A 219,133-nucleotide genomic window follows, 5' to 3' on the forward strand; every position below is an offset into this window, starting at 1 on the left:
GTGCTGTAGGTAGTGCCCCAGAAAAATAAAAATGTAAGCATTTACTTTAAAAAATATATATAATGTCACACTTGAAAATAGCTTTCATTATTCATGCAAATTAATCTCAGCTGAGATTTTATTTTAGATTGCTAATGCTGAAATGGGCTTTGTCCACCTTTTGATTTAGATCAAAAAGGGACTTAAGAGGAACAAGCTGCAAGAGTGCAGGAAAAAATTGGTTTCGTCTTGTTCCTATGACTTTTTTTTTCACTTTCTTTCACTTCCCAACGAGGTCCACATAATGACAGCAGAATTTGTACGGTGCAACAGTGACCATTTCCACCTACGCAGCTGGACTGACCCGGTATGAAGTTTATGCACCGGTCTAGTCGGAAACAATCAACTTTACCTGCGGTACATAGTTCGCATACATTTAGTACGCTGAAGTATGTAATACTTGCCTCTTGGCTAGTGGTAGCTGGTTACAGAAACCTGTTGCACATTAGATTTCATTAAATGAGCCCTACAGGGCTGCATGCCTAGGAATTATAAAAGTCTCCTCTTTCTGTTTTGTCTTTGAGAGGCGTAGGTGAAAAGGAAAGAAGTGCTCCCTTTCCAATGCTGAATCGGAATGAAGGCACTTCTGGAGCGCATGGTGGTAGTGGAAGAGCCCAAAGACTTCTGTACAAACTGCAAGGAGCCTTGTGAAGGCTAGTGCACTGAACCCCCCATTTTTTCTGGTTCCCCACTTGAGATCCTCCTCCTCTTCACAGCTGCATCCAAGACCACAGAAAGGGCAATGCAGCAGGGACAAAACTGACCCCAAATTATTATATAGGATGTGCTGTTCTTGGGTTTTATTATCTACCAATTTAAGATTATCTGAAGTGTTTTAAATACAGAAAACTTGCTTCAAACATATTTGTAGCTAACACTGGCATGTTTTACAAAACATAGGCATAAATACAAGTTTATTTTCCATATATTCCATCTGCATAACTATTAAAAATTATGTTGTATACTGGAACTATATTTTTACTGAACAAATACATTTTAGCATGGATCAAACAATATATCCATTTTTCCAGAAAAGGAGCACCTCTGCATCTGTCCTAGACTCGGGCTACTTGCTGCAACGTTCTCTGTGGTTCCTTGGTACCACATTGCAAGCAACTGCAAGGCTTATTTTGGGTTTCGCCACAGGTTGGGAACATGTCTCTCAGGTCTGGGGAGTACTTTCTGAGTGGCTGTGCTAAGCAACATAGCAGCCCCAGTCTGTCATCTTTTTATTCCAGTACAGCTGCTATACCTGATACTTTTCTCCTACATTTCCTTCCCTTGCTGCATCTTGCACAGCTGAACCTCAGCTCATACCTTCAGCCTTGACAGCCTAAACGAGAGATTTTGCACCCTTCCACTTCTGGTCCTAGCCCTTCTGTGGAAACGCAAATTCTTGATGAACCTACAATTTTTAAGAGATTACAAATGGGTAGTCTAACAAGTGTACAAATGAATGGCAGGATAAACCTAACCTAAAACAGGAGGAAGCAGAATCTCTGTCATCTATACCAAGAAGCCATGAGCGTTAAAGACAGGGGAGATGTGAATGGCCTGTGGTGACCTGCCATAGTATCTGGTGGGTGAGTCATGCTTTGTAGTGAGAGAAATTTCATTTTGATTCAGCTGGTTTTACTACAAACAAATGAAAAAAATGCATATTACTTAGTAGGAGAGATTCCTCCCATTTATAACTTGCTCAATACTAGATGATCATTATTCTTAGCAAATATATCACTGACACTAAGAGCATGTTTATGACACTGTCATCTTCAAGACTCCACAAGAAAATGAAAAATACCTGAAATAAATGAAACAATTTAAGAGAAGATAAAGAGTATCCCAGAGGAAGAACCAGATCTCCTATTTGGTGTATTGTTACTGATTTTGAGTAGAGCAATCTGGGCTGCTTCACTGGCATGTGTCAACATATAAATACTTGCCAAAGAAAGTACTTATACTTATCATAAATACATGTACTTTTTTCCCCTCCAGACAATATAAGAAAAAGCTGAAAATCTTCAGTCCCTTACAGCATTTGTACCTTTGTATTTTGAATAAGAAGCACATGTAAAGCTTTCTTGTCACCACTGAACATAAGCAAAAAATATTTAAAGTAAAAAAAAAAAAACTTTAAACTTTGGTCAACTCTAAATGCATCTGTCAGAAAATATGAATTGGTTTGTATTTGTCATTATTTATGCATGCATTTTTAAGACATAACAAAAATACCTATAGGTCAAGGCATTTGTGCATAATGTAAAAAATAGTTTTTGCATAAAAATGCATGAAACTTAAAAGCTTAGGAGCAGAAATAAAAAAGTTTCTTGCTTTTAGCATGCCATTTGATTACACTTCTGAATAGCTTTCAACACTTGAAAATTCTGTTACAATAATAGTCTCAGCCATTGTGTTTGATGACTGTTAGCTCTAATTCTACAATTAACAGAGACATTCCCATGTATGAACAGAGATTTTCCCATATATTTGTCTCCAAATATTGATCTTTCCCTTGTTATCTGTACAAATTCTGTCCTTTCTGTAGAGAGTTAATAATAACGCGAAACTTCAATTTTGCTCTAATACATTTTAGTAAGAAATCCCTAAGAGTGACCGAGTTGCTTGTTACAGAACAATGGAGTGATGTTTACAAATGCAGTTTAGACTGCAGTACTGAGGAAAGCTGTAGACAAATAATTAGTAGAGATGATTTCCCTAGAGGGGAATATTAGCATTTACTTTTTTCCTGTGTTTTTAATCCAAATCCTAAACCCTTACTCCTGATCTTGTTGAGCAAGCTGTTTGCTGAGTTCATTGGAAACGATGTCTAAGTATGTTCAGGCTCATAGTAAATAATTAGTATCTAATGTCAATTCCTTCCACTAATTGTATTTCTTCTGCTTATTTCTGTTTGTGCTCTGGGATGTCTTAAAAAGTATCTGTTAGTAAAAAAGCTTTGGATTTTCTTCAGTGCTTGGTTCTGCCATTCATTTTCTGCATGACCTCTGTGAAAGTACTTAATCGCGCTTAATAGCGTGCGTGGAACAAGAATGCATTCATTAATATTTGTGAGGGTGCCAGATACTATGCTGTTGCAAGCATTTACAGTACCTTAAAAAAATTATAATTGCACTATCCAGCTGGTTAATGTTTATCCAGTTACTGAACAGCTAAACAAAAAGCAGAGAGGCAGACCTACTGTTTGCTCTCCATCAGTATTGAATTTGAAAGGAATTTTTCCATGTTAAAGCTGTAGAATTAGGCAGTAGATGAAATACCATTAGCAGGCCTCTGTAGAGAATAATGAGCTGAAAGCATGCCCGGTGCTAGTCTGCAATTAGGGTGAAAAGTGAAATACGGCAAGAATCAGAATAGCATTTTCGAATCTCACCTTTCAGAGTATAACCTTTTCATCCCCACCAGGGGGAGTGTACTTGAAGATAATAATTAGCAGGCACAAACAGTGTGTTTGAAAAGGATGGTTTCCTTTACGACTTTCTTGAAATAGAAAGGGACTTTGTGATCTTTGCAAGCAATTCCCCGCCCCCCCCTGAAATTCCCTTTGCTTCAGCTATCACGTTATGGCAAAGAAGCAGCATGAGTGTTTTTCTACATCCTGGGCTTTGAACATATTTTGAATGCTTCTTTTTTTAAGCATTGATGTCAGGTACAAGATCTAGCTCAGAGTTTACCTAGAACAGGACACTAAACAGCAAATGAACGTCTCCTACATCATGGCATACACAGCTATTAACATTGCCTGTGCAGCTTAGGTAGTAGCATAGTCAAAAAGAGGTGTGAGTCTACATCTGTTCATCTTGAGTACAAGTGCCAAGGTAGTCCCTACTGCTCCTGATGGTAACTCAGACATAACTGATTATTCTCAGCAAATTATTGTACTTCCCTTATACTCTGCCTCTGGACTACTCCTCTTCTCTGTCTAGTTTACACCAGTTGAACCTGAAATACTGTTCAGCTCTGCAGTCCTTAAAATCAAGCTCGTATAGAGGGATCAGTCTACGTTGTTGGATAGAAGGAGATGGGCAGGCAGCAGGTCTCATGATTTGTTTGCATAAGCAAATTTGCAGCTTTAGCATGTGGATATATTATTGAAATCCTTCAGTTTTTCTTTGAAATAATAATTTGGCCTTTTTAACCTAAAGAAATGTATAGCTTCATTTGAAACCAAGGTTTAAACATACTGTTAGTAAATGCCTATTCGGCTTTTCAGCACTTAACAAAATCTGAAATATTTTACAGCCTGCTGCATAAGAAAAATATTTACCTAAGTCACGTTGGAACAAATGGACTCACACAAATACTTTACAAAGGGTGGCATGAACATTTTAATAGATGTTTAAAGGCAATTTTCTCTTTGAAATATAGTTGATATCTCTCCTAGCCCATGAGAGCAGTTAAAGTACTTTAGACTCATTGTAGGGATCTGAAGAAGGGAATGCCCTCTGCTGTGCTATATGCAGATAGGAGTTTCAATCAAATTGTTAAAGGGGAAAGATTACACTTGAAAGGACTATCATCAAATTCACTGTCAATATTCTCAGCAGCAGTTACAGATACTATCACTGTCTGGTTTTGTCCAAAATGACATTATTATTTTCAGTCATTCAATGAGATAAAATTCAATAATAATTTATTATCACAGACTACTTCTAAGCAGATAATTTCTTCTCAGTACATGTGAAGCAAATGATACAGGTTATGGTGTGACATTCAGGTACTATTACTAGCCACAATAGGGCAGGACTGAAAAAGATTATAATGGATAATTTCAGGAGGAATGGCTGGCAAGGGGGAAATAATTGAGAATCATTGAGAGTAGAACACACATCTTGTAAGTGGAAAAATAGCAGTCACAAACCACGATCAGGAGGGAATTTTACAGCGGGGAATACAGTACTGGGAAGCTATTGCCACTGGCCTGGGCAGCTCATCAGAAAGGCCCTGCCTCCACAGAAGGGAGTGTGTCACAGTGGTGAGGAGAGCCGGAGAAACAAGCCTGCTGAGTGCCAGAGTGCAGAAATGCTGCTGGACTAGAGTCTCAAGGGGATAGGACATCTCTACCTATTCCTGGAACGAACTCGAGTGGTTTGCCTTGTGTTTATGTGGTTGCTGAAGGCACCAGGCTGGAGGCAGCTATTGGGAAGAAGATTGTTGGGAAAGGGACACAATCAGATAACCAGACAGAGGGAAATAATAGCTTCTGTTTGTGATATTCATTGCTTACTTTTCTTTCTCTGTAGTTTTATCCCTTTCAGACTGGATTTTCAAAGTACAGAGCTAGCAGAAAAATGGAAATGAGGAAATATAGCAAATATCTATGACCAAAAGTATTTCTCTGTCCAAAACCAATCTTGAGCTCACTTGTGCTGTAGAAAGCGCAGGAAGCAGGGAGATCAGTATAGAATAGTGCACTGCATGTTTTAGTGCACTGCATGTTTTTTTTCCATAAAACCATTCAGAAACTCTTCAGAAAAGGTGTTCAAGGCCTCAAATATGTGGCAAGAGCAGTATGAATTTTACTGAAATTTTTGTCTCACTACATTTTTTTGCAGAATAAAACTTGACAACATATTGTCAGTAAGCATTAAAAGGAGAGGACTGGATTCTCCTCTTTGTTCTCTTTCTCTTGTAATCTTTTTTTTTTCTTTCCTTTCTCTTTTTTTTTAAAATTTTTTTTTCTATTTATGGCAAACTGACACGATAATTTCTGGGAGTTGGTGGTGTTCCCATAGAAACAGCCTTGATTTGATGATATCGCTGCAGGTTGCTGCTGTTATTCTGCTATGTTCTAATTAAAATAAAATCTTCCTAGATACATTGCATTTAAATCTTCAGACATTTTTCTAGGTAATTGGACTGGTATAATCTCCATTTTTCTTTTGACCATGTCTGTGCGGGGGCCAAAAGACTTACAGTGATCAAGACACCATTCTTTTCGAAGCAATCTTTTTGTCTCAGTTCTCCAGCGTTCATAAAACCCAAGTGGGCTTTTATAGCTAATAATAGTAGTTACAAGTGGCTTTAAGTGATTTGTGGAATAAGAGCTGTAACTATTACGTGCCACTGAGGAGCTGCTTCTTTTACTCAATGTTTAATACTTCGCAATAACAACGTTTTTTGTTTCAGGATCTGAATGCACTTTCCGTTATTATGACTTAAAGTGCTAATGAATTCTGCATTAAAAGACATGTTTAAGTATCTGGGATAAAACTCTCCAGAGAAGGAGTTCAATTACCTTGCAGTAACTGTCCTGGAAGTGTTGTAAAAGGCGTGGTGTGTCAAAACCACTCTTTTTCATCTTCTTGTTTGCATCCCCTTCCCCTGTAGGGCATAGAAAAGGCTTAATTGCCAACTCATCTTTTCTAGATACTGAGATGAAAATTAAATTGGGGGTTTTGTCTAGTCATGAAGTGAATGATGTTAAAGGATGGAAGGGCAAGCAGACTGTCATTACTGAAGCAGCAGGATTGCTTTGAGTTTGAGTTTGAGAGACCCACTACAGTTCTTATTGATGCAGACAAAGATGCCTCACCTTCTTTGGGAAGCAAAAACTGCTGTTGTGAGATTTGCTACCGTCCTGTTTGAGAAGGCAAAACTCAAATAAAACAACCCAGCTCTCATTCTCTGATTTCTGCACCTGTGGCAACCTAACGCACATAACCACAAGCACTAGTACTTCTCAGTAGAAGGCAACATGATTAACACTGCAACTTTCATCTCCCCCTAGGAAGAATAACATTAATAATCTTTTGCAGATGAGATGGTAATTTATAAAAATGTAGAAGTCCCACAGGCGGAAAAATCTATGAACAGAATTTGCGGCGAGATCTTTTTTCCACTTTCTCTATTATAAACTTGCCATCAAATTCCCTTTCATTTAGTGCTATTATTGTGCTTTGACATTTGTTTTTGATCATCTATTTATCAAGTCACTATGTTCATCCTCAGATAAACTCTCATAAATAAAGAAAATTTACCTGAACATGAGGTAAAATAGGCCAAAGCTGAACACATTCTTAGAAAATACTGGGAGATGAAATGTATCAAGACAGAGATCACCTTTTAATTCTGAGGCTGGAGTGTGCTTTTTATGGTAGGATCAGAAAAGGCTGGCTGAGGATCCTAGATATTGCAACAGTAAAAAAATATAAGAATATTTGTGCCCTTAGTGTTGCAATATCCAGAACTGCCCAATCAGCTCATCTCGTAAGCATGGCGTGCACTTCAGCTCAAAAGCTAAATGAATAAATAAACAGAACAAGCCCAGATGAAATAATTTCGAATTGAGTTTCCAAGTTTAGCAGAGACACACTGTGCAGAGGAGCAACTCAGCACTAATCAGGCTGATTATTCTAGCATTTAGCACAAGAGGGCTGTGCAACGGGAAAGTCTTCCCCTGAAGCCACCCAGGTAGCCCACAGTTCCCTTTCCCTCTAGAAAACTCTGCAGCAGGGTGGGTGCCAAACTCCGCAGGTGCTCTGCAGCAGCAGCAAACCTTGTGCAGCACATTTCACCAGCTGAATTAGTCTCGATACAAAAGGCAGAATGACCCCGCAGAAAACGAGCTGCCAGTGTGTTACTAGCAATCAGCCAACACCTCTGGGTTGTACTGGGCTGCCAAGTCTACCCCAGCCAACTGGAAAGTCATTAACAAAACATACTTTAAAAGTTTCCAGGCAATAAGGTCACTGTGTCTTCACCGGTTATGCCATTTGCTTTTTACCTAGCAGGCAGCTACTTTGTCTTAACAGCTGATTTCTGCCTTTTCTTTGCCTTCTAGTACTCTCCAGAGTATTGCATACCACCCCTTCTCCAGTTGGGGACCAGTTTTGGAGTCCCCGCTAAAAAAGGAGGGATTTTGATGTAGAATTTGCTGAAATCAGAGGTTTCACGCCAAGTGAAACCGCAGCTACTGCTTTTAATGTAGTTAGTGATCTTTCACAGATCTTTTTCTCATCTTTGAGGTCATCTATGTCTCTTTCATTCTGATTTATAACATATTGTCCTTTATTTCACTTCTTTCTAAGATTTCCAAGTTTTTAGTTTGTTATTTGAAGCTGAAAGACAGAGAAAAATCCTTTCAGTTTGACTAGAAAACTTTACTTTTTCAATTTACAGTTCATAAATATCCTGTGAATTAAACAAAACACTTTTCCTTTTTGGAGGATGGTACATTTCTTTGTCAGTTTTGATAAAAGTATGTAGAGTTTGGAATAAAATGAGATTTATTAGGTAGAAGTCTTGTGCTTACACCAGATTAAGCTTAAGGCATCTCAGCAGCATCAGCAAAAATGAATTTTGCTGCCTGGAGAAGAGGCCCTGGGTTCTTCCTACCACAGGAAGGGAGGAAGGGAGGGTGGGGACAGACAGAGCTGTGATGAAGAGCAGAGAGGACAGTTCAGGAGAGCCGGACTTGCTGCTGCCAGAGGAATGGGTGAGGATGACAACTGCTTATTCTGAAATGGCTCATTCCCTGTCCTAAGCAACAGCCCTGACTGGGTTTTCAGGCTCCGGCTTTGACAAAGCGGGAAGCAGGGCCATGGGTCTCTGCTGCCCATGTAGCTCTTGTTGTCTCTGCTGCTTATACTTGACCTACGTACATATCCAGCTTTCACTCAGGGTACAGGAAGATGATGTTGAGATCCCTTCCTTGCCTGATTTGGAGCAAGGAATTATAATTAGGTCTGATATTGTAGGCGAGTACCTTGGTCATTGACTCAGGGAGTGTTTGAACATCTGCTCTTGAAACTGTCCACTTTATTTAACTCTGGTCATCAGAGCTGGCCCTGGAAGTCACACACGAGTGCCTTGAACAGCACCGTTGCTTGCTCTCTGACCCACAGAACATTTGAAGTGTATGAACGACTCCTGCAGGAAAGACTGTGAGAAAACAGTCTTGTTTCCATGACTCTGGCACTAAACGTGGATGTTGTTCTTGGTTCCAAAAGCATGGAATTATTCTTGATTCTCACCAAAATACCCATTTCCCCATTCTGCTTTTCACCCAGTTCAGCACACAACTGAAATTTATGTTTAGTTTTACATTATTTTAAGTATAACATGCTTTCACATCATTGGCTCCCACCCTTCTTGTAGCGGTTCCCTTCTTATATGTCACACTACTGCAAGGTTAAGGTGTTGCAGAAATTTGAACTGAATCTACAAAAGGCAGAAGAAAGTGGTTTTCTCTCTGTTTCTGAATAAAATTCTGTTTTCTTTTCCTAGTTTTTAAAGTTCTGCATGTTTTTATGGAACTCTGCCAATCTGATCTAGTGTGTATTTCTGCAAGCTTAGGGCTCACACACGTGACTGAGGTATGAGAGCTTAAGAAGTTACTGCACATCAGCTAAGCCATGGCAACTCTCCTGTGTTCAGGCTTAGCCCACAGCAAATGTAGTATGATGTGTTATTTTAAGCCTCTTTCATGATGGCCTTATCTCTCCTCTGTCCTTTCCTGGGAAGCTGCTGTGTGTCATTATTCCAGTTGCACTGGTTCATTTATTTGGGCTCTCTATCCCCCTATCCTGTAGGTAATTAAATCACCTCCTGCTATACATTTAGCCTTTAAAATCTTTCCTTTTTTACTTCACTTTAATTGGCTGTTGTTGCAGATACCTTATCATGCTTGGCTCTTACGTGGAAGTCTGTACTAAACATTACAGGCCGGTTAGAGGAAGGTTTTCAGTACAGAGGAAAGAAAGAACAAGAGTGGATGCAAACAAGTCTGTACACAAAGACAGCGAATCCCTTTCTAAACGAATGCCTGCTGTAGAACAGTCCTCTCATCTTACCTGACTGCTGATGCACGAGACTCCAAAGGTCTGATCAAAAATGATGGATGAAGAGAGAAGTATAATGGGTGCACCCAAGAGCATAAGGCCACCTGACAGATGTGAGACTGGGGTGTGCGGCTGCTGCTTGGGGGTGACCTTGCTGCAGTCCTTCTTTGGTTATGGGGCAACTCTCGGAGGCACTGCCAGGGCTGCAGGCCACACGTGAGGTGCATTTGTATTGCAAATGCTGGAGATGCAGACTGCAGCGAGGCACAGGTTAATGCAATGCAAAAAGGGCCTGGAAACAGCAAGTCTAATTATTACAGTTGTGCAACTGAAGTAAAGAGGAGAGTGTGAGTGCGAAGGGCTCAGATACCAGACAAATGAGCAGAATGTCTGTAGTCCATCGAGGGACTAAGAATGGTCTACAAAAGATACCTGTGGTATTGCGTCTGCAGACCGGGACAAGTCCAGCTACAGCATTAAAAGAAACATAGCCTGACCTGGGTACCCACCGTTGCTGAGGTGTGGAGCTTGTGTGCCTCCTTAGGGGTTGGATTAAGTATGTAACCATTTAGAAAGGGCATGATAAAAGGCAATACCCAACAATATGCTACAAGATGTAAGGTACTAAATAAATGTATACAAAGAGACTTACAGCTTGAGGGTTATGGGATTCAGGTAGCTGGACAACTGACCACTGCTTGATTGACAGTAAACCATTGCTGCTTGTTATCCCGTCTTAATAAAATAAGGCTAGTGATAAATCTGGTGTCAGGTTGAGCTCTGTGGCTAAGCAAGGCTGTGAGTGAATTTGGTTCCTGGAAAAAATAGGATTTGAAATCAATTTAGGAGCAGCCAATTGTGGCTTAGCAGCTGCACCCTGGAGAACCAGGAGCAGGAGTGAGGTGTACCTTGGGGGAGCAGCCAGTGCAGGGGGAGCCTGTGGGAAGAATTCAGTTGAGAGTGCTTTGTTCTCATGGCATGAAACACAACAGGTCTGACACAAATGAACAGAACTGTTTTTGAACAAATGTGTTCTTATCCACGTTTTCAGCCTTTGGGGCCTTGGCTTACCCTGCGAACACACAGAGGTGGAACTAAAGCAATCCTGACATCCAAGCCTCACTGGAGTCCAAACTCAACTTTCTTGCAAAAAATGAGCTACATATGGACCGAAGGTGGATCGGATTTTTGCATCTCAGGGTCTTCCCTGCAGTTAATAACTCTAGGAATATTCTTCCCTCATCGTTTGTGTAATGAAATGCAGCAGTTATTTAGTAGCCTACTGTGAAATGAAGAATGAGACCACCTATCAACAGCTGGTGGAGCTGGGTGCAGCAAAATCATCCTCCCAAGTCACCAGGAGGCTGCCACATGTTCAGAAGAGATTAGTGCAATCATGGGACACCTACAAAATCTGCCCTGAATGTCTGCAGTCAGGTGATTACTTTCTATAAGAGTTTTTATCTCTTTGACAGATTGTTCATAGCAGCATTGGGTCTGTGACGAGAAGACAGTTGGCCTACTTCACTATTTCATTACGTTAACATTAATGAAATGGTATAAACACATTATAATCGAGGGAGTTGCACAGATTAAATGAAAACAACCAAACATTGCCTTAGACTTACGAGCAGATCTTTATATTCTGAAGCAGTTGCCAAAATTGTGACTATTTTCATCATACTTTCCTACACAGAGAAATAAAATCTGTGCTAAACGTGTTAAAATTCCATTAATGTATATGAATATGTAAAAAGAAAAAAGGTTTGGTTTGACATAAATGTGATGATTGTCGTTATTGTAGCAAAGTATACACACACCCAAACACAGGAGGATGCTGGTAAAGAAAGCTGATCCTCGTTTTCTGCTTCAGTCTCTCAACATGGCTTAAGCTGACAAAAGGATTAATAACCTTGTCACATCACAGAGGTTGGAAGTCACAAACTGACATGGCTCCTGTTGCAATAACTGTAGAAATGAGAATAAAGGCAAAGAAACTAAGAGACCATTTTCATAGTGTTGTTTATAGCTATTTATTCATTAAACCAGTAGAAGTTTAAACATACCAGTTCATTGTTCAACCCCTTGGCCAAATTTCATCTGCTTGAGGTAGCCAGACTCTGCTGAACTGAAGTGCAAACCCCTTGTGGTATGTGATACAGATCCCATCTGTGCTGATTCAGAGAGGCGTTTTACAGCTCACAGCTATGATGCCATTAACTCTTCAGCTCAAACTGCAGCAGCACATAGATCCTCGAGGTTTGTTTCCACCAAGGTCCCTGGTTCATTCCTCAATGTATCCGTCAAGGCAGCAGCCTGCACACAAGCTTCCATTGCAAAAAAGAAATTGCGTGCGAGACCTTGATATGATTGAGAAGATAGCCTAGTGAATATGATTAGATTAGACAACACCACATCCTAGGCAGTGAGCATCAGCAGCTTTTGATGTATAAGTTGTCCATGTAGTGGACTGGGACATTAACTTTGAATGGTACCTTCACCAAGTAAAGCTTTACACTAATCAAGGAATTGCAATTGTGTGATCAATTTGGAGGCATAATTATTACAAGGTGCATAAATCAGGCAGTTTAGTCCAGCAACACCTACACGAGTAGAGGACAGATAATACACGATACTGAGGTGCTTTGCATCTTTATTCCCTACTGCTGCCGAGTTTACCTCTAGTTTTTGTACTGTTTAAGCTGTATCAGCTTAAAACCAAATACAATTAACATGCTAACCATCATCCTGCTAAAACAAGGCTGACCTAGTCTCTTGAATTCAGAATTTATTCCCAACCAGTGTTCATTTGCACCAAGGCCACTATCATAATCCAATACAATCCTCATGAGTTTGTATGCACCCATGAGTTGTGGAGCCTTATGTCTCTCACACTCTTTAGGACTGCATCCTGCCCACTATACAACAAATTTCAACTGCACCCTATTCCTTTAAGCAACAGGAGGCAGGAGAATACAGGTCTGGCATTCCTCCCAGGTCTTAAACACATACCTAGCTACGTGGTTTTATGAACCTATTCCAGCTATGAGTAACGCTTGTATAACTACATGCATGATAAAGCATTGGGTATTTTAGTTTTGTCACAGTATCTTCAGGACATGAATTGTACGTGCTGTAACAGTGTGACTGTGACGCCGGTAGTGGCCACATCCTGAGCACAGTCTGCTCTGACACCCACGGAGTGAGTGACTGGAGCTGGAGCTTGCTTTCAGGTTTGACTTCCAATGCAACTGCCGAAGTTGGACTTAAGCATGCAATCTGTCTTGAAAGATGAAGTTATTTTACAAAGCAGCAATCTTTATGTAAAATTTCCTTTGGGTCTGCTCCTGAGAGGGACTTGGTCCTTGCTGCTCAACAGGAAGCCTGTTGGTATCAGCGGTTTAGAGAATGGTCTTTGCTGAAACACAAGCCAAGGTTCCCAAGCCAAGGTTGTCTGCGTTGGATCACCGGCTCAAAACAGGGTACAATATAGTTGCAGGAGGCTCTTTATTCCAGATGTCCTAGTTTCAGCTGGGATAGAGTTAACTGTCTTCCTAGTAGCTGGTACAGTGCTATGTTTTGAGTTCAGTATGTGAAGAATGTTGATAACACTGATGTTTTCAGTTGTTGCTAAGTAGTGTTTAGTCTCAAGTCAAGGATTTTTCAGCTTCTCATGCCCAGCCAGCAAGAAAGCTGGAGGGGCACAAGAAGATGGCACAGGACACAGCCAGGGCAGCCGACCCAAACTGGCCAACAGGGTATTCCATACCATGTGATGTCCCGTCTAGTATAGGAACTGGGAAGTGGGGGCGGGGAATCGCGGCTGGGGGACTAGGGGGGTGCCGGTTGGCGGGTGGTGAGCAATTGCACTGCGCATCATTTGTACATTCCAATCCTTTCATTATTGCTGTTGTAATTTTATTAGTGTTATCGTTATCATTATTAGTTTCTTCTTTTCTGTTCTATTAAACTGTTCTTATCTCAACCTGTGGGTTTTGCTTCTTTTTCCCGATTTTCTCCCCCATCCCACTGGGTGGGGGGGGGGAGTGAGTGAGCGGCTGCGTGGTGCTTAGTTGCTGGCTGGGGTTAAACCACGACACCAGAGAATGAGGGGAAAGTCGTCTTGTGTATGTGTGTGTTTTTCTGTCTTTGGAGCTGATTGCATTAGGTGATGTATGTGGTTGGCCACATCACAATGAATTACCAACACGAACATTTCATGATGATAAGGTTCATGGATCACTGGAGACATAAAAGACTTTCTTTGTTTAAGTGCCCAGAAAGAAGTTGCTCTTCGGCATTTTTATTTTTCATCGAGTAAATCATGTGAAACTAGAGACTTGTCCCCCACCTTGTGAGTGACATTTTAAAAAACTGGGATAAACAGGAGAGGATTAATGATTATGTAAGCATTGCATTTCACAAAGGGCAGGATCCCAAACGCCCTCGCTTTTGTTAGGTGGCAGATCACAGGCTGCAGAAGTTTTGGATGAAACTACTTCTCATGAAGTCCAGGAACATGAGAGGGACACACCACAGGCCAGGAGCTGGCCACCTCTGATGGTGGATTCTGTAGTTGCACCTAAACACAAATTTCCTGAAGACCATGTTTTCCTTCTGCATATTTGGCTTTTATGAGCAGTAAATAATGTGGGACCAGAGAAGGCCTTATGCTTGCAGAGCCCTCCAATGGTATTGTTGAACACAGAATCAAGTTGGTCTGAAAATACTATTTAAAGATTACTTTACTTTAAAGAAATTGCTAGTTGTGATCTCAAGCATTAAGATAATCTAAAAGTGATGCAAAGGTATGTTAGTTTTGCAGAAGAATCAATGATGCTAAATTTGTGTGTTTTTCTGACTTGTGTCATAGAATACAGAAAATATTTTTGAAATGGCAAGCAAACGAGAATGGATAAAGTAATTGCAAAGTCATATTCAGTGGACTAAATACATTGACCACTATGTAGATGTAGCATATGAAGTTCCTGCTCTCCCTTCTTTTCACACTTTCAAGTTGACAGTTTCCTTTTGTGAATCAAGAACTTCACTTTTAAGCAACAGCTTTTGGTAAGCTTGGTGTGGTAGCTAGAAAAAAATCAGACAACTAACCTACCACAGAATCACAGAATCACAGAATGGCTGAGGTTGGAAGGCACCTCTGGCAGTCATCTGGTCCAACTCCCCTGCTCAAGCAGGAGCCAGTTACCCAGGACGATGTCCAGACAGCTTTTGAACATCTCCAAGGAGGGAGACACCACAACCTCCCTGGGCAACCTGTGCCAGTGCTTTGCAACCATCACAGTGATGCCTGGACTAGACAATCTTTAAAGGTCCCTTCCAACCCAAACCATTCTATGATACTATGAAAAGTGTTTCCTGATGTTCAGATGGAGCCTCCTGTGTTTCAGTCTGTGCCCATTGTCCTGTCACTGGACACCACTGAGAAGAGGTCCAGCTTCTGTATACCCTTCATTCAGATATTTGTACACATTGATGAGAAAACCGCCTGAGCCTTCTCTTCTCTGGGCTGAACAGTCCCAGCTCTCTCAGCCTTTCCTTGTAGGAGAGATGCTCCAGCCCAGGATACTGTTGGACTCTTGCTGCAAGGGCACACTGCTGGCTGATGTCCAACTTGTTGTCCAGGACCCCCTATGAGTAATCCTGTTTCCACTGCAATCATACAGCTTACAAGTAACATTTATTAGTCCGGAAAAATTGTGACTAAATAATAGCATGCTAATTTTTAAGAGACTTAGCTACTTGGAACCCAGCCAGCTAAAGAAGTAGATGTGTTAATGCAATCATTTCTATTGAGTTTTCTGAATGGTGATAAGTCAGAGTTGTGCAGTCCAGGTGGTTCTTGTCTTCATAATAACCAATGTCAGTAGTTCAAATAATAAGTTACCTACTTAAGGCTGTTTCTTTCACAGCAGAGCATGGTAGTGAAAGTTATGTCATCTACATTTCAAATGGTTTACCTCCTTGATTAATCCGCGCTAACATAAAAAATCCATTTGATTGCATGATCCTTAATATTTGCTTTGCATGTGGTATTATGGCGATATTTTGATCTGCACTGTCATTTCTAAGCATTGCTATACACACTGCTGCTGCCTACAGGAGCTGAAAATGGCATTAATTCTCTTTTACCACTTGGTGGCGATGTCTTAAAAATCACGAAAGCTAAAAGTATCTTGCACGATCTTTTAATTTCAGTATAACTGAAGGAAAACTCAGAGATAAGACTTTAATACTTCTGAATAGCAGTGCTAAAGTCAGTCTAAAGGAAAACAGTATCTGAAAGTCTGCTTTCTAAGCATAAGACATCTCAGCAGATCTGGCTACATTGAAAACAATACCTTCATTTTATAATGTCACCTGTGCCAAAGTATTTAAATGGTGCAGAGTTTATTATGACTTCTCAGAAGAAGCAAAGGGCTCTCTACACAGGCGGATGTAATTCACAGCTTTGGAGAAACGTTTTAGGTGTACATCCTCTCTGACTGACATGCATTTTGAAGTGAATTTTAGTTGCTTTTCAATCACTGGCTAGGATTTTGTTGATCTGGACACATTTACACATAAGCAAAACATTTCTGTTTGCACACTGAAGGGACTTTGTCATGTCAGCAAGTCCCAAATGTATAGCTATGTAGGATAAGAATTAATAAAGGTTTAGACACACCTAAATGAAATCAAGCTTTCTGGGAGTGCAATGTCACATTAGCTAATCTATCTTTGAATTTGTTTTTCCTTTTATAGAGTTTTGCAAATTTTATAATACTGAGAGTGAACTGTGACCATTCTCTCACAAAACAGTGCTGCTTCCTCGAGTCAAAGCCCTTCTGATTTTTACCATACTTCCAGTACATGTAATGCTGCTGTGCTTGTTATTTACCATCCTTTTTTACATTCAACAGTCAGAGTGGAGTAGCTGCTTAAAATACATTTTTTTCTCATTCTTTGATTATTGTCCAGATTAAGAAGCCACCAGGAAGGCTTTACCTTCAACGATGGTGTACAAAGTGTAGTTCTGCAGATACACTCATTCATTCATCATGCCCTCAGATATGAAAGTGGAGGAGGCAATGTGAGCAACAAGACTGACAAAAATAGAGAAACTTTTTCAAGAAACCTAGCAATTAGGGTTTTCAATATACTGAGAATATGTATTGTCCACAGACAGAATTTCTAAATGTGTTTATCATGTAGCCTTAAAATGCCACTGTCTGTGTAGAAGCATTACTGAATACTCAGAGTTCTCTTAACTAGTTGAACTAGCAAGTTTTTCAAATGAGAGTTAGGTATAGGTTAGGTACAAAACTAGCAGCCAGTCTTGCATCCCTAGACAAGAACTCTCCCAGGTTTGAGAAGGTTTACAAAAGTGATACCTCATAGATGTGTGTGTTATTGTACTGCTTCTATTTGAAAAGGTACTTGTAGTTTAAGGATAATTCTGATTAATGTTGAAATATGATTGAAGAAGTCTTTTATACATAGCTATACTTCTGTTAAAGTTTTTAATGAATGTTTAAAAACTCCAGTGATAATGAGCTCCACATTTGGCCCAGATGGCACTGCAGTCCTGCAGCAAAAAGTTTCGATTTAATATAAGGTGACCACTACCTTTCCCCAACCCAATCAGGAGCCACAAGACATGCCCATTTCCTTTTGACAACAATTAAATATAGAGATATGGTTTTCAGTGACTAAGATAAATAAGTTGAGCCTGGACTCTGCCAACTGCAAACAAAAGCACGTGAGCAAAGGTTGGCACCACACCTGGCTACCCTTAGCTCTTGTATTTTCTTTTAGTCAGCTTACTTACAGCTGAACAGCTTGTGATATGCCTTCTTGCAGTCATGGGACATGCTGGAGATGTCAACAGGACCAAATAGACAAGGGTCTTTGGATCTCCACAATCTTTGATCTGTTGCTTATCCTAGTGAGATAAGAAAATAAGTGCCATAATTTTTGGAGTTCATAAGACAGTGGTCAAAGTATAAAACAATAAAAAAGCAATGTCACAGAACGGAAAAAAAGCCCTTAGCTTAGCTACAAGGCTGGAGGCGTGCAGCTCCTCTATGGGAGAACTGTTTCCAAAATGTTTGTCCATATGTAACCCATTATTACAATAGTAGTCACTCCTGCCATGCATCTCAGAGACTTACTTCTTTCTTGCTGGCTTTTGGATTTCATCAGGAAACTTAACCCCCTGGATGCAGTGGGAATTCATAATCACCCTTCTGAGCAAACACTTGGCTTGCAGCCATGACGTTCTTGCCTTCACTGAGCAAAATGGAAAGGAATTATGACCACAATAAAGCATTCAGCTTACTAATTGCTATTTAATTGCTGTTCAGCGTTTCCAATGCATTAACTAGCAATGACGGTGTTACATAAACACTTGAAAGCACCAGCCAACTCTCTAGGATGCAGTGAAAAGCATAGCGTGTCTGAGGGTGCATGTGTCTGAGTGTGCATGTGTGTGTGTGTGTTCACGTGCATGCTTGGAGGCACGAGACATGAGAAGGCTTCTCTTCCCCACTCTGCATGACACATAGCCACGAAGCATATGGATGTCTCCACCAAAGGAACAGCCATTGAGTCTCGGCGATTCTTTCCTACAGACTTAAATGTCCCCAGAGGATGTATATACACTCCAATACCAGCTGTACAAGAGCTCTCTGACAACGGGCGTCCATTTTTCAAGTGAAACTCCTGTTTTTTTGCTTCCTCCCCCATCCAGAAACACCCCTCTCAAAATGTTGTGCCTCATGAGAAATGCAGTCTGAAAACACAAAATGAAAAAAGAAAATTAAAACAAAGGCAGAGAAGAGTCATTTCCTCTTCTTCTGTAAATGGGGACAAGAAGGAAGACAGGGAATAAATTCAAACCTAAAGAGTTTCAATATTTTTAGGAATAGCTGCCAACAAAAAACAGTTCCCTTCAGCTCTTGAAGAATGCTCAATTTTCCATGAAAAATCCTTCCCGTCACTGTATTGCTGCCTGCTTGCCTTGTTCAGGGCTGCTAAGTGCCAGGCCATCCACACGCACAGGACAGACCTGGAGCAGTTATAATCTCAGGATGGGTTAAAGACACTTGCAAAGGCTGTGCCTTGGGAATGCATCAGACGTGCTGGGCTGGGGGCAAGCTGGTGCGAGCCCTCGCTGTGTACAAAGCCTCTCTGTCCCCATCCCCTTGCATCACTGTCAATGCACAGGGAACAGCGTACACAGAGAGAGCCGCAGGATGTAATGGCACTAGGACCATAGGGCACCCTGCAGTCTACATCCAAAGCCTAGATACAGTCAGTCTGATGCAATGGCTTCCCATGAGCAAAGTCCGGTTGTGGTTATAGTGAGCTGAGACGTAGCTGCTGGGCTGCATTTCAAATGCTTTCACAGCAGTACAAATCCTGAAAGCGTTCTCATCTTTCTGCACATCAGGAGCATGGACCCGCATTTCCCATGCACCCCGCTCTATATCTCTGTATCTGGCATTGGCAGCTTAATAGGTAATTCACATTACGTGAATCTTATTTTATTGTCCTCTGCAGGTTCTAATAAAAAGAAGGAACACTGATCCAGAAACCCCATCAGTATTGTCCCGTCGGCAACAGTTGAGATGCCTTCCCTATGAACTGTGCGCACAGGCCAATATTCCTCATCCCTCTCCTTCTGCATTCCTCCTGTGGCACAAGGGGTGAGCCACCAGCCCGTGGCCTCTGCAAAGGTCTTAAGGGCACTCACTCTGTAAGCACATAACGTCGGTGGATGTCTCAGTGGATGACATTTTGATTAAGATAACGCTAAGGACTTGTAGATTCAAATCCATTTTCTGCCACAAGCTTCCTGTCTGATTGTCAATTTGGTCAAATTACTTCATCTGCAAAATAGGGCATACAATAATTTCTTTTAGAACCCCTTCTCTCTGAGACATAGCTGTGTAGTACTGACTACAAAGAAACGTGGATTTTATTGAGAGTCTCTTGACATGCTTGTAACGTATAATGAAATAATAATGTAGTAGTCGTCGGAAATTTTCTTAGTAACCCATAGATTATCAGGCTTGAGGGATTATTTTGGTTATTGAATTTGACTTCATATATACCATGAATTAGGAGGTTTTCATGAACAATTTCTTGCTTGAACTAGAGCCTCTTTTCTAGAAATAATTCTATTACTAGCTTAAAATTGCAACTATTGTATAAAAAAATTACATCTTATTTATAATCTGGGTTTGCTGCCATCCTGTCCCAGATCTTGTTATATCTTCATCTGCTAGATCAAGGAGCTTGAGATCAAAGTTTTGTCATGCTGTGGCTGCTTTGTTAAGCTAAATAGATTGAACTCCTCTTGTCTTACACTATGAGGTATATTTTCCAGTGCTTTAATCATTCTTGTATGATCTTGTATGATCAGTCTTCTCTCTAATCATTCCCAGATAAATGAACTAGATGTTCTTTTAGAAGTGGCTACACCAGTGGAATGACAGAGGCAATATGGCAATATGCCTTCCCCACTCATTCTCACCATTCTCCTGCTCACACATCAAGGTTTATAGTAGATACTTTGGCCACAGGAAGCTTGCAAAGAGGGCTTGCCCTTCATGGTCTGGTTGCCCTACAATCTCTGTAAGAATTAATTGTTGTTCATACACATTGTTTGACCAGAAGACCCAGCTTGGTCTCTATCCATGACACATCTTCGTTTTTTACTCACTACCTCCAATCTTTGCATTAGCTCAAGCTTTCAGTAATCGTTAAGACTGGGAATTATTTTTTCTTCCATGTCACTGATGAAAAATGTTAAATTACATGAAAACAAGAGCCAATTCATGTGAGATTTTACTGGCAACACAACCATGCTAATTTCCCACTGTCAGTGAGATTTTAGACCTGTCAAGTTGTAACTATTAAAATATGTACAATTTTTTAAAAATTCTTGTGTGTCAGTAAAAACCTAGTGTCTTTCAATGAATATTTCTGCACATAACGGTTTCTGTACCTTACAGGCTGTACTTTATAGTCAAAGTACTTAAGGATCAAATATTTTTTTCCTGCAATTTCTCCATCCAGTGTTTAAAACTGAAATCTAAACACCTTTGGATGTGAGAAGCTACTCCCAGTCTCCCATCTCCATTGTCCTGTAGAGGGGCAGGGAGGAGTGAGGCAGGGGTATAGCTCAGCAAGCACCAGGACAGAACCCAAATCCTTCTGTCTGGAGGGAAGGTAGACCAACTCCACATCATCATCAGCAAGAGCAGCTGGGAGCAGGCTCTTCTTGCAGAAGTTATGCTCCCAAAGGAGCATCCATCTGTACCCAGATCTCCCTGCTTCACGAACATGCTCTTCTGTAGTCTCCCTCCCACTTGACAGTTTTGGCTTGCTCTTGGACTCTCACTAGCGCTGCAACCAACTCCTCTCCCTCATTTGGCTTATTTGAAGACACTGGTATTTTGGTATTTGGACAGGACACAGGTTTACCCAGACAATTTTTAACCTGCTGTCCTCTTCCCACAAAAAAGTCAGAAGCCTGTGAAACCTGTTTACAAGTAAGCAGTGAGAGCCTCTCCTCATCTTGCTGTCAGGAGACCCGGCCACATTAGGTGAACAGGTGAACCTCCTGCTGAACCAAATGGGTGGCCAGCAAATGCCAGTTCTTGCTCCCTGCTCTGAAACTCCTCAGCCAAAGCCTTTTGCTGCTATTTAATCATTTAATTTTTATTGCTAATCGCTAATCTGACTTGGCAGATTTACTGCTCCAAGGCTGTGCTTGCTGCTGACAAATGCAAATGTGAATATTTGCTGTCTCCTCAGATTTGTGCAGCTCCAGGGTGGGCACTGTGTTGCCCGCTGTGTACAGGAAACATCCAGGGACTGCCACAAAGGGCTGAGCTGAGGCATTCCCTCCTGTTCATTCATGCCTGTTTTAGGGTTCTCTAGCTGTGGACCAAACTATCTGAACAGCATTTTTGCTTTGTTAGGAAATGATTGGCTTCAGCTCAGGCTGGAAAAGGTAAATGTTTGTGGGCACACTGTGAGAAGTGCTGGGAGAGTAAAGCACACGCGCTGGCATAAAATTTGGAATCCTCCCACACTGGTTTGCTCTGGACCCTGGAAACACCTGCGCTCGCCGGTTCTTACGGAGCTTTTATCTGCTGCTTCTTTACCAGACCTAGTCATTCCTTTTAACATGCACTTTGCAGAAGTCATTTATGGCTTCAGCTTCCCCAAGGCCAGACAGCTGCACTCCTCAGAGTCATTCTGAAAGGGCCGAGTTTTGGCATCTACGACGCCTTACAAATCTTACTGCTAAGAAAGATCCTACATCATCCGCAGTAAGAGGCTTTTCTTTATATTATTCTACCTTCCTGTAGTACATGCCAGGTATTGTGAAGGTGGTTACGGTCTTTGCTAGTGTCAAAATTATCCTAGGTCCATATGGGGATTGCAATCATTCAGCACGTTTCTGAGGACCAAACAAATGTTTTCAGCAAGATCAGCTTAGTAGAAATTTCTTTCCTCAGTGGGACTGCTCCTCCTGTGTCCATAAAACAGCCAACAGAGACAGCCAGCCATTATTTCTCCCTTTACAACCAACTGCTTAGAAGGCTGGAAGGAATCTGAAGAGATCCTGGCTCCAGCCTCCTGCCCCAAGGCAGCGTCAGCTATATTTCAGAGAGGCCCTTATCTTAAAGCCGTGTATGGCAGAGGCAAGCCTTCCAAGCTTTGCTTTTTCAAATGTCAAATCTAAGCTCCCTTTTTGTAGTCAAGACCTATTACTCCTTGTGTTAGCTACCAAGGACACAGGAAACACATTATTCTTTCTTGCAGCAATTTTATAGGTGTTTCGAGACCATTATGTTTCCTGCTCTTTCTTTTCCTTTCTAGATTAAAAAACTCAAATATCTTCTGTCTGTCCTCATACACCATGCTTTCTAGGCTTCTGCTCATGCATATTAAGTAACTCACGTAGACTCTCTTTACTTACCCTCCCTCCTTAACGCCTGAAGGATTCAAATCTGGATGCATGCTTCAATTGCAATCTCATCAATGCAGAACAGACTTGAAGTATTGCTTCCCAGGTCACGCTACTCTTGATTCAACGCCTTTTCTGCAACAGTTTAATAGCATTGTTGGTGGATAAAAAATGAGACACAGTGTTTAAGGGACTTCAAGTATCAACATGGCATTACTGGTCACAGGGGTCAGAACGCAACTTCAGGAAGAAAAGGACTCGGAGGCCTGGACACATAAGACATAATCATTAATTTTCTACAAGTTTTTTGTTGTTGTTGTTGTTGTTTTGCTTTCAAAGAGACTTCCTGCTGTTTCTGCAATAAACTGGAGAACAGTACATCAAATGCATTGTCAGTAAAATTATAGGGATGTTACACTCATTAAGAATATAGACTCTTTGGTAAATTACTGTCATTCTTCACTTTCATTGAGTTACTTCTGTGATGCAGTTCATCCAGACTGCGGCAATTCTCGCTGCCCTAGTTGTTCCGCCACCACAGCCTGTAATTTGTATGCAGTCTTTGCACTACTTTCCTGGTAAGTTCCACACTAAAGCAAAGTTCTTCCAAACAGCCATATTCCCATGGTTCTGAATGGTGATTTCCATCTAAACCAATGACTATCCTTCTCCCTGTGTTCCTTCAGTTCTGTAAAATCAGCAGGCTGCTTTGTCTGAGGTCAGCTGGAGGGGTTAGGAGTCTAGAAAGGAAATGTCAAGAATGGCTAGGGGAATTTCACACTCCTTTTCCGACTGGAAGGCAGCAGAAGTTGTGTGTCTAAAACCTACTAAAAATTTCAAAAAATTATATAAGAATTCTCTAAAGCTCAATTGTCAAGCACCCCTTGGCCTCTGGATTATGTGAAAGGCTTTAAGTTAAGTGGTCAGTTGTTATTTGTAAAAGATTTTTAAACCTAAAGAGTGCTGTTTGCAACTCCCTGAAAATACTGTGATTAATTTCTGAACGTTTTGCCTACTTGCATGAGTAATTCCATGTTTCATTTTACAGAGAGCAGAAAGCAGTCACACCATGAAAGGAAAAGGATTTTAAAGAGGGATAGGTTCACACTTTGTTCCATCTCGCTCTGAGAGCACCTTTATTCTGTTGCTTTTCTTCATTAAAAAGTTCTTAATTTAAAATAGAAGACACTGAAACATGTCTTGGTACTTTGTGGAAAATATTCCACAGAAAACACCGAGGCATTTAAACAGAGATATGAACATGAGTTGATCACTAGCTAGTGCAAGAAGCAGGGATTAATGATTTGGGTACTCAACTTGAAAAGTAATTTAAAGGGACTGAATTTGCAAGGAGGAGCTCAGCTTTTCCTGAAGCCCAGAGCTGCCAAAAGAGAGGCAGAATTTAGCATTTTAGCCAGCCCCGCCAGTTCTGTGCCTGGCATTGTTAAGTTCCAGGATTGTTTTCACCTGCCTCTTAATTGCCCTTGGAAATATCCCATCCATTCACTAAGAGGCCATGTTTCCCACCCACTCTGCAAAACTTGGCAGATCGCAAGTGAAGTTATATTGCTGACCAGGACTAGCCTTGCCTCCGCGCTCTCCTCCAGCTTTCCCTCCTTGCCCTTCCTTTACATTCACTGTTTACATTCACAAGCCATTTCACAGGGGCACAGACTGCTTCCACTGAAAGTTTGGTCATGGGGTTACATTGTTTGTTTTTGTGGGGTTTTTGTTTGAAGTGGAGTGATTCATTGTCCCCAACCCCAAAGCCTGTTTGCTAAAACATCTCCAATTACTGATCCTCTAGGTGAACCAAAATGTCCGTTTTCAGTAGCTCATAGCAAAGGGCAGCAGCAGACACCAGCTTTGCTCTACCTGAATTGCCAGCTTCCAGCTTCCTCAAAATGCTGTACTCTCTCTCCCCTTTGAAAAAGGGAGTGTAAATTGATCAGTGAATAATGGCTTTGCTATTGCAAGTATATGAACTTAACCTACAGGGAATATTCAGAGAAAGGAGTGATTTCTAAACTAGCGCTTAGGATTTCAGAAGGTGGCACTGCCGTGAATCATGAGCTCATTGGAAATTCAATTGCAGAAGTGGAGTTTGCCAACAGGAACAGGATCATAAAGAGTTCAGCTGAACTCAACCACAGCTACAAAAAGGTGTCTTTTCCCACAAAATACTGTATTCTACTGGACTGTCAGGTATCCCTTTAGTAAATATTTGGTCTTTTCTTAATTCAAAGTGCAACATATTAAAATAATGTGAAAATATAACACAGCAGAGACATGGATATATATGAGAAATCTGTCTTCACAAAATTCATTTTTTGGTGCCTTTTGCCAGGTGAAATTTCTTAAACCATGTGGATTTTCTGCAGGGAAGTCTTCTCATGCTAAAAAAGAGGTTACTCCAGTGTCTGCCTACTTCATAGCCATTCACTAATTCATGTTTGTAAAGCACTTTGAGTTCCTCAGATAATGAATGGTACTACATGAATGGGAAAATGTGGTTGACTCTATTAAAGATAAACCACTGTTTAGTATCTCTCTATAATCATGGAAAAAAAAATCCTTTTCTCGGCTCTCCCTAACACAGGGTTTCAGAATATTAATTCATTCAGGTTTGCAATATTTTGTAAACTTTTAGTTCTTTGAAGTCACATTTTATTTTCAGAGATTCATCTAAAACTGTGAACTAATGCATCTCAGACCTGCGGTTTAGGCATATCCTAATTTTTAAGATGTTGTATATTAATTTATTGTTAAACCAGACCGACTGGTAGGAAGACCTTGATCTCAAAGCAACCATTTGACTTTAACAGAGAAATAACCTTTTAAACTATCACAAGTTCTGGCGCCAAGATTCTGCTATGACCTATGTTATGAAAATAATATAATCTGCGGCAATATAACAGTACTGAGTTAGTACCGATAGTCGAAAGCATAGATAATAAGCACATCATGCCATTTTATAATAGCTCCCTGCAATATATTTGCAAGAGAATGATAGATTGCTTGTATACTTTTTATGGGACTCTCATAAGATAGCATGTATCTTCCAGTACTATCTGATACATAAACTTAATTTCAGTGTATTTGCCTGTCAAACAATCAGATTTATGGTGCCCAAGCACAGTCACAGTGGATCCGAGCAAAGGTCCGTCCAGGCCAGTAGCCGACATCTGCGTCAGTCAGTAGCAGATGTTTAGGAAGAGAGTGTAAGAATAAAGTGAGTGCACAATTATATTTCCTGCAGTATATCTTCACAGACCCTAACAGTCTAGCTGGGGACTACCTGAGACAGAGATTTAATCCATATCTTTGTATTTAATAGGTTTTGATGGATTTTTTTTAATCTGCAAATTTATTTGTAACACCCTATGGCATGGAGTTCCACAGCTTAATTCATTGGCTGTGAAGAATACTTCCCGATTGCTTTAAACCAGCTTTCTCAAGCTTTTGCATAGAGGGAGAAAATAATGCTGTTCTGCTCACCTTTGCTGTTTGTGATTTTGTATGGCTGTGTTATGTCTTCTCTCTACTGTACTTTTTTCCAAGCAAATCTGTCTAATCTCATCTTGAACAAAAACTTTTCCGAACCTATGGTCATCTTTTCACCTTTCTTTATATCTTTTCTAGCCCTACCATATTTTCCCTGAAATAAGGACCAGAACTGCCTTCAACAGTCCAACTGTGGTCACATCATGAGCTTGCAGTTTTCAGTTTTGCTCTCTGTTCCTTTGCTGATAAATCTTAACATTTTATTTACCTTTCTGGACTACCACAGACTACTGAGCTGGCACTCTTGCTGAAATTGCCAACACAACAGTTTCAAGCTCTCTTTACTAGGTAGTAATAACTTCTGGAGAGTCTACCATTGAAAGGATTGTTTTCCTTGGGTCCATTACTGTACTGACTTTGACTTTCATCTGCCATTTTATTTGCCAAGTCTTGAGATTGTAGTTTAAACTCCGACTTTTCTGAATAATCGATAGCCTTGTCACCTCACCCTCTATTGCCTTTTCACCAAGAGCCACTTCCTGCACTTGGAAAATTGACCATTTATTACCCTTTGGATGTTTTTTCTTTTTCTTTTAAATAATTATTGATTCATGAGAGGACTATTTCTCTTATCCAATTTAATAATTTATTTCCCAAGTAACAAGGGAATCATTCCATTCAGATCTGGTTGCTGTGGAAGACATACCTTTTTAATCCCATGGCCTTTATACATTTACAGCCTCAGTCTTCACACTCAGAATTAAAAGGAAATGTCTGTATTTAAACATAATAGCTGTGGATCCTGCAGTCAAATATGTATCATTTTAAAATACATACGGTGGTTGCTGCACACTCAACTTAAAGCATTGGTTTAGCCATATAGTCCTATGGTCCAGTGATGCTATAGTCTGAAAAACACAATAAAGCTCTCAGCATATACACCAGTAATTATTTGTTTTTCAGAAGTAGCAGGAAATCTAGATTTTTCTGCATATAAAACCTGGAGAATAAAAGCAGAAAAACCTCAGAGTTGTCCTACCGTGGTTAAGGCCAGCAGGAACTGTTGGTATATTCCACTGAATATCAGGTATCAATGGTGCAATAAGAAAGCTTTTCTGTCCTTAGCAGCTTTCCTCAATTGGGAAATTAAATGTCCTTTCATCTATCAGCCACGGATCAGGATCAACTTTAGTACATTACTACTTAAAATGCCAATATAGGACTTGTTAATAGGCATTGAGTCATGCTCATAATGCAAATAACAGTGAAACACAGAATGACTATCAGCCCTGCCCCCAGTTCATGACTTGGTTGTTTTCTCTGACCGTACCAAACCAGGCTGCTTGCCCATCAAAGAGCATGCAACATGCATAAATATTTACATCCAAACCTGTTTTATAATGGATGTCACTTCTGAAGACATACCGTCATGCCTTGTTCCTTTCTGGCAGGTTACCCTGCTGCATCTGTAACCAACACAGAGCACATTATGTCCTACTCCTCAGCTGCTGGTCTTCCTGCTCCTTCAACCTTTCAGCCCTGGCACAATTTACAGTTCAAACCCAACAGCATTTGCAGCACTCAGGGCAAATGCACAAAGAATGAACTGTATTCCTCACGCTCTGTGTAGGGGAGAGAAGGACTTTTCCCTGCAGATTTCTGGCTCCCCCTTCCAGGTGTCTTCTTGGACACTTTCAGAAGCAGACCATCGATCAATTGGGTTTTGGTCTTGTGCACCATGCCATCGCTTTCTGTGGAGCTGGCAGTGTGTGTGAATACAGTGTGGGAGACATCCATTGATCAGCTTTTCTAAGCCAGCAAAAAGCAGAGCTACTAAACATGTGAAAGAGTCGACTCCTCTCACATATGAAGATGGGAAATTAAAAAGCCTTACATAGAAAATTCAGCATTTGGAGACTGTGAGAGTGAAGGACCTTTCACCTATGCCTTAGCAGCTACCCACAGCTGAGCAGAGGACAGCAGCAACCGCATGATGTGGATGGAGTTACTAGGGAAGGCGACAGAGCAGAGATTAAAAACTATTTGGTGCCCACTGAGATTGCTCTGGGCCCAAGACAAAACAAGGCTGATATATTGAACTGGAGAGAGCCCTGTGTGCTATTTCTTAAAGCTCTCCCTTCGCCACTTTTGGCAGAGTGAACTGTTCATTCCTTGTAATGCCTTGAGCGCCCAGACATACTTTTGCATAAGTGTTAAGAACATCAGATTAACTCTCCCTCCCCAAAGAATCTAATAAAATTATAGGCCCAGCTTACTCCCGATTTAGTTATACACAGTGCTCTTATATTTAAGTTAAACTAACCTATTCCTACAGTGTATTATTAGTTGTGGATAGGAGACAGCTTTACAAAACCTGTGAGAGCTGTGTCCTTAGCCAGGTCATCAGTGTCAAAAGGAAGGCCTGCAAACACAAAAATTAACATTTATACCCCTGTTCCTAATGAATAAAACTTTAGAATACTTATGTTTAATGTTATTAAAATCCTGATTAAAACCTCTTGGAATCCCATGGTTGTATTTTCCCTTGAAGTACCAATCTGCAATTTCAGCATGCCTCTAGGATCTTGGAGGGCAAAGTGAGTGTTAAGACTGATGCATCAAAGAGTAAAAACTTTAAGTGTTATGGAAAGCTTAAATCCTCTAAACAGGATCACTCCTGACAGAGAATCAGAATCAATAACAGCAGTGACTGTTAGCGCTCAACAAAAAAAGCTTGTAAATTGCATGTTTTCAAACTCGTAAGAGGGTGAGAAAAAACTTGTGTGACCAGTAGATTGAGCCCGGGATTCACAATTCACACAGGTTAAAATCTCAGTAGTTACTAAAAGTCGGTTGTCTGATCTCCTTGCCTGAAGTTGGTCATGCAACTTGCAATAGTCCCTGCTCCAGAGGAACTTGTAGTTCCCTTTACAAAAAAAAACTGGATTTTTTTTTTTTTTTTAAACAGATCCTGAAGTACCTAATGACAAAAGAAGTATTTTTAGTGATTTTTTTTCCTGGAGCTTATTACAGTGGTGTAAAAAGACAGCCAGTCTCTATGAGACTGAGGCTGTTGCTGGAGAACATGAATTATAAGAAGCTACTATGTGCCAGCTCACAAAATGATCAGTGTTAAGTAATTTTATGTATACACGAAAGGGACTATGCAATGGTCAGCCTTACACAGCTTGGAGCTGTACAGGTAAAATTCTCACTCTTCTGGTAGATTAAACTTTTACCAGGGCACTCTAGATCATCTTAAGGTTACACTGTAACTGATACAAAAAATACTTTCCCTAGTAGGTAAGTTTAAAATCTGGAGAGTCACTAGAAAGAGTACAGGAGTGTAAAAGCTTTCATCTACTGCAAAAGGAAAGCTCCTGGAGCTGACAGACTTGGGTGTTTCCTTTGGGAAGGAGGCTGAGGATGCAAGTTCCTCCCAAAGAATGTGGGTGAAAAGCTTTTCACATCAGCCCCTCCCTACAGCAGGAATGACATTGTCTATTGCTGTGTAATGGTGAATATTTTATTGTTTGAACATTGGACAGTTTAATTGCTATAAAAACCAGCGTGTCATGTCACCCTGCATGAGCCTGGAGCTGGTTGGTTTGGTAGGTTTTTTTCAAATGCTGAATATGACAAGGCATTTTAAAGATACTTCATGTTCTGGTGTAGGCACAGGAATTCCTGCCAAGTACTTGTTCACCCCTAGGAGCAGAAAGCCATCCCTTCTGCTCATGCGGCTCCCATGCAGAGGAATTCAAAAGCATTTAGGAAATGTTATCTGCCTAGAAATTAGTACATGATGTGCAAAAGTACAGCCACATCTAGATAAAACATAGCAAAGATAGCCTGCTAGGTTTGAACCACAGAGAAATCAGCACTGACAAATGCAGACCTTGCTGTACTTTTGTGTAAAGGGTCCTTGCTCTGATGTAAATAAAATGCATAGCTTTCAGTCTGCTAGCACAGCCCAGATTCACTAAGGAGCTTTGGTTTTTGGACTCTGTTGCAGGCTGGGACTCCTCAAAGCTCGGGTGCTGGGCTCAGATGGAAGTCCTGGGGACAGGCATGAGTTTTTTGTGTTCTCTCTTTCTGCTGGCACGTGCTTTCATAAAGGCACTCTCCAGAGCCCAGAATCCCCTCTTGAGCACAGGTGCTAGCACCTCTTTTTCCACAGAAGTGTAGAGGGCTTGCATTTATTTTTTCATAACAAGAGACACATTTTTACCAGGTCAAACACCCATCTAGTACAGTACCCTCTGACAGTAACTGATAGCAAATATTCCCTTTCCTCATCTCCTGAACAAGACTAGCATGGGATATTTCCTCTGTTATGCTCTCCCACTTCTGACAAGAGATCAAGGCTTTCTGGTTGAGAATTTCCTATTGGGAGGTTATAAACCCACTTTGTGTTAACAGCTCTCCCTGGACTTTTCTCACTGGAATCTGCCTAATAGTTTTTGAGCCCCGTCAACAGCACTGAGATACCTAGCCTGACATTTAAAGCACTTACCAAGGAAGGTGGCTACCTCAATTGTGTTTCCCTCATGCCTGCAGGGACTCAAAACTACCTCTGTCAGGAGAGTTACCTGAGGCTGTAAATCTTCCTAGTCTGTTGAATGGGCAGGTTTCTCTAACTACCTGATAGAGAAAACATCTTCATCCTCAGGCATATTTTTAATAGCCCCTGGGCAGATTCACAGTGAAGGTTAGCAGCACAGAGTAACACAGCAGCTGTCCAAAGCAGAGAGCTATTAGCTGGCCTGATGAGCAAACACCACAAGCAAGACTGATCAAAATGGCACAGCGATGATACATTGCCATCAGCACAAAAGCAAACTGTCAATGTGCCTTTCTTAAACCAATGATGTGAATGAAATCTGCACATTTCCTACACATTGGGATCTGATCCATTAGCAAGGATAGAGAGCCTCAGGTTTAAGGTCCCTCAGAGCATGCACTGCTTCCTACTGGAGTGAAAGGGCACCTCGATCAGTCCCCTGGAATCAGCTGCATCTTCAGATAAGATCCTGCAACCCTCATTCACATGAATTTCATGGGCGTGTTCTTAAACAGATATGGACCTTAGACAGGGGGATCCCTCCTCATAAATTTATTTAGCTTTATTTTATCATGTAAAAATGGCTTCTCTCCAAGTTCTTTCTTTAGTCAAGACTTCAGTGAACCACACCCCTTCTCAAATCTGTCAAACATATCCAAATGATTATATTACCACACTACTTAAAGGCAGATTAAAGCAGATGGGGGAGCTGTCACAGCAATAGGCAGCAGCAACACAGCTCCCACAAGCAGCTTTGATTTGGCAGAGCAGATTAATTAAGACGTGCTCCTCCAGGATCCCTGTGGCATTAACTCCTCCAGTAGTAGCTTTTACTTTCCATTTTGCTGGTTTAGCAAGTCCTGTTTCCTCTCGAGGAAGGTGCTCTAGGAGAGGTGTGGTAGACTCAGAGCCTTCTCAGGTTAAGGAGTCACGCGGGATGTGCAGGGACGCTCCAGCCAATTCTACAATCCCCAAGCAAGACGGGAAGGGCAACATTTTCAAAATGTTTCCTGCATGTAATAGCCTATGTTGATTTGCACGGGTCCATGCCTAAATGCAAATCCTTCACACATACTGGCAGGTGGCATCTTACGTGCAGATACCAAAGGCTGTGTGTCACATACATCCTGAAAAATACCCCATTTGCTAGCGCACACTGGGCATTCGCATACGTAAGTTACCAATCTCAACAAGCCCAATTTGTACTGCCATTTTTGCCTCTCCCCAAACAGCAGACACTTCTTGGTACTACTTCTAGAAATTGTTATAGAGCATGCAAATGCCATAAAGGACCAGCAAAGCCTTGGCAAGTGACCCTTCCCCAGCCTTGGGAACAAGCTGAGGATCTTTATGGTGACGGTTCAGACCCAAAAGCGAGTTAAAATCGTATTGCTGGTTTCTGCTCTGGATTGCAGGGTTTGGAAAGGTGTCGTATGACTGCTGTTTGACACGGGCATTTGTTGAAGCAAACATTTAAAAGAAGAGCTTGAATAGCTCTTAATTAAATGGGTTTGTATTGTGCTGGTCGAGGGTGTGCCCCATCCTGGCTGGCAAACAGAAACAGGTAAAGGCCAAAGCAGTAACTAACACTGAAACACATGAAGGGATGGGGGGGGTCTGTACACCTCAGGGCTTAAAACTATCTTCAACCTTTGGTCTTGTTCTCAACACAGACAAAAAGCACAAGAAGATTTCATTGGGGTTTATAAAGAAGCTGTTTAGCAGTAAAAGCTGATCTACAGGCAGAGGACAAAAGAACAATGGCTCTGCCGAAATGCTACACGGGGCTGAGCTGAAACCACCTCACTGAGAGGTTCTGTAAGGAATAATTTCGAGTCAAGAGTGGAAAAGATCAAATAGCAGCTGGAAAGCAAGAATATACCAGGGAGGAGGGGAGAAAGGAGCTACAAACAGCTGAAAATACAGAATAAAAAATGCAAGTGTTATTTGGCAGCTCTTTTGCACTGTTAACTCTATTTGCCTTGGTAAATAATCCAGAAATTTACCTTTTTAACTTCCTCATCTTAGTACAATTTTGATAGTTTTGTGTAACTACGGTCCCTCTTCTAAGACGCTTTACTGAAGCTCAGATCCACAAAGATACTGAGACACCACTGAAGCAAGTGGAATCAGACACCTCAATGCTTTTGTCAGTGTGACCCTTTGACCACACTGGAAATCTGCAGCTGCATGAGGGGAGACACATACTCACACAACTACACTAGTTTAAACACACATCTTCGGTTATAACTAAATTGTTTTTCCTGTGTGTACAAGTGGGATGCCAATGCCACAAACACAACTACAATTCCACTTCTGCCTGTCTCTGGTTCTCGTTAAAGTCCCAGCCACAGTTTACAATGCACAGCATCAATAACTGTCCTGGAGGTAGCTGTGCAATGACGTGTAAGTTTAAATGATATTAAAACTCCCACATATCCAAAGGTTCCTCTCAGGGATATAAAACTTTAGAAAGCCCATTTGAACCTCTTGCCACCACTTATTACAGCTTCATTTTCTTAGGCAGTTTTGGCATAGCCTGATTTCTGGTCTCAGACTAGATGCGTTATTCCGTTCAGGTACTTATGAACTTTACTTTCGCCCTATATCTTGAATTTCCTTTCTTTAACGTAGGGATGATGCATACGTTTTTTCAGGAAGATGAAAGGATCAGTCTTCAGTGGTAAGCTCACTTCTCCAGACCTCTCCAAAACTGCATGGTATTGGTATTAATTTGAGTTTAGGTGGAGGTATACATCATAGGAATATCTTCAACTTTTGTAGAAACGTTTTGCAGGGGACAAGCCCAGCCAAATTTCTGTTCCAGCACAAAAAATAGAAAACCAATCAATAAAACTAGAGAGGTAATATATAGTGAGTAAAATTACTCATTAAAAAGGTAACTGTATGGTAAATTATTACAGCAGAAAAATAAACCCATGAATTAAGCAAGAATAGCTGTCTATAAGAAAAACAGATAATATTTTAAGTGCTTCAACTGATCATTTAAAATCGGGCCACAGTTTTCCAAAGCTTATGTGATTTCAGTCATGGTCAGCAACATGTGCTATTCTAATGTGATTCCTCACTTTCTCACTGTTTTCCATTTCAGATGCAATTCAGCAGATGTTAATTAACACCTGTGACAGCTAATATATTACCTAGAGGCATTTTCATATCTACTGTTAGCCACTTGAGAACTGAGCCAGGAACAAACCATAGCTTCCCAGCCTTGCAGGAAGAATTAAACTACCTTTAAATGCCCAGTGTAATGTCTAGTTGTTGGTTTGTCTCTTCCTCAAGAGAGTGCCAGTGCAAAATGCTGTCCTTGTATATTCTGTACATCTGCCCATTTCATAAATTCTACTTCTCTAGCTGCTTTAGGGTCCAGCAAGGAGGCTGCTATAGCATAGGTATGCCAAGAAAAGAACCCAAAAATAGAGTAGCCAGAAAATAGGTATTTTCTCCCCCCCCCCCCCCCCCCCACCTCCTCCTCGCAGAGGTCTGAGCTACAGTATTTCTAGGAATTACTGTTGGCAGGATTTCTCTTTTAAGTTCTCACCATGCTCCTAGTCCTGAATCCAATGATGTTAAACAGGACAGGTAAATCAACTCCAATTTTTGGAAACTTCTGTCACTGAAAGCACATGCCAAGATAAACACAACCAAAGATGTGCAGGCTATGAGGCTTCTTCTGTTTCCCAGGTAGCTGTATTTCCAGAATCAAGACTAAGGCTCAGTTCTGCTCCCATTCATAAAACTGAGTGGGAATGTGCTCAGAAGCACATGCAGAAATGGATCTATTATAACTTTTCCTTTTCCTTTGGCCACTGAAGTGCTGCCCACTCTTGTGTCACTGCGCAGTTCTTGTGAGATCAGTGGCCAGTTTATCTGCTCAAACATTTACAGGCTGAGGATAAAACAAAGACCTGGAAAGCAAAATGAACCTAAGTCAGCAGTGAAAAAAGAAAAGTGAGACACCGAAGTTCCACGTGCACAGTACCTCTAATTTTTCATTTCAACAGACATACATAGGTAGGGTTCTTGTTTTCAGTAACACAGAGGATCATGCTTTTTACCTCCTTAGTGTAAAAGGAACTACCATGATAAATGGTAACTTTGGATCTGGGGAAAGACCTGAGGCATTGCAAACAGGCGGCAGAAGATTCACAGCACACACAGGCTTGCGTCTGAGAATCAGGCCTACTTCACACATCCCAAACTATCTGATAGTCTGGTAACTAACACCATGAAAAAAACATTCTAACTCATTTTTACTCACATGAAACATGACGTTTAGATCTGATGAGGATTACTCACCAGAGTAATTTTTTCATTTAAAATCATGCCTTAGAGCTACCATGGAAAGCTGTTTGCTATCCCCAAAACACATATTATCTGGTGTTATATTGCTCTGTCTAGATAAAATGGGCAGTAAATGAAATTCGTAAGCTGCAGCTGGTAATCAATATGCTTTAGTTGAAGACTACATCTGAATATTGTTTCTTAGAGCTATTTGTGAATTTCAGACGTGTCATTAAGGATAAAACAGATAAACTACATCACTACTTCTGGTGTCTATAAAATTGAGCAACTCTATCCCTTTTGTTTTATTCTGAAATGAAAAATCACAGCCAGCAGGTCTCCCATCCTATTTACAATAAATTAGTGATGAAGAGGAAAGGTTTGTTTTTCAAAATGGTGTAATTATATGGTCTCAGGTATCATTCTATAACCAACGCTCTCTCACCCCAGCTTTTAAAAGACATCTTAGAAAATACCAGGTTTGGGTTTCTTTCTTTTGCCCTACCAGATAGGATCCCAAAAGGCAGCAAAATGAGCTTCCAGTCTGTACCTGCACTTGAAACAGCTTTTCTTCCAATTAGTTTTTTGAATGAGCTGAATTAAACACGGGCTTTAATGCGAAGCATCCAGCTGCACTGGCCAAGCCAAGGCTGGAAGTCCTGTCTTTCAGATTTTAGCCCTCACATGAGGTTATCTTGTTAATGGACAAGAGATGTGATATTTCAAATATAAAACTATAATTGGTTACTCTGCAATGAAGACAGAACTTAAACAAACAAGCAAGCAAACAAAAAACAGTGAAGACTCCTCTCCTCTCCAAAACAGTAAAGTCCCCTCTCCCTTCTTTCAGTTTGGTTTAAGTCATACCCTGACATAACATCTGAGGTTGAAAGTCTTGAGGCTTTCAAGGCATTTATTCCAGTGTTTCCAATTTAGAATAATTTTCTGCAGGTGCTCCCTATAATCTTTTTTGAGGTCCAGACTGACCAGCCTACAATAGCAGGGAATGATTCACCAGGCAGCTACTCAGAGAGTTATTTTTAGTTTTGGCAAGAGCTGGAATAAGCAGGCATATACTTTGCAAGTTTATTTGAAAAGTTCACTCTGTTTACTAAATATTTATTTTTTGCCCCAAACTTGCAATCCTTAGTAGTATCTGGAATAATATTAAGAAAATTGCACTGCAACTGACGTAGCTGAGGTTGAACCTCATCTGCTTATTTACATTTATTTTGTCAATATGTCACTGCTTGCTTTTAAAAACAAACAGCACCTACTTTCTCAGCCGCCCTATTTCCTAAACTTACTTTCTGATGCATGATCTTTATAAAGGAGATGAGGAAAATACCTATATTAAGACTGCTGACAGACTTTTAATAATTCAATGCACAGAAATGCACTATTGTTATCCTGAGCAAGTATTCTCCAATACAAAAGAAAGGTCGAACTTTCTCCACTTCAAGGGTTAAAAAAAATTAACTTGGGTGCTCCATAATATGACGTCTTTTTCTGTATCAGCTTAATTCATTTACATGTGTATAGATTACTTAAAGCTTTATCTGATGCTCAGACTGAGAAACAAGAGGACTATTTCTGCGCTGCAAGTTGGTTATGGCCAACGGGGCTTCTCACTCCTCGCTGCGGTACACGGGTCAGCACTAACCTGAAAATACTCCTGTGCGGCCCTTACACAGAGGGCGGGGAAAGTGAGACGAGGCAGGCAGCCCGTTTTCTCATGGCTCTAGTTTTTCAGCAGCTGCTATCAAATTCATTGAAGAAAGGATTTGACTGAGCAGGAAGATAGAATTACGTCTCCTTCCCACAGCTCAAGGTCAGGATAAAGATGGAGGATGGCTGCGAGCGAGTCATTTTATATACATTTATTGACTTTGTATTCTGACCAAATTTCCAAGCTGAAAGTGCCATACACAAGGATTAAGACATAGCTAATATTTAGTCACATATTAACCAGTATTGATATCGAATCTTAACAGCAGCCATCTGAACAGCATACCAAACTTCTTCTCAAATAAAACCCAAATCGGTAGGTATCTCGTGCCTAGGTAAAGACTTGCAACTAAAGCAAGACCTTTCCAAAGAGCACACAGAGGTTCACTGTAGGAAGAGGTAGCATGGAGGTGCAGGAGAGAGAGGAAACTGTATTTTCACAACAGTGTAAAGATTAAAAATGCAGAGAAGCATCTGCATGAGATGTATAAAACACTCCATACTCAGGCCTCTGGACAGTTCTGAGGAGCCAACTCTCACAGAGCTCACACTAAACCAGACGTAGGAGTAAGAAACACACCAGTGCACCACCTGCTTACTTGTTCTTCCATTTTGGACACACAAACATACAAAAAAGGTTCTTTGGGACCCAGAATACATACAGGCAGAATTTTTTTTGCCTGTAATAGATAGGAACATGTTGCCTTCCAAAGGCAGTATGACAACCCCTGCAGCAAAGCCACCCCTTTCTGCCTCCTCTCCCCCCACCCCAGGCTAAACCGTAGCTGAAGTACGGATCTTCTTCATCCGTTTCTCTATTCCCAGCTTTTAAACTCTCCTCCTTCTCTCTCACACCCCTTCGTCTGAGGCTGGGTTTGCTCCAATTGCTTCTTCTCAGTGGAAGGATTTCAGATGCCCCTTGACTGAAGAGGCTCCACGTAAGAAAAGCATCTCCGAGGAGAAACTTCCAAGAGCTCGCCCCACAACCCCCCAGCTCTTTACTTGTTCAGCATGTAGTCAGGAATGTAAAAAGGCAGTCCAAAACCAGTACCATGTAGTTTTACTAAATTAAATAAAAAAGCATATGTCTGCGCACTGGGTGGAAAAAAAAGCTTTTATGGAAATAGATTCGATGCTACAGTCCCTTTGTCCTTCAGTGTCTGAAGGATTAGCTGAGTAAAGAACCAGTAAGTACCTAAGCCAGCTAGGTTGTCTGAGTTTATCGCACAGGAGCTCTCAAAGTTCATTATATATTATTACACACACACTGAACCATGGGGCACTTGCCCAGCACCTACTGCATCATTTCAGTGATTGTCAGTGACTGGTTTAATCCATATTTTTACCTGGAACTCAGCTGTCAGCTCTTGTATCCTTTCAGGTGGCTTTTTATTTTTAATTGACCTTAAATCATTCGTTACAACCAAACAAAATCATAACTGCATAATACTTGACTGCTAGGAAATAATTTTCAGTCCCTGCCACTATGTAGTATCTTATCTCACATTCAGAAAAAGTCTAAAACCATTTTAACAATATAAAGTATATCGTGAATGCATTTAAAATAAATAAATCAGTTGTTGCTACATCATCTACTATCAAGAAACGTGTAATTGCTGAGTGTTTTTAGCTGAGTTTGCTCTGTAAGGCACAATACCAGTACAAACCTGGCTTATAGTTTACTTCATCCAAAAATCCAGGAGCTGTTAGAGGGAGCAGATAGCTGCCCGAGTTAAAGCACATTATCTTGCTATCAAAAGAAATCCCGGGAATCTTTAACCTTGCTTCACCAGCCTCGGACACGGTAAACAGTAAAGAACATTTCCAGTGGTGCCCAAGCCTATTTCCACATTAGGGGTACAACCCTGCCTGTGCTCGCCAGGCCTGGTCTCGTCTCCCAGGAGTATTTACATTTTATCACACAATTTCATCATCGGAGCTTCATTATGCCAGTTATCACCAGTTATGCAAAAATCATGTGTTCCCTGGGTAAACAGCGTGAATTGCTAGACGACAACCAGCCTCCCTCTGTAACAGAGCTACAGGAGACCCGCCTCTGAAACACCTGCTTATCATTACACGGTAACAAGAGGGAGAAAACCAGCACGGTCCTGCCTTTTGCATATTTAAATGCGATGTGATGTGGGGCACGGGCGAATGCAAGCGCCTGCCCCTCACCGTACCCCTCTTTTGACCCCCGCAGGGGGAGGAGGACGGGTTCACGGCGTGCCTGCTAACGGCAGGGCAGGAGCACGTATGGCAGCGCCGAGGTCCTCGGCCCCGAAGTTAGATAAAAGCACTTAGTTCACCCTTCCTTCCGTAAGGCAGCGCGTGAGATGGGCGAGAGCAGCAAAGCACCTCCTTGGCCGGAGAGCTGAGAGGAGCGGGATCGCAGGCCTGAGAAGTCAGCGCCGCGGCTCCCGGCAAGGGCTGGCGGACAGTACAGAAACCCCCGCCTCGGCCCTGGGATAGCACCTGCGAGTCTGCTCACCACAGCACAGGGAGTGAGTGGGGTGTTTATTAGTGTTATTTTGTTAAGACAATCACATCGTCCCGTCATCCGGGGCTCGGGTCTCGGCGGCGTTCGTGTAACGCAGCTCGCGGTTCACTCGTCTGGCGGAGGTGCTGGGCTCCCCGCGGTGTCCGGTCAGGGCTGGGGAGGCCGCTGCCACGCGCCGCCGCGTCGCCCACGGGGCCGAGCGAGGCCAAGCCCAGCTGCGGGGCAGCCGCGGGCTCCGGCCACCCGTCCCGCCGGCCACCCGTCCGGTGGCGGCTCCTCACAGGGCCGCGGCTCCGCGGGGCGAAGCCCTCCTGGGCTACTCGCCCCCTTGGGCGGCACGGCCCGGGGCGCCGCCGCCGCCGTCGAAGACCTCGGGGCTGTCGGCCAGCAGCGAGGTGCGCACCTTCCGCCTCTCCTTGAAGCGGCCCGAGTGGGAGACGCGGAGGCTCCGGCGGTTGCCGCCGCCCGCCCCCGCGGCCTCGCCGCCGCCGAAGGGGGGCGGCTGCTCCTCCCGGCCGCCGGGGCTGGAGGGGGCTGCGGGGGCCTCGGTGGCGGCGGCGGCGGGGGGCGGCGGGGCGGCCGCCGCTTCCTTGTGCTTCTTCTTGCTGGTCAGCGACTTCCACCAGGGCCCCGCCGAGCTGCCCTTCACGCCGGCGCGGGGGGCGGCGGTGGCCGCGGCGCTGTCCGCCATCTCGGGCTCCTGCGGTGGGGGGGAAGAGAGCGAGGGCAGGCTGGCAGCCTGGCACGCCGCCACCCCGCCCGCCGGGGCCCCTCCGCCGCTCGGGCCGGCGCCGGGTCCAGCTGAAGGCGGCGGGGACCCCTCTTCCCCAGCACAGGGGAGGGAGGGAGGCAGGCAGCCCCCCGGCCCTAACACGGGCAGCGCTGCTGGGGAGGTCTGCCCTTCGCCCCGGGAGCAGCCGAGCAGGGACAGGCAGCCGGGTGGGCGCGGGGGGAGGATTTTGCGCTTTGCCCCCGGCCGAGCCCCGGTGACAGGCTCTGAAACGCCACCGCGCCTTCCCCTGCGCGGCTGACAGAGTTGGAGGTAGATAACGCCCCGGAGCTGAGCCGCGGGACCCGCTCCCTGCGCTCGCCGCCCCCCCGCAGCCCAGAAGCGGACCCCGAGGCCCGGTACCTTGGGGCTTCTCCCTCCCCGCGGGCCGGGGCCGGGAGCCCGCGTACCTCCTGCGGGCTCCTGCGACGGGCCGCCGCTCGCTCCCCCCCGCCCCCCGCCGGCTCCCGGCGCAACAGGTACGGGAGGCGACACTGACCTGCGGGCCGCCCGCCCGCCCGCTGCGGGAGCGCTCTCCTTCTCCCTCGGGGAAGCGCGACCGCTTCTCCCTCCGCACGCCCCTACGACTCCATCGCCGCGGCAGGGAAGCAGGGAGGAGGGCGGGGAGCGGCGGCTGGGCTGGCCTGGGCTGGGCTGTGCGGCGCGGCGGCAGGTGGCGGCCGGCCCCGCGGCTCGCCCCCGTGGGCGGGGCGGCGGCCCGGCCGGCCCCGGGGCCGGGGCGGCTGCCGCTCACCTGCCCGGCTGCCGCGGGGCGGGGCGGGGGAGCGGCGGCGGGGTGCGGCGGCGGGTCCTCGGCGCTGCCGGGAGGGGGTTGTGGGGCGCGGGAGGGTCGGTGTCCCCCGGGAGGGACACCCGGCGGTGAAGAGGCAGGGAGGAGGAGGAGGAGCGAGCCTTAGTGCAGGTGAGGCGGCACCGTCAGCGCCTAATGAAATGCGGGGCTACCGGATGGTGGCGGATGCGGTGTTGTCAGCGTGCGTGGCTGAAACGGTAACGCGTCTGGTCTGTGCCCATGGCGGATGCGCGTTGGTGAATATTTTGTAGCCGTGAGGAAAAGAGAATTGTCTTTAGTGGCCCATCTTTAAAAAATGAATGTAGCTGACACACTAAGAGAGGCAGTGCCGTCTAATATTTATACTTGAACTGGCTTAGAATGGGGACTTTGAATTTCTGGGCGATGATGGACATATGGCCATACAAATGTCTTTACCTTTTTTTATTCATCCAGAAAGGAGAAAAAAGATTTGCTTGTACCACACGGTCTGTTAAAAATGGTGATTTGTTCTTTGGAGAGCTACGCCATGTAATAGGCATTTGATCCCTAACACCCCTCCCATCAGCTGCACCGTCAGTTACTCGAGGATGCCTGTGATCGTGGGGAGGAGTTCATGAAAGCAGTGGTATTTCAGCCTCAACTTCTTTTGCAGATCAACTTCTGCTACTTGCAGCTTCCCTGATAGCCCGTAAAGATAAGATGTACGGAAATCGGTGAATGCAGGTGACTGAGGGAGAGGAGCCTGCGGTGTGCACTTATATTACCACCTGTAGATTGCTCTCTTCGAACCCAAAGGCTTTTGGATAGGGAAGCATGCATGCACACACACTTGAAAGTACTCTAAACTGTCTATCATACTAATTAATAACAGTAGCAAAACATCTCTCCTATGGAATAAAATGGTAACTTCCAGTGAGAAAACATGGCCTTTACATTCCCTTCTAATGAGTAAGCAACTAATATTTTCTAAGATGCATAGCACCAGGGCATCAGGCTCTCTTGGGCTAAGGACAGAAACAGACCACAGGGTCAAGCTTCCCCTAGTGAGTGTGACCCACTGCTTTGCTACTCATTTGTATCTATACAGAAAGAGAACACCAGCATTTCTCCCCATCTTGTGTCCCAGGCAAGTGCCTGGGAAAAAGGGAATTTATGGAGAAATAAAGGTAATTATTATTTTTTAAAAGCCCTTTTCACAAAAATATTACTGGTTGACATTTATAGCTTCCATTCTGGTTGTAGGCTTATACAAAACATTTGCCACCGTATTACTTTTTTATATTATTTTGATTACTGTAGACCTGACCTCTTAGGTCACATCGTGCCAAACTTACATCAAATCAGTGTGTTTTTTTCAGTTAAGCCTGTTTCAAAGAATCTTACAATGGAAACGATTTGTCCCTTTTGACACTGCACTGAAAGCACGGTCTACTGAAAAGAGACAGGCAGGTTGGAAAGCTTTTAAGAGACGTGCAAGTGGGAGCGTGCTGCCTGCATGCGTGTGTGGTGGCGCAGGAGGACAGCTATGAATCAGTCACAACACGCTGTTCCACAAGATTGTCACTAAGGTTAGTGTTTATATAAAAACAACTCTGACAGTGAAAATGTATGTTCTGCCCCTTTCTTACTGCAAAAGTACTTGTTGCGTTCCTTCAGTATGCATATATTTACAGCGTTGATACAAAAAGGAAAGTAAAATAACCCATTGAATCTTTCAATGCATAGAAGTTAGATACTATATTCACTTAATAAGACTGCTGCAGTTAAATTCTGTCCTGTCTTTGCAGGAGGAGAGGGTACAAATTAGTGGGGTGTCATGGTTTAACCTCAGCCAGCAACTAAGCACCACACAGCAGCTCGCTCACTAGAGTGGATGTGCAGGATTCTAGCAGATGCCCCAGTACACTGCAAAATAAAACTGTAGGGCCTTTTCTCCTACATTGTAACATGCTCCTTTTGTGTAGGATTGGACCACACAGACATCAGGTCTCTTCACAATTCTGCAGGCTCTCCAAAATTCAGAAATGCCCCGGTATTCTCAAGATTTAGATTCTCAAAGACTAACTTTAATATCAGCTCTCAAAGTAATCTTAAAACACCGAAACTGTTACTGCAGTGAAAAGAAAGAAAGAAAAAAAAAGCGTTTGTTGCACTTCCCACTGTCCTTTTTCCAAACTTTGCAGACCCTACTCTGTTCAAGTCGAAACTGAGCTCTGGAAACCTTAGATTACCAAACCATGCCCTTACCTAATTGTGTTGAAGGGACTCATCTCTACTTGCAGGAGAAGAGAGGCACCGTCCACTGCAGACATCAGCCTTCCCGACACCGTGGACCACACAGTGTCCAGCTGCGCTCTGGAACCTTTTGATTTCCATGACATAACAGCAACTTTAACCCTGATATTAAATGCAGTCATAATTATACCGAGGGGATCCAATGATGCCCTCAGAAGCATAAAGGGGACTAGTGAATATTGCTATCAGATCTCTTTATTTACCCTGAAGCCCCAGACCATCCAGCAAACATATTGGACTTTTGAAACTTGGAATTCTCAAATGCTAACCTTAAGGCCGAGGACATGTTTGAGCCTACTGTAGAAAAGAACATACGGCACTGGCACCTAGAAAGAGCAGAGCTCTTCTTGGGTCCGTGTTCCCAGCAATATTCAACAGCATGTTTGATTCTTCAAGTTTCAATTCTTAAACTCTAACCCTAACCTGACATACAACTGAGGAATTGACCTGTAGAAAGAAAATTGCAACAGTGATACCTGCTGGCACAAGTGGGTCTTTTGGCATTTAGCATTAAAATCAGTTCCTGAAACTCCTAGATCTCAAAGCCTTAATGTCACCTTAATTTAAACCAAGGAACCTCTGTGTACGGGAAAAGACCACACAAAGAATTGGCTCCCATGTGCATCAGGCTGTCTACTCAGAAGAAGCCAGCAGTAACTTCAGTTCTTCTAGCTTTAGATTTTCAAGTGCTAGCAGCACCTCAAACCTTAGCCTTTACCATAACCACAGGAAGGACTCCAACGGTTTTATAAAGGGGAAGAACATTTTCCCTGTTCACACCAGGCTGTTGCTTAAGGCTGGAGGGCTGCAGCATCCACACCCAGGCTATGCTGTCCTGCCAAAAAGAATAGAGCCAGGGAGTGAGTTTGAACCCTGCACCTGGTGAATTGGCTCTATTGTTAGTGGCGACTCCCTGGCATGATTTTGGCCTCAGTGAATACCCACTGGTCAGGCATGATTTCGAGGCAGTAAGAGTGAAGGATTATTCCCCTTAGGCAGAATGGATGAAACTACACCAGTTTGTCCCCCTCCATAGTCCTCCAGCTTTACTGCAATAGGTTTTGCACCCTCAAACACTTCAGTACACAACCACTCCTCGTGCAACAGTCTAGGACATGCATTGTACTGTCTCAGCCTCAGAGTATGAAAACACCAGTTTAATGGGCTGCGACACAGCCCTTGCATTATTACAGGTGCTAAATCACAATTTTTGATTCAGTGCCTCTAGAGAAACAAAAACTTTGAAAGACCACAGGTGACGCCATGGGCCCCTGAGACGACCTCAGTCAAGTACAATGTAATGTGGAAAGGACAAGACCGCGCCGTTTGGCATGGGAGAGGTCCTTGACCCCATTTTATTGACTGACACAGATGTAGTCTTAAATTTTTTAATCTTACCTCCAACGCTAGCATGGACTTAATAGCCTTACTTAATGGGCCCTAACAGTAGCTCTATGAAGGGAACTAGTCCCGTAGTGGAATGCAAGACGTTAGCTTAGTGCTAGTGCTCATCCTCCTTCAATGGGAAGTTCAGCTTCAGGAATAAATCTGTCTCAGAACACAACAGATTCTGAAACTTTACCTTAACGATACCCATAACTATAAGGAAGGCCCCAAACTTCATCAAAACAGACCATAAACACAGCTCCTCAAACTTTCAATTCCCAGCCAGCCACCAGCCTTTTCTTGTACCCCACGAATTAATCCACACAGCAGAAGCAAACAGAAGAGTGTAGGCCACTAACACCAGCCCTTTTCTTACATTTGTATATCCAGCAGCAAACTCAGTCTGATTCTTTGAACTCCAAATTCTAACCTCATCTTCTCTCTCACCCTTACAGTATTTGAAGATAAAACTAAGGTCCTGTTCCTACACCAGAACAGAAAAATACAGGTATTTGTGATTGTTGACACCAGTACCCTTCCTAGCTCTGCAGGCCTTGCCAAAAAATCAGTTCATCCAATATCCATACTCTTAACTAGAGAACCCACACATTCAATAGAAAGACAGAGTTGATCATTATTGATACCAGCACACTGCAGTTTTTGCAACTTCAGTAACAACTGGAAATCTAGGCTTTAGATTTCCAAAGTCTGTCCCCAGTTCCTACCTTAATTGTAACTGTAAGCCTCATGTCTAGAACAACAAAAACCCCACCATAAATAACTGTCCCTTATTGACATCAGCCCTATTCCTAATACTGAGGGCTGTGCAACATGCAGTAACAATACCGGTTCCTCAATATTTGGATTCCGAACCTAACCCTGTTACCTTGTTACGAATACCTATGGACCCCAGTCTCCTAATGTTCTTGGGCAGCAGCATGTGGTAAATAATATGGATCTTCATGCACATTGGCCATATCCATACCTGCCCTATAGTAGAACAGAAAATAAGGTATTTTCAAATATTGCCAGCAATTTATGTTCTTCAAGATCTACAGTTCCAAACCCTACAGCTAACCCTACTCCTCATTCTAACCTTCATCTTAGTAGTAATAAATGGCTCCTACTTTCACGAAATGAGAGAATGCTTTGACCCCCCCCCCTCGTCAGGCCCTGCAGAGCCCTGCAGTGAAGGCAGCTTCCAGTGGTAAGCTTGGTCTCTGCCATCCCCAAGTCTACTGTAAACTGAAACCTGACAGTTTCTCTACTTACAACCTACTGCTGATTTCTAGCTTATAAAGCACTGGCTCCAACTGACACAAGCTTTCTTCCTAACTGCAGTCCTTACAACATCCTGCAATAATCCAGGTCCTTCAGGCTTTGAACTCCCAGGCCTGGCGCTAGCTGTAGCATCAGCATAATTTCATCCAGAATACCATGCCTTCAGAGAAAGATAATGTAAAGTATGGCCCCCACGTAAGACCCATTGATGTCCTAAATCTGCAAGCCCTAGAGCGTTCAGCAGTAATCATGGTTCCCTAAGGTTCAGATTTCTGAATCTTAACCATGATCTTTACTTTAATCAAGGAATTAATCTCTACAGCCAAAGAACATAAAACATATTGACGATCTCACTCTTATCTCCGTGAGCCCTATAGTCCTTCATTCCCTTTAGATAGCTGTAGGGGATATAGCAATATAATTCTGCTTTGAAGATCCAGTTAGATGGCATTCTTCTCCTTGCGTGTTTGTGAATTACCTTCCTACTCAGAGTTTTCATCAGTTCCTGGTTATTGGTGGGGGGGTCTGTTGGCGCTCAAATCTTCCTCCTCACTCTTCTGCAGACCTTGACTCTGTACCTGTCAATAAAGAAAGAAAAAGGCAGCCAGACAGGCTCCTGCGGCTTGTGCCCTTTGAGCAAGGTTTGGCGGGAGTGCAGCATCGAGGGAAAATGTCGTATCCCCTCCAGCTGCTGCCACTTTGGGGAGATTCAACAGCTGGAGAAGTGCTCACTTGCGGACCCTTCTGTGAGCCTTCCGCCCAGCCCCATCTCCTTTTCTGACCTCTCCGGCCTCTTCTCAGACAGCAGGGCAGCACCTGCCCAGCCATTAGCAGGATCAGGGGAGCAGGCTGCCTTTGCCCTGTCTGTACGCTGCTGCGTGGGGGAGCATGATACTGGCAGCAGCTGAAGGTGGAGCAGAAGAGGCTGTCGGCTGTCTCCATCTCCAGGTGGGAGGGAGGGGGAGAGAGCAGCAGCCTAGCTGGGTTAGGAAAACGCTCTCCCTCCAGACGTGTGAGTCCAGGCAGGGCCCTGTGCAAACACAGTTAATCATCTCACAGCATCTCATTTGTACAGATCTGTGCTGTGCAGTGTTTGAGCTTATCGTAAGACACAGTTGCTCCACACGCTCTGCAAACCACTCTCAGTACCTACCTTCACTTTCACCTCCTTGCAATGTGACTTTAAGCCTTCCTGCAGCCCAGCTATTTATTACCACAGGCACCTCTCCAAGGTCTCACTAGACCAGAGTTTTGCCCAATACTACACCCGCAATCCTTCCTCCCTCCTGTATCCTAAATTTGACAGTAACACACAGCTCAGGTCTTTCAAGCACCTTGCTTCGGAAGAGATCCCAAACCTGATACAATTCCTTCCCAGAGTCTCAGGCCAAGTGCCCCTGCAGACCTGTCTCCTTCATTAAGCTCAAATGTTGCGTGAGCTTTGAGACTAAGTGTATAAGAAAGTGTAGTCTTACCTCTTGCTTAGAAATAAAATTAATGCGGTACCAATTCACCCAGTTTTGTGCTCTGTTAGACCTGTTCTGTAGCTTAAACTGACATCAGCTCACAAAGTGGTGAGTTGAGAGCAAAGCTCTGTCTCCTTCGTAACTTCATTTTTAAAAAGTTTTCCTGAGGAAACAGTATGCACTTATGCTCTTTGTTTCTCTTTTTTTGCAAATTCTTCTCTGTCCTCAGTAACTTCTACATCTTTTGTCCAATTCCAATGGTATTTGACAGTGGGAGAGAGATAATTAAGTACGACAACAACTGGTCTCTGGGTGGAGGAGCCCCAAATCGGTGTCTCAGTTGAGGAAACCCTTCAACAGTTCCCTGTTCAGTCTTGCCTGCCAGCTGCCTTTTCAGTACATGTGTGCTTTGGAGTCAGACACAGCACATCAGGAAACTTCACTCAGTTACCCCGGCAGGCTTGAAATACTTACACCTGACAGCAATGAGTCTCGCAAAGACAGAGGTGTAAGGAAGAGATCTGAGCTGTTCCACAGCGCTTAGGGAAGTTAATACCTTACAAACCATTAACTTCATGTAATGTTTTCCTAATCGTGGCTAAAACGCTTCTGCTTTATGGGAGGCAAGTCGTCTCACCCAGGCGGCTCCAAGGACGAGCTGTAAGGGGGTACGGAGTTGCACCCATCACACCAGAAGATGGGGCTAGCTGAATGGCAGATGGGAATCACGGGTGGATGCCTGTAGTAGGGGACTGCTGCTGCACCCACAGCACTCCGCCGAAGACGCCCTCTCCAGTAGCTGGAGGGGTACAAGGTTCCTGCTGAACTTCTGGCTGCAGACAGGCTCCAATGCAGTCAGACACAGGTATCTCACCTGCTTCCAGAGGAGCGGAGCTGCATTCCACTCAAGGTGAAATGACCTAGCAGGGAAGTTACGTCAGCTCAAACACAGCCTCCTGGAGCATCTTTCAAATGACTCTTACTACTCTCTAGTAGTGCCTCATGAGATAAGTCATCATACTCTTGCTGAATGCTTTGAAGCAAAGGGAAGGATTTGGTGTAATCCATCCAGACCCATTTTTTTCCTAGGTATGGGAATATAGGCTTCCATTAAAGATAAATATGCTTTTTCTTCTGTTTTAGCAGTCAGTTTTGCAGAGAAAAGTCTGCTGCCTTTTTATTTCCTTGAATGGTGAATCTGGAACAGAGACGATCAGATCTCAGAGGTGCTGCTCAGCCCCAGGTGCAGCGATGATGGCCACAGTAAGTCCGACCTAAGAGATGAAGCGTGCGCAGCACAAGGTGGCACTAATGAGGTATGGAGGGGACAGTGTCCTTTTACCTCCATGCTCAGTATGCCCCTGAGGATGCTGGACATCGGTTAATCAGTTAGCCAAGACAAACATGAACAATTCATTAGATATTTGTATTTTAAGATGCAGAATCATACTCTTCCCTCTGTCCAACAGATTAGAAACTTCTGCTCTCCAAAGACACTAAGCACGGGTATTTCTGAACACACTGCTTTGTACTGTCATCGAATCCTTAGGATGGGACATGTGTTGAAGACTCTGGACTGTGAGACATGTCAAAGCTACCAGTATGCCCATGATAGCGGGAAAGGGAGAAGCAGAAGCAGAATGACTTGCTTGTCTTCCTACAAAAATATAAAAAAGGGTACTAAAATACTGTTCCTGCCTTAAAAAAATAACTCATTACTGAACTCACCAGAAAAACTAAAGAAAATAATTTGTTAGTCAAATGTCTGTGTTCAAGGGAGTGGAAAAGTGCTCTGATGGCATTGATTCTTGGATATTGATTGGATTGATACTGCGATTCATTGCTTGCTTGGACGTTTTACAAAGAGGTGGTTCAGGGTGATCGCAGAAACTAAGTGTGTGCATAGCCTTGGCTGTGGTAGTATGGGTATCCAAGTGCCAATCTGAAACTGCTGACATTCAGTAAAACTGTTCCAAGTTTTCCAAGTAGGAAAGTTTCCAGCAATGTCAGGATGGTAATTAGCGATTGATTTTCATTTGGCAGCTTGCCATGTGGTCAGAGTGACAGACACCAGAACTCTTTAACACATTTAATGGGATTTTTCCTTCCATTTACACTATCATAAATTACAAAGCATATTTCACTTCACAAAATAAAACCATTTCCAGATCATTTTTATGACAGTATTAAGTAGTACATAACCTACAACAAATAGTCCTGTACAAGGCAGGAGGATCTATGGAAGTATTGGGAACTCAGACTATTTAGCATTTGCTCTGCAATCTGGATTAATCTATCTAGCCCTTAGTTATTTCTCTAGAAGACAACAAATTTACAGTCATACCCTCCACCTCCTTTCATTATCATAGTTACACATATTTTTCAATTTGAATAGAAACATGTGCTCCCTGAAATAATTCAGGAAACTGCGTCACTGAGTTACCAAGCATATGATACAAATGATCAAGATGAGGGATTATTAGAATTTTTTTTTGTATTGAAAATTGAGTTTGGTAGTAAACTATGTTGATTTTCTATGCTTGCAGAAACATCTCATGCTGAGAAACAGTTTTAACATTAGGAATAAGTTGCAGTTAGACTATGAACTCTGTAGGTCAATGTTTATGAGGGGAGAAAAATATTAAAATTTGGTAATAATTAAATTTACCAACTCCCACATTTCCTACACATTCTTTCTTTTTTTTTTTTAACAAACCATCAGGAAACACATTCAAGATAAATACCTACATTTTTAGCAGATTTACCGTACGTTTATAAATACAGAAACATGACAAAACATAACTCGATTTTTACAGAAAAACCAAATCCTTCATAATTAACCCAAAAAAGTGCTAACTTTTCAACAAGGCCAGAAAATATCCAGTGTCCCAGCATCACTTAACTTACATATTACTGTAATCCAAGAAAAATCTGGCATGTGAAACTGATACTACCACCAGGACTTTTGAAAAATTCTCAATACCATATTTTACATGGGAGTAAAAAAAAAAAAGAAGAGAAAATACTATATGTTTTTGGAAATAGCAAATGGCTAAAAGTGTACAATCTTAGGATGCTAGTGCCTAAATGTTCAAAAAAGCCTAAGGAAAGCTGGAATACATACAAGAAAAGAATTCTCCTTTAAAACACTTGCAATGAAAGAGGTATGTCAGGATAATACTGCATTAGTGGTAATTGTTTTCAATATATCATAGCAAAAATGCAGGAAAGAATTACGTGGAAAATAATCAATGCACCGCATTGATTTATAGTTTGCTAAAATAAAATGCCATTCTTTCAGCTAGGTAAAGTAAAAATATCTTTATAATATAGGTTCTGTTTCACAATTGACATATATAATTATGTCTCATGGAGAGGGAAATGTATAGGCGTATACAAGTAACACTGATTAAGTACCTTTTTGCTTCTCTAGCCATATTAAAATATGTTTTGTGTTTCTTAATAAGTTAACAATAAAATCGTCTGCAACTTCTCAAAACAAATATACATCTGAGGCAAGGCAAAAGATACAAGGTAAGAGGATTTTTTCTGACCTTTTTTTCCCTTCTACAAAGAGGCATATGTCTATGAGACATAGGCTTTCCCTAAACATTTTGGCATCCATCTGCAACTTTGCAGAAATTGAAGTGCAGTCAAGGAACTTTTCCTTTATGTTTAAAAAAATTTAAAGAAATGTTGTTTTCCTTCAAACTAATTATTTTAACACAAATGGCTTTGAAGATATGCGCCTCTGTCTAAAAGAGAACATCTTCATTTTCTATTAAAATCTGCACAATTAACTTCTGGTACCGCATGTCATTCAGCGTAGCAAGGGTACTGTCCTCTGGAGGTCTCATTAAAGTGGGCCCAAACACTATTCCCAGGTTTTCAGCATTCATAAAATTCTCCTTTTCATGCAAGGTAACCCTAAAATAGAAAAAAAAAAGAAAAAAAGTAAGTAGTTGTTTACTTCCCAGAAGAAAAGAATATATGCATCTTAATCTGTAGTACTGCTTCACATCAAGCATTGGTAGATAATGACACTTTTCAGTAACAATTTTTACTTTCACTCAATATAGGAGCTGTTTCCACAGCAAGTACAATGCAGCTACGGTGGGGCTGTGATTTCCAGTGCCTTTAAACACCCTTCATGCGACTCTTAAGTGATTTTTCCATGTGGCTATCCATTAGGGTATAAGAATTAGTGGCAGTTGCTTTTTTGAAAAGCATAATAACGATTTAAATGATGATGTATGGAGCAGTGCCCTACGCTACAGTAACTACAGTTCTCTGGCACATTGTGCTTGGTGTGCATCACACCAGAGGTGTGGATGTGCTTCCCAAATACGAACCCAGACTTTCTTTTGATTACCAATGACCCCCACGCTCTCCCAGACATGCTTCCAGCCTGCAGGAACCCATCCCTTCACACCTTTCTGCCTTGCTGGCTGCCTCAGGCCAACCAACAGCTGAGTGATTCTGATTACTTGTTATACTTTAGGAGTAGGCTGAATCCTGGAGCAGCCTGGCAATCGCCACCTATCCTTGACAGAGAAGAGAGGCACTTCTAGGAAGGAGCCCAGGCTGTTCTGTTGCCTGACATGGGTCCTATAATGTAAATACAAGAATAGGTGTATGTGTGGCTGGAGCAAAGACCACCCAGGATTGGCCAAGCTGCAGAGAAGTCAGCCCTGACTGGAAAATCAGTCAGGCCTGCTGGAAAATGCAAGGTGTGCTCAAGGTTCTCCTCCTGGTAATAGAGCTGGATCACATCAGTGTTGTCCCATCAAGACTTTGGCATTTGAGTTGGGTCCTGAGAGTGCTCTTGCACTGCAGTGTAGAGACAGCCATGGTCCCTCGATCGGCCACGGTCCCTCATGGACCAGACACTTGCTGCTACCAAGTAGAGCGTGGGTGAAGTTTCACATCTCCTCCACACACAACTCCTCTGCCAGGGTGGAGCACATCTGGTTTTGGAGCCAGCTCTCCTGGCAACAGCTGAGACCACCCCCGGCTGTGGTAATTCCTAGCTGGGCAGCAGTGGATTCACTCATGCCATCGGGGGAGCACAAAGAGGCTGAAACCAGAAGTAATCTGGTCTTCCCTTGTTTGCAAGGTCCTTTTATGACTAGGTTTTGCTTCTGCTATTGGGTATCTGCAAAGAGTGGCTCTGTCACAGAAAAACACTGCTCCTCTTTGCTTTCAGGACAGAAGTCCATTAGTGCCCCTACTCACAGGTACATCCTCATCTTCTAGCACAGATGTTAGCTGTGCTTTGCAAGGAAAAAAGACAAACCAAGGCTGCCTAGCCCAAGCCACCTCTGTGCAAGTGTACGTATAACACTCTGCTTTCCATCTGTGGATGTATGCAGCACAGATGTTGAACAGCTATGTAATGCTACATACATCTTACTGGCACCTCTGCTCAGGAGCGTGGGGCTTGCTGCATGGCCTGGGGTGAACACAGAGAAGATTCACAGCCTCACTGCAATGTCAGCATGGATGGAGTTCTATGCATTTCACCACAGGGGGGACTGCTCATGCTATTGTATTTCCTCCAATCTTGAGAAAAAAGTTATCTGATAACTGAAGAAAACAATTAATTGACTGACAAACTCATTTTTCATTGCTGACATTGTCCTCTGCTGGATTTTCCTGTGCTTTTAACAACAGTTCAGTGCCGTTTCTCTTCTGTTGAGAAACAGCGCTGGTGTAGAGGCTGTGATCCTGCAGTCTTTACATAGACTCTTTGACACTGGCGCATGTTTTCTCCATGCAGGAAGAGCCCAATGGGGCTGGAGTTGGGACTCCTTGTTTAATCTACAGAACAGCATAGTCTGAACCTAAAAGATCTTCTATCTTTCGCATTCAGATCTCTCCGACAGATTCTCCATAGGAACTGACATGTGCTTGATTTCTGTGCAGATGCTGAAAGCTACGATTTGGGAAAGGAGAGGAAATTCATTGCATGACTTGCAGGTATTTGAGAGAGAAAGCTTAACCAGCTGTTTGGACTATTTTTGTCTCATCAGTAGTTCAGCTCAACAGCTGAACCAAAGCCTGTACTGCAGTTCATGAAAAAGAAGGAAGGCAAGTCAATACTTGTCTATGAAAAATTTGCTGCCAGGACATGAAAGTACTGATTCTGTATGCAGCTGGCTTGTCTACAGCCTCCATGGGCCTTCTTAAAAGCCAACATGGTTCATCCTGAGTTGTCCATCCATATGTGCTGACAAGGGTGGATATTTGCACATCTCATTTCCGCAGAGTCCAAAGAAGTTCCTGCATGCCCAGGTAATGTCTCATCGGAAGGAAAAATTACTCAGTTGTAATGACCTGAGCCGACTCAAAATGAGGAAAAGTCTCTGCATAATGAGAACCTGATTGAGCATGAAATGCACTTCACACAAGCTCTCTGATGCAATTTTATGTGAGCTGAAGTATTTCTCTTTTTAGGTTGGCATTAATAGTGCAGAATAGTGCACACAGAAAATACTCCAAATTCGCAACTGTGTTGCAAGTAGTGGGACAACTAAGAAGAGAACAAGGATTTGCTGTATAAAAGGTGAGTAGTTGTATTCCTGCCTTAACCCCTTTTCTGTTGTTTCCAAGTAGCACCATAAACTTTAACCAGAGACAAGGGACATCTTGGGCAACATATCCTTAAATGAAGTCCTGCTTTGAGATGACATGCCAGTCTTTATTCAGCTTCATTTTTTAAAAACTTGCAAAGATGACTTCCTGAGGCATGTAAATACCCAAAGTAGCGAAGTGGAGTTAGCATGGTTTTGAAAAACAGTTTTGCTTGAAATTAGTGGAAGTGAGGCACCCTCTTTGGAGCACTTCATAATTTTTCTAGGTACCTACCTGAAAACTTGGAAAACTCAGCAGTACACTCCCAAGTCACTTTCAGAAATGAAATTTAGGCACTTTTGAAAATTTTGTATGCCTTATGAAGCCTTATGTATGCCTTATGTATGCGTCATGTATGCCTACAGAAGCTTTGGAAAGCAAATGAGGCAGAGTGTGTTTAAAACCAAAAGAGATATAACTGATAAGGGCCTGTATTTCTTTTACTAGTTATATAAAAATAGGTCCTGCTTGATTCTTGGCTTAACTGTGATGTGAGCAAACAACTTGTATGAACGACAGCTCTTTCCTTTTAGGGTTATCGTTCAAGACGACAAATCGGGAGGTAAGGGGAGGCAGAAGCAAAGCATGATCAAGTGACTTACTGCAGCACATCTGGCACATCGCTGAAGTACCTACCATTCTGGTATTTGGCAGATATCATCTACCTCAGAGAAGCATGACAAATCTCAATTAACTCTTCAAAGGTTTGCAATGATCTGCCAGCAAAAGGATCTATACTATGTATGTGCATAGCTTATATGCATTTATACAAACATAGCTTGTCTGCTTATTTGCAACATTATTGTTTTAGTGGCAGTGCCCTAATGGAAGCTTTATTGGTACTTTCTGTGATGTCTCTCTTTCAAAGCAGAAAATTGTTAAGCTCTTCAAGAACTATCCTGCATGCCAATTAACTCACTTTTTGAGATGAATCATTAGGTATCTAAGTGTCTCGTAGTGAGCAGCAGGGAGTAACATCAACACTTCATGTATTGCTTCTAGTCGTTCATCAGGATTGGAGATTTCTGTAAAAACACCAAACAGGATTAATGTTAATAGGGCTTTCCATTTGTAAACAGCAATAATTCAGGAAGCTAACTTATTATTATGGAGTCATTTACAAGCCATTGACTGTGCTTGGAGGGATAAATATTAAACTCATAAACATGGAGCTTATCAGCAACTTCTGCATCCTCAAAAAAAAAAAGGCTTTACAAAGAAATCAGCAACAAAGACCACCCAATAGCTGTCTCTATGGTCTGTAGCTCTATCTACAGGCTTGTATAGGTACAGTACCTGAGCTTCGTTATGTGCTTGATAATACTCTGCCCAGAACTGACTCTTTAAAATCTTACATAAGATTACTTCCATTAGCCTTCAAAACCAGATGGGAGTGTGGATATATGCTTTTAGAGACTATGCTTGAATATATAAATTTAGCCAGAGATTGAAATGGCATGGAATTACACAAACAAAGATTTCTGAATGTATTTAAATATGTAGGTATCCGTGATCGGAGAGCATCAGTAAAACTGTTTGGCAATCTCTCTAAAAATCTGAGCAGGATTTACATTCATATACATGAAAAGTATAGATTCCCAAGCTGTGAACTGAGTCAGAGTTATATTTGCTGCATGACTTTTCATACAAATGGCACCAGCAGCCCAAAATTTTAGAAGATTAAGAATCTCTGTGTCCTGCTTTTAAGAGACCGGTGTATTGACATGACAGGAACTGCTTCCTCTGGGCATGTTCTTTACAGGACAAGTGACAAGCAAGAATAATTTCTCTGCCAAGGAGGAAGAGGAGAGTGCAGGAGAGAGGTATGTGTGGTTGCATGGGGACTGCAAGGTGGGGTAAGCCAGAGGGTAAGGGAAGGCAGCACAGTCACACAGACAGACCACTATTCCTGCTGCTTATTGATATACTGGGTGCCATTTCAAAATTACTACGGATATTTTTTAAAGAAGAAAGCATCTACTTCGTAGATACCTCATGTCTTTGACATCTTTGCTAATAATCTGATTTTGATGCAATCCGTCTGGTGAGTTTTCATTAGGGACTATCATTATGTGGAATGCTACTCCCCAGAGAGTAGAATTTGAGGCAAATCTCAGCTTGCTCTGCCAACATTATGGCAACGAATGCTGCTGTCCTCCTCCCTCCCTGACAGCGTGCACCCACGACCTGCCGGCTCTGGGCAGGGGGTAACTGCCCGTGCCTCCCATCCAGACACGGGTTAGATACTGTAGGACTTAACGAACAGGGGATGCACCTGAACTGTGGGGCAGATGTGCTTTGTGGGGTGTCTCACTGCCCTGATCCCTCACGGACTGAAGGAGGGGATGTGCTTGTCTGCAGCGCAGTTTTGCTGCCAAAGGAGGCCAGGGTATGGGAGATGGGGAAAATGGTGGGGAAATGGGACACACCCTCAAGGCTCACACTGTTCACGTCAACCCTGACCCCTCACTGATCACCCCATCTTGCATGCATCTGGAAGCCAGTGCTGCGGCCGTAACACCGGCCCTGGGATCCTCCCAGTGCCAGATGCAGTCCTTGCAGCGGCACTGGACATTCTGCCTGTTGGCACAGAATTTGGGTCGTTTACAAGAAAAGAACAGGCGATTCCATTCAAAACTCCATGCCAGGGCTCATCATAGCTTCACTGACTGAGACTGAAACCATGCCTTCTGAAACTGGTCAGTTATTTTGATACCCTATGTTTACTTTTATTTTTTAACCTGAATGATGTCCCATCTGATTAACAATCAGGCAAAAGTTTTATGTGAAAGAAGGACATGGCAGTGAAGAAATGAACAGAACAATGCCCTTACTTCCAAATTGTTGTCTGTCTTGCCTTTTTCTTTAACGTGGACAGCTTTATGGATGGGAAATGTAATTAAAGATCGGTACAAATTACTATGCAATACTTACTTGCTGCCTCTATGAACTTTGAATAGGTGTCGTAGGTGATCACGGGAATTGGTAAGTCTCTGAAGTATAGCTTCAGTGCTCCAGCAATGATGTTTATGTCTGGATAAATACTGGCAGAAATATCAGCCTTGTCACCATCTAGAAAAGGAGGAAGAAATCTTTTTGAAACCAGGCTAATTTTGACTGAAGCAAGGCTAGGCTTCTAATTCAGATTTATTGTGTTCAACCTGACAAGAAAAAACAACCTGAAAGCATTTGGAAGGCTTTAATGAGAATATATTGCTACCAACGTTACAGTATATGAATGAGGAATGGTAGTTTCTTTATCTTTTAGTAAACAATTTATTTGCTTACATCTTTTGGAGGGGCTGGTGATTTCATCAGCAATATCTGCAGTGTACCATCTCACACATAATGTTTTAATGTTGGATGAAAAATCATGTTAATAATATATTTATTGAATGTGGTCCATTTATTCACTGAAAATAAGCTATTAATAACTTGTTCTGGTGTTGTATTTTGTATCCGCAGATCAATGCACAGGAGTATGGACCATTCTTTTCATTTTCACTTGGGGAAACAGAGGCACAGAGAAATAACATAAATTTCCAATGACCCTCAGGAGACCAGTAGGAAAAATCAGAGTAAACATCCAAATCTCGTAAGTCTTGCACCAATCTATCTATACTGATTAGCTAGTAATAAAGCCGCCTTATTTTCTGGAAGTCCTCTAATGTCTTAATATTTGACTTATTTAAATTATAGCAACAATTTGAATTTAAATAGACATGCTATGGCATTTAGCTATACAATTTATTCTGAAATGTGGATCACAATTTGTTTAATGAATATGGATACTTGTAATGCAGAACAGCTAAATAGATGAATTATGCAACTGAAATGACATACATTTTGTTTGCCACATATTATAACACAGTTAGTCAGAACTCCATTACGGAGCACTTTTAATCACATGAACTTAACATTTACAAGTGTTGCTGATAAGCCCTTGACCAACTCATGGCTTGCAACGAGTGAAGTTACAAGAACTAGCAGCCAAGGCTGGATCACTATTATTTTTCAAGTTCAAATGACTGCATCTGTTCTGTACTACCTAGTACCCTCATAGCCACATTTTCCTCCAGACTGAGAAATTCTGCTGTCCTCCCCTCCTGGGGCCTGTCTTTGGCCATCTTCCAGTAGAAAGATGGGGTAGGACACTGGTCAAGCAGTGGCTGAGGCTGTCTGGATTTAACCCCCAGCTTTACCTCAGGCTTCTTTGAGATCAGTTACACCCCGTAGTCCTTATTCCCCACCTTTCAAGTGAGGATAACAGCGCTTCCCTTGCAGGAGGTGGTGAAGATTAGGACCGTACGGTGAGTGGCGTGATGTGAGGTTACGCTTGCCTGAACAACGGAGAGGAGTTTGCTCGTATCTGCCAGGAGGTGCAAGAGCAAGCCTGGGCTGCTACCACCGAGGCGCCAACATGCTGTAAAGCCATCGCCTTGCTTGTCTCGCAATAACTAGTGCTTGTAGATGTGCCCTGATACAGACAGATGAGTGGGTGTGCTTGATACATGGTGTCTTAAGATGGTGATAAAGGCTTTCACAGCAGAGTAAAAGAGTTTATATTGATTGTAGACATTTTATACAAACCTATGGCATTAATCTTGAAGGGATACGTCCTGTCCAATGTATGCACATAATTCTCATTAAGACTAATAGCACTACATGTTCTCATCAAGAGGAGATTATACGCTTAAGTCTTTAAAACAAGCAGCCTTTCTTGATGCAGCTGAGCAGTCTGAATACATCCATCAGCATTTAATTTAATACAGCATCAATAAGCCCTAGGAGGATGTTTACACTGCCCCAATCTTTTTTTTAATCCACACGTTCCAGGCACAGTAGCATTAGTCTTGTAAAGCTTTGTGTGGAGAGCTCTATTTAATTGATGGACACTGAGCACTCAAAACGCTCCACTGAAAACAGATACCTCCAAGGAGCCAGCAGCTGCATCAGAACAGATATAGCAAAGCAGAAGGTTGCATCTATTATCCAGGTCACCAGTACACTAAATGGAAGTGTTATTTATTTAGTACTTTTACAAAGCAGCCCAGCAAGCTTCCTTAAAGGGGCGCTTCAGCTAGAGGTACTTCAAACATACCTCTTATTTACATATTCACTTACTGTAGGAAAAATGCATTAATTCCTGAGTCAAAGATTTTTCTCTTCACTTCAGAGACAAATGTACATCCATTGGAAACATGCTGAAGAATTATTTTAAAGTGAGCATAACAATACATCTGTTATAATATACCTACACATTTCTGCAGTGGGTATGTAGGGGAAGGGGAATTTTTATTTTCCTTTGGTAGATTTTGGATTGTCTTTTTTTTTTTTTTTCTTTTCAGTTTCAGCAATTGAAGGCCCTTGGCAGGCTGCACTTATTTCTTATCCTCACCAAATTCCTGGATTTGTATTTTTTATTTATACACTTTTAAAATTCAAAGCACTAAGAAAGAAAAGTTAATTCATTGCCAGTAAAGTCATGATACAAATTTCACAGAGGATCCTCTGCAGTAGCATACTGTATGAACTACATCTGTTTTATATGGTAACTTCTGCATTACCACAATCATTTTTTTCACTCTTCAATACAGTAACTTTTCTCAGACTGTAATTAGTATTTTCAGTACCATTGCAGTGGCCATATGTTAATACAATCTTTTTTTTCATTTTGGATTATGAACATATAGTTCATTTCAGCTTTACAAACCTAATCCTGCCCAAACCCCATCATTTCTCTTTCCTTGTTACTTTGACTCTCAACATATTTTGTTGCATTATTATGAAGTCTGAATACCTCAAGACAAAGAAAGTCTTTATTCTGTTCCTTAAAGGTTTCAGCTGACTTTGGATGCCATAGAAATATACCAATAGTTTATCAGAGAATGAAATGGAATAAGTATTACATTCTTAAAGCCTCAGCTATGCCCTCTGAATACTGAATTACATTTCCACTTAAATTCCTTTTTGCTTAATGCTTTGTTTTTATTGCACAACCTTTGCCATGCTAACATGCTTCTTTGTGGTTTTTCTTGGATTGGCATTTGACAGGTTTTCAGCTACACTGGCAAAAGAGTGAGTATGAGTTAGGATGCCTCTAAGTACTCATGTAATATTTAACAGCATAATACTTTTAGCAAGTGTATTGTACCAGCCAGTCATACAAACAAGTGGGGGGGGACAGAATGCACTGGTGACAATGGCAGCTCTGTGGATAAAGCACACAATGAGGGTTTTTCTGGATGCCACTACGCCACAGCTCAACAATGCTGACAGAGAGCAACTGTCATTCTACAGCACCAACATTCACCAGATTAAATAAATCCACATTATTCCCCTCCTTCTCATTACAAAAAATCACTAAAATAGAACATTGTCAGTGCCTCAGAGAGCCTAATGCTAATTTACAGTAGGGGTATTTACACTGCTTTGGCTTTGGAAGGGAGTCTTAGTTTAAATCAGACGAAGACCAACTTCTCCCTATTTTAAAACCAAATATCACAGCTTCATTGGGCCCAAATAATATTATGTGGGATGCCATTCTCTTCCCGCGATGTTAACTTTCAAACCTGCCCTTGCTTTTCTGTTCTTGCTATAATTCTTGGGAAGCAACAAGTGAGTGTCCCTTTGGCAAAGCAGAATTAGTCAGAGGGAGGGCTGGCTTCTCTTCATTGCACCCTTCAGCTGCACATGAAATCAGCAGGAGAGGTACTCTACGGCCATGTCAGCCCCTGCGTCTCATCCCTGTATCATGCTGTCTTCTGGCTCCTGTGGCTTGACGAAGAGCTGGGGAAACCAGAAAGCTTGATGGCATTATTTGAAGGATGCATCCTACGCATTAAAATGGGAGGACTCCTTGGTTGTTCATTTTCAAACCCGTTGATTAAAAGCTATATTTCCAGAGCTGCAAACGCGTACTGGCATTCTAGGCAGGTGCCTGGGGACTGACTCGGAAACAACGGGCAGGGAGGGACCTCTGTAATGCCAGAATGCAGTGCTCTGCTACCTGCAGGCACCGTGCTACATAACCCATCTCGTAAACCCCTCAACTTCCATTTTAAAACTAGTTAAGGTTTTTATCCCTGCTCTTATTAGAAAGTTGTTTCAGAGCCTTGCTTTCAGATGGTTAAAAAATGGTCTTTAAATTGGCAAACTAAATTTATTCCTGGCCAGTGTGCATCCTCTAGTATTGTTCCAAGACCATCCATTAAAGAGTTCTCTTCTCTGGTTCATAGCCCTGCTCTCAGCCTCTCCTTTGACAGGTAACTATCCCAAGGTCTTTTAAAACACATTTACCTTCTGCTATGCAGCATGCTCCAGAGATGTCTGAGATGATAGTGACGTGGCTGTTTCTGCTGCAACACCTGTCTATTAACCAGAACTGATCAGGAATTTTCCATTTTATATTTCAGACGTGAATTTTCCTATATTTTTTTTCTTTACTTTTGCAAAAAATATGTTGATTTCCTGTAGTGAATGTGAAAATAACAGTTCTGTAAAACTCCCACAAACTTCACTTTCTGGGCAGAAAATGAAATTTGAACAAAAACCTTCCAGGCATTGCTGGAGATGAGACCTGCCATCTGGCTCTCAGTCTCCTTCTCTCCCAGCTCTGTCACCTGGGACAGAGATCTGGGATATTCCATATGCTTGGGATAGTCCACTCCCTGCTGCTCTGGCTTCTAGGGCTAAGCAGGGGTAACTGGGCAGCAGAAAAGTGATGTTCCTACCTGTGGGGCTGGGATGCAAAAGTAAGGGTTGGGTCCCTGTCTCTGTAAACTTGGATCTGACGGGGAAGCAAGCCCTGAGCTGTCAGATTGGAAGCATCTTGCCAATTCAACCTTCTGCCAGCTGACAACCACCTTCTAGCTGCACAGCCTACAAGTCAGAACAAAAAATCTATTTTGGTTTTCTTTAAATCCCTGCCTGCAAAAAAACCCCCGAAACAACTCCTTCTGCTTTGCCATCTCAGTTCAGGGAGAAAACATTTTCGAAACTAGAAAGTTTTGAAGTTTTCAGCTTCTGGTCTCAGCATCAGTCTAGTCATGCAATTCTCATAACAAGGTTTTGTTCACTGTTGCGCTGCTTTTAGCATTATTCATGGCAACACTCTCAGCCCTTTTCCCTCATGAGATTGTTAAATGAAAATGAAGACACAGCTTTTTATCAATTTATGCCCAATGGTTTTTCCCCACAGCCTTGTATGCAAACTTGGTTCTTGCTTTCTCTGCTTCCATGTTTATCCATGGTTTTTTCCTTTGGAAATCCGATACTGTTAGTTACTCCTCCTGTTTCTAGATGCTGCCTTCTTGGCAGTAAATCGCACTTTCTTCCTTGCTGTGGGTCTAATTCAAGTGTGTATTGCCACCAGATTAAGCCATGAGTGTAGGCAATAATAAAAGATACACTGTCTGTAAAACTGAACTGGCTGCAATGGTTCAAAGAATTTGCAAAGGAACTACAGCTGCAGCAGTATTCAAGTCATGCTCAGATGTAAATTTCCATCTGCTTTCTTCAAACTCTTCCCTCTTCAACCTGCGCTTCTCCTTCTGGGTTTCGTTCAGGTTGGTACACTTAGAGGAGTATTAACACACAGAACAAAAGGGTTTGCCAGGCCAGATTTACCTGCAGGGAGCAGAGTGGGACCTATGGGGACTGTGACCCTTGCAGTATCACTGCTTCATGTGGCACATCTGCAACATATATCTTCCTATGATAGCAGTCATATCACTGTGCATCTCTTTCGCCCAAATCATGGCTGACCGATGTGTGTATATGCATATGTTCACAACTGCAGTGTCCGACACATTTTAAAATATGTATTATTTTTTAAAGGATTTTTCGGTATAGCATGAATACAGTCACTTTGGAAATCCTAGTTGGACTTTCTTTGCCAGTGATGTCTGCATGACAAACTGTCTCCAAACAAAAAAGTATTCAGGCAGAGTAAGTGTAAGATGTGCCACCCACAGATGTCACTGGCCTTGCCCAGCCTCCCCTGGAGCCCCCACGCTTCCTGCCCATGGGCCCCAGGGCCCCCAGTCCCTGCCTGAGTGACATCGTAGCTGTCTCCAGCTGCGTCATGGCCATGCTTGTGCCTGGCCACACACCCTTCTGGTTGGTACCCTGACCCACAGGCTGACTTTCTGGCTTGACCTGGACCTGCCTCATCCCCATGGGCTTGCAATCACTGGGCTGTGTCTGACCTATTCCCTAACACGGCAGAGGTAATACCTGAAAAAATTAAGTAGGAAGGAAAACACTGTTTATCAGAAAGGAGAATAATATTTATGTAACTTCTTAAATGTACTTGAAAATGTGTTTTCTGTTGATGAAGGCCCTACTCTGCACCCACTTACCTATATACTTAGAAATAGTCCTGCGTGCAAAGACTGTGTGCACAACCAGAACAAACGTAATCGGCTAAATCAATTTAGAAGGGCTACTAGGATGGTAATCAGGCAGTGTTTTAATTATTCGTTTTTCAATATGCTGTACAACCAATCTCCACAATGCTCCTCTCATCTGTAGTGCAGATGCAATCACATGCACAGTAGTGCGGTGCTTTCTGCAAGGCTGCAGGCAGAATGACTTCCCAGTTGGAGTTCCTGTTTCTTAAGCTCAGATTATCGTATTGTAAAGCACTGAGTTTACTAAAGATAGGACTAAGAACTTCCCCCTGGTACTATCTAGGCTCATACTTGGACTAGGAGCCTAGGCTGTGCTGCTAGGTTGAGCAATCATCCAGTCCCCCGAGCACTTAGCCTTCTGCCTACCATTACTTACTGTTTAATTATTCCTTCCAACTATGAAATACTATTTCTTCTCATGAAAAGCACTACAGATTAATTTAAGAACTCAGAAAAGATGGGTTGCTTTCTGTACTTCTGCTTATACGCCGGTTTCATTACCATGCTACCTATACAGACACAAAAAGAACTGAAAAGTCCTAGAACTGAAAGTTTAGCTTAAAATTGTACAAGATTAAAAAATTATGTACCTCGATCAAAGGCCATTTTCACATCTTCAATGTGCTCAGTGAAGCCTGAGACTCTATAGAGGCCCTCAGACTTTAAACCTGAAACAAAAAGTTCTTGGTTAACTTTGCTTCGGTAACCAACAAATATTCTGGCTTAAAAACAATAAAGCAAGAACAACAGATCTAGTAAGTGGAGCAAAATATTAATTGTAATGTGAAACTCAGAAGCATTTAAGGAAGGATCAAGATAATTTAAAATTGTTTTTTAAAGGATTAAAAAATTTTAGAATTTATACTTTCTGATTTTGTTAAGTACGCGGTTTATTATGTTAGAGGAAAATATTGCAATTTGCTAATGGTGGGGCATGTGATGTTACCATGATTTATTCACTTTATGTGGGAGATTTTCCTGGATTTGGCTATAATTAATAAAGCTTTAGAGGTCTCCTTTCCTTTTACCAGTTGCTCTAATGATAAATAGCAATGCAAGTAAGAGACTGCCTTTCCCTATGAGCACATTTGTTCCCGATTTTGCTGTCAGCTTTTACTTATACACAGCTGGTAGATGTGATTGATACTGTTCTCCACAATAGTACATCCCTTCTACAGTTCTTTCACCACAAGAGACCTGCTCACTTGCACAGCTCTCCCCCCGTTGCTCCACACCAACATGAAATGCAGGGCAGCCCAGCAGAGCAGGCAGAGCTAGCTAACCAGAGTTACACACACATTATTTATTTTAATCCCAGAACTCCTTATTGTGACTATGCACTGTGCTAATCTACTCATAAGATCCAATACGCTTTGTTTTCTTAAGAACAAAATCAGTATCTTACATAGTTCTATGGCAGTTAAAGAAATTTAAAGATGTTGAAAAAACACAGAGTGGGCAGCAGATTTCATCTTAATCAATAAATGTACAAGTAAGTGATTAGATCTCAAATGCAACATAGCTTCCCGCTATATCATCGGAGTAAAGCTCTTCTGTCTTAGTCCAAACTATTCTTTCTATTTATCCCTGCAATGATGATATAATCCTGGTAGAGCTTTACGGAGCAGTGCTGGGGATTTACTTGTAAATCTTTGATTCATTTCAGTAGATGATGCGTGGCTCTGAAATCCCACGGCTTGTATCAGTGTGTTGCCATGCAGATTACCGAGATGCCATGAATTCAACATTATGAGATTCCTGTGCTGAAGCTATGACTAACAGGTAAATTTGGCTTATTGGGCAGCACGACATACACATTTGCTATCCAAAGCAAAAATACGTGATCATTACTGTGTTGTGTTGGAGGGGATATGGTATTTCTTCAATCTGTCACACGTCTGTGTACCAAAAACCTGTCACAAGCTGGCATTTTGGCTGTGACATGCTGCCTGAGCCATAGTATCCATCAGTCAGTAGCTGAGCATCATGCGAAACCCTGCGCAGTTTGTGACCTACCACAAAACGCCACAGCTCGTGACCTCACTTGTCTGAGTCACTTCCAGTCACTTGTGTTCTCTTGCCCATAATGTCTGGAAAGGTTATTAATAAGGGATTTTATTTAAACTGATTACTTTGAAATTGGAAGTGTCCCCAGGTACGTTAAAAGAAAATAATGAAAAAAGACACATAAACATGAACTTAAAGTTCACTTGAAAGTTCACCCCTTTCAGAAGTGTAACATAATACATGTTTTGACATGTTTTCAGAAAGCATTTCAGGAAATTGCATTATGAAATGCCATGATTTAATTTTACTAGTTAATGAAGAGCAATGTATCACCTACACTAAAAAAAACCCCTTCTCTCATCCTGTCTTCAGCGTGCATGAGCATACTACCCTGTCCTAGCTTAGCACGTAATTCAGGTCATCTTCACTTAATTGTGTCTGCTGCTTTCCTAAGTACACAAACCTCTTGCTTCGATCTCTCGAATGCATGAATCCACAACCATCGGCCTCTGGGTATTGTGGGCTTTCACTAGGGTGGTGAGGTCGCAGCAGTAGACTCGCTTAATCCTCTTGAGGTCTGGTTGGCAGTCGTTGGGCACGTATTTGGAGCACTGCTTATGTACATTCAGCCCGCAGTCTGTAAACAAAGTTAGCCAGGTTAATTAATTAATACTAATGCCGATAGGTCTTGTCTAACAATTTCTTTCCTTGGGCCACATCAAGCAAGAGACATAACTTCTCCATCAGTCAGCAAAGCTAGAATAAATAAGACGGAGATGAGAAAGATGAGCATGGAAATCTGTAAAAAACTTGTGGTGAGCAAAGTGAACTCCAGTAGAGTTGTTAAAAAGCTATAAAAGCTCTGGACGTCCCTCACACCCCTCTGAGGAGGAGGTGAACGCTGGTGCAGTCTGGGTCAGTTCACCGCTGGACATGTAGCTCTAGGTGTTGCATTTGAATGCGTGGGACTTAACTTCTGGGTGTTTTAGTTTAGCTTTTTATAAAATTAGCACAGTAATGACTGTCTTCTGCTGGCCAGCATGTGGCTTAGCACTGCTAACGGGCGAAGGACCTAAGATTCACCTAAGCATTCAAACTGGGATAGTGCTTTGAGCTCATGTGCCTCCCTTCCCCTTCCACATTCCTGCAGTGTCGCATTTTGGCTTGCTCTGCCACATCAGCAGCCTCCCCATCCCTGTGTCATCACTTCACTGGTGACTCAGGTGTCCCTGGTGTTTAGTCTGTAGGTCAGTTTAGGCATATAAAATGCTGTGAAAGGCATGATGTAAAAAAGTGATTCATTTTACAAATGGTTCTTGGTGTCTTACTCCAGAGTCAAATCCTACTCTTGGTTGCACGGGTGGGTTTGTATTAACTTAAACATCACTGCTTGATCTCCACAAATTGAATTTTTCTAATAGATGAATTTTTCTAATAGACTCAAATATTCAGCCAAATGAATTTATAAACCTTAGGAAAGCAACTACCACCATTGTGAATTACATTATCTCACATAAGTCTGACTCCTGTTTTAATGCCTTCTCAGTCATGCCCATCACTGACGGTGCCCTTTGGGATAACTTAACCTGTCTAATATCATCACTAGCAAGTTACCGTTTTTTCATGTTGATTTACTGCCCGAGCTATTAAAAATGTAAACATGACTCTATTACTTGCAGCACATTTCAGTATTATTCTCTATAAAATATTAATCAAGCAAAATCATGTAATTACTACAAACACACCTACACATTTAGTGGGATTGGGTGGCTTTTTTTGTGTTTCTCCGTACAGTTATTACTGCATAATACATTATTGTTCTGTGAAATCTAAACAAATGTGAGCAGCTGCAGTTAGGATCCTCCCTGTATTGTTTTCAGTGCTGTTCTCCAAGCATGTTAAGTTAAATCCAAATGCATCTATCTACTTAGAGTTAAATGCTGGCAATTTAATGAGGGAGAGTATTATGTTTCATACTAAATACGTAAGTCTTTTCATAAGTTTAATATTTTATGTATGTGAACAAATACAGTGCCATGCATTAGTGAGGTCAGGTTTTGCACACTTGTGTTTAAGATCATATAGCTTGAAAAGAACACTACTGGTCATTTTCCTCTTTTTTAATGTCCTTCTCATATTCTTTGTGTTACCATTATTCATCTACAGGCAGACAAGACGTAGCAGTAGCTCAGACTGCACTTGTTAAATCTGTGCATTTGTGAAAGGTTTTTTGATCCTTCAAACCGCGGTCTAAATTTTAGGTAACAGCCACCTTCTCTACCCATGAAAGGCAGATGTCAGGGTCGGATGTGTTCGGTGCCAGTCTGAGATCAGGAACGCCTGGAGGTCAGGGCAGGGAGAGGTAAGACATATTCAGGTGAGACATGGAAGAGATTGAAGGTCCATAGAAAGAAGTTATGAAACCCCATTTGCAGTGCAGCAAATACTATTTCACTTGCTGAATCCAAAAGTTCACGAAGTGATGTTTATTGCATTTTTCCAAGATGATTATTTTTCACAAGAGAACAAACAGTTTTAAAATAATTAAAGCACTGTTAAAATGCTAATAGAGTTATAGAGGCACCAGAAAATTAATCCTTCTAGGAAAATGAAGGTTGCATTTTTTGCTTTCCCTCGAGGTGGGATACTTCAGGCTTGCAGCAATGCATGGTATTTTTATAGGAAACAGGTGACAGTCTTTTTGCAGACAAGGGCACTTCTCAGCAATTGGTGGCAAAAAGATGAGTTACGAAGCCTACTGGCTGGCTGGCTCTGCCATTTCCAGGGCTTGTTTCTTAAGACATAAAAACATTCAGGGATAACTTAATCATAAAGATCAGTTCTTAATGTATACACCAAGGCACACACACGACCAAGGTACTACCAAAAGGATGTCACCCTCAGCGACCGAGGGCTGGTGGCTTCATTTCTAAACCAGCTAATGGGGAAAATGAAAACACTCTAACTTGTGTGGGAGGATTTTTTGCCTTGTTCTGTAAAGTAATCCCTACCCTCCCTCCTGCAGGGAGTGCAGGCTGGGGGTGGGAAAGATGTCCGAGCATTTCAAGAGAATGACAGAAAATGTTAAAGAGCTACCTGAACACCTCACTCCCTGAGCGATGAGACCCCACATGAAGTTGGCGCAGTATTCACACCAGTGTGGACCTCGAAACGTATGGACCTGTAATACAAATGGGGGGAAAAAAATAGAAATGGGGTCATTGCGAGGCAGATGGTCTGACAGATGGAACAACTGAAATGGATAAACAACAGAAGACTCAGTAGGAGTAAATCTTTAGCACACAGTGCCCACATCTTTCCAAAGTCTAGATGAAATAAACCATGGGGACAGAAATTTGCTTTGATCTTGAAGTTTATCTTTCAATAGTCTTAACAGAACAGAGAACTGGGCTGTGTACGACATGGAAAACAAACCATTTTTGCTAGCTGACATTTTTAGCTATAGTGAGGGGAGGAAACCAGGTTCACTAGTCAAAGGAGAAAAAAGTAAAACTAATAATCCAAGGAAATGTAATCAGTGCTTTTATTTGACTAGTTCAAACAAAACAGGAATGTTTCTGAAATTCAAATGCTCAACAGATCACTTGAAAGTAGGGGAAATGCAGTGACAGAAAGTCCCTTCAAATGCACCACGTTTTGGTTCCCCATAACCGTGTGTGACCACAGATCTGGTGCAAGACCCATGTGCTAAGAGCACCACTCAGGTTTGAATGCCCTACAACTATGGTGTTACATGTGCATTTCTATGCAAGAACACTGAACAGAACTCGAGGTGATTGCTGTAAATTTGTATCAGGGGTGAATGATTCGTGCAGCCACTCCAGGCAGCGGCTGGGTAATGATCTGATTTTGCACACTGGAATCCATTAGTGACAAAAGGAAACAACACCCTTCCTGACACTAGTAAGTAAACTGAACTCACATAGGGACAAGATGTCAGTAGGCTCTTCTTCAGTAGACCAAATTTCATTTTGCTACAGTCCACACATGAGTAAATAAGGAGGAATAAAATGACCTGTGTGCTGACAGAGCCCATGGCTGTCCAGCCAGGATTTGCACACCACCACTGCTTCCTCCACCGCTTTTCCAAAGGCTATGGCGGAAGACCTTTTTATTTAAGATGTATGTTCTGGTGAAGTAAGCATTTAATTCTCATTGAAAAGAAGAGTAAATAGTGAGGTCTACGCCTGTGTGAATGGACATGGCATGAGCTAGTTCCAGCCAGAGACTTAACTGAGCTTAATAAAACATAAATCATGCACACTCTGGCTGCTAATGCTTCCTTTTCCTTCTCTCTGCTCTTTTTTACCCATCAGGTGGATGGCTGAAAGGCCACTTCCACCCCCTGGGATGGGGAAAGCTGCTCTTTACTTTTCATACAGTAAAAAAATGGTCATTGCCCTTTTCAAATAAACTTGGTGAAGTTTTAAGCCAAGCATTTGGCTTGCTAATGTTTTCAACTCATTTGTCTGCAGGATCACCCCTAAATAAGCCTGTACTCTTGAGTCCATTCCCCAGGAAGATGAAGTATTGTGATTTTAATACAGACCTCTCTTTCTGATTTAGTGATAAAAATGTCAGCCTGACCACAAATGACTGCTGACCAACTACTCACAGTCAATAATTGCATGAATAAGCTTAAAGCAATAGTAATTCTTCCTCCCTTTTGACAGTAAAGGTCAAAACTGGAATGTCTGACTGGTCATATTTATTTTTTGAAATGGTATTTTACCTCTCAGAAAATTGTGTATCTCCGGGAAACTACACTTTGCAATAAAGTTAGAGATAGATAGATTGATAGATACAGACACATACGTCTTTCTTATTTCATCTTATTTTGTTTTGCAGGGTGGGTAGCGTGAATTTCAGACGTGGCTTGTAGTGGGCATAAATGGCCGTACCTCACATCAGCTGGTCACCTGAGTTTCAGGCATATACTCTACGTGACCTTCAGCGGATACAAAACTATGGATACAACTAATTATGCCTGCATTTTTAGACTGATAACCACATAATTAGTAGGTCAGCACCTGCATTTAATTGTGGGTGGAAATCATCTGCTGTGGGAAGATAGCTAACTGTCTTCTGCTTTGCAGCGGTTTACAAAAACTAACCTCATGAGAAGTGGCTGTAAAAGCTCTTTCGGGATTTTAAAAACTGCACCCTTTCACATTTAAAGTCCATCACAGTTGCTAGGGTATTTGGGGCCTACTTGCTCACTTTACATAAAGCTTATTTCAGCCAATCTCGCTGTGGCATATTTAGAAAATGGTAGCTGATTATTCCTTGATCTCTTCTGTCATTAATGGGAAACAGTCATCAATGCTGACTAAGGGCTGCATCTGAGAAGAGCTGACTGCGCACCCTTCCCTTGTTCCCTTCAGCTTGGTGGCCCTCAAAGGTTTAGGTCTCTTTATTCATTCACTTCAAATTTTTCACAGATCTCCATTTTAGCTCAAATGGCAAGTTCCCAGCTGAAATGCCCTCAGAAAAGTGAGTCTTGGTGTTTTCTGGTCAAGCTGAAACAGGAAAATACTCGCTATCTCTAACTGAAAAAGGGTGCTCTTCAAAAGTTTCTAGATGAAGGTGGAAAAAAATCTCTTAAGATGCAGTTTTGAACTAAATCTTTTATGGCTTGCCATTAATTTTAAAGAAATAATGAGGTCTGTTCCTATGAACACAACACTCAAATGCAGCCCAAAGCTTGCACACAACACTTTTGAACAGTAAATGGGAATTTTGCCTGCCAGATTGGCCTCATCTCTGTTTTAATCAAGGAGAGGTAACAGCAGGTCTTGGGTTTTTAGGTTTTGCCCCATCCTTTGCAACAACATCATTACAAATGGCCTGGGCTTAGATTTTTGGAAACATGATCAAGATCTATTTATTATTGGTCCCTACCCCATCCTGCAGTCTCAGGAGACCTCTCTGTGTACACACAGCATAGGGTCGGGCTGCTTGGGCTACAGTCGACACATAATTCCAACTTTTAAGAATTTACAGGGAGGCATTTCTTCATATAAGCTAAAAACATGATGTTTCAGACTATACACTGTACTTTCCTTGTTCAGTCTTTCATCTTCTTTCCACAATGTCTAACTCCTAACTTCTTCACTCTATTTCCTTTCCAGCTCTTTCAATGAAAAGTTGTTTCTTACATTCATCCTCTCTTCCCGTTTAGGATGAGAGGAAATGGCCTCAAGTTGCGGCAGGGGAGGTTTAGATTGGATATTAGGAAAAATTTCTTTACTGAAGGGGTTGTCAGGCATTGGAACAGGCTGCCCAGGGAAGCGGTTGAGTCACCGTCCCTGGAGGTATTCAAAAAGTGCGTAGACAAGGCACTTCAGGACATGGTTTAGTGGGCATGGATGACGGTTGGACTCGATGATCTTAAAGGTCTTTTCCGACCTAAATGATTCTGTGATTCTATGGTTCTCTGCTGGACAATCTCACCCAATACTACACTGCGTGTCTCTTCTTACTGCTCTCCTGTGCTCTCACCTTCGCCCTTCAGCCTGGTGGTGCCCTTGCTTCCAAATGGCAGAATTCCCTCTGCAGGTGGTATCTCATGCAGTTTTAGTCTGCATCTAAGCCATGTTCACAGAGGGAGAAACTACAACCAAAGTTAAGGAGTGCCAATACAGTGGCAAAACAAAATAATCCCTTAAGCAATATTGCAGAAACAAACTAAAAATTGCCCTGAATTGAAACACATGTTTTTTATTGGCATTATATGATGCTGTTTCTGAGACAATCTTATTGTTTATCTGACTGGGTTTGAAGACTTTTCTATTTGCATCCAAAGAAAATAAGAGATTTTTCAGACTTCTGCCTGAATACATGCACATTTGTACTCTTCTGTGGACTCCTGCTGAACCTGAGCTCTTTGCAGGGAAGAAAAGCTGACTCTGCTGTTATTTTTTGTTTAAATACATACACATAATCTTCATGATGTCTGTAAAGAATGCCTCCCCCAAACCCTTTGTCTCCCAGAAGCAGTGTTTATCTGCAGTGATTAACACAAGGGGAAATTTATCCCAGAGCCTCCTTTCTCCCAGCAGATCTTGTGACTTGTCCATAATCAGCTGCCTTTACTCCACTAGCCCCCCTGCAAACAGGATTTGCCCATGCTATAGTAGTAAACATGCACAATATTGTGGTAAATGCACATTATTCAGCTGTATTTGCTCAATTAAAGCAGCACAGAGGCCCTCTCATGAATTCCCAGCCTAGAACAAAACGTGTGGAGCATCCCCAAACTCCATGCTGCTGACCTCGGGCACGAGGTGACCTCACCACCAGCTGGGACCTCACTGAAGTTGGCAGGTAAAGCACATCCCAAAGAGCCTGCTGGGTCCTAACTGTAACAAGATGCAAGAGGACTTTGCAATCCAGTTAGGCTGACACCCACATAGTTACAGAAATACCTCTGTGTTTTTATAAACAGGGCCTCAGAGATTTATTCTCTTTCCTGAATTACGGTATATCTACACTGGCTTATGCAAAGTAGTCCCGCCAGACAGACGCTAGCTCCAAACCTGAATCCATGCAACTGGGTTCAAGATGAACCCAGCTTAACTAATCAGTCTGGATCCTAAATCTTTTTTTTGTTCATTGCCTTGAGTGCCTTGAAATTTGGAAGAGAAGCTGAAGGAGAAAGCACAGATGCTCAGAATTGCATAACCCAGCACCCTCACTCTCCAAACTCCAGCACTTCTTTTTAATTTTTATATTAGCTTGGAAAGGATAGAGGGAGATCCATCCTTGCTCTGAATTTGTGTCTTGAGTCTATTTCTTCCTTTTGTTCCTTCTCTCTTCTAGTAGGTACGATCTTTGGTGTAAGACCTACAAAAATCTCATCAGCTTTGGTAAAAATGTGCCCTTCAATTTTAAGATTCTTCATGGCTAAAGGACAAGAGCTAAAGAGTGCCTGTTTGTTCCTGAAGAATTGCCTATGACAAGATTATGATGGACACTGTGACGTGTAACCTTTGTCCCTGTGAACTGAGATGAATGATACAATACATGTCAGTATTCACTTAAAAATGGGGAAGACAACTCTTTGAATGTCTGCAAAATAGTGTTCTCTTTCAGATAAATCCCATATCATCATAGCCTGAGTGCTGCCAAAAGCCATTAAGAATTTTGCCCCAAGACCAATAAAGCCATTCTTTCCCTTTTAAATAATTTCGTAACGCTTTTATGTGATGAATATGGAATATATTAAAGATACTAGACTTTAATTTAGCCATCTTTTAAATCTAAATATTCTACTCTAAGCATTCTATCCACATTTTTTGTTCAACTAGACATGTTTTAATATAATCCTTTGGAAAACTAACTGTATTTGCATAGTGAACTTATTTGTTCATTAAGTAAATGTAACACTTTCGACTGGCCTTTCTGGACAATTTATTACTTTTAATGTTTCTTCTGTAAGTTTTTTATGGCCTCTACTAGGATAAAACAATAATTTTCTGCTGTCAAGCTTGTGAATACATACATATTTTAGTCATGTGATTTTCCAGTTAAACTATGACTCTTTTGAAACAGAAAGGAACAGAGACTGTACAACAGCTAGATTGTGCAAACGCAAAGTTAACTGGGCACATGTCCAATTATAAATCAAAGCCAAAACGAGGGGAATTTTTAAGAGAAAAGAATGCATGGGTCAAAGTGGAAAAAAGTCTCAGTCATGAGAAAATATTTTCTAGTTAAACTAAAATACTTTTGGTATTAAAATGATAATGAGGGCAAAACCCAGAAAGAATGAAAGCTAGTTTAATCAAGCAAGAAAACACAGAGTATTTCACCTATTTCCTTCACTGATGATCAGTGAGATAAATATTGACTTTTCTGTAGACTGAGGCAAGGAGGGGGAATGAAAAGAGGGATGCTATTATTTGCTTTGCTCACTAATATTAAATTATTGATTTACCAACTACAGCAGAAGCACTGCAGAGGAGAGCAATGTCTGCATGGCAGAATATGTAGAAAAATAAGAAGTGAAGCCTTTTTGCTAAACCAGGAAAACAGTGAAATCATTTTAATCAGTGCTTCTCTTTTTTTGACAGTCCTCAGATGAGTATCAGAAAATTCTTTCTGCTAATGAGCTGAACTATTCCGACAGTGACCCAGATCAGCATCCTCAAGGAGCATTAAGTAAACTGAGGTTTCAAAGCTGAGATGCATTCCTTTCTTGTCTTGTTACTGCCTCTTATTCTCTCTGTATCCACCCCGATAAGCATCAAACCGCAATTTGACAGCATTAGATATGGTAACTGGCTGGCATACTCTGAAACCAGCACAGTCCTTTTGGCAAAACATTTTAGTACAAGCTGCCTGGAAGGTCCGTTTCCACAGCTGAGTCACTTCCCTGCTGCAGGATGCCAGACACAGCAGTTGGGGAAAAAAACCCCTAAGAATCTGATTTTGTAGGTATAAGACAGCAAAGATATGATCCATTTAAACATCCCCGTGTTTGTCCAGCTATTTGGTTTAGTTTGACAAGCAAACACAAGCTCAGATCCTAGAGCTCTGTGGGACTCTGAGAGCATTTCCTTAGCATATGGTGGTGGAAAAAAAGCTAGGAGACAATACCACCGTTGTGCTCTGCTTTATTGTTAGGAGCACCCGAGCTCCCTCAACTTCTTCGGAAAACAGAAATGGTCCAAAATGTTTGCTGGTAAAATGCTACTGGCTTCTGATAATAGTTGAAAAGGGGCCTTTTTCTCATTTAAAAATGGATACACTTTAAGATAAAGACAATCAATATGAAGTACTTTGTTTCTGAAAAAAAAAAAAAAGAAAACTGAATCTGGGCAAAAAGAGCTAAAATGCGTCAAGTAGTGTAGTGAGTAGTAGTGAGTAGCAAAACGGTTATTTAGATTAAGTGCCTGTGTAAAAGCGTATTAAGAATGCAGTCAAGTAGAAAGAAAAATGCTTTTATCAACACTCTTCTCAGAGCTGGTATAGATGGGTGCGTGAAAACCCCATCACAGCAAAAAATAAAATGTGAAGCATCTAAACAGAACTTTTTAGCTGAAAAGAATAAGAAGTTGTGCTTACCTTAAAATTGTGTGCTTTTTCATAGTTGAAGTGGTTGTCGTTTTGAGTTAAGGCTGCTCTTCTGACCAAGGAGGTGATCTGTGAATAGGCAAAGAGTTTCAGAGGTTGCCACAAAAGTGCCCCCTTGACTCCCACCTTCACCCCCAGGGCCACGGCCAGGAGCTCTTGGCGCTTCCTTCCTCGCTTCGACTTGTGAACAACGGCACAGTTTTTCTCATTTTCCAGCCACAGATCCTCTGAGAACATAGCGCTGGGATCCCAAATCTTTTCCCTGTCTTCCTCGGCGCCCGGGAGCCTGACTGTAGTCAGTACGGTACAGTTTGTCCAACTGCTTCTGATGTTAGACAGCAGATTTGAAGCAGCTGCAGCCCATTCTGCCGAGACCTCTGGCATGTGACTTGAATGGGCCGTCTTGTGGGACGGAAGGAGCTTCTGCATCTGAATAAGTAACGGCCTGTGCCGTGCAATTTCTTAAGGCAGATGTGTGCCTCGAACAATAGCCCGAATTCATACACTGAGCAACCTTCCCCCCGCACCCTCCCCAAGCGGTGGTCTCCAGCTAGGTGCTGCCAAAACACCGTCCCGGGGGGACAGTGTTACAGCTTCACGCCCAAAGGCATTTCCAGGGACAGATCACTTCAAGTCCACAGCGTGTTAAAAATGAACAAACAAACAAAAAGCCCCGGGAAAGCCCACACAACTGAATCCGATGCTGCATCCAATTACGCTCAGACTCGGAGACTTATCAGCCAGCAGCCTGCATGCCAGCAGATTAAGCCCTTAAAACCATGATGATTGTTTAATCTTACAGGGCTAAAAACCTCTTTTTTTTTTTTTTTCATATCCTGTACAAGGGGAGAAATCCAGCAGCGCTCCAAGCATTAATAGCACTTTCATGCCGTGTTTTAAACTAGAGCATTTTGTCAGTGTGCACTTGGTAGCATGGAGCTAGCTGACTGTCAGGGAAAGTTGAAAGCCCAGCTGGGACGATGCAGGCTAGGAAGCCCCCGAGCCCTGTGCAGCGCTCAAGTGAAGACAGCAGCGGAGCTTCACATGGATGTAGGAAGCACGTGTGCGCAGCCCTGTTTGCAGAACAGGGTCTGCAAGTTAGCAAGGGCAGTCGTCCTTCACTCTGGTTACACGTGTCTATAGATTTGGAGGGGAATTGATTTCCAGTTAAAGCCTGGGGACAGGAGGGATCTGCACCCTGACCAGTCTGTGCTACAGCTTGCAGCATTACTTTGCGCACCTGATTCACTTCTTTACAGGCAGGTGGTTCGCCTTCCCAGGACACAGAAGATGTGTGACACGGAGCATCCCCTGGGAAGCACATTCAGTGCCCCCTCCCCACAGGCTTCCCCCTCTCCAGCTCCTCTCTCCTGCTCCCTTAGTGAGTATGCCCATTCTCCATCCATAAGAGGAGGACAGGAGTTACCTTCTTGGCAGAGCACTGTGATATTTAATTCTCTAAGGTGTGTCTAACGCTGCAGATGCTGCAACAGAGCAAACTGGGGTTTACCAGCACTACCGGGAAAACTGCCTCTTTGAACTAGAAACATTAAAGACCACATCAGCCTTTTACAGTCTGCCCCACTTCAACTTACCCAGAAAATACGTGAAATTAAAGTATTTAATTCACTTATGTTAATTTGTGAAGTTGAACTTGCCTCTATTTTTTTCAGTCTGCCTTTACCTCAGGCTGAGAAGTCAGAAGGTTCATCTAATTTACTTACTAAAACCTCCACCATATAGACCGCCTGCTCTTAGTAAAAGCAATGCTCTCCTGATTTGAAAGCCCATGGGGACAGATGGTCAGTCGTCAGTAACATCAGGCCGTGCAATTTCAGATAGTGCCCTACTTAGGGTTTTCAAGAAGTTGTGCAACCTGCAAAATCAGCTTCTCAGTTATAAAACGATGCACTTAACTGTATGTATAGCATACTTAATTCCTTTCTTTTCCAGGTAACTCATAGCACCTCTTTTTATGTGCTCCCATACTCCAAAGCCTCTGCTCCCCAGTAGGGAGGATTTCCACACAATCCCGTTGCTCCCTAAGCAGTTGCTGCCCTCCCGGCCTTTCCCCAGGGCTCGGCACTGTTATCTGACCACTGGTGACAACTGGCTGTGATGTATGTTTGAACATAGCTCTGCCTGGAGGAAATCCCTGCTGCTCTTCCATATGTCCTCCCGCTAGTAAGTCCCGACTTCTGCCAGCTCAGGACCTTTATCTGCTTTCCAGCAGATAAAGACAGACTATAGCTCCCCATCTCTTGCTCAATGTATTTCAAGAGATGAGGTACACTGGTTTTAGGGACACCTCTGAACCCGTCAGCGGCAATGGCTTCAGTTTGGGCCGTCACAAAGGAAACTTTGGAGCAGCTTGAAGTTCTTATTACACTCCAGTTTCTTTCCTCAGTACCATTTTAAGTGTATTTACATTTATCTGGAACAAAACCCTCAAACTAGCTCTGAGTTGTTAGACACCTCTGAAGCTACAGCACCTAAATCCCCATATATACGTAAGCTACTTTCTCTCTGACTTCCAGCATAACCGATCCAAAGTCAGAGAGAGGTCGGTTTCCTAATAATGCTCTAATATTTGTATTCATGTCACTAGACTGATAAAAATCCCATTATATAACCAATATTTTTTACATAACATGGCAGATTTGATACTCAAGCTACAGGCTTATGATGATACATATTGGAATTTCTATTTATTAAACTATTTTTGGAATATCAGAGTGTCCTCCTGGGATCAGACATACAGTACTATATTTAATGGAAACTGTGAGTGTTTGCACAGAAGCATTATACGTAATAGACTTGGAGGAGGACAACTCAGCCAAACCAGATCATATGACTAAGGCAGATCAGTATTCACTGTTTATCATATATGAAATTTTATTTATCCCCTAGGTTGCTCTTTCTGCCTTGCTTGGGCCCTGTTTAGACAGTTGTTTAATGGGATCCGTTGCAAACGCAGGATGTGTACAGAAGGCCAACAGTGAGTGCGTCCTCTTAAGAGGCTTAATCATACAAAGCCCTACCAGGTTTGGTGTGTGTCTAAAATGGTGCTGTAAAACTGAGATGAGCTGGACCACATATATAACCCCTTTCCTCTCTAAATATAATGCACACAGCAGCAATGACAAATTCTCAGCAGCAACCAGTTCCAGCGTACTGATACTGCAGGCCAACCCCAGTGCTCGCTCTTATCCATTTTCTTTACTGCACATGGTGTCAACTCATTTAAAGAGCATCTCTTGATCAAGTTAGCCTGCAGCTAAGGAGGAGAACGCCAGCAGCTAAAAATATTACTGCTGGTTGTCACCAAACGTCTAAGGTAGTGAAGGCTGAAAGGCAAATACGGGTTGTCTGCGTTTTCAGACCAAAGGATTTCTGCATAACATATGATTTTAGTTACTAGTCTCTCTGTAAAACACACGCACTGTATAGCAAATTGGGCATTTGCAGCAAAATAAATGTCACTGAACCAGAATAATAAAATTAAAAAGGGAGGGGGGAAGAGGGCGGACTCAGCTGTTGCGCTATTTCCAGCACGCCTTTGCAGAGTGAGCTGAACCACACCATTGTCTTTCCCCTCAAACACTGGCGTCTTGTTTGCTAACAAAGGCCTCAGGGGTAGGAAAGAACAAATTGTAGTATGAAAAGCTTTCCGTTTTGTACATGTGGCATGATTTCTGTTGTAGTCCTGTGGGCAGTGCTGAGGACTCGCTGGAAGCAAGCAGCGGGGGAACGTTGCATGCCGCCCGGCTCCTCCGTGCCAGCGCCAGCGTGGTGGGAAGAGACGCTGTGGGAGCGATGGCTCCTCTCCCCCAGCCGCTGCTGTGCCCACACAGGCTGGCAGGGAGGGGCAGCGAGTGGCGGGTCCTTGGCTCACCGCTCTACCTGCCGAAGGGCACAACTACGGCGGGCAGAGGAGCAGCACGGGCATGTCTCCTTGGACGACACCACAAGCAAAAGGGAGATTGCTCCATGATGAGGAATTATGACAAATCCATGACTGATCTCTAACTAAATACACTTAACACTGCACATAGATACAGTCATAGGTCAAAGGGAGGCCTGTTTCCTTGCAGGCATGGCATACTCGGTAATCTGCCAGACAGATTATGTTTGCTCAATTGCAGACACGCCGTGGAGATGACACATAGTGCAGGCATCTCGCAGCTATTGGGTTTTTCCTGGTTTTCTCCCACGGAGCTCTTCCCACGATGCACGCAGGAGTCAACGCCAAAGAAGCCGGCTCTTAGCAAAACACAGGGCACGGAGGGGAAATGGTGGCGGAGGCTAGTCAGCCAAAGGCCTTCACCATACCACAATGCTGCCAGCCCATGCCTCCCACTGCCATGGCACTGGGAGCTGCCATTAAAAGGTTTCTGTGCTGCTGAAACTGTGGGAGAAAACAAGCTCCAAGCAGAAAATGTACTGAACACAAAGCCTGCACGTTGCTTGCCAACCCAATCTTGCAAAACCCACTTTCCTAAGAAACCGCCCCTCTGGCGGGAAGGCGCTTGATGTCAATTAGGTGAACAGAGACTGCAGAGGTTATCAGGGCTGGGAAGCTCCACAACACAAAGCTCGGGGTTAGGAAAGGAGTCAGACCGCCCAGAAACCAGGCTGCTGCTTCTCTCTGGTTTGCTTTTGAGGGGGGAACACAATCTACTTGCTCCCAGGGAATCAAAAATAGACAAAAATAATTAGCATTAATTGGCTGCCACCCTCCTCTGTTCAACAGATCTCCAATTGCAATCGCTGAGAGCTGCCCCCGAACACAGGTCCATCTGAGCTCCTCAAGGGTGCCATCTTGCCCACTGAAAACCCAATAGTCTCTTGTTTCCAGAAAAAAAATTCCTTTCAGGTGAGCTGGAGCTCAGTAAACTGAATATCATCATTAAAAAAAAAGCACCACAGGTTTTTTTAAAGGGTTAAGATACATCTATAGTTTTGCTTTTCACTCCACAGAGTTTCAGCTTCCTTGTTTTTTAATAATAACCAGTCCCTCTGCAAATCATGAGTCTGAGGAGCTGTCAACACTATGCTTGAAGTGTTTATGGCAGCAGATTGTCTACACTGGGCTCCTACTCTGGAAAGCCTGGGTGCACTTCCATCACCACCAATCCCACCTATCTTTTGAGGATAACCCACTTCAGAGCAAAAGGAACTGGTCATTTAGGAGGACTCCTCCAGTAAATGCTCTGAAGTTATTAAAATTTTAATCTTCACACCTCTCTGAAATTAATGTGATCGACTGTTTATTAGCATTGCAGTGACCAGTTGTCATTTATATGCACTTCTTTCTGACAGGGTCTTCGATCGCCTCCCCTGCAGATAAAAGATATAATTTACCTCCAGCAAATGGAAATATAATCTCCCTTAAACTTCAGATCCCCTTTCTAAATCCTTCTCAAACAGATTTTTCTGTACACATCATGATTATTTTTCTCAAAACAATGTAGTGAACCAAACAATACAATAGCCAAAGGTGAAATGCTGTAGAATCAGGAAGGCACTAGCGAGACTATTATTAAAATAATAGTTTCTGTAAGCCTCTTATAGAGTATTAATATAATAAACTATTGTCTATTTTGGAACAACAACTGGAGGTTACATCAAGTGGTATGCAATTACATAGTCATCTCCAATTAAAAAAATAATGGGCAGATGAAAACCTTTTATGTTGTCAGGCAATTGTATCACTTAATGCGTTAAGCTGTGTATTTCACGTCCACCGTTGTGTTTAATATGTCTGAAATAGTATTTTGACTTCTCATTTTGGTAAACTGTAGTAAATATGCGTTGTGTTACAAATACACTGTCAGTATCAAGGAAGAAATAGTCCAGAAATAAGGAAAGGACCTAAGTATAGGATCAACTAATTCAGCGATTCCCCTGAATAACCCTGTAGAGATTAACATGGTAACAGCAGGTCTAGCCTATTTATTGCCTCGACTTCCTTTCCTCCCACTCTCTCCTTTATCCTTCCCAATCTATCTCCATGCTTGTCAAGGTTATTAATGACATTTTCCTGGCCAAGTTCATGAGCCTCTCCTCTGTGCTTAATATTGATGACCCAAACAGTAGCAGAGGGATGGAAGAGCAGGGGCATGAGGGCTAAGCAGGGCAGATGAGAGCAGAACTGGACACCGCTGCCATCACTGCCGCCACGGAGAAAGAGGAGCACCAGGTCCCCCACAGTGGGGCTGGCAGTAGCCGCTTCATCTGCAAACAGGGCTTTCTCAGGAAAACTGCACTGAGTTTATTTCTGAATTACTTCTTGTTCTCTGTGTTGATACAACACACATGATCGAATTTGACTACAATGTATGCAAATGAGTACTGTTGTCACACCTATAAATTAAACCGTATCTATGATAACATCTGGTCTGTACGCAAACAAAATTCAAACATAACATTTATCCTGGTATTTGTAAAAAATCTGCAGTGATCCTGTTATTTTATCAGTTATGTTGGCTTTGTCAACAACAAAACTAACAGTATTTTTCTAACTAAACAGACATTTAAGGATAAAATGGACAGATGGATGGAGGGAGGGATGGAGGGATGGATGGATGGCAGGTGTCTAATCTAAAACAGTAATCAGGTCTCTCTTCATAATCAAAGGAGAAAAACAGAAACCTCCAGACAGTGATTCATCCTCTTCTATGACAGACTAAGTTTAAAATGGGTCTTTGTAGCTCATTTATGGATCATATAAGGAAATTACATGACTCAGGTAGAAACAGATAGCTTACTTTAAGATAATAAAAATTAGGTAAGGTCAATCTCTGAACTCTTTTCTATTTCTATTTTTCTATTATCTATTCAATTTTAGAATAAATTAAATAAGGAATAATTTATTTTATCAGCCTCAGCCATATCTATAAGTAATTATAGAATAATAACTGTACTTTGGTTTGGTTATCAATACTTCCCATACTTTAGACCTGGCTAAGACTCATGCTCTGGATACATGGAAAACCCAGTTTACTACATCTTTTGTTACACAGCTGCATGTACTTTTATAGGTTTTTCTGGGCTTATTGGATAAATTTTTTCAAGAAGTGTAACTATAGAGGAATCAGTCTGTAATTAATACCAATTTCTGGTGCTGACTATATAGGTAGCCAGTATTTTGACATTTCACCCACAGAGGAAATAGTCTAGCAACATAATGAACTTAATATGATATACAATGGCCTCTCTGAATTAAGAGGGAACTGACTCATGCTCTCTGCAAGATATGGGACTATTAGTCAAGAGACAGAGATTTAAAAAAATTTCCTAAACATTATAGTTTTTATCCAGACCCCCAGTGGATGCTGGCTCAGCACCATGTAAGCTATACATGCATATGACCTGTTCATCTTTTTACGTTTTTGCTATGAAACTCTTGCTTTCTGAAGAAACAGCACTTTGTTTAGGAAAGCCAGCTTGCCGTTGATTAAAACCATCATTGCCCTGCAAGGAGACTGCAGAGCTTGAACTCAAGCCAAACCCGCTGAGCTGCCACAATGAAGTGGAGAAGTTAACATGCTTACTTCCAGGTCTGGGGAGAGGAAGGCAGGAACGTCCCCTCTGAGAAAGGCGATGCCTGTGAGCACAGCGCAGTGCCCTTGAAAGGATGGGAAAGGGGCTAGAGGCACCCTAAGTGCAACAGTCCTGCCCTCGGGGCCCTTTCGGCTCACTCGTATGGGGCTGTCATTAACCGTAACTGCTTGTGCATTGAAGGACCTGGTTGGGTGCCATGCTCAATCACAGGGTTAAATTGAGGACCATGTTTTGTGAGACCGCATTAAGTCTGTTTAATGTCAGGACATCAAATAAATGAGCTTGATAATAAATCTCAGTGCTATACAGCTACTATGTTGTATCGGTGGTGGGCATAAGGCCTGGATGTTTGACCATATGCCTCATTACACACCCAAACAACATACATAGCATTGTACACAAAGACCTACATCCTCACTTTTGCGATAATTCTCATTTCTCTGTCTCAAACACTACTAAACCCTACAGGCAGGTGTTATCTCAAAGCAATACAGTAACCGGTTATTTGCTCTGTACACAGTAAAATTTAACACAACAAAAATAAATACAATACAAAAAATAAAACACAGAAAGTTCTTCTGTTTCTCACTTCGAGTTCTGACACTATATGCTGGTGGGAGTAAACTTCTCTCGGAGTGAGACCAACTCAGCCTTGCAGCATACGCTCCAGGCTGAATCTTATGGACCACAGTCAGAGCTTCTGTTCATATAGAGAAGCAAAAATCCACCCCTCCTGGGATTATGACAAAACGTGGAGGAAAAAAGTCTTCAGGAAAGTTTCCCAGAAACCACAGAGTCAGACAGCAATGGCATTTATGTTCAGAGCCACTAACCACTCGGCAGAGCCAGCTGATCTCTGGAGGGGCTGTAAAGCGACGCTGAGAGAGCTGCCAGAATGTAAAGTATGCTGTGGCAGTCTTGAGAACCGACAGCAGCATCCTAAGTTTTGTCCCAGCTCAAGACAGCTTAAAACAAGAGACTTTAATGTGGGTTAAAGAAGAGATTTATATAAGTGAAAAAGAACAAATAATTTGTGAACCAGTGACTCATGAACCAGTGATCCATGAACCAGTGATCATCTTGTTTAAAAAACTGGCAATCTATAAAATTGTTCTGGACACTGGCAGTTCAGGAGTGGATTCTCAATGGTGTGATGCTCTTGTTTCTTTAGAACTCACAGGGAGATGGGGATGATAAGCAGTTTGCAGGGAGGACAGTGCCAATATCGGCATCAAGCAGCAAACAGGACTTTTCTCTAGCTTTGGCAGTTTCTGGGTGGTGTGAAGGAACTCTAAAGCTTCAGTCTCAAACTTATAAACAGCATGACCGAGTTACGCTGCTGTTCAGCAGTCACGACACCTTCAGGTAAACTACACAGTGCAAGGATCGAGAAGTGTAATCATGTGTTTTCCATCATTAGTAATATTTCTGTCCCCTTTTACTGCACCATCTTGTTACTTCTTCCAGCAAAAATGCATAAAGTGGGTAGACAATACAAGGTGAAAGGAATTATTCATGCCATTTAGGGCACAAAGGAGGCAATTAGCAAATAAGAACACAACATGTTTTCAGGTTGAAAGAATACTTTTTAACAAGCCTGAGCCATTGCACTTTACCAAAAAAAAAGGAGAAATGCTAGTTTTATAAAAATGCTGTGCTTTATGACTGTGAACTTCTATTTCAGTATCCTTTATGAATTGCATGGCAAAAAAAAAAAAGAGGGCAATAGGGAACTATTTTCCATGTGCATAAGTGGAACTGTGGCATGGAGGGGATCACTGGTTTTGGTGCTGGGCCACCCATGGCTGTCTTACGACTCGCCTGAGCTAGCTGTATATCCACGAATGCCTCCGTGTCCCAGGACATGTTCCCCTGAGGTGGGAGCATACAGTATTTACAGCTTACCTGTTTGTGAAATAAGTGCTTCTGTCCCATCAAGTTTCAAGGAATGTCACCCTGTTCATGAGAGACAGGGTCAAATCCTGGCCTGTCGTCCCAAAAGAAGTGGTAAGGCTGTATGACCCTTGGTATAACTCTGACTAATGGCTCCAAAATGCGTTTGCTTAGAAACAGAGCAGGAATCCATGCAGACGAAGGTGACGTGGGGTTAAAGAACAGATAGGAGGCTGTGCACTCAGCTGTGATCACTTACCTATTTCATTATATGCATGAACTTTACCCCATATATTACATTCCCCCTTGGTATACAAGAAAGGTTCCTATAGCGTAAACCTGTATCAGCTTCTGTTCTCCTCACAGACTCAGCACAGAAAGAGAACGGTTGGGATAGGACTACCACCTCTTGTTGAAAAGTAGAAAGCTGTCTGCAGGACAGCTTCCTGTGGAGCATGTACCCTCCTCCACCTCCTTCCAGCTCACCCTGCAGAAAAAGCAGCTCAATGCATAACCAACTTCTTCTCCTGAATGTGGCTTCCGAGCAGCACTCGGCCCTCGCTCGGTTTCCCTCTTCCCACAAAGAAGCAAGGGAACTACTGTGTGCTGCAGACTGCACATGAAAAGCATGGTTCGCTGCGCTTTTATAAGGACGCGTTATAGGACACGCAAACCACTTGAGATCACACACTTTGAACCTGTATAAAGTACCGGAATGTATCCAAGTTGCTTTATTTTCCCTTCAAAAGAACTGTTTTGTGTTGCATTTACTTTGCCCGCTGCTTGAAGCTGGTTTTGTTACTCCATTACTGTGTGAGTAAGTAGTGGTGCGGCTATCCTTGAAAACACATATGCATTCCCATGGCCATCAGAGAAAAACTGAGACAAAGACTGACCCCACTTCTCTGCTAGTGAATGAACACAGAAAGGCCGTATAACCCTAGTTTTATTGTTCCATACAGGTGTCATTTGACCCTGATATCCTTATAACTCCCTGTGACCTGCAGCCCACTGCCCTCTGCTATGAAGCAGCGGCTTTTGTTCCTGATGGCACACCATGCACAGCTGCTTCCATCGTTGTTTGGAGGGGGACAGATGGCTGCTCTCAGCACAAAAAGGAGATTAAAAAAGAACTGAGGGAATGACATCACTACCCAGCCTGGGATTTAATTGACGGGACCCACGGGGCTACCACCAGCATGAACTCAAACTGCAGTTGACTCTGCCCATGGAAAGGAAAAAGTTTGTATTTTGGAGACTGAAGGACATTTCTTTTGCAATATGTAGTTGCCACCACTCCAATATATATATTCTTTAACAGCTGTTTATGAATAGATACTGTCCTATCAGCAGCAGCACTTTTAAAGTACTCAAAAAGTGAGACTTACACTGCACCCTACCTCTATCCATGCCCATAGTTCAACTGCAGTAACTTGATTTACAGCTTATTTACTTTGTTTTGCTTGTGATCAAAGTTTGTAAGAAATGGTTGGGGAAACATGAAACACAATAAATGAGTTTCACCATTAGGACCAATCCTGCTAAGGCATTTTGTAGGTAAAAGATTTAATCCATATCTCATAGCCCCGCTTAAGTCAATGGAACTAAATAGCACAAAACTTTAGTTCTGGAAGTAGTGAGCTTTGTAGTCACTTTTCTGCCTTGAATTGAGCTCCAGATCTATGAAATCACTCTGAATTCTCCCCTTTCTGATCACCGGACACTAAAGGATGGCAGCTGTTGTGGAACTCCAGGACGGACCCTCTGGGGAACTATGAATACCTTCAATTGACTGCGTATACAGTGATCTTGTCCACTAAAGTATTTTCTGCAGTTTACCTAGCTAGCATTTATCTGAATTTATATATTATCTTAAGTACATTACCTGATTATTATTTGGGACAGGGGAATTTGGCCTCTGCATATGTGTGGTACTTGGTGCCATCACATTTTTCTGCAGAGCACAGATTTTTGCTTTGTGACAGATGAGGTTCCTAGCAAAACCATACAAAAATCATGAAATGAAAATTCCCAAATGGAAATAATAGTGAGATCTATCCAAAGTGTTAACCTCCAAGAAGAAAGTTAGCAGTATACATAAGGCGCAGTATACATAATAAGTGTCATGTATATGTATTATGTCATCAGCAATCAGAACACAATTTCTGAATTGTGCTTGTTGGAACACTGTTGACCACACAGTCTAAGATAAAATAATTGACCTTTCTCTGCCTCCTTTTTTCCAGCTGTAAAACTGCCATAATACAAGCCTGCTTATGAACCTGGGGCTTCTGTAAGATGGAATTAGTACTCATGAGCCTCTGTTAGGGTGTAGGGGGAATAGCACAACAGAAGTACGATTTTATAAGGAATAGTAATAGTTTGGTAAAATTTGTAAAATTCAGCAAACATTTTTTTAAAATATGAAATTCAAACAGGCACATGCTTGATCCACTGTGTTAAGTGGGTTGTTACATTTATGTGATGTTGCTGCTTTTAGGAATGTCTCATTGAAAACACTCGTCAATGTGGCCACATAGCTACCACCATGCTGTTTATGTTACCATCAACAGACATTGCCAAAAGGACCAGAAATTATTTTTCTAATCTGTTTTATTTCACCCTCGCTGTGAAACAACTGACAGGCACTAGATGTGCAGGAATGCTGCAATATGAAGATGAAACCATTCCACGAAGAATAAAAAGCTCCTTCAAGATGGTTTTTTTTCCCTGAAAGGAAAAAAAGGAAGGTATTGAGCACCCTCTGCCTCCTCCAAGACAACTGGGAGTACAGCACAGGGGCATTACTGAGATCAAAAAAGCCCCCAGCATCTTCTGTCACTGAAGCAATTTCTTCTTTCCTTGAGTGACTGGGAACAGCAGAGACACACTCCTCCACGTAGCCCAAGCTGGGGCTGGGACCCATCACACAACAGTACCCCACTGCAGCTCCTGCCCCAGCCCCGAGGATGGTTTTACTCCTAAATGCAGATCAGTGTCCGTGGGAGACATCACCGTCTATTTGTGGGTCTGCCCGAAGAACCAAGTTGAGCCTTTTTCTTCTTGCATCTAACCACACAGAGTAAGGTTCAGATTATCTCCTCGGGCACAGCTGTACAAACGAGCTCTATCCGGGAGACTTCTGGAGCAAACTCGTGGCTTTCAGCGGATTTGCACAGCTGCGGCCAGAGGATGGGAGTGCAGAAAACCACGATGCTGATGAGACAAGAGACGTAACAGCTCCCATCAAACGCGCTCTGAGTTTTACCGTCTCAGCAATGCTGACAGCAGCACCAGCACACACTGGAAGGGCCTGAACCAACAATGTGCTGCACATCTTCCACTGCCAGTAATTCAGACCTGAAGGCATTCAGCACACCATAGAGTTGGACCAGAGGTTATGATAAAAAAGAGGGAAGACTTACGTGCTTCATAAAGTACCATCATTTTTTACTTTGCTAATCTGAAGACTAGAATAGCGTATCAGTCAGTGTCTTTGAACTTGGGGGAGACTTTTCAGGGAAACATTTTTTGTTGCAGAATACGTGACTCATCAGACCTGGAACTTTGCACAGGGAAGTTCTGACCAAGACCCAGATTCCATTTTTTTTTAAACTGTGGAAGCATTTAAGTTTCAGATATTTTAAAAAGCAATTTTCTGTTTCCAGTTTGAAACACTTTGTTAAAAACAGTTAATAAAACATTAAAAATAGTTGGAACAGTTTCAGACAATCTAACTCAAATCTTTTTCTGCCTTTTATCCTGCTTCCTCAGTGCTCAGTCATGAAAAGTTTTTTTCATGTGTGTTTTACTTTTATTACAATTCAGAACAAAGTCAAAACAAAAGTGCAGAAATTGCCCATTACTATTATAACCCTCCACTACAGTGCTTTGATAAAATGTTAGTTTCAAAGGCGATCCTCTACTGATGACTGCCGAGCAAAGTTGTATTCCCCTGTACAAGCTCAATACAGAGACACAGGAGCTTTGCATTCATTTTCTTTCTGTTAATCAGTTGTTCCCCAGGGCTCCTTTAATCTGCAGTGACAGCCTCAGTCCCACTGAGAATGGCTTTTCTGCTACTAAAACAAAAGGCACATCTCTAAATACTTCATAATTTCAAGCAGCAAAGAATCTTATTCTCCTGGTTGAAAAAAGCAATAACAAAAGACTCATGCCTTAGCAGGCTGATGTGAATCACAGCCATCTTCTGCTTTCATTTTTGCTGTCTCAGGACTTCAACTGAAAGACAGACTTAATCTAGCCAGCATGGGAAGAAGGAGCCATGCCACAGCCATTCCCTTGCAAAGGCCGATCAACGAGAAGCGCCCCTGAAGGAATGCCGTAGAAAGACTCTCAGCTGTTTGTAAAGTATCGCAGTTCAGCCCCAGTGGAGGGGACAGCCGTACTTAATATAGACAGCATTAATGAAGGATTTACGCAGCCAGGAGCAGACAATGCAGCATTTTAAACCTCATGTTTACACTAACTAGTCAAAGACTTGCCAGTGCATAAGACAAAAGCTAAAATCAGACTTCAGTGCATTGAAAGAAAACCATGCCTTTTGGGGTGGTACATTTTCACACCCCACTAATTGCTTCCATTTATATTACGTTAATTTCCAAATTAGACAAAACTTTAATTTTTTTTTCATTGCAACATTAAAAGTAACAGCTTGTCGGCTCTACATTTTGAAAAATAGGCTGAGCACTGTATTGCCCATTCAGACAAAGTAAGTTAATTCATCACTTAAATGTATTTTCACTTCATTTTAAAACCATCTAATTTGCTTTTAGAAGTTTAACAAGTTGGTTTACTATTGCTGCAATACAAGGAGATTTCATTAAATGACCTGCCATCTTCTATCAGCATCATCATGATTACATGCTGCCCTTGTTTTATTTTAATTTATAGCGATTTTTTGCAACTTGCCAACATGGGTTCTTAGTAATTTAACAGAAGTACAAGACTGGCATAGAAAGCAAGCCAGCCGCTTCCATTTCCCCTGTGCTCCACTTTTCATTCACACCTCAGTTTTACAACCTCCAGTGCTGCACAGTACTTGCAGGGCACCAGACCTGGAGACTTTACTGATGTGTAGGATAAGGCCTTGCCAACTGGGGGCTTTTTGCTTTCTTACTAATCTTCATTAACTTCAGCAGTGTCAAAATGTTGTGAAGAGAAACGTTATCTCCACAGACCAGTTCACAAATTGTCTTGAGCTTTATAGGTCAAACCTCAACACCCTAAACTTGTTGGCAAACTAACTGGCAAAACGTGCCTTACAACAGGCATACTACTTGCTCCGCAACGCATGAGGCAGGCAAACAACGGGACTTGAAGGATCGGCTGTAATCCTCAATAGACTTACAGGTTGCTTCATCACATCACACAGATTCAGCTCCAAGTTACCTAGAGCTTGACTGTGCTGCTGACTTCCACGTTGCTGCTTCTATCCACGTGATGCGAATCAACCGAGTGCTGGCGAGATAAAGCCCAACACCTCTGTACTGCCGCAGCTGCAGGGCAGAGGTGAGGGGCAACATCTGTCCCAGGGAGCCCCTGGGACAAAGAACCAACACCTGGAAATGAACAAGTGGTTGTTCTCAGCTAATAACAAATCCGCTAAAAAGCAATTGTAGCTGTTTCCCCAGCTGTTTCCCCAGACAGTCTGATCAATGATGGTCTCTGCAGTGCGGAAAACATACATGTTTACTGATAAGGGGAAGAGTTGGGAAGCATCCAGGTACCAGCTTTCTGCACCCAGCCAGTAAAGGCCAGGTACCAGGTTTTGGCACATCATGTGCAAAGGAAAGGGAGGCATCACTTAAAAACTCTAGCAAGTGCTTAGCACAAATGAGATCAGAAGGGCTTTGGAGATCAATCAGGGATAAGGAGATTAGCTCCTTGGTTTCACAGAGACCAATGTCATGGGAAGTTTATGCTATAGGTGGAAAAGAACAGTGGAAATTGTGGCAGATATTCCCTATCAGAAAAACATCAGCTGGGCAATCAGAAAGCTCTTCTGAGCAGCCAGAGCAATCTGTCTAAAGCACTTCTCCTCCAAAAGTAGAATGTCAAAGACAACTTACAACTGCAGTACTTTTATTTCTTATTTTCGAATGATAAAAATGTCCCACTTGAAAGGAAGAAGAATTCAGTGAATCTTCAGCCAACATTCCTCTGTAGCTCAGCACCAGCTCTAAACAGGGATCTCTGCCATCTCATAATGACAGACGTTTACCCTGTATACTTTTCACCTTCTGCTTCCTGCCCTTGTGTAATTGCCTGTCTCACGTTAGAAGTGGGCCATCCATCCTACTGAACACATTTGGGCCACTATTTTCAATGCAGTTTTATGTACGCTATCCATACTATCAATATTGCTGTCATTTCCTGCTCATATTCAGCTAAGATGACTCTGCTCCCATAACCACATGAAGCATCAAATGAGAAAAATACTTACTGAGCTAATTCCATTGGTAAAGTTTCATTTTTATTCTCTACAATGTCTGGAATCACTAATACACATTAACTCATTGCCTAGAGAAACATTTTTGTTTTAGAAAAAATGAAATGTTCTCTATGGTTAACTATATGGTAATTTATGTAGCGAATTGAATGATCAGACACTCTAGATTTACAGAAGTACTTCGCTGTATGCTTTAGCAATTCTGCAGTTTACAGTGATTTATATTTACAGAAGCCCTTTAGGATTTAAGGGCAGAATCTTCCTTTGTTCGGTAAATCTGTACAGTCTCACTATTTATTGTTAACAAGAAATGTCATCATATTTATCATCAGCAAATCTTCTAAAGTCTGTAAACTATCAACTAGCTGTATGGCTAATTTATAAAACTCATCATTACTATTTAAAATTGTTACTATGTGCCAAACAATCCATAATGAAGAGCATTGACTTTGACACTTAATTTCCCTCTGTTCATACTTGGGTGAGACTCCAATTGACCGAGCAGACTCTTTATTTTTCAGTAGTGTTTATTATTTGCATTGCAATAGTGCACAGGAGCTTGAGCCTTCCACCAGGTCAAGGCAACAGCGATGCTGTACAAACATCGAGAAAGAGACCTTTCCCTGCCCTGAAGAGCTTACAGTCTAGAAAGCCGCCCCACCTTCGTAACGAGGACTTTTCTTCCACGCAAGAAAAAATACGAAATGGAACATAACCACAACAGACAAAGACATTAAGTTTTAAGCCTGTGAAGAAGAATTTGCAAATATTGGAGCAAGGACACAACAGTAAATTACCAGAGTGTTTTAAAAGTGCACTATATATAATACCCCAAGTAGTAAAGCTCCTGTCTCTCCTTCACTTAAGTAAGTGCTGAATTACTGATTAACATGCAAACAAAGAGGAGGAGGAAAATAGAAACCCCATTTTAATTCACAGGTCTTTCTCCTTGCTGTCCCTGTTTTGCCCAGAATAACTAGATCCCTTATTTCTTCAGAGAATAAATCAGCACAACTTCAAGAAAGAAATGGGTACAACAAAAGCCAGTCAATTTATTCAATATTTATAAAAAAACTAGAGCTCTCCTTCCATATTATCATGGGATGTAGATTATTTCACAACCCATTTTGTAATTCCTAACAAACCCCAATCTGCCTGAGAACCAACCCTTGCTATTGCAAAAGTCTGCAGTCCACAACACATACACAACTAAAATATATTTAGAACATCTACTGAAAAATCACAAGTATTTTAGTTCAAAATGACCCTCTCTTAGACTTTCCATTAAAATACATCTTTAAAATAACTTCCTAAGTTTATAAATAGACTGCAAACTAAAACATTTAGGAGCCAAGAAATACCAAAGCTAAGAACTATCTGAAGAATTCCAGCACTGCCCTTCTGGGCACAGCATGAATCTGCCTACTTGCAGACAACATATTTTGTCTGATTTTGTGTATATATATATATATATACAGACATATATATGTATGTATGTATGTATTCAGAGTCTGTTGTTCCATGGACATAATAGGAAAGAGGCAAATACTAAGATAAAGGTGTTGCTGATTAACGTGATGATTTATCAAAGAGTGTGAGTGGACTAGACTTGGCTGAAAAGCAAGGGATTTGTTCTCTGTAAAATGTCTTGTATTTTTTCCAAAATTTTAAACCCCAGGGGAAATGGTGGGCATTTGGTGGAAGGAGTTTTCTGGTGAAAATGACACTGTTTCAGGTCTGCTGTGTCTGGGGAAGATCCACCAGTGAGACAGGGGACTGTGTTTCGGGTTCTCAGCTTAATGGCAGACTGCCTAAGGCCCGGGGATCATTAACTTCCAACATAATTAGCCAATCCATCAGGCAGATTACATCAAGGCTGAGGACCCCCAAAGAAATCCAAGGAAGTGGTGAGGTGTGAGTGCTGAGGATGGAGGTGTGATCTGTGAATACATATGGTCACTTGGACTCAGTAAAATATTTTTTTCTTTTGAATGAAACATTTCAGGCTCAAACATACATTTCCTGAAAAATAAAAAAGAAAAAACCTAGGTGTTGCTGGAAATCTTCCAAATATCTCTAACCTGGACTCTTGCCGAAGGAGATAGACTGTGCTTACTGGAAGAACCAGGACTAATTTAATGAGCAGTGGGTCTACTTTTTCAGCAATGAAGATAAAAATAAATTTTGAGCAGCTGCCTACTTCACTATGCAGCAGCCATGGGCTTTAATCCATTTGATAGACTATACATCTGCACAGAAATCAAAGAACAGTAGGAGTATTTTATATTTATGAATCTATTATACTCATGTAACAGAACATTACACTATTTATCTTTAGTACATCTGCATATGTATATATCTTTTGATATGCTATGCACATACAATATATATGCATATAATATGCATATCAATATAGAAGCATCTCTATATCTAAATTTAATTAGTTGGCCACTGAAAAATGTATTACAGGCAAAAGAAAGACTTGGCATGTCAACTGGAGCCACACACAGTGAACACCACCCTCAAGTACCCAAAGTCTGTCTCTAAACCAGACATTGTGCTAAATTGTGTACAGGTAAAATATAATTATCAGGATGTTTCATCAGAAATATGCAAATATTTAGACTTTCAGAATCACAATTTTGGATATTACAGTCCCACACAACTGTATTTTTTAATAGTGGATATACAGGGAAAAAGTAAAGCAGTTAGAAAGATTGAACACATTTTTTTCATATGGATCTAAGTTCATAGCCAAATCAAAAGAAAGCTCTTATTCTAAGCAAAACGTCACCTGTTCTTCTTCCTGCATACCTTTCAAATGTTATTGTTGAAAAACAGATTGCGCTAGGAAGTATACTATTAAAATAGCTTTCTATCTCAAGCAGCTGTGTACATTTACTGTCAGCAAGTGTGTTCGGTAAATAAGAACCTGAGCTGTCTACTGAAAGAAGATAAATCGTCCTTCCCTAAAATGATATCAGCAATTAGCAGAATTTATTAGAGCTAGTATCCCTTCTAAGCCATCAGGAAAGAGTAGTGCCTTACAGCACATCATTTAAAATGTCAATGAGGATGTGAATTTTTTTCTCTCATGTAGACTTTGCAAGAAACTGCCTTGCTTTACCACCTTCAGGGTAAAGGAACTTCCACGCCATTTGTTTAGGATCAAACCTGGAGCACCCAGCAGAGGCTCTGTACGACACAGGTTGTAGCCACCAACCTCCCTGGCGGGGACAGGATGCTTAGAGCACCAGCATCTGTGCTGAGCTTCCTGCGATTCTCTTCTCCCCAGTGGTTCTCCATCAGCACCGGGAACTTTGCTTCTCCCATTTCCTTCTAATGTATAAATTTGGCAGGCTACAGAAACATCTACTTAGCCGAGTTTCTGAGATGGCTAGATTTTGGAGGGTGAATGGGAAGAAAAAGAACCAGGCAAGATTGATCTGTGAAGATCATCTTTTTTTCTTTTTCTTTTTTTTTTTTTTTTCCAGTAAAATATCATTCCAGCTGCAGGTCATGCTTAGATTCTGCTGTGGATCACCTACCGCATTTTTAGTTTTTGTAAAACAAGAGCTGTCACAGCCAGGCACGCAAGATAAATTGTTACAAATAATAGATAAATAAATACAGCCCAGAGAGATTCATTTTATGCTACTTCAGGCAAACCCCAATTGATTGCAAGTTTCTAGGAAAAGTAACTCGCTTCCTTATTTGTCTGTAAAGTGCCTAGTACACATCAGTGCTTTTATAGAAAATAGATATTAATAAGAAGAGAAAATATTAACAGTAATCCTCAGGACATCTGTGAGATGAGCAGATACTTGCTTCTGGGTGATGGAAAGCAAGTGACAACTGAGGGAGTGAGCACGGTCTAGGGAGAAAGCCTCCAAAGTATTTTCTGAAAAAGTTGTCCAACGCATTTTCCTTTCCTTTTATTACAATATTGTGACTAAAAATTTTGCTTATAACAACCACAAATCTAGCAGACCACTGCCTTACCCTTATGCTAAGAAATGCTCTATGCAGCCACATTATGCTCTTAAAAGCAAACACTCCCTGTGTCATTTGTTTTATTTATTTCTTCCCATGACTTTATGGAACAAACTGGTGGCTATCTTTCCATCACGCTGACTTGCACTCAGCAAACAGCTGATTACTCACTGTCATGCATGTAAATCTTTGAAGTGCAAAGCAAAGAAAAGAATGTCCCTATTTACTTCTTAAGTGAAATCCCAGCATCCAGCAGAATTTTAAAACTGTTTTTTCTAGGGCAATACTTCTTTCATCCTCCCAACACTACACATTAAAGAAGAGAGATCTGTCTTAATTCAAGCTGAGCTCTGACCCTTGAAGTCTTATGATGCTGTCTGTGTTTACATGAGCACAGACTATTTTTCTCCAAGCCAGTTCACATCATGCATGTTCCTCTCAAACTCTCTTCTGAATCCTGAATGTTAATGTCCCTCCTTCGCCCCATGGCTCCCCAGGGAATCGGGAAGCTGTGCAGTCTGGATGCTGCACAACAATTTTCATCAAAAGGCTGGTATTATTCCCATTTCATTGACAAGAGGCTGACTTGTTATATTAATCTTTTCTCCTTTTTGGCACCTAATTGGAGTTGCAGCTTGCATTTTTTAATAACATTTAATAGGGTATATTATTTTCTATATTCAGATAACAGATCTCATTAGTTTCACCTGCATTTACTGAATACTTCTGCAGAATCTAATTTGTGCACTCAGTAGCAGAAGTAGCCTCATTAGCCTCTGAACATGTTTGAGCTACTTGCCAACACAAAATGAGTGCTCTGGGCAGGGATGTAATCCAGCCCATTGTGCAACTTTCAACGAGCTTCATCACTGCAGTAGACTTTTTTTTTTCCCTTTTCGTCACATGCCTTTCACTTCCATAAATAGCAAGGCAAAGCTGCTTGCCCACAGCCACCCACTCACCCACAGCCACGACTTAACAGTCATCAAGAAGTGGAAACAGTAGAAATTGTAGTCAGCTACAGCTGTAGCATTCAGGGGAAGGCAAAATTTGGAAATTCTTCTTGTTCTTCAACCACTTGAATCCAACACGGGGACAACAGCATGTTTAACTACATAACCATGGTGCTTTAGCTGAGCAAAGTTCTTCCAGTGCACTGAGCGAGGCAGGAGCTCCACAGGAAAGAAATGAGATCCTATAACTAAAACCAGTACTGTCATGTAAACGTACAGCTGGGGTTGTACTGGTAACCCTCCATTTGGCGTTCCCTAACTTCCAAATGCTTAACTTTGTGTCTTCAAAGCTCTTTTAGTGTTGACTCTTTTCCCTATTTTCTGTGGACTCCTGCAGCAATGTGAACCCCTTTACCAAGCTAAAAATATGAACTCGGGAACCCCCAATGTCCCCAGCATGGTTGACCACCCAGACTGAACCAAAGCTTAAAAGCTCAAGGACAGACATCTGTAGTATGAGCCAGCACAGTGACTGTCAGCAAGGAGCAGGTGATGACTTTGTGGATGGGCCAGTCATGGGAAGAACATGAGACATTAATGAATTTTCACAATTTTTTGCTGACAGCAGGGCAATGATGAGACTTCAGACCCAGAATTTTTAAGCCCTATAAGGGAGAGGGTCATAGGGTACAAACACCACCCTGTCAGGCACCAGCCTGAGCCTGGCCTCTTCTACCTCACCTTCTGCCTCTACCTTCTCTTCTTCAGGCTGTCTCCATCAAAGTGAGTCATTTGCTGGAACTGACCCTTCTCCACCAGGAGCTCACATTTTTCAACAGAAAAAATGCTGTGTAGAAAAAATTCCCAATGAACTCAATTAGCTGGAATCTTCTATATGCTGTCAAAACCTTGTACTTCCCCTCAACCTCATCTGAGCAGTTTTCTGCAGTCAGAGAAGAAAAGCCAGCTTGACACATGATGTGGAAACTTCCCAGCCAAATGGCTGAGGCTAAGCAGAAGCATTTTGGGAGGGGGGGCCTTTTCTGAATGGAGAAAATCAGGCATTTATCCCTCCACACAACGACGACAGTAACTCACTGGGAACAGTCTCATTAAAGAAGTGAAGGAAACGCAATCTCTCTTGGAATTGAGGCAGTCAGAAAAATGGAGAACATGTTTTAGAAGTTGCCTAATTGGAGATTTAAACCAAACCAAACTAGAGGAGACTGCTTGATGCATATTTTTGTGAGATAAATTTTTTTGTATTGCTGAGTGCACATAACTGCAAATGCAATCAGGGGAACTGGATGTTGCAAACTGGTTCAAAACAGATTGTCCTGAATGATACAGCGTCTACTCAGGTACAAAGACAAGATCCACTCTGGAGGCCCTTCTTGCCATTGCAGCAAGGACACAGTGTGTGCTCCTCAGCCAGGGACCTAACTGCATCACATAAGGATGTTGCACCTTGTCCACCACCCAGAGCCCCCATTTTGAGGGACGGAGGTAAAAATGGGCAGTTTCTCAGGGATCTCTGCTAGAGCATGACAAGGTAAGAGATTCCCTCCATTTTATCCTCTGTAGGTAGATATAAGGGCACTTCGCCACCTCCAAAGCTGCTATTCCCAGGTGCTAAAGACAGTAGCAATTGCTCTCCTCCCTTCTGTCCACCTGAAAAGGAAGGAGAAGGCTGGGAACCACATGTTACTTAAGAGCATGAAGAACACCTATAGTGAAACCTCTTTTTTCTCCATCCCATATAAAACCACCAGTCACTTTCTGGAGAGGCAGGAGTCACCCACCTCACGGTTTCAAACGAGCAGGTCTCAGATGCTGTCAGTGAGATGCTCAACTCACCCACAGCCACATCTTCTCCCAGCAGCCATCAAGTAGTGGAAATTGCAGTCAGCTACAGCTGTGGCATTCAGGGAAAGGCAAAATTTGGATTTTTTTCTTTTTTTCTTTTTTTAAAGCCATCTGAAGCCAATCTGTGGGATATCATAAGTTGGCAAGTTGCAAAGTACCTGGCTAGCTTTCTGTAAAACACCTAGAAGCAGTCTGCATGGCACTGGTAGAAACCAGTGGAGCCCCTGCAGCCAGGTATTTTGCAGAAGAGGTATGTTTACAAACATGGGAGGAAAAAAAAAAGAAGAGGTGGATCTTATCATTACATTTACACTTACAGGGAGGTAAAAAACATGCCTGGAAATGGTACCTATGTAGCTTAAAAAAATTATTATTAAAAATAAAAGGTAATATCAGCCTCAAATTAGCCTGGTTGCCTATAGAAACGTGATTGCAGTGTATGTCAATCTGTCTCACCAGTTGCCCTAACTATCTTTTGAACCAGCTGACTAATTCTAGCTGAAGTTGATGGAGCAACAGACGTCTGAGTTTCATGAAAATTGGTAGCTGGACTGAGGCGAGAGATGCAGCCTGCAGTCTGAGCTCCCATGCTCTCTCTCCTGGCCGGGCCAGCAGCAAGGCCTTCTTCCTCCTTTGCAGGTAGCGAAAAGGACATGTCGAGGGGAGAAGAAGGTAGGAGGAGGAATGGGGATGAGGGAGGGATGTGTGAAAGGTCTGGAGGGATGGCTGGGCTTAGTGAAGTGGAAGTAAGGTGTACAGAAAGATAGAGCACAAATGAATAGGTAACCAGGCATCACCAATTCCAGTGCTCAGAGAAAAAAACCCTACGTATCTGGCTCTGAGTGTTTTGTGTCAACCAGAAATATCTGAAATTGTAAAGATTTATTCTTTCATGTGTTCATAGATTTTAGCACTTAAAATTTCAAGGCATTGCATATCTTTGCTATGGGACTCCCTTTAACCCCTTTGCTGCTGGTTCTTCTTGCATCTTCTGTGCTGCGGCAGAACGTGACTGTTTTCCTTTGCTGTGCCGGTGCTCCATAGGTAGAAACCAGGGTATCTGTGTTGGGGTTTCTGAAGCATAAAGTGGGAAAAAGCCAAAAGAAAGACTTTTTCTTGTCCTGGGAAGGCAAGAGGGGAAATAATGAGGAAAAATAAAGGTGGTGTAGGGTGGTTTTTAGGATGAGAGCTTAAATAAAAGAAAAAAAAAAGATCGAAGGAAAAACACAGGGTGAGGGGGAGATATTCCAGTGCATCAGATTGGAGACAAGTCTGTTGGTTTCTCAAGTGACATTTTTACTGAGAAGATCCCTCTTTTTAAATTCTTAGAGTGTTAAGGCAAAATCCCTACTGGGGGATGCTTTTGAGAGACAATAATTTTATTTAGCAATTGAATTTGCAACCTTTGCTGCACTTTCTCACAGCTGACTGGGGCAAAAGTTGTCTTCAATGTAATTTTCTCCAGGATTTCACAGAGCAACACCTGAGAACGTTGCAGGCAGAATCCCAACACAGGACCCTGCCTGTGAAACCTGAAATGTTGGGGCTCAACATGTTTGGTTGCTGCCAGTGAATGAGGAAGGCTGAGGAGAAACACAAAGCAGCCTGGGTTCCCGGTCATGCCAATATTTTTGGCTCCCAGGGAACAGGTGCGTTTATTTTTTTTTCATGGAGCAGCTCTGAATTGCCTTTTTCTGGTCCAGATCCCTGCTGTCACCAGTCCTCCTCGTCTCCCTTCCACGCTCTTCTTCCAAAAAAGCTACACGTAGAAGAGCATGGAGGCAGGCCTCATGAGTCTCAGCTTCAATGAAAGAGACCCAATAATGTATTGGGGTAAACAGCCTTTCATATATCTTCCCTGGGCATCCTTCTCTCCAGATTCTCAGCAGAGCCCCCATTTTCACTTTGACATCTGAAAGAAGGTAGCAAGGGCTGAGCAACCTTGTAGATACTGTCTGTTCTGATGTTGCTCTGATTAATCCTGCTATGGCCAACACAGTGTGATGTCCATAGTTCCCTTTTCTAATAAGGGAAAAGCTGAGATTGCAACACACCTAATGTAAAATATTAAAATACTCCCCAATGAGGGCTTTGCACAACCAGCCTGAATGACCTTGCTCAGAAAGTTAAAAAAGGGCAATGAGGACAGTGCCAATGCTTTTTTCCCTGACTATTTGTGTACGTGAACACACATTTTAAAAAAGGGTTGCTTTCCTAGAAAAAATGGGAATGTTATGGACATAGAATTCCTTAAATTATAGTAAGAAGAAAAAAAATGTTTATATGTGTATTTACCATGACCATAAAAATAATATTTCCAATTCTGCAATGCCTGTTTTTGGCAGGTAGATCTTACACCAGCCTGAAGCTGATGCAAGCTGTTGGACAACCAGATCCAACAGTTTCTTAATCCAGAACTTCTTTTGCTTCATGTAATTTTCACATTCACGTATTAGCAATACTCAATATTCACATAATAGTTATGTTATACATTTGGGGCCAAAATAATTAGTTTTATTTCTTCATAACCTTGTTCCTTTAAATGATGGTAAGCACAGCATTTATTACGATTCCCAGGTATTTTAAAAGGGCTGTTCCTGGAAATGAATACAGTAGCTTAGTATTACATATTAGCTGGATCCAACCCTTTATTAAATATTATGTATATATCTGTAAGATATGGCCATTTTGTTCTGAATTTGGAAGACTTCTGTCCACTCGTTGCTACGCCTTCAATGTCACTGAAGATTAAAGACAGATAAGAAGGCAATTTCTGTAAATCCCTCAATAATTCACAACTTTGATCATTGGTTGTTTAGAAATGCGTCTATGTTGTCTAAATGAAAAGAGAAGTCAACATAACTAAGATGTGCCAATGGACAGATCTTTATTTCATATTTTTGATGGTTACTTCTTTCCTCATTGCTTTTCTGTAAGTGATGTCACTTGTCAGAAGAAATTGTTAATGCTCTGTTCCTTAGTAGCAGCAATAGGAAGCCACATTTCTTATCATGTGCTTCTCTTTGCAACAGAATCTGAATAAACCTCAAGTCCCATTCTTGCCAAAATTATTTGTCATTTCATCCCATGAGAGATATTCATGTTGCAGAATAGAGACTGAGGCTGACCTCCTGCCCTTCAGGGTGGTATCCAAATGGTGGGAAATCTTTGCAAATATCCAATAAGAAGAGGTATAAATGAGAGCTGGTGCTACACCCTCTTCCTTCTCTGGGATTGGGATGGACACCACAACACAGCTATGATTTTTATCAGTTTTGATCATCCCATGGACAAGCAAAGGATGGGACAGTAGGACAGAGCTTGGTGTTGCCTCTTACCGAGGTCCAGGCACTTGAATATCTTCTTCTAACTATTAGGAATTGCCTGTTGCTGGAGTTTCTCCTCTGCTGAAGGCTGGCAATGGCAGTAACTCAATGTCTCTTACCCTGGGGCAAACTCGTGGTGACTCTTTGTAGCGGTCAGTATACAGGGCTTTCTAAACACCTGGTAGTTGCATATTCCTGTTGCTCACCAGCTAAGGATTGCAGACAGGCTAGTTACAAATCACTGCCTCTCCTATCCCTCTTGCCCGGTGGAAAGGGCTGAAGCATAGTCGGAGGTGAGTACAGTATTGGAAGACAATATTAAATTTTATTGCTGCTCCCTTTGAACAGAGCAGCAGAACCTCTCCTGAAGTGACAGCACAGCACCTGCATTTTTAGAAAGTCAGCGACACAGATTTAAAATAGAGAAAAAATTGGTTACTGAGGTGGGACACACATACACTTTCTTATACAGACCACACAGTCAGATTCAGCCATACTTCCTTGTTTTGAAGTGTTTGCTTCAGAAGATGTGGAATCTAACCACATTAACATCTTTAATTTTTTTTTAGAGGCTGTATTTTAAAACCTCTCTCCTCAGCTTCTGGCTTAGTCTCCTTTGCCAGAACAAGCTCCCTGGACTCCTTTGTTACACCACCAGAAGTTCTCAAGCTTGATTTTGAGAGAAAAAGTAAAGTCCTGTAAAAGCAAAAAAATTAGACTGAATGGAAGGGCCCAAAGCTAAGGAAGGTAAAGCTTGAAGCACCATTACCGGAGATATACCCATGAGGGGTTAGCAAAGTCATAGATGAGAAAGCTGCAAAGTGTTTAACTAGGAAAAGGACACCCTACTTACTAAGTCTGTCCTAAGCACACACCATGAAATCTTACTCAGCATTGCAAAGCTGAGGTAGTGGGACCTATTGAACCAGGGGATGAACTAAGAGCCAAAAGCTGCTACTTTTAAACCCGGCCTTTGCCCCTATCTCACTGTCCACAGTCAATTCACTTAATGGCTCACAGCTTGCCTGTGTTGCTATGTTTAGATGCAAATCATATGCTTACCTACTCATCTGAGTGAAGATTCATTAAAGTTAGGGGAATTTGAAAATTCAGGCTTTGGAGACTAGATCTGATGAAAATTCTAGCACTATCTTTTATATATTTGTTTCAATATTAGCTATATAGATGCATTAAAAATTCTGCAATTTTTAGGTCTCAACTATCATGACATCTATAAAAGTGTGTGTGATTAAAGCAAAATGTTTTCTTTGACATTGTGCCACAGAAGAATGTCCAAGGAAAAAGGCTGATGATTGAGAACAGTAAGCAATTTTTTAAAATGCTTTTTATGCTATTTCTGCTATTGCTTCTGTCTCTCATGGCTCTGTAGTTTCTTCACAATAGCTGTCTTTTCTGCATTTGCCACTGAGATCAATAAAGAGATGTTAATTAAAGGAAAATCTGCTGGAGGTTGTACTTTTCTGTTTGGGATTTACCCCGGGCCCTGGCTGCAACGCCTCACTGGCCTTGACTAAAATGCCAACTAGGCCTAGTCTTGTCTTATCGTGTCATGCACACACGCTCAGGTACAACCCTGAGCTTCAGTGAGAGTTCCCCTAGTGCAAGTGTGCCTCCTTAACATCCCCCCACCAGACACTCTCCTTTACAAAGGGACTTCTGAGGGCAGTTAGGTATACAAAATACATTGTGCATCAATATTACTATTCCAAATAAACCATTGTGAGAACATATTTACAGAACAACTCTAATTACCATAGCCACCCCACTGAAACATCATTCTCGAATGAGACAGATCTGCATTTCTGTCCTAAATGCGCTGTTTGTGCATCTTCGCCCTCCTATCTGTGAATCAAAGGAAAAAAGTATCTATGTGTAAGACCATTTGTGCAATGGCAGTGGAGGTAAGGACTCAGTGGAAGCCAGGAGAGGGGACTTCACCAACTGCTGAGATACAAACATTAATTCAGCTGGGTACAGTATTTCACCCTACAATGGTGAAGGGCAGATAGTGAAGAATTTCCAGTTATTTTGGCTAGCAAATGCCAAACACAACAACACAACAGGTTTTCAGTATACCAGGCAACATGACCACTGACAGACCAACTGCTCTGTGTGAAAATGGTGAGGAAGACAACCAGCTCAACAACATGGATTCAAGTTCAACAGAATATGCGCTGCTAATGGAAAGAAAACTGAGAAGGACAAAGAGCAATGACATGCTTTCCAGGAGCAAAAAAGGCATCCTCTGACACTCCGCGTGACAACTATTTTCATTAGGTTCAGTGAAAGCAAGCCAAAAAAAAAAAAAACCAAAAGACATCCTGCTGAAAATAGAACAGGCAGTTTGAGGTTCATTATTGTGCATTTTGCCTGCACCTATGTGTGGGCTGGGAATCCTTTCTGCTGGTTTTCTTACTCTTTAAATATATCACAAACACATGCACAGATGAAACATGAGGCATAGACCTGTCAGGCGGCAGACTAATGTCAGCACTTCAGCCTCCTGGCTGTCAGGTCTGATTCCAAATAACCTTTTGTCTTCTTGTTCCAGCTACTAAATTACAGATCAAGTGAAAAATGTAATTATACCCCAAAAGGCCATGGATAGCATCTTAAAATACACTGAACTGTGAACGGAACAACAACAATAATAAAAAGATAAACTAGGATTACCCATGGTGCATAGCTAATCCAAAATGCTCCACGGCCCCACATGGGTTATTATAGAACTGTTTCCTATTTGCCGCTTTCTGTTTTGCAGGGACAAGTACACCCCCCCCCCCCTTTTTTTACCATAATTTTGATATTTGAAGTCTTGTGGAAAATACATCTCCCCTGTTGCAATAAATACTCTGTTATACTGTTACTGAATTCTACTGTATTTGTATTTTTTTCTGAAGATGATGCAGAACTTGAGCACTTGTGTTTTTTAAAGTAGTATGAAGATGGAAATATTGAGACTTATTTACTTATTTTCTATGCACAAATTTAGCTGCTAAATTTTTACAGAAAGAAAAAATATCAAAAGCCTATGGGAATATATTCTTTTCTCAAGTATGTTATGTTGAATTGGAAGTGTTATCAAATACTGAATTAACTTGTTTTTTCATCTGATTATTGGCATATTAAATATTCAAGGACTTTTCCCGGATTCTTGCACACATCTATAAAAATATAACTATTCAAAATACTAAATTATTGTTAGCAACACCTGGCAAGATAAAAATAGGTGGTGGTGTTAGAGTGCAAACCTCCACAACTGTTAACTCAACCTACATACAATCAGAAAGGCTGCTGATGGCTGAAATTTTTAATCCCCTCTTTCTTATTGATGTCATGATTCATACCTTTATTCAAGAATTTGAACTCCCATTTTAAAAGGAAAAGAGACAGGCAATAAAATGGGAAAGCATTAACATTTCAGTCACTGTCCCTTTATTTGCAATCTTCTACCTCAAATATAACCTGCAGAAGAATCAAATTCACCATCCCCATCTGCTTTCACCAAAGAGGGTTCTTCTGAGTTAGAGAAGGTACGAGTATTTATTACTCCATAGATAGCTCAGGCACTTGCCAATACAGTACTCCGTTCCCAAGTCCTGTCTTGAATTTTGCTGCAAGTGAGATGTTCTGCTTGTGTAGTAGAAACTCTAGCTACTAAATTGAACTAAATGGACTGATTTATTCCCATTACAAAATCCTACTTAAAAGACACTGAGCAGGTAGATGTCTGAACTCCACCCATGTTCTAATGTGTGGTGCTTTAATCTCCCCATTACTGTCATCCGGTAAGATGCATGTACCAAGATCTCCAGGTAGCCTGGTCAGAGCACTGGCCCATGCACCCTGTGAACTGCACTTGGGCTAATGTCTTGAACAAGCTGCCTGAAACAGCTGTACGAGCTGCCTACGCTGTACCTGTTCAGTAGGCTGGCTCAACACAGCCCCAAGGCACTGCTGGTGTATATCACAACACACTTGTCCACATTTCTAGTTCTGAGTGGCTCTAACAGGACACCTACGTGCCTTGACCCATGGCTATGTAGGCTCGCTCTCATTTCAACCAGGGCAGTATCGTGCCATTGTTGTAGAGCATACACTGTGATCTGCAGAGGAAGAAAATGCTACATGTACCCTGCCTGCTTACTTTGGTTTTTTATTTGCAACATAAAATTTGATGAGGAATAGGACAAGGGAAATTACAGAAGGTTTTGTATTTTCTCATGAAATTCACCGTCTATAGCTGGATGATACAGAGCCTGTACACTGCTTACATGTGGAGAATCAAACTTCAGCCACTGAATTGAGAGCTTATTGAAAAACCACACATGGAAAAATTCCCTACAAAGCATCATGTGGAAGTCATACAAATCCTGCATTGCATGCAACATCTCATATGAAGCAAGTTATATCAAATGATGACTTGACTTTATTCAACTGGGATTCTGCCAGCCCACAAAGAAATCACAATCCGGCCTTTTCCCTTAATTCCTACTGCTTTGAGGTCTACAAGAAACCAAATGAGATGAACAATGTCCTTGAAAATACACTTTCTTCAGTCCAGTCTCTGCCAGTATACTTCATTTTCAGCCATTCTGGAAGTGCCTTAAGCTTTGTCTGCGAAGTCACTTGGCCTGACATTCGGCAATGCGTTATAGACCAGATGGATTTAGAGGAAACTGCACTGACTGGATTAATCAAATTAAAGGGAGGGGAAGAGGGAAATAAAAGGAAATTATTTTTTTCTCTACTTCCTAAAATACATAAATAAATAGAATTAATTTATTTGAAAGAGTTGCTCAGATGTCTCTCTGTGTACTTATATTGTAAAACACAGCCTTGTGAATGCAGCCCAGCAGTGGCCAGGGATCCAGCCACTGTGTGCAGGGGAGCAGACTCTGTTCGCTGTCTGAATTACACTAGTCTGCTAGTATTTTTCTGAGAGCTGGGAAAATAACAGACATAAAAAACTTTACAGAATATGGACATCAAAAGATACTACTGAAAATGAAAATAGGTATAAATTCATCGCTGTGGTATGAACCTGACCAGATTCTCCTGATGCCAGAGCACAGATGCTCTGGACACATTTTTGATGTCCTAAGGCAAGCTGCAAGATGTTCAGCTTTTTCCCGACCACATCCCTGGCATCAGATAATGCAGTAGCTACAGCCTGCTTCTTGTGTGTGAGGATAGGACAGAAAAGGGAAGGGGAATGGGACTTTCTTCTCCCCCTGAAGAAGACAGGCATGTCTGGGGCACAGCCAGTGTCAGGCAAGGAAAGGATTTGTCCCCATAATCCTGTTCTCATAGCAAGGTCTATTTTCCACACTCCTCAGCACTGGCATAATGAGCACACCCCAGTTCAGTCCTACATATTTACCTCCCTTTTTATACGGCCCACTTTGTTTGTAAGAGCTCACACCGAACAGCTATAATCAATTCTGTCGACTCAGAGTTCCATACGTGAGTTACAGGAGAGCAGACTGATGGACGACAGGATTCATCTCAGAAATCCGGCCGGTGGTGGATGTGGGTCAGCAACCTACAACTCCCTTCCGGGGAGAGCTGCAACTGCCTGCGCAACCAGCACTATAGCTATCTCCTGCACTAGGGAAGTTTATCATCATGGTATCTGCAGTTAGCCAAAAGTATCTATCTGTCTTCATAAAATATCCATAGGAAGAATTAAGAATTTTTAGAGCAGACATACTAAACATGGTTATTTTTTTGGTAGAGGCTAAGTGCTCTGCCCTAGTGATGGCTGTGGCACTGCGTTTTCTCAAGGATGCAGTGTGTGAAAAGGCATTTCTGTAAGCTATGTTTATTTATTCTTTCACCAATGGAGAAGCAGCAGCATATGGAAAACTGCAGCCTGGCTGACTTAACAGGTGTCACGCAGACACAGAATAAAGGCATATTTTCTGCCTTTGAGTATTTTTCCCAAACCACTGGACTCTATTACCCTGAAATACCATCTCTGAAATCAAAAGCTGTGCTTTGCATTCACATAAGGGAAAAATGTTAGGTTTCCTTCATTTGACTTATAAAATGCATTATATATTCCTACATTCAGCCTTTCAGACAAGTAAAATAAGTAAATCATACTATGTCTTTCATATTAACCCCTCTCACTATTTACAGAATTCCTCTGAGACTGGACTTTCTGTAGGACCATTGCCACATACACCTATTTCTTACCACACTGCATTTAATAATCTGTGTATTAATATAGAAGTGACTTTGAAGCTAAAGAATAACTTTAAGACTGAAATAAGCAATGGTGTCTTTGTGTCAAGTTTTTTAAGAACAAGATGAATGCTTGTTGTTAAAAAAAGTCATCAGGCGGTCATGCTCCCATGAAACTACACTCATCGCACAAGCACAAATGGGTGTCAGCAGCGTAAGATGCCCTAATACAGTCCCTGGAAACTCTTAAGTAAATATGCCACCTAGTGTTTAATTGGGACAATTTCATTCATAAATCATCTTGATCAATTCCTCCCAAGCTGTTCCCTGCAACTCTAGGTGGTATAGAGTGTGGCAGAGGTATCTGGAGATGCCTTCTCCACCTTTGCCCCCTCCCTCCCCTCAAAACCCCACCCTACAGCTTTCTCGTTGAAGTATCTTCCTCCTCAGGGACTGTTTAGGTCCTGATGGACTCTGCCAAATGGCCAAGCTACAGTCCGAGCCCGTCTTTCTCATTTGAGGAGCCCACACCTCAGACTGCCGCAAGCAATCTAGAAGGCACCAAGAACTGACCCTTGGGTCACCTCTGCTGTAAAGATCCCAAACAAGCCCAATAGACTTCAGAAAAGCTGCTTTGTACCACCAGCCAAATGGCACCTGGTCCAGCACACGGGCATGGAGTGGAGGAAGCAGGGCTTTCCACATCTCCCTGCCTACAGGTGCTGGGCACAGTCATTTTGAGAAGCAGAAGCACTATTCCTGGCTTACGGCTTGCCAAAAGGGGATAATAAGTTACCACAGCAATAGGTATTGTTTAGATGGATGGATGAACCAACAGAAAATCAGGGAAAGAGGCTTCCGAAGTGTAACAACAACTATTTCTCTTGACAAGCAGTGGAGACATAATTCCTCCTGAGGCTATGGCAATGTTCTCCTTCCTCATCTCTAGCCTCTGCTTAATAGTGGCTTAAATGCAAGCAACCCTCTCACTCTCAACAGAAGAGATACTCCAGGTATGTATGTGGGTTGGCCCCTTTTCATGTGCTTAAAACATGCCAAATTGTCGTCTTACATTTTCTTCATCTCGAGATTCTTTTGGTATTTCTGTCATGGACGCTCATTATGTTTCCAGGGATTAAATTCCTATACCGAGTCACACCATAGCACAAACCATCCTGAGTTTTCAGTAATGTCTTGTTTGCACTTTTTCCAGATCAATAAAAATCTTAAATGAAACTCCTGTCCCTGCAGTTCTTCATCAGCTACCTTTCCCCAGCTTATCAAGCTGCTGCCCATCTTTATTCTTTGCTTGAAATTCCTCTACCTATTTTTGGTCCATGTGACCGTGTTCATGTGCCAACCAATTTGAATTAATGTCAAGAGTATGATTTCATGAGACATTGTACTACTTTGCTAAAAATCCAATTATTCTGCATCTGCTGCATTCTTTTCATTCGGTACTTTTGTAAATCTATCAAAAAGGCAATCAAGTCTAACTGGCAGTATTCATTCTATATAACCGACACTGACGACCGTGCGCAGTCCCACTGTTCTCCAGGGCTGAGAATACATTACAAGAAAGAGCCCATTGTTACAATTTGTACTTTTCACACCACAGTATCCTCTTTTCCAAATATTAGCAGTTATAAAAAGCACTGGTTCCTGACCTTTGTAGTCAAGCCTCAGCTGAGAACGCTGTCAACAGCATGTGCTTCACTGTGGCCATTACTAGTTGTCATCCTGCCCAGGCTGCTGCCTTCTCCTGCCTGGCAGCTCCAGCAAGCTCTGCTAGCCTTGCAGCTGAGACTGCGGCCGACTGATAGCTGCTGACCCAGCCCAGAGGTGATCAGGGAGATCCCTGCACCTGGATTCCTAGTATCCCAGCTGCAGGGTGGGCGTGCAGGCTGCCGAGCTGGTTCTCAGTGGCAAGAGCCCAGGTCAAACAGAGGACATTTGCTTGGGCTCTGCACTTGACTTCACTCGAGTGCCCACATGCCTCAGGGGTAAGACCTTCTGCACCCTGAATATAGAAAAAGATGCTCAGTGGATATGACATACATGTTTTATGCTCAGAAAGGACTGTGATGGGACAAGTGCCAGTCAGCATGTATGGACATAGAAAGCCGGCCAAGACGTTCCTTGGCAGAAGGTCTGCAGAGCGCGCAGGATATAGAAGAGGAAGAACTTAGCATATCTTGGCTACCATTAAATGTTTCATGGAAGCCTTGGACATTAGGATCATAGCTCCAGCTAATTTCTCACTACTGAAGTGATGATTCAGGACTGAATCATAGAATCACAGAATCACAGAAAGAATCATAGAATGGTGTGGGTTGGAAGGGACCTGAAAGACCATCTAGTTCCAACCTCCCTGCCATGGGCAGGGACACTTTCCACTAGCCCAGGTTGCTCAAAGCCACATCCAACCTGGCCTTGAACACTGCCAGGGAGGGGGCATCCACAACCTCTCTGGGCAACCTGTTCCAGTGTCTCACCATCCTCACTGTCAAGAATATCTTCCCAATATCTAAATCTAAATCTACCCTCTTTCAGTTTAAAACTGTTATGTCTTGTCCTATGTCCTGGTTTCAGCTGGGGTAGAGTTAATTCTCTTTCTAGTAGCCAGTATAGTGTTATGTCTTGCATTCAGTATGAGAAGAATGTTGATAAACACACTGATGTTTTCAGTTGCTGGTAAGTAGTGTTTATACTAAGTCAAGGATTTTTCAGCTTCTCATGCCCAGACAGCAAGAAGACTGGAAGGGCAGAAGAAATTGTGAGGGGACACAGCCAGGACAGCTGACCCAGACTGGCCAAAGGGGTATTCCATACCATGTGACATTATGCCCAGTATATAAACTGGGGGGAGTTGGCCTGGGGGGGGATCACTGCTTGGGAACTAACTGGGCATCAGTCGGCGGGTGGTGAGCAATTGCATTGTGCATCACTTGTTTTGTATATTCCAATCCTTTTATTATTATTGTCATTTTATTATTATTGTTATTATCATTATTAGTTTCTTCCTTTCTGTTCTATTAACCTGTTCTTATCTCAACCCACGAGTTTTACCTTTTTTTTGCCGATTCTCTCCCCCATCCAACTTGGAATGAGTGAGCGGCTGCATGGTGCTTAGTTTCTGGCTGATGTTAAACCATGACATCCTATCACTACACTCCCTGATAAAGAGTCCCTCCCCAACTTCCTTGTAGGCCTCCTTCAGGTACTGGAAGGCTGCTATAAGGTTTCACTAGAGCCTTCTCTTCTCTAGGCTGGAATGTACTCTCCTCCCATGGGGAGGAATCAAATAACTGCTCCCTAGCTACATTGGTAAGATGTCTTCATCTAGGGAGGATGAATCAGAGCCTAAATAATATTTTTTCAGGCACAGAAAACCACAGAGAAATAGGACTAGAAGATACTTTAGGAGGTTTTTCTCCTGCCTGCCTCAGGTATCATTGCTACCTGTGCCATTTTTCCCAGATGTTTTCTAACATGTTTCTATGCTTCACGATGAGGCAGATTTTGTCATCCCCTCAGGCACTCCATCCCAGTGTTTCACTGTTCTTTTTTTTTTTTTTCCCTTAATAGCTAACCTGCAACGTTCATCACTGTATTTCAGGCCTATCATCTCTTGTCACGTCCAGCACGAGGACAGAGGACAGGTTATTTTTTTCCTTATAATTAGCCAAGCAAACGTATGACGTAAACAAGCATATAACTAAACCCACTTATTTTTAAAACAAAATATAAAGGATAAATATTAGTCACTATTTAAACACTTTCCTTTTGACACTAATTCCAAGTCCTCCACTAACAAAAATTAGTATCTCTCTTATTCTTAAGAAGTTGAACACTTGTCTTCCAAGATCAAAACATGGCAGTTTAGAGGTGCTTGTAAAAGTTTAGTGCCTATTCCTACACAGTGTCTCAAGATTCATGCGAGATAATCAAGTATAGATTGTTACTTAAAAAACGGCTTTTCATTTCCCAGTGACTAGACAAATGAGATTTTTACACTGAAGGCTCCATCCCAATCCCTATGGAAGTTTGTTTATACTCATTTAATACCATCAAACTATGTAAAAAGTATAAAAGCCAAGACAAAAAAACCTCATATAAGGCTTTTATTTCTAGTACATCAAACTAAGTGAGGTTTTTATGCAACAAACATTTAGCTTTATTAGAATTATTAATATGCTCATAACAGGAAAATACCCAAGAGGAAAAGTTTAATTTATGTATTCAGCAGAGCCTAGCTGCAGATACAGTACTGTACTTTAAGAGCCAAGTGGCATTTGCCTTAGGACTACTATAAGCCCTTCTGGAGTATCTAATCACTTTCAGTACTAATCTGACATTCTCATTTCAGAAAATTTCAATCTACAGTTGTGGTATTCAGGTATGAAGTTTTTGCATCACTTCCACTTGGCTGCCTTTCTAAAACACTGGATTAGGAAACACTTTGGTGGTAATAAACTTCTCATTCACCTTTGCTCCATATGCTTAGCAGTGCCCTGAACTGCTCCAAGACCCAGTGAAATCTTTGGGGGTCTTCCCATTAATTTCAGTAGCATTTGGATCAGATCATATCCCCTGCATCACGTAATCTGTGTAAATCAGTGTTGTCTCCAACTTAGAAGCTCTCTTCAGACATAATCATATCACTTGCTCTGCTTAAGGCAAAAGTCATGAATCCTAAGCTGACAGTAATAACATAACATAAACCAGGAACCTGGAGAGATGTTAACAGCTCAGGGAAGCAATGTAAGCAAATACTTTGCAGTGGAACCTCTCTTTCTCTTGATTCCCTCAATTTCCATTACTATTAACATGAACGCAAATTATTCCTCTCAAAAATCCTTGCCTAATCAGGCAAAACATTAGGTATTAGTTAGGAATGGCAGGGTCAACTACAAAGAAGCATCCCTTTTCCTGTGCATAAACGTAGACAGCCAGAGGGAAGGAATTGAAAAAGACACTCCATTATTTTACTTTGGTAACTTTCCTATTTTTATTTCTTATATATTGCCTATTTCATATTTATGATGCTTTAAACAAAAAAGAAGCTGTAAAGAGACACAGCTGGAAAATACAACAGAATGCCAACATTGAAAGGCAAAACAAAATGATCAGCCAGCTATATTTTCAGTAAGATGGTATTTGTCACTCAAAATACAAAACTGCTTACTAAAATACCTATACTGGTAGGTCTACTGTATTCATATAAACTCCTCCTCGCTGTGGTATAATACCAAAGAGTATTTGGATGAAATCACTACTGAATTGCTAACAATTATTTAAAGAAGACAGTCGGGTATGTAGTTAAGTATTCATGTCAGGGCATGCTACAACATAGTACATACATGTGGTAACCTGTGTGTAGAATACTACTGTTGTAGGACAAGCCTGAGTGACTGATGAAAGGAATTAATTACTCCCACAGTAATTTTGATGTATACTTTTGTTGCTTCTAGCAGCAAAAATGCCACGCACCTTTTGTCACTGCATGTATTACTGAAATCTGCAGAAAAAGGCCACCTCCGTGTATAGGCTTTACGTTGCTGCCTTTTGGTGTGGTGTCTGAGCATCTTCCAGGCAAAATCAGTACTGCCAGGGAGAAGTCCCTTATGAATTCTGTGGCTATGCATATAGGAGTGAGACTGTAACCCCTAGTAAAAGAAGGTGGTAGGTTGTTAATGTCCCTGTAGAACTGAGCATTTTAATTTGTTCTGACCAAGCATGTTGCAAAAACCAGGGAGTTGGAGGCAATGTAAAACACACCATGTCAAATTATCAGTGCAGCTCCAGCCCAGAGTCTGGAGGAACAGATGCTTTTGCTCACTATCTTCTTAACCCCGTGATCTGCTGCTGGGACAGTGCAGTACCCTGCAGCCCTTGTGTGGAAGGAAATGCTCAACATCTGGATAGACATCCCAGCAGAGAGTTAAACACTAGCTAGCAACCTGTAATAGGATCATTAGAGGTTTAGAGGAGCTGCAGAATAGGAAGAATAATGAATAAATGAAAGACTGAAAGGATTTCTTTATCACTGGCTAACAGCAGTACCTGTAGAAAATTCAATGAAGAGACAAAAATGGAGAGGTAAGATGAGGCTAAAAGGCCTTCAGAAAGCGATGTGGTGTGAATAACAATGTAGAAGTGTAAATACTTACAAAAATTGAACCAAACCAGAGGTTCTCTTAAAATTGTCTGTCTCCTGTGCAGTTTTGATGTAAGGAAAACTGCAGTGCTCCTAAAAAATTTAGTTCCATAATCTGATTACATCTCTAATTAAGGGATGTTAGAAAACAGTCTTTCCTGGAAATCCTGCATTTTCTTCTGTGGGCAACTGTGTGTTAGCAGCATGAGTAATGGCGACAGTAATGCCAACTACTACTTCCAGCAAAGTTATTCTTCCTTTTCTGTCACCTTTGCCTTAACAGGAATAGCTTTCTTATCTGTCTATTATTTGTGTGGGATTTTCTGCCAAGAAAATCTACAACCTACCAGACTGTGGAACATGCTTATCATTTCAGCTCTTTAGTTCTAGCTATAGTATTAGCTATGGGCTCTGTCATTTGCACTTAAATGCCCAGTAATGAGTTCCAGCAAAACAGATAGAGAGGTTACTGTGTCAAGCAGCAACACAGTTCTCTGCACTGTCCTGCTGTTAAGTGAAGACTCCGCACACAGTTCACTCTTGGTTTAGCTCAAACTGCTACACCACTCTTTACAGACCATCATTGTTAAATGACTCTTGCTGCTCCTGGCACGTACTTGCAACCAGAGAGCAGAACAAGCACTCCAGCCCAGGCTCCAAGCAAACTCATCTTTCATGTACAACTGGTATATTTGAACTGACTGAGCCAGCTCCTACTTGGAGAGAAGTTGATGGGAGCTTTGCCAGGATCTGAGTAAGCGGAGACCTGGCACTGACAAAACCTTCCTTCATCTTTACAGCATTTACCAACAGTTTGTCCTCTGTCAGATAGGTTAAGATCATTCTTTTTGCAAATACTTTAAGCTCAACTGCTGCCAAAGGTTTTCTTTAACTCCAGCCTGCTGTTCTCATCGCATCCCCCACGCTAACATGAGTACTGGAGAAGCTATAAGGCAACCCAAACTGAGGAACTGCTCCTGCATAAGACCAGCATAGCAAAGAAACAAGGGGTGAGGCACAGCCTTTGCCTGACACAGGGCACTGTGTCACAGTGTCCAGGTCCCACCCAAGGCATGGAGTGGCTGTGGTAGTGCACAGGGCAGGTCACAGGAGTGGGAATGAAAGTGCAAGAGCAGGGAACCAGGACTGTTTCTCATCAGCAACTGTGACAGCTTTTACCTGATCAGAGCATTCATGAAACTCCAGTTTGCATTTACTTCCAACACTTCAATTCTTTGAATATATTTTCCCAAATTACACTTCCTGGGGTAGGATTACAAAGGAAGATTTTTTTCTCTTTGCCTGGGACACAAAGACCGCTGATGCAGTAAGGGCAGCAGTTGCAGGATAATGTGATATGTGATAGCGATAAACGTTTCAGAACTACATATTTTACTGACAGACAGAATACTGCAATTTTTTCTCTCCTACATGTGAAGATTAATTGCTTAAAGCAAGTTACACTTTTCCTACATTCACCAGTAATGTGAACTACTGGTAATTAATTACAGTACATACCAGTACCAGGTATTTATCTGCCCTACATCTTCTAGTATATGTTCACCCGCCCCATTTACAGCATTCCATAAGCAGAGCAAACACAAAGCAGGTGATCACAACTTGTCCAAGCTTAATTCACAACCCTAAGCAGACAACATACAATCTTCAAATGTTCTTTGCACAAAAAACTATTTCTCTATCCAAAATCCTTTTTGAAGCTGGATCCCGTTAAAATGACAGTTGCCTACACAGCTAAGAAAGTATTTGCAGCATGCTGTTCTCCCACAACACTTCATTCCTAAAAATCATTGCGGCTCCTTTCAGATTAAAGATGTGTTAAACTATTCCGACTAAAATTTGGAATCTGTGTCTACAAATCTAGTACCTCTTTAAAGTCAGACAGAAATAAACTTCAGATGAAACACTGGCATCAAGTATCTTTAAGTATAAACATTTTCTTAGGCCTGTTACAAAAAAATGTTGGATGAAAAGGCATGAACAACAGCTTAATCCAGCCCATGTATCACACCCCCCTTCTGGAATGGGCATGACTCCACTAATTACAACCTCAAAGAAATTATCATTATGTGAACGGACAAGTACCCCAGGCAGTACCAAGACATTTCATCTGAATGCTAGCTCCTCCCGCCAGCCCATGCCTTGGTGGCCCCCTTCCATTGACCTACCCCATGGGGAGCAGCGGTGCTGGAGTGACTGAGACATTGAATAATCTCTGCTGTCAACGTGGGAAGCGGCAGAATGAGCAGACTCCCTGGATGGTGTTAACAAACCCGCTAAGGAGACAAATGCCTTCAGCTGCACTTTCACACTCTGGAATTGGTTTCAGTATAAAACAAAATGTCACTTGTAAAAAGCCTAATCTGTAAGAGGAGTACTGATGCTTAACCTTCGAGTGCTGAATTCTCACCTTCCTCTTGAGAAATAATGGAAGTTTCTGTCCTGCATGTATGGCTTTCCCCCCATCATTTCTGAAACATTCAAAATACTCCAGGCAGCACTTTCAAATAAACGAGCTCAGTTATAAAAAAATTACATTTTACCTGTTCAATTGGCCAAAGAAAACATACCTTACAAAAAAGTCAATGATTTTTCCACACATGCAGCAAAGTATTTACTTTGCAGAAAAACATCATACTGAATATTCATTCACTTTTTCTAGGGGTCTGAAATTTATTGGAGTAATTGAAGTGGGTGAAGGTTTTGATTTGTGGGCAAACCATGGCCTTTGTCTAAAATGCTGTACAACACATGACAGCCTCAAGCAAAACATCTGATACAACTCCCACTGAACTACCAATTCCCCACATTATTTTTACATTTTAGAAGACTTCTAAAGTTTATATAAAAACAAACATTAAATTCCCTTTATCCTCCTTTGTCCCTATATGCTATGACTGACAAATGCTTGATATTTCACAGGTTTATTCCAAAGCCCAGTCCATATTTTATCTGAAGTTACTGTGAGGAACAAATGGGAATGATGACCCCTGAGTCTTTGTCTGCTACCCAAACCTCTCATGAGCTTCCCCCAGGAACATATGAATCAAAAGCAACCATGGGTAGGCTTCACCATATAGACTTCTGTGAATTTCTTTCAGTTGCTAATAATTTAGTTGACGTCATCTTTTTTCACATGGATTTGCATGAGATGATGGAAAACTACCGGTACCAGTAGAGAAGCCCATTGGGATTCCTAATCATCAATAGCGAGGCTTCAGCTGCTATGGCAGGTCTTCAGCCTGTGAGCAGATCACCTTGCCTATTTAGCCCCACTCCTCTTGTAAATGTGATTGCTCCTACTCCTCCTGGCTAGAAAAATATGTCAGAAACAGCTGCTATTCCTCCTTCTGCTGCTTCCCCTCAGTGGGAGGAAGGCAGAGAAGGTTGCCAACAACGTAATGGCTTAGCTGAAGCCAGTTATTTTTACACAACAGCGCAGCCACGCACCCCAGTCTTGCAGGCTGCTACTGCCTGCATGTACGGAAAGCTAGATGAGCACCAACCCTTGTAGGGTAAGGACCTGGGGTACTGCCTTTCACATCATGAACCACCTTGGAGGTAACTAATACTCTAAACGCTTCAATTTCATTCAGCTGCAATACAAAAGAAGACCCAATCCAATCACTAATGAGGTCCAGAGATGTATTTTCATTATTGATAGCAAGTTACATAAAGTCCAAACATTTTCAAGCACAGGTATCTGGAACTAAGGATCCAGCTCTCCACTCACTTAAGCCAATATCATAACTTTTTTGAGCTGTCATCAGAAAAAAGTCTTGCCCTCTCCTTTGTGCTGCATTTCCACTCATATGAGGTGAAACAAGTAGCAGATCTGGCTGAAAATTCACATGGTTTTTCTTCTGGCTCAGTTAGTTTTAATCTGGAGCTGTTTTCTAGTGTCACCTACTGTGTAGCTGCATAAAACCATACATTAGCAAAAAGGCAGTTGTGAAGAAGAGAGGGCAGGAGTCCCTTCAGCAACAGTTTGCCTTCTGTTGGTTTAAAAGTTTTTTAAAAGTTTTAAAAGAGTTTTTACAGTAGTTACTCAAACCTGCCCAGCCTGAAAAACAACATCCAACCCCAAGCGCAACAGAAAACACCATCTGTTAGGAAATATATGGTTCTAGAATAAACCCCTCTGAAGTCTTTGAGAGCCCTTTGAGATGCAAGAGACCATTGCTCCTCAACTGCAAGAACTGTAAGTAAAACCAAACACAATTTTGAAATTGTGTTTTTCCTTGTACAAAAAAATATTCTCCCAATTTCCTAGAAAATGTAGCATGATTTTCAACTGTCATGATTGCTTTATTACACCACAGTCAGGTAATAATATTTACTGTCATCCCAATGATGGTACAGTATTTTCTCGATATAAAAGAAACTTTTCCAGAACATCCTCTGGGCCATTTTCCTACCTACACAAAAACACCTACACAAAAAAGTCTGTCACACTGCACTGTTTATTTCTTCGTGTGCCTCAAATAAAGTTGAAATTCACTTTCTTGTGCCTGTTACAGCACTCACAACCAACCAGCGTCCAACCACAGGAATCAACTGAACGAGCACAAAACTCGTCTCTATAGCATCCACTCCTCTTGCATATTATCCAATTGAACCAAAAACTACTGTCATCAGTGGATTCATTTTGAAATAAAACTTGAATGGAGGACTTGTTGCTGTGCCATTGTCCAAAGGACTTCCCTGCAGCAGTATGTCTTCCCTAAAAAATGTCATTGTAAATGGAATTAATTTGTTATAGAGGATGAATAGCTTTACATGTCAGGTCAGTTACTCGAGCAATTACTACTAGTGAGAAATCCAAACCAGTATATAATCAGCCAATGCAGATATGTGAACCCAACAGATAATAACTGTGCTAGAAATGTCCTAGAGTGATAAGGTTACACACAAAAAAGTTGATCTCTTTTCATGCTCAATATTACTATATTATGGCAAATTCACTCCCTGCTTCCCAAATATAAACTGGCTCTAGTTCCCAACTAGCTAGCCAGCACACTAAACACTAAAAGCATCAGTCACACTGCAGAAGTACACTTACAAATGTCAGTAAGTCAATTCAGCACAAACACCGGACTCAAAGAAAGTTTTGTTTGACAGTTCTTACTGCCTTAACACCTGGGAAATGAAAATATCCACATGTCACTGCTTACAAGACTTTTTCTCATATGTAAAAGAATTTCTAATTTTACATCTTCAGATGGCTGGTAACTGCATGGAACTCTCAATTTATCATCATGTAAATAAGTCCTCGTCCTTACAATGCTATGGGATATGGGCGCATGAGAGAAGGAGATCAAGGAAAGCCCACTTCAAATGAGAAGAGCGAGAAGAAAGGGAGGCAAACACACAATATCCCAATTTGAGACCCATCCACCAAAGACTTAGCAGAAGAGAGGAGCTTTGTACTGTGAATGGAAAGATAACAAACTTGAGCTGTGGTGAAGGGTCAGTGGGAACCAGTTTCATAATCCTACTGTGGAATATGCTTGAGGATACACGAACAAAGAAACATAACTTGTGAACAATTTTAGATGCAGTTCCTTAGTTAGCCAGTATATGTATGTATTTACACAGTGAAAACATTTGCATTTGGTACTTATTAGAAAGCTTTCATCATATCTCCATCAAACATTAGTTTGGAGCCAAGATCACATTAACAGGATATAAACTTTTCAGTGGGATAGTAATACTTAGTGAAGTATAGAAAAACAGAAACAGGTCTTTAGACAGAACAGTTTTTTCTCTCAGATTTGATAGAAAGACTGGTATTAATTGCCAAAATTTTAAACGGAATACTTACCTTTTCAACTGGGGTATTTTCTTCGCTCGTTACACTTGCTTTTCTTGATTCATTTTTTGTTCTGCTCAGCCTTCGTGACACTTTTTCTCTAAGCAAAGTGGCGTATCCAATGTGTTCATAGATGGGGTTTGTTGTCATTTTGGAAATATACTCAGAAGCCTTTGTTTCTATATACAATGTTATCAAGCCATCTGTAACTAGATCATGGATCGATTCGAATCTTTTCTCCCCAACGAAGTGCTTCCCATCATAGAACAACCTGTAGTTTAAGGTCTGATTACCAAATCTGCAAATACCAGAAAAAAAGGAGGGAGAGAAGAAAGAGAGAGGGAAGAGTGAGAGAGAGAATTCATACTGGCAAAACACTCAGGAGGTAATTTCGCTGATGAGTCTATATATCTGGATTACATATGGAATATGCACATGGCTGCAACTGGATCTCTGTGGAGAGACCAACTCAAGTCCAAACCCAAACTTGACTGCATCACATGGACTGGGCTAGAGAACTGAGGCCAAGTCTCTCCAACAAGCTATGCGACCCAGATGTACATGGTTTAAATCTAAATCCTAAAGGGACTACTGCAGCGATCGGAAAGGCATGTTTGCATTGACAAGACCTTATACCAGGATGCATAACTGTGTTAAGGGCTCTTCCATTCTGAAACATTTTTGAGGTGCAGAAAGCAGATGCTTAACCACCATCAGCATATTTATAGTCGATGAAGAGAGATGGGCATCTCTAGCAAGTAATTAAAATCCTAAGGGTGTGAATCACCCTCTGGCAGGAAGCCAGGGAGACCGAGCTCCTAATTCAGAGGCCCAGTTAAACACCCAAAGTTCTGTGGGATAACTCTGGTCTTACGCAGCTATTTATGGCAGGTGTAATCTACAGGGTTTTTTTAAGAGTTTTAAAAAGCCAAGTGCTGTAGTAGCACATTCAGTTTATAACACTGACGCTGGAATCCCATTCTTGATTAAAGGATGGCCTCGACGAGGCCGTCAGCTCTGGTGCGGGCGTGTTCCGCAGCGAAGCGGGGGATCGCGGCATACGGGGGTTGTTTCCTGAGCTGGGGAAACCCCAGGAGAGCGTGGGGACCTGCCAGGAGCCGGCAGCTCTCATGAGGGAGAGCGGCTGACGAGGCGTGGGCAGGGCCAGGAGTAATGGCGGCCGCCCCCCACTCCCACAGAGGGCAGCTCGCGGGAGCGCAGCGACCAGGAGCGCGCGACCAGGGCGGGCAAACGGGGCCTGGCGCGGCAGTTGGCGCGGGAGGGTGCCTCTTCGAAGGAGGGACATTCCACTGGCCGAGTGGAGAGACCTGAAGTCCACATAACCCAGCAACTGGGCACCGTTCTGTGACCACCTGCACAGGCCAAGGGCACTCATCCTACCTGACCCTCAAGGCAGAATGGCGGGCACTCGTCTGAGAGCAAAGGCTGCAGGTCCGGCTGGGGGCCCTGCGCCATCTACCCCAGCGGTGGCCGATGCCTCCGCCCAGATGGAGCTGCTGAAGGGAGAGGCTGCAGGGCAGACCTCAGGCTGCAGGAGGTGCCTAGACCTTTCTCCTGGGGCAGGGGCCGGCAGCAGAGCTGCCTGCAAAAGGTGTGCCCAGGTGGAGGACCTCCTGCAGCAGGTGGCTGAGCTGCAGGAGGCGGTGGGAAAGCTGCATAGCATCAGGGAGGCTGAGGAGTTAGACAGCTGGTTCCAAGCACAGTCTGCAGTGAGCCCACAGCCAAACAGCCAAAAACTCCCCCACCGGCACACACAAAAGGGAGGGGGGCCAATAATGCGGAAGAATGGATGCTTGCAATGGCAAGGACCCGCAGGAGGAAGAGACTTCCCCCAAAGCCTGAGGTGCCCTTGCAGAACCGCTTCACTGCTCTGCAGACTGAAGAGGAAAGACCGGTCACACCAGGAGAGACGCTGGAGCTGAGTAAGGCAGCCCGATCTGCTCCCCCTGTAACAACCAGCGCAACTAAGAAAAGGCGACAGGTGATAGTAGCAGGCGACTCTCTTCTGAGTCATGGAGGCACCCATTTGCCAACTTGACGCACTCTCTAGAGAGGCGTGCTGCTTACCGGGGCAGCCTACAAGAAAGCCGAAGAGGGACTTGTAGGGATAGGACAAGGGGTAACGGTTTTAAACTGAAAGAGGGTAGATTTAGATTAGATGTAAGGAAGAAGTTCTTCACCGTGAGGGTGGTGAGGCACTGGAACAGGTTGCCCAGAGAGGCTGTGGCTGCCCCATCCCTGGAAGTGTTCAAGGCCAGGTTGGATGGGGCCGTGAGCAACCTGGGCTAGTGGAAGGTGTCCCTGCCCATGGCAGGGGGTTGGAACTAGGTGATCTTTCAGGTCCCTTCCAACCTAAACCATTCTATGATCCTATGATTCAAAGATGTGACAATGGGTTAAATGGTCCTTATATTGCATCAAATGTGCACGCCTCTGCATTCTTTTTTGGGCATTCAAACCGAACTGTTTAAGCCTCTTATTTTTTTTGTCCACATTTTCGTATGAATTCCCAATTTACTATTGAATTCAGTTTATGATTTTACAAATAATTATTCAGACAGATTTAGAAATCATGCTGTTGTGTCAAACCAACAGGCGCTCTGTGATAATCCCCATCCTTTGGTAGTTCTTTTTATACTTTATTCTGAAATGTCTTTCCAAAACCCTAAAAAATTACATTTGTTCTTTTTTCAGCCGACAAAAGTTGCTTTTAATTTACACCACTTTTTAGTTGGCATGACTCACCAGCTTTTCCAGCTCTACCATCTGCACTTCAATAAGAATTCTGAGGATGAGTATCACAGCTACTCCTTAAAGGATTTCTCCTACTGGCTTACCAGCAGAAGGGTAAAAATACAGACTTTTATTTTGTGTATATCTCCCAGAAGTAACAATGCTATAACAATTGCAAAATATTGCCAGGGAGTTTGTTTTGTCAAAAGCCAATAGAATATCTTGTCCTCTTGCCACTAATACACAGCAACTTTAAGACTGTTGTGTGGGCAGGTTTTGAATGGTACCGCTAAGCCAGAGGCAGCCGTATTTTCAAGGAAAGACCCCTGTGAGGGGCAGTGAGGTTGCAGCTTGGGCTCCCACTGAATTTTTCATTCAGTTGAATAGCAGACTCTTACTTCTTTGAGCAGCAGCAGCAGCATTCCACGCTTCACACTGTATTTCTATAGCAAGCTTGAATTCCAGTTAGGGAAGAAAACTGAAGTCCAGTATGCTGCCTTTGACAGCTGGTCAGCCACTAGACTTCATGATTTTCCAGGTTTATCCAGGGTTATTATCACCAACAGTTGCTAATGTTTATGTACAACACATCACTGAGCTCAGAGGACAACCTGGCTGTGTCCTCTGCCGGGACACTCTTCTGTTCTGTACTCACTCACATCTCACACAGTTTTCAAGAAGAAGCCCCATCTTTACAACACTAAACTCTAGGTGGCAAAAATTTTGAAAACGGGCACGGTCTGTGTCTGAAAAGGGACTTCCCTACCCAAGTGCTAAAGGAGTGATAGAATATTGCAGTACTGTGATTGTCAAACTGCTGACAAGAGGGTGTAGAATCACTCTGACACCATGAAGTGGATTAAGTAACAATGGACACAGACTTCACTCAAAAGGGACTGATATAATCTCCTCCATTAAACACATTTACATTTGAACTATAAGCTTCTATTAAAACAGCATTTACCTGAGAGCAAGAGTATAGCAGCCGGGTTGCCGCTGGCTTTCTCTAAGAATATACGCTCCTTCTACACCAGCAAGTATTTCATCTGCTTGCTCCCGAGAAATGATCCCGTGAAACCTAAGGGAAGACATTTCAGTGACTTACAGAACAATCCGACCAGAAACACCTCCTCCTCCACCCCAGAAACCATTTGAAAACTTCTGCACTGCAGAGCATTGTGGTCTAAGCCATCAGGACAGCATCCAAGCATCTAAAAGTGGCAGGACAGTCATCCAGCCTGGGCAAGTCCAGCATAGAGACAAAACAAAAATTACACTGTATATGCAGTTTCAGTCAGTATAACACTCAGCTGCACCCAAAGATTATTTTCTGTAAGTGCCCCATCTTTTCACAACTTTTCTCCTCTACCAGTCTATGCCCCTCTTCCTTGTTTCCCTTCTAGAGGCCTTACAACAGAATTGAAAACTAGGCACAAAGGCATTATTTTTTTTTAAATGGAGATGATTTAAAATTAAAATGAGAGGTCATTCGTATAAGCAGTTTGCTTTATTTTTATATTAACATTGCTTCCTCAAATTTGTAAGGGAAACTGAGACAAAAAATGGCAACAATTATTCAAAATTCTATTCTGCATATATTAAAGTAGAAGAAGATACAGAGTAGCCTTGAGAAAAATACTGTTTTCTTCATTTCAATGAGTTCCTCATTCAGTGTTGGAAAAAAGCAACGTTTCTCTGATTCTTTTGTCACTGCTATTTTAAGAAAGAAGGAGGCCCTAGGATGCACAATTAACCTTACGATAATCAATATTTAGCGGTGATCTTTCCATAAGTACAAATGCAGACTTTACAGCAGTTTGAGTCTTAACTCCTACACACATTTTGCCAGCTGATAAGTCTCTGAGGACCTCCTCAGAGGTTTTTAAAGTTTCTATTTTTGCTGCTGTCTGAAAGAAAGGCACTAAAATGTACTGGCCTTCAGCATTTTCTCTTTTCTGACAATACATATGAAGTGGCACATTTCTAACACTGCCTCTGGCTCGGTAGTGAAAGAGAAGAAAAACACATTGGATGTAAATGCAATTGTTGTTCCATTCTCTTTACGCTGTCTTTTCACAACTAATACATGTTGGAAATACTAGGTTTGGGTGATCTTTCCAGAGTGACTTTCTATTAAAAATGATGTAAATTGATTCATACTTTCTGTCTGTACTGGTGGGGGACACACTTATTTACTGCCACATCCAAATTGAAATGAACATCCCTTAGATGACATAATTTAAGCATGTCTTTACCAGTAAACTCATGGCAATTCATAACTCTAGTTAAAAATAATGAGCATAAACTATTCACCACCAGATGCTCATTATAAAATATAGCAGGCTTCACGTTAGATATTAGGAAAAAAGCTCTCCTGGTGATCAGTTTAAGAAATCACTGGGACAGGATACTTGGGGCACCTGTGAAATTTCTTTAACCATGGGTGGTAAGCACTGGGTAATGGAAGCTTTCTCATGGATATTTTTGGTACGTTTTTATAAGCGCATAAAACCAGCTTGTACACGGTACAAGATGCCCTGAACTCAGACGCCTGTCTCTGACAGCAGTCAAAAAGAAATGCTTACGGAGAGAGTACAGGAAGCAGTGACATATTTCTTTCACTTCACATCCCTGTCCATCCACCACTGGTTTACCCAGAAATTGTGTCCGTCTGCTGTGACTTTACCTTTCATGAATCTGAGAATCTTAGTTGTAAACCCTTTAACATCTTTATGCTTTTGGCCTCCGCAGCACCCTGTGGCAATGAGCTTGAGAGGGACACCCACTGAGGAAGACCTGTTCATTTTCCTCCTGTGGTAGAAGCCGCATCCCTTTGCTCCACCACTGTTGCACTTTGCTGTACCTTTGATTTCTTCTATAACCTTTCTAAAAGGGAGGCAGGAGGAAGGGGTAGAGAGGGACCAGAACTACGTGCACTATTTTAAATGCAGCCACATCATAGATTCATATAGTAGTATAATTATGGTTTTTTTCTGTTTCTTTCCCTAGAAATTCCTGATTCTCTTTCCAAGCACTACTAAGCACTGAGCCAATTGATTCTATAGGACTATCCCAGTGGTTCTGAAATCTTCTTTCTGAATGATAACTAATGTGATCTTGCCTGGGCAGGTTCACTGAGGTGACTTCTTACAGTTCCTGCCAGCTCTGCTGCTCCACAAACCCAGAGTATGTCAAGAGTCAGGCAGGTTCCTGGGTAAGAGATTGAAGTAATAGTTTTACAAGTCCTGCTGTAGGAAGCATGATGGGTTACTCAGGTAGGTACTGTCTTCAGCTCTGTTGTACTCTAGTGGCTAGATCTGAATTCCCTGTTGTCAAAGATAGTATTTAAAAAATGAAACTTCAGTAATTAGGGGCAAAGCTCCTGGCTCTTGAGGTTTTTGATGGTAGAAAAGGATCATTAAACACAGATGATGTGTCTGGGGTGGAAGAAAAAAATAGAACATGGGATCTAAGTAATCTAGCTACCGATAAGGGCTAGGGCCTCAGCAGATTACTCTAGTAAAGGCCAAATGCCAGATCTGGGTGGTTGCTGCAGCGGCTATGCCCTTCAACTTCACCTGCCCAAATCACAATGGCAATGCAGGATCCAGCCCCTTTCAAGCTATTTATTGGCAAGAAGACTGCTGAGCACAAAGGAATTATACTCTAGTGGTCCGTTGTTTTCGTCACAACAAAAATACACCTCTTCTTTGGGTATTTCAGACCTCATAACTTTAGCAGGGAGAACAGCATTTACACATGCAGTAGTATACAGACATGCTTCCAGAACCACGTAGGGTGGTGAAAGTATAGGAATATACACAAAAAGGCAGTGAGAGAGGCAGGGTGCTTCTCTCCTCGCCAGGCCATTGCAGGACGACTGTGAGGTTTAAGCGACAACCAAAATAAAAGGAAGAAATACTCCAGACAATATCTTTTTCCCGAACTGTCCTGAGAAAAGCAAAATAAACATGCAGGCTCACATAGCAGCACAGTCCATGGATTGTGAACAGCACTACTGGACTGTAGCATAGCTAAATTATTAGGCTTTCAACATGTTTAGCTCCCAGTTGAAGTGAAAGGTAAAATAAAATATTTTATTAGACCTCCACTGTGTCTTTTTTTTTTTAGTTCTAGAAAAACAACTTTTGGATACACCCAACAGATACTTAAAAGAGGAAAATACTTACTCTCTTCCATAATACTTTGGTCTGTTCTCCACCTAAATTTTGAAAGAAAGGAAAAAAATATTAACAACATACTCAATTTTAAATAAAATCCCTAAAAATGAATTATGCTTGATTATTAATGAGGACTACTGCACCCATCTAAGTGAGGAAATTCTGCAGATTCAAAACTGTGACTGGAAGATGGCTATACAGAAGAACAGAAAAAGGAAAACAGAAGAGGTGGTTTTATTGATGTGTTTCTGGGAAGAATAACATGTATCACTGGTGGAAAAATAGAACTACACATAATTGTATAAAATCTGATCAAACAGATAAAGAATAGTTTACTGCAGTTTTGCCAATCTAGTATTTACAATATGAAGTGAGACTATTTTTGTTATACACCCTTTAGCTTCTTAAAAACATGTTTTGCCTATATACGGCAACTGACTGAAGATAAAAAGTTTAATACGCTTGGGGAAAAAAAAAGGGTTTCTGGATTTAGACCTAGTCTTAAATTCCCTGAAGTCTCCAGAACTTGTGGGCCTGACCCGAAGTACACCGACAGTTGCTGGAAGGACTCCCAATTATTTTAAAGAGCTTTGACCCAAGTTTTAGGAATGTCACGCTCTTACCCAGAAACGCTGGTCACGCCTGACACTTTGAGTCGTTTCTCAGACCCCAGCCTTTCGACAAATTCCCCAAAAGCGAGCTCCCCAGCCCCCGATTTCATCTTCGCCCAGCCTTTGCCTCCCGCCGGGCGGGCTCGGCAGCAGGGGCGGGCGGTGCCGGCAGAGGGCACGGCTTCCCCAGCTTTCGCAGCGGGGCTGGCGCCGAGCGAGCTCCTTGCCTTCCCATGCGCCCAGGCTTCCTCGATTATTGCATACCTGACTATTACAAATTAATTTTCAGGTTTTTTTTTTCAGACATATTCATATATATATGCATTCACTTACATGTCTTTATAAGGAGATGCTCTCTCTTCAGCTATGGCGCTTACCAATAGTGTCATCGTACCGGGCTGCAGCGTCAGCCAGCGTTTTCATGCATAGGCATGACAGAACTTAATACAAGATATGCATAAAGTCTCCCGATTATTAAAAAAACAGTATCTGAGTGAGTGCATACCTGAGTAAAGCTGCCCATATCAATGGAAGTACTGCTTCACACATACTGACCAACACACACGTAGAAAAACTGTGGTTTCAATACTGTTTCATCCTTTAGTATAAAACCAATGAATTTTCACCATTTTATCTGACTGGAAGCAAGGACCCTTGTTTTTGTTTTGATTATACCTCATTATTTCACTCATAAAAACTTGAAATTGATGAAGGTTTTTTATTTCTGAGTAGCACATGCATAGATGTCACATTTTTTATTCAATAATCTACACGCCATGCACTAAACCGGAGCAGCTGACTTTCTACCCTGCAGTCACTAAGGCTACAGTACAGCACAAGATGAACAAAAGTCTGTACAAGATAATGAGAATCTTCAATGGAAGACCTATGGGAGTTCAATCAAGTCCTTACTGCGCTTCTTTCCCAGCTCGGCATTTCGTCTCTAGCACGGCACTCACAATAGCGGTATCATGCCCTTGAAACTCCTGCCTAGGAATAATACCTTGATACAAACATTTTTGAGCTCTGAGGGGCAGGAATAAGAAGAAAAAGCAAACGCTGAAGTGAAGAGAGAGCAAAATCAGAGGAACTGCCAAGTGCAGGTGCTGTGTTTCTATGTGCATATATGGCAACTGAGAGAAGAAAGTGTATGAATTCCATTTTTTTTAACTTCATATTTTAATAAGTAAAAAAAAAAAACCCAAGAAAAAGCCATATTACCTCAGTAAGGAGGTTGTTTGTATGTTCATCTTTAGTAGCGCTACATGACTTTATTATCTTGGAACTGTGCTGCCTTTCTGTCATCCTAATAGACCTTAATGACCCCTCAAAGCATATATTCAGCTGGGAACTTAATTAAAAAATGGGTATCAGAAGCTTGGTTAGGTAAGACTACCACATGCAATCTTCTCTTTCATGGAAACAAAGGCCACTCAGTACACTGAAAATGGTAACAAGGAACAAACAGATAAACTTTCATTCCCACAGAAAGCCAAATAAAACTTTTACATCACAGAAAGTAAAGCATGACCTTCATCTAGGGTTCAGAATCTGCTTCTATTTAAAAAGACAGATTTGCCTTGATTGTATGTATACACACAATAAACCCCAACACTTTCGGTCTACCTCAGAAAGATGAAAGAATTAACAGTACTAGCACTCACCCTTAAAATTACCTGTAAGCACAAATTCCCCAACAAATATAAATATATATATATAAAATATATAAAAATAACTATATACACAAAGCATAAAAGCAATCTCGAAATAAATCATTGAGCAAATGGAGGCACATTTTGTATCCTTCTCACACCACCATTTATACAAAAATACAAATTTATCTGTGAAATTTTTATCATTTAACTAGCAACTGACTGAAATGCCCTGGACACAGAGATTTCCATTTTTCCTGCTGTTCATGAGGTAAAAGATTTGCTCTTCTAAGAATCCACACAAAGCCCATCAAATCCTATATTCTTCCTCCTCTTCCATAGAACAGAAACCTTCACTCCAACATCTTTTAGCACCCATGTGTCTAAAATAGCCACCACTTCAGCACTTGCCTTTAGACAAGAAAGATACTGTAATATTTCCTGAAATGAAGCTCCAGATCTGCCAGACCATCCAGGTGCCCCAGAATCTAAAAATCCTCTGCTGTCCTTACCACAACCTTTAGCCTGAAATAATCATTTTGCTCCTAACCAACTTCACCATTAGGAACAAACACAAGGAAACAAAGTTACAGCAAGATAAAAGATCAAAATAACATCAGGGTCTCCAGATCAAAACCAGAATGTTGGACTGAACTTGGGAATAAACCAAAAGCCTGCACAATTGATGGAGCAGAGGCTTAAAAGTATCAAAGGAGCCAGCAGGTCTGTTTTGCACCGACTGCAGACTCTGTACAAACTTCAAGGGAAATTCTATATATCCCAGAAGGCAAAGGTGACTGAAATTCAGCTGGGATCAGATTTCCCTCTCCTGCTATAAATGGGCTTGCACACACAAAGTCAGGTACATCCGCCTAAGAGAATTCTTAGTGGTGGAAGGAACAGAAAATCTGCAGGTTTCCCAGTGGTAGGAGCCCAGAATAACCAGCCTTATTCTGAGGACACAAACACTGAGGTATTTTTTTATAGATAATGGCTATGAAGAACACTTTCATCACTTTCCGTATAGCCCTCACAATTTCCTTGTTGAAACAAGGGCCACCCTTCCCAGGTAACCAGTTGGTTTTATCCATCACTCTGGCCCATCTCCCTAGACATTGAGCAAGGGCAGAGATCGGAGGGTTTGAATCATTTAGGACTCTTATGCTAATAGACAAAAACAAAGTACGAAACTGAGGAAAATTACATAAGGCAAATAATAGGTCTTCACTAGTGAAAATATATTTTGCATTAGAGAGGTCCACATCTTGCTTTTACTACTCCCATACAGAGGATAAATTAAATGGGTTCTCTCTCTCCACTAAAAGTAAGTGGCAGCTTTCAATTCAAATGTGAGATGGTAATTTTCTGGCTTAGAAAAAGGTATTATTGCCAATCTCAAACCAAAAATGTTGTTGCAGAGCAGGCATTTCTGGCCATTGTTCCAGAAACCATGGGGAAAATGCTGAAAATTACTACTGAAATTCATAGTTGTATAAATTATGAATCAGCAGTGAATGTCTAAATTGTTTAAAAAACTAAAGTCAGGTTTATCAGGAAATAAGATGTATGGTGAAACAGCCTAAATCACTACTGATCCAGTACTCTTACAAAGCCAGGAACATTCAATGACATCTAATATTGAAGAATGCTCAAAGAGAAATGAAACCCAGCACAACGCTCCTGGCACTCTCCAAAGGCCTTTGGAAGCTCATGTTTGAGAGACTCTGCATACTCCAGCCTTGACTCCCAGCCTGCCAAACCTGATTGCCTCTCCCCACCCCCCCCAAAAAACCCTCTGACTTGTACACTTAGTCTAGTTTTACAAGTTTTTTTTACAATGTTGCAGCATATTCTTCAAGATGTGGAGTTAGTTGTAGCAGGGTTTGAAGTCAAAACTGAGAAGGAAATAAGTCTTCTTCAAAAAATACACCAGCTATCTAAGCTAATTCAATGTATTAGGTTTACACAATTTTGAAGTTTACTGAATTTTAATGCCCTGGGATTTGTGGTTCCTCTTTTGGCCAGGATGGTTTAGCCCTGGCATGACATACTCCTGCTAATGTACTGATTATTGTATTAAAATCCTACACCGCTCTGCAAGATAACTCATCACAAAACTACTGGGAATCATGCAGGCAGGAGGGGAGCATCCCCTAATGTGATAGATTTTCATCGCAAGCATTGACATCTAAGCCACACTGCACTAAAGATTTGAAGATACCCTGAAGAATTCTTTCTGTGTAAGTACTACCAGAGAAATAAGATAACCCTAATTTCAGAAAAATTTAATTTCTCTGCAGCTTCATTGCACAAGACATATTTCCTTATCCAGTGGCCAAAGCTGAAATCTAGAAATGTTGGAATGAAAATTTAGAAATCCCTCTAGGACAGCAAGCTGTCTGTAATTCAGAAGAGCCAGCATGGCATAACATTGTATATCTACCTATTTCAACCACTGCCTTAATACATCCATGAAGAGAATACAAAAAGGGAAGGGAAACAATAAGGTGAATAGCTGCACCTGGCTCTCTCTTCTTCTCTCCAGTACACTGAAAGAGCAGAGAAACAAGATCCAAGAGTTAATAACATCGGTGTGTTCACTCAGAGCAGGCAGTGAGGCATTTTCCCAAAGGAAGTTTAATCTGATACATTTTCTGTTTGGAACAATCCTAATTATTTTTCAGTAATTCTAGTTGACTAGATATAAATACATTTTTCAGCTCAGTTTGACATAAAGAGAAATAGAAGAGCTGGAAGAGAAGCTTTCAAGACAAGCCCAGTAAAAACAGACTATATAGAAAAGGAGTTTATTGTCCAAATTGTTCAGCTTTTGGAAGAATTGTCATAAGCCATCTGCAAACTTTAGCCTTACAATCAACAACCGAAAAGGATTAAGGAAGATTGTAAGTCCCCATTAAATGAAATGAAGTAAAAAACTATGTTGTATTTCATTACTTCTATAATATAATTTTTTTGCCTCCAAATTTTTCTTAAAGAAATTTCTTCTTAGACCAATTAGGGCATCTGACTTTCCTTCCAAATAGGACAAATTATTTCACATCAATGACTCTTAAGCAATTTAAATCGGGAGAACATTCTTTTTGAAGGGAAATATTTATCTACCTTTTTTACTACCTTTTTACCACTTTCTCATTATTACCTTATCAGGCTCTCTGGCACCAGTGTTTTCAAAGAGGAGCAACTCTTGGTTTCACAAAAAGTATCATATCATAAAGCCTGTTGTTAATTTTCTTAGTAGGAGTAGTAGCAATGTAACATCTGTACTCCCTGGCCAAGGACAGGCCAATTAGAGACACTCACTATGTACATACATAATGAAAAGATGGTCTTCTCCCCTAAGATTTTCAGTCAACGGCATTCAGCATGACTGATGGGACAGGCTTCCTATGACAAGCCTATCCAGCACACATAACTTCATGAGTTTGTTCATGTACTTTGGCTGTGTGGGAAGAGGGAGGAGCAAAAACATTGCTCAGAAAGAAACTAGCAATGCACAAGCTCCCAGATCATATTCCGCCTGCGCTGCCCACGTTGCTGAGGCTCTCTAGAAAGGTGACATGAATAGTTTTGGAAGCCTGCATCTCCTTTTGTCATGCAGTCACAGAGCCACGGGGATACCAGCGTTATGGCCATGTGATGGATGCACATTCACCCACGTGATGCCAAGGGACTACGGTGCATCCAAGAAAGTAGCTGGGAGCAAGATGTCAAAATCACTCAAAATACTAGAGGGGCAACGACCAGATAGGTCTCTGCAGAGAAGGATCCTGGCATCATTACAGATCATAAAACGAACATGAATCACTGATGCTGTCTGTTGCAAAAACTGCCAAAACCAGAATGTCATACTGGGGTATAAAAGCAAGAGTGCAGCCAACAAGACACCTTAGAGTAATCCTCTCCTTGCAACGTCCACTCAGAAAGCCTCTAGCTGGAATACTGAGTGTGGGTTTGGGCATCACATCTCAAGAAAGACTGGAGCAAATAACTGGAGTGAGCAGGGATTTAGCAACTGTGAAAGACATGAAAAGAGATTGGCCTAAAGAAAAGAAGACAGAGAGGGGCTATAGCAGACAGGCAGGAAAAAGGCCACTTTCAAGAGGAAATAAAAGAGTTCGTTCTCTGCTCTTACTAGACATGACAAGAAGTAATAGGCTTCAACTGCAAGAAAGAAGACAGAGCTTAGATCTTAGGAAAGTGTTAAAAATAACTGAACACTAACTAAGTAAGCAGAGGCGATCATGAAATCTTCAACCTTGAAAGGCTTTAAGAAGAGGATATGCAAACAGCTCTTCTTGACGCAGGGATGACAACCTCTTGAGTTTCTTCTGGCCCCGAGATACCATGATCCAGCCTATTTCTCACCTCTGCCTGGACTGCTCTCAGGAGATAGGGATTAGCAGGGAGCAGATTGAATAGGTTGCATAAATCACATATAAAGCTGCAATAATACCACGTCTCTGCCCACCTCTGTGAGGCGCTCAGGAGAGAAGGCAGCAGGGAGAAGGCAGCGGACTGAATGAACTGTTCTAGAGGAGGAAGCCAAACCTTCAAGTGATAAACTGGTCACTGCTTACCTAAATAACAAAACTCAGTTTAAATCTATCAGTATAGCAAAGCGCCAAATTGTGTTCGGTATCTTCTAACAAAATATTCTGTGGTAAAATTTACAGCACTGGGGAGAAGGTAGGAGTGGACTTCTTCACTACTAGGAAGAATATAAAAGGGAAGACAAAAATGAAGAACACAAAGAATGCTTTTATTAACTGCTGCTCAAGGCTGCACAACTTCTCTGCTCTGATGATGTGCTGTAACCTGCAGAGAAGGTAGGATGCATAACGACCCTCTTGCAGAAGGATAATGCATCGCAAAGAAACACAGGAAGCTCAGCAGCTCTGACTGTTACTGTGGCACTTACTGCAGGCTGATTTCCACTCAGTCAAGGTTATTTCTACCATTTTTAAAGACAAAGAATTTTAAAATAATTGGATTTGCTTGTTTGCTTACTTGCTTGTACCAAACTTTCAAAAGAGGTGCTTTAAGGCATCCTTTATGAGGGTATTTTTAACTTGGGTTTGTTTCCTATCTATGACCTTGAGCAAACTGTCCAGCAGCCAATAATCAATATACCAGACAAAACACTATAACTCCAGAAGGTAACAAAAATCTCCCCCAACACGGACATCTGCTATTGCTACTAAACCAGAATATACTTCTGTTTATACTTAGCTCTAACAGAAAAGAGAAAGACTGAACAAGAAAAGAAAAAACAAGTATTTTCTGACCTAGTAAAGAAAATAATGTGCTCCTGAACATGAGCTAAGATAAATTTAAATAAACCTTAATCAAGAAGGCTGCTGCTAAATAGTCAGGGGAGACAGGGTCAGGTTCTAACAACTTCAACAGCAAAAGCAGGAGTCATCTGGTTTTTTATGCAGCTTCCATTCATTCAGTAAGGGCATCATTAAATGTAAGAAGGAGTATCAATGTTACCTTGAATGCAAAATGAAAAATTTGAATATAGCATGTAAACTGTCCTCCCTTTTTTCACGAATGATGTGTTTAGTCATTTAAATGGGAGAAAAAATATCCCCAACAGCAGCAGATAAATGCAGTAAGCCACATCAATGCTCTAAATGCTGCTTGCAATTCTGTAACCAGTGAGAAGCACTAAAACATTCCTATGACACATGCCACAACAGCCCACAGTACATCTGCACAAACCTATTGGTGTTATGTCACCTACTCCAATGCATCCCCAAAAGCCATGCTTCCTAACCAACTCACTGCTGTTATTTGATGTAAACATGTAGCCCTTCAGCAAGGTGCCTAATGAATGCGCTTGTGAAGTGCCAAACGAACATTTATAACCAATCTGCTGGAGACTGGTTATAAACTCAAGTATAGGCTGGAGGTATGGAAGGAAAATCAGGAAACAGCCCATCAGAACTGAGAGTGGATGGGGTAGGTGGAAAATGAGGAGGAGGGGACCTTAGACAAGCCCCTGTGTAGCATCGTGGAGTGTGAGATGCACTGCCACTTCATTACACTGGGAGAACATCTCTGCGTGGGGACAGGGGAAGGATGAAAGCAAAAATCCAAGGAGGAATAATAATATTAATTCAGTTTATCTCCTGTTGTTGATTTTATGAATACTTCTGCTCTGTACTTGGGAACCGCAGACGTTTCTCTTAAGTCAGGCTATCTGCAAAGTCTGAATAGGAATAAGGGAGCTTAGATAGTGCTAGCTATTTTCCTGAGTCTGGAAAAGGTGGAGATCCTATTAGCTCCTCTGCAGAACACTATGTAGGAGAATATTTATTTCCCAAATGATGAACAATAGGGTAACTTACAGATGCTTTCATTTCAACAAAGCTGAACATTTTGATAACTATTTATGGATATAATAATCATAAAAACATCTCTCTCACACAAACACTCTCTTACTAATTTGTACAGTGCAGTTAAAATGTGTCAGTACATTTTAGTTAGTTGTGATGGTATTTCAAACAGATATGCAAATATTTTGGAAACAAAAGATAAATAGAAACCTACATTGCAAACCTTCTGAATTTTCATTCTGAATCCTGAAATTCAGGAGTCCTTGTTTGAAAACCATACAAACTCCACCATGTTCATGCCTACTTCTCTTCGGTGTTCCAAAAAGACGTGTAACTGGATGATTTGGTCATTCTGTGTGTGTAGCTACATACATACATGTATAGGAAGTATAGGAAGCAAGATAGACAGATGTGTAAAGTTTCTGTAACTATTCGCATTAGGAAATACAAATTCATCAACTGCTCAATATTATGTGTTTCTCACCCTGAATCTTGAAAGAAGACAACAGGCACCTCACAAAGTACCAGTCAGAGAGCAGAGAGCGAGACCCCCTTCTACATATTATTTAACCAGACACAAGGGATACCAGCCTAAATTGGAACTGATATGTAAATCCATACAAGCACATAGCATTTTTACCTACATATAAGCTTATGGATAAACTTTATCTAGGTTGAGATATGAAACAGGCTTTATTTATTTTGGCTTGAAAACTACTTACATTCGACATCACGTCACAATAAAAAGAACTAGATGAAAAGACTGATAAATAACAAGGATAAAAGGAAATAAAAAATTAGGAGAACAGCAAAATCACAAACACAGACACACACATCACCCACTTCCAAGGGAAAATGTAGAGGAGGGTGAAACTTACCAAAGAAGCTTTCAAGCAAAGCCAGAGGGATAATTAGCAAGTTCATCAGTCCATAAAGACACCTACATACAGTTTGTGCTCATTAGTCAGAAGTTGCCATCTTGTCTTCAAAAAAGATGGCTTTAACTTTTCCATTTCACAGTGATCAATAAACGCACCAACTGGTTCATACTGTTTTCCTCTGACGACAATGAAGACCAGTCTAATCTGCAAATCCTAACCTACAACATTAGTAAATCAAACTTGATGAAATTCAAGTGGAACAGACAAACCTCTTCTAGTTTTGTTTAGCTGTAAGTACTTAAATGAAATATTTACTATTGTGTCTGCAGAATAATTAGAAAGCTTTCTCCTCCATTCAGTAGCCAATGGAGTGTTAAAATGAGGATGATGTGCCTTCGTCTGCGTGCTCCACCACCCTACTACTGCAGCAGGGTGAGACTTCATGGACTCTACGAGAGGTGAGATTTCCTGTCAGTCCTTAAGGTGCCCTGGAAAAAAACATTGGCAACATTCTCTGATGTGATGAATACAAGTGAATTTTGGGCAAGCAGTATTCCAGCCTCCCTCCTTTCTTTCATCCACTGCTGCAAATCACAGGCATTCTGTGGGACAAAATTCACTATGGAGATACCACAGAAAAATGACATCGGGTGTAAACCCACCTTTTAAACGTAACAGGAAAACCTGCATGTGGCCAGTTTAGAGGGATGCTGGATACAATACATTTCGACATTCCACAGGTCCTCTGCACCAATTTAACCAAAGACCCTTCCTGGCCTTCAACTGTTTTCAGCCCCCTCCAGTGCAGCCAAGCTTTCTACTTTTGCTAGGGATTTCAGCTGAAGAACTTTCCCCCTTTTGTCAATGTCTATTCAAAATTGCTCTTCAGCTTCATTTGCAAGCCACAGACTACTGCTGTGTCTTCCTTGTTTCTTTTTGTTTCTGTGATAAAGACAGGATTATAAAAACACTATTAAAGCAGCAGCAATATTATAAGAATTTGAAGATATAGGCTCCATTAAGTCTTATATGTACAAACGTTTTTGTTAATGAAAATAGGTTTCAGAACAATTCTGCTCATTTGCACTTAATTGCTGGCTAATGGGGTCTCTCGGTGTGTCACTGTGTGTGTTCTGAGGTTTCTTTCTAAGGAAAAGATAATATAATATTCTGAATCATCTTAGATAAGCTCTCAGGACTGACACCTCATGGTAGTGTCTGACTTTTTGCAGTAGAGTGATTTGAACAAGTGCCATGAAAATTTCCATTTACTCCCATTATTTACCACCAATTTTATGGCCAATTTCAATGCCTATTACAGCTCTCTAGTACTTTACCACAGTATAGACATTGTTCTTAGAAAGATGAGGGCAGAGAGAAGGAGGAAATATTCAGCTTGTAAAGGTCACTAAGTGAGCAGAATAAGGGAATTCATGGAAGTCTTATGGCAATGATCAAATACTTATTATCCAGTCAGATATACTCCGCAAACATCTTACTAAGGCTTAAATTTTAACAACCTTGCTCAAGCTTACCTAATCACAAGCTTTTTCTTACATATAAAACATTTTTGTCCCTGAAAGAAGGACTGACAAAAGTAACCAGCATTTTTAAAGCACTTTTCAATATTGCTGTTGTTTAAATGATACTCTGCTAATTGCATTGTTCTTAGCTTGAATCCCATGCTTCAGAAGAAGCTTTGAGGATAACCAAGTAAAGAATAATTTGCAGTGGTTCAGTTTTGGAGATGTGCAATGATCCTGTATATTCTCTGCTAGTAATGTACAAGATGGCAATATCATTACAAACCTGCTAGTGACCATTTCAACAGTTATGCTCTATGAAATGCCACTATCTATACACTTGTTTTGATAAATCTGGGTAATGGATACCCAGAGGGTCAAAACAGTTCCTGACCCTCCGGATGGTTAGAGTGAAAGACTCTCAGCGGTACAGTCTGAATATGCCATCATTATTTTAGTCTCTTAAAATCACTTAAAAAAAAAAAGGCTTTTTTTTTTTTTCCAGGGAAAAGACTCCCTTTTGTAATCATATTTCCTTTTAATCAAGAAGCCATAATTTTGATGCTTTAAAGGCAGAGACAATAATTTCTACCGCTTCTGACACAACCTATTTGGAATTCAGAATGACGAGGAAGGCAATTAACTGCCATTTTTCTACATAATAATATAAGTTAGGGCTCTAAGGCTTTGTCTACACTAGGGAAATTTAGATGAGTTTCTCACTGTTGCCGATACTGGCTTGGCCAAGGCACTGTTAGGAATACGCAAGTTCTAATGCAGACAAACTCACCAGCCTGAAAAATTGCTGTCAGCAGTTAAGGCTTTCTTGGAACAGAAATGGAATAGCATTCACAGGTATGAGTATCTCTACACAAGTAATCCAAAAACTCATGGGTAAGACTCACTCCCCCTTCAAAGGAAGTTTATAACAAGCTTATTGTTTAACCAAAAATATTCCCAAATAATGTCACCATCCTTCCTTAATTCTCTTAATTTGTTGAAGCCTCCATTTCTTTAAAAGATATTTTAACTTTGAATAGTCTACTCCTGAAATATTTCTTAAAATTAAGAATTATTTAACATGTTACTTTCAAATAAAACCAGGAAGTTGAATGCTTGAATTATTTTCTGAGAATGTCATTTTTTATAGCACTTCTGTAGAATAAACCTAGAAGACACTTTATAATATGACTTCCTCACAACACAAATCTGATTCTTTGGTGCCTATCATCACACTTGCACAATATTTAAAAGCTGCTCCTCTACCTGAATGGTGCTTTTAAACGAACCTTTTTCTATTTAAAAGATAAATCATTAAAACATTGCTGGAAGGAATATGATTACAAATGAGGATATTGGCAGAAATCCAATGTTATTGGGAAGGTAGGGTATTCACACTAGTCCCACTGCCAGTGGTGATTAATTAAAAGCCGTTAGATACCTGAAGCCCTAACAGTTCATTCAATATGATTCCCATTGCAGGAATGACCTGCTTTCGCTGACAAGATATTTATGCAGGCAAAAAAAAAAGAAAAGGAAAATCATGATAGCAAAGCTCAAAGACACAAAGATATAAATGTTCATGTTTTATTTACAGTCTCAGCTTTTAGTATGGTGGTTTGCGTATCAGGAGAGGTGATTTCTGTCTCCACAGTATAGTTAATCAAGAAATCCACACAAATCAGATGGTAGAACTGCAGAGATCTGAGGCTAAACCCCTGTCACTATGGAGTAACAGAGAGGTAATGGAAGAGCAAATGAATGCAGGGAATGTGGAAGATGGCAATGGAAAAGATGGAGGAATGATGAAAATGCCAAGTGGCGAGAGAAAAAAAAACCTCCAGACCTTCACAAGTTTATCTGTTGGTGTTAGAGATTTTGTTTGCAGCAGATGCTTCAATTTCCTTGCGAACAGTGCAGAACTTGGCAATTATGAATGAAAGACATCTTCCAGTAAGCATGAAGGATTTAAAATTGTTTGCAATTTTTACATTTGTCTGAAGCAGTTTCAATCCTAAATTATACAAGAGAACACCCTCAACAAAGTCCAGTTCCTATGATATGCACACAGAGAGATAAATCTTTTCCCTGTCAGTCACACATCCTGCTGACACCTGCTCTCCAGATGTTGGATGAGCATCACGTTGCATACTACATAACTATCATATTGCCAATTAATATATTTTCACATACATAACACAAAATTAGATGTTGAGATCTTTCTATGTAACTGACAGAAATTTAGGATTAATAAGACACCATCTTCAGTGAGGCAAGCCCATACAATCATCAGATTACACTGAAGTCAAACTAGAATCAAGAAAACCCCAAAACACCTTAGATAAACTATTATCTCACACAAAGTGAGAAATTCCTCTAAGGCTGCACTGGAAGTAAATAAATGGTTTACCTTAACTATTTTCAACTATACCACTACTAGTTTAATACCTGATATATGATATTCATTTAGTAAAAACCTTAATGTCCTCTCCTTCAGAGAATACCAGCCACAGAGACCTACCTGTCATTTGTTTTGCAGGAGAATTTCGGAGAGGAAGGTCTTGTTAAAACGCTTCAGCACACGTGCGCTGAAGTCTCCCAGGGCTACGGCGTGCTCCTTCTCCCCAAGCCTTGTCTTTGACAGTGAGAAAGGATGACACAAGGGTTCGCCCACTCTGGTGTTTTGCTTGCCCTTCTTGGCATCCTGTGTATATGTCCTGGGATCACCCTGAACTGACAGCGCTTGAAGACTTTCAGTCTGAGGCCAAGACCCTGCCCTCCCTGCCCTGAAACAACTGGTAGATGGCACTTGAGAGAAAAACGCAATGGTCTTTTAGTTAAGGTGCTGGCTGAACTCAGGAAAACCGGATTCAATTCCTGGCTTTGCAATGGATCTTCTTCATGACCCTGGGCAACTACCTGTGCCTTAGCAGAAAACCTCCTGCCCCATGCAAAACTGTTTTGAGACTGTATCTGTTAATACTTGACAGATGCTGTGCTAGGGCTCTACTTCAACGGGTACACAGTGTGGGAAGCAGGTTAGAGCTCAGGACGATGTTTGAGAGTAGAGCTATAAATCACGCTGATGAACCACAGTTTCTGTCTTCTTTCACATCATCTTTTATACCTCGTGCAATCACTTCGTGCGTTTAGTATTTCTATTACTAGTATTACATGTCTATCTGCACAAAATTTGTCCCTGCCATTATAGAAGATAAAGCTATCACAGTTTTACTGATTGAGCAGAGACATCTACATATGTTTTCCATTACTACTGTGCCATGCAGGTTGAGGAACTGACATATTTAACTAAGCAGAAATGGAGAAATACAGAAAAAGAAAACAGGGAGACAAGATGACTCAGCCAAACCTGCAGCCCTATGGATTTCTAAATATCCTATAATCTTGAAAGTTTCTGTGACAGAACTAAGCTCTTCAGCTATCGCTTCAGTATTTTAACTTGAACATAATCCTTGGCAGAATGCATTCAACTAACTGGAGCTACATGTATCGTGTTGAAACATACCACACAGATGTTAATATGCAGATGCAGGAAGAAAATACAACTTCACTTTGACAAGGAAACACAAAACCTTAGGTAGTATATAGGAAAGCACACTAAGCGATGATTAATGAGCGTTTGTCTAATGAGGGGGCTCCTAGTGGTAGAATGAGGCCTCCATGCCTAATTGGCAAATATTAATCTGCTTTAATAAATCAACCTTAAGAAAAATGATTATATAAAATAATGGCTTAGAAAAATTAAAGCAAATACTACCCACAGACTATACAAAAGATTTTTTTGGTAATCATATGCTGCTGACAATTCAGATATAACAAGGTAGAGCAAAAGAAGAACTGACCTCCCGAGGACAGATGATTCTCTTGGGACGTGGTGCCTCTTGTTGCAATTGATACACTGTCAAACACAAAAATGTACAGATCATTAAAAGATGGCAACATGCACAAACTTTTATTCAGATGAGTCCTTTTAGCCAGAGGCTGCAGAGAAAAATGCAAATGTAAAGAAAAGGACAGCAAATGAAGGTATTTCAGTGTATCTACGTAATTTATATGAAAATCGGTTGGTGACCTGCAAACTAACTAAAGTGATCATTGGTTTAACTTTTAGAAGTATTATCTCCTTTTGTACTTGTTATTACATTTCCATACAAGGGAAGACTAGCTAGAAAGATTTATCAGGTGTATTTCAGGATAAAATCTCTCTTTTGCATATACCATGCTGCAACAACTCAAGAACAGATTGCTTACCAGTAACACCAGTGGTTTTTTGGATAGGCCAAGAAAAAGTTCAGCATGTTTGAAAGGGTTCACCACAATCTCATAACTTATTTCAAGATTTGCTGGCATTTACTGACGAGCAAACAAACATTCCTTTCAGAGCAATTACACCCTATTCAAATGGCCCTGGATCAATTTTGCAAATCTTCCGAGGGCTGGAGGAGAGAGACCTGAGGCTAGGGATAGTCACTGAAGCCTGGCCCCCAGCCTCTTCACTGCGTGTATTTAATGAGATCGTCTCCTTCCTTTCCACTCCAGAGTCGTGAGAAGAAGCTGACATGCAATGACAGTAATCAATTCCAGCGCAGACAGACTGTCTCTCCGTAACTCCAGTAAAAATCCCAGAGGTTTGGACTGCCTCCCTCGAGAAAGGCCTTCTGTATGCTGACCTTCTTGTATTTGGAAAGATCATGTCGTGTCTATGAATTTTTTTAAAAGACCGAGTTTCTAGGACAGGGCTCTTCATAATGCTTGTGAAGCTCAGAATTATGCCCCGAAAGGTGGTAGATTATGGGAGGAATATAAATGCCTGTAGATCTGATAAACACAGAAGCCCTGTTGCAGAAAGTGAACTGAAATGGTGTTACTCTTCAGCACCTTCTCCCATGTTCTGCACCTTCTCTTTAAATGGGGCTAGGAGCAATGAAATCTGAGAAGTGGGGGAGTCCTCAGCTTGCACCCAAGTTTGTCACTCAGGGGATGTGAAAGCTTTGGGGGCTTCTGTTCTCTGCTAATGTCAAAGTGGAAAAAACCATAACCTCTCCTTTTCCCAACCCCACCTTCATCCCTGGTTCCTTGGAGGGGCACAGAAGGAGAGTTTATGATTTCTTATATTCCCTATCAGGTTTAATGCATACAGATGTGATCCAGCTCTGAATTTGTACCAAGGCTTTGGATTTTACCTGCATCAGTCAGGACTGCCAGATCTCCCACTACTTTTGCACAAGATTCATGATAACTTGTGGTCTTTCCTACCTCTTGCAATTGTGTGACTGAGATTCAAAGCCTTCCTTTTACTCTTTTGTGATCAAATGAGTTGTGTATCCAAAAGAATTGCCAAGCAAAGCATGAAAATTTTGCTTCAAAATCACGGATTCTTTTTTAAAACTCTGATTATTCTGGAGCCCAATATCATGATTTTAGTGTCCATTTCTGAATGTCTGAAATCAGCATAACTACTGATTCAGCAAGTTACTACTGCTTAATACTAAACATATCCAAGAGGAAAACAGTAACTTTTTTCTTTCCCCATACATTTCCAGTAGAGAGAAGGAACTCTAAGGATTCAAAATATCGCAAGAATATGATTGCATCCCATTTAAAGTAAAAGATCTATTTCCCCAACTTATCAATTTCAATTTTAATTGAAAATTATACTTCATAAAAATCCTATTTTTCAATAATTAAACCTGTTAAATATTAACGGACATAGCAAATTAAGCTAGTGGGGCTGTTTCTAAGATAACCTTGATAGCTGCGGTGCAAAACAAGCTGGTCTGAAGAACACTCAGGAAGCCTATCTTGTGATGTGCTACATTTATAAGAAATGAGAAAAGCAAAGAGCTCTCTGAAATGACCAAAAGGATCTCTGAGGCTGATAGCACTAAAGAAGCAAGGGTGGGGAGAAGAGTCAGCATTTTGCAAAACAAAGGAAGGAATGACTAACAGGAGAGGGCAGATATATGAATGACTTGAAAGCAAACACAAAAAACTGGATGCTGATAGGATGCAGTGGGATGAATCAGTGCAGGGATTCATGATGAATGCAAGGAAGACAAATCATTTTAACAACTGTATTTTGAATAGACTGGAAAAGGTTGCTGTCATTCTCAGAGAGGCATGGGTAATTAATCTGCACAATAATCTGAACTGAGAAAGATATCTGATTTAGAAAGACATCAAAGGAAAATGTAGTAAGAGTATTACTATATAAATAAAAATAAGAATTAAAAAAAAAATAGATTATATGCTGTCTTAAATGTGCAGGATGAGAAAATGGCCCCAAGTAACAAGCATGATTCAGATTGTGAATGGTGGTAATCACAGAAAACATCATGAATGGGAAATCATTTCCTGGGAAAGATAAAGAATTCAGATTTGGCCATATTAGCTTTAAACTGAAATACATTAAATTGACAGAAAGACAATCCAGTGGAACTACTGGAGAGAGATGCAGAAGCATTAGATGGAGGGAGAGAAGACAGATTGGGAACAGAAAGAAAGGACTGAGAACCACCAGTGGCATCGTGGTAAGGGTCGCCAAGCAGTTCAATGGGAGACAACCAACAGAGAAGAGACAGACAGGCACACAGCTGGCAAGGGGTGGAGGAGGTAAAACAACAGTGAAAGTGCAGTTAAGTGAAAAACTAGGAAAAGGCAGTATCTCACAGACTAAGGTATTAAGGAGCAAAGCAAGTGTGACCCTACCAAAAGCTGTGTTCTTCTCTAGAAAGGTTCTCTCCTGTTTCTGCTTCAAATGATTGCTATATGAAAGCCTGCTAACAGGCTACGAATACAAGTGCAGTATTATGGCTAAGGTGACTTGAGAAAAATGTGCCCTACAGCTAAGTTCCAATGAGCGTAGACACCTCATTAAGTGACCTCATTTTCAGAAGTGCTGAACATCCTGCAGCTCTGCCCGATTCCATTATATACTTTTTCCAAAGTGCTGGGCACTTACGCAATGGCTGACATTGCTGAGACCCCAGCAGAGTCCAGGAGATGGTCAGAAGTTCAGAAAGCACATGCCCGTCACTTACTTGCTTGAATGACAAACAAGCCTTGCCTTTCTGCCTCATTTTTCCCACCCCACCTCTGAAAATCTTAAAACAGAATCCAGTGTATAAGGATATGGTTAACTGAAATAATAGAAAAACACACTTATTTGCAGTGATCGACATCTGACCCAGTCTATTCCAGCATTTAGAACTGACAGGCAGGTTAAAGACAAACCCCCTGTGATCATAAAAAAGATGACACTTGAACATAATGATGCATTATTATTTTAGCCCTGAGAAAATTAACCTTATAAGAAGTCAACTGCATGCAAAAAGAAAATGTATTATTACTGCTTAGAGAACAGCATCAGACTGGGAGTAGCTTTTTGTTCAGCATCAGATGCAAATGAAATGCACAGTAATAATACACACTAAATATTAGACCAAAATGCAGCACTGCAATAGAAAAATGCAGTACCTTTTAATCAGCCCTTGAACATGTTCATCAGTTTCATAATTCAGATAGTTTGCCAGCATTCATAATATCAGAATCACCTGGGAACTTATAAAGTTAACAAAACTTTAATTTATTATTGAATTTCTAGGGGAACATTTCTTTGAGATGTAAAGTAACTAGTTAGAATATACATCTCTCTTTTGTTCCTGCTAAAGGACAAGTCTTCTCTCAGGGGATGAAAGAGGGAAATTCTACAAAATATTTTAGAAAGAACTGTCTAATTCCGAAATCTGATCTGTCTAAGAAACAAAGGGATGGCATGCAAAAATCAACACTTACTCCTTTTCTGCCAGGGAAGAAGGACTATCACCAGTTTCTTCATACTTTTTTCATTCTGCAGTGTGTCAGGAACTCAAGCTTTCTCTGTTAACTCACCTACAACTAGTGTTCATTGATGCTCCAGCGGAGAGGAAAAATTCCTATCATTGCTTTTATAAAGCAGCAAAGAAACATACTGCCTTCTCTCTGAGAATGTTTCATAGAGTTCCTTAGTTTTACCTCCTCGGCCTCATCTCAGTCAGGCATTTATCCACGTGCTGAGCTTGAACAATATGAGCTGTCCTATTTCTGCGGAATTTCTCACATGCTTAATTAGGAACTTAAGTGCCTGGCTGAAATAAAGCCTTAATTTCTAACAAAACTGAGTCTCAGACACTGTGCTTATTATTTGATGAAGGGCAGAAGGCAGGGAAACTCTGTGAGGGGCTGAAGCATGGCATCAGCTGATGCTCTGCGCCTTGCCACTTTGCTTCACACCAGTGTACTGATCTTAAATAATGCAAATAAACATAGAAGTGGCATTGACATTAGACTTGCTTAGCACATGCCAATCTCAAGAGTGGTAAAAGGAGAAAAAGAGTGGTTTTACATATCTTCAAAACTCAAGCACATACGTGCTGTAGCTGGAAGTCAAAAATGACTATGCTGTTTCAGCAAATTGCCTACTTGTCACATGAAGCAGGTACCATCACTGGTTCTGCTCTAAGAGGGCAGTGCAGCAGTGGAGCAGGTTACCCACAAAGGTGGCAGAGGCTCCATCCCTGAAGGTTTTCAGGACTCGGCTAGATAAAGTCATGGCTGCTCTGCTCTAGAGCGGACAATAGTCGCGCTTCGAGTGGGAAGCCAGATCAGCTCACCCCAGAAGTCCCTGCCAACCCACATGTCTGTGATTCTTATCTTCCTTTCTTTCCTACCTCAGTGATGGTAAAAAGGCAAAATGCCACTTTGTATAACATTCCTAACATACAGCAGACTACAAAAAGAAATCTGTTACAGGATATTTATTTGTTGATCTGTTACTTGGGTATAAATGCAATCAAATCCACTGCCTGGAGATTGCTGGCTGCTAGTAACTTTCCGGATTTTTTCCTCAAGTCCCTTCCTGGTAATACAAAACTATTCCTGCCATTTCTTTTATTCTCTATGTCCTAGGGCTATCAGAAGAAGTCTGAAAAACCTTGTAATCTGTGAAACCTATGTACCTTCTAACAATTTTTCGTAAGTGAGGATCCTCTGCATTAGAAGTATCTATCTTCCAAACAGAGCTGAAACAAGCTTGTACATTATGCCAAAGAGTAAGGCTTGGATTCTGAAAGCTGTTACACTTTGATCGGCATTTGCCCATGGATATGTGCAATACTGTTTATTTGAATAATTTGCCTGCATAAACAGGAAAATCTGCCTCTGTTGAGAAGCTACAAGGATTGAAGCCTTGATCATGATATCAATCAAATGCAACACAGTGCACCTAAATTTATCCAGGACTTTTAGAAAAGAAATCAAAACTGCATGCAAAGTATCTTAATAGTATGTTAGCAAACTTTAAAATTTACTAGCTAAAATACACTGAAAATATTTGTTAAATAGGCAGCAAACACAAACTGCTAAGAGTGAAATACATACACTAAGTTAAAACTGTGATGAGACAGGACAGTAGATTGCATCATAGACTAAAGCGATCGTTGGACATAACCTCTATAATTAATTTACCAGACTTGGATTTTTCTAGAAGAGTAAAGAAGCATATACTACCTAACATTGCTATGAAAAATGTATGTCTATGGCTAAGCAGTGTCAGCAGTAAATCTCTGTAACCTTAAACTATTTTCTGCATTTTGGAGCTGTGTAACTTTTTCCATGGTCATTCATGCATGGGTTTCAGATGCTGAGGCCCTGACTTTGTCATTACCACAATATTGGCATCCTACATATATCTGAATGGGAAATTATATATTCATATTCTATTAGTTCATTCTGGGTTTTCTTACTTTTAAAAAAAGTTTCCTTGGATTATGTGTAAGCTATCACGCAAACATAACCAAACCTTTTCACTGCATGCAGTGATTTGTCCGCTGCACCAGTGGGGCAACTAAGAGAAGGTAAGTAAAGGCATGTGCTTACTCCCTGACTTTTTAATGAAAACTTCCTGCAAAAAAGGAAACATCTGTCATTTCAAATCCTGGTCTCGCCAGAGTCAATGGGAGCTTTTCCATTGATTTTGAGTAAGCCAGGTTCCTCTTCTGAAAAAACCCAATCAAGTGTCTGCTTATTTCCAAGTACACAGCAAAGTATGCTGGAATGGTCCAATTCATATCAATACACTCTTGCTGACTTTTAAGGAGGTTTTTCTTATACTTTGAAAATACTGCAACAAAAAAAAAAAGAAAAAAGATAAGTCTCTAGAAAACAGTGTTCTGAGAAGCATTTTTTGTAATCTAATGGCATACTCAAATTTTGGTTGAAAAAATCCCAGTCCATTCTGAGGCAGAATGTCATTCTCGGGTAACATAGAGGTGATGTCTTTGAAGTCAGCAAGGTAGTTTAATGTGCATATAAGTGAAGTCAACAAGTTTATTCCAGTCTTTAAAATTATACATGTACATGCACGTAACTACTGTGATGCTTGTCTTTTTGTAGTTACATTTTGGTAATGGCACTGTACTGAATTTGAAGTTGCCACAATAAAAGAGATGACTTTTGCTTAGGATAGTTCTGTATCTGAAAACAGCAAAAAACCCCCAAACCTCTGCATCCAAAGCTGCAGTTTCATTAAAGTTCCAGTAAGGGTTTAAAATAAAAAGATCAAATTTAAAGGCCATCTTTAATAAGGGTTTTAAAAGCCAATATTTTGTCTCAGATCTATGCTACTTTATTAGCAACTATATTTGGAACAAAGCAAAAAGAGCATAAAATATGCACTTCTGCACTGCAATCTATGTAAATGATTTTTCTAAAGGCAGACAGGAAGGTTCAAAGAACTGATAATGGTGTCTCCAACTTCTAAACCACCACTTCAAAAATCAGCTTCTATTGCTAAGGATCAAAAATATTATTATCTTAAAGTGATTTGGTGACCCATATAAAAAGACAAGTATACTCAAGCCTGACCTTTAGTAAACACACGAAGCATTAACCTCTACCTCTGGAATCCTTCCTGAAAATCTCAGCAGAGAAACCATGAAACCCAGGATTTGCACACTTCTAAGGCAACCCAGAAAGTCTGGCACTTGTAACCCTGCTGCACTTGCTCCATGGAGAACCAAAAAAGTTCAGGTTTCGCTGCTGTCCCATACAGTAATTTCTACAAGCACCTAGTACACTTAGGTCTTTTTTCTAAACAAAAAAGGGAAAAGACCTAACAGTGACACCCTGGTAACGTACTAAGATTATTCAAATTTCTTGTATACTTACAGTATGATTTCCATATTGGAGGCTGGTATTCTTCAGCATCTAAAATAGAAGTAAAAAGGAGGAAAGAAATCAGTCAATTGGCCACTGGGTCAAACTGTCAGCATGCATTTTTCTGCTAAGAGACCTCAGCTTGTCAGCAAATTTCACATTTCTTTCCCAAGAGAGATGCTAGCTCATTTACAGCACAGTTTCCTATGTGAGAGAAGAATATAAATTTCAACCACTTGTGGATCCAATGTGCTTTTTCCAAATTATTCAAATATAGCTGGAATTAATTTCTTACCAATTTGCATATAGTTTCCTGACTCACCAGTATTTTTAAAATAATTAACTAGACTGGTAACTACATTATTTACTTTACTTGGCATAATAAACCGACAAATCACTACTGGTTTTCAATCAGGCTTCTAACCCCACTATTAAGATTTTCGAATGAGCACCAGTGAATAACACACGCCTTTTAGCTAAAAAGATGCACAGCTCAGACTGGACTCTGACACACAGACCCGACAGTTCCAACAAGGAGATTCAATTACACTTCCCGAACCTACTAGAATATGTAATTGGCCTATTTTCCAGAAACTGCATCAGCAACAATAATAATAAAAAGTTAGAAAAAGGAAAGACTGCAAAACCTGCAATTGGAAGCAGACAATTACTGCCCTTATCGATTGAAGGGGCTCAAAAAGAGTTGCTATCTTCTGTTAGTGCAAGAGCTATACAATGCTGCTGGGCAAATTTTTGGCAGAGGGAGCAGAGCTTCTCTGTTTAAAAGCGTAAGTTTGTAGAGTCTGAGCTAACCCAGCCCCTGCCGCGTAGAGCCCAGCGAGCAAAGGGCTCTCCAGGCTGGGAGGCAGAGAGGTGCAGCTGGAGCGCACGGCCAGTGTCCAGTCCCACGCCACTGGGAGGTTTCCAGCTCTCTGCAAGAAAGGCTGTTGCTTCCACCTCCAGAAATCCCAGCAGAGGCCAAGCTTGAGCGCTAGGAGGTAAGTAAGTCACCATACACCAGCCACAAAGGCTGGGGTACCGGCTACTAGTTTGGCTCTAAACTGCCATGTTGCCAAACACTTTGAAGAGTCATTTACAGGGGGTATGTCATTAACCTCCTAATACTGTGCGAGTTAATTAACGTCTTTGGTATTTACTAAACTTCTACTTAAGTTATGCTAATGTAATTCAATTATAGTTGCATAGCTCATGCTCCTTGTCTATTTATATACACACAACCACTTTAAATATATCCCTGCAAAAGTTTGTTTACTAGGAATGTTAATCATTAACTACCATCTGCCACTTTAACTCTATTGTTTTAAAAAAGGATAAATCTAGCAATGATCGCAGTTACTGCCTTGAATAATACCCTGCAACAACTTGCAGATATATTGATCAGGAAACCCATTCAATTCCAGTTTCACCTGTATCCACTTAACAACTTTGGCAAAATTCAAAATACTCCCAGACTGTCAGAGTTATACCGTGCTGTGGCAATCCAAGAGTAATTAGCTTGCGAGTTCATTATACAGAAGGATTATTTTAAATTATATGAAGCTATTCACGAAACCAGTGAAATTTATTCATGCAAGAGCTGACTAATTTTTTCTCCTCTCACATTATAATGGTAATGTATTACTCTTTTTTTACCTATACATCTGTTGCTCCACATATAGTTTACCATAACACCATAATGTTGTGTATTAAATTCTTCTGTCACACTTCTGCACTGCTGCAAGAGAATTTCTGAATTTGCTTGTTCACTTAATGTATTTTTCCAGTAGGAGAAACATTGAGATAATGCAAATATCTGATTATCTATACTTGTGACTTCAGAAAAGGAAATGATAGTGGGCAAAACAATGAAAAACCAACGAGTACCAGTTAGTGCTTTAGTCTTCCAGATTAATGAGAAAGAGCACAGTAAATTGAACAGTGAAAGCTGATCTACAAGTGGCCATAAAGTGCTTCATTAGCTTGAGACAGACTGATGGTGTGGAAACACTGCAGCCTAGGTAGAGAACAATCATCCAGGAGATAGTCATAAAACAAAACTCCCGATGATTACATTAGATTTGTCATGATTATGAATCTGTCAGCCCAGGAAAGAGCGGACAGGACTATTCCTCAATAGCTAAAATAATTCTTAAGGGCAGCACGCTTGGAGGAAAATCACGGGTCACCAGTTCCACATTCGCCCTTACGAGGCAGGGCAACATCTTCTGTGATCCTTCCAGCTGATAACACACCCCTAAATCACAGGGAACAAAACTCCATACAGGTGATAGTATTAACACTGTTTATTGTCAAGCTATCATGCATGACATTTGATGGCATCCATTTGTAGGGAAATAAAGAACAATTAGTTTAAATACAACCTGGAAACAGAGGTCATGCTTAAGGATCAGGGAGGTATTTAACAGAGCCCAGATATAGACCTCTCGATCCCTTTGTGGAAGGAGGCCACTGGGCCCCCATGTACAGCCGAAGATGCCATTCTACATGGCTGTTGGTGTGGAAATTAGCCTCAGGACAGCAATTACCACATCTGAGTCACCAGAGAAAAACATTGACTCTCCTCCTTGTATGATAGAGTCTTAGGACTCCCATCCTGGATGACTAGATTAGACTAAACTTCAGCCCTTCTTAAGTCAGGGGTCAAATGAGACAAATCCTACCTGAGCAGAAGGGATTACTACTGTTTGCCCTTTTTTGAGATTTCTGTTCCGCTTCTTTTTTTAGTAGTCCTCTTTTATTATAAAGTAGCTCTGCTCATTAAATGATGCACCACTCTCCATCACTAGACTTAATACAGCAGGTTCACAGAAGTTGCCAATAATAGTTTGGGTGGTCGGCTCAGTTACTATGTGACACCTCAACTCCCACAGCTTCTGCCTTCAGTTCTGCGCAGGGTAATGGTCTCAGCAAGGACCACAGAACTCAGTTTTGAGCCACTTAGCAAAAATCAATCAATCAGTCAGCCTTGGCACAAATGACAAATGCCCCACATTGATCTCTCATTTAATGATATTCCCAATACTAACTTTGATCATAATGCCTGTGACAACTGTGATTGGCAGCATGGGAAAAGGGGTTCACTGAGGTACCCTTAGGTGGTAAGACAGGGTCTCCCCTATTGCTGTTTTCTTGAAGCGTTCACACTTTTGACGGCGACACCTTGTCTGAATTCAGCAACTGAGCCAGCTAAGGTTGAAAGCAGTTGTCACAGGAGAAACTCGGAGTCGGTTCTGAAAAGCTCAACAAAACGTCCCATGGCCAGCTATGATACACCTTTCTGAGTCTAGAGAGACTCACTGTAAAAGAATTACAGAGTGTCCAGTTTAGGTCTTTTTTATTCTTTCGAGTCTTACCAATAATGTATTGGAAACTACCTTAGCAAAACCAGAACACCTAAGGAGTACTCACGGGAAAGACTAGAATGGGCAAAAAGCATGAGAGACTTCCACAAATAATATTATAGGCAATACTGTTAACTAAAAGCTTTGAAACATACCAGTTGAGAGGGCTAAGATTTATTAGACCTAACAAAGTAACTAGAAGTTAGTTGTATGCAAAGGCAAAAGGAATGGTGAATGCTAACTCTTGGGGAATATTACAGCTACCAGAAGGTTTCTCACTGCATGCATAATTGACACATAAAGATACTGGAGAAAATTGTCAAATCAAAAATGATACTGTGGAATTGGAAAGTGGGAGTAAGGAAAAGCAGGTTAGTTCTTTACTTTATTTACTTTACTCTTCACAGAGTAGAGAGGATGAGAAGTGTCTTAGGAATAAAACGGAGCCCTGTAAAGCTGAATAAATGTAAAAAGACTACAGTAAAGGGAGTACTGAAAAGTTGGCAAAGCTTTAAGCAGCCAGATAAAAAGCAAAACTATGTAAGGTTTTTTTTCTAAAGAAACATGAAGACAGAAGACAGTATTTCTGTAAATAATGGGTGGTAAATGGTTAATACATTACTCAGAGCTATTCTTAAGCAATTTCTGAGAAATGGGCTTACATTAATTATACAGTAGGTAAAGTTATCCATGGACTTCAAACCTCGTTCTTCGCCATGCCTGGCTCTGTACCAACAGTGACACCTTTCTGGATGTAGTTGTGAAAGTCACTGGAATGACTGAATTGCTTTTTACTACTTCCTTGTACTTTGTGAAGATGATGATATAATGCCAATGCTTGTGGTTTCGTGCTACCAGCACTAGTACTGACCAAGCTAAAGGAGGTCTAATAAGATACCGACTAAGCTAAAATTTTGATTCTTCTGACTACCAAGACTGGTAATGGACTGGAAAGAGGAAACTCTGTTTTACAGGAAAGATCACAAATTATGTCACATGAATCAAATATTTCTGACTTGTAAGTGGCATTTCTAATTATAAGGGGAATGGTAACAAATATCCATACTGTAGCTATACACCATGCCCAGTTCTAGATACTCTAAGAAGTATTAATGATTCCTATGGTAGTAAAGAGTTATGCACACTAGTAGCAGGACAGCTACCAAGGCCGGACCATCATTCTTTGCTAATTTCTTCATAGCAACTAAGAAAGAGGAGAAAAATAAATTTTTTGCCTTTGTCCTTACTAAAGGATTATAAAAAATACTCTGCAGTTCACCTTGGAAGAAGTGCCTTAGCCTGGATTTTCTGCCACCATTGTCTGAAGTTCAGACTTCCTTTCCAGTAACAACTAATTTTAAAACTATGACCTGCGTGTGCAAGAAAAGACACTTGTGTGTGAGGAAGAGCCAGTTTGGAAGCCACTGGCTTACTGGCAGTGTGCAGATAAATGATTCACCAGATGAACAAGTCTAGTTACTAATTTTTTCACCTTCTATTGTTATTTTCAGGACCAAGACTAATAATTACTAGTATTTTAATGCCTTTTGTATATTTCCTTTAAAGAGATTTTTCACAGTTTTACCATATACACTTTCATATTTATAGCTTTGTTTCTAAAACATTAAGTTAGCGTATATTATTAAATACATTTTTCTTCTTTTTATATATGTAATTTTATATATAACAATAACATACAACTGTTGAGTAAAAGGCTATGTGAAAGATGAACAGTGTTTGTTCATCTCTTTAGGCACATACATTTTTCTTATATTTTTCTTCATACAGGCAGAATTGTATTATACAATTGATTATAATGGGGAATCACAGAATGGTAGAGGCTGGAAAGCACCTCTGCAGGTCATCTGGTCCTACTCAAGCAGGGCTACCTAAAGCCAGTTGCCCAGGACCACCTCTAGACAGCTTCTGAATATCTCCAAGGATGGAGACTCCACAACCTTCCTGGGCAACCTGTGCCAGTGCTCCATCACCCTCACAGTGAAAAAGTGTTTCTTGATGTTCAGACAGAGTCTCCTGTGTTTCATTTCTGTGCCCACTGCCATTGGTCCTGCCACTGGGCACCACTGAAAAAAGCCTGGCTCTGTCCTCTGGGCACCCTCCCTTCAGGTGTTTATAGACTTTGGTAAGGTCCCCCTGAGCCTTCTCTTCTCCAGGCTGAACAGTCCCAGCTCTCTCAGCCATTCCTTGTAGGAGAGATGCTCCAATCCCTGCACCATCTTAGTGGCCCTTTGTAGGACTCTCTCCAGTATGTCCATGTCTCTCTTGTACTGGGGAGCCCAGCACTGGACACATGACTCCAGGTGTGGCCTCACCAGTGCTGAGCAGAGAGGAAGGATCGATCACCTCCCTCCACTTGCTGGCAACACTCCTCCTAATGCAGCCCAGGATACCATCAGCCTTCTTCGAGGGAAGGGCACATTGCTTGCTCATTTTCGACTTGGTGTCCAGCAGGACCCCCAGGTCCTTTTCTGCCAAGCTGTTTTCCAGCTAGGCAGTCCTCAGCATATACTGGTGGATGGAGATTAAAGTGAAAGAGTAATAAGGGGTCTTCTTTGATAAGGTCAGTTCTTTATCAACACGTAAAACATAACTGCGTTATTTACTTTCCACTCTGTGCTTAAAACTTATGAATTAAAGCAGCTCATTTTCATCTTATCCGAACCCCAGTGGCTAATCTTGTGGATGGTGAAGGGCTATTTTCATTTATTTTGCCCTCTCACCAATTAATATATATGCATACACAACTATCTCACATTGCAGTCATTTTGCAAACTATGTTAAATAGGCACTTTTTTCCATGTTTGATTGTCATTTGGCATATACCTTTGGGCATTATGATTACCGCTATTACATATAGCAACTGTCCTTGCAGGCACATCTGACTACACTTTGAGAAAGAACATTCTTATTTTTTAAGTTGCAAATAATCATACTGTCAAAAGAGTACCTCTCTTTAACTCCTGAAAAGTCACCGTTCCTTTGAAGAGCAAAATTAATTCTTTTGCAGTTAATAATTAGTGATGTAGCTGTTGAAACATTTCAGTGTGTCAAAAGCTCTGTTTAATGTTTCATTCAGAACGCACAGTTGCCCATGGAGGAGCCAGTAGTTGCCAGCTTTGTTGCTGAACTTTCTTGTCATCACTACATGGACAGCTAAAATATGGAATGAGACTTCAGCTTCTGTTTTAATGAGACACTTCAACTTTCAGCATAAGGCACAGAAACAGAAATGATCAAATTGTTTATTTGCAACATAGTTTATAATTGGTATATTAATTCAGATGATGGGTGCTTCCCACTGCGCTATTCTCTTTTTAAAAAAAAATTCAGCAATAGTGTGTAATTTAAAATGTCAAAAAATGCTCACAAAAGGGGTGGAGTTCCCTCTTGCACAGCAATTAGACTGAAACAGTAAGCTTTTAATAACCACAATATAAATTGACAGCTATTTTGTATCTGCTGCTTTTGTCTACCATAAACTTGCTATTAGAAGCCACTGCTGTAAAGGTAGCTTATTTAGTCCATTCTACAAATCAGAGTCTTTCCAAATTGTGCTCTCTCCTGCTTTTGCTTCAGATTTCAAAACAGTATCTTTCCACTAATAGGTGGTCAGTCCATGGAAAATTTTGTTTAACGCACATGTCTGTTTTACTAAAACACAGATCAAAGATTGTGCAAATAGGTAAATTTAATAATTTAGAAGAGTTATCAAGTATCAAATAAAATACGAGTGTGAAATAAGTGAATTATTAGGGACCTACTCCAACAGATCACACGAGATTTGAATTATTTAAATTCACAGCTAAACTTGTAGAACAAAAGCTTAAGGAGCCAGGTTCTGCAGTTGGTGAGTGGTGTTCAGCCAGCTATGACCATCCAGTTGGAGCACTATCCCATTTAATTAAAAAATATGCCTTTCTATTCTGCACAGATTCAAAGAGAATTAAAAGCATTGAAAATATTATTGAAAATTTGGAAATGGAGAGAAGAAATAAGGAGAGTTCTCAATAGCAATAGGAGAAGTGTAAAAGGGAAAGGTATTTGTACAATTCTAGTTTTAGAAGTCTCTTCAGGAGACTTAGGGCTACTGCATGGGACCCAAGAAATCAAATTAAACAGGCTCTTCCAGAGAGCATATCCAAGAACCTGACAGGGGTCTAAGTAAGGTGATGCAAATATTTCCAATGCTTTAAGTATTTCCTACAGATTTAAGAGTGCAGAGGGATATTCACACTGCCTTATCTTAGGCAGGTAGGTCCTTTTTAATGCTGAATCACACTGAATCTATTTGACCTTGGATGGCATTTAAGAGCCTCCATGATTTAGGTGCTTTGAAACATTTTGTTCACAAAGCAACAATGAAGATTTCCTCATGCAAGTCATTAAAGGTTTGTGTCTAAAAACTAGAAAGGTAGACAATGGAAAAAATCACAAAATATCTCCTTCATGCTTGATTGCCAAAAATCTGTTTAAGTTAATAGCTGCCATTAAATTTAATCTGGTCACTAAAAATTACGCCCCAATGCTTGTTACCATTCTCTATTTTAACACTAATGCCAGTGTAATTAAAATGTAGCACGGTTATTTTCACATTTTCATGTTTTAATCTATAAGCCAGAGGTATCAAGACATTAAAATGGCACAATCAGGGCTCTGCCTGACAGATTGACATTTCTTTGGTAGGAATAAACAGATGACGTAAGTTAAATCACATCACATTAGCACATCTCCTATCTTACACAGATATACTTTAGCTTCTAACTAATGACCAGATAGTTCCTGGCTAAAAATCAAGACCAGATAATCAGTTAGCATATATGAGAATAGCTCCGCTGAAGTAATTTTTTCACTGTGCAGAATGCGGCAATGCATTTCCAGTCATTTACTTATTGCATGCTAAATTGTGCCCCCGCCCCAAACCCCCCCCCTCCCCCCCCCCGCCTCCAGCCAATGATCCCTGGACTCAGCAAAGCAGTCCAGGCTTTGTATGAAAAAGCATGTGACTGAAATAACCGCAATAATGCCAAAAAAAATGGCATTAAAAGGGTCACCATGAAGTATTTCAATTAGAGCATTTATGTTGAAGTAGTGTCAGCACATTCCCCGTTCCAGAAATGCACTCATACATTGACATGGTGCCCGTTATCTGGCTTGTCAAAGGAGCCAGCACATTCCCTGAAAACTTAATTAACCTTTAGCAAAATCCAAATCACTGCTTTTGGTAACTCTGTTATTTTTGAAATCTGTCATTTTATCATCTCCCTAAGCAAGGGCACAAGTGTTTGCTTTTGACTATTCAAGGGTATGAGGTGGTCCTAGTCCAGCAATTGACTGTGGAGGCTGCTCAACAGCTTTTCAGAGACCACCTCCATCTTCCCCATGTAGCCCTGCATTTGCCCTTCTCTGGATACAGAAATGTAAGTATTTTTAAAGGTCAAAACTGCAGACTTGGAATCAAGTGGAAACCCAGTAATTCATCTCAATCAGCAAAGCCATGTGATTCAGAGAATTTACATTGGTAACTTTACAAAGACCACAAAATGCGTCGTACTCGGCACAGGGGCTACTCACATACTAGGGACCTTACTGAACTCTGCAGCCTAAACACAATTTCAATCCTCGGACATCAGAGATGAGAACTACCCTGCCATCCAGAGCATGCATAATGACCTACAGAAGAACAAAAGTTTAGCAAATAATTAGACCTTTCTTTGGCTTCCTTTACAGGTCCTGTAGTATTGCTGCAATATTTGCTTCTACACATTAAAGCATGAAAAACAGGAAAAACACCACCCACCTGCCAAGCATATTAATCATTCCCACAGCTCTCTGATAAAACTCTGAATAATCAGGGCTCCTAGGGTAAGAAGCAATACTGTACCTGTGTACTTCCACTGTTACAAAAACATGACATTTTTCTTTTAATTGCATAATTTGGTGGACAGTTTTATCTAAGTGTGTCAATTACATTCAAGGCCAACTGAATTATTATTTTATGTGAAGTTAGTCTCTGGATCCTCAATTTATCTCTTTTAAAAAAATAGTCTTGATTAACCAATGTCAGCTATTACTGAGGCACCCACCTTCTCTTCAAGTATGTTGTACAAATGGACAAGCACTTCACAAGTCTTTCCTATTATATTGCCACCCACCATTTAACAGCTTCCCCAGTACTGCTGTTCCTGCAGTTATTAATTTGGATCTAAATGACAGAGAAATGTTTATCTTCTTAAAATTTGGTTCCATAATAATATGTTTATGCTGACAAGATTCTTATGTCTTAGAAAGGTCTATGGAACTACACCATCCTCCCTGCAATCTTAGCAATAAAAGAGTTACTACCAGTATTTAAAATTGCTAGAAAACTATCATGGACTATTTCCCCTCAGAAGAATATGGTTTATGTATTGTTTCCTTACTCAGGAGGAATTTTAATTGCCTTGTGGAAGTCTGTAATTCTTCCAAGGGCTTTTTACTACAGCTTGGCACTTTTACAGTTGATAATGAGTTCTTATAGTGTCATATATTTGCAAAACACCTTGTATGAAACACTATAAAATTTAAAATACACCTAGGTCTTCCACAAGTTTTATCAAACTAACCAACAAGGCTGTGCAAAATATCCCGGTGCCTGGGCACAGGTGCCAATTCTGCTTTGCAACTTGAAACATTGACTGCATTTTCCCTAGAGAAACACTGGTTAATGCCATGTCATATGAGGCAAACCCCATATCTCTAACATTTTCATCATCAAATTAAACCAAATCCAAACCAGCACTCTTAGCACAGATGTATGAGTGCCTCCAGTGACACTGAGTGGGAGGACAGAATTTAGCCACCTGTAATGTATAAAGGAAAACGTGACTACAGCCCAGCTAATATCCCGATTTCCTACTTTGCAAATTTTAAAGATGCACATAACACACGAATACTGTATTTAAGTGTCTTAGAACGCAGGAAGCTTCTTTATATGTGATAAGTAAATAAAATACAGTGAAAGCAGTAATTCCCATGTAAAAATGGCTTCTGTATAATCAGAGATAGGCTCGTTATTTTTACATAAATAAATTACAAAGGAAGGAGAAAGCACAATTTTTCTCAGTAACTTTTCTGGAATTGTTTTTCACCCTTGTAGAAATCACAAAGAAAATTTGTTTCTTACCCCACTTATCTTGCAGATACACTCAGAAGACAGTCAAGCCAGTACTTAAAAGCTCATCTATCAGATCTTTGATCATAAAATCAGTACAGCAAGGAAAAAATATCCTCTTCTTTGGAGTTATTTTTAAAGATACTCACAGGTGCCACAACTGGGAAAAAACCCTCTAACTCATCCCACTAAAACACTTTGTGTAAGGTCAGTTAATTATGAATAAGGCTATGGTTTTTGCACAATAATATTTAATATATTTCATGTCAGAGGCACAGGAAAAAGAAGCAATATTCATCAAAAGCGTAGCAAATATATTTGCTATAAGCTTCCAGCATTTAAATAATAACCAATATGCAATACAATATCAGTAAGCAAGTACACTTTCTACTGTGATTTATACTCCAAATGATAAAGTTTAGACGTCAGATATCCTAATTTTTTTTCTGTGGGCCAAAATTAAACAGCTGATCTTTATGACCCAGCACAGTCCCCCCTTTAAACAGCAAATGAGTCAGAATTCTTTAAATGCCGGGACATAATCGCAGCCTTGACGATGAAACCCAGCTAAATGCACTGCAGAATTACAGAAGCCGTTTTGTCCCTGTGTCTAAGCTCACAGGACATGTATGGAGGTACCGGTACGCTGCCAGATCAATAGCTATGGACACAAAAAAGATGCTTTCCATCAATTGCTTCCAAGTAATGAAACTAAGGAGAGCTTTGTTCCTGTCATAATGTACCGGTCTTCATCTAACTAAACAAGGTTCACGTTCAAGTATTTTTTGACTTGCAAAGAACAAACTTGTGTCTACATGCTCAGAGACTCAAAACTGACTAATCTTACTCTGGAGCACAGAGCAGGGAGACCAAAACAAATTCAAGCCTTTCCTTTGGAAAGATCTGGCAAATCTCCAAACCAGTATGATGCAATTTTTTTAAGCTAAGGGGAAGGGTTGGTGCCGAGCAAGAACTGCAAGTCATAGTAACAACTATCGCTCCCCAGTTCTGCTCTAATCTTGGGGGACAGGAAAGCTGGGTAAAAAGTTGAGCTAATGCTCTCATCTCCAACACCACCAGAGCTAGAAAGGATATTTCATCTTGTAAAGACACCAATCCATGTGAAACTTTTTATTTTAAAGATTTTCCTGCTTCTCCTATATGTTTGTTATATCATACAGGAAAGCCTGTCAGAGCTTGTCAGATCATCCTAGAAGCTAAACCTCCCAAAATACAGATTTTCTTGAGAATCCAGAGGCTGAGGTTGCTGGTTGTCTGCGGGTTTATTGGCAATACCAAAGGTTTGTAACTAATTACTAAGATAGTGTGCTGCGCTACAAGCCACCCCAAATGAAGCTCAGTTTTTGCCAAGTTTTTGCTTCATTTCATCAACATTATTTGATGCTCAAAGAGAGATAGTGAGCAACTGTGTCAGCTTTGTGCACCAGGAACTACAAAAATATTCAACAATTATAAAATATACATTTATTTTAAACTTTTACTTCTTGTGCTTGTTATTTTCAAGGATAGTTAAAGGTAAACCAGGCTGAGAGAGTAAATATGCCTGCTTATGACAGCAGAAAATAGACCTGAATATTAAAAAGAAACACATCTCAAAGGCAAGCACAGTGAGACTTCAATCCAATTTGTAAGATAAAAGCTAACTGGACCACTTACTATTGCCATCTGATAGTATTCAATATCGCTTGAAATTCATTAATATGCTAGGTAACATAAGTACAGTGCATGTATACAAAATTAATTCTATTAATTTCTACATTAGAAAAATCTACTGAAAGAGGAGGAGAATAATTATAAGACAGTCTTACCCATCTGTGGAAAAGGCATAGCAAAACCAATCTAAACCTCAGAAGAATAATTATCCCATGAGACTCCCACCTCCTGGGAGTGCCTTATTGTGTTAGGAGAACATAAAACTGACAGCTATTCAGAAAGACCTCCAGAGCAATTTCAGCTTAGCTCTACGGCTTAGCTTACCTTGTCATCTTTTTAGAATATCTACAAGCTTCCAGCTAACTTACCAATACTATATTTCATTTTTACAAGCAAGCAATAAATGCTTCTTCTACAGCATATACTTTGCCTAACAGACCAAATGTTGGAAAAATGCTTATGCATCAACAGTTTTATAGCATAATAATATTTCATTTAGATCTGCCTACTAACTGCTGATTGCATAGTCAGATTAGGTGGAACTCCAAATGAGAAAGAAGCAAAGCATTTTATTATCATTAAATATTCCCATTATGGCAGCATTTGGAACCCAAAATCAGGTTTGGTGTTATGTCCAACTGCTAACAAGTACAGTTTAAAAATAAAACACAGCAGTTGCTGACCTAAAAGTGCTTATGATTACAGTGTGCGGCAAGCATCCAACAGATAAAAGGAAAAGGGATGGAAAAGCAAAAGGGTAACAGGAGGGCTATCCGTGTCAGAGTCGTAAGTACCAGTCACAGCATCCTCCCCTAACTATTAAGAGAATAGTTGCATCTGAATGCAATGCAAAGACAGCTAGAAAACAGAAGAAGATGGTGTTAAACAAAAAAATTTAAGAAGCACGGAGCATCACACAAACACACTAGGGATAACTTCAGCTGATTTATTATTACATTAGGAAGCTTTCCTTATAAATGTTAAGAAAAATGGTGGAGATTTAGTTCCTTTTGCAAGCATGAGAAAAAACAACCTCAATACATTTATGTTACATTTTTATTGAAGTGACACATCACATAAATAATAAAATTATTCTGGATCAAGGTTTTGTAATAACTTATTTCTACTGAACAGTGAATTATTCAAAAGCAAACTGCAGCTCACCCTGAGCATATCCTTCCCTGCTTAAGGTGCACCAGAGAACAGTACCTGACTTCATTGTATTTTCAAAGACATGCCTATACTCTATTGCTCGACAGTTTGATTTCAGTGCATCATTTTATCTGATGCCAGTCAATTTACTTACACTGCTGCTGTGCAAAGTCTGGTCCAGAGTCCCCAAATGGTAAACATTTTCAATAGAGAAATGCTTCTTTTCTGAAACTAATTTATTGTCTAGAAGAACCACATTTCCTCCCAGCTTCTCACTCATTAGGGTCCAAAACTCAGTCCCCACCGGGGTGAGAAGGCCAGATTTGAGAGCAGTCATGTATATCTGATGAGGTCCACGAGGCACACAATTGGTGCCGTTAGACAGTGAAATTCAGGAGAACAACAAGTTCTGCCGCAGACAATTTATGATTACATAACCCTTGGCTAGAAGGAGCCATGAAATGTGAGCTTCCATCTAACGACCCAGTGGTTGTGCGCAAAAGCACTAACAAAAAATCAACGTGAGATGGTGCTTCGTGATCATTAGCTGCAAATCACACCTCCCCAAGAAATGCATTGCAGGCACTTTTAATATAGCAGGAGAGCCTGGTACAAATGCTAATCTCAAAACACTCACTTGAAAATGTTCCAATGGTTTTGTAACAATGGAAGAGATGACTGATTAGGTGCCAAAATGGTTTGATGCCAGCTCTGAAGAAAGCCTTTGCAGCTTTTATGATTTCTCTTAAAACAGATTCAACTTTTAAGCTGCAATGTCCTTCAAAGTAGCGGTGTCTTCCTGCACCAGTTCCAACCTAGATTTCAGAGCTGAGCCCTGACTGCTCCTGCTGCTCTACAGAAGCGTTAGCCTAGCAGGCATACTACTTTTTGCGTATCCTAGACCAGCGCACTACATTCCTGCACCACTTATTCTGCATCTAAATGAGTATCTTTATTGTCTTCTGAACAATAGGTTACAAATACTTGCATGGTTTACTTAAAAAGTGCTACAGAATATGAATTAGCTTTAAATTTATCAAAAAGTGAATGTAATTGGGAATAAAGTAGCATAATCAGTACTAAAGGAATACCTCCTAGGAGGTAAAAAATGAATGCAGCCTACAACTGAGACCCCCATGACATTCCAACTCAGTAAAAATTTTTATATCAGAGAGTGCCAAACTTTGATTTATAAAACTTAAAATTGCTCCGTTGATTTCAGTAGGGTGGGAGTGATTTATTTTGGCCAAAGAGCTGTCCAGAATTATATATAAGCATCGTAAGCTCAGAACACCCAGTGGCCATAGTGTTAACAGCAGATGGTTCTCATGCTCCTCTCAGTAAGCTCAGTACCAGTGACTGCAAGGTGCTCCACACTGAAGTATCATGAACTTACGTTTATCAATTATAATAATTTTATTCATGCACTATATAATAGTAGCCAGAGCCAGCCACTCTCTGATTTATCCCTTACAGTTCAAAACTCTGGCCACTGAAAGGGCACTTTATTTTTGCACCCATGTCCAGATCTATAAAAGTATTCTCCTATGACAGAATTTGCACGAACTGCTAAAGAAGTAAAGATTAAATTGACCTACAGAACTACAGAAGTATATTCCTCAAACTATCCACTGCTTGAACACAGATTCTGCTCATCGCTGAAATAAATATCTAACCTGATGAAAAAATTATTAAAAACCTCTTTAAAAGCCAAGCTAAAAAACTACCAAAATCCTAGGCTAGAAGCAGCATCAAGCACTTTTTAATTCAAATCCAGTTTAAGTCAAATTCCTTTATCCATAAATATTGTGAAGACAACCTTATTTCAGAACTGAAACCTGAATCTTGACCTATAACAAAAGTAAAACACAGCAGCCCTGACCAAACACCAGTACTATACAATCAGATTTAAAATGGATGAGTTCCAGTGACTACATCCTAGTATAGCTGAAAAAGTTCATCGAGGTCCATCTTTTTTCTGAATATGTTCATACACATTTACCAGCCTATATAGATGTAGATTTCTCTACCTTATATACTCATTAAGATTCAGTCTTTATTTCTACAAGTGTGATCTGTGTACTCCATCTCATGCACTTACTACAACTCTTTTGATCACATCAGGTTTCAGTGGATTTTTCATAGAAGAGTATATGGGACGATCAGTGCGTTTTCTTCCCTCTTTGCACTGACTTCCAAAATAAATTTTGTGGTTTTACCGATTTTTTATTCAGAGTTTCACAGGTCCAGCTAGACAAAAGACAAACCAGTGACACAGCTCAGGGACGTATCAGGAAGGAACACCCTGACATCTAGAAATGACAAAGGATGGGTTTGCAATTAAGGGACAGTACTGAAACTTCAGACATTTGAGTTTAATTTCTAACTCTTCCAAATGCTCCCTGTGTTAATCTCCACCCCGTAAGAGAGAGAAAAACAACGCAGTGTTTCTCCCAGCCTCTCTGAGCTTTCCTGGGGACGGAGTCACCTTGCCCCGAGCCTTGTGCAGCAGCAGAATGGCAGTTCAAATCTGGCCTTTAGACATCATCATAAAATGAGCCACAAATACTTCTGCTGCCTCAAATAACAGAGCACGTTTCAAAAACAAGCGGCTCTCTACACTGGCACAAAGCAGGGGCAAGGTAGAGAGAGAGGGAGGCAGAAGTAAACATATCCAATCTTCAGTGCAAAGTTCAGTGGAGTAAATATTTCCAATCCAAAAAAAATAGCCCTGTAGTGCTGCAGTGCTCCACTCGGGGCACAGAAATCAATGGTAGCTGTTGAGAACATCGTTGAAGAGGGGTTCGGGGAAGAAAACTGCTGTTGCATTATGAGTCGAAATGAGTCTCAGGAGCTTTCCTTCAACATTTCCAAATGGAGATCTCCATAGCAGGCAGCGGGAGCTGAATTCCCTCCCTCCACCCCGATTTCAGCTGCAACCCCTCCATGGCGGAGGAATTAAGAAGCTGCAGGGTGTGGATGAAAATCAAGAAGGAGCTTGAGTGGCTGTGCTCGCACCTGGTGGCACATCCCAAAAAGTGATGGCTCCACACCTGCCCAGAGCACAGCAGGAGGCTGAGGAGAAGAGAAGGAAAGCAGGTAAAGAAAACAGCCTGCCTCGATTCCCTGCCCTCGCCATAGCCCTTGCAAGAAGAGCCGCTTGTCCGTGCAGGCTGGCAGCACGCCGGCAGAGCACAGCCCCGGCGGCGGCCGTGGCGGCGGCATGGCGCAGAAGAATCTGCTGGATCACACCAGTGTCTACCAGCTACCCTCTAACCGAGGGCTTTAATGTGGTTTCTGCTCTCTGGCAGTACTTGTTCCGGACAAAAAGAGCAGGTCAGGTCAGAAAAACCTGCTGCTGAATGTTTATCTTGGCGGCTGTTTATTTCTTTCTTTATTTTTAGTAGCGTGATGGGGCCTCAGCGGGCACTGCTGCCTCTTGGGCTCATCCCGTAAGTGCTTCTGCAGGCTGGACTAGTCCCATCTCACCACTTGCTTCTGAGGGCCTTCAGTTCTGACCGCTGAGGTGAGTATTTTCAGCCAGCATCTTCACTGCATCAAACGGTTATTATCACTCTGAGCACTCTTTTCATTAGCCAAACATTTCTCTACACTCTTTTAAGCTGAAACCACCACTTCTACTTAATGGAATAGCAATTAACTTGAAATACTCGGCTTTTTCCTGCAATGCATCACTCTTTCACAGTCTGATATGCTAATAAAAATTGTGTGCTAACATAATGTATAAAATATCATCTCTGATTTTAAACTAAACCAAAATTTATTGGCTCCAACAGTGCAATACTGATCTACCCAATGAATATTAATGTATTAAATTAGGTAGCAGAGTCTTACGCTGTCAGGGAACTAAATCAGAGCAGAGCAGACCATACAGTGCACTGGAGAAAGTCTGTTTTTCTGTTTCAATAGAATTTCAATTCTACTCAAACCTGAATGCAGCTCCAGACTGAAACTTAAAACTGAAATGATAAGGTATTTTTTGCTACGTGGCAGCTCTCATACTCCATTCCTTCAACCCCCCAGTAAACAAATTAATTGGCAATCTTGCAAACAAAAATCCCAAGTTCTTTTACTTCTTCTAAGGCATCATTAGCAATTACAGGATGCTGGCAGGACAAATTATGCTCTTGGTTATATCTCTACAATCCACCTCTCTCCTGCTTATGCTCTTAATCCTTACCCAGCTCCACTGAAAATGCAAATCTTTACAATTATGACTGTAGGGATAATGGTACAACATCACTGCAGTAAAAATGCCCATTTACCCCAACAGTGCTTAAACACCAAGCCTTGCACTGGCATGGATAAACATAAATTAACTGCAATGTTTAAATGTTCAAGCTACTATTGAGCAACCACCACCCAAAACCAAGCCTGCAAACAGCACTGCTAGTCTCCGTAGAGAGCTACACCCATCCATTTCATCTGAAAAAGGAAGCTGATGCAATGCAAGATGACATGAGAAAGTGATGATTGACTTAGTTCCTCATGAATAACAAAGTACTCCCTAACTCCACGAAGGAGCAGATAAGTGCAGGAAGTAACTGAAGTACTGAGACAAAAGTTACCAGCAAACAAAAAAAGAAAAACCCAAGTATGCTGGGACAGACAGAACTATCCAGGAAAAAAAATATATCTCAAATATAGCTGTACAGCTCAGGTGTCTCTTCTGATTTCAAGTCGTGTACTTTTTTTTCCTGCTCAAATTGGACATGGACATGTCTACCTTACCCACTTCTAAAAGTTATTGTTATATATCCAATTCCAGCTCTATTCATTATTCATTTACTGATTTGGAATATCATCTTGCAAACAAGCTGTTATTGAAAATCTTTCGAGAAGTGCCTCTTGTGACCTTTGAGATGTCTTCTTAAAAGAAACATAATTCTGAAATACAATTGTGCAGCAGACCTTGCACATTGATGTCTCACTGAGTAAACTGAATTAAGGTCAAAGTCAACTGCTCTTTTGTTACTCTCTGGTACTAGAACCTAATCCAGGAATAAGCCATTTCAGCTTGAATAAGAAATACAATTAATGAAATAGTGGACATTTGTGGTGCCATTAATGCATTACAAAACAAACAGATGCACGGAAAGTTTGACTTGAAAAAGCTTTCACAACATCATTTATTTATCCATCCTATTGACAAATTCTAGTTACTAATAAAATGTACTAGAAAACACATTCACTTGAACTGAATATGTATAAGAGAAAGCTAAAAGTATCAAGATATAAAAGTCGTAGTAACAAAAAAGTGGCAATACCAAGGGAAGACCAAATGCCCGTCTTGCGCAACACACCATTTCCAAAAACGGCCAACAACATTAGCTCAGCGGAAGAGTCTAACAGCAGGACAACCAAGGCAAAGGAGGTTCCTTCCCACATGACATCATCAGAGCTACATCATACCCACTCACTCTGGAATGCTTTGGACATAAACAATCCCATGGCATACATCAGTGCCCACATGGAATAACCACAGGAAAAGTTTTATACATGCATTGCTTTTTCTTAGCTTCAAAATACTGCCAGCTGCCATTATTTGGTCTCTGAAGTAAAAAATACGCAAACTGTAGACAGGTTCACTTCCTATATTTCAATTTTATGACACTTCACTGAATTCAAAAGCAGTAACACTGTAGTATAACTGTAAAAGTATTATGTTGAACCAGAGCAATTCTTCTGAACAACAGGGCTATTTACACCAGTATCCTAATATATAATACATATTTATATTAGAGTGCCTGGTGAGATAAATTAGTCATACTGTAAATAGCCATCAGGGATATGGAAAGTAATAGTTTCTCATGACCTGCTACATGTGTACAAAAGCAGGTGACTGAAATGCTGTAAATATTAAGATGGTATCTTTAGCAGGCACTCCTCTGCCCTGGAGGGAGAGCGACGGGAACACCGTCTGTGCACTTCCAGCTTCCCTGTGCTTTAATGAACACCCAAGCTGCAGACACACATCCTCTCCAAGAAGCAGTTCTGCTAGTTAAAAAGGCAACAGAGAAGGAGTATAAACACAATGCTCGGTCACTAGGGGTTAACATCAGGAAGGTCAAAGGCCAGCTACAGCTGAATTAGCCAGCTATGCAAAGGGAAACAAGAAGGGCTTCTGCAAGCAATGTCAGCAGCAAAAGGAAGTTCAGGGAAAATGGGGTAGGCAACTCACTGACAGACAATACTGAAAAGCTTGCTTCTAGACCTCTGCATGTACCTCTACAGTTTGGGAAAGGGACTGGCAGTCGACAGTGGGAAAGTAACTGGTTAGGAACTCGTCAGCAAAACTAGATGTCTTTATTCAAATACCTGGGGCTGGATGGGATTCATCCAAGGGTGCCAAAAGAGTTGGCTGATGTCATTGTGTGGCCATTGTATGAAAAAATGCACATGATCAGGATAGGTACCCAGCAGCCAGAAAAATGCTGATATTATGCTTATTTTAAGAAAGGCAAGAAGGAGGACCAAGAGAACAACAGGCCAGTCAGCCTCGCCTCAGTCCCTTGACAGGGCAGGGAACACGCTTCTAGGAGAACACTTCCAGACACACTAAGGACAAGAAGGCAATCAAAGAGAGTCAACACAGGCCAGGCAGACCATGCTTGATCACTGGCTACTTTCTGTAACAAAATGACCTGCTATGTGGATGAGGAGAGACAGGTGGATGCAACAGACCTTGACTTATTTTTTGACACTGTGACCCTCCCAGACTCATTTGGGAGTTGAGGAAGTAAGGGCTAGAAGAACAGACTCTTAGGTCAGTTGAAAATTGGTTGGTTGGATTGCCAGTCCTGAAGGGTGATAATCAATGGCTTTAGAACTGCTTTGCAGCTGTTAATGAGCAGAGTACCCCAATATCAATAGCGGGCTGATACTGTTCAATATCTTCATCAACTACTTGAGTGATAAGACAGGCCCCTCAGCAACTTTGTGGACAATAATAAATGACCATTTAGCTTAATCTCTCCCTGAGAGATTCAGTTCAGAAGGAGCTTGGCAAACTGAGTATTGGGATAACAGAACCATCGTGTTCAACAAGAAGTGCAAAGTTCGGTGTCTGAGGCAGACTAACTCCATACATCACTGAAGGCTGGGAATTGACTCGTTGTGTAGCAGCCTTGCTGAAATGACCTGGGGGTCATGGTGCACTCCAAACTGAATACAAACCAACAGTGTGCTTTATTCACAAATCATACAAAAAACATACAGAAGACACATTACCTACAAACAGAAGTTAAGGGAGCTGGGCTTTGTTAGTGTGGCAAAGAGAAGGCCAAGAGGCAATCTAATAGCAGCCTACAATTGCTTAAAGAGCAGCTGGAGCGATGACAGACCCAAACTCTCCTTGGTAGTAGTAGACAATGCAACAAGTGGCAAGCATCACAAACTACAGCTTGGATGGTTCAGACTGGACAAACATGATTAAAACAAAATTCTGGGCAGCAGTGTAACAGGCCCAGAGAGATGGTGCGATATCTATTCTTAGAGGTTTTCAAGACTAAGCTGGACAAAGCCATGGTTCACCTCATATAGTGCTGGAAATGGTTTTGGTTCAAGACCTCCAAAGGCCCCTTCCAACCAACTTTTCTATGATTCAATGAAAATATTATTGCCCAGCTCCTTCACACAGCCCTCCTGCCAGATGTCTCAGCTCCCAAGAGTGCAGCAGGTAGGGTTAAACAAAGCCATGGTTTTTAGGCTGCATAAATTAACCAAGCTTGTTCTGGACGGAACAAGGTCAGGAAACATCTTAAACAAGCATATCTGTGGGAAGATCTGAGAAAATAGTTACTTCCAGCAAGACAGCCATGATAAGCAATTGAGGATGAGCTGGAACATGTTTCAGTGTTGGCAATACCTGCTATGTAAGTAGCTGCACGCTTCTTAGCTTCTGCTAGGATTGCTCCCTGAGCACACCAAGAGCTCTATACCTTCCTCACCTCCCAGCAGTGGCTCTACAAACAGCTGCAAGAAGTTTCATGTCTTGTCCTCTTTTTTCCTGGTTTCCAACCAAACAGGCAGGTCCAGCTCACTGACACACACTACATTTCTCAAACAGTAAAACTCATTAGATGTGGAGTTCAAAATTTATCACGCTACATCCAAGCAGAAATACCAACCATGCCAAATATAGTCTTAACATCTCAGTCAATAGTGTCCAATAAAAGCAGCTTAGAAGCTGATTAACAAGATTCAATTAGCTGATTAGTCAAGATCCATAGGTATGCACATAGGTATACAGAGTGCAGAGCTAATAAAATGGTGTCATGATGGTGGATGAAGAGGTAAGAACAGCCTAAACTTTAGCTAATAGCTTCTGATGGTGTGGCACTGGCAGAGACAATCGAGTGGCTGAAAGCCTGTCAAAGGCTGCAAAGAGTAGTCAGGGATACCACAGGATGCAGTGCTTGGTATATTCTTTCCAAAGAAGATAAAATCAGCATTACCATCTTCCGCCTGAATCTGCCAAAGAAATGATGGTGAGACTGGCATGTAATTGATACTTATTTAGAACAGATTAATCTGATCCAGCCTCTAGCACACTTAAGACATAGCTGTACATTGGGACATCTGGACACAAACCCACTAGTTACTGGTAAGCTGCTGAGACAAACTGGTTTGGTCCCTCCGTCAGGCCTCAGACTGTCCAAAGACTAAGCCTGGACAGAGTGAGCATAATGAAATATTTCTAGGGATTTGCCTCAGCCATCTAGAAGTTGTGCATCTAGTCTCAGCTAGTCATTTAGGCTACTTTAATTATCAGTCTAGAGAGATGCTTCCAGGTGTGTTTGAGTCCTGTGTAAGATGGATGGAATAAGCCCCCTCTTCTGCTCCCTTCCCCTCCCTCCAAGGCAGCTACACGTCTCCACTCCTACCATAGGGAAGAAGCCATTTCAGAACCATATGACAAGTGGTCCATCACAGGGGAGGTTCTGAGAGGATTTTTATCTCTACCTCTACACCACAGAATCTATGTGACTGTGTGCTGGAAGAGAAGATATAAGAGAAATACTAGATAAAAACATCGCTTAACTAATTTTTTCAGACTTTTGGAAGGGCAATTATTCTGAAGTCAAGAATTTCTCATCCAAGGTTATGAAGAGGTCCTGAATGAGTCCATGCACAAAGGAGATACACAACACATATATGCATATGCATGACTTTATCTATATAGCTCAGAGCAAGACTGCACTTCCAATTGTCTAAAACTGAAATCCTGTTGCCCACATGAATTACGAGAATGCTGGTAGAGAAAAGATCTCATGGGATCAATTTCAATCCCTGGGTGAATACACACACATCAAACTGCTTTCAGGGGAGTGCAAAATTTGTCCCTCAACAGTTCTAATTTACGTGAAATCACCACAGGAAAATTCATTTCCAATCCACAATATAAAATTTTGCTGCATATTTTGCTGCTGCTACATAAAGTTCCTATTAACATTAGGACCTCTGCAAAACATGCCAAAGGAATTTAACATACCTAACGTAAAGAAAAACCCCCAAAGCCTCCTGCAACTCAGCCCCACCATCTGTGTTTTATAAATTAGATGTTGGCTGTTGTATAGCTCTGCTCAAAAATTATCTGTATCTGTACTTTTTTCAACTAAGAATTCTTTTGACCATTTTTAAAACAAAGGTAGGAAATGGGAACAGAATTGTAAATAATTAAAATGATTTCTTTTGACAGAGGGACAGGAAATTACTGTTTTAGTTTCTAAATCCTGAGTTTAAGAAGTTCCCTTCATGAGGAACATTTGCTCATGTTTTAGTGGGTGCATGCTTCAACAAAGAAAATTGAGAAGGGTGACACTAAATGACAATTAGCAACACCAATTTTGATATCAGAACATGTTTTTTCCTCAAGTGAACTGAACAGTGACAATAATGAAGTTTTATTTTTTCCTCTCATGTGATACCCATTTACTGAAGATGTTCTCCTCTCTGCTCCCAGGTCTGCAGAAGGTCAGGCTACCCTCACACAGATGGCTCTAGCAAACGGGAATGCCACACGACCCACTGGCCTTTCCCCAGACCGGATTCTTGGGGCTGGATTTGTGGCACAGCTTTCATTTTATTTTCCAAGAGGAAAGCTTCAGTAAAATAAAATTCACCAGCCTATAGCTTATTCCGCTCTGCCAGGGAAGAAAACAAAAGGAAATGTGTAACTCTCCTGAAAAGCCATTCAGTGCTCAAAGCCCCAATAATGACAGGGAAGGAAACAGAAGATTATTCTCATTCCTGACCCAAACTTAGCTTTAAATGGTTAGGAAGGCAAAAATAAGAACAATGACGTGCTGCTTCACTTTGCACTTAACACCGTACAACATCTGGAGCAAGAAAGAAACAGAGAAAATAAAATACTAGAGCACTGTACCTGATCTTGAATCAAATCCCATGTATTACTGACAGCTCTCTTCTTTCAGACCCATCTAGTGTTTCTTGCTATGTCCTTTCTATTAAATAGAACAGTCTTCTAGTCCTTTTTGTAGAGATCAGTGTGCAAGGGGTAGAGGTCAAGATGCAGAGTAGATGTCATTAAAAGACTGACAAGGTACAGGGTCCAGAACGTGTAAGACCATTAATTGCTCCCACGACTGATCACTTTCAGATCTGAGTACAGTTAAAACTGAGGATACTTGGCACCTACCAGAACTGAAGCTGCATACAAAAATATAGCACTGCTTTTAATTACAGCACTCAGATCCTTCTGGGGAGGGTCCTAATGACCAGGTATTTTGTATGCCAAGCTATGTCCCCCTCCCAACAGGCATCAGCTGTGCTCCCTCAATTGACCTTTCCTTGCAGCTCCTTTTAAAGAAAGGAAAAGGCCATACAGCTAAGCAAAAAACCCCCTACAAATAACAAAAAGTTAAATTATATTTTAAAAATCACTCTGACCTCTGCACTGCTACTGAAGAGGCTTCCTCACTCCTAAAAATAGTACTGTAAATTTTATCAATTTATACCTCAAAGTCCTATAATCTTTCCTCCTTCAGAAGAAAATGAACTCAGAATAAATAGCAACATTTTAAAAAGTTCTTGCAGTTGTTCTAACAATCATCAGTATTAATTCTGTAATCATCTAACCCTAAAATACCTTTTGAAATATTTTGTCTAATGCGTTTGAAAACTCTTCCCGCTTCCCCTTCTCCAGGCTTGAGATACTCCTAAAGCCACAAACTTCTAGAAAAATGGCATCACACACTTTGCTCTGCATCCACAAGGCCACTGCCATTCATTCAATTTAAGAAAAGCAAGTAATTACTGTGAATTGCAAATAAAACAGGATTTTACCCTTCCTCTCTTGGCTCTTCAGCTACTGTTTGCCTACCAGTGTTTTCAATATCATGTGTATACGAATTAGTAATGCTGCTCTACAAATAAAAGTGCTGTGAGATGATAAGAGGTTTAAAAGACAAACAGAAATTGTTACACTGAAATAAGTTTGTGACTAATTCTCACCAGGAACTTAACCACTGAAGTACTTCAGCACTGAAATAGGTCAGCATGTAAAACAGGCACCAGAACTGTACTTACATACAGGCTTCTTGTGGATTAACTGCTATATTAGTGTCTTCAGCCAAAGTGATCTGGTTATTTTATTAAGTTTCACAGGACACCAGGCTTGAGACTGCATAATGTCCTATGTATCACACCCTTATTTTTACTAATATTTTATGGAAACACACTTTTTTGAAAAGCATTCAGTGTTGAATGGAAGAAATCAAGGTATAGAGACTGCACCATCTCCCTCACTCATTCATCCTTTCTCACGTTAAATCAAGCACCTTATTTCTACTTCGACTTTATCTGGTTTCTGTTTCTGACTATTACTCATTTTCCACTAAATTGAAAAAAAAGCCTTTAGCACTCGCTATCTCTTCTCTGTGGAGGAGTTTCTATGCTGTAATCAAGCTCTCCCTCAAACTCATTTTTCATAAAATGAGCCTGATGAGTTTTTTAAGTTTGTTGTATAAGACACATTCATTACTTAGGCCCCATATCATTCTGGTGTCTGTCTCGTTTGCTGTTACCTTTTACAACTTCCTTTTCGAAGGCGATGAGGAGGACTGACTCAGTACCCTAGTACCAGTTCCACCAGTGACACATAGCCTGTAAATCATTGGCCTGCTCCTGATGCTTACTGTCCTACTTAGGCGTTCTCAGAGTTTATGAGCTCATTTTGTCAAAGCTTCTCTCGGGTTGCGTTTTCACTATCACCCTTCAAAAAAATACCAGTCACTGCTTGCTGGTAACCCCATTCTGACACAGTCAATCAGAGAGCACCCTTTAAAGCAGAAACTACTTTAGGGTTTTTTTGGATTGGCTCAGCTTGTCCAGATGAGCATACTGATCCATACGACTGCCTTGTCTTCCTTATTACGTACATCCACTAAAGACGTCAGCAGCAATTTTGTGTACTTCAAGATTATTGATCAAAGCTTCATTCCTCTACAACCCAAACAGACATAAACCCAGTTCAGTCTTTATTCCTCACAAGTACTTTGCAGTAAATGTCATATAACTTTTCAAACCTATTCGGATCACCGCACTATAATCTGTTTCACATTGAAATTACATTTAAAAAATCTGCAGGAAATCAGCAAAGAAGCAAAACTACAGCCAATGCCCCATTTCGTTCCAGCTCTTTTCATTGCTCAGGCTATTTGAAAAGCCACAAAAAAACAGCAGAGCTCATCCACACTCACTAAGTGACTCAACTGTCATGGAGCATAAAGCAAAACCAGGGAGAAAGAGAAATGCAACTGTAGTGCACTGAAACAACAGTAAATACTGCCAGTGCCATACCTTTCATGATAGATTTACTGTGAAGTGCTACTGCAGCTAAAAGCACGTTGTATGGGAAGACTGTCCAGATTCATTTTAGTACTCTGTCACCTTGCAAATGAGCATTTTGCAAATCCATATGGTCACAAATCCACAAGAGTGCACCACTCATACTATCCAACACAGGCATATTAAAAGAACTTTCCTAATCCATTATGTAGTGAAGGAAACAAGGTACCAAAGAAGTGGTAAAACCTAAATGCCCATCAATAAATACATAATTGATAGGAAGGATAACTCTTCACTTTCCGCCTAAGTTCATGAGAGTTAATCAGGAGTTAGTCAAGGGCCTCTCTGCATCTTAAGGACTAGAGATTTTTAAAAGCCACTGAGATCCTGCAGTCCAATAGATATAAAATATGGTTTCAAACTGCAAAATTTCAGTCTGAATTCAAACTTTGAACATCTCAAATTTTTTTTCCCAACTAAATAGTGTCTTAAGGTTACCCTTACATTTTATCAGCTACATTCTCAAGAACGAAGGTAAAATTTGTGACTTACCAATGCAAGAAAGGCCACAGCAGGGACTTAAGAGTTTGGTTTGTTAAATTAAAGAGCAATGCATACTGCCTCCAGCCCAGCTGGCAGTTAAGGGACCATGATGGGAGGAGGGATGTTATTGAGGGGAGAGCACAGGGGACTGCTTTGAGGCAAGGGAGCACTGAAGACCATGGGAACTGCAGCTGCAGATATTGGGGTGAAGCACATGGTGAGAAGTCATGCAGCGCAGTGGGTATGTCACAAACCCATAGGAAACCAGTTTTCATTGCAGTTCTGCTCATGGAACAACTTGCTCTTGATCATGATGATTGCCCAATCGAGGAAGTATTATATTCATCCTCTCTGGTGCCAGGCCTCACTGGCATAACTGTACATCTAGCCAAAGACTTCATTCATTGTCCTTTTATTCCTGCAATTGTGAATCATCTGCGCCTTTGCATATTCATGCCTAAGCCTGCAATTAACCCGCCAGCCATGTTACTCATGGTTAGAAATTGCCAGGTTCCTTTCTTATTATTTATTTATTTTTGTTTGGGCAATGAAGATACAGTAAATACATATAAATTTAAATGGTATTCTATATAGTCTGTAGCCTACGCCTGACTATTAAGAGCAAGTGACTCTTATCACACTCAGATACAAAGTCAACATCCTATGACAGAACAGCCCATCTGAATCAGATACTGAGACATTTAAGAACTAACTAAAACTTGGAACCAAATAAAAAGAAAAGCAACATGCAAATCTTTCACCAAAAAACTTGTGTTACAAAGAATGAGTGTTTACTTAGCAAAATACATGTAAATACTTTTGTTCAGGTATCAAGCATTAAAAATGAGGTCTTCTCCAAGTTCTGTCCTCCTATCAGCATCGGCACAACGCTAACTGTTCATACTTCTCAAATACTAAGGACTTAGCACTGTAAATTTGAGGTTAGCTGGGACTTTGGCCGTTTTCAAAAGAGATTCTGAGTCCTAACTTTTCAGCTTTAGAAACTTCCAACCAGGTGCTCTCATACTATCAAGCTGCTCACCTAAAATTAGGATACACTAATTGTCAGTTGCTACTGAAGTCTGTGCTTTATGTCAAATTTTTGTCTCCTTTTCATCAAGGGAAAATCTCCATATACATTCAGTGGTGAGCACTGAACTTCTTCATTGCATGCTGATGACCCTAAAAGTTCAATTGCTTAGTTATTCAAAATACCCATGCAACAGAATCGCTGCAGGCTCGCCAACTGCCTCACCTTGGATACTCCACACTATCGAAGTATACTCAATTACAGTCTTCAAAATGTATTCTGTATTTGGCTTTGATTCTTTTCAACCTTCTATTTCAGGCATTTTGAATTGTTGGGGACACTCTCCACCATTCAAGTCTCTCGAAGAGAGGTGATTTGAAAGTTTTACATGTAAGGTAACAACATTGTCTTACACTATCAATGAACATTTTGACTACAACCCTAACAGCATTTTCATAAATGTGATTACTACATAGAGCTGAAAGAACCTGAATGGCTGTGTTATATGCAGACTAACATTATGATGTTACAGACCGAAAACAAAGGAGCAGCTTCAAACAACCACACTGCCGGAGGAAAAAAAGGCAGAGGGAGGTTCCTCTTGTACCTAAGAAGCTTTGAAGCTAGCAGCATTAGAGGCAGGTCTAGACTAGCATCAAGCCCATAAAGTAAACAAAAACCATGTAAGTAAAATTTGGGACTATCAGCCTTTACAGTGTCTCTTAAAAAAATTATTTCATTGTTGATATGCTCCACTGCTTTCAGAATCAAGCTTCCTATTAAAAATCCTCATGTGTAGCATAAACAAAAAACATAGTAAGCATGATACAAAGAAATGCAATTAACAGCTCTGGGTTGGTTATTTCACACCACTTTATACTTCTGATCTCTCGAAGTCATATAGTCATGTCTTGCTTCCTTATAACAGACATTAGAGAACAAATTATAGACTTAAATGTAAATTATAGTTGCACAGGGACATGGAACTAGAAGTCAATCTATTACAAAAAGTGTTTTCCTGACTGCATGGCAAGTAGAGTGGGAAACAGAAACTTCATTCCTGCAATAACACCATATGAAGGGGTAAACCAGAATTGGTGTGACCCGGTTTTGGCAAATTATTATAATATAGATTACCTAGATTTTATATTTTAAACCAAGAATGAAGCGTTTATTTCCACTTCTCATGTCCAATAAAGGAAATTACTTAATAGCAGCTGGGGATTTGTCATGGTCTTGGCACCTTGTGCAAGAGACCCACAGTGGTTATACTGTTATGGCTTCACATACCCCAAAATAGTAAGCAAGTCCATCAGTAAATCATCCCTGAACACAGGATGAGGCTGTGCCAAACTGTTCTGAGTTGGATTATTGAATCTGGAATGCTTGATCAAGCTGGGAGTGGTGCTGAGGCATCTGCCCAGAGATGGGCAACCGCTGATTTCTTTCTGCCCAATTTTTAAGTACAACAGTATACAATGAAGTATGTTTCCAGCAACATGTACAGTGTATGTGATGAATTCTGAATTCTTACTAAAAAAAGTTCTAAACTGTCGTTTTAAGCTTGCTTTAGCAGCCCCTCCCTGCTGAAAATTTTGTTAATATTGAAGTTGATTATACCAGCCACATTCCTTAAGGCATTTGTCTGAACTTATGGAATAAATACATGTAACACAACAATCACTTTTCACAGCATGCAAATGTATGTTATTGTATAAAATATTCAGGTCTTATTTCATTAAAAGAAAGATAGAGTCTTTAACACACCCAGTTCTAACAGGTCCTAAAAGACAATTAAACTTCAGAAAGGACCTTTCTATTTTGAAATGAAAAACTTCTTGTCTCTTAAACTCTCTCTGCTCTATATCTTTTGCCATTTCCAAGTGTCACTCACTGGTCAAAAAGCTGAAGGCACTTTCTGTTTCTTCCCCTGTCCAAGCAGTGTTCATGCAGTGCTACTTCTTCACAATGTCTCTAGGATCATCTCCTTTCCAACACAAGATAAAAATTGTTCTTCACATCCCACCAGCTCCCATCTCTACTGCTGATCTATTAAACAATTGTAGATCTACCTAGACCGTATGAGGGAAGGCTGCTTCAGCATAAGGATTTCTGGAGTGCCCTGGGGTTTCCAATGCTCCAACAACCTCTGGCTGGGCAATTGTAACAACTTGTCTTGGCCTTCTGTCCTCTAACAGTATTTAAACTTGCTATTGGATAAATGTTCTCAGAAATCACTGTAATTTTTTTATACATGAAGTTACCTAATTACATCAAGCCCAACTAACATTTTTCTCAAGACTAAATTTGCCAAAAAATGATAAGTCTAAAACCTAAATACTATCCAAGTGGACTAGAGAGCTTGCCTAACCCAGCAGATCTCCAACCTCATTCTAATTCTGAGGACATCAGTGACGACTGCAGCTTTCCACAGACCTTCAGCATTTTCTGTCAGTGGAGATCCAATTCACTATTTTATGTACTTTGTTTGCAATGAGAACTGTGCAGAACGGTTCTGATGTGTATTCCCTGCACCCGCAAACCACCTATTGCCATCCACGGTCACTCCTGGAGCACAGGCAACACAGGAACCATTTCTAAATAGCATCTTAACACACAAAAAACATGTTTTTCATAGGGGAACAATACACAGCTTGTGCATGCGAGCAGAAATCTCAACATACTCTTTGGTTTCAGTCGCATTCTTGAAACACCTGAAGTATTTGGTAAATAATCTCTTTCCTCGGCAGAAGAATGACTGACTGAAGCCACACTGCACAGTTCACCCCCAGGTGGTTTTGCTGAGCAGAGAGCAAATGGAAGCAAGAAATTGCATAAAAGGGGTAATCTTTAAAGATGGCGTTTTAACATTCTGAAGTCTGACGATCACTTCTGCCAACAAAAGTATTCTGTACTACACAGGATGTAGACTAAGAATGAATAAGGCTTTCTGAAGTGGTAAATGGTGGTTTATGCAGTGATTATCTCATGAAATTCCCAATCCCAGCTTGAACATTATGGGCAGTATGGCAATAAACCACCAGACTGTAAGACATGGCTAGTCAAAAATTTGCCAGTCCTAGTAAGAAGACGTGCATGTTAAAATATTTTTAAGCAAAGCTAAAATACCATGACTTCCAAGTTCTTTTTTTCTGCGAGACATTTAATCACTACCTGTTTAAAATAAAAAACAGGATGCAAACAAAGTTTATAAGGGGAGTGAAAGCATGCGGGGCTGCACATGATCATTTCCTGTCAGGCTCAACCAGCTACTTCTGTGACCCGTGCTAAGCAAAAACCAGAAGTATGAAATGCTAAGAAGTGTTGCAATACACAGATTCCAAATCAGGTTTTTAATAATAAATATGAAAACCAATGTATTTATCTTGGATTCCAATATTTTGTCAGTTGCCCTCAATATTATTAAAAATTTATGCTTTTCTACTACCTGAGATTTCTAGTCTTATATGATTTCTATAGTTGTTGAAGTCTTTCTAAAAATTATGAATTTGGAACATCTGACTCCTCTGGAGGTTAAAAAGATTTTCATCTGATAGTTAAGTTTCAGTAAACCAAATATGTTTCTGAAGATTCTTACCATTATGGAGGATTTCCCCTTTAGAAATTTAAACTGTAATTCACATTGTACAATTACTACTATATATACTATTACTACTATTATATATTCTCCTACTAAACAAGTAGGAGACATACATAGGGCACACATCTCAATCCATGCTTCAAATTTGTTTTGATATCTTTCTTTTTTTATCAAGAAAACAAGATGCAGAAAGAGCAAACATTCTGGGAAGTGCCAAGGTATTCTATGTAGCTTTTTTCCTCTTGCATAAGGTGTTACCTTCTTTTTCTTTCTTTGTTTTTAATTAGTTCCATCTGTGTTATAAGAAACCTTATAGCGTAAACCAAAACACCAGTATTTTGTCATCAACAGTCTTGCAAAACAAAGATGACTAATGCACCAAAGGCATAGTTCGCCTAGCCATTCCCTTCACTGCAGTCAAGTGCTACCTTCAAAATCTGTCACTAAACTCTACCAGTGGTGTATGGGTCAATGCACTTAAGAAATCTGAAGTGGTATGTCAGCATCCAAGCACCTACTCTGACTCAATCTGGTACCGCTCTCACAGTGCTACTTCAAACCCAGTCCTCAGGTTTTATATGTGTACAGTCTAATGCTACAACAGCTGCTCATGTGAACAATACCATTAGTGGGTTTGCATATTACAAGCATTGTTTTTCCAGAATAACTTCTCTCATCTTCTGGATAGCAAACAATGAACTCTATCCCACATTACAGAGTATACACCTTCATTCATTAACTTTCATTATTTATGAGAGCAGGGCCGTTCTCCAACTACCTCTTGCAGCATGTTCCCTAAAAATTCAGAATTGGGCACTAGGAAACACACAAAACTTTCAGCTAAAGCACTTTAGATTTTAAAGAAAAATTAAAATGTAGAAAGCCCCCAAACAAACAGAAAAAAGCCAGCATGGGCTTGGGATGCTTTGAAAGTACATACCAGCTTCTTACCACTAAAATGATAGGTTTCTTCTTTAATTTAATTTACTCCTTTCTGCTATTATTGAAGTGTTCAAAATTTCCCTTCTTGCCCTGCTATTTTTCCCTTTTCTTTACTCTATTAGCTTTTTCTTCTACAAATAGTTATATCCATTCACAAGTAAATTTTTTCATTTTCCTAATATTCAAACTCTATGTGTTCACCTTTCACTTTTCCATACCCCTAAGTCTGTTCCAGCCTTTTCCTTTAAATTTCCCTTAAAGCTGGTGAGCATACTGGCTCAATGCTGCTGCTGGAAAGAAGCTAAGAGAAATTAAGGAGAAAAATTACCTAAGATTGAGCATTCCTAAAAATGCTGTGCTTGTTAAGATCTAAGTAGTGCAAAGGTAAATGCAAAAGTCCCTTATTTACATAAACAGCAGGAAGAACGTATGAACATTAACATGCAAAACATCCATCCATGAACTGCAATAGCTTACAATATCACTTACCAACTGAAATTACCCTCAGAAGAATGAAAAAGATTTGGGACATGACGGCAGACTTCAAAAAATTCAGTATATTCCACTTAGAAAGTGGGCCATAGTTCCGTAACATTTCTGCATCCTCAGTATTTCTTCTGCTCACTTAATTACATTCCAAACTCCAAATTTTGGCTAACACATTTGCATACGCTTTGTACTTCAAAGGCTGACTTGCTTATTAGCATAGCCTAGTTCCTGTTACTTGTATAAATAACTACGAACAGGAATCACATTGATCTAGCTGCACTTGATTTCCATTCTCTGTATTGGGGATTCTTCACATTCAAGCTCCCATGGAAATTTTTAGTCGGTTTGGTACAATCAATTTTTGATTATGTGCTCCTACAGGGAAAAAAAAAAATTTTTTTCATTAATAGAAGAAATTAATTTTGTTAGGGAAGTTACAAATGTTTGCGGGCTCAGTGGTAGTAAAATGTTGATGTCAAAACAAAGATACAAAGTGCTACATACAAAGTGTTAAATACAAAGATTAGGAGAAGACAGAATTTGATCTGATTTTCAAAAACTTTTGAAAAAAGACTTCATAGACATATAATTTTATCTAAAGAGTTTGATTTTGACAGAATTAATTTTACACATTTGAAAAAGTATCAGAAAGTTTACTTCATTTAGCAAGATTTCTTTTGCAAGTATAATAAAACTGTTAAAGTATAACCTATGGTACACAGGTCAGGTAAAGTGCATTTACAGGCTTGCTCAGTTCTAACTCACGGCAATACTTAGGGCCCCAAGGCTAAACTTCGGGTGAGTATTATGGCCAATGAGAAGCTGCTGAATCAGACCTGTTAAAATGTCCTTTAACAAAACACAGAGAGGATTTTATCAGGACTTTTCCTCCTCAATCTATTCAGTCTATAGCCACTCCTTCCTCTTCCTTGGCAAGGAATCTTTCTTTTGGGAAACTGAAGTTGGGTTTTTTTCCTGAAAGAGCATGTACTAAACGCTTTCTGATGGCATCACCACTTCCTGCCATTGACCATAGTATCTCTTTAAAAGGGAGATGTATCACTCTCCTGCAGGATGATCAGAACACCTCATGCTGGCAAGCAGGGCAGAAAAGGAGCCAGAACATTTTCTCCGGGGGGGACAGGATGAAATTCATTTTCTAGGATTTCAGATTTTTCCCTATGACATGCATTTACATACATTTCAGGAGTCCTTCCAGAACCTCCCTGGAACTGTCACTCTGTCAAGGCTTACTTGGAGCCATCATTCATTGACAGTTCATTGACACTGCCCTTCTTTAACAGGAGAGCACTAAGGATGGTGGACAGATGTGCCAGGGCCTGTGCCATCTACAAGGGCCCAGTACTTCCTCAGCATCCCCATCTCCTCAGTCTATTCTGACCAGCTGTGGCCCCAGAAAGTCCATTCAAGATGAGGTTGATCCACCCAACAAATCAGGACACGTTCTCCTCGGTAATGTACCCAACAAAGTCTGGGCAGCACTGGGTGTTTTGAAAAGCATGCTTTCAACTTTCTTCTAGCCAGAAAACAATGTACAATTATTCATTAATTTTAATACCATAGAACGTAGTTTGTATAAACCATATATCCCATGTCAAAACACGAACAAAGAGGAAGTTCCAGTTTCTTCATAGCTTTTACTGAGCATGCAGTCACCACCAGCATCGTTATGGAAATGAGTAACGCATCTTTTTGGAAATGTATTGACAAGCATCTCTTTGAACTGAACTCCAAACTCAAGATGACTAATGGCAATATGCCCAACATGTTTGTGTGCTACGCCAGTAAATGAGCCTGTCACCCTTGCATTTTCCTCTGTGCCATAGTCCCCTGTGCCCTGGCTTAAAAGTGATTTATTACTAATCAACTGAGAAGACATAGCAAGGAGGAAAAAGGAATAAACTTCAAGCGTTCAGAAATTAGCATATACATTGCTCGAATGGCACTACCTTTTCTGCTAATCCTACTATAGGTTTTAACAGGAAAAAAGCCTTGTCTAACATATGCTCTTATTAAAAAACAAACCAAACCTCTTTGCTTTTTGAAGTGCAATGCAACATCTTATCATTCCTTAGCATTTTTGAGCCCTGGTTTAATTTGCTAAGTTTTTTATCCTTACATAAATTTTTATATGTCAAATATGGCCTTCAGCATATGTATGTTCTTGGTGCTCTAAGAGGAGAAATGATCTATATATGGGGAAAATGACACTTGAAAGACAACAAATGGCTAAAGACCCAAACACAAGAACTAGCAGAAGTACTGACGGATACTTTTTTTTTTGCTTTTGTGATATATCAATTACATTAAATGAGATTTTTTCCAAAATTTTTTTTTTTTTTAATGGGAGGGCAAAGCTGCTTTTAGGAAACAAAAGCGTGTAGTTCTTCACTTGACATTACTTATTCTGGAAAGTAGCAAAAATATACTGAGGGGATGGATTGTTTGCTCCTTGGCTGGCTTGCTGCTAACAGCAACATATGCAAACAGACCACAAACTCAAATCACTCTGAAGATACATGAATTCTTGTCATATTAATAATTCCTACATTATAATTTAGTCATCACTGCCTGTTAGTCAACTTCTAATTTATTAAGTACATGCTCACAGAAAGATTCATTCCATGGAAAATTCCCATCAAAAAGTTAATCTGTCAAAATGAGTAATGTAGAAATAGCTGATCTAGCTATCACATACTCATCAGAAATATCAGGGGGAAGATTGTGTCCAGCTGCATTTTGAAGAGAAATGCACTATAGATTTTACTATTACGCTGTCAGATGCTCACATTTCTTTTAATCGAGTTAAGTGGAATAAGTTTCTCAAAAAACAGTTTTGTATATGCTGAACCAAGCATTCCAGAAAACATGGCATTTTCTAAAACATTAGAGTTAGGGTTTTTTTCCTCAAATAAACAATCCACAAGTCAGAAAGATTTTTTAAAAAATATATTTCATTTACAATAAACAGAACATTTTATTTGTAAACACAGCTATTTAGCTCACAGGCTACCTTTTCAACCCCTTTGTCTTGCGAAGCCCGATTTATACACCTGAATTAACAAAACTGAATTTGGATTTTTAATTCCTCCTGCAGTTCCAACCCTCATTTCCTTCAAAAAGTGATCACAACATTTATGTCCCTCAGTAACTCAGTAAAGCGGGTGTATTGGTGCAGACCTCACAGATTTCGCAGGTCAGTTAAAATGCTTTATTTGCAAAGGCTTTGATAGCCTTCACTGAAATACACGTGAAAAATAGTACTATTTAAATTGTTAACTTGTATTGATGTTGAAATGACACTGGGCAGGCACATAAGAGGAATTTTTTGAGGTCAGACCCTGTTGTCAGCACCCGGCCTGGACAGAAGGTTGGGTGCTGCCTGTTCCAGGTAGCTGGCTCCTCCACCACCACTGCTGCATGCCAAGGTCCTGGTAATCCTTCTAGTCCCTGCTTCCCTTTGTCACAGAGGTTTTGGCTAAATATACACGCGGACATTTATCCACCCTTCAAACACTTCCTCTCCAGATCAGTGCTTCACTGCGCACAAGGAAATGTTTCCAGTCACATCCTGCCCCTCTGTGAACTTGACTGGCCTTTACCACTTCAAGCCTCTTCCAACCTAAAAAGAGATGATAGGAGTAACTTCACATTCCGTAATTAGCAGTTTGCCTAAGGTTTAAGCCATAACCTAGCTTATTTCTTAAAACCAAATGTAAAATTAGAGTAAGACATACTCAGTCTAAGACTACACTCCACCTACATAACCTGAGTACTATGCTTGCTTGATCTGTGTTTAGGTCTACCTGCTTTTCACGTTAACCACATTTTCCACCACAAGTGTGTTCTTACCAACCCTTCTGAAGACTTCCTTCGTGTAATCTGTGAAGCATGACTTCTAGAGCCCCACGTGCTCCTGATCTATGGACCATAGTTCATTTATCCTGCTGCGGATGAGGCTTTTATCTCAAAGCTCCTGCTCCTTGTTCTTTTCTGGGCTTCCATAGGTGACTGACACCATTACACAGACAGCACCTCCCTATGAACCTTTCCTTAGACGTTCTCCTTATTCCTAGTAGTTGCCTGTTGTTTCTCTGAATGACAACAAATTGTTAGTCACCTGTTGTGAAGGCCAGCTTAAAGCAAGGCCAGCCAGGCTTTAACACTACTGCTCAAAACATCGGGTCTGAATGTGGGTCTGCAAGCCCAGGTGGGATCCCGACGCTCAGAATCAGGGTTACAGGGGCTGTCGTAACTCCAGAAGAGCACTGCAACTTGCAGCTGGAAACTCTATTCCAAGGCTGGAAGGCAGGAAAGAGTCCAAAGCAGGTAAGTTTGGGAACTGCTGACATAAAAGATGTATCAGCTTCAACAGGCACTAATAAAAGAAGGTCACGAAAACTGCAAATATCATCTTAGCATTTTTCAAAGATACTCCTCTACAGTTTTGTTTCTAAGAGTGACACATCAGACATGAGACTTGCTCACATTACAGAATACATTGCATCATGCTAAAATAACCTCGGTGCAGTCAGAAAATTTCTTCGCAGAGAAATGACCCAATCATAGTAAAGAAATTTAAACACCAGCTTTCCCTCCCATGCCACTTAGTTCGTGAGAAGAAGAGCAAATGCTGATTATGCTTACATATCTCAAAGACAAATTCATAGATAAATTCAAAGACGTATAAATTTCACACCCCAACAAACATTCAACAATTGAAATGGTATCAATGAAATGACTTTTTATTCTCTTTACTTTCAATTTTTGAATGTTAGGGTACATGCAGATACGGCTACATAATAGGCTTATCTACACAAAAGTGTAGTCCTCTTAACTTGAGCTCTAGCTCTTTGGCAAGATTGGATGAATAGTTTAGAAATGAAACCTGGCACCCCATGGCAGTACTGTCTGTCTGTAAAAAAGTGGGCAGAACTCAGGCACCTCTTGAACATACCTTGCCCAGATGAAACTCAACTGTGCCCAACAGTGGTCCTGTGCCATTCCCCGTAGGTAAGGAACTAAACTGTTTCCAAAGAGAACTCCTTCCCACCCTATATCCTGCTGCACTATCCCAGCCCCCCAATAACCTCAGGGCATGGGACTGGCATAGACTGGGAGTCAAAGTGCTCAAAAAAAAGTCACTTTTCAATCACCCACCGCTTAATGCCATCCACCGGGACCTTCCAGCAGCAGGTAAAAGGCCTTGCAGAGAGTCCATTTCACACCAAATAAATCCACAGTCTGCAACAACCTTGAAGGATTTGCACCTTCCTAAGGACAAGCTACGCTAAACTGCTCTGAAAGCATTTGGTACTTTTAAATCATGGGAAAACTTAGCCATTTATTGTGGTTCTAAGAAAGATTAAATTGTTTTTTAATACTAGAATAATTGCTTGCCAGCTAACAGGACATATCTCATTGCGAAATGTGAAGTTTGGGTCCGATTTTCTGATGTTTCTGTTCAGTCCTCAAGCTCAGACCTGTTAAAGGCATAGATGCTTTGGGGATTGTTGCTCTTCCCCTACACCATTTCTGCTGAAGATTCAGTCAATGCCTCTGAGCCAGAGACCTCAGCAGAGAAGAATGTGGCTGGGATTCAGCTATGGATGATTTCTGGAGTAGAAAAGAAAGCATTTTAGAAACATACAAATGCTTAATCATACAAAACACATATATTGCATAGTAGTGCCAAGAAGCAGATTTAATTCTGAAGCCCTTAAGATGCCAAAACTCAATGATGCTGAATGCCGTGGTCCCAATTATAAAAATACTTACACACAAGCTTTGTATTAAATATCAGTGTAATCCACTTAAGTTTATGACAAGCACGTTACCTCAAACAAGCAAAACTTGTGTTGAATACAATAGGAGTTTTGTATGTGTAAGGTGGAGAGGAATGGCTACCTCAAACAAAAAGCCAGTATGTGAGGGTAATACTGGGGCTGAATGACTAATCTCTCTTATTCACATGAACCTTATTTCCCTGTTCAGAAAATTCTGTCCCACCTTTTAAGGTGTCTTCAGTCTGGTGGATATAATAAAGTTAATACTCCATCCATAATATTTCAGGAGATGAGATGTAGAGCATTTAATTCTATTACAGTTTTATCAAAAGAAGCTCCTTTCATTCAGTTAAGGATCAGAAAGAAAGCACTTCTAATCCAATGACTCTTCCAATTTTAGTAATGGAGACCTAATTTAATTTTAGACATGTAGATAAAAGGATACTAAAAAATGAGACATATCAATGAAGGTGTTGTTACAAGCACTGTAAACAACTGTCTGTTTTCTCTTATCTGCCTTAAAGCCCTGTGTGAAAACGTCTTCCCTGAAACTGGTTCCTCCAAGAGGAAGCAAATCATACAAAAATATAATAGAGCTCATAGGGACATACTAATGATCCACACTCATGCTCATCATTTCAAAGACTCTCAGGAGCAATTACCTCATTTATACCAAGTCTTTAAAAGTGACTACTTTCAAAACAAAACAAGAGGAAAACTGTAGTGCTGTCTGTGGGATGAAATCTAGTGCCCATTTTCCTTTTCTACATGTCCTACTTACAAGACACCACCTCCACCTGCCACCACCGTCCCAAGTTAATAGAATTTTTAATGCAAATTGGCTTCCCACATGCACACGCTAGAGAAAAATCTTGCCAGCAGCTTAGAAGACACCATCAGACACAGAATGGCAGCACTAGAGCTACCCATGATGGGGACCCAGCATCCCAACCCTTGCACTTGCTGCTCATCGCACCAGGCCTGTGTGGGTTGCTGCTTGAGGTGCCAGAGCCCTAGCGCCGTAACAGTGCTGAAGCTACAAGCACATAGCACTTCGCTGAGGCTGCACAATTGCTTTTCTAATCTAACGGGCAGGGCGAACAGAGGGATTGTGGTTTGAAAAACGTGTTCCCATCCCTCCAAATGCTGTTGCCCTGTGCAGAAGCATGTAGGCATGGTAAGGGACAGAGCGGGGAATAGTACCACGTCACTAGTAATACTAGTAATACAACACTCTGGTTGCTACGCTGCTTGTATTCATCAAACATGTAAATGTGCTAAGAATGTAATTTCCCAATGCTTTCCCAAGATACTTTTTCCTGTTAATATCTTCAGTGGTTACTAGTAGCAGCAGCCACCAAAACAGCAGCAGCAGTAACAGGCATCAGTAGTTTACCTGTGATTTTTAGGCTACCTACACCTGTTTTCTGCATTTATCTGAAAACTTGTACTATTTCACCGTCAAATGCTGCCTATTTGGTACATCCAAAATATCCTAACAAATGACTTACATTCTGCATTTAGACATTTGGTATCATAAAGATTATGTTAACTAAGCACCCTCAGCACCCAGCCAATTTCTAAGTATGGTCAACCCAGTAACTTGTCAACAGGAGTTCTCTGTCTACGATTAAAATCAAGAAATCATTTTTTATCAGAGCAGATAACACAGAATCAGGTCTATTTGCTAGCACAGCATTGATCAAAGATAAAGCCAAAAGCAGGAAAATAGAAACTTTTCTCCCAAATAAAACAACATCCTACTTAACTCAAATAGTTATTTGAGAATGTTCATGTACTTCAGATATATTCATTCATATCTATTACTTCAGAGCACTCATATAAAGTAACAAATTTGCTCTTAGAAGTCATACAGCAATACACAATCCAAGTCTGTAACGCATACTGCAGAGCCAACCAAAGGATGAATCAAAATTGTTGTTTCAAAAGTGTCTAGATTCTTTTGACAATCAGTAAGAGGGAAACAAGCAACTGGTGATACAGTTAATTGTTCATATGTCAGATTTTAATTTTGGTACTCTGACGTAAAATCATCTACTTTCAGTATTTTTCAAATTTGCGGAAAAGAAAAATGGACTTTCAGCTTCCCCTTTCTGCTGCTATTGAATGATGTTACACCGTTTTGCAAGCCTCCATTTACTCAAGCTTACTCCCTACAGTCAATGGTGACTAATAAGGAAGGACTAATGAGCTTAATTCCCTCTTTCTTTTATGCTTTTAAACAAACAAAAGCCCATGCTTTCTTCCTTCTTTTCAATAGCAGAAAAGGAGGGGAGCACTGACAGCCCAGGACCAGGGTAAGGACAGATGAGAGAGTGGCAGATGGAAACCTAATCCCTAGCAACCTTCTCCCACCCCAACCCCCTTCCCCTCCCCAGTTCCCCATCCCTCTCCTATTAAGACCTGCTGAAGCTGACAACCTGCCTCCAACATCTCCTCCCCTCCCATCCACAAAGGCCAGGCAAGTCTGGGACCTCAAGAGAGGACAGCGGAGGCAGAGGGACCGCGTAGCTGAACACTGCAATGTCAAAGAGAAGGGAGGGAGGAGAAAAGGCATCCAGGCAAGAGGGATCAAGTGAAAAGAGAAGAGCAGGAAAGGGAGGCGAGGATGGATGCTTATTAATTTCTGAGCAGACCAGGAGACTAGTGATGAGATTTCTGGCAGAATAGGGGAGTGAAAATGCACTTAACAGTAAAGTTGGTCAAATTAGTTGGAGACTGGAAACAACCTGGTGTAGAGTTAAGAAACAAATGTTTTCGACTAGGTGATAAAGGGTAAATGGCAGCAAAATGATCTTCAGCTCCACCAATCAAAACTTTTATTTCAAAATACAGACCAATATCTATTACGCTTAATACCTTCTCATAATACTGTAAGAAAGTTGTCAGGATCCTGAAACACACAGCCTTGGGAAGGATAAGGAATAATTTCTGAAACTTCACCCCACGCAAACATCTCTTCAAACAGCTCTAATTTACATAGACATTCGTTAATGTACATAAGGAATAATAGGAGGGAATAGCCAGAAAGCAAGTCCACTCCCCCTCTGTGGGCCATGGCTTCACTCTGCTTGTGTCTGTCAATACACCGGGCCTCATTTTCATCTAAAATTGGTGTCATGCTGCAAAACGTAGTCATTCACTTTGAGAACGGCAATTATTGCTGTGCTCACATGCAGCAAAGCACCATCTGGCCTGTTCACAATGCAGGCACAATGCAGGAAGAGTGAGAGCTGATGTAAATGGTTTTCCAGTAATACTGAATTCCTCCATAAAAAGCAAGTACACTTGGATTTCAATAATTAGTCACAGAATCAAGCACTCTTAGATTTAAATGAATACTCAAATTTTTTGAATGAACCCTACTATCATCTTCTGTTACGTATCAGTCAATATTTCAGGGACCTGAAGAATCACTGAATATTAGTGTTTGTATCTATCTGGATGCATTTCCAAAATTTCTGGAAGAATACATGACTGGCATTCCCCTAGGCATACTTCGGTTACAAACGTATATTCCTATTTTTTTGTCGAAGCAACCTATGGATTATTCAAACACGTAAGGAAATAATACCAATCCATGCGATCCTTCCAGTAAAAAATTATACAGCTAATAAGTGCTTACCATTTTTTACAACTATTAGCATTTAAATATACATGATCTAATGCTCAAGCTAGCATTTCAGCTATGCCTCCATGAACAGCGATAATAACATTTAAAATGAATAGCCCACTACAGTTACAGAATGCATTACTGAGCATATACTGAATTAAGCTGGTCACACAGATGGTGGTTCCTCCTCTCTCCTTCCCTCCCCTCCACTTTGGAAATATATAAGATCAATAGTGATGTGATAACACAGGAAAAGGTACACTGAGAAGCGCTAGTTTGGATACAGACTTTGATGAGTTTTACACTAGAGTTTGGGCGTGGATCAAGCAACTGCTTTGGCAGCACAAGTAACCCAAGGTGCTAGCAAAGGCGGTAACTCCAAAAAACAGCTACCACCGCATTAGCAGAAATCTCACAGAATTATTGGTTCCAAAGACGTCATCAGCTCTGGCATTGATATCTGGTAAAAATCACTGCTCTTGGCAAAGCCTGATGCCTTCCCAACCAGAACCAAGAGAGAGATACTCCATGGATCTTGGATTTGTCCCAGATCAAAATGCAGGAGTACTTGGGAACAAAGTTTCAGTTTGGGGCCAAAACTGATTATAATGCTTAGCAGAAAGCAAGCGGCAATTCACTTACCAAGCTGCCACATTTTAACATTTTGTTATAAGGAATTAAACTTGCAAATTTCAGCATAACTTTGCTGCGCACGTCAAAAACAAAACAGTAAGGACTACCAGCCATAGAAAGAGTGCTTTACCTAAGAAAATTTGTGTTCAAACTCAGATTCAGCTCACTTACTTACCCCAAGCCATCTAACGCTGTTACAAAATCATTGAATAAGGCTCTTGAAGAAATGAGGACCACCTTTTACTGAATGATGAACCCTCACGTCAAATACCAAGGAACACGGATGAGACCCCAGCTGTTAAAAAGCCGGAGCTCAAGGCTCAAGGGGAGAGGAGAAAGGAGAGAGGGACCCCAGGAGTTCTGGCTGTGCCAGCCTTTCTTTGTCCATAGAGAAAATCCAGCTAATGACTATTAAATCACAATACATACCAAGGTACTCCAAAAGATCTCATTTGATAGAGGAAAGAAGCCAGCATTAAACTGAGAACAAGTACAACAAGGAACAGACTAGGGAAATGAATAGGAAATTTATAAAGATAGCAGATTATTTGTTTCCAGAAGCACAGCATAAGATGTTGGATACAGCAGGCATGTCCACCATTGTTCAGATGATGTCTTTGTTATGAAAGTAATTTAAGTTTTTGTGTAGAATACAATATACAACCAGGGCAGATAAATGAATTTCACATCACCCAAATGAATTGTCTGCAACTGGTGGTAATATAAAAATTAAGCTTGTACAGATTATTTGCAAATACTTTGAGAAATATTTACACATATTAGAATGCATCTATTAAGTTTATGAAGAGACACTGAAGGCTAGTAAAGTTATTTTAAAACCATTTTCAAAAGTTAAGAAAATAGTACTTCTGGAACAATGGCAATACATCTGCTAAATATCAGTGCATAGTAGTGACAGGGTAGAGTTGCTCATGTTTTGAAGCAAGAAGGCAGCCAGTGCATGCAGTCTGAAGGATGATTTACAAGCGTGCTCTGTTATAACCATAAAAGGAGGAGAGGAAACCTGATGGCCAGAAATAGAACCACTGTAAATTAACGAGGGGAAAAAAAAATGCTAGAGAAGCACACGATAAATGAAATGGTTAGTAAAAAGATGGGCAAGTAAAAACAAGGCCAAAGAATGGAATATCAAATTAATGTGCAGGGATACCATGCAAAAATGCTCTGTAAAAGGTGGTGTCAAGCATGAACTGACTACTGAGAGCAAGGAAACCCCAAATTACTGTCCTAGTGCTAACTGACTCTCTGTGAAGGAAGGACCAAGTTATTTCATCTTGCTATCCTGGTCTGCAAATTAAAAGCAATGATACCTACCCACCTCTTGGACAGGGCAACGGAGAATCAATCCATGTCCTGACAGTGCTTCGAACACTGTGTGTGAAATCCTGGCTCTCCTCAAGCCAGTGGGACTTTTAAAGCTGACTTCAACAGTGTCAGGATTTTATCTACAATTTGCTATAAAAAATGTTGGCTGCTATTATTTAAAAGGACTTTGAAGCCTTTATACTTAGTCTCGGTTACTTCCCAAATCAAATTTGCTCAGCCCATAAGTCAGGAAACAAGTGGGGATGTGGAAATCCCACTCCCTTCTTCCTGGCTTGCCTATCTCAGCCATGAGCAAAGAATCAGGATTTGACCTGAACTGACAGTTTTGCTTTCTGTGTTAACAGAGAAGCGCCCGGTTCATTGTTACGCAGCTAAGATGGATCTTAACGTTAGCACTAATAGAAAACTGCAAAGAATTATCTATGAAAAATGCACATAGAACTTGAAGACTTTCAGGCATAAAAAGTTGGCATTTCTTTATTCTAACTTTTCCTAGAACAGCTATTCTTCAATATCTGCCACAGAGAACTTATTAAAAACACATAAAGGAGATGGAATTAAAAAAACAATACAAGATAATCAAGAAATATTTCATGCTATCATTATCCCTTTTATTAGACATTTCAAAATGCAAATGAAACTGTCAATATTAACATTATGAATCCAAAAACAAACATTCAGAAAAGTTGAAATTACAGACAAAACGCAAAGCAGTTTCCTGTATTAAACAATGCCACAAAATAAACTCTGCTGGCACGGTTACTGGGAGATAACTTCATGCCAACATTGTGGCTTCTCCATATGTCGGTTAAGAAGACAGAAGTTGTTAGTGAAAACTTCCAGAGTGCTTTACAAAAACTAGGAAGGAAAAAAAAAAAAGGAAGAAAAAATCCTAACTAATATATGCCAAATTCTTTTCAGAATAAATAATACCTCTGTGGAATACATTACATTATGCTTTGAGCATATTTGCAAAGTATTAAGAGTTCAGAAATGTATGTAAAAACAGTAACCAGGAGCTTCAGTACCTGTATTTATCATTCAACTGCACGTTACAACCAAGAAGTAAAAGCACAGCTTTGCTGCGGGTAAAGGTGTCAGCCCATGCATTAGCATCAGCCACCAAGTTCTGGTTTCATGTGTCCCCGTCGTGACCAAATGGTTATGCAGTCCCTTCCCACCATGACATCAAGACACTATCTGCTGTATTTCAATCTTTACAAAGCTATGTTCTGTTGTTTCAAGATGCTGCAGCTAAAAGCATGTCTAGACAGAAAAATGTGGCAAATTCTACCTCCACCATTTAAGTCAATCCATTCTCAAGTCTTAAAATACAGCTACCATGTGATAGTCTTTGATGATAATCACAACTGCTCACAAAACATCTGGAGTGAGAAGTGCCAAGTCAGAAGCCAGTCTGCATCTTCGGTTTGAAGGTGACAATAATGTTGTCCTTTGGATTTGCACTGACCTGATCTCCCAGCACAGTGTGCAAAGTCCACATGTTGTCTGTAGTGGCGGTTTTTAGAGAAAGCCATAAACCAGCATACTGGATGGTTCATTTCATGACTCATTTTACACCAGAGGTGGCAATGACTTCAGTATTGGTGCCAAGTTCCCCTTGGGGTGTTTGCAGCCTGCTTACCTACAAACTCCTTTGCAGCAGCGGATGCTTCCTAACTTCCTCCATCGACCTGTTGACCTTGCTCTATGCTGCAAGGCTGTGGCAGCAGTTAACCCTCAAATTCTTCTTCTAATGTATTCAAGGCAGTGAAGTGCCTTAATTTCCTGACTGATTAAATGCCTTCCATGAACATAAGGTACCAGCATCATCAATCAAACCAGCTGGTAGTGTCTGACCTGGCCCCAAAACTGGCACTCTCTTGGAAATGAATGGATGGCTTTAACAACCAATCACTTTACTAAGTAGATATAATTTAAAGATACTTTAAATTATAGGTACTTTAATTTAGATCTATCTAAAATATAGATACTTTATTATTGCTAGGGTGAGTCTCAAGATGAAAGGGAAAAATTCTGACTTGAAGTCACAGGAAGCTGAAGTTTCTTAGCGTTTTAATTAATCAAAAAGTGTATTAATACTGATATTGTTTCATCCACAGACATACTTCACATTCTAATGAATACATTTTTCCCTTTTTTTTGAATGTATGTAACTAAGCAGGCTGAAAGGGATCACATTCAGTCACTCATACAGACACAATAAACCAGCTTTCACATCTCTAGAAAGTTGAATTTCGACTTAGTATCAGTTCTAAAATGACAGTCCCTGCTTTTCTCACAGGCAAATGAGACTTACTGTAACTTGTCACCTAATTACTACTCAATTTAACAGAGAGTTAAAGATCTCAAAGACATGAAGTTCCTGTAGATTTAATGAAACTCCACACTGAGACAGAGACTCGGTGAAAGACAGGAAGAACTCAAAAGCTTTAACACCACTGCCAGTGTTAGAGGGAAGAACCCCACCAGGGACATCATTCTGCAGACAGACAGACACCCCTTCTGCTCACCTGATGGGTAAGCACACATTTCCTGACCAGTAAGTGCATGTATAACTAGAGACTAACAAAAGGACAGGATGGCTTTTGGCCAACCAAGCCCAAAAATATTGAGGGTACTGCAATGGGGAGCTTACACATTTGGGAAGAGGTGGAAGGAACCAGGGAGGGCTGCAGGGAGTTGGACAGAGGGGAAAATAGGAGCCCATGTGAGGGGAAGGCGGATAGGGACAGTGCCCGGAGCGTTACAGCTGCGGTCTCTCATAGGATGTAACTGGGACCTGGTGTCATGGCAGTAGGTAGTTTAGAGGACTCGGGAGAAAGAGGGTTAAGATGCTTGTCTCTTCACAGAATTCCTTATTTTAGTCCCCATCCCCCAAGCTGTCCAACAGAAATTCCCCAGAAATTGCTGTTAGAACTAAGCGGTTTCAACCCAAATCAAAGCCTATGCCTGTTACCTCAGGCAGTAAATAAAGACTGTAAGAGTAGCTGGATGAAACACACAATTGAAACAGCTAATGGAAACAAAATAATCACAGGCTTTATCCTCATGATCAAGAATATCACACATTTAGCCGACCAATTGAGACATGCTGTCACTTCATTTTGATGATGCAATCAGCTCTACACAGTTGATCCATGTACTATGTGGGGACCTGCTGATAAAAGTGACATTCTGCAAAGGCAGAAATGTCTATCCATATGGAGCTCATTGCAAGAACGAGTCTCTTTACACTCCTGGTTGGATTTCTCACTTATCCTCATTATCCGTTATTGAGCATTTGCAGGGATCTAATATTCTGAACTGCAGAGCCAATTCCACTTTTACTGCTCTCCAAAGCATTTCTACCATTCCACTGAGGGGGTTCCAGAGATTGAAGTATAAGGGGCATCTACTCACTGTTGCAAAGATTTAAAAGTTTGTTTTTCTAACTATTTTTCCAAAAAGTTTAAATTAACACCTGTGTCATCTCTGAAATTCCCTGCATAGCTATTTGATGTATAATGAGTTGTCTCCCAAGATTCAATAGGACCAAAGTGTTTCATGTAAATAAAGATTTTATGTTCCCTGTTTTATTATCATGTCACTTAAGATCATCATGCATCTGAAAATTTAAACTTATCAAGTTACTGACAGATTAGAAAAAATGTTTGCAGAATGTGTTTAAATTAGAGGAATCTGTTTCCTAAAATGACATGACTTTGATAATCTCCCTCCTTTGAAAGTTATCTTAGTTTCAGTTGTAAAATACTTCCTATATGAAAGAAGTTATTCATTCAGCATTTGAAAGCTGCAGTTTAAAAATTCTTATGGTAAAATATACCCCCTTGTAGATGTTATTCATCTAGACCTGCTCAAGAGGACAGTTTATGTTAAAAAAGAAAGCAAAACAATCAGAAAACTTTGAATCCAAGGATTAATAATTAACCAGTTGCTAGTAACACCTTTACTAAATTGGAAAGACAAACTGTCAGCCGCACAGAAATTCACAATATTTTTATAACCCAGGTAGTATGAAATATTGAACTTGAAAATTGGCACTATTTCTCCAGGCAGAAAAGTTTTCTTGGCACTAGCCCAAGTTAATACAATAGGTCACAGAACATTGCTGTTTCCAGTCCACCGTTTCAAAGGAACAGGGAAAAAAAAATGATAGAAAAAAGACTGCATCCTTAGAAGAAAAAAGTCATGTATTTTCATGTAGACAGCAAAACAGGACTCTAAAATGTATGAGTACACTTCTACCCCCTTCCCTTTTTCTTTTAATCCTTTGGCATTATGGGGGTATTGCTATCTCTGTTTAATAAGCACACTTCATCTAAATCATTTTCTTGAGTGCCAGCTCACATACCTAAACCACACAGTATTTCAGAGATGTGCCAATATTGTAAGCAAAAACTGTATATTTTATTTTTTTAAAAGTAACACTTCATCATATGGTTGACAATTACATTTTAATATTGATGTCGATGGCAGCCCATGAAAATGTGCACCTAGACTCTCAACTTTGGAATTTTATGGCTTCTCATCACTTTGTAATAGACTGTAGTTAGCACCTTTTTTGCTTTGTTTGTAATACAGAATATTGTCCTTTCTTCTCAGAAAGTACCCAGTATGGTCAGCCGTGCTAAAATTCAGAAAAATATCCAAAGATGCTCTACCAAAACCTAAGAATGGCGCAGATATTAAGGAATTAGCAAAATCCATGTACAAATAATACAATTAATATTGCTTCCTACATGAGAGGAACGATACAGGCACCAAAAGGTTTTACAGTTATGAATGAAGGGGGAGCGAGAGGAGGAACTGAAGAGAAAGGCATGGGCGCTTTGGAAAGCCTCTGAACAGTAAAGCTGTAAGAAGTGATCGACATGCCATATACCTTAAAAGAGAGAAAAATCAGATTTTGGGTAATATATACCGGGATAAGGAGAGGAGAACCTTGCTAAGCAAATGCTGCAATGAGATTTCTGCTTTTCACTGTCAGCCCTATTTCTCAACTGGCACCAGTTGCCAGCTCACAGAAGGACGAGACGAGTGCCAGAGCCGTGCGTGGCGGCAGCAAGAGCAGGGACCGGCAGCAGGCAGCAGGCTGGGACCCCCCCTCTCTCTGGCAGCAACAAGCCGTTCAGTCTGTTCAAGCTGCCTCCTGGACCTTCACGCTGTGACGCCACTCTTAAGTCAGGCTCAATAAACCCCCCCTCTGTTTTCCTGCACTTCTTCCCTAGCGCTGGGGATTACCATGAGCAAAGTGAAAATGGTGAGCAAGGGTGCAGGGCTTGCTAAGGTGGAGGGGAGCCCCACAAAGCGGGGCAGGTGCACCCCGGAGGAACATACTGCCCAGGGAGATGCTTCAGGATAGGGAGAAGTGAGAAATCATCATCCCAGTCGGATGAAAGCCTCTGGGGTGGTGCCTCTGCCGCTTCTGGAATAGACCTCTCTAGCCATTAACAGGAACACGCTTCAGCATAAGCTTTTCCTTACTCAATTAACATAGAGCCACTCACCTTAAAACCATATATAAAATATTACTAAACTATAAATAAACAACCTGAAACCAAGTGAGGACTTTGGCATGCACCCTGTACCTGTTCATGCCATAGGCGAACTGAAATCAAGTGTGACCAGCCAAGAAGAGGTGCTTCTCGGAGAGGGGTATTTCCAGGCTGTTCGGTCTCTGCATCTTACTCATGGCAGCTGAACTATTCTCTTGCAAGGTCTAAAAATAAATCTGCTTTCAGATAAAGCTCAATGTTGTAAAATTCAAAAACACAGAGAAAGGTTCAGAAAGACAGCATGGAGAATATTATATTATCATAAAGAGAGCTCATGTTTGAAGTTTAAAGAAAAAAGTTCGCAGAGCGCGTGCCTCTTGCCTAGAACAGGTCAGATCAAGATGAATGGCTGGGTAATGTGACAGCTTTTGAGTACATGCGTATCTGTATCGACTCTACTATTAAATTTAAACAAACTGCATCACTTTGGTTTAAAGAAAGAATGTCTGCTCTCTGTTTCATCTTTTGTGAAACTTCTACCACCATCTATTACAATATTTAAAAATTACTAATCCCGCTCTGTTTTTCTTCCCTTTGAGCAGCAGACTGATGTCTTATGATGGAACCCAATTACCCTGACATTTTCTGACTCTCTAGAGAGCTTTTTCATTAAAAACAATACCACCGCTAAGTGACAAGACTTTAGTAAGCTTGTTTAGACCATATCAGTCCACACTTATTACGGCCCTTCATTAACGGTTACTGACACCTCGGCTGGATCTGTCAGTCAGCTCTGACAAAGTCATGCAATTTTAGGGGAGTGGTCCAGATTCTTCCAGGAAGAAAGTTTGCCTATTTTGACTCCAAAAAATACATGTAATTGTACAAGTTGTCTTGCTAAACCATCTCAATCCAATTTCCAAACTGCAGTAGCTCAAAACTGAGACCTCACTTCCCAGACTCCTTGGGTGCAAAAGCAGCTTGGCTGGCCCTCAAGCAGCCACAGGTGCCGAAGACGGCAGCCTTACATCTGAAGGGACAGTTTCTGCTAGCTTAGAGCCTGATAAAAACAAACAAAACTCAGCTTTGACTGCCTAGGGTCTACATGTAGAATTATTCTTCCTGTCAAGAATGATTATCTGTTCCCTATCTAGGATGAACAGACACATGCGCTTACACATTCACACATAGTTTTTACAGTTTGGACATTTTTAATGGGTTTTTAACTGTAGGTATGTTGATGCACATACTAGGAAATTTTGACAGTACTGATAAAACCTTCGAAATCTGATTTTTAAGTCACCCTGGGGGATACATTAAATCTTGCTAAAAGGAAGCTAGCTAAACGGGGAAGAAGCTAAGAGAGTTAAACCTTTGCAGGCAGTGCGGTAAACAGAGATACCACACTGGAGGCTGAGAGCAAATACAAGCCACATAGCAAAAGAGATTTGAGAAAGTGGAAAAGGAAGCCAGGGTAGCTGAACGGCAGGGTATGAGAGGTTACTAGAAGCAAGAAAACATCCTTCTGAAAGCTGGAGTCATGTCCATATCAAGGAAGTAGAAAGACTCATGAGCTATTGCAGGTTAAATAAATAAAAACAAAACCAAAACCAAAGCAAACTCAAACCACAACAAGGCAACCCGGAAGACAGCCTGAGAAATTACTAGCAGAAGACATAAAAATTAACAGCAATCCGTTTTTCACGTCCCAATGTGAAGCCTGCCAGTCTGACCAATAGCTGATCAAGGCATAAAAGCAGCACTTACAGGCCATAGCAGAAAATAATCAAGAATTTTGAGCTCTACATATAGAGAACACAGAGCTTGAACAAGCCGCCACTTCAGAACACTTCTTTGAGGGACTGCGTGGATCATCCATTTCAAACGCAGGTTTCGGTGGAAGAGGCTACAGAACAAACATATGAACAATAACAATTTGTATAGATCAGATGATACTTAAAAAAGCATTCTTAAGGAACTCATGGATGAAACAGCAGTATGACTGTCTCTTATAAACTGTCTCTTTTAAAACTGCCTCAGTATCAGAGGACTGCAAAAGGCTAACATCATGCCAATTTTACAAAGGGCCCCAAGGGAAAGCCAAAAAAATTCAGGTAGCCTGACATCTGCACTGGGCAAATTGGTAGAAACTATTAAAAAGAACAATACTAACAGACACATGATAATATGTTATACTAGGCAAGTCAACACAGCTCTCACAAAAGTTTGAAAATACCGTGAATGAAACAGAAAAGCAAATACTAAGTAACAGAGAACAAAATGAGAACACCCTAATTCCAGTGCAATAAATATAAGATGCATCCATCCCTTGATGACTGTTTTCATTTCTGGTCCGTTTTTATAAGATTACATGAGGACTGGTAAAGAGTAATAGATGACAATGTGAATGACCAAAGATACATAGGCTATCCCACACAAGGATTGGCCAAGTACCTTGTGACTTTTCAGGCTGGAAAAGAGTTGGCTGTGGCAAGCGCTATGATAAAGGGCTTTATGCCACTTAAGATTTCACAGTTGTATAAAAAATGACTTTTCATTGTTTCTTCCAATAAAAGAGGTAGAGTGTATGAAATGAAACTAGCCGATGACAAGTTCAAAAGCAAGTGAAAAAGGTATCTTTTTGCATAACACTTTCAAACTCTGGAGCTCTTTGACCCAGGAAGTTCCAAGTTTACACAGGTCCACAGAACAACTAGCCAAATTCATGACATAAAATGTAAGAATAAAGTAGATCTATTAAAGTTAAGAATCCAGCTCTTTGTCTCAGGAAGTTCCCAAGCCACAGATTTCCGGATGCTGACAGAATATTCTGCAGAAGTTTATGCTGCGCGTTCATCCTACCTATTCTTACACTTTCTCCTCAGCATTTGCTGGTGGCCACAGGTGGGAAGAATACAGGGTGCTGTAGCTGAGCCTGTGGCCAAAGCTGTACAGCTCTTCTTATGCAAACATGCTCTAGCCACTGTTCTGGGTGCCATGCTTTAGCCAGCTGCCCAGCACGGGCAAATATCTTGCGAAGTGATGAAGAACAGGGAAAATATAATAGTGTCCTAGTTTCAGCTGGAATAGAGTTAACTGTCTTCCTAGTAGCTGGTACGGTGCTATGTTTTGAGTTCAGTATGCAAAGAATGTTGATAACACCGATGTTTTCAGTTGCTGCTAGTAGTGTTTAGACTAATGTCAAGGATTTTTCAGCTTCTCATGCCCAGCCAGCGAGAAAGCTGGAGGGGCACAAGAAGTTGGCACAGGACACAGCCAGGGCACCTGACCCAAACTGGCCAACAGGGTATTCCATACCATGTGACGTCCCATCCAGTATAGGAACTGGGAAGTGGGGGCGGGGAATCGCCGCTCGGGGACTAGCTGGGTGCCGGTCGGTGGGTGGTGAGCAATTACACTGCGCATCATTTGTACATTCCAATCCTTTCATTATTGCTGTTGTCATTTTATTAGTGTTATCATTATCATTATTCGTTTCTTCTTTTCTGTTCTATTAAACTGTTCTTATCTCAACCCGTGGATTTGCTTCTTTTCCCGATTTTCTCCCCCATCCCACTGGGTGGGGGGGGGAGTGAGTGAGCGGCTGCGTGGTGCTTAGTTGCTGGCTGGGGTTAAACCACGACAAATAGCCACAAAGTCATCCTACAGGAATATTGTTTGTACCCCTTCATACTTTTTCAGCTCACCTACCTTCTGCTAGATTTATCCCACTATTTCCAAAGGCAGGGAAAGCAAGGGCCATCATGAGCGAGGCATTTTGAGAAAGTGATACTAAGGGTTGGAGGTAGTCTTCTCATACTTGTACCATTGTAAGGCTGATTTTTATTTTCCTCTTACTAAGGCTGTCCAATATAAACCCAACAGTAATACTACAGATTCAGACATTTGGTAGCATGTCTGTTTTGATTCCCATTTGCACTGATGGGAACTTTACACTGCTCTGACAGGTCAACTAGTCGTAGAACTTAACTTCTCATAGAAAACTTAAAGCCAGACTCTCCGATGGTGCAACGCAGCTGAATTTCCCCAAGGTTTGGTTCCTCAGGATCACAGATTACAAAGACTGGTGTGTTCGGCTGTTTTGGGAGGAGCAGTGGGAATGAGATGAAGACAGACTGGCCTAAAATTTTGTTTGGTTTCAAATAATAACCTCACTACAAAAGTCTTTCTTTCTCAGTATTTCAGAAGCTGGTCCAGGCCTGAAGGCAAGTTTCTCATTCTTTATCAGAGCTCCCTCAAATGAGAGCTGGCATCTCCCATTACATGGACTGCAGGCTCCAATAAATCACAGGATACAGTAAACTGAGCTGACTACCAAGCCTTACCCATAAGATTGTATTTCTTTAAGTTTGTCACAACCTGGCAGGTAATCAGAAAGAAAATGTCCTTGCTCATGCGCTTATGGGACCCTTAGATATACAAAAAATCCTGAAGTCATTCCTGCTTGACATGACACAATCAGACTCGGTATCTGCAAGCAAGATAAACATATTCATGGTGGGAAAAAATCTGTTAAAATAAAATATGCAAATGCTTTCAGGCTTGCATGTCGTTGATACTTTGGAAAGGTTTTGTGCGCCCACGATGTTTCTCCTTTCAAGGGTGGTAGGGGACACGTCCAAATCGTTACCTCAGCAGCTGCTATTCCAAATGGTGCTCAACAGCCCCAGAAATGAACAGCATCAACTTCTTTAAGTATGTAGCAGTGAATAAATCTGTTCTGAAATGTTTACTAGGGAACAGTCTGATCATCAAGGATGGGGAAAGTCAGTATCAGACTAAGTAACTGTCAGAACATAAATCCAGGATAACAGTTGTGAGAGACTGAAAGAGTTAATGTCTCAAACATTGTGGTGGGGCAAGTTCTGCTTAAAGACAAACCCTGCACAGCAAGGAACCAAGGTGAAAAGCCCATCAGCTCAGACATCAGCAACAGGAGGGGGGAGGGCGTGCTGGAGGGTGCGCAGCTCCCCGTTCTGATAAGCTGTTCTGATACAAAGATCAAACAATGGCCCTGTCTGCAGGGAAGAAGTTACTCCACAAACGACCCCCAAGCCCAAAGGCTCACAAACTGCTCATTAGCCTGACCAGTTCGGGTGCCCACCCAGAGGAGGGGCAAGGATGATAAAAGGACACAAACTGAAGCCCCAGGCGCGCACGTCCACCAGGACTGGACCCCTCGGCTGACTGGACCCCTCGGCTGACTGAAGCCCTCGGCTGACTGAACCAATGCTGGACCCAGGACCGGTGAAATCTTTCTCTCTTCCTTTCTCTCTCTCTATCTTCTTCTCTCCTTCCTTTTTGACAATCCCTACACCTCATCCGTTTCAAGATATAAACCAATGACCAAGTCTGAGACTAAGAGTAGATCCAGCCGCCCCTGGGCCCTTCTCTGAGGAGGAGTCGAGAAAGCAAAGGGGTCTGCTCTGAACCTCGTGACTCAACGGGAGGGATCTCCTTATTCCCTGAATCGATGTATATGGTTACCACAGGTTACCTGGTTTACTGAAGTAGTTTCACGACATAAACCGTTGACCAAGTCTGAGACTAAGAGTGGATCCAGCCGCCCCTGGGCCCTTCTCTGAGGAGGAGTCTGGAAAGCAAGGGGGTCTGCTCTGAACCTCATGACTCAATGGGACGGATCTCCTTATTCCCTGAATTGATGTATATGGTTACACGGTTTACAGAAGTAATCTTATGCCAATTCCTGTTGTGAGAAACCCTGCCATCTACTACCACGCCTCCCCAGTTCAGTCTACTTCTGTCATGAATAAAATCTTTAACTGATCATTTGGTGTTGTTTCACCTTAATTTAGCCCGAGGGAATTTCGAATTAAACACGACTCCCTGGTCTGTCCAGTCTGGGTCGTGACAACAGTTCATATCATTGATGTTACTTGCAGTTACTTACCTGGTTTAAGCATAAGTCTACCTAACCCCAAGCCTAAGTGCAGCAAAGCTTTACATTTGGAGGGAGAGACTGCATACAAGAAAGGTGGGAAAAACAAAAAGAAATCTACCTGAATTCTACTGAGACAAAGCATGTCCTAAACTGATTTTATAATTAGAACCAAAAATCTGTAAGACAAATTTGTGACACACTATTATATAAAACAGAAATAAGGTGACTATACTAAGGGGGAAAAAAAGTCCTAAATATATCCCTTGTACGGGCCAAAGCTCCCAATGAGGTCCAAGGGAGGACCTCAATTCATGAATTGAGAATGTTTCCTGAAAAATCTTCTATTTTTACTCCATGTTGATTTTAATATTAGTCCCTGGTAGTAGCTGAATGGTTCCATTTTTCTGCCCAGTTTCTTCCCAGTTATGAAACAGGTGCTGTGAGGATTAGTTAAGTGTCTATAGAATGAAGAAAAAAGGTTTTTTTTAAAAGATCCTGCTGTTAAGCTCTTTACGATATAGTATATCCAGTACCTTTAAAGTTAACATACTTACAAACCCTGGACAGTGATGGAGTTTCTTTCTATAAAACATCCCGTTCGGATGAATTTGTGTACACTTATGTTTTCTAGACACTGGGATGCTTTCAATCAATACACTACTGCCAGGAGTCAGTGTGCAGTTTTCTAAAGCAGCTTAAGAGGTGAAGCTGAAAGCCTTTTCCTGTAAAGTGAAAGTAAATTACACTACTCAATTACACTTACAATCATTTTATATTGATTTTTTTCTTCCTTAATTTTTGAGAAGTCTGTTTTGATAAGCTTATTATGCATATTGATAGGACAAATCAATTATTTTAAAAAATCAACCTGAACCAGACTCCCCCTCATTTTCACCATTTAGGCTACAGTACTTGCCAATAACTGTGAATAATATAAATTTTAAATTACACTCTTCAGTGAATATATTTATTACTGTCATATCTGAGCAAGAGGAAGCAATTGCAATACCAAGTGATGACACGTACTCATCAAACCAAAAGAGATCAAAGGATCTGAAACAAATACAAGACAGAAAAGGCTTTCATGAGCCAAAGCCCTCTGCAGCAATTCTTTGAAGACAACGTGCCTCCTCCTTCTTAGTTAGCAGAATTAAAGTCGACACAGCTCATGGGGGGCAAATTCCTGCTATTTTCCTAAACATTCTCATTCCTCTTATTTTCTTAAACATACGCACGCATTTTGATACATGTAATTAACAACAGTGTGCCAATTCTTCACCATTTTGACTGTAGTTTACACCCACTATCCTCATGCTTCCACCATTCTTCAAGTTACAAGATTTTTGGGCTCCAAACTGTCATTTATTCTATATTTATACAGCAACCAACCTCCCTGTGGCCTTTTCACACAATCTTTATATAAATGTATGTCAGCATAAATGAATTATCAGTAATTATAATAACCTGTTCAACAACATTCAGCAAAGTAGACCTCCAATCCTGACTGCACCTCTTACGTGCATGATATGAACAGTTCTAACTAATAATTACCTGTTCTGTTTAGCAAAGTTTTACTCCAAAATAAATCATCTTTATCTTCAGATAAAGATTTATTCTTTTATAGTTTAACCGTCATGTGATCAGCTCGTGTGCTAAACAACACAAAACTAAATAAAAGAAAATAAAAACTTAAAAATGGCAGGTTTAAGGTTCTGATGTCAAGAATGCATTATGTCTCTGAAAAAAGGGAGCAACAAGCTTTCAAGAATATATCGAGCAGAAACAAAAATGAAAGAAAAGAGAAGCTTACCACTACTCGACAAATAAGTATAATTAATGCTATATCTCTACACCTTTCAAGTCAATGATCTACATTACTTTAACTTAACTGAATAGTGTTCAGGAATAGTTGTTCCAGAATAACAATTTCATAATATTTCCATGTCTGATCATTTTTTCTCATTATAGCTCTTAAGACCTTTTTTTTGAAATATTTTTTTATGTGCAAACAAGCCCATATATAACCTGTACACATCTGCCAAATTTTGTAGTTCTAGAAGAAATCACACAGTATGTGTTGATTTCTTAAGTGGCTAGTGCTTAAAGATTTACTGTTACATTAATCATTAAAAATAATACACTTAACTCTTCGGGTTTGCACTTAAATTTCATTTTTTCAGGTTTATTTTTAAAATCAATGGTATAAGGCAATTTAATGGATTTGGGAGGAGAATTTCTTGGGTTTTCTTTCTTGGAGCTTATTGAATGAACTAATCCATCACTTCTGAAAGGAAATAAAACAACTGTTTAGCAATGCGCAACAGCACTACCCAGCAACGCTACCCAACAGCATGCCCAGAAAACCTCTTTGGTTTATGTTCACGATACTTTTTCAAATTGCAGGAGAAATCACACAAACTGCAATATGGAAAGCCGCCACAGTGGTCACTCCAGGCGCTGCATCAATGGAAACACAGCTCAGAGAGTTCCATAAAAACCTGAAACCTCCTATCCTAGAAATCATACTGTATCATGTGTGTACCTAAAATGCTACCGCAGCATAGGATGCTTCTTCACTTTGACAGTCAACTGTTGGTTCAGTCGGAGGAAAGAAGGTTATTACCTAATTTTTCATGGCCAGCAACTGGTGCTTTCAGGTATGCCTTAGAGCTCCCCTGCTTGTGCGCTCACTCAGAAACACCAAATAAGGCCTGAACCCAGCATTCAACATTTTGTATCAGACCTAAGGCTTTTCTCTCCCATATGCTTAAACATACTCATCTACTACCAAAATGACCAGAGGTTCTACATTAAAAACCTGTAAAATTCTCCCTCTGTTAAATAACATGGTCTGATACAGCAACCCACTTTGTGAAGAGTTCAGGATCCTGTATTCTCTCTATACAACATCAATAAAAACATCTCTTTTTCCTGTCTAGGTAATTTCATAAATTCTCACCAATTTGACATCTACTTACCTCCATCCTCCAGTTCATCCATTTTATTTCTCAATGGTTTACTGATTTAATGCTGGTTTTAGTGTCATAATGGAAGAGGAGAAAAAAGCATGCCTGTCAATCACTATTTCCATAGCTTTAATTTGTCTCCCAGCCTCAAGCGCTCACTCAGGAGCACTGAAGTTTCATCCATGACAGCCAGTTCTATTTAACTCATTATTTACTGTTATTTTCTAAACTTAAGCAAAATTTCCAACATATACTGATATGTTAGACACAAATGAGCACTAGGAAGCTTAGAATTGAAATTCGTCTTTCCATTTTTGTTAAGACATCAAAGGGTTCAATATTCTTTCAGTAAATAAGTTCATCAACACAAAACAATCTAACTACATGCTTCAGATTGCAAAATAAAACAAATACAGAGCTATCACAGCATGATGCTAAAAGCTGTCCATCATCTTGGTTTGCCTGGCAGGAGATCAGGAGTTACAGAGAGCATGCTCTCTCAAGAAGCAGGTATTTATACAAATGATATATAATTTAAGTCTTGTACATAATCCTTGGAAATTCATCACCAATAAATTGACATGTTCTATATATATATGATGTAAAGGCACTGAATATTAAATATGTTATATACCAGTACTTGGAGGAGAGGAGGTTTACTATGTAGCCTATAATAATTTGCCCCATCATAACAGCAGACGTTGCTTTAATGGAAACTGCATAAAAATACTCAGATAAGCAACTACCCAGTCCTGCAAGCTGCTGATTTACTACCTCAATGCAGTGGGAACAGGAGGTACCAAGCAGCTTGAATGGTCAGGACCTAATACCTTGTGCTCATAAAAAGTTTTTCCTTTAAAAAACAAACTCTTTTAAAAAAAATTACTTCAGCTTTATGACACTTCTGTGCACTACAGAAATTTGATTGCAACATTCAATTTTTTTGTAAAGCCCTAAATCTTGGAACTTTGAGGAACCTTATATGAAAAACTCTGCTCTAGCTCTTAAAAGTTCATTAATTGCTAGCCTTAATACTGGAATCAAAAAGAATGAAATGTGACCCAGCTGTAGCTGGATCATAAATCCAGCTGGGTCATACATTCATAAAGCAAAGGAGAAGAAGGAAAAAGCTTTTCAATCAAAGGACGAAAGCGTTTGAGACAAGTCTATATACTGTTCTATGCAGCATACTTTTAGTAAGATTTTCCTATCTGGTCTCCTTGAAACTCAGGGGTGGGTTTTGGTTTTGGTTTTAACCTGCAACACAGCATGTCAACATCCCATATTTCAAACCTACCCCATTTTTTTCCCTTCTTTTAGCTCTTCACTGTAGAAAGCAGGACCTAGAATTCATGGGATGCTGACTCAGCAGTAACACTATCAGCTATATACATAAGAACAGCAACGCCAGGTCAGATTGGTAGATTATCTTGCACAGTGACTATCAGTGGATACCTAAAGAAGTGTAAAAGGATACAGCAGGCATATAGCGTATATATTTCATCAGTTTCCCAACCTACATACAGCTCAGGGACTTTAGACAGAAGTTATGTCGTTGTGTTTAACAGCAGTGGATGGATCTTTCTCCTGTAAAGTTATCTAAATGTGCTAACAGCCCACATCAGCCACTAGCATCCCTAATTTTCCATGCCAAAGAGGTCCACAGCTTACATATGTCTCTGTGCTAGGCAGTACCTAACCCTGAACTCTTAAACAGGATAGGATATGGTTCACTATTAAGCTACACATGTTCGCACACAATATAACTGCTTCAAAATGGGAGATACAACGGCTGGCACTGCCTGCAGGGCCACAGCACTGTATAACATGCAGAAATAGCACAGTGCTACATGCACACAAAGGTAGGGCTCAGCCACACAAAAAAACATACAACTGCCTTTAACAGCAACCACATAGATGCCTTGGAGAAGCTGAAAATGGAAGGATCTCTCTGGGTCTCTCATGATCCCCTCATCCTCTCCTCTTTCCTTTGGGGCACTCTGATCTAGTTTAGTGGGGAATTAAGGCAGAACCAGTGCAGCTTCACACAGTAGAAAAATATTACAACAGATACTCTGTGTCTTTGGACTGCAAACTTAATGCTGAAAGAGCTGTCGGGCTTCTTTTGCTTTTGAACACAGCACAGGCCCTCTGGCACATTGTACATTGCTGGAGCAGAAGCGGCACCTTCTCCCAGGAACCGCCTGCCTTCGCAGTGGCTGTGCCCAGTATGCCTGTACATGATGTGTGCTTGCCATTTTTCTTCCTTGCCGTAACACGAAGCCAAACATTTAACCAGTTGATCTGTCAAGATAAGACAAATTTTTAGCAATTAAACATCTGCTCAACAAGCTGAACCTCATTTACAAACTGAGGTCTCCATCTCTTCTAACATTCAATTTTCTTCTGTGATGAAATAAAAAGCATAACACCAAAAACGCGCTTCATAACACGTTGGGTTTTTTAAAAGCTACAACCAATGTTTAAATAGTCAACAAGAAAGTGAGAAGAAGGAGAGGAATAGCTACATGACAAGCTTCTAAGAAGAAATTGAGAAATGTGACTTGACACACAGGTCGCAGAGGGTGACATGTGATTTACTGATGATAAGAAAGGGCCCACCTAGTACTTTCTACACTGTCAGTAATAATACCATACTGCAGACACCTTGTCCCGGGGGAATTGGGCTGCCTGATAAAGATATACTCAGAACAGATGTCTTATTTACTGAACTAATTCTTTTGTGATGACCTTGATCAATAATACCAGAAGCAAGGTGTGCAACACTTGTGCATTCTTCTGAATTTTAAAAACCCTTTAACCTCTCCTTACTTTACCAAACACATCAGTCTGTGCTGTCAAGTTTCAGCCTATTCATCGGCAAACTTTAAAGCATGTTAAAGTTACAAGGATGCATTGCAACATCAGTTTCCTTCTACCAGGATACACTCAGCCTCCAGCCCTGGGATTTGGATTATTGCTGAGTAAAACAGGGTGATGAAACTATTATTGCTGAATTGCGCATGATTCATAGTTGGTAATAACCACCTCCAAATGTAAAATTCAAATTTACATTCTCATAATCGAAGGTCAGAAAAAGACAGCAAGAATGGGTCATTATTCATAGCAGTTAAAACTATACATTTACACTAGCTACTGTATATAATTCTTAGACAAACTGTGACTACACCTATGAAGAATGTGATATACACAGAATTACAGATTTATAGCTTCTTGTATAAATCCTGCTACATTTCCCTGCAACAAAAGCTTTTTCATGCAATATTAATGTGCCATTCCTTAACACACAGTTCTCCAAATATTTAATCTCCTAACTATCTCCTCCTTTTGTAGGAGAGAAGAACAAGTGACAACAGACTGGCTCCCCAGCATGGGAACACCTTCTGCCAGCACTCAATGTTGCAAGCGAGGCGAATCCAGCCACTGTTGCCCTTTAGCCAAAGGTATGTTTATAAACAAAGCAACTGTAAAAAAAAAAAAAAAAGTTCTTTGTCTAAAACACCAGGTTTAAGACTTAACCTATGCACCCTAATAGCCAAACTATTATAATCTGAAACATGTAAAACATTATGGGCACAGGCATACAAGAGGACTGTGTATGATACTCACTAACGTAAAATATTCCTGCCTATAATCGCTCAGCATTTGGCATATCTAAGCCTCCTTAGAACCATCAAACAGAAGGCAAGAACTCGTCAATTGAACTGGTATCCAAAAAGGTCATCATCATGACAGCATGAAAGACTGTTTGTCTGATCCTCCACATATGTCTTTGAGACAAGCAGATCCGTAAGAAGAATAAGACTTTTGCTTCACAGAGTACCAATACAAGCTAAATTGGGAAGCAGACATGCATTGTACTAGTTTCCAGGCTATTTTATTCTCAGTAATCACAGTCTATACATTCAGTAACTAACTGTTGAACCAATCGCTGTATCAGAATGGGGTATTTTGGCATTTTTCCCTTTTGAATTTTTATTATTTTTAATAAGAATGGTGAGTTCTTTATAATCATCAGATACAAAAGACTTCAGCTTTAATTTAGAGCAAGAACACCCTGGCCAGCAGAAGCTTGGCATGAGGAACAGAAATAAAAAGCACTCTTATTGCCCTTTTAAAAATCAAAAGTAGCACCTTATCAGCATAATGGCAGCATTATTTAAATAGCTTTCATGTGCCACTTTCACAACACTATTTCTATTAAATTGTTGAGAATAAACATCTATTTTCATTTACTAATCTTTTTCCCAATTAGAATCTCTCTGGATCTGTGTACAATAGTAATTTCATTTCTTCTCACTTGCTTGCATCTTAATTAAAATCAGCCTATGTTGACTTTCATTTTTATAATATATCTGCCTATTTCACATCATAGCACCTTCATGACCCCCAGAGAGTCATGAGCCTTTAATATTTTATTTTGACCTTGTTAAGTTACTGGAACCATCAAAGATTTTTCTTCTTCCCTCAGTAAGCATTTTTTTACCCTTCTCGAAACACAGGGTGTGTGTAAAAACACGTAGTTGAGAACTATGCTGCCTTTAAACAACATATCTCTGTTCATCTATTTACAAAATAAAATTTGTTGCCTTTCAATTTATTACAAGAATTAGTTTATGAACCATAAACTTCATTACTAATTAAATGAGGATCACTGCTTAAATGATACTTAAAGGCCTTTTCCCCTGAGCTTCAGGACAGAAAAACAGTTTTCGATTTTCAATTAAAAAAAGGATAATTCATCATTAATTGGTGATTGGTGGTCATCTTCTACATAGGTATCTGCGTTTACAAAAGCAGGGAGTTTGTGGGGAGAAGCAGTATCTTTTATCAGAGCAGCGGACACAGCTGAAAAGGAAAAATGCCCCAATGAGACACACAAGCCCTTCTCCAGGCCTGCAGCAGAAAGCTTGCCTATGTGTTTCAACTCCATCATCTGGTCTAATAACAGGTATTACTTGAAAAGCGCACAGCACATGAAGAAGCATCAATTCAGATGGGAAGCAGAAAGGTCCAGAGCTATCCCTTTAGCCTAACACCTGCAAATTTATCTTTGGAGCTCCTAGAAAACACAACATACTGGGTACACTGGCACATACATTTACATGTTTGCCTTGGGTCTTCGCCCAAATTCTCCCAGTGTTACCACTCTCACAGCACAGGCTCAGACTCAGGCAAAGGTTTTGGCACAGTCCAAGTCCTGCGGGAGGAGAAAGCCTGATTACAAGCTATTGTTTAGCAGACTCGTATTTGCATTTACCTTCAGCGTGGACCCTTACGCAATAGATAGCCCAAGCTATCTAACCTATCCACCTGTTACAGGGAGGCTACCTGGCAGAAGACTTTTCAAGCAGAGCTCAAAGCCTTAAAGGCAGCTGGCATTTACAGCCACTTCACACTAGCTTTGGATGGCACAACTGTGCAGAGGCCGAGACATCCAACGCCTAGGAATACCGCTGCATGGAGCCCAGCTGGGAAGCATGCTGGATTTTTTGCTCCTTAGAGAAGCAGAGCAGGCACAGCCACAAAGGTCCCTTCACTCAAGCTTGTATTTACATTCCAGAAAGCAGAGCCTCAAGTTCCTCAGTCGTCTATGATCAGTATTTGGCTACTGGGTGGAGGAAACTGGAGGCAGCTGGTGACAAAGTACAAGAGGTAAATTGTTTGCCAGGAAAAAGCTGAAAAGTTTCAACAACAACAACAAAAAGTTTAAAAAAAGAAAGATCAGAATGAGTGAGAATAAGGCTCAATACTAAGATGGGGAGTGGCAAGGGAATATGTCTATTTTAAGGAGAAAGCAGCATGAAGGAAAGCATAGAAACGTGCATGGTCCTCTTTAGAGGATAGGAGAGAAAGAAAAGATGCTGCTTGTGGTTGAATTAGCACTTCATCTAGGGAGAAGAACAAAATTTAGGGGCTTGCAAGGAATACAGCTAATAGATCACCTGGGCATGTGCTATAGAAGAGATTACAGGAAAGTAAAGTGGAATTCCCAATGGAAGTAATTACAATTTCAGCACTTCATATGCTCTGCAGATTTACCCAAGGTCCAAAGAAGAATACTTAATTTAACTGCTTATCATGCCAACCTTCCTCCCTCAGAACAGCATACCTCTTTCTCCCGCAGCCACCTTCAAACATGACTGTTGGTAGTCAGAGAAGCTTAAGTTTTGCCACCAAAAGCAGAGAGCTATATATGAAGAATTACAATACAAATACCTATTGCTCTCCTGTAAGGTTTGTTACTAGTGAGTGCTAGCTTACTGAAAAAAATCCTTCACAGGGTCCTGTCAGATGGGGCCCATGACAAGTACCTAATATTATTGAACCTATAATTAACAGCCTCACAGTGGCTGTCGAGACGAGTACACAGACCACAGACGCGAGCTCTGAAGGAGGGACAGGTTCTCTAGCTGTGAGAGCAAAGAAGCAACAGACTCCTAAGTACAAATACTTGCTTTACCATTAGTTGATAGCTGAAGTCACAGCTCTCCGTGCATGTTAGCTCCCCACCTGTACAACAGCTACAGCTAACCACCCTGCCATGTCACTGTGCAGGTAGTGCTTATAAACGACCGCTCCAGGACAGAACCAAATTCTGGTCTTTAATGTAGACACAAGTTCAAGTGAGGACTGCAAATCCCACCTGCATACTTACAGAAACGTAAGTGGGCAAGCAGAATATCTACACCATAAAATTCTTGGGCAGCTTCCTCACATTAAACATCTTTGAGCTGTTTAACATTTTTTCTCATTGACACGAATGGACAGGAATTGAAACAGAAATGTTACATCGCAAATGGTCACTCGCAGTAACCATTCTCAGGCTTCAGCAGTCAGTATTCACAAGCAGGCTTTCCACCCCCCTGGGGCCTAATCTTACTACTTTGTTCCTACAACACATCTGTGCTTCAGCTGAAGAAGAGTAGAGGTGGACCCTGTCTAAGGAAGGAGAATTATCTGTATTTTAAGAAAGGTAGGTAAGAGAGAGAAGAAATCATCCCTTTAAAAAAGTGAATGAAAATTCCCATCTGCCACTCAAACTCCAATTTCAGCTACTATCACTCACTCAATAAACCCTTTTACTCCTGTAAGACGGATTCTAGCTAATCTTTGCCTTTCCATACAGGCAATAGAGGCTAACCAAACTCTTGATGTGAACAGAAGGAACCTGGAGATGCTCTGTACCACACTGTGTTCAGATGGGCCAGAATCTGGCTATCAACCAGTTCAGCTTGTACTCATGCATATGCAGGTCAGCTCTTACCTCCAGAAGTTCTCAAAACAAACAAGTCACCTATAATTTCTCAAGTATCATGCCGTAGTGCTCAAACGCAACCACATATTTGGATGCTATAAACACTAAGGACAGAAGCATGGCAGATATTCTGTTGTTACCTCAAAACAACAGCAAACCCTAACAGTGGTCTCAATCTTGAATTATTTATATGGTCTCAAGATGAGCAGCTTTATTTCTTCTCAGCATGTTTGTATATGAGCTTTTTTTTAAAAAAAAAAAAGACATGCTTTGCTGAAGCTAAAAATGCATTTTGTGAATACGGTAATTGTTTCTAGATTATTTCAAGATCTGAAAGGATTACATAAGCAATGCTTTAATTTGGCTTCAGAAGTTCCCTATGAGGTGAACAAACACTAAACTGCTCTTAAAGATGGGAAAAAGATCCAGCAACACATTACACAGCTCGATCAAGGCCAAGCATCAAGTCAATGGTAGAGCTGAGTCCTGTAGCATGGTATTCTGCTATCAACGACAAACTTCACTTCCTTTTTCCATTAGTAAAATGTATTGCGATACTATAACCTTCCCTCTCCTGTGGAATAGAAATAATTACGCTATTTGGAAGTCTTTATATTGGTAAGTTAAACATACGTATAAATTCTACCAAATAAAATTTAAAAGCAAGACTGTTTGGTTAGATTATGTAAACAACATGCTCTAAGCCTTGCTGAGTTCTGAGAACTGAAACCACAGACAGCCAAAATACAGCTGCACACAGTCAGATACGGTGTGTCTGCTAATATTGGAAACTTTATCATGCTGCAGCAAATTTAACTTCTGATTAGTATGTGCACAGAAGAAATATAGACTGAATGCACTGGAACAAAACCAAAAACCACTCCAAGGTTGTAAGCTACAAAAGCCAAGGGCACTCAGTTATTTTATGAAGCACTTGACAATATTTATTAGTTGTACTATTGTGGCATCTAAGAGCCCCAAGCATGGGCCAAGGCTCAGCTGCGTTCATGCTTGCAAAAATACAAAACAAAAGATAAACCATAAACTGCTGTAGGCTGTAGCTAAGGGCTTCACACAAAGCAGGGTACTGTCAAGTGCCAAAAGCCCTGACTTTTGAGTATGTACCTCTAAAGCCCAGGGCTCAGTTCCTCAGCTAGATGTCAAGTTTGGTGCTAGATTCACCTGCTGAGTGGGAGGCCACCTGGAGTTAGCTGATATCAACTGTTCGGACCAAGGATGTGCCCAAACTCCCACTCTTCCCTGCAGTTCAGGCATTTGAACCAAGACTGCAAGGGAGACACGTCTGTCAATTCAGGAGACAGATCCGAGAGCCTCGATGCGGTAAAGCCAGAGGGGATTCAGAGGTATGCACTCAGCATCCTTTCTCAGAAGCTGGAACAGTATGCAAGAAAGACCTTGAGATTCATGGAGCAAGGAAGCTATGCACACAGGGGACATGCTTCTGCAGCTTAAAGTTTAGAGCACCAAGGAAGAGAGTCCCAGGTATCCAGTCCAGGCTTTTAGGGTTGTTTCTGGGTTTATCAAATAACTTAGATGTAAAAATATACAAGTTACCCATAAAATAAAATTCACATTGCCCAAATGAGTACCTTAACTAACAAGCTATTGAGTTGGTTTCACTCTTGCTTGTTTTCGCTCCGGTACTGTGACTCTTGCACTGTGAGCGTGAACATAAGGCAGACCTTCTCATGCCTACTGCTTTCAGTTACTTTCTAGTTAAGGCAATTAGGGCTCACAATGTTTGTGTTTTTTATTAAAAGAGTTGGAATAAATATTATTTTTAGGACCCAGTTCTTTCTTTGGATCTGGCTGTAAGTGTCGCATGCTGGAACAGTGACCTAGAATAAGTTGTCTAAGTCACATATACCATCTTTTAAAAAACCACAGCTGCTCATTGCTTTTAAATTTATTTGTATTTTTCTACAGCTACATTGATAGTCAAAGGAGCTTGTCTGCTTTTCGCAGCACATACTGCTATGTTTAAGAAGCGCTCTTACAGACTCTTAATCTGGCACCTCAAATAAAACACTGAGTCACAAGTCCCTCAAACCCCAAAGTTGTTCATCCTGCTATTTACTCGTTCAGTCCACTAAAATGCCACGCTATCACTCTCCGCCAATTTCTCATAACTTAAATATTAAAATGACTGAGCTAAGAAGCAGGCGGTGGTACTGTTATATCACTGCTTTCAATTTCAGGCTGCCTCGCTCAGAAATGCACCGTAACTTTTCTGTCTTCCTGCGGCTCTGCAGCGGAGCCAGCCCTCCCCGTCAGGAGGACAGCAAGCCGCACCACACCGCCTCCCACCCCAGCACCCCCAAAACCCCCCAAAAGCCCCGTAGACCCGCGCACGGCCCCCGCGGCCGAAACCCCGGGGCGGTTTTTCACCCGGCGCATTTTTCATCCGGATCGGGAATTTAATCGTTCCCCGTACTGCAGAAGTACTCAAAACGCCCTGTGCGCCACGACTCCCACCAAGGGGCAGGTCCCCGATCGGCGGGGCACCCCCCGCCCGGCCCGCGCGGGAGCCGCGCAGCACACCACGCCGAGGTGCGATGCGGGGCCGGTCCCGCTCCCGGTCCCGCTCTCGCCCCGCGGGGACCGCGCCAGAGGACGCCCGTCAGCACGGCGAGGTGGTCTCCGGACACCCTCGGCCACCCAAGCCCCGAGGCGGGGGCTCCCGCTAGCGTGCCGGCCGCGGAGCTCCCCTCGCCCCCGCCCCACACAAAGGCACGGCGGGGAGGCGAGCCGGGCCCCGCCGCGCCTCCCCCGTCCCGGCTTCCCCCACCGCCCCCCGGCGCCGCCTGAGGGACAGCCGGCCCCGGGCAGGGGCATCGCCGCCCCCCCAGGGGAGAGCCCGCGCGGGGCTCGGGGACCACCGCGGCGGCTGCCGCCGGCGCTCGGGGCGGGCGGGACGGCGAGGCGCTCTGCAGACAGGTAGCTCCCTGCTAAAATGGAGGGAGGGGAGAAAATGCGGCGCTCGCCGGAGAAACTTACCGGAGGAAACCGACGAGCCGGACAAACTGGAGTTACTGGATGCGGCCATGGTCCCTCCTCCTCGCCCCTTAGCTGCGAGCCCCGCGTCGGCCCCCGCTGCTGTCCGGCCGCCGCTGCCGCCAGCCCATCGCAAAGTGCCAGTGCCGGAGCCGCGCCGCGCCGAGCCGCCGCCGCAGCCCGCGCTCGGCTCCCCGCGCCGCCGGGGAGCGGGTGGCGGCGGCGCCCCGCCGAGGCGCTGCCGGCCGCTCTCCGGGGCCGGGCGAAGCCGCTCGGCAGGTCCGGGAAGAGGCCCCGCGGCGCTTCCAGTGCCTCTCTCCGCCTGGGGAGCAGGGCTTACCTTGTGACGGGGACGGGAGAGCCGCCCTGCCAGCGCCTTCCCGCGCCTCCTCCCTTCCCTTCCCTTCCCTTCCCGTCCCTTCCCTTCCCTTCCCCGCCTCCTCGCGGGCAGCGCTGACAGCCCGCCGGGGGGACCCGCCGCCGCCGCCCGCCGCAGCTCCCCTCACGCACACAAAGGAAGCGGCGGCGCTGCCGGCCGGGCTGCCGGCCCCGGCTGAGCGGGCAGGGTGGGTCCCGCGCGGGCGAGCCCCGGCGGCGCGGCAGCCCCGCCGAGCGGCGGCCAAGCCCCTTTGCGGCCGCCGCCGCCGCCTGGCACGGGGCTGGCGGCGAGCGCGGCTCCTGCCATGTGCCGGCGCCCGTCCCGCCTGGCCCGGCGGGCCGGCAGCGCCTGTTGAGCGCCTCGGCCCGGCGCCCCCCTCGGCGCTGCCGCAGCGTGGGCTCCGCGCTCGGCCGCGCTCCCGCGGGCGCGGCGCCCCGCCGCCCCCCCGCTCCCGCGCCCCGGGCCGCCGGAGACCCCCGCTGGAGCGGGGCTGCGCACCTGGGGCCGAGCTTCGGCCCCCGCCGCCCTTTGTCCGCCTCCTTCCTCCACGGGTTGCCCTGTGTCCGCGCGGCTCTCCTCCTCCTGCCTGGCACGCTCCCACCCTCACTTTTCTCCCTTTTTCTTTTTTCTTTTTTTTCCTTTCCTCCCTCCTGGCATCCCTTTTCTTAGAAGTCCAGGCCAACACCAACACCAGGCTCTCCCTGTCAGGTGCGCAAGCAGAAGCGGCGGGCGCTGCGGGGCCCCGGCCGGCCACAGTTGGGGCCTGCTCCCACCCCCTCCCCCGGCCTCCGCACCACTCCCGGGCCCGGTGCCTCTGGGG

General features: G+C 41.3%; 2 protein-coding genes and 1 long non-coding RNA gene across 7 annotated transcripts; all 3 read right to left on the bottom strand.

Annotated features, from left to right (window-relative positions):
* Positions 1–18,170: 18,170 nt before the first annotated feature.
* LOC121233218 lies at positions 18,171–23,110 on the bottom strand. The gene is made up of 2 exons (XR_005932141.1): positions 22,840–23,110; positions 18,171–18,633 (listed from the first exon to the last, which is right to left on the bottom strand). It is a non-coding gene; the product is annotated as an uncharacterized LOC121233218 (long non-coding RNA).
* Positions 23,111–37,065: 13,955 nt separating this feature from the next.
* On the bottom strand, positions 37,066–40,887 carry PRR15 (proline rich 15). 4 transcript variants are annotated; one of them, XM_030010586.1, is made up of 2 exons: positions 40,699–40,887; positions 37,066–40,134 (listed from the first exon to the last, which is right to left on the bottom strand). In XM_030010586.1, exon 2 carries the CDS (start codon positions 40,117–40,119, stop codon positions 39,745–39,747), a length of 375 nt encoding a protein of 124 aa, XP_029866446.1. In that variant the 5' UTR covers positions 40,120–40,134; positions 40,699–40,887; the 3' UTR covers positions 37,066–39,744. The 4 variants fall into 4 exon arrangements, with proteins under 4 accessions (XP_029866446.1, XP_029866442.1, XP_029866443.1 ...); XM_030010582.1 differs by having other exon boundaries at positions 37,066–40,128; positions 40,697–40,887; XM_030010583.1 differs by having other exon boundaries at positions 37,066–40,128; positions 40,608–40,887.
* An 8,605-nt stretch (positions 40,888–49,492) lies between these two features.
* CHN2 (chimerin 2) lies at positions 49,493–218,712 on the bottom strand. Of its 2 annotated transcripts, XM_030008390.1 has the most exons (13): positions 217,938–218,712; positions 149,029–149,067; positions 141,666–141,721; positions 126,783–126,814; positions 123,557–123,670; positions 119,851–120,136; positions 75,561–75,638; positions 68,568–68,652; positions 65,935–66,108; positions 64,055–64,132; positions 56,986–57,123; positions 54,971–55,076; positions 49,493–51,345 (listed from the first exon to the last, which is right to left on the bottom strand). In XM_030008390.1, exons 1-13 carry the CDS (start codon positions 217,984–217,986, stop codon positions 51,174–51,176), a joined length of 1,407 nt encoding a protein of 468 aa, XP_029864250.1. In that variant the 5' UTR covers positions 217,987–218,712; the 3' UTR covers positions 49,493–51,173. The 2 variants fall into 2 exon arrangements, with proteins under 2 accessions (XP_029864250.1, XP_029864251.1); XM_030008391.2 differs by lacking the exons at positions 149,029–149,067; positions 217,938–218,712 and adding an exon at positions 145,618–145,849.
* Positions 218,713–219,133: the final 421 nt, after the last annotated feature.

The sequence above is a fragment of the Aquila chrysaetos genome, chromosome 3, assembly GCF_900496995.4.
Source record: "Aquila chrysaetos chrysaetos chromosome 3, bAquChr1.4, whole genome shotgun sequence".
Taxonomy (NCBI): Eukaryota; Metazoa; Chordata; class Aves; order Accipitriformes; family Accipitridae; genus Aquila; species Aquila chrysaetos.

Bases quoted from the DNA above. Each gene is read 5' to 3' on its own strand.
- PRR15 (XM_030010586.1), bottom strand. From the start codon at position 40,119: ATGGCGGACAGCGCCGCGGCCACCGCCGCCCCCCGCGCCGGCGTGAAG.
- CHN2 (XM_030008390.1), bottom strand. From the start codon at position 217,986: ATGGCCGCATCCAGTAACTCCAGTTTGTCCGGCTCGTCGGTTTCCTCC. The intron at 120,137-123,556 runs GTAAATGCTGTT...TGGTATTTGCAG, and splicing joins TGCTATACTCTTGCTCTCAG to ATTTGGTAATCAGACCTTAA. The intron at 57,124-64,054 runs GTACATAATTTT...CTCCTTTTCTAG, and splicing joins GAAAATGGCCTTTGATCGAG to ATGGTGACAAGGCTGATATT.